Source organism: Coregonus clupeaformis, chromosome 19 (assembly GCF_020615455.1).
Source record: "Coregonus clupeaformis isolate EN_2021a chromosome 19, ASM2061545v1, whole genome shotgun sequence".
NCBI classification, from domain to species: Eukaryota; Metazoa; Chordata; class Actinopteri; order Salmoniformes; family Salmonidae; genus Coregonus; species Coregonus clupeaformis.
Genome location: NC_059210.1, coordinates 17707726 through 17996083, shown reverse-complemented (window position 1 = coordinate 17996083; position 288358 = coordinate 17707726). Strand labels below are relative to the sequence as shown.

Sequence of the window (288358 nt, the reverse complement as noted above, 5' to 3'; positions counted from 1 at the left end):
TTGTGCTGCCACACAACCACACACACACAAATTACGCTCAATTGCTTCGAATCGCTGCCAATCTCTACTGCGGCCACCAAACAAATTATCTGGTTTGCATTGGCCAGCATGTGCGTGCGTGTGTATTAGCACATGCTAGCGTGTGTATTTGCTTCTCTCTATGTGTGTGTGTGTGTGAGGAAGAGGAAATGTGTATCTTGATATGATGACACCAAATAAGGCAGTCAGAAAAGGGAACATTTGCTGGCCGAACTAAAAACAACAGAGGTCACCCCTAAACAACCATAGCACGGACTTCAACTAAAGCTGGGCTTAAAATCATAGGATTGCCGGATGATTGAAAAAAACATGACCAAAGTTAGAAGTAGCTGGTGGGGTCCCAATAGTTGGCTTCAGTGACAAAGAGTTGTCTAATTCAGGGGTATTCAACCGGGGGTCCAGTACTGCAGGGGGTCCTCAAAATATATATATATTTTGAAAGTAAAAAAAAAAAAAAGTTTGTTTTTATTTCAATGTTTTTATGAATATCACTAGCAACAATAGAATAAACAAATGTTGAATTACATACACTACCGGTCAAAAGTTTTAGAACACCTACTCATTCAAGGGTTTTTCTTTATTTTTACAATTTTCTACATTGTAGAATAATAGTAAAGACATCAAAACTATGAAATAACACATAGAGAATCATGTAGTAACCAAAAACGTGTTAAACAATTCAAAATATATTTGAGATTCTTCAAATAGCCACCCTTTGTCTTGATGACAGCTTTGCACACTCTTGGCATTCCCTCAACAAGCTTCACCTGGAATGCTTTTCCGACATTATTGAAGGAGTTCCCACATATGCTGAGCACTTGTCGGCTGCTTTTCCTTCACTCTGCGGTCCAACTCATCCCAAACCATCTAAATTTGGTTGAGGTCAGGGGATTGTGGAGGCCAGGTCATCTGATGTAGCACTCCATCACTCTCCTTCTTGGTAAAATAGCCCTTACACAGCCTGGAGGTGTGTTGGGTCATTGTCCTGTTGAAAAACAAATGATAGTCCCACTAAGCCCAAACCAGATGAGATGGCGTATCGCTGCAGAATGCTGTGGTAGCCATGCTGGTTAAGTGTGCCTTGAATTCTAAATACATCACTGACAGTGTCACCAGCAAAGCACCCCCACACCATAACACCTCCTCCATGCTTTATGGTGGGAAATACACATGCGGAGATAATCTGTTCACCCACACCGCGTCTCACAAAGACACAGCGGTTGGAACCAAAACCAAAAGGACAAATTTCCACCGGTCTAATGTCCATTGCTCGGGTTTCTTGGCCCAACCAAGTCTCTTCTTCTTATTGGTGTCCTTTAGTAGTGGTTTCTTTGCAGCAATTCGACCATGAAGGCCTGATTAACACAGTCTCCTCTGAATAGTTCATGCTGAGGTGTGTCTGTTACTTGAACTCTGTGAAGCATTTATTTGGACTGCATTTTCTGAGGCTGGTAACTCTAATGAACTTATCCTCTGCAGCAGAGGTAACTCTGGGTCTTCCATTCCTATGGCAGTCCTCATGAGAGCCAGTTGCATCATAGCGCTTGATGGTTTTTGCGACTGCACTTGAAGAAACGTTCAAAGTTCTTGACATTTTCCGTATTGACTGACCTTCAGTATTGGACTGTCGTTTCTCTTTGCTTATTTGAGCTGTTCTTGCCATAATATTGACTTGGTCTTTTACCAAATAGGGCTATCTTCTGTAAACCCCCCTACATTGTCACAACACAACTGATTGGCTCAAACACATTAAGAAGGAAAAAAAATCCACAAATTAACAAGGCACACCTGTTAATTGAAATGCATTCCAGGTGTCTACTTCATGAAGCTGGTTGAGCGAATGCCAAGAGTTTACTAAGCTGTCATCAAGGCAAAGGGTGGCTATTTGATTTGTTTAACACTTTTTTGGTTGCTACAAGATTCCATGTGTTATTTCATAGTTTTGATGTCCTCACCATTATTCTACAATGTAGAAAATAGAAATAAAGAAAGAAAAACCCTTGAATGAGTAGATGTTCTAAAACTTTTTTTTACCGGTAGTGTACCTACAGTAGAAAACAGGATATCTTCTTTCAAAGGGAATGACCCAATTTGTTCAATATTAGGAGATGAGAAATAAAGTGTTTATTTCTCATCTCTTAATATTGAGCAAATTGGGTAATTCCACAAAAAACGTGGGCCTTTAGCAACACTTTGATATTTTAAGTAGAATTTGTGCACCAATAAATTTTTAAAACTTGTTATAGTCAATGAAGTGCCCACAAAGGGACCACATGGGACATTCTATTAATCAAATTTCTTATACAAATAAAGACTTGCTAATGTGCAAAAATTCTGCATTTTGACATTTTCCCTCTGGGCATCCTGTGACTTCCAAGAAGATGTTAACCCACTTAACCCCAACATTTCTACACGTTTTCACCATCATTGTAAAGCCTTAGTTATTGTTGCTTTGACAAAGTCATCTCTAAAGATTGTTTATTTCTTTCATGTGATTAGTGATTCATTTTAAGCAGAAAAAAAACATGTCCCTCATTTTAAGGTCAATCCTGTTATGTGAACAAAACTCATTTTAATATGGTGAAATATATATATATATTTTTTCTCAAATAAACATTGAACATCTAAGTCAAATCATACTGTAAAAGCAGGTGAGCTGGTTCTACTCTTTTTGGCCGTTTTGTTGTGAAAACTGAGTGGGTCGAGCATAACCCATCAACCATTTTAACCATAAATAGACAGGCTAGAAATGTTTTGAAGGCCCAGTGCAGTCAAAAATCATGATTTTCCTGTGTTTCATAAATATTTCCACACTGAGGTTAGAATAATACTGTGAAATTGTGAAAATGATGATAATGCCATTATTTTTTTTTTTTTTTTTTTTTTTTTTTTTTTGGGAAATGGATCAGCTTAATATTGCAGATAGATTGTATCTTCTATCAATGTAATTGTCTGCATCACTTCCAATCCCCCATTTTTTTTTTTTTTTTTTTTTTTTTTTATATATATACTCCCCTTTATTACTTTTCAACCCCACCATCCTTTCCCTACTTGGAGTAAATTAGTGAACAACAATGCCCAGGTCTCTACTTCCGGTCTATACTTACTATCTACACCTTATGGACACAGTTAATTTTACAATAATTCTATTATATATATACATATATATATACATATACATACATACATATATATCATTATTATTATTATTATTATTATTTATTATTTTTTTGCTCCTGAACTACTTCTACTCTCAACCTCTCCGATCGTTTTCATGATGTCCATCCGGTTTGCTTCTATATGCCATATCTTTCTAACTGTGCTCTTTCCCAAAAGCTCCCAACATACAGCCTATATACTTATTATGGACACAGTATGCTTTACATTATTAGCTATCTTTGTTATTATTTGTTATTAGTCCCATCCTTCAACTCTATTCAATACCTCCCATCTATCTCTTAACACCATCCATATCGGATTTCTATTTGCCATATATATTTCAACCGTGCTGTGATGTTTTACAATAATTCTGAACCTTTCTATTCTCATTGCTTCTACAGATTGAGAGTTAAAAATAAACAGCTTTGCTAAAAGTATTATTATATTATTGATTGATTGACTATGACTTTTCAGATCACCCAGTAATGCTATCTGCAAGGTTAGTTCCAGGTAAATATTGCAATCCTTTAGCCATTCCTGGACCAGTGTCCAAAAACAAGCTACAAATGGACAGAACCAAAACAAATGGTCCAATGATTCCGTCTCTTCACAGCAAAATCTGCAGAGCTGGGAAGATTGTATCCCCCATATAAATAACATTCTATTGGTAGCAAGGATTTTATATAGTAATTTAAATTGAAAGATTCTAATTTTTGAATCCGGTGTCGTTTTGCGTGTCAGTTCATAAACACTATGCCATGGGATCGGTACATCAAAGATCTCTTCCCAACTATTTTGCAATCTATATGGGACGGCTGTCAATCCTTTGGTCCTTAAGTGAAACTGATATATTTTTTTATTTATCACAGTTTTCCTTAACCAATTATGTTCTTTAATGCAAGGCCGACAGACAAGTTCCTTACTTTCTCCCCCTTCCACTTTCCTCTTCCATTTTTGCGGTAATGCTGCCATTATTTGGTTGTAATTTTGGGTAGAGCAGACATTTCCATATGTTTTTGTTAGCTGCATGTGCGTCATAACTCCACCAGTCCTACCGATGATATCATTTACAAAGATTATACCTTTTTTAAACATTCTGTCAAAAATAAAGGTTTTTTGTCAATTAGTATATTTGAATTTAACCACAATATTTGTTGCATTATTTGTTCTGTCGTTTCTGGAGGATTAAATTGAAATTGCAACCAACTTTCTATGGCTTGTTTTAGAAATAGTGACATTTGGGAGATTATTTCCTTTTCAAATAACTGAAAGTGTGAGGTTGTAATCTGAATAAAGGGAAAAAGGCCTTTCTTGAACATTGGGTGAGACAATCTTACTAATTTGCTTGAGAACCAGTTCGGATTTAAGTATAACTTTTGTAAGACTGAAGCTTTTAGTGATAGGTCTAATGCTTTAATATTTAATAATTTCTGTCCTCCGAATTCATATTCATTATATAAATATGCTCTTTTAATTTTGTCTGGCTTGCCGTTCCAAATAAAATTGAATATTTTTTTCTCATATAATTAAAAACTGTTCGCTAGGCGTAGGCAAGACCATAAGCAAATAGGTAATCTGTGATAATACTAATGAATTAATCAGGGTGATTTTTCCACAAATTGACAGGTATTTTCCTTTCCATGGTAGTAAGATCTTATCTATTTTTGCTAATTTTCTATTAAAATTTATTGAAGTGAGATCATTTATTTCCTTTGGGATATGTATTCCGAGTATATCCACATCACCATCAGACCATTTTATTGGTAAACTACATGGTAATGTAAAAATTGTATTTTTTAGTGATCCAATACGTAATATAGTACATTTGTCATAATTTGGTTGTAATCCAGAGAGGTTAGAAAATGTATCTAGATCCTCTATGAGGCTGTGGAGGGATTCTAGTTGTGGATTTAAAAAAAAACATGAATCATCAGCGTACAATGCCACCTTTGTTTTTAAGGTCTTTATTTCTAATCCTCTGATATTATTATTAGATCTGATTTTAATCGCTAACATCTCGATGGCCACAATAAATAGATATGCCGATAGTGGACAACCTTGTTTCACTCCTCTTGACAGTTTAAAACTTTCTGAGAAATAGCCATTATTTACTATTTTACACCTAGGGTTACTATACATGATTTTGACCCATTTTATAAGAGATTCTCCAAAATTGAAATGCTCCAGGCATTTATATATAAACCCCAGTCGAACTTTATCAAATGCCTTTTCGAAGTCTGCTATGAATAGCAGGCCTGGTTTCCCATATTTTCCATAGTGTTCTAATGTTTCCAATACTTGCCTTATATTATCTCCAATGTATCTTCCATGTAAAAAACCTGTCTGATTAGAATGAATAATATCCGGCAATACCTTTTTAATTCTATGCGCTATACATTTTGCTAGGATTTTTGCATCACAACACTGAAGTGTAAGGGGCCTCCAATTTTGTAAATGGACTGGATCTTTATATTTTCCACTTGTATCCTGTTTCAGTAATAATGAGATCAGTCCTTCTTCTTGAGTGTCAGATAATCTACCATTTACATAGGAGTGGTTAAAACATGCTAATAACGGTCCTCTTAGTATATCAAAAAAGGTTTGGTATACCTCGACTGGTATGCCATCCAACCCTGGAGTTTTCCCAGACTTAAAGTCTTTAATTGCATCCAGAAGTTCCTCCTCTGTAATTTCACCTTCACATGAGTCTTTCTGTGTGGCTGTTAATTTGACATTATCAATAGAAAAAAATCTCTACAATTAGCTTCAGTTAGAGGAGATGGAGGTGACTGAAAAGAAAACATATGCTTAAAGTACTTTGTTTCTTCCTTCAAAATGTCATTTGGTGAATCATGGGTGACTCCGTCAATTGTAACCAGTTTCATTAAGTTCTTTTTGGTAGCATTCCTATGTTGAAGATTAAAAAAGAATTTTGTGCATTTTTCCCCATATTCCATCCAGTTTGCTTTATTTTTATAATATGTTACACTTGATCTTTCTTGAATAAGTTTCTCCATTTCTTTTTGTTTTTCCTCTAATTTATTCTGAGCCTCTATGTTACAGTTTTTATTGCCATCTATCTGTTCTGTTAGACTTTCTATTTCCTTTCTTAGTATAAACTCTTTTGACCTAAATTGCTTTTGTTTTCGAGATGAGTACTGAATTGCATGGCCTCTAAAGGCACATTTAAAGGTGTCCCATACTATAAGGGGATTCGCTGTACCTCTGTTATGTTGGAAAAAATCAGTTATAAATTCCTTTGTTCTAATTATAAATAAATTATCATCCAATAGGCTTTGATTAAATTTCCAATATCCTCGCCCACGTGGAAATTCAGTAAGAGTAATATATATGCCTATTACATGATGGTCTGACCGCATTCTGTCCCCTATCAACACTTTTTTTACTTTTGGTGCCAACGAGAATGAGATAAGAAAGAAGTCAAGACGACTAGCTTGATTCAGTCTCCGCCATGTATATCTCACTAGATCAGTATATTTAAGCCTCCATATATCTACTAGTTCTAATGTATCCATGACATTCACAATTTCCTTAAGAGCATGTGGGTGATTGTTTGTGGTGTGATTTCCTTTACGGTCCATTGAGCTATTTAAAACAGTATTATAATCCCCCACCATAATAATATTGTCTTGAGTTGCTTGCAGGCTTGATAATTTATTATATATATTGTCAAAGAATTGTGGATCATCATTATTTGGTCCATAAAGGTTAATGAGCCATATCTGTTTATGGTCCAATAACATATTTAAAATAATCCATCTACCTTGTGTATCTATTTGTACAATTTGCACATTTGGATCGAAATTACTATTAATTAATATCATCACCCCTTTTGAATTTCTTTGCCCATGGGAGAAGTATATTTCCCCCCATTCTTTTTTCCACGCTACTTCATCTCGAATTGTTGAATGAGTTTCCTGTATACAATAGATATTATATTCCTTCTCTTTGAGCCATGTAAATATTGTTCTTCTTTTGTTATTATCAGCTAAGCCATTACAATTATAACTGGCTATACTTATTTCACCATACACCATAATGAGATACAAGTTTCAAGTCTATTTATCATTATATATGTTTGTAAATTTACCAATAAAAAATAGCGTAATGATTGAGTGTCCATATAGCTGTACCGTGATATTTGCATTGCTACGGAGTAGCCCTTCAATTGTTCTCCACTAATTCCCCCGCTAAAGCCCCTTCCCATCCCAAGTTGAGCCGTCATCGCCGTGATCAGCATCCCACCCACGTCCCTCCGTATCCCTAAGGCCCCGAGAGGCCAGGACCCATCCATCGAAAACAGCACATAGTGCCACCCACAAAACAAAAGCAGGTCAACCGCCAAAAGCATTTCCAATGCTTTCACCTCTATATATATATATCTATTTATTTATTTTTTAATTATGCATATCCTATTTTTCATCATTATCAATTAATATGCGTAATAATGTCGGCAGTTCACGCGTAGGATTCTAACATATAACCCGGATTGCCATTGTATTACATTTAATTCCTTGACAAGTAATCATTATCCCAGCAAATAATTCCTGCGGTCCATCCCATACCCTCCCCCCAACATCCCCACCCCCCACAACAGACGTCAGACAAGCACACACGCACATACTCACATACTCCAACACACTCAACCCCTCCCTCCACAGTCCACCATAAAAACAGATACTCAACAGCTGTTATATCCCAGAGCCCAACTCGAGAAATAACTTGATCTACGAGTGCAGATACAGTTAAAGCTGACTGAGAAAGCATGCAGATTGAGTAGAAATTGATAACAATGTGAGATTTGATTAATCTACTTAATCCATGTCAAGTCCTAGGTGATGGAGATCAGATCCACCCTCTTCACCTGAGACACAAACACTCTGATCCCCTGTTTTAACCATTTTCCCAAGCATCTCCATGCGATCAGACCTTTGATTATTTTGTGCCACCTGGGCTACAATGATAAACCCCCTCTCTGATTGTCCGAGTGTGACCCCCTCCCCATGGGTTACTGCAGCCAGTGTTGCCAGCACTGCCACTACCTGGGTGGGCGTACCCCACCGGAATCCCCACCGGCTAGGTAAAAGGTCGTCAAGGTTCTCATTAGCAGCTTTGAGAATTTCCTTGTTTATTATGCTCTCCCATCAGGGGGCTCTGGCTTTGTATGACCAACCCTGCCAGGCAGGCTCAGAATCTTGAGGGGGCGGTGCTGCTCAAGTAGGTCTCTGACCGTATTTTTTCTCTGTTTAGGCTGCATATTCACAGCAGGTCCAAAAAGAGATGGGAACTTCTCTTTGGTGTATAGGTCGCTCAGGTGGGTGTCAAGGTTATAGGGTTAGGGATCTTTCCATCATGATAGGACAATGGAAAATTAGATTAGTTGTATACTATATTTAAAAATGTATATCCCTCATCCACACAAAATTGACAGCTCTCTCTCTGTACCCCTGCTCCCAGACCCCGGTCGGCTCCGGGATATGCAACCATTTCCCCTCTCACTCATTTAACGCCGCACCTTTTCAAACACAAAAATGCATACCACATGGTTGACTGGGGAAGAAATGGGCCGAGCGTGCAAACGCACCCGCATCCACATCTGCCGCAAGGGGAAAGGACGCCAGAGAGAACACAGGACCAACCACAACAACCATCCGCCAAAACAACAACCTCCCGCCAAAAAAAAGCCATGTTCTAATTATTTGTATTTAAATATGTATTATTCTGCTTGTTATATCGTTTTATACAATACTATACTTACTATAAATGTCATTTAATATTACAATCCCTATCAGGTGCTCCAATATTTGACTCCTCTATTACCACTTAGAATAGCCATGGAGTAGTCTTTGTGTCTCTGAACATTTGGTTGTCAATATATAATTTATCCACCACTAATGCAACACGCTTCCCTTTTAATCTGTTTTCCTTGAAGATTGGATACAGAACTTTGCGCCTTTCTACAATCTCCCTCGGGAACTGATCATTCATGCCTATTTTTGTGCCAGCAAGTCTTTTCCCAGGCTCTTCACCATAGCTTTCTCCTTAAAAAACGCAAATTTGGCAACGATTGGGCGCTCATATTTCTGTCCTCTTTTTCCTAAACGATGTACACGTTCGAGTTGGATTTTATCGACAGCCTCGAGTGGGATTTGTAGCGCTGTATGCAGGAAGTCCTTCATAACATTCTCTGTTATTTCTCCCTCCTTTTCCTGAATACCGGTAAGTACTAGATTTTCCCTCATCGATCTAGTTTGAATGTCTAGTAAGGCTGCTTTCAGAAGATTGTTCTCATTTTTTAGTTCCCTAACGTTCGTTTCTATTTTAGAGACTGTCACTTTTAATTCTTTGGTTTCTTTCTCCATTACCAAAGCTTTTTCGTCACTCATTTGAAGACTCGCTTTCAACTCTTTTACGTCTTTACTGACCAGTTCTAGTATGCCCAATTTGTCATTTATAGACTTCAACAGATCGCTTTCCACACTTACCATACCTAGTGGTGAAAAGCATATGTCATCCGTATCAGTTGAAGAGTCGCGTTTTCTTTTGGGGATCGGCTCTCCTCGCTTATCTTCCGCCATGTTTGGGTGTTGCGTGTTGATGTAATATTTGTCGATATATTTCTCTAGCCTTATGATCTGTTTTATGTTATTATCCAGATTGAATTATATTAACTGCGAATATATGAAATGCTAATATTTAGTCTAACTTACTGATTTTGAATATTATGTTTTTATCTTGAGGTGGTTTGTACCGCTTTCTATTCAATACGCCATCTTGTCTATGCGCGCCCCCGTCTATGCGCGCCCCCGTCTATGATAATGCCATTTTAGTGTAAGAGCTGTTTGAAAAGACCGCCTGAAATTTCAGCCCACTTTGGTGTGTGTGGAGTTTTGGCCTTTTTAGTGACATCACCAGGCAGTAAATGAGTTAATAATAAGGATGCGATAAATGTACAATTTATATTAAAGTTTAAACAGCCATTTTTTTATTGGTTTTCCTAACATTCCAGGCCAATTCATAATGCAGAATAGTGGTCCTACTACGAATGTATGACCGCTAGGGCCAGGCAATAACGTTCCATCTACCGCAGGGAAATACCCTTGAAAGCGCCTCGGCTACAGCATACACTACGCCTTTTTAACACTAGAACCGCTAAAGCAGTCATTTGGACTGCTAATGAATATTTATTTATTTTTACTCTGCCATTTTTTAAGTCATGCCACCCTCTGTCCTTGACTTTTCCTAAATAAGCCTACAGTGGGGGAAAAAAGTATTTAGTCAGCCACCAATTGTGCAAGTTCTCCCACTTAAAAAGATGAGAGGCCTGTAATTTTCATCATAGGTACACATCAACTATGAAAGACAAAATGAGAAAAAAAAAATCCAGAAAATCACATTGTAGGATTTTTTATGAATTTATTTGCAAATTATGGTGGAAAATAAGTATTTGGTCAATAACAAAAGTTTCTCAATACTTTGTTGTATACCCTTTGTTGGCAATGACACAGGTCAAACGTTTTCTGTAAGTCTTCACAAGGTTTTCACTCCATGCAGATCTCCTCTAGAGCAGTGATGTTTTGGGGCTGTCGCTGGGCAACACGGACTTTCAACTCCCTCCAAAGATTTTCTATGGGGTTGAGATCTGGAGACTGGCTAGGCCACTCCAGGACCTTGAAATGCTTCTTACGAAGCCACTCCTTCGTTGCCCGGGCGGTGTGTTTGGGATCATTGTCATGCTGAAAGACCCAGCCACGTTTCATCTTCAATGCCCTTGCTGATGGAAGGAGGTTTTCACTCAAAATCATATGGCCCCATTCATTCTTTCCTTTACACGGATCAGTCATCCTGGTCCCTTTGCAGAAAAACAGCCCCAAAGCATGATGTTTCCACCCCCATGCTTCACAGTAGGTATGGTGTTCTTAGCATTCTTTGTCCTCCAAACACGACGAGTTGTTTTGGTTTCATCTGACCATATGACATTCTCCCAATCCTCTTCTGGATCATCCAAATGCACTCTAGCAAACTTCAGACGGGCCTGGACATGTACTGGCTTAAGCAGGGGCACACGTCTGGCACTGCAGAATTTGAGTCCCTGGTGGCGTAGTGTGTTACTGATGGTAGGCTGTGTTACTTTGGTCCCAGCTTTCTGCAGGTCATTCACTAGGTCCCCCCGTGTGGTTCTGGGATTTTTGCTCACCGTTCTTGTGATCATTTTGACCCCACGGGGTGAGATCTTGCGTGGAGCCCCAGATCGAGGGAGATTATCAGTGGTCTTGTATGTCTTCCATTTCCTAATATTTGCTCCCACAGGGGCAATGCAAATAGTCCTGGTAGCCTTGATTAGCTGTTCAGGAGTCTTATGGCTTGGGGGTGGAAGCTGTTAAGAAGCCTTTTGGACCTAGACTTGGCGCTCCGGTACTGCTTGCCGTGTGGTAGCAGAGAACAGGCTATGACTTGGGTGGCTGGAGTCAATTCTTAGGGCCTTTATCTGACACCGCCAGGTATAGAGGTCCTTGATGGCAGGGAGCGCAGCCCAAGTGATGTACTGGGCCGTACGCACTACCCTCTGTAGCGCCTTGCGGTCGGATGCCAAGCAGTTGCATTACATTGCCAGGTCTCAGACCTCCTCCCTATAGGCTGTCTCATCGTCGTCGGTGGTCAGGCCTACCACTGGCGTGTCGTCAGGCAAACTTAATGATAGTGTTGGAGTAGTACAGGGCCACAGTCGTGGGTGAACAGGGAGTACAGGAGGGGACTATGCATGCACCCCTGAGGGGCCCCAATGTTGAGGTTCAGCGTAGCAGATATGTTGTTGCCTACCCACACCACCTGGGGGAGTCCCATCAGGAAGTCCAGTTGCAGAGGGAGGTGTTCAGTCCCAGTGTCCTTAGCTTAGTGATGAGCTTTGAGGGCACTATGGTGTTGAACGCTGAGTTGTAGTCAATGAACAGCATTCTCCCGTAGGTGTTCCTTTTGTCCAAGTGGGAAAGGGCAGTGTGGAGTGCAATGGAGATTGCGTCATCTGTGGATCTTTTTGGGCGGTATGCAAATTGGAGTAGGTCCAGGGTGTCCGGGATGAAGGGGTAGATGTGAGCCATGACCAGCCTTTCAAAGCCTTTCATGGCTACAGATTTGAATGCTACGGGGCCGATAGTCATTTAGACAGGTTACCTTGGCGTTCTTGGGCCCAGGGACTATGGTGGTCTGCTTGAAACATGTAGGTATTACAGACTGGGTCAGGGTGAGGTTGAAAAGGTCAGTGAAGACAATTGCGCATGCTCCGAGTACACGTCCTGGTAGTCTGTCTGGCCCAGTGGCCTTGTGAATGTTAACCTGTTTAAAAGGTCTTACCTCACATTGGCTACAGAGAGTGTGATCACACTGTCGTCCGGAACAGCTGGTGCTCTCATGCATGTATCAGTGTTGCTTGCCTCGAAGCGTGCATAGAAGGCATTTAGCTCGTCTGGTAGGCTCACGTCACTGGGCAGCTCGCATCTGTGTTTGCAGCTATCTTAAGTTGAATGCACTAACTGTAAGACAGTCTGGATAAGAGCGTCTGCTAACTGATTAAAATGTAAAAATGTCTGCAAGCCCTGCCACATCCGACGAGCGTCAGAGCCGGTGTAGTAGGATTCGATCTTAGTCCTGTATTGACCCTTTGCCTATTTGATGGTTCGTCGGAGGGCGTAGCGGGATTTCTTGTCTGGGTTAGTGTCCCGCTCCTTGAAAGCGGCAGCTCTAGCCTTTAGCTCAGTGAGGATGTTGCCTGTAATCCACGGCTTCTGGTTGGGATATGTACATAAAGTCACTGTGGGGACGATGTCGTCGATGCACTTTTTAATGAAGCTGGTGACTGATGTGGTAAACTCCTCAATGCCAATTGGATTAGTTCCGGAACATATTCCCGTCTGTGCTACCGAAACAGTCCTTTAGCTTAGCATCTGCTTCATCGGACCACTTCCGTATTGAGGGTGTCACTGGTACTTCCTGTTTGAGTTTATTGGAGTGAGAGTTTTATTGGAGTACACAGTGAGAGCATGCATAATTTACAATAGCAAGAAGACCAAGACGATTGGATGCATATTTTACTTGTCTGTAAAGAAATGCCGCTTCTGAAAGCGGGACTAACGTCCATCACTAGGCAACCAGAACTGTCAATGAAATAATCTCGAGCTGCCTGCGCGCATCCTGCCTGCGTGCGTGCAGACCACTCTCTCCTAAAAAAGTATTTTAAAGTTAGTTAAATACCGCGACTTACCAAGACATTTATTATAAAGAAAGGAATCGCTAGGAATCGACTCCTAAGATAAAGTATTTTTGGAACGGAGGACACTGATTAGTTGCCGTACTTCCGAGAACATAAACACTTGCATCTTTCGTAGCCAGCTAGCAAGGGACGGAGAGAGAGGGGAGGGGCACAGTATATGCAGGTTGACCACCAGGCAGAACTGTGCACTAGGCCTATCTATCGTCAATCAAAAGCTGCATCTCACAATGGAATGCTGTATTTCGCAATTTCTTGGCTTGCAACTTAAGTAACGCAGGGCATATCATCAATGAATAGGCTAGGATATTCTACACGCAACAGACCAAAGACTGAACACACTCGCATCATTAGCGAAGAGAAAGCACAGGCGAGCCTTTTACGGTCAACCATCTTATTTTATTTGGCACTTAATACTATACAATTTTAAGATGGGAAAACATGTTTTTTTTTATGAAGTTGATCATGTGCTCTTTATGACAGAATGTTACAATTTGGTGAAATGAAACGCAGTTACACATCTCAAAAGGCACCGAATCGGTGGAATGACCCAATTACAGTCACTGGAGTATCTGACATAGCACCCGTAAAAAGGCTACCATTGCGACAAGTGCCGCTGCCTGTTGGTAAGCTTTCTTAACTTGCACATTAATATTTGCCAACACATGGCTAACCTTTGTTTAATCTGCTAAACAGATGATATTAGCAAAAATATGTTTAGAGTTACCTTTCTAGCTAATAGGCTATGTTAGAGTTTACACTTAATTAATATTTTTCCGAAAATCAACCAAGTTTCAATACCTGGAATAATTCATATTTATCCCGAGGGTCCTGGGAAAAACCGCAAAAATCGGAAGTGCCCATTTAAAGCGTTTAAACCAAGATTGTCACTATGCCAGGGTTCTCCAAAAAATAAGATTGTTGCTCCTCCACATTGCCAGCTTGGCTGCGCCACTATGTAAAGATTTGAGTACACTGATATTTAGTAATTCGAGTAACTTTTATCGCCAATGACATTGTTGTGAATTGCGAAACAGGCCGTTCATAAATTCAGACTTTTATCATGTTCCTCAATTCATTCAGGCCTAGGTTTTCTCAACACAGAGCGCACTCTGGAAGCACAGAGCACACCCCGAGTAAGCTATAGCATTGTCGAATCATACAGACTTTGTAACAGCAGTCAAACAAAAGTCAAATGACCAAAATTGTTAAGCTTGCTAGATAACCTCCAACGAATGACAGAATATCTCCTATTTGGCAAAATCAAGTTGATGATTATACAGATAGCAAATCAGCTCATGAGTAACTGGGAGATGAAGAGAGGAAATTGTTTAAATATCAAGGTATCTTAACAGGGTCCACTGTTTAAAACAATATATATATATATATATATATATATATACACACACACACACACAGTGGGGAGAACAAGTATTTGATACACTGCCAATTTTGCAATCTTACAAAGCATGTAGAGGTCTATAATTTTATCATAGGTACACTTCAACTGTAAGAGACGGAATCTAAAACAAAAATCAAGAAAATCACATTGTATGATTTTAAAGTAATTCATTTGCATTTTATTGCATGACATAAGTATTTGATACATCAGAAAAGCAGAACTTAATATTTGGTACAGTAACCTTTGTTTGCAATTACAGAGATCATACGTTTCCTGTAGGTCTTGACCAGGTTTGCACACACTGCAGCAGGGATTTTGGCCCACTCCTCCATACAGACCTTCTCCAGATACTTCAGGTTTCGGGGCTATCGCTAGGCAATACGGACTTTCAGCTCCCTCCAAAGATTTTCTATTGGGTTCAGGTCTGGAGACTGGCTAGGCCACTCCAGGACCTTGAGATGCTTCTTACGGAGCCACTCCTTAGTTGCCCTGGCTGTGTGTTTCGGTTCGTTGTCATGCTGGAAGACCCAGCCACGACCCATCTTCAATACTCTTACTGAGGGAAGGAGGTTGTTGGCCAAGATCTTGCGATACATCGCCTCATCCATCCTCCCCTCAATACGGTGCAGTCGTCCTGTCCCCTTTGCAGAAAAGCATCCCCAAAGAATGATGTTTCCACCTCCATGCTTCACGGTTGGTATGGTGTTCTTGGGGTTGTACTCATCCTTCTTCTTCCTCCAAACACGGTGAGTGGAGTTTAGACCAAAAAGCTCTATTTTTGTCTCATCAGACCACATGACCTTCTCCCATTCCTCCTCTGGATCATCCAGATGGTCATTGGCAAACTTCAGACGGGCCTGGAAATGCGCTGGCTTGAGCAGGGGGACCTTGCGTGCGCTGCAGGATTTTAATCCATGACGGCGTAGTGTGTTACTAATGGTTTTCTTTGAGACTGTGGTCCCAGCTCTCTTCAGGTCATTGACCAGGTCCTGCCGTGTAGTTCTGGGCTGATACCTCACCTTCCTCATGATCATTGATGCCCCACGAGGTGAGATCTTGCATGGAGCCCCAGACCGAGGATGATTGACCGTCATCTTGAACTTCTTCCATTTTCTATTAATTGCGCCAACAGTTGTTGCCTTCTCACCAAGCTGCTTGCCTATTGTCCTGTAGCCCATCCCAGCCTTGTGCAGGTCTACAATTGTATCCCTGATGTCTTTACATAGCTCTCTGGTCTTGGCCATTGTGGAGAGGTTGGAGTCTGTTTGATTGAGTGTGTGGACAGGTGTCTTTTATACAGGTAACGAGTTCAAACAGGTGCAGTTAATACAGGTAATGAGTAGAGAACAGGAGGGCTTCTAAAAGAAAAACTAACAGGTCTCTGAGAGCCGGAATTCTAACTGGTTGGTAGGTGATCAAATACTTATGTCATGCAATAAAATGCAAATTAATTACTTAAAAATCATACAATGTGATTTTCTGGATTTTTGTTTTAGATTCCGTCTCTCACAGTTGAAGTGTACCTATGATAAAAATTACAGACTTCTACATGCTCTGTAAGTAGGAAAACCTGCAAAATCGGCAGTGTATCAAATACTTGTTCTCCCCACTGTATATATCTACTCTCATACTGTTTGTTGATCCCACGTTCTCTACTGAATCGCTCACATGGGCAGCAATACGACACAGCGCAGAGAAGCGGGGGAAATGTTACAGACGTGCTTTGATAATGCAGCCTATGGATTACAGAATAACATTTTGATTTTTCATGCGAGACAGGAGTCAGGATTTTGGATTTCAGTTGGATTGGGACGATAGGAAAATAGCCTAGGCTCTATATAAGGCTACTACGTGAGTCAATAGATAAAAAATACATTTGATTTAGGCTACATTATTGCACGCTAAGCATTTCTGATCAGTGATAGATGAGCAAACAAATAAATGAGCTACCACTTCCACTTGTCCAGCCAGAGATCAATTAAACAAATATATAGACAGATTCAGTTAAACAAAATCACATTGATTGATTATCAGACAAGTCACAGGCTTTTGGTCAAGAGTAGGACTGGCTACTACGCGAGTGAAGAGCAAGCAGACTTGTATAACATGCTAGCAAAATGTTATGATCAGCTAATATATGAGGAAACTAGAATAAATATGACAATTAGCACTCACCTCAGCTAACATTTCCCCAGCCTAATTGTTACCAAATATCCAAACGGAGATTCAGTGAAAACAAAAATCTGACATTGATTGATTTATCTAGATAAGTCCCCAATGCTTGTCTCAAAACAGAGCGATGGAACGTTCCCAAGCAAAATGGTGCTGAAATTATAATCTAGGTGACCAGGCAAGACTATTGCTTTAAATTAGTATAACGGTTGTATATAACTTTGGGAGTTTCAGTATACGCAAGAATTTGATACATGCCTTCAATTGCATTAGCCTACATCATTCCAATATTTTCATCATTCTGTTTAATTTTTTTTATTTTATTTCACCTTTATTTAACCAGGTAAGCCAGTTGAGAACAAGTTCTCATTTACAACTGCGACCTGACCAAGATAAAGCAAAGCAGTGCGATAAAAACAACACAGAGTTACACATGGGATAAAACAAAACGTACAGTCAATAACACAATAGAACATCTATATACAGTGTGTGCAAATGTAGTAAGTTATGGAGGTAAGGCAATAAATAGGCCATAGTGCAAAATAATTACAATTGAGTATGAACACTGGAGTGATAGATGTGCAGAAGATGTCCAAATAGAAATACTGGGGTGCAAATTAGCAAAATAAATGACAATATGGGGATGAGGTAGTTGGGTGGGCTAATTACAGATGGGCTGTGTACAGGTGCAGTGATCAGTAAGCTGCTCTGACAACTGATGCTTAAAGTTAGTGAGGGAGATAAGTGTCTCCAGCTTCAGAGATTTTTTGCAGTTTGTTCCAGTCATTAGCAGCAGAGAACTGGAAGGAATGGCGGCCAAAGGAGGTGTTGGCTTTGGGGATGACCAGTGAGATATACCTGCTGGAGCGCATACTATGGGTGGGTGTTGCTATGGTGACCAATGAGCTAAGATAAGGCGGAGATTTGCCTAGCAGTGATTTATAGATGACCTGGAGCCAGTGGGTTTGGCGACAAATATGTAGTGAGGGCCAGCCAACGAGAGCGTACAGGTCACAATGGTGGGTAGTATATGGGGCTTTGGTGACAAAACGGATGGCACTGTGATAGACTACATCCAATTTGCTGAGTAGAGTGTTGGAGGTTATTTTGTAAGTGACATCGCCAAAGTCAAGGATCGGTAGGATAGTCAGTTTTACGAGGGCATGTTTGGCAGCATGAGTGAAGGAGGCTTTGTTGCGAAATAGGAAGCCGATTCTAGATTTAACTTTGGTTTGGAGATGCTTAATGTGAGTCTGCAAGGAGAGTTTATGGTCTAACCAGACACCTAGGTATTTGTAGTTGTCCACATATTCTAAGTCAGACCCGCCGAGAGTAGTGATTCTAGTCGGGCAGGCGGGTGCAAGCAGCGTTCGATTGAAGAGTATGCATTTAGTTTTACTAGCGTTTAAGAGCAGTTGGAGGCTACGGAAGGAGTGTTGTATGGCATTGAAGCTCGTTTGGAGGTTTGTTAACACAGTGTCCAATGAAGGGTCAGATATATACAAAATGGTGCTTTGAATTTATGACAACTTTGTGTGAAGTAAATATGCTAAGCTAAAGGCTTCCATATAACAACCTGTTTGGATAATGTGCTATTTAATTATTTGCCGATCTGCTGCTAGCATTTGTATTTGGTGGAATTGCATTAGTGCGACATTGGGGGAAAAAGTTGTAATTTCCCGGGTCTTGTCATTACATTTTTTCGGGAAATGTGAAGTGGTCCCAGGACAGTGTTAGTGGTACCGGTTACTGGTGTTAATCCCTAGTGAGGAGGTCAAAATAATGAACAACTATCTACCAATTCATTTTAAAATGTTGATTACTTCACTTTGTCATTATCATTCACCTGATGATAAGAGAAGGCATGTTAATTCATTATATTTTGCATTCCTGGGTCCCCGGTTTGCCTGGGAGGGGTCACCCTGGCAAGAAAAGTTTGAAGACCCCTGGTCTAATTCGCACAGAGTAGCTGTTGTGAAGTTTCATTTTTCAGCACTGCTCGGCCTCACCAAATCCTGACCTTAACCATGAAGGGGGAAAATAACTACTAACCTTAGATCAGTGTCTTGGGGCGACTGACTGTCTGAGACAAAGCTAAGATCAGGAGCAGTTCAGGACAGGAGGAGATCTGCTGGCTCAGACAATGACATCATTCTATAGTCACACACACACACACACACAAATAACCCCCCTCCCACACAAACCTCATGTATCCCCCTCCCACGCACACACACGTCTCACATGTACAAGCACCTCCTGGTCTTTCTGCCCAGTGACAGACACGCAGACAGACGGACAGGCAGAGCTGTGGGCATGTCTGAGCATGTCTAAGCCTGAGCTGTATATTACTACTCCCGGAGACCGCTACTGGAAACCGTTAACAGAGAACACAGAGAGGCTCATCACAGTATAAAAGACACACACACACAATCTCTGCCTATCCTGTCCTACCATATGACTGGACCACACTAGAAGACAAAAACAACAAAAATGCCGCGGCCACCCGCATGCCGCCACCCTGCCCCTATACAACCAGGAAATCTATTTGAAACGGTGCCAGAGGAAGGCACACAGCATCATCAAGGACCCCACACAACCCAGACAGGAGCTGTTCTCTCCCTTATCGTTGGGCAGACGGTATTGGAGCATGAGGTCTGATACCAACAGGTTCTATCTACAAGACATCAGACTGCTGAACACTTGAACTGGATTGACCTCCTGCTCTGATTCTCCGCAGCTTAGCACACATGCACTCACTCACACAGAAATACACACACACACACATATACATTCATGCTACACACACACACATCACAAGTGCTACTACCACACTCTTATTATACTGCTCAGTATATACACTGCCCCCCCCCATCCCCCCCTTCCCCAATACACGTGTAAATATTGGACTATAAAACTGTGCCTTCCTGTATTATACTTATGCTAAAATATTTATTATATTCTACTGAGCCAATTACTTTGTTCTTATTTTTATATTGTATTATTTCTTATTGTTGTTGCATTGTCGAGAAGGAACCTGCAAGTAAGCATTTCGTTGGACGATGTATATACGACTAATAAAACTTTGAACTAACCTTCACCCCATCTAGCACCGCTCCGGGGTGAAATTTCTCCAAGGTGGAGATCTAGGTTCAGCTTCCCTTCCCACAATCCTAACCTTAACGATTAGTAGGGAAAATGCTAAACTGACCTAAGATCAGCGTCTAAGGGAAACTTAACCCTACTCTTCTAGCCCCCATTCCCCCTCCTTTTACTCCTCCGACCCCCCACTGCCCTCCTTTTCACCTCATCACAGAGGAATGCAGGGACCAGCTGGTTGAAAAAAAAGGAAGCTCCACCAAAACAGGAAATGCATCAGCGGGGTCCTATCAGCCTATCAGAGAGCTTTATCATGGACACTGGTGGGAGGATCAATCAGGCTGTACGGTACATGAGTGTGTGTCGTTGCGGTTGAGTGTGTGTGTGTTTAACCGTATGCATGTGTGGAGTGTGTGTGTATGGACATATGCTGATGTTTGTATGAGGGTTTCTGTGCATGCATGTGTTACTGTGTAGTACGTGAGATTCAAACCAGAGACCCTGTTCTGTTGTCCATAATTCATGTTCTGCTCTCCTGAGCCCTGTATCCACAGCCCTGGCAGGGAGACCGATTTAGATTGAATGGACACACACACACACACACACAAACGAAAGCTTCTCCCTTTACAGATCGAAACATACACATGCGTGTACGTGCCTGTATCTAGCACGCCAACACAGACATATCCAGTAACATGCCCATGCATACCAACACACATACCCAAACATGTAGGCCTCCATGTACACACCCATTCCCACACACATTAGAGCATCAGCCAATTCCTTCCTTCCTAACATACAGTTACGCCTAAAAGATTAACAGAGCATGGAGTTTATAGAGAGAGGCGACTCAGAGGAATAAGAAACGAGAAAATAAGAGGGGGAAAAAACTAAGATTCTTCAAAATCTGAAGAGAGAGAGAGAGAGAGAGAGAGAGAGAGAGAGAGAGAGAGAGAGAGAGAGAGAGAGAGAGAGAGAGAGAGAGAGAGAGAGAGAGAGAGAGAGAGAGAGAGAGAGAGAGAGAGAGAGAGAGAGAGAGAGAGAGAGAGAGAGAGAGAGAGAGAGAGAGAGAGAGAGAGAGAGAGAGAGAGAGAGAGAGAGAGAGAGAGAGAGAGAGAGAGAGAGAGAGAGAGAGAGAGAGAGAGAGAGAGAGAGAGAGAGAGAGAGAGCATTTGCGTGACAAGGTCAAATGGATGAAGAGAGGGCGGCCTGGTGAGGAGTAGAGGGAGCCTGCATGATCCAAATAGTCTAACATAATAAAATTCCACAAAGATAAGCAGGATTTCCCCTTTGCCCAGAACCCCTGAATCAGCACCTCGACTTCCAGAGAGCCAGTGCCTGGTCCCACAGTGGAGAGCAGGAATGGAGGGAGGAGGTGAGGGGGATGCAGAGGGGGGAGATTCTTTCTGCTTTGGCCTGGACAGAGGGAGAATCTCAATTGCATAATCCTCGCGTCCTCTCTCTTCACCTCCTTCTCAAAACCCATTGGAAGAAAAGTTCAGAGGGGAGGGACCTCTGGCTTTCTCATCCAATGGGTTTTGAGAAGGAGGTAAGGAGAGAGGACGCAAGGAGTATGCAATTGAGATTCTCCCAGGGACATATGGGGAAAATGCTGCCCCCTCCCGCACCCCTCACTCTCTCACACAAACACGTGCACGCGTACAGACACACACACATACACACCTAGAGAGGCTGGGGCTCATGTTGAGCAACAAGCAGTCAATAATAGGAGTGGAGGGGATAAGCCAGAGAGTTATAGCAACTTGGACTAGAGTTAGAGAGAGGGAGGAAGGGCTAGCAGCACAGTAAAACGTTGCCATCTAGTGTCGATCAGATCAGTCTCTGTCTCTCGGTCTCCCTCTCTGTGTGTGTGTGTGTGTGTGTTTGTCTCTCTGTGTGTGTGTGTGTGTATGTCTCTCTCTCTCTGTGTGTGTGTGTGTGCCTCTCTCTGTGTGTGTGTGTGTGTGTGTGTGTGTGTGTCTCTCTCTCTCTCTGTGTGTGTGTGTGTTTGTGTGCGCATAAATAAATATAAATAAATAATAGGAATAACAATAAAATGGTACCGTCAAAATAAATAGAATAGAAACATGGAAAATGAACATGCTACTATTATTACTACTAAAATGAATGCTACCACCACTATTAATAACAATAACACTAATACTATCCCTACTACTACCATTACCACTAGTAGCATTTCTACCTCTAATATTGCTACCTACTAAAACTATAACTACAGTGGGGGAAAAAAGTATTTAGTCAGCCACCAATTGTGCATGTTCTCCCACTTAAAAAGATGAGAGAGGCCTGTAATTTTCATCATAGGTACACGTCAACTATGACACAAATTGAGGGAAAAAAATCCAGAAAATCACATTGTAGGATTTTATATGAATTTATTTGCAAATTATGGTGGAAAATAAGTATTTGGTCACCTACAAACAAGAAAGATTTCTGGCTCTCACAGACCTGTAACTTCTTCTTTAAGAGGCTCCTTTGTCCTCCACTCGTTACCTGTATTAATGGCACCTGTTTGAACTTGTTATCAGTATAAAAGACACCTGTCCACAACCTCAAACAGTCACACTCCAAACTCCACTATGGCCAAAACCAAAGAGCTGTCAAAGGACACCAGAAACAAAATTGTAGACCTGCACCAGGCTGGGAAGACTGGATCTGCAATAGGTAAGCAGCTTGGTTTGAAGAAATCAACTGTGGGAGCAATTATTAGGAAATGGAAGACATACAAGACCACTGATAATCTCCCTCAATCTGGGGCTCCACGCCAGATCTCACCCTGTGGGGTCAAAATGATCACAAGAACAGTGAGCAAAAATCCCAGAACCACACGGGGGGACCTAGTGAATGACCTGCAGAGAGCTGGGACCAAAGTAACAAAGCCTACCATCAGTAACAGACTACGCCGCCAGGGACTCAAATCCTGCAGTGCCAGACGTGTCCCCCTGCTTAAGCCAGTACATGTCCAGGCCCGTCTGAAGTTTGCTAGAGTGCATTTGGATGATCCAGAAGAGGATTGGGAGAATGTCATATGGTCAGATGAAACCAAAATAGAACTTTTGGTAAAAACTCAACTCGTCGTGTTTGGAGGACAAAGAATGCTGAGTTGCATCCAAAGAACACCATACCTACTGTGAAGCATGGGGGTGGAAACATCATGCTTTGGGGCTGTTTTTCTGCAAAGGGACCAGGACGACTGATCCGTGTAAAGGAAAGAATGAAAGGGGCCATGTATCGTGAGATTTTGAGTGAAAACCTCCTTCCATCAGCAAGGGCATTGAAGATGAAACGTGGCTGGGTCTTTCAGCATGACAATGATCCCAAACACACCGCCCGGGCAACGAAGGCGTGGCTTCGTAAGAAGCATTTCAAGGTCCTGGAGTGGCCTAGCCAGTCTCCAGATCTCAACCCCATAGAAAATCTTTGGAGGGAGTTGAAAGTCCGTGTTGCCCAGCGACAGCCCCAAATCATCACTGCTCTAGAGGAGATCTGCATGGAGGAATGGGCCAAAATACCAGCAACAGTGTGTGAAAACCTTGTGAAGACTTACAAGAAAACGTTTGACCTGTGTCATTGCCAACAAAGGGTATATAACAAAGTATTGAGAAACTTTTGTTATTGACCAAATACTTATTTTCCACCATAATTTGCAAATAAATTCATTAAAAATCCTACAATGTGATTTTCTGGAAAAAAATTTCTCATTTTGTCTGTCATAGTTGACATGTACCTATGATGAAAATTACAGGCCTCTCTCATCTTTTTAAGTGGGAGAACTTGCACAATTGGTGGCTGACTAAATAAAATTTTTCCCCACTGTAACTAACTGTCATCATCACTACAACTTACTTTCATCCTTACTACTACTACCACCACTATCATTACCATCATTAAACTACTACCGTTACCATCACCCCTACTACCCGTACCACTACTACTTGGAATAATAATCATGACAATAATAATAACAACAATACTAATAATACGTTACTTCTTACTGTGCAGATGTCATTATTCAGTGTCCCTCAGGCTATCGCAGGCAAATACATATTTGGCTGCAAGAGGAGCGTTGCTCTTTCGCCCATGAGTATTTTTAGCTTTTCCTCTGTGTTTAATAAGATAACATTTGGAATAAATGTCATAATTTCTGCGAATAATGAATCTCTTGGTGAGGAATATTTCTCACAGTAGAGGAGAAAGTGCATCTCTGTCTCTACCTCCCCTGTCACGCCGTGACCACATACACGCTCCTCTTTGGGTAGCCATGTCTTTTTATGTCTGCCGCTTTTTATTGCCAGTTGGTGGTCAATCAGCCTGTACTTGGTAAGGATCTGTCTCTGCAAGGCCGCGGGCCCTGACGGTATTCCAGGGCGCATTCTCAGAGCATGCGCAGAACAGCTGGCAGGCATATTCACAGTAATTTTCAACCTCTCCTTGTCCCAGTCTGTAATCCCCACATGTTTTAAGATGACCACAATAATTCCTGTTCCTAATAACTCTAAGGCTTCATTCCACAACGTAGCACTCACTTCTGTAATCATGAAGTGCTTTGAGAGGCTGGTTATAGCACACATTAACTCCTCCACCCCAGCCATCCTAGACCCACTACAATTTGCATACTGCCCCAACAGATCCATAGACGACGCAATCTCAATTGCTCTCCACACTGCACTCACCCACCTAGATAAGAGGAATACCTATGTGAGAACGCTGTTCATTGACTACAGCTCAGCATTCAATACCATAATGCCCTCCAAGCTCATCACTAAGCTAAGGATCCTGAGACTGAACACCTCCCTCTGCAACTGGATCCTGGACTTCCTGAATGGCCGGCCCCAGGTGGTGAGGGTAGGCAACAACACATCCGTCATGCTGACCCTCAAGACGGGGGCCCCTCAGGGCGTGCTTAGTCCCCTCCTCTATGCCCTGTTCACCCACAACTGCGTGGCTGCGAACGACTCCAACCCCAGCATTAAGTTTGCCGACGACACGACAGTGGTAGGCCTGATCACCGACGACGACGAGGGAGGACGTCAGAGATCTGGCAGTTAGGTGCCAGAACAACAACCTCTCCCTCAATGTCAGCAAGACAAAGGAGCTGATCGTGGACTACAGGAAACGGAGGGCCGAGCACGCCCCCATTCACATAGACAGGGTTGTAGTGGAGCGGGTCGAAAGCTTCAAGTTCCTCGGTGTCCACATCACTAAGGATCTATCATGGTCCACACAGACCAACAGAGTCGTGAAGAGAGGCTGCATCACCGCTCAGATTCTTTACAGTCATGTTTTTTTTCTTCATATTTTAAATAACTTGTAGAGCGCGAGAGAGAGAGCGTGAGATAGAGAGTGAGGAAAGATCATTTTGTAAGTCTATGGAATAATACCATCAAAGGAACTTTCTTTAAACCAAAGAAAAACACAAGATTAAAAACAACCAGAACCCAATTGACTACCAAATTACACAGGCTGAACTTTCAAAGAAAATACAAAGCCTTAAACCTGGAAAGGCATGTGGCCCTGACAGCATCAGGAATGAAATGCTTAAAAGACAGTAGTCCTGAGCTGCAGGACGCCTTATTAAAACTATTCAACCTGGTTTTGAGAGAACGGCTGCTTCCCCTATATTTGGAACCATGGGCTCATTACCCTAATATATATATATTTTTAAAAAGAGACAAATTTGACCCTAATAACTAGAGGAATATGTGTCACCAGTAACATGGGAAAACTGTTCTGCTGTATTCAATCAATCAATGACCGAATACAGAACTTCCTCACACAACATAAGGCTCTCAGCAAAAAACTAATTGGCTTTCCACCTAAACACAGAACAGACCACATGCACACACTAATAAACCAACATGTTCATCAGAAAAGCAGAGGAAAAGTATTTGCATGTTTTGTTGATTTTAAGAACGCTTTTGATTCCATATGGCATGATGGATTAATTACAAAACCCTCCAAAGTGGCGTTGGGGGTAAAGTATACGTCATCGTAAAATCGATTTACTCAAACACATGTAGTATTAAACTGAACAATAAAAGAACAGAGTTTTTTGCACAAGGGCGAGGGAAGAGACTAGAGTGCAGTTTAAGTCCAAACCCGTTCAACATCTACAACAAACTAGCAGTGTTGTTGGACCAATCTGCAGCTCCTGGACTCACTCTCAAAGATGAGGTGGTCAGATTCCTGCTCTACACAGATGACTTTGTCCTACTGTCACCAACAGAGCTGAAGGAACAACTGAACAACATGTTTCAAGCAGACCACCATAGTCCCCGTGCCCAAGAACTCTAAGATAACCTGCCTAAATGACTACCGACCCGTGGCACTGACGTCTGTAGCCATGAAGTGCTTTGAAAGACTGGTCATGGCTCACATCAACAGCATAATCCCAGAAACCCTAGACCCACTCCAATTTGCATACCGCCCCAACAGATCCACAGATGATGCAATCTCTATCGCACTCCACACTGCCCTTTCCCACCTGGACAAGAGGAACACCTACGTGAGAATGCTATTCATTGACTACAGCTCAGCATTCAACACCATAGTGCCCTCTAAGCTCATCACTAAGCTAAGGATCCTGGGACTAAACACCTCCCTCTGCAACTGGATCCTGGACTTCCTGACGGGCCGCCCCCAGGTGGTAAGGGTAGGTAACAACACATCTGCCACACTGATCCTCAACACGGGGGGCCCCTCAGGGGTGCGTGCTCAGTCCCCTCCTGTACTCTCTGTTCACCCATGACTGCATGGCCAGGCACGACTCCAACACCATCATTAAGTTTGCCGACGACACAACAGTGGTAGGCCTGATCACCGACAACGATGAGACAGCCTATAGGGAGGAGGTCAGAGATCTGGCCGTGTGGTGCCAGGACAACAACCTCTCCCTCAACGTGACCAAGACAAAGGAGATGATTGTGGACTACAGGAAAAAAAAGAGGACTGAGCACGCCCCCATTCTCATCGACGGGGCTGTAGTGGAACAGGTTGAGAGCTTCAAGTTCCTTGGTGTCCACATCACCAACGAACTATCATGGTCCAAGCACACCAAGACAGTCGTGAAGAGGGCACGACAAAGCCTATTCCCCCTCAGGAGACTAAAAAGATTTGGCATGGGTCCTCAGATCCTCAAAAAATTCTACAGCTGCACCATCGAGAGCATCCTGACTGGTTGCATCACCGCCTGGTATGGCAACTGCTTGGCCTCTGACCGCAAGGCACTACAGAGGGTAGTGCGTACGGCCCAGTACATCACTGGGGCAAAGCTCCCTGCCATCCAAGACCTCTATACCAGGCGGTGTCAGAGGAAGGCCCTCAAAATTGTCAAAGACTCCAGCCACCCTAGTCATAGACTGTTCTCTCTGCTACCGCACGGCAAGCGGTACCGGAGTGCCAAGTCTAGGTCCAAAAGACTTCTCAACAGCTTCTACCCACAAGCCATAAGACTCCTGAACAGCTAATCATGGCTACCCGGACTATTTGCACTGCCCCCCACCCCATCCTTTTTACGCTGCTGCTACTCTGTTAAGTATTTATGCATAGTCACTTTAACTCTACCCACATGTACATATTACCTCAACTACCTCAACTAGCCGGTGCCCCCGCACATTGACTCTGCACCGTTACCCCCCTGTATATATAGCCTCCCTACTGTCACTTTATTTTACTTCTGCTCTTTGTTTTTCTCAACACTTTTTTTTATTTATTTTTTATTTTTTTTTTATTATTTTTTTTGTTGTTGTTTTATTCTTACTTTTTTTGTTTAAAATAAACGCACTGTTGGTTAAGGGCTGTAAGTAAGCATTTCACTGTAATGTCTGCACTTGTTGTATTCGGCGCATGTGACCAATAAAATTTGATTTGATTTGATTTGATTTGATTTGATTTGAACATTCTTTGGGAAAAAAGCATCAACTGGGCAATCAAGATCAACTTTCAGAAAACCAAAGTTGTGATTTTCCAGACAATGGCCAAGAATCAGAGCAGCAGACACCCAATGGTACAACTAACTACCTGTGACAAAAAATCAGTGCCACTGGTGGATTTTGTCTGGCAGTGAATGCACTAAAAGAAAAAGAATAAAGCATTTTACTCCATAAAAATAAAAAATTCTCAAAAATAAATACTCCTATCCAAATCTGGTGCAAAATATTCAATAGCACTATATGGAAGGGAGTTTGTGGTCCAACCTGTAATTACGAATATAAGCATTGGGAGAAAAACACAATTGAAAATATACATACAGAATTCTGCAGAATTATCCTAAATATTCAAAATAAAGTACCAAATAATGCATGCAGAGCGGAACTCGGAAAATTCCCTTTAATTGTAAATATTAAGAAAAGGACATTACAATTTTGGCACCATTTGAAATGATGCCCCAAAACATCCTTACAATTCAAAGCACTGGAAACCCAAGAGCTGAACCCTGAAAAGAGTCCCCCGTCAGCTGTTAACACTAAACAACCCTATTATCCTATTATCCAAACACACAGGGAAATCAATCAATTGTTAGAAATGAAAACCTATTTGACAAATTGGGAAAATGAAACAAAAACACAGAATAAACTAAATTGCTATTTGGCCCTCAAAAGAGAATTGGCAGAATATCTCTAATCAGAGACAGATCCTGACCAAATACAGGCTCAGTGACCATCAATTGGCTAAAGAAAAAGGGAGACCCAAAAAGACATGGCTACCCAAAGAGGAGCGTCTATGTGGTCACTGCAAGGCAGGGTCAGTAGAGACTCTCTACTGTGAGAAAAACTCCCAAATTACATCATATTTTTTCAAGAAAATATCTCAAACAATTCCCAACTTCTGTGAATTTACTAATGACAAGAGCTGGGAATTATTCTGGGTGTGGGAAAAAACACAAATATTACTGCAAGATATGTATATGATTGCCATAGCCTGAGGGACATCCCATGAGCACTAATTCCCTGAAGTATTTACATTGTATGTAACTTATAAGTGATACATAGTGTAACCATCATCCATGTACATTGTTGTTTATTTATTAGCCACTTTTTCTTTTTATAATCTTATTTTTATTTAATTGTTGTTCCTGTATACTGTATGTACTATTATTACTACTGAAATTAACTGTATTTCCTTATCCTCATTGCTTTGTACTGTATTTACTGAAATGCTGTACCACTATACTGCTTTTGCAATATCTACAAATTGTATTTCATGCCAACAAAGCTATCTGAATATATACTACCGTTCAAAGTTTGGGGTCACTTAGAAATGTCCTTTTTTTCCCCATGAAAACATACATGAAATAAGTTTGAATAGGAAATATAGCAAAATGCATAGGAAATGTAGTCATTGACAAGGTTAGAAATAATGATTTTTAATATAAATAATAATTGTGTCCTTAAAACGTTGCTTTCGTCAAAGATCCCTGCATTTGCAGCAATTACAGCCTTGCAGACCTTTGGCATTCTAGTTGTCAATTTGTTAAGGTAATCTGAAGAGATTTCACCCCATGCTTCCTGAAGCACCTCCCACAAATTGGATTGGCTTGATGGGCACTTCTTACGTACCATACGGTCAAGCTGCTCCCACAACAGCTCAATAGGGTTGAGATCCGGTGACTGTGCTGGCCACTCCATTATAGACAGAATACCAGCTGACTGCTTCTTCCCTAAATAGTTCTTGCATCGTTTGGAGCTGTGCATTGGGTCATTGTCCTGTTGTAGGAGGAAATTGACTCCAATCAAGCGGCGTCCACAGGGTATGGCATGGCGTTGCAAAATGGAGTGATAGCCTTCCTTCTTCAAGATCCCTTTTACCCTGTACAAATCTCCCGCTTTACCACCACCAAAGCACCCCCAGACCATCACATTGCCTCCACCATGCTTGACAGATGGCATCAAGCACTCCTCCAGCATCTTTTCATTTGGTCTGAGTCTCACAAATGTTCTTCTTTGTGATCCGAACACCTCAAACTTCGATTCGTCTGTCCATAAATTTTTTTTACAATCTTCCTCTGTCCAGTGTCTGTGTTCTTTTGCCCATCTTAATCTTTTATTTTTATTTGCCAGTCTGAGATATGGCTTTTTCTTTGCAACTCTGCCTAGAAGTTCAGCATCCCGGAGTTGCCTCTTCACTGTTGACTTTGAGACTGGTGTTTTGCGGGTACTATTTAATGAAGCTGCCAGTTGAGGACCTGTGAGGTGTCTGTTTCTCAAACTAGACACTAATGTATTTGTCCTCTTGCTCAGTTGTGCACCAGGGCCTCCCACTCTTTCTATTCTGGTTAGAGCCAGTTTGCGCTGTTTTGTGAAGGGAGTAGTATACAGCGTTGTACAAGATCTTCAGTTTCTTCGCAATTTCTCGCATGGAATAGCCTTCATTTCTCAGAACAAGAATAGACTGACGAGTTTCAGAAGAAAGTTCTTTGTTTCTGGCCATTTTGAGCCTGTAATCGAACCCACAATTGCTGATGCTCCAGATACTCAACTAGTCTCAAGAAGGCCTTCTTTAATCAGCACAACAGTTTTCAGCTGTGCTAACATAATTGCAAAAGGGTTTTCTAATGATCAATTAGCCTTTTAAAATGATAAACTTGGATTAGCAAACACAACGTGCCATTGGAACACAGGACTGATGGTTGCTGATAATGGGCCTCTGTACACCTATGTAGATATTCCATAAAAAATCAGCCGTTTCCAGCTACAATAGCCATTTACAACATGAACAATCTCTACACTGTATTTCTGATCAATTTGATGTTATTTTAATGGACAAATTGTTTTGCTTTTCTTTCGAAAACAAGGACATTTCTAAGTGACCCCAAACTTTTGAACGGTATTTGTGTGTGTATATATATATATATATATATATATATGAGTGAGAGAGAGCGAGAGAAATGGGAAAGAAAGAAGCAAGAAGGAAAGCAAGAGCCCTTCCATAATACTGATGGAGGGAGGAGGGGGAAGAAGAGGAGGGGAGAAGGAGGGGGGATATCGGGCCTCTGAACACTCCCCCACATGTGGTGTCAATTAGGAACAATCTTGTTTTCTACCCACCGCTGCAGAGAAAGGAGGGTTTTTCTGAGTAGTGTGTGTACGTGTGTTTGCACAAGCACGCGTGTTGGTTTTTTTCTACAGACCTGCCAGGCTAGATATTCATTTTTATATCAATGTGTTTAAAATTTAAGCACACGTAGACCCAGCAATTCGGCTCCCATGCTGTTCACACTAAGACAAGCATGCCTTCAAACGAGCACAATCATACTAAAATATAACATAACTAAAGCATGAATGACACTCATGACAAACATCGGCTCGAGGGCTCAACATGCTGCTGACTGTACATAGAAAGGTGAATGTGTGCGTGGGTTTGTGTGTGTAGGTCAGGGTCAGGGCATAATTTAGGTATTGGTGGGTAGGAATGTATATTTCACCAACCATGTAGGTCAAAAGTCAAGTGTGAGCACATGTACTAGTTGTGATTTATAGCAGAAAAATGCTGCAGCAGCTGTTTTCTAAGTATTTCCGCTGTTTTGTTTCATAGCTGCTAATCTCACAAACAAATATGAATACTGTACCTCACCTCACACAGCAACAATGCCTTGCTGGGGAGCTGCGCACACTGTGAGTTAAGTGCTGATAGATTCATTTTTGAGGCGCATAAAAGTTGGTCTAATTTACACTAAAGTCCACAAAGTGAGACTTTGTCCACGTTTCTTGGCTATTACATTGTTTTGTTCACAAGCTCGGTTGCTAGTGAAGAGACGCTGTCTACTACTAGTCAGATCCAAAATCACAGACACAAGTGACAAGACTTGAGTGGCCCCGTTACCACGGTAACCTCCTGTCCTTAAAGGGGCAGCTGAACATTTTCTCATCTGATACAATTTTGGTCAGAAGACTCAGGTCACAATTTTTTTTTGCAATATACTACATTCCTTTTTACTAATACATGTCTCGTTTTAGAAACATTACAAAGCATGGTCATAATTTTTTTTAAATTACATTATTATTATAGGCAAAACAAATGGCCGGCCCAAAAATCTGAGTGGCTGGTAGATTTTTTAATCTACCTGCATCTGTGGCTGGTGGACCAAAATGTTAATGTTAGGCCCTGATCAGGGTTTCCCTTAGCCGGTAATTGCCGGCTTTTGGCCAGTTAAGCCGATAAATAAAATAGCCGGGGCTTCGGCTTCAGAACCATTCTCTCACTCCTTGCACGCTGCCTTACGTGCATGCGCCTGCTGCTGAGTAGAGAGAGAGCGCAAATGAGGAGCCTTGGCATGGCCAAAATGCAGGCTACTGTGCAACTCGCTAATCAGGTAGGATGCAATTTTCTAATTTGTGTTTATTTATTTTCTTCGTAATTATAATAATTGATTTAATCATTAGTGTTCATGTATATCATTGTTATTATTGTAGGGCTATTTATTTATTAATCTAAACCAGTTCTTTAAATATGCTAAACATGTTTTCTTTCATCCCGTTGAGACATTTTCGTTGGCTAAATTAAGTTAAATCTCGGTCTTTTTAATTGTGTAGGCCTGTTGTAAAATAAATATAATTAGCCTATTGCTGTCTTTTGTTGGGTACGGTAGGCACTAGCCTTTCTTGGTAATTGCTGAAATATAGCCTGTTCAAAACTTTAGTGAAGGTTTAAACCAGTTCGCAAGTTTCTTCTTTTTTTCTGTTGAGCCAATTTAAGTTCCAACTGTAATGTTGTGTTTGCCGCAATATAATAGCCTGCTCGTATTTTCCCTATAAACAATGGCTTGACTTACTTTGATATTACCCTAATAACGTTTAGAAACTTTGGTGAAGGTTTGGTGTGGTGTGACTACTAGCCTATTATACTGCAGGGCCTATGATATAAATGCAGTGTACACCTGCGTTCCAACTGACTCTGATAGTTGAACTTGAGGTGAGGAATAATGTTTTAGGCCTACCAGAGTTACTCCTATAATTTAACAATATATGATTATTTTTATTAAAAATATATATATATTCTGATCGAAAATGTACAGATTAGGTCTCCCGAGTGGCGAGAGCGGTCTAAGGTACTGCATCGTAGTGCTTGAGGTGTCACTACAGCCCCAGGTTCGATCCCCAGGCTGTATCACAGCCGGCCATGACCGGGAGCCCCATGAGGCGGTGCACAATTTGGCCCAGCGTCGTCTGGGTTAGGGGAGGGTTTGGCCGGCCGGGATTTCCTTGTCCCATCGCACTCTAGCGACTCATTGTGGCGGGCCAGGTGCCTGCAAGCTGACTTTGGTCGCCAGCTGGACACTTTGGTGCGACTGGCTTCCAGGTTAAGCGAGCAGTGTGTCAAGAAGCAGTGCGGCTTGGCAGGGTCGTGTTTCGGAGGACGCATGGCTCTCGACCTTCGCCTCTCCCGAGTCCGTAGGGTAGTTGCAGCGATGGGACAAGACTGTAACTACCAATTGGATATCACAAAATTGGAGAGAAAAAGGGGGGTAAAAGTACAAAAAAATACATAATAATAATAAATAAATAAAAAATGTACAAATTAGCCTCCTCCTGTACACCTAAATGTATATTTGTATAACAGATGCAGTAGCCCATCTGACAAGGATAAAGAAACGCATGTCGTTGTCGTAGCGTACCCCCGGCATATCTCTATCTCTCTGGGGCTAGGCCTAAGCTTCTCTTCCTTTTATATATTTGTAAAAAATATTAATAGGCCTATCAAAGAGTGGATGCCTATGCCTATAGACCTGAGTGCAATGCCCTGATGCATTTAGTGCTCAAATCTCTGACAGCTGAACCGAGAGATGGACAATTATTGTTTTAGGAAAGTAAAAACCAATAAAACAATAGGCTATACCGTTTTGCATATGCTACACACCGAAACACAAGGAATATAGTATTAGTAATTTGTTATATTTGTAAGGACACGTAAATGTGGCTCATATGGCCAATAACCCTTGTTTAGTGATGGTGCTGGCTGCGTGGGTGGACGCTGTAACGGGTTATGCACCCAAAGCATATGGATGACGGGTAGATTTCTCAAATCGACACCATGGGACTATAAGGTTATATCTGACATTTTTGTCAAAAATGAGTTATTCACATATATTGATCTTTAGATGGTTCTTCATATGTTTGTGCAGTTAGAAGTGCATTTTAAGTGACAAAAATGAAAAAATATGACGTTCTATCTGCATAAACCCATATGAGCTTGGCGCTATAAGGTTCTATCTGCAATCTAATCACAAGCCTGAACAAATACAGACAGACCAATCAGAACACATCTTTGCCATCTCCCTCTAAGTACGGTCAAGACTAGTCTGGCCAGAAATAATGGCACGCAAGCAAAAAAACAACACTGTCAGAAATCTTAAAGTAAATAATGTGATCACCTTGTTGTTCAGTGATGACAGGTTTTTGTCTGATGATCATTTCTTAATGTATTTGATGATGGGTTCTGACTATCTTGGTAAAACTGTGTTATTCTATCATTTATGTATTCAAATAGCTAGTTTTCTTAAAAACAGAACATGTATAATTCAGAAGTGACAGATAGAATGGTTAACCCTAGACTGACATTTCAGTGCAATAAGGTTCTATCTGCGATTCCACCCGCCTAAAAAAACCATTTACAAATGTCTCAGGATTTTGATACTCTGCACTTTGGGTACCTTTAAGGTGAGGACCTTAATGGGTTATGAAATAAGAATTCACTACAAACTGTTGAGATCTGGGATGTGAATAGTTTGATGATCAATATCTCAGAACTACAGTATGCTTTGCGCTGATAGACCCTTATAGTCCTAAGGTCACGAAATGTCTGATGAATAAAAATCTTCAAATTAAAAGCACTTGTCCGGTGCCAAATTTTCCTAACAGAAACCCTGGTGTGCCTGTATGTGTGTGTGTGTGTGTTCGCAGGGAATAAAGGATGTCTAATTGCCCTGTCATGCATACACACACGTCTGATTATGCTGTGGGACTGGTTGCGAGACAGACGCATCACTGGACACACACACATCGTCTCTCTCCCTCTCACACACACGCAGTCACACATCCATGGGCACACATGCGCATGCACACACACACACACATAAACACACACAGAGAGACACAGGACAGGCTCTCAGGAAGTTCTGCTTGTTTCAGACAGACAAGAGGAAGTCTCCCATCTAAAAGATTAATGGGCGTGCTTCAATTATGTATCCACTTTAAAATTGTCCTGTTTAGACAATGTCAATTATTCATCCCTTCGTTGGTTCCCAGTTTTATGGTTCCCTGTGCTGCCTGTGATTGAGGGAGTGATAAACAAGCGTCTACACCCCTGTTGACTTACAATATACTATCCCCCATAGTATCAATCAATGCCAATCTACTATCCCCCATAGTATCAATCAATGTCAATCTACTATCCCCCATCGGTCAGCTTGTCGTTCTATGCAATAAATAAATAGCCTATTCCAAACAGACTCTGGGACAGTTGTGGGATGACAGATCCCAAATTCATACAACCCGTAGGGACAGGCTACATAAAATAAAAAATAAGCAATGAGGCTGATGCACCAGATGATAACATTAAAGCATAACATTTTGATAAACTATTATTTCTTCACATTATAAGCGCAGCAATGCACACAAGGCAGTAGACTATGCACGATAGTTCGTTCCATAATACAACTAGGCACTGCACATGCGACAGAAATTAAAACATCCGTTAGAAATTTAGAAAGTGGGGAGATCTAAAGATGAAACAACTAGCATGGGTTGCTAATATGACTAGGATTGTGCCTTTGGCTACTGGACTGTGAAATAAAGTTGATTTGAAAACCAATAGCACAATGGCATATGGAAGTATTTATAAAATAATTGCCTCCACGTTTCTATGGTGGGATTTTGGCTAGGCATACTACTTCTAGCTCATTGCAAAGTGGTGTGTGAAGCGCTCCAGTCCGCCTAACGTTTCCTATGCACTTGAATGGCGAATGGGAAGCAGTCATCAATAACAGTTGAGAAAAAAAAGTTGCTCTTTTTAAATCGTGGCCATCAAAACGGTTTTAACACGTGATTGCATATAGAATTGTTGCGCAATGACAGGGCTTATAAAAGCATGTTTCACTCCAGCAGCACACAGGAGCAGAAAGCGCTGGGCCAGTTAGTCCAGACACTCACTCACTCACTCACTCGACAGGACAGACAGAGAAGCAGGGCTAGTCTGTGTGTGGGAGGAGGAGGAGGGCATCGAGTCTATGTAGAAGCACCAAGTGTGTGTGTGGGGACGGGGGGAATAGACACACTGAAAACAGGGCAGGGACATAAGGTACTGAGCCACAATAAGGTGAGGGGGTTTGAGTGCTCTCCCCTTCAAATACTACCTGCCTTGGGGCCCTCCGGGGAAATAAAAGCCCTCACCCTCCTCACAGTCCCTCGACCTCCAGAAGACTAGCCTCTACAAAAGAGGGCTTAGAGGGGAAAAATCAACCCCCCCAGTCCGCCTTAACTCACCAGCTGAACGTAGGCCACTTTATAATCCGGTCTCTTCACTTTCTGGTTGAGGTGGTTTCTCTTCTTATTCGTACCTGTGAGAGAGAGAGAGAGAGAGAGAGATAAAGAGAGAGAGAGAGACAGTATATTTGACCTCTCAGCTTCCCTATCAAATCTAAAAATCTCTAACAGAAAACCAAAGAAAAGTAATAACAGTGATAAATGGTTTGATGAAGAATGCAAAAACCTAAGAAAGAAATTGAGAAACCTATCCAACCAAAAACATAGAGGCCCAGAAAACCTGAGCCTACGCCTTCACTATGGTGAATACCTAAAACAATACAGAAATACACTATGGAAAAAGAAGGAACAGCATGTCAGAAATCAGCTCAATGTAATTGAAGAATCCATAGACTCTAACCACTTCTGGGAAAATTGGAAAACACTAAACAAACAACAACACGAAGAGCTATTTATCCAAAACGGAGATGTATGGGTAAACCACTTCTCCAATCTTTTTGGCCCTATAACAGAGAACAAACAGCAAAAAAATATACATGATCAAATGCAAATCTTAGAATCAACTATTAAAGACTACCAGAACCCACTGGATTATCCAATTACATTGAATGAACTACAGGACAAAATACAAACCCTCCAACCCAAAAAGTCCTGTGGTGTTGATGGTATCCTCAATGAAATGATAAAATATACAGACCACACATTTCAATTAGCTATACTTAAACTCTAACATCATCCTTAGCTCTGGCATCTTCCCCAATATTTGGAACCAAGGACTGATCACCCCAATCCACAAAAGTGGAGACAAATTTGACCCCAATAACTACCGTGGGATATGCGTCAACAGCAACCTTGGGAAAATCCTTTGCATTATCATTAACAGTGAAAACAATGTACTGAGCAAATGTCAAATTGACTTTTTACCAAATTACCGTACGACAGACCACGTATTCACCCTGCACACCCTAATTGACAAACAAACAAACCAAAACAAAGGCAAAGTCTTCTCATGCTTTGTTGATTTCAAAAAAGCTTTTGACTCAATTTGGCATGAGGGTCTGCTATACAAATTGATGGAAAGTGGGGTTGGGGGAAAAAACATACGACATTATAAAATCCATGTACACAAACAACAAGTGTGCGGTTAAAATTGGCAAAAAACACACACATTTCTTTTCACAGGGCCGTGGGGTGAGACAGGGATGCAGTTTAAGCCCCACCCTCTTCAACATATATATCAACGAATTGGCGAAGGCACTAGAACAGTCTGCAGCACCCGGCCTCACCCTACTAGAATCTGAAGTCAAATGTCTTCTGATGATCTGGTGCTTCTGTCACCAACCAAGGAGGGCCTACAGCAGCACCTAGATCTTCTGCACAGATTCTGTCAGACCTGGGCCCTGACAGTAAATCTCAGTAAGACAAAAATAATGGTGTTCCAAAAAAGGTCCAGTTGCCAGGACCACAAATACAAATTCCATCTAGACACCGTTGCCCTAGAGCACACAAAAAACTATACATACCTCGGCCTAAACATCAGCGCCACAGGTAACTTCCACAAAGCTGTGAACGATCTGAGAGACAAGGCAAGAAGGGCCTTCTATGCCATCAAAAGGAACATAAAATTTGACATACCAATTAGGATCTGGCTAAAAAATACTTGAATCAGTTATAGAACCCATTGCCCTTTATGGTTCTGAGGTCTGGGGTCCGCTCACCAACCAAGAATTCACAAAATGGGACAAACACCAAATTGAGACTCTGCATGCAGAATTCTGCAAAAACATCGTAAACGTAAAACACCAACTAATGCATGCAGAGCAGAATTAGGCCAATACCCGCTAATTATCAAAATCCAGAAAAGAGCCGTTAAATTCTATAACCACTTAAAAGGAAGCGATTCCCAAACCTTCCATAACAAAGCCATCACCTACAGAGAGATGAACTTGGAGAAGAGTCCCCTAAGTAAGCTTGTCCTGGGGCTCTGTTCACAAACACAAACAGACCCCACACAGCCCCAGGACAACAACAACAACAACACAATTAGACCCAACCAAATCATGAGAAAACAAAGAGAATTACTTGACACATTGGAAAGAACAAACAAAAAAAAAGAGCAAACTAGAATGCTATTTGGCCCTAAACAGAGAGTCCACAGTGGCAGAATACATTTACATTTACATTTTAGTCATTTAGCAGACGCTCTTATCCAGAGCGACTTACAGTTAGTGAATACATTTTTTTTTTTTTATACTGGCCCCCCGTGGGAATCGAACCCACAACCCTGGCGTTGCAAACACCATGCTCTATCAACTGAGCTACATCCCTGCCGGCCATTCCCTCCCCTACCCTGGACAACGCTGGGCCAATTGTGCGCCGCCCATGAGTCTCCCGGTCGCGGCCGGCTGCGACAGAGCCTGGATTCGAACCAGGATCTCTAGTGGCACAGTTAGCACTGCGATACAGTGCCTTAGACCACTGCGCCACTCAGGAGTTGAATACCTGACCACTGTGACTGACCCAAACTTCAGGAAAGCTTTGACTATGTACAGACTCAGTGAGCATAGCCTTGCTATTGAGAAAGGCCACCGTAGGCAGACCTGGCTCTCAAGAGAAGACAGGCTATGTGCACACTGCCCACAAAATGAGGTGGAAACTGAGCTGCACTTCCTAACCTCCTGCCAAATGTATGACCATATTAGAGACACATATTTCCCTCAGATTACAGCGATCCACAAAGAATTCGAAAACAAACCCAATTTTGATAAACTCCCTTATCTACTGGGTGAAAAACCACAGTGTGCCATCACAGCTGCAAGATTTGTGACCTGTTGCCACAAGAAAACGGCAACCAGTGAAGAACAAACACCATTGTAAATACAACCCATATTTATGTTTATTTATTTTCCCATTTGTACTTTAACTATTTGCACATTGTTACAACACTGTATATATACATAATATGACATTTGAAATGTCTTTATTCTTTTGAAACTTCTGAGTGTAATGTTTACTGTTAATATTTGTTTATTTCACTTTTGTTTACTATCTACTTCACTTGCTTTGGCAATGTTAACACACGTTTCCCATGCCAATAAAGCCCTTAAATTGAAATTGAATTGAATTGAGGGAGAGAGAGAGAGACACAGAGAGAGAGAGAGAGAGAGAGAGACAGAAAGACAGAGCAAGAGAATGCTGTGGTTGGTAAAAAGTATCGACAAAATCGAGGATATAGCTCACTACTTAAGCCAAATGTTGTCTTTTGTAACGGCAAAACATGCCAACGATTAGAGGTTTGACTAAAGTAGAAAGGTGGGAGGTAGAAGGTAGGTGTTGTTGTAAAATAGAGCAGATCCTGGTCCTGTTGACTTAGGAATGCAGGTTAACCTCTTATTTCCCCAGCTGGTGGTAATGACATCATACCTCTCAGAGAGAGAAAAACAACCACAACCAAAAGAGAGGGACTGTAGCTGTAGATTAGAGTAAGCTTAATGTATTATGGAAGGATGTTGCATCTTGCTGTTGATGACGCAATGTGTCAATGTTTAAACTGTAGGCCTTTCTGTCCTTATCAAATAAACTATTAGCAGAACTATTGAATAGTACTTAGTATTTCATTAGGATCTCTATTAAGTGGCTACTTTTCCTGGGGTCCAAACAGGAAACAAAACACATCAAATAAATACATAATATAACACTATATATAAAAATATCTGTCTCTTTGCAGTCCACATCTTGCCGTAAGGTGTTCTTTTATATATACAGTTGAAGTCGGAAGTTTACATACACCTTAGTCAAATACATTTAAACTCAGTTTCTCACAATTCCTGACATTTAATCCTAGTAAGAATTCCCTGTCTTAGGTCAGTTAGGATCACCACTTAATTTTAAGAATGTGAAATGTCAGAATAATTGTAGAGAGAATTATTTATTTCAGCTTTTATTTCTTTCATCAAATTCCCAGTGGGTCAGAAGTTTACATACACTCAATTAGTATTTGGTAGCATTGCCTTTAAATTGTTTAACTTGGGTCAAACGTTTTGGGTAGCCTTCCACAAGCTTCCCACAATAAGTTGGGTGAATATTGGCCCATTCCTAAAGACAGAGCTGGTGTAACTGAGTCAGGTTTGTAGGCCTCCTTGCTCGCACACGCTTTTTCAGTTCTGCCCGAACATTTTCTATAGGATTGAGGTCAAGGCTTTGTGATGGCCACTCCAATTCCTTGACTTTGTTGTCCTTAAGCCATTTTGCCACAACTTTGGAAGTATGCTTGGGGTCATTGTCCATTTGGAAGACCCATTTGCGACCAAGCTTCAACTTCCTGACTGATGTCTTGAGATGTTGCTTCAATATATCCACATAATTTTCCTTCCTCGTGATGCCATCTATTTTGTGAAGTGCACCAGTCCCTCCTGCAGCAAAGCACCCCCACAGCATGATGCTGCCACCCCCATGCTTCACGGTTGGGATGATGTTCTTCGGCTTGCCAGCATCCCCCTTTTTCCTCCTAACATAACGATGGTCATTATCGCCAAATAGTTATATTTTTGTTTCATCAGACCAGAGGACATTTCTCCAAAAAGCACAATCTTTGTCCCCATGTGCAGTTGCAAACCGTAGTCTGGCTTTTTTATGGCGGTTTTGGAGCAGTGGCTTCTTCCTTGCTGAGCGGCCTTTCAGGTTATGTCGATATAGGACTCGTTTTACTGTGAATATAGATACTTTTGTACCTGTTTCCACCAGCATCTTCACAAGGACCTTTGCTGTTGTTCTGGGATTGATTTGCACTTTTCACACCAAAGTACGTTTATCTCTAGGAGACAGAACGTGTCTCCTTCTGAGCGGTATGACGGCTGCGTGGTCCCATGGTGTTTATACTTGTACTACTATTGTTTATACAGATGAACGTGGTACCTTCAAGCGTTTGGAAATTGCTCCCAAGGCTGAACCAGACTTGTGGAGGTCTACAAAAAAAGATTATTGGCTGATTTCTTTTCATTTTCCCATGATGTCAAGCAAAGAGGCATTGAGTTTGAAGGTAGGCTTTGAAATACATCCACAAGTACACCTCCAATTGACTCAAATGATGTCATGTGTATGTAAACTTCTGACCCACTGGAATTGTGATACAGTGAATTATAAGTGAAATAATCTGTCTGTAAACAATTGTTGGAAAAATTACTTGTGTCATGCACAAAGTAGATGTCCTAACCGACTTGCCAAAACTATAGTTTGTTAACAAGAAATGAAAAACAAGTTTTAATGACTCCAACCTAAGTGTATGTAAACTTCCGACTTCACTGTATATATATTTGTATCTGTTTTAATTGCTAGCTTGAGTTACCTGAGGTGACAGAGTTTATGGCTCTATTTAATACTGTGCGTTTCCCAGCCTCTGTTCTGGACCTGGGGACTTTGAAGAGACCTCTGGCTGCATGTCCGGTGTGGTACCGATGAGGGTCCGAACTGTGTGCCAACTGCTTGAACAGACAGTTCGGTACCTTTAAACCATCAACACCTTGCACAAAGACCAATAGTGATGCAGTCAATCTCTCCTCAACTTTGACCCAGGGGAGATTGACATGCATACCACTGACATTTGCCCTCCATGTACATCTAAGCACAATACGTGCTGCTCTGTTCTGTGCCAACTGCAAATGTCCTTTGACGCACATGACCACACATCTGGGTAGTAGTCCAGGAGCGACAAAACTAGGGCCTGTAGGACCTGCCTGGTTGATTTAGATGTCAAGAAATCAGAGCAATGCCTTATCATGGACAGACCTCTTCCCATTTTAGCAACCATTGAATCTATGTTTTGACCATGACAGCTTGCTATCTAGGGTTACATCTAGCAGTTAAGTCTACACTTGCTCAATCGCTACATTATTCAGTAATAGATCTAGATGAGGTTTAGGGTTGAGTTAGTGATTTGTCTCAAAAACAATGCTTTTAGTTTGAGATATTTAGCACCAGCCTATTGCTATTTACCATTATAAAACTGACTGGAGTGCTAAGTTACGGGTGTTAGAGTAAGTGTACCGGTTTAGCCCAGTTGAGTTGAGACACTTTTAACATATACTGCCCTAATTTCTGTAAGCAACATGGAGATAAATGTAAGATTAATCTCTCATGTGAAATTTTATGACATACTTAAAAATATATATATATAAGATATACAAATATTTGATCAAATGTGTAAAGTCGGGACTGGGCTTCATGGATACCGAATGTACCATTTAAGCCCATGGGTGTTCTAAATAAGCCCACCTCTTAAATCATCTATTTTAATTCATTTCCAAACGTTCAAAACGAACAAACAGACATTTCTGAAGTAAAATTACAGTCCCTATATTAAAGTTATTAATATAAACTCATTACTATTCATCATGAAAGTAGCACTCATAACAAGGGGGGTCCAATCATATCCACAGAGATCAATGTGGACTTAGGCTTTTGTTCTTGCCAACCAGTACACACCTGATTCAACTATAGACTTCAATCAAGACATGATTAGATGAATCAGGTGTGTTATTGCTTGGTTATAAAAAATAAAATAACTGTCACCAACACTGGCCCTACGTGGATAAGAAGCCATGCACAAAGACCATAAAACACAAAACTTTCAATGAATTATCTGAAGCTGATTCACATTTGCTGTACTGCTATTTTTGTTAATTAGTTCAACAATGCCCCCACCCAAAAAGTGCATGAGTAGTTACCCAATAGTAATCTTCTTGTCCTTCATTTGTTTGCATTTTTGTCCCCTACTTTACATTTGACATTTTAGTCATTTAGCAGACGCTCTTATCCAGAGCGATTTACAGGAGCAAGTAGGGTTAAGTGCCTTGCTCAAGGGCACATTGACAGATTTTCCACCTAGTCGGCTTGGGGATTAGAACCAGCGACCTTTCGGTTACTGGCACAACGCTCTTAACCACTAAGCTACCTGCCGCTTGTAGGTCTTCTATCCCAGATATCCCTCAACCCTGATCTTATTCTTCTTTCTCTGCATCAACGACTACCTGTCCACTCCAAACGTCTTGGAGAGAGTATGGAGGTTTCTAATGGTTGCTACATTTTTCTAATCTGGGTAAAGGCACCATGGCTAGATGCATAATATGCACAACTGTCTTTTTTGTGTGTTTTGATCAAATTAAATATGAACAAAAAACCTATTTATGCTCATGTTCATTGAATATTAGGAATATCAAAACACTATCCCCATGTGTTTCAATGCAAACCAGGCTTAATAGGAGCATACTGGGCTTAATTGGAACAACCGTGATTTAGGGTGAAAAAGACAGAATAGCAAAGTCTAATCATAAAATATTTGGAGACCAATGGTTTGGGGTATAAATATACACTACATACAATATTATGCAAAGTTAGTAATGATCAAATTGAACTATATTTATTTATAGCCATTTACATTCTATATAGAGGGGGTGCTTTTTGTGCTACTGTACCCTTTAAGCCCACCGGAGATAAATGTAAAAAAAAAAAGGGGAAAAAAAAGATATGTATATCAATGCAAGGTTCATTTAACAGTAAAATAAGACAAAACGCATTAAAAAATGTAAGCTGTGAATGCCTGAAATCTATTATCTTGTTGTAGTTCAAGTTAGGTTGCTACTGTGTGACTGACATGCAGGCACGACTGCTAGCATGAACATCCCATATTTCAATTGGCAAGAAATAGTCATTAATGTAAATGAAATATGCTATCATGTGCACATTTCAGTACATGAATCTCTTAATTCTACATAAAGTAAGATCACATATCTGAGAAGGTACACAAAATATGTTTATCTGAGCGTTGCCTCAACTCCAACGTTTTTTTGCAGCTTTGAAATTGGCCACTAGTGGGAACTCACACTTAACAGTCACTAACTTAATAATAAAACATCTGATTGGTTTAAAAAAAATTAAAAAAATTTATCAAAAGATTGAAGTGGGCTTAATGGGTACGTGGGTTTAATAGGTACACTTAACCAATTTATTTTACTGTCGTAAGTGAGTAATTGAGTCGTCAAATTACATAGACACACAGGCTTTATTCAAGTAGAAGGTCATTAGTAAAAACAGAAAACAATAACGGCCCAAGCAGGCTCCCCTGCGGTACACCACACATTTACATTAGAGAGGCTTCCATTAGATAGGTAACTCTCAATCCATGATAAGGCAGAGGATGTAAATCCATAACACCTACATTTTTTCATCAATATGTTATGATCAATGATATCAAAAGCGGCACTGAAATCTAACAAAACAGCTCCCCCAAAATTCTTATCAATCAAAGCTGACCAAAGCAAATCACCATGTTCTCTCAAACACAAAATAACAACTAAACAAACCAACAACCCATGTGTGTTTTCGCACCATTAGAACTCCTGTTTGAACATTAGCCGGGTCGTCGAGTCAACAGGCAAGAGATAACTCCGTTAACATGGGAACAATTTCTGACATGAAAAACGAGGGAAACATTCCGCTGTAATGAGTCATTTGTGTGTGTTTAATGATCACCAGCCAGGCAGCCCACAGCTCAGGGAAAGCCCTTACCAGGGTCGTAAAATGCCCCAATCACACCCCCTACCTATGTGGAGGCCCCCTGTGTGGGTGTGAGAGACGGGTGAGAGTGTCTAAGTGTAGGGGGGAACCCTCGCCCCCAACTCAGAGTCAGGTGAATAGGTAGGCTAAGCCACCATGATGGTGTTTGTCATATTCCCCACCCCAAGTTGCACTCCCACATTCACCCCATCCTACCACACACAAACGCACGCACGCGCACATGCACACACAAACAATTTTTTTCAAGGGGGATTGCGGTTTGGCAGCCGGCTACCACGTTACAAATCCCAGAGCCGGAGGGGTAGCCATGGCAACACCTTCCAAAATACCCAAGCCCGCCTGCCGCCCAGGGAGAGAGAGAAGAAAGGGGTCGTTTGCGTCCGTCTCTCTCTCGTTCCCCTCTTTAGGCTGCCAATGGCATGGAACCCCTGACGCAGGCAGGGATACCTTCTCTGACGCACCTCGGGATCGCCTGGGCCCCACTTGCCAGCTCAGTTATTTTTTCTCTCCTTCTCTCGCTCTCCTCTTTCTTTTTCCCCCCTTGCCTTTAACGCAGCTCTCGTAAAGAGAGTTCTAATGGGTTCTTTTCCATATTACGTAGGCTTGGCGTCTCGCTGTCTCCCTCTGCCGCTCTCTCTCTCTGGGGTTCTCTCTCTCTCCGTCTTTCTTTGCCCCAAAGAGAGAGGGGGCTCCTCTGGGCCCTCCAAGCCCAGCAGCACGCCTTCCTTCTCTGGCCCTCCCTGCATCACCACAATCCCTCCGGTCTCCAGGCCTCTCTCTCCTCCTCTCACTTTTTCTCTCTCCCTCCCTCCTTTCTTCCAGGAACTAGCAAATTCGTAGCCTCATAAAAGAGCCTCTAAACAGCCCATGCTAACCCAAAATGTTTCCTCCCCCATGAAATGCCAAGAGGATCCTTTAGTCAATCATATAACCCCTCTTTGTGGCTTTCTGATCATCTAAATTTTAAAAGGAGAGAATGGGAGAGAGGGATGGATGGAGGGAGGGGTAAGGTTGTGTAACCCTGCTTGGCCCACTTTTAGGCCCTTGAGCAGTGTGTGTGGAGGAAGAGTGCAGAGGCACCTTGGGACAGCTGTAGGCCGGAGTGATGCAGCAGCAGATTCTGTGATAAGCAGCTGTGGTGGAGAGTCCAGCCAGGCACGCTAACCGCAATCGCTGCTAACTGCTAAACAACTTGCCCCTACCTGCTTATCAATGGATACTCGATAGCTAAACATGCTCGATAGCTAAACATGCTAACCATTGCTAACGACCTCAAAAACACCTTTCTCACTGATTATCAATGGATAAAAAGATTACCTAGGCGGGCTAAATGCCTTTTATGCTTGCCTCGAGGCGAGCATAAAAGGCAGTTAGCCCGTCTGGTAGGCTCGCGTCACTGGGCAGCTCGAGGCTGTGTTTCCCTTTGTTCCCCTAAGCCGTGAGGGAAATGTTTTTTAGTGGTTAGCTGTCTAGGTAATCTTTTTATCTGTTGATAATCAGTGAGAAAAGTGTTTTTGAGGTCGTTAGCAATGGTTAGCATGTTTAGCTATCGAGCATGTTTAGCTATCGAGTATCCATTGATAAGCAGGTAGGGGCGAGTTGTTTAGCAGTTAGCGGCGATTGCGGTTAGCGTGCTTGGCTGGACTCTCCAACACAGCTGCTTATCACAGAATCTGCGCTACAGAGGGTAGTGCATACAGCCCAGTACATCACTGGGGCCAAGCTACCTGCCATCCAGGACCTCTATACTAGGCGGTGTCAGAGGAAGGCCCAGAAAATTGTCAAAGACTCCAGTCACCCAAGTCATAGACTGTACCGGAACACCAAGTCTAGTTCCAAAAGGCTCCTTAATAGCTTCCACCCCCAAGCCATAAGACTGCTGAACAATTAATAAAATGGCCACCCGGACTATTTGCATTGACCCCCCCCACACACAAATTACCTCGACTAACCTGTACCCCCGCACATTGTCTCGGTACCCCCTGTATATGGCCTCATTATTGTTCTTTTATTGTGTTCCTTTTTTGTCTTTTTACTTTTTTTCATGTATTTAGTACATATTTTCTTAACTCTATTTTCTTAAAACTGCATTGTTGGTTAAAGGCTTGTAAGTAAGCATTTCATGTTGTATTCGGCGCATGTTACAAATAAATACAATTTGATTTGATTATCAATGGACACTGGTGTTACCTCAATAGGTAAACATGCTAACAACCTAAAACCCGCTCTTCTTAACAGATAAAAATAATACCTTGATAGCTAACCGCTAAGAACACTCCTCTCACTGTTTATCAATGAATCAATTGGGTTAGCTAAACTTGCTAACCACTGCTAATCACTGCAAAACATACCATTTTACAATTTGATAAATGTTATTATCCCCAAGGTGAGAATGGTCTTGGATTGTGCCGAAAAAAGTATTGTTTGTCACTTTCTTTAAAAAATAAAAATCTTAGGTGAGAGAGCTTCTTTTTGTGTTATCCAATGATGTGACGTGTGGTTTAAACTAGGGGTTTTAATGGTAATAGAAAATGTACCAAAGAAAATCAACCAACCAATCATTGAAATACGTATTTTCCCTTGATCAACATATGGTATGTTTAATGGTACTCACAGTATTGTATCCTGGTGCGGACAGCTCCCACTGGAACGTTGTAAAGCTTATCCAGGTAGTTCCTCACATCACATTTGGTCATTCTGTCCACAGGTCATGAAGAGCAAGAGAGAGGAGACAGAGAGCGAGAGGGAGAGAGAAGAAGAGGGGGAGAGAAAAAGACAACAGTGTTAGCCTATGGAAGATAATGTCCAGGTGAAGTGGCCTATTTCTACATCAGTTTTACAACAAGGAGAGCGATATTGACACCAGAGACATGGTCCACAGATGTAGGACAGACTTATTTTCTGACATATGGCTTAGACCTACACAAAGCAAACTCAATGTAGACCTGGGTATTGTTCATTAGGGCACATTAAGGAAAACAAACTCTCTCCATTTGGGAGCGTTTTCTTCCATTTTGTTCCTACTGAACACGACCCTGCACTCATAAGGTACTTCTGGCCCCACTCATTTACATTACAATGCTAACAGCCTAACGCTAATATGATAGAAACCCAGGTGTTCTATGACCTTACGTGGCAAAGGCTATTTGAATACACTACACTAACCCACCATTTCCCCAGTACAGGTCCAAACAACGTGGCAACACAATGGTCCTTTGGGGAGTGCAGTGCAGTCAGTGTTCTCAAAGAGCCCAGCTTTATCCCCAAATCAACATGGATCTCTTTCAGTGAGGGGAAGACATAGGGACTGAAACCTCCTCAGGCTAGAATAGCAGAGCAGTCCGAGCCAAGGGACAAAGGACATTCAGAAAAAAAAAGTGTGAACAAACACATTTAGGATCATTTATTTATGGGGACCCAGACCAGTCTCCTTAGAGACGCAACACCTCCAGGCCCTGTTTCCATTCCTCCTTCCCCTAATCCCTCCATCCTATAATGTGTGTGCCAGAGGTTAGTGAAGCAGAGCAGAGTGGCATTAGGAGAGGAGAGAGAAAGAGTGGAGAGGTAGAGAAAGAGGGGTTAGAGAGTGGGAGAGAGAGGGCACTTGAGAAGAAGAGGGAGAGAAAGAGTGCGATTGTGTGAGTCGGAGGATTTCCTAGAAAGCGGAGGGAGAGAGAAAGTGTGTGAGTGGGGGGGGAATAGAGTCCTCTCAGGGTCATTAGAGCGCGAACACTGATCCTGATTAAAGAGAGGAACATTCTCTTAATCCCTGCTGTCACACACTCCAATTATCCTCCTGCCACACACGCACACACTCACCCACTCAGACCGGCAAGGAATTTCACTCAAGCAACGGCGCCCCCTCTGATAGCCTAGATAAAACAACAAACTCATAAAAGTGCAACGATAAAGGTAAGACGATAGGAAGAGTCGTTAACACTCCACAAACCAAATTACCAAAAGGGTGCAGTGACCCAGAGCTCAAGCCTACTGCTCAAGTAATGCAGTCCTCACGACAACATCACCAGAGTAAAAATACACCGTTTACTCTAGAAGCAGAAAGAGCCGTAACCTTTTCACACCATTATTCACCACTCCCATGAAAAAATGAATACCTGTCTTAAGGCAGCTGTTAAGGCTGAATGCATCATCACCTCAGATACTGATATATTTATACACAAACACACGGCTCTGCGCATTCCCCCGCAGTAACACTAGCCCACGGATGACGGAAACTTTCCACCCATGCAAAATATAGAAGGGCATCAGATAACGTCGGAAAATGGTTTCCAATTTGGGCCGGCGTTTGTCGAGCAGGTTTAAGACGTCAGAGACATGCCAAGGTTTTTTCTGGATCAAAAACGGGCCGTGGTAAAAGGGGCATGGCAATGGCCACGGTCCCTCATCTTGGTGGTGTAGAGACATTTTAGCATTTTTAAGCCCATTTACTGCAATTCTACACATTTCTCCATGCAGCTGAGAAATCTTTGCAGTTTTTTAAACTAATTTCCTGCAATTCTAGGCATTTATGCCCTGGCTCATACTGTGTTCTTTTACTCAAACCTAATAACGAAATCAATACTTTTACGCTGTTTGGACTTAGGCAGCCCAATAAAACGCTTAGGCCACCTGCCCAAGGATTTAAATGGCCAAAAGAATCCCTGCGTTAGGCCTTGGGGGGATTAATAAAGTTGTATTGTTTCGTATTGTTTTGGCCATAAATATGATATTAAAGTAGAGTCAAAGGGAAACAGAGGCGAGTGTAATCAATGCAGCTTCCTGTGAGAGAACAGAAGGGAACATTGTGAACTTTGGGTCTTTGTCTCATGGTCTTTGTTTCCTACTAGGGTTACATATTTTGGTGGATAGGTAACAGTCCGGCTATATCAATTAGGGCAGTGGTTGCAAACCTTTCTCGGTTACTGCTGTACCAACTGAATTTTCCTCTGCCCGGCGTACCAATAAAGTACCCCCTGATGTGCATTTTACCAGTAGGCCTATGGTCTCATGAGTCTTCAAGTACCCCCTGTGGATAAGCCTAGTACCCCAGGTTGGGAACCATTGAGTTAGGGGATTCGTTTTAGATGGGGGGTAGGGTTGCAAAACTCCTGGTAATTTCCCAAAGTTACCAAACTTTTCAGAAATGTTCAGAGATTTTAGTTTGGAGATTTGCGAATGTGAGATGGAGATTGTCTACCGTAACTGCGTCGAGAGGTCGCGTGTAGCCTACACATGAAATTCAGCAATTACATTTATAGAAGCCATGCAAGTAAGTTATGTTTTCTATTGGGGACTTTATGTTGAGTAAATATGGTAAGCTGCCAGCATTGATGACTTGTCTAATTTATGAATAAAGACAGAGAGTTGATATGTCCATTTCATACAGCTATTAGCACATGCATATTTTGTATTTTTGCATTAGTGCGGCATACTCACTGGACTCTACATTCTACACTGACACTCCCAACACACACACACAAAACATAAGCTCTCACACACACACTTGCATATTGACGCCACACACACACATTCAAATTCTTTACATACGCTGCTGCTACTCTGTTTAATATCTACCCTGATTGCCTAGTCACTTTTACCCCTACCTACATGTACATATTAACTCAAATACCTCGTACCCCTGCACATTGACTCGTTACCGGTACTTCTTGTACATAGCCTCGTTATTTTTATTTTATTGTGTTACCATTTTCTTTTTTTCTTTAGCAAATATTTCATACTTTTTAACTGCATTGTTGGGTAGCTATTTTCAAAGTATTGCTGCTGTTTTGTTTCATACTCTGGTAAATGCACAAAATAAATATGAATCCCATATCCCCGCTCGCGGAGCAACAGTGCCTGGAGGCTGTGCGCACCACTGTAAGGAAGTGCTGAAAGGTTCATTTTTAGAAGCCCACAGCACAGGCATAGAAGTACCTGAAAGGCTACTGAAGGCCATTTAGGCCTACATCTTTTTGTTCACCCGCTAGGTTGTTTTTCAATGTTAGTTTGAGATTATTTTTAGTTTGAGATTATTTTTCAGTTTAAGTATTAGCGAAGAGGCGTTGAAGATAAACATTAATTTTCACTGCTACCACAGCAACCTCCCGCCCTTAAAGGGCGACTGCACTTCCTGATTTGGGCTCGTTTTAGATTTGGTTCATTAATAAGTGCTAGTGGCCATGACTGAATTCAAACGTGAGTTGCTTCAGGGGTGTGGTTTGATGTGGGTGTCTCTTGTGTGTGTTCGCAGGTGGAAAAAGACTTAGCCAAATTATTTAGCCAATTAGCTTCAGCCAGCTGGTGTGCGACCGTGGCAAAATTGGTTTGACTTTGGATAGCCCATCTCTGGGGATAGTTAGGGACCGCCAGGTTGGTCGAAAAATGAGTGTTGTTTTTGCTACATTAAATACATGCTTAATCATGTGGACAAGTTTCCTGCCTCTATTGTATTGTGTTTTTGAGAAAATGGGGGTCATATTAGCAGTAACTGCAAAAAGTTACTGTGAAACCAAGGTAAATGGCAGTAACTGAACGTACTGCCTTTTAGCTTGGTATTAACCTGTCCTTGGCTGCAGTTACTGCCTTTTACCTTGGTATCATATCATTTTATTCTGATAGCGATACAATCGAACCTGTATGACACCGACTGAAAGCTACACACACATACATTGCTTATCTAGGGACACAACATCATGGCACAGCATTCCCGGGGGGAAATGATGGTTGAACTTGCTCTGAAATGCCAACACCTAGACACTGGTAAGAACTAGCTAGCTAAGTGGATCTGAGAACATAATTAATTAACTAGCTAGCTAGCTAACTAGCGAGCATAGACTAACAAAGCTACCGGCTCCCATAAGACGAGATCTGCAGTTGATACTATCATGAGTTGCCCTCATGGGTTGAGGATCAAAGATGCCGGCTAGGCAAAAGTTTGAACACCCCATTTCCTGGGTGCCAGTTTTATGACTGGTCGTAAATTCCTTGCAGAAACTTTCTTTTCAGTGCCATGCAGTATTGGGAGAGGGAATTTCCTTGTGAGACAAAGGAAGTTCGTTACTATGTTGTGATGTCATTAAAGACGGTGGAACAACATAACTGTATCTCTGGGGGTGTACAGTTCCAAGTTATGAGGTTTGCATTTAATTGTTGTATAAAACAAATGATTAAGTATAATAATACTTTTGTGAAGATAACAATGTGATTTTAGCATTCTAGATGAGATTATTGTTTCTATATTGATTTGTTCTCAGTATGTGGCCACGCCCAGATGAGCACAAACATGATGAAAAACCCTATTTTCTACGCAAGTATAAAACCCCTCGTGACGAAATTCACCTAAGATCAGGAAGCCCCACGGCTTAAAATGGTTGAAATTCTACAGACCAGCAGACGTGAAGCGTGAGCTAAACGTTACAAAATGGTTTAAAACTACAACTCCATTACCAAAGGAAGACCAAGCAGATTACGGTATAAGGCGGATGTTGCAAATGGTTGAATTTCTACCAGACCAGGAAGCGTGAAGCTGAAACTACACATTACAAAATGGTTAGACCAGAAAGACCAGAAATCGTGAAACGTTAGATCACACGTTTGAAATTGAGAAATGTTGAAACTCTCAACCTCTACACGAGGTGAAGAAGACAATGCACTATACCTTATCATCTCAGTCTGCAGCTGGCATGTATAGTTGTCTAGAGAACTTTCACTAAAGACACGAGTTGGGAAGGACAATCCCTCTCCGACAACCGCTGGTACATCTGAAGTATCTATTCTAACAGATCAACTCTATGAACTACAGGGTACGCTGAAGTAGCCATTCCTAACCACCACTACGACCAGAAACCCTACCAAGGACATTGGGATCTCTGGTGGGCAAATCAGAGTCCTACATCATCAACTCAACTATCGAGTACAGCTACACGTAAATACATGTCCCGTGTAGCTCAGTTGGTAGAGCACGGCGCTTGCAACACCAGGGGTTGTGGGTTCGATTCCCATGGGGGGGGCCAGTATGAAAATGTATGCACTCACTAACTGTAAGTCGCTCTGGATAAGAGCGTCTGCTAACTGACTAAAATATAATGTTGCATTTCTAATCCGAATGAGCGGCTCCATGCATTTGTATTTCCGTGAGCGTAGTTTACAAATGTCCGATAGGTGAATTCCTTTGTCTCTTCCTTTACCCCCCTCTCTCTGAATCAGCCAACCCTCCTACCCAAGCATTCATGCTATTGTTAGTCCAGTCCACTAGGGACCTGTTTTCATTGTATTACGTTAGTAATCAATAACCTGTGTGTGTGTGTACAAGACAGGTAATAATTTAATGTAATTAAAACAATTGTAGTGCTACCTTTCACATTTATTCTTATAACAAGACATGGGCTTACTTGTAAAACACAGTATGAAATATAACTGACGCAGAACCTACATCTCCATGTAAATGCAACTGGTATCTTAATGGAAGACACACAAAGGATGCAGTTTCAACTCTGTTACACTGGCACTAATTACAGTGCTCTTTTATTAATAGCATAAATGAGAAGTATAGTAAACTAACAAATGAAAATGGCAGATACTGCTCTTTACTTTGTTATTACCCTGCAATTTGTAACATATCATGCCAAGGAAGAAGGCAATAACTGTCGTTTAAGGGTCAAAGGTCATGTCAGAGGTCAGGGTCAACATGAATAAAAAATGAACTCATAGTAAGACAACAGATCACTACATCTCCAATGATCTCCTTGGAATTAATTTGGCTGGACAATTAAACTTTGAAGCCATCTTTCTCAGTTCCACGCTATAAGCAGTTACTGCCTTTTTGCTTGGTAGGGCAGTTATATAGACAGATGTGTGCCTTTCCAAATCATGTCCAATCAATTGAATTTACCACAGGTGGACTCCAATCAAGAGGTAGAAACATCTCAAGAATGATCAATGGAAACAGGATGCACCTGAGCTCAATTTCGAGTCTCATAGCAAAGGGTCTGAATACTTATGTAAATAAGGTATGTTTTTTTATTTGTAATTCAATTGCAAGAAAATCTAAAAACCTGTTTTCACTTTGTCATTATGGGGCCCAACCAGAGCCCAGACTTGAACCCGATCGAACATCTCTGGAGAGACCTGGAAATAGCTGTGCAGCAACGCTCCACATCCAACCTGAGAGAGCTTGAGAGGATCTGCAGAGAAAAATGGGAGAAACTCCCCAAATACAGGTGTGCCAAGCGTCATACCCAAGAAGACTCGAGGCTGTAATCGCTGCCAAAGGTGCTTCAACAAAGTACTGATTAAAGGGTCTGAATACTTATGTAAATGTGATACTTCCGTTTTTTTAAATATAAATTAGCAAAAATGTATAAAAACCTGTTTTTGCTTTGTCATTATGGGGTATTGTGTGTAGATTGATGAGGGGAAAAACCCAATTTAATCAATTTTAGAATAAGGCTGTAACCTAACAAAATGTGGAAAAAGTCAAGGTGTCTGAATACTTAACTAGCCCCATAGGGATATCGAATATCAAACCAAATTGACCATGGGCATTACAATTGGGTCAAGTGCAGCTGCGCTCAGAATTGATGTTTACTTGGATGCTGCCAGATGTGGGCATGTGGGTCGGATTAAAATAAACCCAACCCAAGGAAAACGGTTACGGTACCCTTCATTCCGTGACATACCATTGTTCTATAATCTCGCAAATCTTCGTTTTGGACGAGACTGACGTTGTGACCAAAATTATCCTATTTACACTTTGTAGTCAATTTTGACACTAGAATAAATGTTTATGACTCATATAAATGCAACAGAGGCCGTTTTCATAACGAGCAGTTGCTTTTTAGGGGAAGTTTCTCTTTAAAGGGGCAGCTGAACATTTGTCTCACTAAGTGAATCAAATATTTGAGGGTACATTGAGCATGGAATATCATTAAAACACTATTCCTCAAAATACTTTATTTGTGCTAAAAAAAAAGTATTGTTGTGTTCCTACATTTTACAACTTGTGCTCCTTGTAAATGTGCTCCTTGTGCCATTCACACACGCAAAGTCTTAACCGTGACAAAGAACCACCCAATACACAGGGCACAACTCAGAAACATGAAATACCAAGAGACTAACAAAAGGTTTGTACGGAGGGAAGATATGATGAATACTGAGATGAGGAGAGAAAGAATAACAGTTGATAGATGACATTAGTGATGTCCTGCTTGAGGAGATAAGCAGCAGTTCAAACTTCATGTTATTATATAAAAGAAAGGTCAAAGGGTAACAAGGTCCCAAACTCCTACACACACACACACACACACACACACAGAGGGACAGATGTGGAAAACTCAACAGTTTCAAATATTATGCTGAGACATTGTTCAGTAGGATACATGAAACAGTGCAGGCCAGGCACAAAATGATTTGCTGTGACATTTCCTACAGAGAGAAATGTAAATAAGCTATGAGAAAAGTAATGAAGTTTGCAGACAAGATGAAAGGCAGCGGCACTACAAATCATTTTGGGGAGCGCAAAGCAGCCAGCCGAGGTGGATTTAATGAAGAGGCCCACCTGCATTACCTCTAGTATAATTTACATAAACTACTACGCTCAGTCGTTTAACTTTCAGTTCATGTGTTTGTCACTAAATTACTTCCTTTCTGTGACATAAACCTAATTCTTTAGAGTCTAAGACATTGGGGGAGGGGGGGTGCTAACCTGACATATGAAATTGTTTTAAGATTGTCGTACTACTCATCTAGCTATTTTATTTAGAATTTTAGGACCCTTTCAGGTATCAAAATCAAATATTGATTTTGGCCATTACTACTAAAACCCATAGAAACGCATTGAAAAACACATAAATGGCAAAAAGCACAGTCAAAAAATTAAATCATAAGAAACAAGGTGTCTGTCCTAAATCTAGGAGATTACACATGTTTAACCCCTTTTTTGGATAGGAACAAAACTACCTTCATACTTCCATTTGTTTTTTAAACCGGTACTGGTTACCTTCAGACGAGTCCGTGACACTTGTGGGGGTTGTACAGAAAAATGATAATCTCCCGAACGCTACCAAACAGAAGTTGGCACATCGACGGTACCGAGTTCAGACGAGTCTCCTGACACTTGTGGGGGTCGTAGAGCAAAACACCATGGTGTTTGTAAGAGTCTCCCCTTTCCATAGACTGGTCATAATAGTTTCTAAGCCAAACCGTTCGGACGCTACAGACTTTTTCGTGAGAATACCGTTTTTCGGGATGTCTTATGGACAAACACCGCTCTAGCTCTGCCACCTTTCACCGCAGATGCGGAAGTCGTGGATTGAGAATGTGGTGCATTGAGACGCATCCAAAAACGGACACCTCCATCTTAAACTGACAGATTTTGATGGGGATTATTTTGTTATGTAATTTAGTTTGACGCACCAGTGCGTCAATCGACTCTAGGGGGTTAATAAGGTAAAATCTGCTATTTTTCCAATTCAGAGACTCTCGATGGCGGAACCAAAGAGATGAAGCAGAGCGTGTTACCATGGCAACCTCCTGGCAAAACAACACTTTTTTTTGTGCAGCAGGTAGAATACATGATCCCATGTTCGCAGAATGAATGAATACATTGGAGAGATCCTATTAAATTAATAGAGGGGCTATGTCATAAACCCTCAAAGTTCCAGAATTGAGTGAAAATGGCAGCCATATTGGTCAGGGAGAAACCAGTCTAATGCCATATTGGTCAGGGAGAAACCAGTCTAATTGCAATGAATGGAATGAATGGCAGTGGAGGCATAATCCTGATTTTACTAAGGCATGTGATATATCAGAAATGGTGTAATACAATTATTGTCAACTTAAAATATTTTCATATAATCATTGTATAAAGTTTATTCAGGTTTTATACCGATGAACTGTATAAATCGCCTCTAAAATACTGTATATGTAAACAGACACAAATGAAGGTTCATGTCCATTCTAGTATTCTAATTCCTAATTCTATGGAATACATACTGTATTGTCTATTTTGTGAGCAACAGACATTGATCTTCAGCCTATCTCAACTACCCCACCCCCAAGAAACACACACACATTGAACTGCACAAGACAAGAGTCCACTAAGTGTGTGTGTCCTGCAATCTAAAGCTTACCACTGTTCTCTTACACAAGAACGTGTATGCAAACCTAGAAACCCAACGATGGCGCAGGAGCGAAGAAGAAATACTTCAAGACCACAAAACGACTCAATGAACACTCAAAATGACAAGAGAAACCAAACACCCTCAGCACTAAGGAAGCGAGAGAGAAACACTCCCGGGGTGGTTTGAGCCAGTGAAAGTGCCAAGGAAGGATTAGGAGGCGGTTGTGTGGTTTTCGAAACATTTGCTGATCGTTTGGGAAGTGTATAATAGTAAAGTGTTGAGCAGAGAGAGAATGAGTCGAGTTCCGTCCGGTGCGTCCACAGAATTAAATAGGACTTCTATGGGTGTGTCAGGCCCCAGGTGCTAAGCAGACAAAGCGAACCTTGTGTTTGTCCTGAGAAAAACAAAATTAAAGCACTCAATAAAGGCTCCGATAACTGCTCATTACCAAAACACTACTACCTACCGCCACAATCACAATCAACACTTTATTGTAGTGACGGCACAGTAGTCACAGGGTTTTCCGTTGGCCGCAAAAAAAAATATGAAAAGCCGATAAATAATATTGCCGCCGGCCAATTGTCCATGAGTGGGGAAAAAAGCCCATTGCGAAATAATGCATTTTAGCCTATTAATTGATTGAAATACCAGTCAATGTAGAGAGAGAGCTGCCAGAAACTGCTCAAACAGGTGTTTGTTACTGCTGGAGTGAAATAAGCCCAATCATTGCGCAACATTTTTAAAAGCAATCACCTGTAAAACAAACTATGGCGACGATTAAAAAGAAAACATATACTTAATTGTTTGAAACCTGAACGTTTTACTACATATTAATGAGGCATGTCTTACCTTGCTTCAAAGTAGCCTAGCCAAAATCGAACCAAACGTGCAGGTTATTATTTGAGAAAAACTTCAATATGCCATTGAAACCAGTAGCTGTTTTCTCTCATGTTCTATTGGTTTTCAAAAGATCTTTCTTTAATTGTCCAGTAGCAAAAGAAACAATCCTAGTCATATTAGCAACTCATGCTAGTTGTTGCATATTTCCAACTACTGCCTTGTGTGCATTGCTGCGCTTATAATGTGAATAAATAATAGTTTATCACCATTTTATGCTAAACGTTCTGATCTGTTGCATGAGCCTCATTGCTTTTTTTAAATGTTGGATGTAGGCTGGTTGTATGAATTCTGGATCCATCATCCCACAACTGTCCCTGAGGCTATTAGGAATAGGCTATTTATTTATTGCACAGAACGACAAGCTGACCAATAGAATAGGGCAACCTTTCTACTATGGGGATAGTAGATTGACATAGACAAGTGATTTTTCAATGCAGCGCGTACTGGCTTAGAGTAGGCATAGGCTATAGGCTAACATACATTTCTTCTCCTTTCTTTGCAAAGGAAAATGTTGGCCTTTTATAAACACATTTCATGCAATTCTACTACACTTTATATGACTGGGAGACATTAGCAGAAAATGTTTTTATACGACACAAATGACAGGGTAGCCTACTCTGCTGACATTGACAAACAGATCAATAAAAACGACGTTCTGTGATCCATATATTAGGCCTACGAAAAGGAGAGACACAAATACAATGACGTTAATCTAACCTGGAAGAGAAAATGAATGATAAAGACGGTGAATATGCACACTCACCGGAGATATGACGCTAATTAGGCTATATAATTTCGCCATTTTAATTCAATTTACTTTAGGGAAAGCTTCCCCTAGCCTTATGGACACGCCGCCTATGTATTCGCCAATGTATCTTTAAATTGCTCATCGGAATTCGGTAAGAATGACACACGCCGTTGCATCCGAGTTGCATGTTCTGTTAAGAGGACTTACCATGAACTAAATGTGATTTCTGTCATTCTGAGAACCGTGGGTGGATGCCCTAATCAGGTTATGCAACCAATGCATATTGGTCCGGTACATTTCTTAAATGTCCTGTAAATAATATCATGTACATTACGTGATCCGGGGAGGGTATAGATGTGTGTAAGCGAGCGAGAGAGACAATGTGTGTGCCTTTGTGTTTATATTTGTGTGAGCATGTGTGCCTGTCTGTGTGAAGAGGAACAACAAGCTGTAGTAAACACACTCGCTTTTCTTCGGTGGAGGTACAGCAATCATGTGCCTCTCCCTGGCCCAGGCAAAGGCACCAGGAAAAACACCCACACACACACACACCGGCCTTTCAAAACAAACAACCTCACACATGGCCCTGGAGTCTGGCGCGAGAACCCAGTACCTGAATGAATAGATTAGGATTAAGCCCCTGCAAAGACTGGTTTGATGCTCCACTCGAAGCTTCCATTTAAATCCAGTGGAGTCATTGGACTCTCTGATCATTGAAGCAGCAGATGACCTGTGACCTACTTCTTGGACCAAGACAATAGCATTGTGGAAAGACTTTTAATGCCAACAAGACCCCATTAAAATGACAGTACATCTCTCAACTCTTTGTATCTATGGCTCTGGGTGGTTATAATCGTTCCCTGTACATGCTTGATGTCACGTTGAAGTCGTGCGAATGAATGGAGCTAGCATAGCAATAAAGCAAAACGCTCACAGCAAGAACAAGTCGCCCTTGAAAATATACCTGACCCTGAATCAATAGTCTGGGGAAGCCAGTACCTATTCGGTTTTGTTCTTCTGATCTCATGCTCAGTCAGTCAGCTCAGTACTGGGGTCAGAGGAACAACCTACAGCAGCCTGAAGCCGATTGCTGCCGTTCGTTTCTTTAGGTTAGCACTCCATCTAGTGGCCAGGATGCAAGCCAGCATTTGTTCACTCCCCCTCATAGAAATGGACTGGTGTAAGAAATATGCTTAACATTCTTACACACCCATCTAATGCTTTTAAATCTATGAGGGAAAGGGAAACAAGGTAGTACAGTACACTTTCAGTAAAAGGAGGGCAAATGGAATTGGGTTCTGAGCTGGGGTCCGATTCTCTACAATTCTCCCTCTCAGGGTGCCCTCATTCTCCCCCCACCCCCCTCCCGTTTGGACACACATTTCATTTACAATTCACAGTGCTGTTACGGACCATTCAAAAACAGACTTACTCCATGGGGATTCTGAACTGCACTGTGTCCGGAGGCTGCTCCTTCCCTGGTCGGACCAGAGTCAGGGAGAATGGCGGCCGGAAGATCCTCAGCTGGGGGTTCCCGATCTGGTACAGAGGGTATCTGTATGGAGAACAGGAGACTGGGTTGAAGGAGAGCCCTAGCACACTTTCCAGGGTCAGTTTCTCAGACCCCTACTCCTGGACTAAAAGGTATGCTCAATATAGATTATCAATGGAAAGTGTTTTTAGTCCAATAACAGTCTTAATAATCTGGATCCAGGAAACTGGTCCATAGAATCAATGCACATTATTGTGGCTATAGCTATGATTTTGGCCAACATGGTCTTCTTCTGAACAGTGAGAGTAGAAAGTGAGCAAGTGCAGTCAGTAGAATACAGGGAAGGGGACTAATGTCAATGGGACCCATGTCAATGGGGAGCATTTCAATAGTCCTGGTCCTCCCCTCTTCTCCATTCCTAGGTGCATGACAAGTGAAAATGTGTCAAGTAGAGTCTAGCTTTCGAGTTACAAGCCAAAGAATGTCTGTTCAATCAATTTGCCAATATCAAAAGTCATTTTAACTAGCCGACTGTCCCTTAGCCCGACTACTCATCCACATCGCTCCGGCCAAACTAGCGTTTCTTCTCCACGATGAATCTGGGTTTGCTCGTGCTCGGAGCACGTCTCTGGAGCCGCTGAGCCGGAGGAGTGTGTATCAATCCTGCTGTAGCCTAAAGATCCTTACAGTGCCTTGCAAAAGTATTCATCCCCTTGGCGTTTTTCCTATTATGTTGCATTACAACCTGTAATTTAAATGGATTTTTATTTGGGATTTCATGTCATGGACAAAATAGTCAAAATTGGTAAAATGGAATGAAAACAATAACTTGTTTCAAAGAATTCTAAAAAATAAATAACGGAAAAGTGGTGCGTGCATATGTATTCACCACCTTTTCTGTGAAGACCCTAAATAAGATCTGGTGCAACCAATTACCTTCAGAAGTCACATAATTAGTTAAATAAAGTCCACATGTGTGCAATCTAACTGTCACATGATCTGTCACATGATCTCAGTATATATACACCTGTTCTGAAAGGCCCCAGAGTCTGCAACACCACTAAGCAAGGGGCACCACCAAGCAAGCGGCACCATGAAGACCAAGGAGCTCTCCAAACAGGTCAGGGACAAAGTTGTGGAGAAGTACAGATCAGGGTTGGGTTATAAAAAAATATCAGAAACTTTGAACATCCCACGGAGCACCATTAAATCCATTAGAAATTTTTTTGAAAGAATATGGCACCAAAACAAAGCTGCCAAGAGAGGGCCACCCACCAAACCTCACGGACCAGGCAAGGAGGGCATTAATCAGAGAAGCAACAAAGAGACCAAAGATAACCCTGAAGGAGCTGCAAAGCTCCACAGCGGAGATTGGAGTATCTGTCCATAGGACCACTTTAAGCCGTACACTCCACAGAGCTGGGCTTTACTGAAGAGTGACCAGAAAAAAGCCATTGCTTAAAGAAAAAAATAAGCAAACACGTTTGGTGTTCGCCAAAAGGCATGTGAGAGACTCCCCAAACATATGGAAGGTACTCTGGTCAGATGAGAATAAAATTGAGCTTTTTGGCCATTAAGGAAAACGCCATGTCTGGCGCAAACCCAACACCTCTCATCAACCCGGGAACACCATCCCCACAGTGAAGCATGGTGGTGGCAGCATCATGCTGTGGGGATTTATTTCATCGGCAGGGACTGGGAAAATGGTCAGAATTGAAGGAATGATGGATGGTGCTAAATACAGGGAAATTCTGGAAGGAAACCTGTTTCAGTCTTCCAGAGATTTGAGACTGGGACGGAGGTTCACCTTCCAGCAGGACAATGACCCTAAGCATACTGCTAAAGCAACACTTGAGTGGTTTAAGGGGAAATATTTAAATGTCTTGGAATGGCCTAGTCAAAGCCCAGACCTCAATCCAATTGAGAATCTGTGGTATGACTTAAAGATTGCTGTACAGTAGCGGAACCCATCCAACTTGAAGGAGCTGGAGCAGTTTTGCCTTGAAGAATGGGTAAAAATCCCAGTAGCTAGATGGGCCAAGCTTATAGAGACATACCCCAAGAGACTTGCAGCTGTAATTGCTGCAAAAGGTGGCTCTACAAAGTATTGACTTTGGGGGGGGGTGGGGTGAATAGTTATGCACACTTAAGTTCAATTTTTTTGTCTTATCTCATGTTTGTTTTACAAAAAAATATATTTTGCATCTTCAAAGTGTTGGCATGTTGTGTAATTCAAATGATACAAACCCCCAAAAAATCAATTTTAATTCCAGGTTGTAAGGCAATAAAATAGGAAAAATGCCAAGGGGGGTGAATACTTAAGCAAGCTACTGTACAGTCGCCGTAAACACACTGTGACATCTGCTGATGTAAAAAGGGCTTTATAAATAAATGTGATTGATTGATTTTCCGTTTCTACAGGTTCAATGAAGTTGAATTTAAGACTTTAAACCTTTTATTGTGTTCGCAACACACCTGCTAATATTTCTTGTCGGGAATGAGCCCAGTATTTTTAGGGTATGCTCTTTCACCAAAAGCTATAGCCTACATGGCTCATATTGTCAGGCATGTGTGCTATTTTAGCAATGTAAACTAACGGATGTAGTAGCATAGTGGCTAGGCGATAGATTAGTGATGGGCGAGTTGACTCATAACCCGCAGTCCCCGCAGTTACAGTGCCTTCGAAAAGTATTGACTTTTTCCACATTTTGTTACGTTACAGCCTTATTCTAAAATTGATTAAATCGTTTTTTTCCCCCCTCATCAATCTACACTCAATACCCCATAATGACAAAGCAAAAACAGTTGTTTTTCTGTGCCAATGAAAAAAATGAAAAAATGAAATATACATTTACATAAGTATTCAGACCCTTTACTCAGTACTTTGTTGAAGCACCTTTGGCAGCGATTACAGCATAGAGTCTTCTTGGGTATGACGCTACAAGCTTGGCACACCTGTATTTGGGGAGTTTCTCCCATTCTTCTCTGCAGATCCTCGTAAGCTCTGTCAGGTTGGATGGGGAGCTTCGCTGCACAGCTATTTTCAGGTCTCTCCAGAGATGTTTGATCGGGTTCAATTCCCGGCTCTGGCTGGGCCACTCAAGGACATTCAGAGACTTGTCCCGAAGCCACTCATGCGTTGTCTTGGCTGTGTGCTTAGGGTCGGTTGTCCTGTTGGAAGGTGAAACTTCGCCCCAGTCTGAGGTCCGGAACGCTCTGGAGCAGGTTTTCATCAAGGATCTCTCTGTACTTTGCTCTGTCCATCTTTGCCTCGAGTCTGACTAGTTTCTTAGTCCCTGCCGCTGAAAAACATCCCCACAGCATGATGCTGCCACCACCATGCTTCACCGTAGGGATGGTGCCAGGTTTCCTCCAGACATGACACTTGGTATTCAGGCTAAAGAGTTCAACCTTGGTTTCATCAGACCAGATAATCTAGTTTCTCATGATCAGAGAGTCCTTTAGGTGCCTTCTGGCAAACTCCAAGCGGGCTGTCATGTTCCTTCTACTGAGGAGTGGCTTCCGTCTGGCCACTCTACCATAACAGCCTGATTGGTGGAGTACTGTAGAGATGGTTGTCCTTCTGGAAGGTTCTCCCATCTCCACAGAAGAGCTCTGTCAGAGAGACCATCGGGTTCTTGGTCACCTCCCTGACCAAAGCACTTCTCCCCCGATTGCTCAGTTTGGCCGGGCGGCCAGCTCTAGGAAGAGTCTTGGTGGTTCCAAACTTCTTCCATTTAAGAATGATGGAAGCCACTGTGTTCTTGGGGACCTTCAATGCTGCAGACATTTTTGGTACCCTTCCCCAGGTCTGTGCCTCGACACAATCCTGTCTCGGAGCTCTATGGACAATTCCTTCAACCTCATGGCTTGGTTTTGCTCTGACATGCACTGTCAACTGTGGGACCTTATTTAGACAGGTGTGTGCCTTTCCAAATCATGTCCAATCAATTGAATTTACCACAGGTGGACTCCAATCAAGTGGTAGAAACATCAAGGATGATCAATGGAAACAGGATGCACCTGAGCTCAATTTTGAGTCTCATAGCAAAGGGTTTGAATACGTAAATAAGCAATTTCTGTTTTTTATTTTTAATACATTTGCAATCATTTCTAAAAACCTGTTTTCGCTTTGTCATTATGGGGTATTGTGTGTAGATTGCTGAGGATTAAAAATATATATATTTGGAATAAGGCTGTAACGTAACAAAAATGTGGAAAAAGTCAAGGGGTCTGAATACTTTCCGCGGGGCGTGCGGGTTTAGAGTCATGAAATATTGTGTGAATGAAGGGCAGATGGTTGAATAAAGAGAAAGCAATGCATTAAAAATCAATAAATGTATCATTCTTGTGCAATTCATATCTACAGTATATGCTACATTGAGTATTTTCTTTCATTATTTTTATCTGACGTTAGCGCGTAGCTTAAACCTAAGCTTCAGGGCCTAACTGTAGTGCACCAAATACTTGCCAATTGCTAAATGCTTTTGGGAACTTGGGCAGAAAAAGTTAACATTGATCCACTGAGGCAAAAAGGACAATGTCGGAGTTTAATTAAATAAGAGAAGAGCTGCGAAATGGAGAGTTGAAAATAAGGGAGGGCCAGAAGAGTAGTGAAATGTTTGGGACATTTTTTTGTAAAGTGGTTAAAGAGGATGATAGCAGTGTTGAATATGTTATGTCTGATGATTGAGAGGCGCTATACAAATTCGACAGTCACAAGACGGGGACTTCAAAATGGCACGTCAAGGTAACTGTACTGTTCAGATCATATAGTCGGGCGGTTGCGGATGGATTATTAGCAATTGCTGGCGGGTGGGGGTCAACAAACAGCTCACCCACGCATCACTACTATTGATGGCTGAAGCATGGGGTTGCACATCTGCATTTGTTTAGACAACCCAATGGGCTAATCATTAGCTAGTTCACAGATTCTAGGCTCAAGTGTTCCGAATTTTCGCTCCGATACCAATACCAGCTTAGTATAATAATACTCAATACTATAACAATACCACTGTGAACAAAATGCAGTGAAGTCAAATATACAGCACTGTATAAAACACGTCGTCAACTCTCCATCTGGAGAGCTAGGCCACAGGGTGTACATGATTTTGATCCAGCACTGCTCTAACACACCTGAGTCAGCTTAACAAGGTCCTGTTCAGTAGTCGATATGTAGAATATGGTGTATTACAGTAGGGCTGGAACAAAAGTCTACACACCCAGTAGCTCTCTTGGAGGTATTATGATAGAACATTAGCAAATTAGCTAAGTGGGAGGGCTCTAAACTGACTTTTTCCAGTGCCAAGTAAGACATAAAAGTGAGCTATTTCATCGAAAATGTTCAGGGAATGCTTTATGGATATTTTGATGTGCAACATGTCAAAATAGGATTCAGAATAATCACATATCTTTTTGGCTCTTTAGAGATTAATTTGCCTGCATGTGTTTTGTGCATATTTGCCTAGGCTATGCTACATAATTTACCACGAGGAAGTGAGAACTCAAAACACATTAGCTAGATCGCTAACTCTTAATATGATATTGTTGCTAGTAGGGATGTAACGATTCACCAACCGGTCCCCGGTTCAAATGTTTAAGGTATGAGTGCATTGGTCTGCGGGACCCCAAACCAATCCAAATGTAGCATGCATCGGTCAGAAAATCTATTTAAAAGTTATGAATCAGCAGTTCACTAAATGCTCTGCTAAAATGACCATTTCTACCTTCCAAAAAGACCTCTCATCTTTTGTAAGGACAGTGTCAAACTAAAACTGTAATTATGTTGACAGTCGTTGATCTAAAAGTAATTTTGCATGCCGAACAACCCCAGGCAAAATCAGTAGCCTAGTCAAACTGCATGCGCTGATCAACGAGAGGTAGGCCTATTCCTGATCTAGCACATCTGTGAGTCACCTTCAGTAATCAAATGTTTGTAAAATGGCTTGCGGAATATTAGGCTTTATTAGTTGAGAGACAATCAATGTAATTAGCTAGATTATTTTTGATCAAATGCGCTGTTGAAAACTGTGTTTTACAGGAATAAAAGCATCTTACGTTACCACCATAGACAACTCTCATCTGGCTATAGGCTTGATGCATAGGCTACATACAATTGTATTTATATTGCTCAGGTTCACCATCCGCAATAGTTTTGGTAGTTTTGCTTGAAACGACAGCATACACTATATATACAAAAGTATGTGGACATCCCTTCAAATTCGTGGATTCGGCTATTTCAGCCACACCCGTTGCTGACAGGTGTATAAAATGGAGCACACAGCCATGCAATCTCCAATCATTGGCAGTAGAAATGGCCTTACTGAAGAGCTCAGAGACTTTAAACATGGCACCTTTAAAGGATGTCACCTTTCCAACAAGTCAGTTCGTAAAATTTCTGCCCTGCTAGAGCTTCACCGGTCAGCTGTAAGTGCTGTTATTGTGAAGTGGAAACATCTTGGAGCAACAACGGCTCAGCCGCTAAGTGGTAGGCCACACAAGCACACAGAATGCAACACTGTGTCCTCGGTTGCAACACTCACTACCGAGTTCCAAACTGCCAATTTAAGCAATGTCAGTACAAGAACTGTTCGTCGGGAGCTTCGTGAAATGGGTTTCCTTGGACGAGCAGCCGCAAACAAGCCTAAGATGACCATGCGCAATGTCAAACGTCGGCTGGAGTGACGTAAAGCTCGCCGCCATTGGACTCTGGAGCAGTGGAAATGCGTTCACTGGAGTGATGAATCATGCTTTACCATCTGGCAGTTCGACGGACGAATCTGGGTTTGGCAGATGCCAGGAGAACGTTATGTTCAGGTGTTGTTTTTCCATGGTTCGGGCTAGGTACCTTAGTTCCAGTGAAGGGAAATCTTAACCTACAGCATACAATGACATTCTAGACAATTCTGTGCTTCCAACTTTGTGGCAACAGTTTGGGGAAGGCCCTTTCCTGTTTCAGCAACGCCCCCGTGCACAAAGCGAGGTCAATACAGAAATGGTTTGTCGAGATCTGTGTAGGAGAAATTGACTGGCCTTCACAGAGCCCTGACCTCAACCCCATCGAACACCTTTGGGATGAATTGGAATGCCGACTGCGAACCAGGCCTAATCGCCCAACATCAGTGGCCGACGTCACTAATGCTCTTGTGGCTGAATGGAACAAGTCCCCACAGCCTTCCCAGAAGAGTGGAGGCTGTTATTGAAGCAAAGGGAGGACCAACTCCATATTAATGCCCATGATTTTGGAATGACATGTTCGACAAGCAGGTGTCCACATACTTTTGGTCATGTAGTGTATATATGGTCATTTTAATAATAATTTAATAACGAGGACAGCAATTACTTTTGCTTCCTGCACTGCATTGGTCAATGTGGGAGATGAAACGGTCTACACCAGGGTTCTTCAATTCTGGTCCTGGAGGGCCGAAACACCTCTGTTTTTCATCCTCTCCTTCTAATCAGGGGCTAATTCAGACCTGGGACACCAGGTGAGTGCAATTAACTACCAGGTAGAAATAAAAAACAGAAGTGTTTCGGCCCTCCAGGACCGGAATTGAAGAACCCTGGTCTACACCATTCGATTATGAGATAGGGTTGGATATACAGCTCTGGAAAAAATTAAGAGACCACTGCACATTTTTCTTTAATCAGCATCTCTACATGTATGATAGCCATTCCATTCCAGTGTCTGTTGAATTCCAACACAGGCACACCTCATTCTACTGAATTAGGTACTGATTAGGTTATCACCTTAACCAAATGTTATTTAACAAGGAAAAGTATAAAAAACACTGCTGTGGTCATCACTATCCTCTTGCAATAAGACCAGCTGGATGGCAAAAACAGTGGTAATAGTACCTCAAAAGTAATATTAATCAAAAAATAACTAATGACCATGCCAAAAGAGTTGAAAAGGAAAGTTTTGAGTGAGGAAAAGAAGGGTTCAATTCTGGCTTTACTGGCAGAGGGATACAGTGAGCGTCAGGTTGCTTCCATCCTTAAAATTTCAAAGACGGCGGTTCATAAGAACAAGGTCAAGCAGCAGACATTGGGGACAACAAAGCTACAGACCGGCAGAGGGCGAAAACGACTCTCTACTGACCGGGATGACCGCCAACTCATTCGAATGTCACTCAACAACCGTAGGATGACATCATGTGACCTACAAAAAGAATGGCAAACGGCAGCTGGGGTGAAGTGCACGGCGAGGACGGTTCGAAACAGGCTCCTAGGGGCAGGGCTGAAGTCGTGCAAAGCTAGAAAAAACCCTTCATCAATGAGAAGCAAAGAAGAGCCAGGCTGAGGTTTGCAAAAGACCATAAGGATTGGACCGTCGAGGACTGGACTAAGGTCATCTTCTCTGATGAGTCCAATTTTCAGCTTCGCTCAAAACCTGGTTGTCTAATGGTTAGACGGAGACCTGGAGAGGCCTACAAGCCACAGTGTCTCGCACCCACTGTGAAATTTGGTGGCGGATCGGTGATGATCTGGGGGTGCTTCAGCAAGGCTGGAATCGGGCAGATTTGTCTTTGTGAAGGACGCATGAATCAAGCCACGTACAAGGTTGTCCTGGAAGAAAACTTGCTTCCTTTTGCTCTGACATTGTTCCCCAACTCTGAGGATCGTTTTTTCCAGCAGGACAATGTGCCATGCCACACAGCCAGGTCAATAAAGGTGTGGATGGAGGACCACCAGATCAAGACCCTGTCATGGCCAGCCCAATCTCCAGACCTGAACCCCATTAAAAACGTCTGGAATGTGATCAAGAGGAAGATGGATGGTCACAAGCCATCAAACAAAGCCGAGCTGCTTGATGTTTTGCGCCAGGAGTGGCATAAAGTCACCCAACATCAATGTGAAAGACAGACATGGCGCCAGACATGGCGTTTTCCTTGATGGCCAAAAAGCTCAATTTTAGTCTCATCTGACCAGAGTACCTTCTGCTTATTTTTTTCTTTAAGCAATGGCTTTTTTCTGGCCACTCTTCCGTAAAGCCCAGCTCTGTGGAGTGTACGGCTTAAAGTGGTCCTATGGACAGATACTTCAATCTCCGCTGTGGAGCTTTGCAGATCCTTCAGGGTTATCTTTGGTCTCTTTGTTGCCTCTCTGATTAATGCCCTCCTTGCCTGGTCCGTGAGCTTTGGTGGGCGGCCCTCTCTTGGCAGGTTTGTTGTGGTGCCATATTCTTCCTATTTTTTAATAATGGATTTAATGGTGCTCCGTGGGATTTTCAAAGTTTCGGATATTGTTTTATAACCCAACCCTGATCTGTACTTCTCCACAACTTTGTCCCTGACCTGTTTGGAGAGCTTCTTGGTCTTCATGGTGTCGCTTGCTTGGTGGTGCCCCTTGCTTAGTGGTGTTGCAGACTTTCAGAACAGGTGTATATATACTGAGATCGTGTGACAGATCATGTGACACTTAAATAAAGTCCACCTGTGTGCAATCTAACTAATTATGTGACTTCTGACGGTAATTGGTTGCACCAGATCTTATTTAGGGGATTCAAAGCACGCACCACCTTTCCATTATTCATTTTTTTGAAAAGTTATTTTTTTCATTTCACTTCACCAATTTGGACTATTTTGTGTATGTCCATTACATGAAATCCAAATAAAAATCCATTTAAATTACAGGTTGTAATGCAACCAAATAGGAAAAACGCCAAGGGGGATGAATACTTTTGCAAGGCACTGAATACATCACTCACCCTCTCTCACACAGAGACAGAGGTAGAAGTCGGCTCAGACAAATCCAGCTCATGAGCTCCATCAGCAACAGATTTGATTTTAGAATGAAAAATGAATGTGTTTATGCAACTAATGTTCCTCTAATCAAACCGAAACGCACTGAATCATTTCAAACTAAAACGTATTGTTCCTGAATCGTGTCTTTCCCGCAATTACATTTTGAAATGTTGCTCAACTGTCAGTATGCTTTTGCTTATCAGAATGCATCTCTCCCTTCACTTCTTGTGCAAAGGGGGGAGAGGCAAAGTTCGGTGGAGTACTGAAAATCGGTACTTAATTTAAGTAAAAGTACTGTTACTTAGATTGTAATTTACTCAAGTAAAAGTAGCCCTCTTAAAAAACTACTCAAGTAAGAGTTACACATTTAGTTAGGTCATTTTTTACACCTTAGGGTAGTAAACTGACAGCAAACAAAAATAACAACATTTTAGTGCAAATTATTTGCCATCAATTTATTATTTAAGCCTGCGACACTATCTTGCAGATGTCCTTCAGCACAGGTAGTCTCCAATGAAGACTGACATCAAACAAAGTCTGTAGGCTGTACAGTTTCTATTAAGGTCTTAATCAAAGTGCTACATTTCATAAAAAGGTAAATGGTACGAGAGACATTGGAATAATTTCCCATTTTCAATTGCATCAACGAAAATGTATTTCATAATATAAATTCAAGTACATGTGATGATGAATGCGTTCTAAAAAGATTTACAGCATGTGTGATGTTAAATGTTTTATTCAGAATGAAATATCAAGGAGGATCACGTAAGTGTTACAACAGCCAAACAACAATCAATATCGAAAGGTCACTATCAATCATGTTACAAGTATACCTGGCCCAGGTATCCTGGATGGATATAGATCTCATTCCGTCAGTAGAGGATGCCTGGTTGTTCCTTAAAAGTAATTTCCTCTCAATCTTAAATAAACATGCCCCATTCAAAAAATACAGAACTAAGAACCGATATAGCCCCTGGTTCTCCTCAGACTTGACTGCCCTTGACCAGCACAAAAACATCCTGTGGCGTACAGCATTAGCATCAAATAGCCCCCGCGATATGCAACTTTTCAGGGAAGTTAGGAACCAATATACACAAGCAGTCAGGAAAGCAAAGGCTAACTTTTTCAAACAGAAATTTGCTTCCTGTAGCACTAACTCCAAAAAGTTTTGGGACACTGTAAAGTCCATGGAGAATAAGAGCACTTCCTCCCAGCTGCCCACTGCACTGAGGCTAGGAAACACTATCACCACCGATAAATCTACAATAATCGAGAATTTCAACAAGCATTTTGCTACAGCTGGCCATGCTTTCCATCTGGCTACCACTAACCCGGCCACCAACTCTGCACCCTCTGCTGCAACTTGCCCATGCCCCCCGCTTCTCCTTCACACAAATTCAGACAGCTGATGTTTTGAAAGCGCTGCAAAATCTGGACCCCTACAAATCAGCTGGGCTAGACAATCTGGACCCTTTCTTTCTAAAACTAGCCGCGAAATTGTCGCAACCCCTATTACTAGTCTGTTCAACCTCTCTTTCATAACGTCTGAGATCCCCAGAGATTGGAAAGCTGCCGCGGTCATCCCCCTCTTCAAAGGGGGTGACACTCTAGATCCAAACTGCTACAGACCTATATCCATCCTGCCCTGCCTTTCGAAAGTATTCGAAAGCCAAGTTAACAAACAGATCATCGACCATTTCGAATACCACCGTACCTTCTCCGCTATGCAATCCGGTTTCCGAGCTGGTCACGGGGTGCACTTCAGCCACGCTCAAGGTCCTAAACGATATTATAACCGCGATTGATAATAGACAGTACTGTGCAGCCGTCTTCATCGACCTGGCCAAGGCTTTCGACTCTGTCAACCACCGCATTCTTATTGGCAGACTAAATAGCCTTGGTTTCTCAAATGACTGCCTCGCCTGGTTCACCAACTACTTCTCAGATAGAGTTCAGTGTGTCAAATCGGAGGGCCTGTTGTCTGGACCTATGGCAGTCTCTATGGGGTGCCACAGGGTTCAATTCTTGGGCCGACACTTTTCTCCGTGTATATCAATGATGTCGCTCTTGCTGCTGGTGACTCTCAGATCCACCTCTACGCAGACGACACCATTTTGTATACATCTGGCCCTTCATTGGACACTGTGTTAACAAACCTCCAAACGAGCTTCAATGCCATACAACAATCCTTCAGTAGCCTTCAACTGCTCTTAAACACTAGTAAAACTAAATACATGCTTTTCAATCGAACGCTGCTAGCACCCGCCCACCCGACTAGAATCACCACTCGACGGGTCGGACCTAGAGTATGTGGACAACTACAAATATCTAGGTGTCTGGTTAGACTGTAAACTCAACTTCCAGACTCACATAAAGAATCTCCAATCCAAAGTTAAATCTAGAATCGGCTTCCTATTTCGCAACAAAGCCTCCTTCACTCATGCTGCCAAACATGCCCTCGTAAAACTGACTATCCTACCGATCCTTGACTTCGGCGATGTCATTTACAAAATAGCCTCCAACACTCTACTCAGCAAATTGGATGTAGTCTATCACAGTGCCATCCGTTTTGTCTCCAAAGCCCCATACACTACCCACCACTGTGACCTGTACGCTCTTGTTGGCTGGTCCTCACTACATGTCCGTCGTCAAACCCACTGGCTCCAGGCCATCTATAAATCACTGCTAGGCAAATCCCCGCCTTATCTTAGCTCATTGGTCACCATAGCAGCACCCACCCGTAGTCTGCACTCCAGCAGGTATATCTCACTGGTCATTCCCAAAGCCAACACCTCCTTTGGCCGCCATTCCTTCCAGTTCTCTGCTGCCAATGACTGGAACGAATTGCAAAAATCTCTGAAGCTGGAGACTCTTATATCCCTCACTAACTTTTTAAGCATCAGTTGTCAGAGCACCTTACCGATCACTGCACCTGTACACAGCCCATCTGAAATTAGCCCACCCAACTACCTCATCCCTATATTGTTATTTATTTTGCTATTTTGCACCCCAGTATCTCTATTTGCACATAATCTCTTGCACATCTAGCATTCCAGTGTTAATACTATTGTAATTATTCTGCACTATAGCCTATTTATTGCCTTACCTCCATAATTTGCTACATTTGCACACACTGTATATATATTTTCTGTTGTATTTCTGACTTTATGTTTTTTTTACCCCATATGTAACTCTGTGTTGTTTTTATTGCACTACTTTGCTTTATCTTGGCCAGGTCGCAGTTGTAAATGAGAACCTGTTCTCAACTGGCTTACCTGGTTAAATAAAGGTGAAATAAAAAAAAAAAAAAATGCAAATCAGACATTTCAGCATAGAATTAAACATCAAGGTAGGTATTCAGGTAAGAATCCTCTAACTAAAAAATAATCAAATAATTGCCATAGTCAACTCAATCATCTTTTTCCTCCTCCTCCTCCGCCTTTCCACTTTGAAGGGTATTTTAATTTCTTGGCTGGCCCATTCTCCTCCCCCTCGGAAGTGCCACTAAAAACTACAAATAAAAAGGACACACCAAAAAAACTTGATTTCTAGTATATGGCACAAAAAGGTTACGGAAATGATGCACTGTATGACTGACGTGCTTATAAGGCCTTTTCTTAAAAACAGAATGACATTTAAACATACACAGAGCAGAGATAGCTAGTAAGCGATTACCACAAACATCTGATTAATCTGTTCACTCTTTATGCCAATGACAAGGTGGCTAGTTGGCCAACAAGCAGAGATCATATGGGGAGCTAAAAACAGGTCAAATTCTGGTTTGCCAAGCTAACTACACTGAACAAAAATATAAACGCAACATGTAACAATTTCAAAGATTTTACTGAGTTACAGTTCATATAAGGAAATCAGTCAATTGAAATGAATTCATTAGGTCCTAATCTATGGATTTCAAATAACTGGGAATACATCTGTTGGTCACAAATACTTGTTTTAAAAGTTAGGGGTAGGAATCAGAAAACCAGTCAGCATCTGGTGTGACCACCATTTGCCTAATGCAGCGCGACACATCTCGTTACCAAAGAGTTGATCAGGCTGTTGATTGTGGCCTGTGGAATGTTGTCCCACTCCTCTTCAATGGCTGTGCGAAGTTGCTGAATATTGGTGGGAACTGGAACACGCTGTCGTACACGTCGATCCACAGCATCCCAAACATGCTCAATGGGTGACATGTCTGGTGAGTATGTAGGCCATGGAAGAACTGAGACATTTTCAGCTTCCAGAAATTGTGTACATATCCTTGCGAAATGGGACAGTGCATTATCATGTTGAAACGTGATGGCGGCAGAATAATGGCACAACAATGGGCCTCAGGATCTCGTCACGGTATCTCTGTGCATTCAAATTGCTAATCGATAAAATGCAATTGTGTTCGTTGTTGATACAGTGAGGGAAAAAAGTATTTGATCCCCTGCTGATTTTGTACGTTTGCCCACTGACAAAGAAATGATCAGTCTATAATTTCAATAAAAGGTTTATTTGAACAGTGAGAGACAGATTACCAACAAATAAATCTAGAAAAAAGGATGTCAAAAATGTTATAAATTGAATTGCATTTTAATGAGGGAAATAAGTATTTGACCCCCTCTCAATCAGAAAGATTTCTGGCTCCCAGGTGTCTTTTATACAGGTAACAAGATGAGATTAGGAGCACACTCTTAAAGGGAGTGCTCCTAATCTCAGTTTGTTACCTGTTTAAAAGAAACCTGTCCACAGAAGCAATCAATCAATCAGATTCCAAACTCCCCACCATGGCCAAGACCAAAGAGCTCTCCAAGGATGTCAGGGACAAGATTGTAGACCTACACAAGGCTGGAATGGGTTACATGACCATCGCCAAGCAGCTTGGTGAGAAGGTGATAAAGTTGGTGCGATTATTCGCAAATGGAAGAAACACAAAAGCACTGTCAATCTCCCTCGGCCTGGGGCTCCATGCAAGATCTCACCTTTTGGAGTTGCAATGATCATGAGAACGGTGAGGAATCAGCCCAAAACTACACGGGAGGATCTTGTCAATGATCTCCAAAAAAAAAAAAAAAAAAAAAAAAAAAACATTGTAAAGTGGTTATCCCACTGGCTATAAGGTGAATGCACCAATTTGTAAGTCGCTCTGGATAAGAGCGTCTGCTAAATGACGTAAATGTAAATGTAAATGAAAGACAGCTGGGACCATAGTCTCCAAGAAAACAATTGGTAACACACTACGCCGTGAAGGACTGAAATCCTGCAGCGCCCGCAAGGTCCCCCTGCTCAATAAATCACATATACAGGGCCGTATGAAGTCTGCCAATGAACATCTGAATGATTCAGAGGAGAACTGGGTGAAAGTGTTGTGATCAGATGAGACCAAAATCGAGCTCTTTGGCATCAACTCAACTCGCCGTGTTTGGAGGAGGAGGAATGCTGCCTATGACTCCAAGAACACCATCCCCACCGTCAAACATGGAGGTGGAAACATTATACTTTGAGGGTGTTTTTCTGCTAAGGGGACAGGACAACTTCACCGCATCAAAGGGACGTTGGACGGGGCCATGTACCGTCAAATCTTGGGTGAGAACCTCCTCTCAGCCAGGGCATTGAAAATGGGTCGTGGATGGTATTCCAGCATGACAATGACCCAAAACACACGGCCTAGGCAACAAAGGAGTGGCTCAAGAAGGAGCACATTAATGTCCTGGAGTGGCCTAGCCAGTCTCCAGACCTTAATCCCATAGAAAATATGTGGAGGGAGCTGAAGGTTCGAGTTGCCAAACGTCAGCCTCAAAACCTTAATGACTTGGAGAAGATCTGCAAAGAGGAGTGGGACAAAATCCTTCCTGAGATGTGTGTAAACCTGGTGGCCAACTACAAGAAACGTCTGACCTCTGTGATTGCCAACAAGGGTTTTGCCACCAAGTACTAAGTCATGTTTTGCAGAGGGGTCAAATACTTATTTCCCTCATTAAAATGCAAATCAATTTATAACATTTGACATGCGTTTGTCTGGATTTTTTTGTTGTTATTCTGTCTCTCACTGTTCAAATAAACCTACCATTAAAATTATAGACTGATCATGTCTTTGTCAGTGGGCAAACGTACAAAATCAGCAGGGGATCAAATACTTTTTTCCCTCACTGTAGCTTATGCCTGCCCAGACCATAACCCAGCTGCAACCATGGGGGCACTCTGTTCACGTTAACATCATCAAACCGCTCGCCTACATGACGCCATACACGCGGTCAGCCAACTGCCACGTACAGTTGAAACCGGTATTCATCCGTGAACATCACACTTCTCCAGCGTGCCAGTGGCCATCGAAGGTGAGCATTTGCCCACTGAAAGCGAATACGACGCCGAACCGCAGTCAGGTCAAGACCCTGGTGAGGATGATGAGCACGCAGATGAGCTTCCCTGAGACGGTTTTTGACAGTTTGTGCAGAAATATTTCGTTCATGCAAACCCAGTTATCAGCTGTCCGGGTGACTGGCCTCAGACAATCCTGCAGGTGAAGAAGCTGGATGTGGAGGTTCTGGGCTGGCATGATTACACGTGTTCTGCGGTTGTGAGACCGGTTGGACGTAATGGCAAATTCTCTAAAACGACATTGGAGGCGGCTTATGGTAGCGAAATTAACATTCAATTCTCTGGCAAAAGCTCTGGTGGACATTCCTGCAGTCAGCATACCAATTTCACGCTCCCTCAAAACTTGAGACATCTGTGGTATTGTGTTGTGTGAAGAAAATGCACAATTTAGAGTGGCCTTTTATTGTCCCCAGCACAAGCTGCACCTGTGTAATTATCATGCTATTTAATCAGCTTCTTGATATGCCACACCTGTCAGGTGGATAGATTATCTTGACAAAAGAGAAATGCTCACTAACAGGGATGTAATCAAATTTTGTGCACAACATTTTAGAGAAATACGCTTTTTGTGCGTATGGAACATTTCTGGGATCTTTTATTTCAGCTCATGAAACATGGGACCAACACTTTACATGTTGCGTTTATATTTTTGTTCAGTGTAGCTAACTAGTAGCTATCTAGCCATTTAATTTGCGCTAGCACTCAAAACACAATTTCAACAGCAGAATTATACAGTGAGTGTACAAAACATTAGGAAAACCGTTCCACAGGGATGCTGGCCCATGTTGACTCCAATGCTTCCCACAGTTGTGTCAAGTTGGCTGGAAGTCCTTTGGGTGATGGACCATTTTTGATAGACACGGGAAACGGTTGAGCATGAAAAGCCCAGGAGCGTTGCAGTTCTTGACACACTCAAACCGGTGCCCCCTGGCACCTAATACCACAGCCAGTTCAAAGGCACTTAAATATTTGGTCTTGCACATTTACCCTCTGAAAGGCACACATATACAATCCATGTCCCAAGGCTTAAATATCCTTCTTTAACCTGTCTCCTCCCATTAATCTACAAGTATCAAGGAACAATAAGGGATCATAGCTTTCACCTGGTCAGTCTGTCATGGAAAGAGCAGGTGTTCCTAATGTTTTAAATACTCAGGGTATCTGAGAAATACTTAATAGTATTACTCCAGAAATATACAATATTACAAATGCAGGAGTTAAAGGAAAAATCCACCCAAAAATCACAAATTCCTATAATTTACCATGTTAAATATTACTAATATGTGAGAACAATATTGTTTGTGAGGAAATGTTCATTTTGTCATTATAATAAGGTTGGTAGCAACATGTGAAAATCATTGTGGAAATTTGTTGCAGCTCAAGTCGAATAGAAAACCTACAATGCAACGCTCTCTCTATGGGTTGGCAGCTAGCTAGCAAACACAGCTACACACAATAATAAAAAAGTCAATATCAGGATGTGAAGTAGCTAGTTAGCTGTAAAATTACCGAAACAAACTGCATTAACAATTTAGGAGTCTACAATCTCACCATGTTCAACATGCAGATCGATGTGCCTCGCAGAGTGGAGTCTGACATTCGCAACGGCCATGCAATGGCACCATGTAATGCACCCTGGACTGAAGAGGCAGACACAAAAGAGAAATGTGGTGGGCCCTCTTAAATTACACATTTCTTGAGGTAGGAATATCACAAAAATATGATCAATGGCTCATTTGAGAGAAGAAAACCTCCCACATTATGACATCGGCTAGTATTGAAATCTGACATGTATGATAGACGTTTTCGCAATCTAAAAGTCGTATTCCTATTAACTTTCAGTGTAGTGAGAGCGGGTTTATCTCAATACTACGTCATACCGGCCAAATTTCTGCCTGCTTGAACGGCAAAAGCTCAGATCCACATGAAAACATGAAATTACCCCGGGACTCAATAGAACATTGCTCAGCGATAAACAAAAACAATATAACATTCAAAAAGGGTGAGTCTTTCCTTCAATTAAAGTGCAACTTACCTCTGATCGCATCTGGCTAAGAACCCACAAACAAAAATCTCCTCAAGAGCGTAGTTTTACATTTACATTTACATTTTAGTCATTTAGCAGACGCTCTTATCCAGAGCGACTTACAGTTAGTGAATACATTTTTTTTTTATTTTTTTTTATACTGGTCCCCCGTGGGAATCAAACCCACAACCCTGGCGTTGCAAACGCCATGCTCTATCAACTGAGCTACATCCCTGCCGGCCATTCCCTCCCCTACCCTGGACAACGCTGGGCCAATTGTGCGCTGCCCATGAGTCTCCCGGTCGCGGCCGGCTGCGACAGAGCCTGGATTCGAACCAGGGTTTTGATGACAAGCTACTTTGAATACATTTCGTTGGTCAAGGGGTCGTGAAACGTTCATATAGACGTAAAGGGGAAACAATACTATTGATTCAGGTAGGAAAAAAGAAGAAAAAAGAACAAAAATTTGGAGTTGCAAGGTTTTCATCCAACAGCGACAATAATAATATAAATCTATGTAACTGAAGTGATTTGGTAAAATGCAACGGAGTAAAAAGTTACTTTCTTCAGAAATTACTTGAGTAAGAGTACAGCCCACATTAGCACATTACTACCCACCTCTGGGGAGTGAGAGCCTGACGCGAAACAGGGAAAGGGCAGACACTTTTATTGCAGGAAGCAGGTTAATGCACATTACTTTTAACCAAATAATGGTTTTTAGAAAAAGAAACATCTGCAGGAACATTGTGTAGCCTAATCACTAAAATTACCCACATTAGCAAAATTGCTTCGTATGAGGGCAATGTAGGACATTTTCGGTTTATCATTCCAGCTAAAGTTAGTGTTGTCTATCAAATTGTATAGGCTTATTAGGCTACTTTGCTCTCCTCTACTGCCATTTTCATCAGCATGCTAGCTAATGCTAAAGCAACCCATAAACAATGGGTGGAGGGGGGTGGGGGGATTATTTAAAAAAAATAATCACCTAATAGCAGGAACATCAGCATCTAGTGGTCAAAACCTGGTAATATCAGGATGGGCCATAAACTCATCAACTTCAATGACTAATTTATCTGAACAGGAGGAAAAAAAACATCAAACTTACAGAATACATTATAGGATAAAGAAACAACACTCAGAGCCACAGCTCCATACTACTAGTCAAACAGAAAACTGATACTATACTGTACAAATATATAAACACAACATGCACAGTGTCGGTTCCATGTTTCATGAGCTGAAATAAAAGATCTCCGAAATGTTCCATATGCACAAAAAACGAATCTCTCTCAAATGTTGCGCACAAATTTGTTTACATCCCTGTTAGTGAGCATTTCTCCTTTGCCAAGATAATCCATCCACCTGACAGGTGTGGCATATCAAGAAGCTGATTAAACAGCATGATCATTACACAGGTGCAGCTTGTGCTGGGGACAAAAGGTTTACTCTAAAATGTGCAGTTTTGTCACAACACAATGCCACATACAGTGAGGGAAAAAAGTATTTGATACCCTGCTGATTTTGTACGTTTGCCCACTGACAAAAACATGATCAGTCTATTATTTTAATGGTAGGTTTATTTGAACAGTGTGAGACAGAATAACAACAAAAAAATCCAGAAAAACGCATGTCAAAAATGTTATAAATTGATTTGCATTTTAATGAGGGAAATAAGTATTTGACCCCTCTGCAAAACATGACTTAGTACTTGGTGGCAAAACCCTTGTTGGCAATCACAGAGGTCAGACGTTTCTTGTAGTTGGCCACCAGGTTTGCGCACATCTCAGGAGAGATTTTGTCCCACTCCTCTTTGCAGATCTTCTCCAAGTCATTAAGGTTTCGAGGCTGACATTTGGCAACTCGAACCTTCAGCTCCCTCCACAGATTTTCTATGGGATTAAGGTCTGGAGACTGGCTAGGCCACTCCAGGACATTAATGTGCTTCTTCTTGAGCCACTCCTTTGTTGCCTTGGCCGTGTGTTTTGGGTCATTGTCATGCTGGAATACCCATCCACGACCCATTTTAAATGCCCTGGCTGAGGGAAGGAGGTTCTCACCCAAGATTTGACGGTACATGGCCCCGTCCATTGTCCCTTTGATGCGGTGAAGTTGTCCTGTCCCCTTAGCAGAAAAACACCCCCAAAGCATAATGTTTCCACTTCCATGTTTGACTGTGGGGATGGTGTTCTTGGGGTCATAGGCAGCATTCCCCCTCCTCCAAACAAGGTGAGTTGAGTTGATGCCAAAGAGCTCCATTTTGATATCATCTGACCACAACACTTTCACCCAGTTCTCCTCTGAATCATTCAGATGTTCATTGGCAAACTTCATATGTGCGGTCTTGAGCAGGGGGACCTTGCGGGCGCTGCAGGATTTCAGTCCTTCACGGCGTAGTGTGTTACCTATTGTTTTCTTGGTGACTATGGTCCCAGCTGCCTTAAGATCATTGACAAGATCCTCCCGTGTAGTTCTGTGCTGATTCCTCACCGTTCTCATGATCATTGCAACTCCACAAGGTGAGATCTTGCATGGAGCCCCAGGCCGAGGGAGATTGACAGGTATTTTGTGTTTCTTCCATTTGCGAATAATCGCACCAACTGTTGTCACCTTCTCACCAAGCTGCTTGGCGATGGTCTTGTAGCCCATTCCAGCCTTGTGTAGGTCTACAATCTTGTCCCTGACATCCTTGGAGAGCTCTTTGGTCTTGGCCATGGTGGAGAGTTTGGAATCTGATTGATTGATTGCGTCTGTGGACAGGTGTCTTTTATACAGGTAACAAACTGAGATTAGGAGCACTCCCTTTAAGAGTGTGCTCCTAATCTCAGCTCGGTACCTGTATAAAAGACACCTGGGAGCCAGAAATCTTTCTGATTGAGAGGGGGTCAAATACGTATTTCCCTCATTAAAATGCAAATCAATTTATAACATTTTTGACATGCATTTTTCTGGATTCTTTTGTTGTTATTCTGTCTCTCACTGTTCAAATAAACCTACCATTAAAGTTATAGACTGATCATTTCTTTGTCAGTGGGCAAACGTACAAAATCAGCAGGGGATCAAATACCTTTTTCCCTCACTGTATGTTTCAAGTTTTGAGGGAGTGTGCAACTGGCATGCTGACTGGAGAAATGTCCACCAGAGCTGTTGCCAGATATTCAATATTAATTTCTCTACATTGTTTTACAGAATTTGGCAGTACGTCCAACTGGTCTCACAACTGCAGACCACGTGTAACCACGCCAGCCCAGGACCTCCACATCCGGCTTCTTCACCTGCGGATCGTCTAAGCCCTGCCATCCAGACAGCTGATTAAACTGTGGGTTTGCAAAACTAGTGCTGTGGCGGCCATGAAATGTTGTTAGCCGGTTATTGTCATGCGAAAGACTGCCGGTCTCACGGTAATTGTCCGTTAATTAAAAAAAATGTTAAGCATCTCCAGGCCTCCACGCATACAAGCTGCATACAAGACACTGATGTGCGCATCTGGAACATCAACATTTAAAAAAAGTCGAATAAATAAGCCAGTTTGCGCTGTTCTGTGAAGGGAGTAGTACACAGCGTTGTACAAGATCTTCAGTTTCTTGGCAATTTCTCGCGTGGAATAGCCTTCACTTCTCAGAACAGACTGACAAGTTTCAGAATAAAGTTATTTGTTTCTGGCCATTTTGAGCCTGTAATCGAACCCACAATTGCTGATGCTCCAGATACTCAACTAGTCTCAAGAAGGCCAGTTTTATTGCTTCTTTAATCAGCACAGCAGTTTACAGCTGTGCTAACATAATTGCAAAACGGTTTTCTAATGATCAATTAGCCTTTTAAAATGATAAACTTGGATTAGCAAACACAATGTGCCATTGGAACACAGGACTGATGGTTGCTGATAATGGGCCTCTGTACGCCTAGGTAGATATTCCATTAAAAATCAGCCGTTTCCAGCTACAATAGCCTTTTACACCATTATAATTGTCTACACTGTATTTCTGATCAATTTGATGTTATTTTAATGGACAAAAAAATTGCTTTTCTTTCGAAAACAAGGAAAGTTCTAAGTGACCCCAAACTTTTGAACGGTAGTGTACATATACATACACACATATATATACACATACACACACACACACACACACACACACTATACATATACACATACATATAATTCTATTGGTTGCAAGAATTTTGTATAATCATTTAAATTGAAAAACTAAGTTTTGAATCCGGCGTCGTTTTGGGTATCTCTTCACAAACCATGTGCCATGGAATCGTTACATCGAAAATCCCAACTATTTTGCAGCCTGTATGGCGCAGCTGTAAATGTTTTGGTCCTTAAATTAAACTGGCATATTTGTTCATTTATCACAATTTTCTTTAGCCAATTTCCTTACCTTCTCCCCTTTCCACTTGCCTCCTCCAATTTTGCCATAATGCTGCAATCAGTTGGTAGTCATTTTGGATAGAGCAGACATTTCCAGATATTTCTATTACCTGCATGTGTGACATAACTCCACCAGTCCTATTTATGATATCATTTACAAAGACTACACTGTTTAAAAAAAAAGAAAATCTACCATATGGGAGAAATATACAGTACCAGTCAAAGGTTTGGACACACCTACTCATTCCAGGGTTTTCTTTATTTTTACTATTTTCTACATTATAGAATAGTGAAGGCATAACAACTATGAAATAACACATATGGAATCATGTAGTAACCAAAAATAGTGTTAAACAAATCAAAATATATTTTATATTTGAGATTCTTCAAAGTAGCCACCCTTTGCCTTGATGACAGCTTTGCACACTCTTGGCATTCTCTCAACCAGCTTCATGAGGTAGTCACCTGGAATGCATTTCAATTAACAGGTGTGCCTTCTTAAAAGTTAATTTGTGGAGTTTCTTTCATTCTTAATAGGTTTGAGCCAATCAGCTGTGTTGTGACAAGGTAGGGGGGGTACACAGAAGATAGCCCTATTTGGTAAAATACCAAGTTCATATTATGGAAAGAACAGCTCAAATAAGCAAAGAGAAACAACAGTCCATCATTACTGTTGTTACTTTAATCCGGAAAATGTCAAGACCTTTAAAAGTTTCTTCAAGTGCAGTCGCAAAAACCATCAAGCGCTATGATGAAACTGGCTCTCATGAGGACCGCCACAGGAATGGAAGACCCAGAGTTACCTCGGCTGCAGAGGATAAGTTCATTAGAGTTACCAGCCTCAGTACTTGCAGCCCAAATAAATGCTTCACAGAGTTCAAGTAACAGACACATCTCAACATCAACTGTTCAGAGGAGACTGCGTGAATCAGGCCTTCATGGTCGAATGCTGCAAAGAAACCACTACTAAAGGACACCAATAAGAAGAAGAGACTTGGCTTGGGCCAAGAAACACGAGCAATGGACATTAGACCGGTGGAAATCTGTCCTTTGGTCTGATGAGTCCAAAATTGAAGCACGGAGGAGGACGTGTGATGGTATGGGGGTGCTTTGCTGGTGACAACGTCAGTGATATATTTAGAATTCAAGGCACACTTAACCAGCATGGCTACCACAGCATTCTGCAGCGATACGCCATACCATCTCATTTGCGCTTAGTGGGACTATCATTTGTTTTTCAACAGGACAATGACCCAACACACCTCCAGGCTGTGTAAGGGCTATTTGACCAAGAAGGAGAGTGATGGAGTGCTGCATCAGATGACCTGGCTTCCACAGTCACCCGACCTCAACCCAATTGAGATGGTTTAGGATGAGTTGGACCGCAAAGTGAAGGAAAGCAGCCAACAACAACTTCAAGACTGTTGGAAAAGCATTTAGGTGAAGCTGGTTGAGAGAATGCCAAGAGTGTGCAAAGCTGTCATCAAGGCAAAGGGTGGCTAAATATATTTTGATTTGTTTAACACTTTTTTGGTTACTACACGATTCCATGTGTTATTTCATCGTTTTGATGTCTTTACTATTATTCTACAATGTAGAAAATAGCAAAAATTAAAAATAAACCTTGAATGAGTAGGTGTCCAAACTTTTGACTGGTACTGTATTTCCACCCCAACCCCATACCCCCATCCTTTTTCCATACAACTTCGTCTACATGTGTAGAATGAGTTTCCTGTAAACAACATATATTATATCCCTCCTATTTTAGCCAGGTAAAGATCGTATTTTCGTATTATCTGCTAAGCCATTACAATTAGGGCCTGTTGTCTGGACCTATGGCAGTCTCTATGGGGGTGCCACAGGGTTCAATTCTTGGGCCGACTCTTTTCTCTGTGTATATCAATGACGTCGCTCTTGCTGCTGGTGACTCTCAGCTCCACCTCTACGCAGATGACACCATTTTGTATACATCTGGCCCTTCATTGGACACTGTGTTAACAAACCTCCAAACGAGCTTCAATGCCATACAACACTCCTTCAGTAGCCTCCAACTGCTCTTAAACACTAGTAAAACTAAATGCATGCTCTTCAATCGAACGCTGCTGGCACCCGCCCAACCGACTAGAATCACTACTCTCGACGGGTCTGACCTAGAGTATGTGGACAACTACAAATACCTAGGTGTCTGGTTAGACTGTAAACTCTCCTTCCAGACTCACATTAAGAATCTCCAATCCAAAGTTAAATCTAGAATCGGCTTCCTATTTCGCAACAAAGCCTCCTTCACTCATGCTGCCAAACATGCCCTCGTTAAACTGACTATCCTACCGATCCTTGACTTCGGCGATGTCATTTACAAAATAGCCTCCAACACTCTACTCAGCAAATTGGATGTAGTCTATCACAGTGCCATCCGTTTTGTCTCCAAAGCCCCATATACTACCCACCACTGTGACCTGTACGCTCTTGTGTGCTGGTCCTCACTACATATTCGTCGCCAAACCCACTGGCTCCAGGCCATCTATAAATCACTGCTAGGCAAATCCCTGCCTTATCTTAGCTCATTGGTCACCATAGCAACACCCACCCGTAGTCTGCGCTCCAGCAGGTATATCTCACTGGTCATCCCCAAAGCCAACACCTCCTTTGGCCGCCATTCCTTCCAGTTCTCTGCTGCCAATGACTGGAACAAATTGCAAAAATCTCTGAAGCTGGAGACACTTATCTCCCTCACTAACTTTAAGCATCAGTTGTCAGAGCACCTTACCGATCACTGCACCTGTACACAGCCCATCTGAAATTAGCCCGCCCAACTACCTCATCCCTATATTGTTATTTATTTTGCTCATTTGTACCCCAGTATCTCTATTTGCACATCATCTCTTGCACATCTATCATTCCAGTGTTAATACTAATTGTAATTATTTTGCACTATAGCCTATTTATTGCCTTACCTCCATAACTTGCTACATTTGCACACACTGTATATATATTTATTTCTGTTGTATTTTTGACTTTGTTTTGTTTTACCCCATATGTAACTCTGTGTTGTTGTTTTTATCGCACTGCTTTGCTTTATCTTGGCCAGGTCGCAGTTGTAAATGAGAACTTGTTCTCAACTGGTTTACCTGGTTAAATAAAGGTGAAATAAAAATAAATAAATAAAATTATAACTAGCTATACTTATCTCACCACTCACCATAATGAGATACACGTTTTGATTATACTTACCATAATATATGTTTGTAAATTTAACATTAAGAAGTACAATGATAATTGAGTGTCCATATAGCTGTACCAAGATATTTGCACTGTTAAGCATACTTTAGCTGCGACTAGGGCTGTGGCAGTCATGACATTTATCAGCCAGTTATTGTCATGCAAAAGTCTGCCGGTCTCATTGTAATTGACCGTTAATTAACATACACGTTTAGCATCTCCAGGCTCCACGCATACAAGCAGCATATAAGCCTCTGATGCGCGCCTTTGGAACATCTACATTTTATAAAAAGTTGAATAAATCAATTGAATATACATCACAATACATTCATTATTTATTTTAGGCAGGTCTAAAGAAACATTATGATATGAAGAAAATGTATTCCAGAAGAACAGAATATGAGTTGGCCTACTGTATGTTATCTGGCTATGTGCCATGTCATAGGCTGTAGGCTTGTTCATTTAGTAGACAAGATATGCTTGTAAGTCCATTGCCATTATTTAATATTATATGATTTTATAGTAACAAGAATATAATTTAACTTAGCTGAATAAAGTAGAATGGATAATTTTCCCATTCCGGAGTGAGAATGTGTGCATATGAAGTGGCTATGTTGATCGTAAAAGTGATCATTTGAAACAGGTCCTATATGCTTGATGTAGAGTTATTTGGCAACTTTAGTTGTGAATGATACAACCCTTAGAATGACTTGGAAATCAAAAGATATATGGGCTGCATGATGTGACTATAGGCTATTGACGATTTGAGAAAGTCGCAAAACAAAGCTTGCGCTCTGTTCCTTGCCTCAGGCTGCACACGCTGTTCTCTCATCAAGTGATCATATTTTCATCCATCATATTCTCAATTAAATCTTGTCTTTAATAATATGTCAAATTGGTTTCAGACTCTGTATGCCATGGGCTCTCCAACCCTGTTCCTGCAACTACCCAGTGCTTCATTTGGGAAACCAAGTGAAATCTGTTCGGGAACGTCAATAGTAACATGTTTTCACAAAGAAACATATTTCATTAAACTGTTGACAGCCCCTCTGCGCACTGGAAAAAAGGAATGAAGGAGAGCGGGGAGAAGATGGCAATTCACGGTGGTGAGATATTCTGTAGCTAAAGTTAATGTGTCAGTCTAAAACAAATTCACTATAATTGTAGGCTAAATCTGAATTTGTTTAATTTAGGCTAGACCAATTATGTACCAAAGATATCTTAAATTAGTATTTATGTTTTTCTGCCATGTGTAATATGCAGTATTCTATGTATTGTATAACGGCACTATGATAAGTGTTTAATGGGAATTTCAATTGCATTTGCATTGATGTCAGTGGTTAGAGGGACAATAGAGCCCTGAGTACCAGGCCCTTCAACCTGATGATCATTAGCAAGTTGGGTAGCCTACTACTAATGCATATCCAGAGCGCATAAGAGGAGATTACCGAGTCACATTGGATTTTACTGCGGTAATGACTCAAGACTGCCGGTAATACGGTCACCGCAACAGCCCTAGATGTGACTAAGCAAACCTCTAATTGTCCTCCGATATTTCACCCGCTAAAACTCCGCCCCCCATCCCAAGTTGGGTTGTCACTCCAGTGACTGGCTGACCGTCCTTGTACACATGGATCCTAGGGCCTTTAAGAGATAGGGGCCCATCCTTTTAAAAAAGCACATGGTGCCACCTACAGTACAAGACAAAGCTTTGCTGTAAAGCTGCAAGTATGCCTGTCGCGAAGCGGTGCTCCATGAAAGTGAAATGGATATTATTGGACCTGCGTATACAAGAGACTACTGGCTGTTGCTTAAACTGTATTTATACTGGTATGGCTTACTGATAAGACAATGTACATTTTCTCTCCTTCCAATTAGGGCTGACCCCATTTAGTCGACTAGTCGATTGTTTGATCGATAGGCTGTTGGTCAACCGAGATTACTTTCATGGTGTACAAGACACCGGTCTGATTCGCGCTGAGTGGACTGATCCATTGTGGAGGCCGTGGGGATGTAACAGTCCATCAGTCTGCCACAGAAATTGTATGTTATATTACATAAGAACAATGGTGCAACACTAAAGCGCTTTCTCCCTCGTTGGATAACGGTCGCTGTCCACAGTCTGAAACACATCAGTGCGCTGTTGAATTGGCGCCTTTTTTACATTTTTGTCATTTAGCAGACGCTCTTATCCAGAGCGACTTACAGTTAGTGAATACATTTTTTTTTTTATACTGGCCCCCCGTGGGAATCGAACCCACAACCCTGGCGTTGCAAACGCCATGCTCTATCAACTGAGCTACATCCCTGCCGGCCATTCCCTCCCCTACCCTGGACGACGCTGGGCCAATTGTGCGCCGCCCATGAGTCTCCCGGTCGCGGCCGGCTGCGACAGAGCCTGGATTCGAACCAGGATCTCTAGTGGCACAGTTAGCACTGCGATGCAGTGCCTTAGACCACTGCGCCACTCAGGAGGCGCAGTGGTCGCTTTTCCTAGACCATGTTGCTATGTGCATAATAGCAAAGTTAACCAGCATATTGGTGTTGAGAGCAATGCGGCGGAGGCAGCAGCAGAATGAGGAGATGAGAAAACAGCCCTCGCCTTATTGTCTAAGAAAAGTGAGGAGAGAGGAAACCAACTTAATTAGGTCTATACATCAATAGCCTAACTGTTAAATGTGCCTGGTTTTATAAATCATCTATATATCTACAGAAATAAGACAGATCCTGCTTCTGTTGCCTGTTTGAGTGTTTGTTTAATAGCCTACTGATTCCGTGAGCACCAATCCTCACGCAACGACATGTCAAGTAAACAGTTTCACAAATTCGGCTGTTTTTAAATCATTGCTTTGCTGTAATAAAGGCTTTACACTTTGTTTTCGTTAGAACAGCCTCTCTGGAATTATTTATGATTTATTTAGTGTTTACACTGTTCCAAATTTTCAGGAAAATAACATTTCAAAAAACAACATTCCTTTTTTCTTGATCTCCTTATTGTTATTATAATAAGTAATGTCATTATCATTAGTAGGCTTAGTATCGATTCCATGGCAGTGTTTATGAACTGATACGCAAAACGACGCAGGATTCAAAACGTAGAATTGTTCAATTTAAATTATTATATCAAATTCTTGCTACCAATAGAATGATATTTATTTTGTGGATACAATCTTCCCAGCTCTGCAGATTTTGCTGCGAAGAGACAATCATTAGATCATTTGTTTTGGTACTGTCCATTTGTAGCTTGTTTTTGGACACAGGTCCAGGAATGGCTGAAGGATTGCAATATTTACCTGGAGCTAACCCTGCAGATAGCATTACTGGGTGATCTGAAAAGTCATAGTCAATCAATCAATAATATAATAATACTTTTAGCAAAAATATGTATTTTCAATTTACAATCTGTAGAAACAATGAGAATAGAAAGGTTCAGAACTTTTGTAAAACATCAAAGTACAGTTGAAAAAGATATGGCAAATAGAAATCCAATATGGATGGTGTTGAATGGAGTTGAAGGATGGGACTAATAACAACAAGATAACTAATAATGTAAGCATACTGTGTCCATAATAAGTATATAGGTTATAGGTTGAGAGCTTTTGTGAAAGAGCACAGTTAGAAAGATATGGCATATAGAAGCAAACCGGTTGGACATCATGAAAATTATCGGAGAGGTTGAGGGTAGAGGAAGTTCAGGAGTAACAACAAACAAAATATAATTATTGTAAAATTGAAAGTGTCCATAAAATGTATATAGTATGTATAAGCTGGAAGTAGAGGCCTAAGCATTGTTCACTAGTTTACTCCAATTAGGGAAGGGGTGGTGGGGTTGGAAAGTAATAAAGGGAAATATATTTTTTTTAAGGATATGTATATGTGTACGTACATGTATGTGTATATATGTATGTACAGTGAGGGAAAAAAGTATTTCATCCCCTGCTGATTTTGTACGTTTGCCCACTGACAAAGACATGATCAGTCTATCATTTTAATGGTAGGTTAATTTGAACAGTGAGAGACAGACTAACAACAAAATAATCCAGAAAAATGCATGTCAAAAATGTTATAAATTGATTTGCATTTTAATGAGGGAAATAAGTATTTGACCCCTCTGCAAAACATGACTTAGTACTTGGTGGCAAAACCCTTGTTGGCAATCACAGAGGTCAGACGTTTCTTGTAGTTGGCCACCAGGTTTGCACACACCTCAGGAGGGATTTTGTTCCACTCCTCTTTGCAGATCTCACATATTTTCTATGGGATTAAGGTCTGGAGACTGGCTAGGCCACTCCAGGACCTTAATGTGTTTCTTCTTGAGCAACTCCTTTGTTGCCTTGGCCGTGTATTTTGGGTCATTGTCATGCTGGAATACCCATCCACGACCCATTTTCAATGCCCTGGCTGAGGGAAGGAGGTTCTCACCCAAGATTTGGCGGTACATGGCCCCGTCCATCGTCCCTTTGATGCGGTGAAGTTGTCCCCGTAGCATAAAAACATCCCCAAAGCATAATGTTTCCACCTCCATGTTTGACAGTGGGGATGGTGTTCTTGGGGTCATAGGCAGCATTCCTCCTCCTCCAAACCCGGCGAGTTGAGTTGATGGCAAAGAGCTTGATTTTGGTCTCATCTGACCACAACACTTTCACCCAGTTCTCCTCTGAATCATTCAGATGTTCATTGGCAAACTTCAGACGGCCCTGTATATGTGCTTTCTTGAGCAGGGGGACCTTGCGGGCGCTGCAGGATTTCAGTCCTTCACGGCGTAGTGTGTTACCAATTGTTTTCTTGGTGACTATGGTCCCAGCTGCCTTGAGATCATTGAGAAGATCCTCCTGTGTAGTTCTGGGCTGATTCCTCACCGTTCTCAAGATCATTGCAACTCCACGAGGTGATTTCTTGCATGGAGCCCCAGGCCGAGGGAGATTGACAGTTCTTTTGTGTTTCTTCCATTTGCGAATAATCACACCAACTGTTGTCACCTTCTCACCAAGCTGCTTGGCGATGGTCTTGTAGCCCATTCCAGCCTTGTGTAGGTCTACAATCTTGTCCCTGATATCCTTGGAGAGCTCCATGGCCAAGACCAAAGTGGAGAGTTTGGAATCTGATTGATTGATTGCTTCTGTAAACAAGTGTATTTAATACAGGTAACAAGCTGAGATTAGGAGCACTCCTTTTAAGAGTGTGCTCCTAATCTCAGCTCGTTACCTGTATAAAAGACACCTGGGAGCCAGAAATCTTTCTGATTGAGAGGGTGTCAAATACTTATTTCCCTCATTAAAATGCAAATCAATTTATAACATTTTTGACATGCGTTTTTCTGGATTTTTTTGTTGTTATTCTGTCTCTCACTGTTCAAATAAACCTACCATTAAAATTATAGACTGATCATACTTTTTCCCCTCACTGTATGTACAGTTGAAGTAGGAAGTATACATACACTTAGGTTGGAGTCATTAAAACTTGTTTTTCAACCACTCCACACATTTCTTGTTAACAAACTATAGTTTTGGCAAGTCGGTTAGGACATCTACTTTGTGCATGACACATACTTTTTCCAACAATTGTTTACAGACAGTTTATTTAACTTATAATTCACTGTATCACAATTCCAGTGGGTCAGAAGTTTACATGCACTAAGTTGACTGTGCCTTTAAACCATGTCATGGCTTTAGAAGCTTCTGATAGGCTAATTGACATCATTTGAGTCAATTGGAGGTGTACCGTGGATGTATTTCAAGGCCTACCTTCAGACTCAGTGCCTCTTTGCTTGACATCATGGGAAAATCAAAAGAAATCAGCCAATACCTCAGAAGAAGAATTGTAGACCTCCACAAGTCCGGTTCATCCTTGGGAGCAATTTCCAAAACACCTGAAGGTACCACGTTCATCTGTACAAACAATAGTACGCAAGTATAAACACCATGGGACCACTCAGCCGTCATACCGCTCAGGAAGGAGACGTGTTCTGTCTCCTAGAGATTAACGTACTTTGGTGCGAAAAGTGCAAATCAATCCCAGAACAACAGCAAAGGACCTTGTGAACATGCTGGAGGAAACAGGTACAAAAGTATCTATATCCACAGTAAAACGAGTCCTATATCGACATAACCTGAAAGGCCGCTCAGCAAGGAAGAAGCCACTGCTCCAAAACCGCCATAAAAAAGCCAGACTACGGTTTGCAACTGCACATTGGGACAAAGATCGTACTTTTTGGAGAAATGTCCTCTGGTCTGATTAAACAAAAATAGAACTGTTTGGCCATAATGACCATCGTTATGTTTGGAGGAAAAAGGGGGTGGCTTGCAACTTACTTAGGTCTAAATTTCAATACTTCTATAGGCTGCTGTATCAATCAATCATTCATTCGTTCATGTCATCATACAGCATTCGAGGTCATTCATGATTTGAAATGCAATCAAACATTTTAGTTTTAAAATGAAATAAAGGGAGCCTTGAATAATTAGCATAAACAATAAATAAACCATTCCCTTTCGGAAATTGCGTTCACGAATGAATGCGACTGTTTTTAGTCTTTGCTGTAATAAAGGCTTAACAAACAAACATTACAACAGACTGGTACGCTTATACTTTATTTAGTGTTGTTCAGAGTTTGTTATAACCAATTTATTGATGTGATTTTGATATGCTATAGGCACGGCCTGCCCGCTCATTAGGCAGGATTAGGCACTCACTAACTAAGTCGCTCTGGATAAGAGTGTCTGCTAAATGACTAAAATGTAAATGTAAATGTAGGCGGCCGCCTATGGCGGCAGATTGACGAGGGCGGCATTTTCTGAGCTAAACTGAGCTGCTTGTCCATTCCTAGCGCACCTCTCCAGGGTTCTGTTGGAGAGACATATTTGCAGTGCTCCACCAACGTTCAGTCAAAAACATTATCTAACATAAATCATGTAGAAGATATAGGATATGGTAGAAAGAGTATGTGGCCTTTTCTGAAGCCTACAGGCTGGAGATAAAATGTATGACAATGTAATGAGAAGGACACTTTTTACGTCATGTAGGTTTATCCAGTCAAATAGCATAACCAAAATGGACATCATGGAATGTACAATCACAACTGTTGTCCAGGAGTTTCACCCCATTGTCATGATCAGTGGTTTCAAGCTGAAAACACTTATGCATTTCCCACTGTGTAAACACATTGCAAACAGGCTCGCGAGACCTCCTGATGAAGTAGGGTAGCTGATATTCAGTGCTTAAATAGCCAAATTGATTAGTCACAGGAATCAGGACTAATAAAGCCAACGCAATGGCCTGTTTTACAAATGGTAGGCTTTCCACATAGATGGGTGTTCAAAAAATTCAATTTCAGGCAACACTGTAGGCTACACCTCAGTAAGCACAGACCGACACCGATACCTTTTGGACATCTTTTTTTGGTGCAGTTCTGAACCGGCCTTGATTTCCACATCCACAGACATTGGTTCAGACCAAATCTGAACCAATCATAGATTTAGTCCGGACTGCACCAGCCTTGATTTGGTCCAAACATTGAATTACTTATTTTCAACTTTCATTCAGAACCAAAAATGAACCTGACTTCAACGTCTGGAAAATACGTATTTTAGACGTCTTTTCAACGTCATTTTGCTTACTGGGACTATTCTAGTTTTGCGAGGGGGGCGGCATTTTTGGGTCCGAATCATCCGCCGGAATAACTGACATTCTGGAGTAATAATTACATAACCAACGTTCTCTAGTAATACTATTCCCGTGCGAATAGGTCTTTGGTCACATGCATGCGATGCACACATCTGTCACATAATAAGTGCAAGGATTGAAGGAATAGGGAATGTTTTTCCTAAACTAATGAGGGATTTCGGAAACAAAACTTTTCAGTCAGAAATGGCTGTAATTATGTTTCCGCTTGAGCAACAAGAACAGTGTAATAAACACTGATGTTCTGTGGTGGTCGCTGCAGCAGGGAGGAGAGAGACAACTGGTGCTAGTCACAGTCACTCGCTGTCTTTTTTTTTAAACACAGTGCAGCAAGTCTGAGCCCGGCCCAGCACAATCAAATCAATTGCTGGTCGGATACCTTCTAGTCATTTGTGTGTCTTCATTATTTAATCAAACCATGTGCTTAAATAAAACCTAATAAAAACATATGTTTTGTCCAGGACCTACACAGTCTACACAGGCCGGTGCGCCATAGCCAATCAGAGCTGCAGTAGGCCTACATGCAAATAATTTGCCACAAGGGCCTGCCATCATTCACTTTGAACTGGACTGTGTGTTTACAGGCAGTAGCAACATCTCGACTTTAGATCATTAGAACGCATTCGCCAAAAGCCACAAAATACAGCTGAATTGATTTCTGCAAATATGTAAATACCACTGGAGTCCTCCTGCATTTGGGAACTTCATGGTCCTATTTATCAAACAACCATAAAAGGTAGGCTCTCTCTCCCTCAGTTGCCTATGCATATCAACAACTTATGCCAGCCAGAACGAGATGCGCAAAAATCTAACGAGGGAACATTATTAGATACATTTACATTTACATTTTAGTCATTTAGCAGACGCTCTTATCCAGAGCGACTCACAGTTAGTGAATACATATTTTTTTATACTGGCCCCCCGTGGGAAACGAACCCACAACCCTGGCGTTGCAAACGCCATGCGCTATCAACTGAGCTACATCCCTGCCGGCCATTCCCTCCCCTACCCTGGACAACGCTGGGCCAATTGTGCGCCGCCCATGAGTCTCCCGGTCGCGGCCGGTTGCGACAGAGCATGGATTCGAACCAGGATCTCTAGTGGCAGAGTTAGCACTGCGATGCAGTGCCTTAGACCACTGCACCACTCAGGAGATAAACACTCTCAAACTTGTTCAGCTAGTTGGCCGTCAAAATTGCACTGAAAAATGATGAGGAATAGTAGCCTGCTTGTCCCAACCCACGTTTTGACAACTGAATGGGAACTTGCCTGCCCGCCCATTTGATCGATGCCAAATACATTTGATTGACAACTAAGACATATGCTAACTGTGGACAACAGTCATTCAAGTTCAGAATAGCTAGCTAGCAAGCAAAGTGAGTCACATTTCTTGATAGCTAACCAAATGTCCCCTGCATCTCTAGCTGTGGGTACCAAAAAACAATATGACTCCTCCAATGACATGACATCCTCCCAGCAGCGAGCTACCTAACATCAGTCTCCTTGTTTCAGCTTGCTAAATACATAGCTATATCAATAGGATACCCTAGCTCAGGGGTGTCAAACTCAATCAGTACACAGGGGCCATATTGAAAAAATACGAAATCACAGGCCACACATAGCCCATTTGTTTTTACAAAAGAAGCATGCAACTGCGACCCAAACTGACATTGTATTATTTGAAAAAGATGGCCCATTATAATATCCACCTATGTACATAGGATGCTGTACATAACATGAACATATTAAAACAAAAGAGATACAGTGCTGTCTGAAAGTATTCAGACCCCTTGACTATTAAAAAATTAAAAACAGAAATAACTTATTTACGTAAGTATTCTGACCCTTTGCTATGACAATCCAAATTTAGCTCAGGTGCATCCTGTTTCCATTGATCATCCTTGAGATGTTTCTACGACTTGATTGGAGTCTACCTGTGGTAAATTCAATTGATTGGACATGATTTGGAAAGGCACACACCTGTCTATATAAGGTCCCACAGTTGGCAGTGCATGTCAGAGCAAAAACCAAGCCATGAGGTAGAAAGAATCGTCCGTTGAGCTCCGAGAAAGGATTGTGTCGAGGCACAGATCTGGGGAATGGTACCAAAAAATTTCTGCAGCACTGAAGGTCCCCAAGAACACAGTGGCCTCCATCATTTTTAAATGGAAGAAGTTTGGATCAACCAAGACTCTTCCTAGAGCTGGCCACCCAGCCAAACTGAGAAATCGGGGGAGAAGAGCCTTGGTCAGGGAGGTTACCAAGAACCCGATGGTCACTCTGACAGAGCTCCAGAGTTCCTCTGTGGAGATGGGAGAACCTTCCAGAAGGACAACCATCTCTTCAGCACTCCACCAATCAGGCCTTTATGGGAGAGTGGCCAGGGAAGCCACTCCTCAGTAAAAGGCACATGACAGCCCACTTGGAGTTTGCTTGAGACCAAGATTGAACTCTTTGGCCTGAATGCCAAGCGTCACATCTGGAGGAAACCTGGCACCATCCCTACGGTGAAGCATGCTGGTGGCAGCATCATGCTGTGGGGATGTTTTTCAGCGGCAGGGACTGGGAGAGTAGTCAGGATCAAGGGAAAGATAAACGTCCAGAGAGATCCTTGATGAAAACCTTCTCCAGAGCGCTCAGGACCTCAGACTGAGGCTAAGGTTCACCTTCCAACAGGAGAGCTTGGGAGGATCTGCAGAGAAGAATGGGAGAAACTCCTCAAATACAGGTGTGCCAAGCTTGTAGTGTCATACAAGCTGTAAAAGCTGCCAAAGGAGCTTCAACAAAGTACTGAGTAAAAGGTCTGAATACTTCTGTAAATGTAATATTTCAGTTTATTTTATTTCATAAATTTGCTCAAAAATTGAAAAGCCTGTTTTTGCTTTGTCATTATGTGGTATTGTGTGTAGATTGAGGGGAGGGGGGGGTCGCTGTATGCTCGCTTGTGACTTGTAGTGCAGCGCATAGTAGGCGATATGGTAGCTGGCCAAAATGAATTCACAACACAAATCATTGCACAGGCCAAATAGAAATGTACAGCATCACGCCTTGAGCACAGATAGAACAATGAGACAGATATTTCACCGGATGTATAAATGTGAAGCATTCGCATAGCGTTTCCACTCACTACCAAATATGGTAGTGAGAGGAAGCCCACTGGCCTGCAGTTGGATAAGATGTAAAGTCATGGATTTTGGCTGACATTCTGAACATTTTCTCATCAATGAAACATTTGATCTCAATATAGTTCTCTGTTCCCAAAACTAGAATATGTTATGAACAGAGTGGACTAAGTTTGTAGACTTTACCCTTTGCCAAAGTTTTTTTTTTTTTTTTTTATCACGTTTTTAGGAGTGCAAAGGTGAATCGAGTTACTGCACACGCGCACTTCAGAGGAGGCGTTCCCTAACGGAAATATGCAGACGTCTGCTAGAACGGGCCAATAGGATCTCGCTAGCTCGTGCTTGGTTCTGCCTACCTCCTTGCTTGTTCTGCCCTCTTTGACTCATTTGTTCACGAGAGGCTGTGGTCTATCTTGGTTTAGTTATACAAATCTTTGCCTTGAGTTTGACACGTGCGTTAGCCTATTAGCCACGTTATGACGGAGTTGTGATCATTGCCCTTGCTAGTTTGATTGTATTGACATTCCCAGCCTTAGTTACAGTCGTCCGTTTTTGTTCAGAATATTGAGTCATTGAAACTGAAACAGTGCATCCCGAATGGGTGGCAGCAAACAATGTACCAGGCCATCTGTGATGCAACCTGATTGCAATCTTTTTGGACTACCAAGAAATGTATTGATGAAATATATGAATCATGCAATGAACTGCATCCATCTATTCTGCCAACAACGCCTTACTGTACATCATGGAATACTTTGTCAAATATAACATTTTTTAAAACCTCTTATAAAGTTGGTTTTGTCGCATAAAATGGGAATTTCATATTTTTTACTGATATGATTGTCTGTTAATATCTGCAAAGCGGTTAACGCTGTCAGTTCCACTTTAACTCCATCATACATCGTGGAGTTGAGGTTAATCAGCTAAGCAACACACTGTTCGACAAGGAAGCAACTAACTAGCTAAATAATGTAGTTAGTTGGCAAGATATCGTTCTTGATCTGCAGAAAACGAAGCTAACGTTACTTGCCTCTGTCTATGGTATTTTTGTAACAATAATTGGCGATTTAGCTAGCTACGGCGTTAGATACCAGTTACGGCAGCTAACTAACTAGCATACATCACGTTTGCTACGTGAACAGACAGATTTTTCTGAAGGCGACTTGACCACAGTGCCATTATTTATAATAACTGCAACTTACATTAATCTTCTTGCCATGGTTGTAGCCCCTTGTTTTGACAAATAAACTGGTTGTGTGTGTTATCTTTTGAAGGACTTCTGAACTGCCTCTCCTCAGCGACACTAAAAAAGTACTTCCGGGTCACGGAATTTCGAAAATGTCCAAATAAAAGTCCCCCACGTAAAAGTAGAAAAGTGTCATTAACCTGTATTTATTCATATATATATATATATATATATATATATATATATATATAAAATGTCTAAACATTAACAATGATTAATATTTTCTCATATTTAAGTGACATTTGCATTACATTTGTCTTCAAAATGTTTTCCAAGTAAATGCCCCCAATGCAATACATCATATATGAAATACATATTGGCTTATAGAGAGAAAGGTATTCTAGGTGCCGAAGTAGATCTAGCGAAGACAGCTATTGAACATGGCTGATGGAAAAATAAATTAATGCAGTCTAAATTATTATGAGATGGAGTTCTGTCGGGATGCCACCAGGACGCTAGCAAAGCTGGGATAATCTCTGTGCCACACAATTCGGGTCAAGATCTGTTTCTTGCTTTGCTCTTAGGAACAGGGCACCATTGAAAGAAGTGATTTCTGGGGTAGCATTAAGTGTGCAGGTGGAGTAATTGAAGTCCAAGATTCCTGGTGTTTGTGACGCCCGCCGTTTGGTGCGACGCAGACCCAGTGGGGAGCGTGGTGAAACAGAGGTGACACAGTCGGTCCTTTTGAGTTTTGAAAGAGAGTCTTTACCGGACAAAGTCATTTTAGGATGTATCAGTTATCCTGTTCGATCTTTTGAGCCGAACCTACTGCGGTGTTTCAGGTGGCCTGTTTATGGTCATGTCGCAGCAGTGTGTAGGAGGGAGATTCCAAGATGTGGGAAGTGTGCAGGAGGGCATGGGACAGAGGATTGTGTCGTTTCGGTGCAAAAAGTTGTATGTGTCAACTGTAGGGGTGCCCATGTTGCTGGGGATCGGAAGTGTCCGTTGCGAGAGAGGTAGTTTGAGGTGGCCAGGATCTGTAGTGCAGAAGGTGTCGTATGCTGAGGCAGTGAAGAAAGTATAGAAGGACCATTCTTGATACACACAGGAACATTTTGAGCGTGAAAAACCCAGCAGCGTTTCAGTTCTTGACACAAACCTGCGCGCCTAACACCTACTACCATACCCACTCCTTAGTTTGTAAATCGGGAGGTGCTGGAACAAAAAGTGTGCGCTAGAGGGGGTTGACCTGGGGAGCTATGAGGTACCGGAAAATCACCTTTATAATAAAGCACTGCATGCATATCATCGCATTTGCGTAGTGGTCTAGACTAGAGCATTAGAGTAAAGGTGCTTGCAGACATTTTTTGTAACCTAGGGCCCGGAAAAATTGGGCCTTTACAAACGCATTTCATGCAATTATATTAAATATTACATGACTGGAGACTAGCATAATCGTTTTTAATACCTCACAAAAAGGCTATTTTGACACTGACAAACTGAAAATGTGAGATCATTAAAAACGACCTCGTCTTGAATCCATCAATAGCCTAGGCATAGGTGTGTGGAGGAGACACATATTGTACAATATGAGGAGGAAATTATAGTCCTAAAAAAGCTTTCCAGCTTCAATGACTCATGCAATGATGCGCAGCTCACTTACCGGCGATGGCTGATGCGCTCGTGCCAAAAGCCTATCTCTCTCGGTTTAGTTTGTAAATCAATGCTGTTCACTCAATAGGCCTAGTTGGAAGTTAATCAAACATTTTTTGTAGCCTACAGAGAGATAAGTGTTTTTGTTTCAGCAGGAGCCATTTGCTTTCCAACCTGTGCTATCCCATGATTGTATTTGACATATTGCGAAAGGCCTGTTTTGGCTGCATGCTGTTCACTGACAGATTTGCCACGCGTTCCCGACCGTAGGCAATGCCTTGTGATTGGGCTACACGCAATCCAAGCTATAAAAAAAAAAAGCTATTGATCCTCGGTGGCTAAATTATAGGCCTACTCCTGGTGTAGACGTAGATTAGCGTCATAGGTGCAAAGGTGCGTGAGGATGGCCAGAAAATCTCAGATTAAAACCCCATCAAAATCTGTTTATGTATGTCGATTTTGTGTATAGAACACACTTCTGGCAAAACTGATTTCAGTTTTTCCTCCAGGTTTCCATCCATTTTCTGCAAACTAGTACAAGGAACCACTCTCTGCAAAATGTGTCCTCCCCAGTCTGAAAACAGTGAAGAACATAACAACCAACAGGCATGTGGAGGGAGGGTTAAAAATGTAACATCCAATCAAAATCTTGCCGCTGGAAACCCATTTTTGCAATACAAAATTCTCCAAACCTTCAAGGGAGGCGTGACAACGATATGATTTTAGTGGTATGGCAACGCAAGACTACACATTGGCTTATAGAGAGAAAACTATTCTAGGTGCCGAAGTAAAGTGGGGTTGGGATGCTTCTCTAGGGTCTGTAGAATCTATATATGGTGTTATTACATGGGGAACTGAGGTCTATATACCCAGCAACACTTTCTTCTCCACCCACTTCTTTGGTCCAAATGCAATACATCAAGTGTACTCAAGTACACTGCTAAAAAAAAATAAAGGGAACACTTAAACAACACATCCTAGATCTGAATGAATGAAATAATCTTATTAAATACTTTTTTCTTTACATAGTTGAATGTGCTGACAACAAAATCACACAAAAATTATCAATGGAAATCAAATTTATCAACTCATGGAGGTCTGGATTTGGAGTCACCCTCAAAATTAAAGTGGAAAACCACACTACAGGCTGATCCAACTTTGATGGAATGTCCTTAAAACAAGTCAAAATGAGGCTCAGAAGTGTGTGTGGCCTCCACGTGCCTGTATGACCTCCCTACAACGCCTGGGCATGCTCCTGATGAGGTGGCGGATGGTCTCCTGAGGGATCTCCTCCCAGACCTGGACTAAAGCATCCGCCAACTCCTGGACAGTCTGTGGTGCAACGTGGCGTTGGTGGATTCAGGTCTGGGGAACGGGCGGGCCAGTCCATAGCATCAGTGCCTTCCTCTTGCAGGAACTGCTGACACACTCCAGCCACATGAGGTCTAGCATTGTCTTGCATTAGGAGGAACCCAGGGCCAACCGCACCAGCATATGGTCTCACAAGGGGTCTGAGGATCTCATCTCGGTACCTAATGGCAGTCAGGCTACCTCTGCCGAGCACTTGGAGGGCTGTGCGGCCCCCCAAAGAAATGCCACCCCACACCATGACTGACCCACCGCCAAACCGGTCATGCTGCAGGATGTTGCAGGCAGCAGAACGTTCTCCACGGCGTCTCCAGACTCTGTCACGTCTGTCACATGTGCTCAGTGTGAACCTGCTTTCATCTGTGAAGAGCACAGGGCGCCAGTAGCGAATTTGCCAATCTTGGTGTTCTCTGGCAAATGCCAAACGTCCTGCACGGTGTTAGGCTGTAAGCACAACCCCCACCTGTGGACGTCGGGCCCTCATACCACCCTCATGGAGTCTGTTTCTGACCGTTTGAGCAGACACATGCACATTTGTGGCCTGCTGGAGGTCATTTTGCAGGGCTCTGGCAGTGCTCCTCCTGCTCCTCCTTGCACAAAGTCGGAGGTAGCGGTCCTGCTGCTGGGTTGTTGCCCTCCTACGGCCTCCTCCACGTCTCCTGATGTACTGGCCTGTCTCCTGGTAGCGCCTCCATGCTCTGGACACTACGCTGACAGACACAGCAAACCTTCTTGCCACAGCTCGCATTGATGTGCCATTCTGGACGAGCTGCACTACCTGAGCCACTTGTGTGGGTTGTAGACTCCGTCTCATGCTACCACTAGAGTGAAAGCACCGCCAGCATTCAAAAGTGACCAAAACATCAGCCAGGAAGCATAGGAACTGAGAAGTGGTCTGTGGTCACCACCTGCAGAACCACTTCTTCATTGGGGGTGTCTTGCTAATTGCCTATAATTTCCACCTGTTGTCTATTCCATTTGCACAACAGCATGTGAAATGTATTGTCAATCAATGTTGCTTCCTAAGTGGACTGTTTGATTTCACAGAAGTGTGATTGACTTGGAGTTACATTGTGTTGTTTAAGTGTTCCCTTTATTTTTTTGAGCAGTGTACTATTTGAGAAGGTCTGGTCACACAAATTTCCTAGGTGGCAAAGGTCCGGATGGATAATGTAATTTATCGGCGTAGTAACAAACCCCCACATCGCAACCCATGCAACCTCAAACTGTTCACACCCCTCTTGTTGGCGGAGTGGAAATTTGCAGTTTTAAAGCTAATTTCCTGCAATTCTACACATTTTGCATGGGGCAGAGATTTGTTTTGCTGTTTTAAAGCTAATTTCCTGCAATTCTATGCATTATTCTATGTCTTATGTGTGTTTATATGATACCAGGGGTTGAACCCTGCCTGTGTAAAAAAATTAAATATATATATAAAAAATATAAATATTTTGTGGGGGGGCTGCGGTCCGTATTGACCCCATTCTGGGTCCGGATCCGGTCTGCGGTCCGCCAGTTGAGTATGTAGGCAATACACTATTGTCACGGTTTCGGCCGAGGCTGTTCCTCCTCCTGGTTCGGGCAGGCTTCGGCGGTCGTCGTCCCCGGAGTACTAGCTGCCACGATCTATGTTTAATGTTCGTTTGGTTTTGTCTTTCAACCTGTGTCTTGTTAGTCCTCGTTAGTGTCCTATTTAGTTCTTGTTGGTTGTGTTTGTCTTTGTGTGTGATTGCTCTTCTGTTTTCGTGTTGGAGCTACGTACTTCCCTCCAGTGTTTTGGAGAGGTTTTTCGCACATGTTAGTGCGCCGTTTGTTTGACGCCTATGTGCGCCGTGATTTCGCCTTCGGGCTTATTGTGCTTATTTTCTTTGTGAATATTGCACTAAAGTCTTTTGGACTGAGCTTCTGCGTCCTGCGCTTGATTCATGCACCACACCCACCTTCAGCACCCCTTGACAGAATCACACAACCAGAATGGAATCAGCAGGATCTGCAGTTACGCCTGAGTCGCTCGAGGAGCATGTCCGCGGCCAAGATGACCAGATACGACAACTGGGGACCGCTCTACAGGACGTCATCAACACCTTGCACCGATGGGAGGCCAGCGGGTACCCACGCCTCCACCTACCCTGCCAACCCCATCGGCCGGTCCACCAGTCCCAGGTCCGGAACCCAGGGGGATTCGGCTCTCGCTCCCGAGGGCGTATGACGGAACAGCTGCCGGGTGTCAGGGGTTCCTCCTGCAGGTGTAGCTCTACCTGGCCACAGTACACCCGGTGCCCTCGGGACACGAGAGCGTTTCCGCCCTCATCTCCTGTCTCACGGGCAAGGCGTTGGAGTGGGCTAACGCCGAGTGGAGGAAGATGGACGCCAACACCATCTCCTACGCCGAGTTCTCCCGTCGCTTCAAGGCCGTGTTCGACCATCCACCTGAGGGCAAAGCGGCGGGGGAGCGTCTAGTCCACTTGAGACAGGGGGAGGAGGAGCGCACAGGCGTTTGCTCTAGAGTTCCGGACTCTAGCGGCGGACGCAGGGTGGAATGAACGGGCCCTCATCGACCATTTTTGATGTAGCCTACGGGAGGACGTTCAACGTGAGTTGGCCTGCAGGGATACCCATCTTACCTTCGACCAGTTGGTCGATATGTCCATCCATCTGGACACCCTGCTGGCCACCCGTGGAAGTCCCGAGGGGGGTCCGTCCATTCCGCCCTCCGGCACCTCCGAGCCGAGCCCTATGGAGCTCGGGGGTGCCGGCGCTAGAGAAAGGAGGAGGAGGAGCCCGAGGGGGCCTGTCTCCTGCACCAAGTGCGGTCGTGGAGGGCACACTGCGGCCAGGTGCTGGGGAGGGTTCTCCGGGGGAGAAGACAACAGGCCACGCACTGGGGGGGCCTCCCAGGTGAGTAGACATCCCACTTACCCAGAGCTTTCTGTTGCGCACTTTTGTATACCTGTTTGTTTTCCACAGGTTGCACCTCATTCCCAGCATAAGGCGCTAGTAGATTCAAGCGCAGCTGGGAATTTTGTTGATCGGAAGTTTTGTTTAGATTTAGGGATCCCTCTCCTACCTGTTGACAAACCTTTTCCCGTTCATGCCTTAGATAGCCGCCCGTTGGGGTCGGGGTTGATTAGGAGATCACAGCGCCACTTAGGATGTGTGCGCAGGGGGGTCATGAAGAGACTATACAGCTGTATCTGATCGACTCTCCTGCATACCCAGTGGTGCTGGGAATTCCTGGTTAACACCCATAACCCTGCTATTTCGTGGCAACAGAGGGCTCTCGATGGGTGGTCTGCTCAGTGCGAGGGGCGATGTCTGGGTGTTTCCGTGGGGGCGACTTCAGTGGAAAGTCCAAACCAAGTGCCCGCACTGCACATTCCGCCTGAATATGGGGATTTAGCTCTCGTGTTTAGCAAAACTAGGGCGACGCAGTTGCCTCCTCATAGACAGGGGGATTGTGCGATGGATCTCCAGGCAGGAGCAGCGCTCCCACGGAGCCATGTGTATCCTTTGTCTCAAGAGGAGAGAAAAGCTATGGAGACTTACATAGCCGAATCTTTGAGACAGGGATACATTCGGCCCTCCACTTCTCCCGCCTCCTCGAGCTTCTTTTTTGTGAAGAAGAAAGATGGAGGGTTGCGCCCGTGCATTGATTACTGTGGTCTCAATCAGATTACTGTGAAATACAGTTATCCACTCCCTCTGATTGCGACCATGACGGAGTCATTGCTTGGGCAGCGGTTTTTCACAAAATTGGATCTCAGGAGCGCGTATAACTTGGTGCGCATTAGGAGGGCGACGAATGGAAGACAGCGTTTAGTACCACGTCAGGTCATTTCGAGTATCTGGTCATGCCATATGGGTTGATGAATGCTCCATCAGTCTTCCAATCCTTCGTAGATGACATTTTCCGGGATATGCAGGGACAAGGGGTGGTCGTGGTACATTGATGATATTCTGGTGTACTCGTCTACCCGAGCCGAGCATGTAACCCTGGTGCGTCGTGTATTGAGGAGGCTGTTGGAGCACGACCTATATGTCAAGGCAGAGAAATGTCTGTTTTTCCAGGAGTCGGTCTCCTTTTTGGGTTATCGATTGTCCGCGTCAGGGGTGAGAATGGAGGTGGATCGTGTGTTCGCTGTGCGTAATTGGCAAACCCCAACCACTGTAAAAGAGGTGCAGCAGTTCTTGGGCTTTGCGAATTACTACCGGAGGTTTATCCGGGGTTTTGGACAGGTGGCAGCTCCCATCACGTCCCTTCTGAAAGGGGGTCCGGTGCGCCTGCAGTGGTCAGCTGATGCGGACAGGGCCTTTGGGAGACTGAAGGACCTGTTTACGTCGGCTCCGGTGCTGGCGCATCCGGATCCCGCATTACCCTTTCAGGTTGAGGTGGACGCGTCTGAGGCAGGTATAGGGGGCCGTTCTCTCTCAACGGTCCGGCTCGCCACCTAAACTCCGCCCCTGTGCTTTTTACTCAAAAAGCTCAGCCCGGCGGAGCGTAACTATGACGTTGGGGACAGGGAGCTGTTAGCTGTAGTTCAAGCCCTTAAGGTGTGGAGGCATTGGCTTGAGGGGGCTCAACACCCTTTCCTCATTTTGACTGACCATCGGAACCTGGAGTACATCCGGGCAGCGAGGAGACTGAACCCTCGCCAGGCTCGATGGAGTATGTTTCTCACCAGGTTCGTATTTAAAATCACGTACATCCCTGGGTCCCAGAATGGTAAGGCAGATGCACTGTCCCGGCGGTATGACACGGAGGAGAGGTCCGTTGAGCCTACTCCCATACTACCGGAGTCTTGCCTTGTGGCACCGGGTGGTGTGGGAGGTCGATGCCAAAATCGAGCGAGCGTTGCGTACCGACCCCAGCCCTCCACAGTGTCCTGAGGGTCGGAAGTACGTTCCGCTCGAGATTCGGGATCGACTCATTTACTGGGCTCACACGTCACCCTCCTCTGGACATCCGGGTATTGGCCGGACAGTGCATTGCCTTAGCACTAAATACTGGTGGCCTACTTTGGCTAGGGATGTGAGGGTTTATGTCTCCTCCTGCTCAGTGTGTGCCCAGTGTAAAGCGCCCCGACATCTGCCCAGGGGTAAGTTACAACCCCTGCCCGTTCCACAACGACCATGGTCCCACCTCTCGGTGGATTTTGTGACAGACCTTCCCCTCTCTCAGGGGAATACCACCATCCTGGTCGTTGTGGACCGGTTCTCTAAGGCCTGTCGTCTTCTCCCCATGTCGGGTCTTCCTACTGCCCTACAGACCGCTGAGGCCCTATTTACCCACGTCTTCCGGCATTACGGGGTACCCGAGGATATAGTGTCTGATCGAGGCCCCCAGTTTACCTCCCGTGTTTGGAGAGCATTCATGGAGCGTTTGGGGGTCTCGGTTAGCCTTACCTCAGGGTACCACCCGGAGAGTAACGGGCAGGTAGAACGTGTCAACCAGGATGTGGGTAGGTTTCTGAGGTCGTATTGCCAGGACCGGCCTGAGGAGTGGGCACGGTACATTCCCTGGGCCGAGATGGCCCAGAACTCTCTCCGCCACTCCTCTACCAACCCAACCCCCCTTCCAATGTGTGTTAGGTTACCAGCCGGTTCTGGCACCGTGGCAGCAGAGCCAGATCGAGGCCCCCTGCGGTGGATGATTGGATGAGGCGCTCGGAAGAGACGTGGAACGCTGCCCACGTCCACCTGCAGCGGGCCGTCCTTCGTCACAAGGCGAGCGCCGATCTCCACCGCAGTGAGGGGCCGGTGTACGCACCCGGAGATCGAGTCTGGCTCTCTACCAGAAACCTACCCCTCCGCCTGCCCTGCCGGAAGCTGGGTCGGCGGTTTGTGGGGCCCTTTAAAGTCCTGAGAAGATTGAACGAGGTGTGTTATAGGTTACATCTACCTGTTGAGTATAAGAATATTAACCCCTCGTTCCATGTGTCTCTTCTCAGGCCGGTGGTAGCTGGTCCACTCCAGGACAATGAGATAGGGGAGACTCCTCCGCCCCCACTGGACATCGAGGGGGCGGAGGTCCATCTTGGGCATTCGGTCCATCTTGGACTCCAGACGCCGGATGGGGGGTCTCCAGTATCTCGTGGAGTGGGAGGGGTATGGCCCGGAGGAGCGGTGCGGGAGGGACATCCTAGACCCATCTCTCCTGTCGGAGTTCCACCGGGACCATCCCGCGCGCCCTGCTCCGCGTCCTCCTGGTCGTCCCCGAGGCCGGGGTCGGCGCATGGCTGGAGCCGCGCGTCAAGGGGGGGGGGGGTACTGTCACGGTTTCGGCCGAGGCTGCTCCTCCTCCTGGTTCGGGCAGGCTTCGGCGGTCGTCGTCCCCGGAGTACTAGCTGCCACCGATCTATGTTTCATGTTCGTTTGGTTCGTTGGTTTTGTCTTTATGTTGTACACCTGTGTCTTGTTAGTCCTCGTTAGTGTCCTATTTAGTTCTTGTTGGTTGTGTTTGTCTTTGTGTGTGATTGCTCTTCTGTTTTCGTGTTGGAGCTACGTACTTCCCTCCAGTGTTTTGGAGAGGTTTTTCGCACATGTTAGTGCGCCGATTGTTTGACGCCTGTGTGCGCCGTGATTTCGCCTTCGGGCTTATTGTGCTTATTTTCTTCGTGAATATTGCACTAAAGTCTTTTGGACTGAGCTTCTGCGTCCTGCGCTTGATTCATGCACCACACCCACCTTCAGCACCCCTTGACAACTATAGGCCCATAAATTACATATTGGCTTATAGAGAGAAAATGAAATGTTAAGACTCACTAAAAAATGGGGGGAAAATAAAACTAAAAAATGGGGGGAAAATAAAATTATAAATGTTTGAATTATCATGCTATTTCAATACATTCTGTTATGCAGCATAATTAAAAATGTGATTTCCAATTTTGGGAGGAAGTTGCCAAAACTTTGCAATGGCCAATTGGAAACCCCATTACCACTAAACGTAGTGTCGAAAATCTTAGGAATATGTGGGACAAGAATTCAAAGGAAACATTCAAAGTCTTAATTAGATTGAGGAACAGGTTGAGTTGACCAACCCTTTGATCCCATCAACCATATGTAATAAGATAGGAGATGAGGATGACAGCATAAACTTAAGTCAGTGCAACAAAGTCAAAAACAATAAACTAATTGATACACCAATCAAACACAGAGTGGGGAGGAGAAATGCAGTGAACGGTAAATATGGTGAGGAATGGGTCACACAGCACAAGAAACACAAAACACTGTTTTGTTTCTGTAAATCATCAAATAACAGTAAATGAGCAATGCTAGCATGTGATATCTGTGCAAATTGGTATAATTTTGACTGTGTTGGCCTATCTCCAGATAGTCAAAAGGATGTAGAATCTGCTACATTGTTATGCAACTCAGAATCATGTCAAGTTCAAGTACAGCCATTGCAGAATGGATTTAGTCTTAAAGGGGACTGTGATACATTCAATTTTATTTACAAATGCTTTGTTTGTAAATGATGAGTGTTGGAGTGTGCCCCTGGCTATCAATAAATAAATAAAAAACAAGAAAATGGTGCCGTCTGGTTTGCTTAATATAAGGAATTTAAAATGATTTATACTTTTACTTTTGATACTTAAGTATATTTTAGCAATTATATTTACTTTGATACTTAAGTACTGTATATTTAAAACCAAATAATTGTAGACTTCTACTCATGTAGTATTTTACAGGGTAACTTCCACTTTTACTTGAGTCATTTACTATTAAGGTATCTTTACTTTTACTCAAGTATGACAATTGGGTACTTTTTCCACCACTGGTAATCCCAACACTTTTACTTCGGCGCATAGAAAATAGTTCTCTATAAACCAATATGTAATTTATAGGCCAATATTGTATTGCAGTCAATAGAGTTGGTGGACTAGAAAGTGCTGCTGGGTATTTAGACCACAGTACACCATGAAATAACACTACATATAGACTCCAGTGGTAGATCAGTAGGGTCTGTAGAATATTGTATGTTCTTTACATTCATTTACTTAAGCTCCAACCATTTCTCAATGTGCTCCACCATATATTATTTATCTTATATAAAGTAGTTATTTTCTTTAGTTTGGTTATGTAATTTTTACATTATGCACTATGCTAAGCTGCAAAAATATTTTTTTCATATCATACACATAGCATTTTACCGCAGACTTTTATTTTGAACGCAAATTCTGAAAACCGGAAGTGGCGTGAGTGGAGAAACAGAAGAGTCATTGTCTGTTCTTTTGAGTTTTGATGTTGAGTCTTTTTTCCATGACAATGTGATGTTAGGATATATAAGTCATCCGGTACGAGTTTTTGTGCCGAATACATTATGTTGTTACAGGTGTCAAGCTTATGGGTATGTGGCATCAGTGTGTAGGAGGGAGGTTCCTAGGTGTGAGAAGTGTGCAGATGGGCATGAGACAAAGGAATGTGTAGCATTGGGGAAAGTGGTGGTATGTGTTAATTGTAGGGGTGCCCATGGGGCTGGGGATCCGAAATGTCCGGTGCGAGAGAGGCAGGTTGAGGTTTCCAGGGTTAGATTAGTGCAGAAGTTGTCATATGCTGAGGCAGTGAATAAAGTAGAGGAAGATGGGTCAAGGGGGAGGGATCCTGAGAGGAGTGGTGTGAGTAGTAGATCTGTACCGGTACAGAGGGATACACCAATAAGTGATATATGTTTCAGTAAGATTGGATTTTTGGCATTTATAGCAATGGTTATCAAATGTACTGCAGGGATGGAACGTAAGTCGCAGAAAATAGAGGATGTGGTGGCAGCTGCAGAGAGGTATTTTGGTGTGCGAGACTTGACATCAGAAGAGTTACAGGGTGTGTTAAGTGGTGGTGTCCCATCCCTTCAGGCTGTTGGCCTGAAGTAGGAATACATATATTTAAATAGTGGAGTATGGTAGTTATTATTATTATATTTTTATTTTTTTGTGAGTGTAGTATTAGATGGTAGGGTAGTTGTTGTATTTTGTATTTTTTAAAGCAAAGTATAATGGAGTTATACTCCAGTCTAGTAGGTGGCGGTAATGCAACATTTATTGGATCCCAACCGCCGTTAAACCTCATCGAAGAAGAAGAAGGAAAACCGGACGTTTTTATGCTGCTACCATGACACTAATTTTATGGACTTTATGGTCAGTGCTAGACCTTGGGACGTCCCTACCCTAAACCTAACCTTAACCCCTACCCTAACCTTAACCCTTACATAACCCATTTTAAATGTCAACATCAATGGAGTAGGGACGTCCCAAGGATTCCGAATAGCACAGACCCACCTTCTCATGGCACACGTTTGGAACACTTCCGGGGATACAGCTGAGCATGCGCGTGTGCTTAACCTTAAACCGAACCTTAAAGCTAACCTTATGCCTAATCTTGAATTAAGATCAAAAAGCTCATTTTTGTTTTCATGAATATTTACAATATAGACAATTTTGACTTTGTGGCTGTGCACTTGTGGAAACCTTGTAGAAGCAGAGAGACAAAAAGGCAAAGCGAGAGGTTTTACTCCGCCCGAAATCTGTCCACAAGAAGAATCCCACAAAGTGAAGAATCTTTATATGGATGTCAATTAAAGAGTGTCGAATTTGGTCAACAAAAAATGAAATTGCTAATTTGTTACTTGAGGCTTATTTGATCGAATAGAAGTTTCGTAATGGTTAGATTGTTACGAATGCACTGATATAAGTGGAGGCACGTGACATTTCAGCATTGTGCCTGTTGTCGTAGAGATAGATAGGACTCATCATGGATATAGAGATACTATTCCGAATAGCACAGACCCTCCTTCTCCTGGCACACGTTTGGAACACACCAAATTGAGACTCTGCATGCAGAATTCTGCAAAAATATCCTCTGTGTACAACGAAAAACACCAAATAATGCATGCAGAGCAGAATTAGGCCGATACCCGCTAATTATCAAAATCCAGAAAAGAGCCGTTAAATTCTATAACCACTTAAAAGGAAGCAATTCCCAAACCTTCCATAGCAAAGCCATCACCTACAGAGAGATGAACTTGGAGAAGAGTCCACTAAGTAAGCTGGTCCTGGGGCTCTGTTCACAAACACAAACAGACCCCACAGAGCCCCAGGACAACAACAACATCACAATTAGACCCAACCAAATCATGAGAAAACAAAAAGAGAATTAACAAAAAAACTGAGCAAACTAGAATGCTATTTGGCTCTAAACAGAGAGTACACAGTGGCAGAATACCTGACCACTGTGACTGACCCAAACTTAAGGAAAGCTTTGACTATGTACAGACTCAGTGAGCATAGCCTTGCTATTGAGAAAGGCCGCCATAGGCAGACCTGGCTCTCATGAGAAGACAGGCTATGTGCACACTGCCCACAAAATGAGGACGAAACTGAGCTGCACTTCCTAACCTCCTGCCAAATGTAGGCATTTTTGTAGGCACTAACTCCGCCATGGTTTGTTGCAGGACCGGCGTTATGGGCGGCCGTACCTCCTTGCCCGTCCAAATAAAAGATTGAAATATTGATAATTTATTTGACCAAGACGCGCGCCGACAGAAAGATGCACCAATCTCAGATAAAGCATCCGAGTGAGCGAAACAGCGCCCCTCTGTCTCAGTCTCTGTAGACCATGCATCTGATTCTGTCTGGACCAAAAGAGTATGGCACGTCATACTACTGTTTTCTGGCCATCCATCATCAGATACATGGGCTACATATAGCGCTGTTTTTCAAAGCATGTGGAGTAATGAGTAGGATTCACATGAAAAGGTGATTGTTTTGATAAAAACGCTTAAATCTGCCTTCCAAATGAAAAATAGTTAGACAATAGTTTGACATTATTTTCTTTCTTCTCTTTTTTTGTAGAAAACAATTAACAACAGCCTACAATACACATAATCAGGCAATATCACAATACAAAAAAACACCATACACAAAAATACACATAAAATGTCAATAAAATAAAGGAGATGACAGATCACATTTCATCATACATCAAAAATGGCATTATACTGTACAGTACATATACTTTTCTGTTACTATAACCTGAGGTAATTTAATATAGCAATAAAGGCTTGAAATCTTAAAAATGCACGTTTATGTACATCGCATTTACTCATTAGTATCATGACCATTAACACTGAACTATAGCTTCTTATCTGTGTATAAAAAAAAATGGGGGGGGTGGTATCACATGAATAAAAAAAAGGTAACACAGCGACTCAGATTCAGTAGCCTACCACAAAAAGTGCAATAACCGTCTGTGAACTTCGATATAAAGGCATTTGTTGGATATACAGTACCAGTCAAAAGTTTGGACACACCCACTCAAGGGGTTTTCTTTATTTTTACTATAGAATAATAGTGAAGGCATCAAAACTATGAAATAACATATATATGGAACAATGTATTAACCCAAAAAGTGTTAAACAAATCAAAATATATTTTATATTTGAGATTCTTCAAAAAGCCACCCTTTGCCTTGACAACAGCTTTGCACACTCTTGGCATTCTCTCAACCAGCTTCACCTGGAATGCTTTTCCAACAGTCTTGAAGGAGTTCCCACATATGAGCACTTGTTGGCTGCTTTTCCTTCACTCTGCTGTCCGACTCATTCCAAACCATCTCAATTGGGTTGAGGTCGGAGGATTGTGGAGGCCAGGTCATCTGACGCAGCACTCCAGTACTCTCCTTCTTGGTCAAATAGCCCTTACACAGCCTGGAGGTGAGTTGGGTCATTGTCCTGTTGAAAAACAAATGATAGTCCCACTAAGCCCAAACCAGATGGGATGGCGTATCGCTGCAGAATGCTGTGGTAGCAATGCTGGTTAAGTGTGCCTTGAATTCTAAATAAATCACAGACAGTGTCACCAGCAAAGCACACCCACACCATAACACCTCCTCCTCCATGCTTTACACTGGGAACTACACATGTAGAGATCATCCGTTCACCCACACTTATCCTCTGCAGCAGAGGTAACTCTGGGTCTTCCATTCCTGCGGCAGTCCTCATGAGAGCCAGTTAAATCAGAGCGCTTGATGGTTTTTGCGACTGCACTTGAAGAAACATTCAAAGTTCTTGATATTTTTCGTATTGACTGACCTTCATGTCTTAAAGTAATGATGGACTGTCGTTTCTCTTTGCTTATTTGAGCTTGCCATAATATGGACTTTTACCAAATAGGGCTATCTTCTGTATACCCCCCCTATCTTGTCACAACACAACTGATTGGTTCAAACACATTAAGAAGGAAAGAAATTCCACAAATTAACTTTTAAGAAGGCACACCTGTTAATTGAAATGCATTCCAGGTGACTACCTCATGAAGCTAGTTGAGAGAATGCCAAGACTGTGCAAAGCTGTCATCAAGGCAAAGGGTGGCTATTTGAAGAATCTCAAATATAAAATATATTTTGATTTGTTTAACACTTTTTAGGTTACTACATGATTCCATGTGTGTTATTTAATAGTGTTGATGTCGTCACTATTATTCTACAATGTAAAAAAATAGTAAAAATAAAGAAAACCCTTGAATGAGTAGGTGTGTCCAAACTTTTGACTGGTACTGTATATTATGTAGCCCCTTCAAATGGACCTCTCTAGCCTTGTTTGGTTTGCCTGGCTACCCAATCTCCATGCTCCGGCCAAACACTACGCCACACTCAGGGACGTTTGCTTTCTTCTCCGCAATCGACTACCACAGTATGAGTCATAATACCCATAAAACCTAGTGGTAAAACCTGGAAATGGTTCCAATCATTTTTAGACCATTAATTTTTCCCATAGGGGATTTTAGAACTACTTCATATAAGGTCTGTGTTTCATGTAGGCTTACCCTGGCGTGACATTTTGATAACCGCGCAAATCTATCTCGGACAAGGTCACTTTTATCAATATATTTGCCTGTAATTACCCCCCAGCCACTAATGTGGCTTTCATACAGAACTACACATCCTAACGCAAGCTTTGACGTTATCACTCAAGGCACAGGGTGGGAAAAACCTTCACATTTCAAGTATCAAGTAACCTAGCAAGTAGATATTATAGCCATGTTAGTTTCTCGTGTAAATAATTGATATTGTGTATTTCTCATGTGTATTCTTGTTTAGCATTTTTCAAATTACCTAGCTAGCTACCTTAGCATTTTTGAATTACCCTGGCCTTTGTAGCTAACAAGCTAAACGTAGGTCTCTCCGTCGATCAGAAGCAAGGATGGTTCTGTGCTATGTACCGGATTGTAACCACTACTCCGATAAGTACACGTGTATTTGATCATTTTCTGACATCTGTAAGTGAGAGGCATTGCTGGAGCTGTGTGATAAGGTAAGCCCTGTTTGCTAACAAGCTATTTTGGTAAGATCTGTGGTTAGCTAGATGCTTTTGAAAATTAGCTAGATAACCACCAACGTTAGTTAAGTGTACAATGCACTTTACCTTCCTTACAAGTAAAAAGAAAACCTGCACAGGCTAGCATAATGACAAGTCCTTTGTGAGCTAGCCAACTAGTTAACATTAGCTCACATTTTGTGTAGTCATACATTTTCACGTGGTGACATGATAGCTAACATTACCCCACCAGGGCAGGGATACAGCTAGCTAAATATCGCCTGGTGGGCTAGCTAGTCACGCACCTTGGTTGGCTACATTAGCTAACGTTAGCTAGCTAATTTTGCACCTTATCTCACCGTGGCAGACATTAGAGATTAGTTAGATTAACTAGCTAACGTTAAATATCCCTGCCCTGTTGGACTAGCTAGCATGTCACCACCCGTGGGGTCTGGGGAAAAAGTCTGACTACACGAATGATGAGCTAACATAACTAGCTAGCTAAATGTTAGATAAATATCCCTGACCTGGTGTGCTAACATTAGCTAGCATGTCACCACATGGAAAAGTGTGACTACATGAACGGTGAGCTAATGTTAACTAGCTGGCTAGCTAGCTCACAATCCTTGTGGGCTCAATGTTTTCCCATACAAAACATAAACGTTTTGTTCCACGATGACCTGTGAAGCCAATTGACCTGTGAAGTCAATTATACATGTCAGCAGGAATGGAAATTAAGCTAGCCTGAGGCTAGTACTTTTCAGACTGGGCTAGTAGACAATCTGCCAAACTAGCCTGACACATTAATGAAATGGCTAGTAGAGAATGTGCAAAACTTGCCTGACACAGCAGTGACAATTTGCCTTTACAAACATCGCATGCCACAGATTTAGGACCTGAATGTTACCTGGGCTAGAAGAAATTGTGGTCTGCTGGCCAGTGCCCAAAATCCTTATGTTCCATCCCTGTATGTCAGTCCCTTTCAGGTGATCCCCCGATCACTGTTGGTCCTCCTCAGTGACCTCACGGCTGAGGGCTTTAACTTTCCTCTTGATAATTAGAATCAGAAGTACAGCTCATCGCAATACTTCACCTCTTCGGGCAAATAGTACCCTGTCCTGATCATCTAGTTGAGCATTCCAGATAATTCCTCCATCACAGCAGAAATGTCCCATCCAAGATTTTATATTTTAGCAGACGCTCTTCCCCAGAGCGACTTACATGAGCAATTAGGGTTAAGTGCCTTGCTTAAGTGCACATCGACAGATTTTTCACCTAGTTGGCTCGGGGATTAGAACCAGCGACCTTTCGGTTACTGGCACAACGCTCTGACCCACTAAGCTACCTTCCGCCCAAAGACATGCAGATAGACCAAAGCCCAGTCTATTTTACTGTTACTTATAGTCAAATCTGTGGGTTATGGTATTTTGATATAGATGTTACCATTTCAGTAATCAATTTAGCGAACTTTTTTTTTTGTCTTTCAGATGGGCGGAACGGAAACCCAGTGACAGCCTTCGGGTCTGCAGCTGCCATTTTCCGTTGGGAAAGAGAAATGGCCCTGTATTTACCAGAAAAGGTAGCTCATCCACCATGGCAGAAGAGGAAGATCCAGACTGTTGATTAGGAAACAAGAACAAACAATGAGGCATGAGGATTGGGTGTTGAGGGACCACTTGTCACGTTGTCCAAGGTGGGAGTGTTATGATAAACAATGCATTTTCTGTCCAGATAAAGATGTTAATACAGCATTGAAAAATATCCACCACTGACCAAATGTCTCTTTTTCCAGTCCAACAGGAGTGCATCCCTCAGACCATCCAGTGCATGGACATCCTGTGCCAATGTGATCCAAGCGCAAGCGTCCAGTTGTAGAGACTACAGCTGTCCGTCAACCTCCCTCTCCTCATGGTGTGCCAGTTGGGGTTGGTGCGCTGTCCAACTGTTGCCTGATCCTGCTGCTCCACCGACAGCGCCATGCCAGCCATGATGCCTGCATGCCCCATGTGCCCTTGTTTTTAACAACGTCCAGTACAGACAGGGACGACAGGGAGGGTAGCGGTTGCTCTGGCTCAGGTTGCCATTCCACTAAACCTGCCGAGAGAGTTCCTTAGCCACTGAAGATCCTCCTCTGTGGGCTGTCGGGACAGAGGGTTGTAGTCTTCGGCCGGGTACAGGTCCTCCACTGACTGCACCTGGTTGGGCACGGCTGGCTTCCTCCACTCGCATTCCACATCCGTACTGCTGACATTGTGAACCGCCAAAATAGGCTGCATGGCTACACTTATGAGCTCCTCGGAGACATTCACATGTGGTAGAGAGAATCCCCTGGTCACCTATAGATGCCTGCCAAGAGGAAGGATGTTAAGTGCCACATGCATTTCAATGCATGACTTTGAACACCTTGAAATGCATTTGTTGTAAGAAATGTGCTATATAAAAAAAAGTTTGATTTGATTGATGACATTGTAGAATATTTAATAAACTATAATTTGCACATGAGAGCAAGTGCAGTTTTTCCATAAACTTTTATTTGATAAATTGGGATTTTATCACGTGATATATCAATCATATAGTGTGAAGGATCCTATAAATAATAATAATAATAATATGCCATTTAGCAGATGCTTTTATCCAAAGCGACTTACAGTCATGCGTGCATACATTTTATTTTTATTTTTTTTGTGTATGGGTGGTCCCGGGGATCGAACCCACTACCTTGGCGTTACAAGCGCCGTGCTCTACCAGCTGAGCTAGACTGTGTGAATGCATGTACCACTCCAAATAATTAAATAAATACTGTGCCTTTGAAGATTTGTCTCTGGTCATGCAACTACAATACAGGCTGGATGTCTAAACAAAGTCAATTCTGAATGTCAATCGATTTTTAGATTCATTCTCATCAATGACAACATTCTAGAACTGAGTTATCACTCATCTAAGTCTGGTATCCGGGGTGATCTGGTTAATGATTATATCACTGACAGCTGTTTAGAACACATTGTGTTGCTAAGATGCTCAAATTTAACTTAATAGCTACACTTACCGACACAGGAAAACGTTTTCGCTCATGCTGGCCCTGACTAAACTGGTAAATTGCCCCTCACTATAGATGCACTTCTCCACATGGTCAGACTTAGTGGTCTTCTCCCCTTTTAATGCTCTTAATGTCTTGAAAAATGCCATAAGGACTGAAATAGAAACCAAAGTCGACATACCGTACAAACAATTATCTAGGCTAAGTAGTACAAAATATTTTTTTTATCTACTGCTCAGCTAACTAACTAGCTAAAGAGTAGTCAGTGGCTAGTCAATATAGCACATGGATTCATCATGGATTGGGCACAGGTCTCTCTGATCGTACATGAACGGTAGCTGACAGTGTCGGCTAGAGATGATGTAGAGGGGCTTCCTGCAGGAATTTGTAGTCTTGCCGGGGTCTTCTCTGTTGCTAATTAGCATTTCAAATTTTTGAGAGTAAATTGAGGCGAATACATTGATGAAACTCACCTTGTCCGAGAAAGAATTACACGGTTATCAAAACATCACAACAAGGTAAGCCTACACCAAACACATACTTAATTTGAAGTGTTTGTGAAATTCACCATGTGAAAAATTAATGGTGGAAAGACAATTCAATTTATTTGTCACGAGGTGCAGAGCTTACCGTGAAATGCTTAATTACAAGTCCTTAACCAACAACACATTTCAAGAAATAGAGTTAAGAAAATATTTACTAAATAAAATAAAATAAAAAGTAACACAATAAAATAACAATATCGAGGCTATATACAGGGGCTCCCGGTACGGAGTTAGTCGAGGTAATCCATACATGTAGGTAGGGGTAAAGTGACTATGCGTCGCTGGGCAGCTCGCGGCAGAGCTATATAAAGGGGGTACCGGTACCGAGTCAATGTGCGGGGGTACTGGTTAGTCAAGGTAATTTAGGTAATATGTCTCATGTAGGTAGGGGTAAAGCGTATAGCAGCAGCATGAAAAAGGGGTAAATGCAAATAGTCTGGGTAGCCATTTGATTAACTGTTTAGCAGTCTTATGGTTTGGGGGGTAGAAGCTGTTAACGAGCCTTTTGGATCTAGACTTGGCGCTCCGGTACAGCTAGCTGTGCGGTAGCAGAGAGAACAGTTTATGACTAGGTTGGCTGGAGTCTTTTTAGGGCCTTCCTCTGATACGGCCTGTTATAGAGGTCTTGGATGGGCCGAACGCACTACCCTCTGTAGCCTTGTGGTCGGATGCCGAGCAGCTGCCATACCAAGCGGTGAAGCAATCAGTCAGGATGCTCTAGATGGTGCAGTTGTAGAAATGTTTGAGGATCTGAGGACCCATGCCAAATCTTTTCAGTCTACTCTTCATGACTGTCTTGGTGTGTTTGGACTATGATAGTTTGTTAGTGATATGGACGCCAATGAACTTGAAGCTCTCGACCCGCTGCACTACAGCCCCGTCGATGTGAATGGGGGCGTGATATGACCCCTTTTTTCCTGTAGTCCACAATCAGCTCTTTTGTCACCCCACTGATAGGTCTCTGATCTCCTCCCTATAGGCTGTCTCATCGTTGTCGGTGATCAGGCCTACCACTGTTGTGTCGTCGGCAAACTTAATGATGGTGTTGGAGTCGTGCCTGGCCATGCAGTCGTGGGTGAACAGGGAGTACAGGAGGTGACTAAGCACGCACCTCTGAGGGGCCTCCGTGTTGAGGTTCGGCGTGGCAGATGTGTTGTTGCCTACCCTTAATACCTGTGGGCGGCCCGTCAGGAAGTCCAGGATCCAGCTGCAGAGGGAGGTGTTTAGTCCCAGGGTCCTTAGCTTAGTGATGAGCTTTGAAAGCACTATGGTGTTGAACGCTGAGTTGTAGTCAACGAACAGCATTCTCACGTAGGTGTTCCTTTTGTCCAGGTGGGAAAGGGCAGTGTGGAGTGCAATAGACATTGCATCATCTGTGGATCTGTTGGGGTGGTACATGAATTGTAGTGGGTCTAGGGTTTCTGGGATGATGGTGTTGATGTGATCCATAACCAGCCGGTAGTCATTTAGGTAGGTTACCTTGGGACTATGGTGGTCTGCTTGAAACATGTAGGTATTACAGACTCGGTCAGACACCTACCAGTTGGTCAGCACCTGCTCTGAGTACATGTCCTGGTAATCTGTCTGATTGTTGACCTGTTTAATCTGAGAGTAAATAGAGCTGAATATATTTATAAAAGTCACCTTGTCCTAGAGAGATTTATACGGTTATCAAAACGTCACGCCCGGGTAAGCCGACACGAAACACAGCCCTTATTTTAAGTGTTTCCACAATCCCCTATGGGAAAAATGAATGGTGGAAAAACGATTGGAACCATTTCCCTGTTTGACCGCTAGGTTTTATTGGTATTATGACTCATACTGTGATACTCTATCTAGCAACGCACTGTGACATTGGTCAACCAATAGTGTGTTAGATACCACCCATAGACATTAGATTGACATCCCCTCATTACTATTTTGGAGGAAGAAATACAGAAATAAATACATTAATAAATATATAAATGAATACCATTAATTAAACTTTTAATAATTAGATAATAGATACACTACCAGTCAAAAGTGTGGACACACCTACTCATTCAAGGGTTTTTCTTTATTTTTACATTGTAGAATAATAGTGAAGACATCAAAACTATTAAATAACACATATGGAATCATGTAGTAACCCAAAAAGTGTTAAACAAATCAAAATATATTTTATATTTTATATTTGAGATTCTTCAAATAGCCACCCTTTGCCTTGATGACAGCTTTGCACACTCTTGGCATTCTCTCAACCAGCTTCATGAGGTAGTCACCTGGAATGCATTTCAATGAACAGGTGTGCCTTCTTAAATGTTAATTTGTGGAATTTCTTTCCTTCTTAATGCGTTTGAGCCAATCAGTTGTGTTGTGACAAGGTAGGGGGGGGGGTTAACAGAAGATAGCCCTATTTGGTAAAAGACCAAGTCCATATTATGGCAAGAACAGCTCAAATAAGCAAAGACAAACGACAGTCCATCATTACTTTAAGACATGAAGGTCAGTCAATACGAAAAATATCAAGAACTTTGAATGTTTCTTCAAGTGCAGTCGCAAAAACCATCAAGCGCTGTGATTTAACTGGCTCTCATGAGGACTGCCACAGGAATGGAAGACCCATAGTTACCTCTGCTGCAGAGGATAAGTTCATTAGAGTTACCAGCCTCAGAAATTGCAGCCCAAATAAATGCTTCACAGAGTTCAAGTCACAGACACATCTCAACATCAACTGTTCAGAGGGGACTGTGTGAATCAGGTCTTCATGGTCGAATTGCTGCAAAGAAACCACTACTAAAGGACACCAATAAGAAGAAGAGACCTACTTGGGCCAAGAAACATAAGCAATGGACATTATACCGGTGGAAATTAGTCCTTTGGTCTGGAGTACAAATTTGAGATTTTTGGTTCCAACCGCCATGTCTTTGTTAGACGCGGAGTGGGTGAATGGATGATCTCCACATGTGTAGTTCCCACCGTGAAGCATGGAGGAGGAGGTGTTATGGTGTGGGGGTGCTTTGCTGGTGACACTGTCTGTGATTGATTTAGAATTCATGGCACACTTAACCAGCATGGCTACCACAGCATTCTGCAGCGATACGCCATCCCATCTGGTTTGGGCTTAGTGGGACTATCATTTGTTTTTCAACAGGACAATGACCCAAAACACACCTCCAGGCTGTGTAAGGGCTATTTTACCAAGAAGGAGAGTGATGGAGTGCTGCATCAGATGACCTGGCCTCCACAATCCCCCGACCTCAACCCAATTGAGATGGTTTGGGATGAGTCGGAAAGCAGAGTGAAGGAAAAGCAGCCAACAAGTGCTCAGCATATGTGGCAACTCCTTCAAGACTGTTGGAAAAGCATTCCAGGTGAAGCTGGTTGAGAGAATGCCAAGAGTGTGCAAAGCTGTCATGAAGGCAAAGGGTGGCTATTTGAAGAATCTCAAAAAAAATGTATATGTTTATTTTATTTTATCTTTATTTAACTAGGCAAGTCAGTTAAGAACAAATTCTTATTTACAATGACGTCCTACACCGGCCAACATAACTAACATCAAGGCGGTGACCCGATCCTGTAGGTTCATGCTCTACAACATTCGGAGAGTACGAACCTGCCTTACACAGGAAGCGACACAGGTCCTAATCCAGGCACTTGTCATCTCCCGTCTGGATTACTGCAACTCGCTGTTGGCTGGGCTCCCTGCCTGTGCCATTAAACCCCTACAACTCATCCAGAATGCCGCAGCCCATCTGGTGTTCAACCTTCCCAAGTTCTCTCACGTCACCCCGCTCCTCCGCACACTCCACTGGCTTCCAGTTGAAGCTCGCATCTGCTACAAGACCATGGTGCTTGCCTACGGAGCTGTGAGGGGAACGGCACCTCCGTACCTCCAGGCTCTGATCAGTCCCTACACCCAAACGAGGGCACTGCGTTCATCCACCTCTGGCCTGCTGGCTCCCCTACCTCTGCGGAAGCATAGTTCCCGCTCAGCCCAGTCAAAACTGTTCGCTGCTCTGGCACCCCAATGGTGGAACAAGCTCCCTCACGACGCCAGGACAGCGGAGTCACTCACCACCTTCCGGAGACATTTGAAACCCCACCTCTTTAAGGAATACCTGGGATAGGATAAAGTAATCCTTCTACCCCCACCCCCCCTTTACTCCAACCCCCCCCAAAATAAATAAATAAATAAATAAATAAAACATTGTAAAGTGGTTATCCCACTGGCTATAAGGTGAATGCACCTATTTGTAAGTCGCTCTGGATAAGAGCGTCTGCTAAATGACGTAAATGTAAATGTAAATGTAAAACATATATTTGGATTTGTTTAACACTTTTTTGTTACTACATGATTCCATATGTGTTATTTCATAGTTTTGATGTCTACACTATTATTCTACAATGTAGAAAATAGTACAAATAAAGAAAAACCCTTGAATGAGTAGGTGTGTCCAAACTTTTGACTAGTACTGTAGATAAATAATTAAATACATACAGATATGTAGAGAAAATTAATCAATTTTAGTCAGTATTTTTGTATTTCCTTGCTCATTTATTTAATTATGTGTTGATGTATTTATTTATGAATCTATTTTGTGTGCATTTTTTTCTTTCTAATTATGGCAGGTTTGGTCCTCCATATGGGGGAGGTGTTGTTCATCGCAAACAGTCACGCAAGGTAGCAAAGGTTGAACTGAACAGGGCTGCGTTCAGGACGATAAAACAGTGTGCAACTTTGAATTCAACGGAAACGGTATTGTACTGAAAGACCAGTTGAAAAACGTTGTGATTGTGGTGGCTCAGAGGGCTGCGTTCAGTACGAAAAAAACGTACTGGTATGTTCAATTAAACGAAGAAGGTGCTGTACTGAGCGACCAATTGAAAAACGGGGTTTGGGTTGTGGGTTAGATACGTCACTCATTTCTTCAACCCACACGCGCAAACACCCACCAAACGGAGCAAACGTGCCTCAAAGTTCAAGAACATACAACAATAACGTTTTGGGGAAACGTGTATTTCGGCACAAATCGTTCCACAACGTAGCAAAAATACAATCGAACTGAACGCACCCCATTTGGTGTGCGTTCACACCCATATTGATGAACAGGCCACACCCACCAAACGGGAGCAAAGTAATGTCCCTCAAACACCGTTGAAGAACGGTGCGCACCGTTTTGGAGAAACGTGTCGTTCAGTACAAACCGTCACGCAACGAAGCAAACGTTGAAGCGAACTGAACTCACCCATGAACCACCTAGCGCGCTCTACCATTGAAGTCATAGCAACATACAGGAAAATACGATGAAGTCGTACCGGTAATCGACTGTGAATGCCAAGTGTGAGAAATCGAATTGCATGATCGGTGGCGTTACAGGTATGGCTTGTTTGTTTACGATGTTTGTAGCTGTTCTTTTCAGAAAATCAACATTTGCAACACATGCCGTTCTTCTCTCAGTAGATAGCTATTAAGCTAACGTTACGCCACATAAATGAATAGGGGAGTAGCTAGCTATCTTTGTTAAGGTTACGGTGTCCACGGCACGTCAACAATGGTGCTGAAATAGTTAACGTGTAACGTTAACAAGGTAGTTAACGTTAGACTAGCTAACATCTTAGCTACGCTAACGTAGCTAGCTAAGTAACGTTAGCTAGCAAACATGGTTTGCACCAGATTTACAGGTAACTGCCAAAATAAAGGAAACCCCAACATAGTGTCTTAATAGGGTGTTGGGCCACCACGAGCCATAACGGCTTCAAGGCACCTTGGCCGCTGTCTCAGACACTGCTCCAGAATCTCCCATAAGTGTTCAATTGGGTTGAGATCTGGTGACCGAGACGGCCATGGTATATGATTTACATCGTGTTCATGCTCATCAAACCAGTCAGTGGACGGGGGCATTGTCATCATACTATGGGAGAGAAGCATGGTAGCCCAAAAAATTAATGGTCTGCCCAGCATTTTTATACATGACCCTAAGCATGATGGCATGTTAATTGCTTAATTAACGCAGGAACCACAGTGTGGAAGCACCTGCTTTCAATATACTTATAGCCCTTATTTCTTAAGGCGTTTCAATTATGTTGGCAGTTAACTGTATATTGAAGATATTAGCTAGTTTGCAAAATTAGCTACATGGGGATTCACTTCAAAATACATGCTAGCTAGCTACAACCTCTTGTTGTGGTTGAGAGTACTAATGTTACTGTCCCCACTACAACAAAAAATAATTTAATTGAAGTACTGTCGAATTCCTATGGAAGACTGCTCCTACTAGGGAGTGCCAATATGGCCTACCGGTGTCTTCAAAGCCTCTCAATGGCCAATCCATAGCGTCAGCAATCCAGGGTTTATATATGTCATCGGTTCTGACTGATGTACTTTTCTCCGATGTAGTTTTTCTCCGGTAGCAAGTAAAAATGCAAGATGAACTTCAAACAAAACATTAGGAAATGTAGCTGGCTATATTCTATGATATACATGAGAAATCTGATGGCCATGCATCGTTTTTGCAAAAAATACCTTGCTTTTTTTATTGTAAGGTAATTAACTTGTGTAGCTGCTAGCCAAATAGTGTTGCACTTCCACATTCAGAGGCCTGCTCGCCGTCCCGCCATAGCTGGAGCCCCATCTGTGCAAAAGCTCACCATTCGATCCCATATTGAATCTGATTTTCGTCAATATAGCCACGCAGCACACAACATCCCCTATTCCGTTTCATGCTTGGGAATCGTGAGACAGAACAATATGTCCTCGTGAATAGCATCCCCGGACATGTATAGCGAACAAAAGTCAATGCATAGGCACCTCGGCCCTCACAGCTAATGTCCATTTGCGGAGTATAAACTGGGGAGATTTTGAGTTGTTCAGTCAGAGCATCAATTATTTGTTTAAGCCCTGTCTAAGCAGGGGTGGGGGTTCTACTAAGCTAAATGGAATTGTTTTAAAAAGGTCATACCAAGGATCATTTAGCTATTTGATTTGGAATTATAGGACACCTTGAAGTTTCAAAAAATATGACACAATGTTTTGATGAAAACATTTATTTTTGGCCCATACAAACGCATTGAATAACAGATTCACTACATGGATCAACAGTCCCAAAAGGAAGTTTGTTCTGAAGTGTCTGTCCTTTATCTGAGAGATATAAGAAAGATCAGGAAACATTTACGGTATATCGGCACTAAATAGTCTCCATATATACTTCCGTTCATTTTTTTCAACTGGACCCGGGGGACCTTCAGATGAGTCCTGGGAGCTTCCTAGAGCAAAACAACCAACATGTACAGTGTATTGGGAAATTATTCAGACTTTTTCCACATTTTGTTACGTTACAGCCTTATTCTAAATTTGATTTAAATCTACACACAATACCCCATAATGACAAAGCAAAAATAGTTTTTCTGAAGTTTTAGCAACAAACAAAAAAAAGTGTCAGGGAATGTTATGAAAGTGATTGTTATGAAAGAGTCGAGAGGTTTTAGGCCAATTCTGCGGGGCGGCAGGTAGCTTAGTGGTTAAGAGCGTTGTGCCAGTAACCGAAAGGTCTCTGGTTCTAATCCCCGAGCCGACTAGGTGAAAAACATGTCTGTGCCCTTGAGCAAGGCACTTAACCCTAATTGCTCCTGTAAGTCGCTCTGGATAAGAGCATCTGCTAAATGACTTAAATGTAAATGTCATGATTTGTCCACAGTTTTTCCACATTGAGCAATCTGAAGGTAGCCTATTATTTGTATTCATTTGGATTAAGCAACGTTTTGTTTTCCCTGAGTAGTAGAGAGTAGTGTCACTACCAGAATTTGGACATCGATACCAGGTTTAGTATCGCGATACTCAATACCAAAACAATACCAGGGCAGAAAAGAAAGCGGCGAGACGGACTGAGATTTTGTTTGATTTTTTATCGCTCTCAAAATCACACTTTTTACTAAATTGAAAAACAACAACATTCTTCAGTCCACAACAATGCTTAAACCACATCAGGGGACCACTTTGGCGGTCTGAGAAAAATCTAAGAAATGTCGATTTGAGTGTAGCCCTTTAATTCAAGTGCACATGCACTTAGCACTGTTTGGTTAGCAGTGTTTCTGTAGCGTAGATGTGATGGTGTTTTTAAAACAAATGGCCACTAGATTGAGGCAAACGATCATGATTCTGGCATAGGCTACTTTGTAGTTAACTTTTTAATTGAGACTGTTTTTGGGAAAGCCTTTCCGTTTTATCCGAAGACTGTTATAATTAGCATCGCTAACGGCTACACAAAGTGGTGGACATTCATCCGCGCACCACACATACAGACGGGGGCATTCCCATGCCATTGCCTCTTCAGAAAGTTGCAGGGAATCACTGATGCATTCTGTTAATGTCTATATATAAACTTGGGCAAATTAATTGTCTAAGTTCAATACATTTAGTTCATTTCCAGACATGAGACACATTTGATAGACAAACCAAAAGTAACAATTCTAGTACTGAACCATTTTTCATGTTGTAGTATCGGAAAAAGTACATAAGTTTTGGTCTACAGTGCAACACTAGTAGAGAGGGTGTGTGGGGATCAGAGGTGTAACACAGAACAGGAACAGGGGAAAGTGCCGGTCAGTGGTGGGTCAGATTACCTCAAGGGGAACTCGTGACACCTGCTTGCACTTTGGCCCGTATTAGAGAGACCTCCGGTTTCAGCACGTGACTGTTTCCACTGGGCAGGCCCCAATCAAATCAAATCAAATCAAATTACATTTTATTGGCCACATGTGCCGAATACAACAGGTGCAGACATTACAGTGAAATGCTTACTTACAGCCCTTAACCAACAGTGCATTTATTTTTAATAAAAAAGTAAAATAAAACAACCACAAAAAAGTGTTGAGAAAAAAAGAGCAGAAGTAAAATAAAATAACAGTAGGGAGGCTATATATACAGGGGGGTACCGTTGCAGAGTCAATGTGCGGGGGCACCGGCTAGTTGAGGTAGTTGAAGTAATATGTACATGTGTGTAGAGTTAAAGTGACTATGCATAAATAATTAACAGAGTAGCAGCAGCGTAAAAAGATGGGGTGGGGGGGCAGTGCAAATAGTCCGGGTAGCCATGATTAGCTGTTCAGGAGTCTTATGGCTTGGGGATAGAAGCTGTTGAGAAGACTTTTGGACGTGGACTTGGCGCTCCAGTACCGCTTACCGTGCGGTAGCAGAAAGAACAGTCTATGACTAGGGTGGCTGGAGTCTTTGACAATTTTGAGGGCCTTCCTCTGACACCGCCTGGTATAGAGGTCCTGGATGGCAGGAAGCTTGGCCCCAGTGATGTACTGGGCCGTACGCACTACCCTCTGTAGTGCCTTGCGATCGGAGGCCAAGCAGTTGCAATACCAGGCGGTGATGCAACCAGTCAGGATGCTATCGATGGTGTAGCTGTAGAATTTTTTGAGGATCTGAGGACCCATGCTAAATCTTTTCAGTCTCCTGAGGGGGAATAGGCATTGTCGTGCCCTCTTCACGACTGTCTTGGTGTGTTTGGACCATGATAGTTCGTTGGTGATGTGGACACCAAGGAACTTGAAGCTCTCAACCTGTTCCACTACAGCCCCGTCGATGAGAATGGAGACGTGCTCAGTCCTCTTTTTTTTTTTCCTGTAGTCCACAATCATCTCCTTTGTCTTGGTCACGTTGAGGGAGAGGTTGTTATCCTGGCACCACACGGCCAGGTCTCTGACCTCCTCCCTATAAGCTGTCTCATCGTTGTCGGTGATCAGGCCTACCACTGTTGTGTCGTCGGCAAACTAAATGATGGTGTTGGAGTCGTGCCTGGCCATGCAGTCATGGGTGAACAGGGAGTACAGGAGGGGACTGAGCACGCACCCCTGAGGGGCCCCCGTGTAGAGGATCAGTGTGGCAGATGTGTTGTTACCTACCCTTACCAACTGGGGGCTGCCCGTCAGGAAGTCCAGGATCCAGTTGCAGAGGGAGGTGTTTAGTCCCAGGATCACCTGACTACAGCCATTATAGACAGGTGGAGGATGTGAACATACTTACACGAGATCTCATCGATTTGATGTTTTCTATTATTGATTCAAATGCTCTGAAGTGCAGACACAGTACACCATGATGGACCAATTGAACCCATGAACACCGTATTACCACAAGGTGATCTCTCGTTAAACCATCAATACAGGCTCAAATCATCAATATGGGCACAGTTGATCTCAATTGATCCATTGTCATGTCCCACCAAAGAATTGTGTGCATTTGATTGACTTGCTGACTAACCAACTACAGCTTTCCAGAGGATGGCAACTGTTGCTAGCCAAGCTCAAGTGCGTCGCCAAGACAACGCATGGGAGCCTATGAGGGCTGTGGCAAAAAATAAATAGTTTAAATGGTTCAATCATTTAACAGTGCATTTGGAGTACTTGCAAAATGAATTCCTGAAATACAGATCCTGTTAATGGAGTAATTTTTGAATTTGAAATGATACAGGTAGCCTAGTGGTTAAGAGCGTTGGGCCAGTAACCAAGAGGTCACTGGTTCGAATCCCCGATCAGACTAGGTGAAAAATCTGTCTGTGCCCTTGAGCAAGGCACTTAACCCTAATTGCTCCTGTAAGTCGCTCTGGATAAGAGCATCTGCTAAATGACAAATGTAATGTATATGTACTTTTTGTTGCTTTCTTTGCTGGCTTGTTGGCTTGCTTCTATTACCCCTTGTTGAAAACATTGCTAACTTTGTTTAATATAACTTGGTTTTCTCCTAATTTAATTATAGCAAGGTTAGCTATTGTGAATATAAATTCCATCTGCTTTTGGCATTCAGGAAACAAGTTTAGAGCAGCGGTCTTCAACTTTTTCTTGCCCAGGGACCCCCTCTCAGGGAAACTGGCATCCCAGGGACCCCTATCATACCTTAGCAAAAGCAAACAAAAATGTCTTGTTTTTTCTTATAAGATAAATAATTTTTATTATTTTATTTAACTAGGCAAGTCAGTTCAGAAGAAATTCTTATTTACAATGACGGCCTACACCGGCCAAACCCGGACGACGCTGGGCCAATTGTGCACCGCCCTATGGGACACCCAATCACGGCCGGATTGTGATACAGCCTGGAATCGAACCAGGGTTTGTAGTGACGCCTCTAGCACTGAGATGCAGTGCCTTAGACCGCTGTGCCACTCGGGAGTAATGGCAAGGAGAAGTAATTAACATTTAAAAATAAATAGATTTGGTAGATAGTTTCATTACTTACACCTCCCACATTATAATCAATGATTGCATTCGGAAAGTATTCAGACCCCTTGACTTTTTTCACATTTTGTTACGTTACAGCCTTAATCTCAAATGGATTTTATAAATCCATAGATGTTCGATCGGGTTAAAGTCCAGGCTCTGGCTGGGACACTCAAGGACATTCAGAGACTTGTCCCAAAGCCACTACCGCGTTGTCTTGGCTGAGTGCTTAGGGTTGTTGTCCTGTTGGAAGGTGAACCTTCCCCCCAGTCTGAGGACCTGAGCGCTCTGGAGCAGGTTTTCATCAATGATCTCTCTGTACTTTGCTCCGTTTCCTATTCTTGGTGTGTATGTGTGTCTCTCCTAACTCCAGCTCAGCACTGGTAGATGCTTTGGCCTACTTTTTCCCTGGGCAGAATAGAGCTGCACTGCATTACAGCTGCACACTTGGGCTTCAGTTAAAGCAGTGTTAGGAGTTGCATTAAAACTTGAATTAGAGTTGTAGGCTCTTTATTTGAGTTAGTGCTCCTTGCTCCATCCTTTGCTCAACTCTGTGTTGTCCACACACAAGATGTGTGCTTTTTCCTGACGAATCAGGAATCCTTGATTTTACGACCTTAGGAAATCTGTAGCCTTTTACTTGTATGCCTATAACATAAGTAATCCGGCCTGATTGGAAAGCCTCCCTCCACGTTTAGAGGATTATGCAAACCCGGCTGTACATTATGCGGCAAACTGTGGTTTTGTGATTGGGTTTATGTTAAGGGCCGAAAAAGACAAATGTGAAGGAGGCCTTGCCAAAATGACTCAGGAACCGCATTGGAACTCTCAATAAAGTTAAGAGGGCTGAGGTATAGGAGAGGAGTGAGCCGCAACCATTAATGTATGGGCTAGAGGGTCTGGGAATTAGGGCATGTCACACGCTCTTTTCGTTCATCTCTTATAAAGAGAGGTAAGAGAAAGTCATAGACTGGTGGCTACAAAGCCAATGAGTGCATGTTCAGGACTTGCCCAAAGCGCTCACTGCCTCAGTCAGTGTGTGGTTACCTAGCAGCGCTCCCTTCATAACTACTGCATGTGAGGTGAGAAGAGGTCTATTAGGCTACCGATAAATCATTTGTATATGTCTTGCTTGAAGCCACAGGTGCTGCAGTCCCGGCACTGTGTGTGTTGACACCCGGGTCTCCAGGACACGTCTAAGGAACAGCTGTCGTCCAACCCAGAATAAAGCCCCCTGCCTGCCCTGCACACAACACAACACAATGGAAAAGAGAACAGGAAACATTTAGTCCGTAAGGTGTTTTTGTGCACTTACAGTAACTGTTTGTAAACCCCAGCAGAGTTTAAGCACAGTAATCATGGACTATTAGTAACAGAGTGCATTCACCTAGTTATTTCTTACTGCTCGATTGTTCACCCAGGGAGAATCATTTGTTCTAGTATTTAGCTCTACAACACACATATGAACGTGAATGCTTTGAAAAAGTAAGTTGTCCCCTAGCTTAAATAAAAGGCAGAGCCTGTGGATCCCCAGGTATCCGCCCCGGCCCGCCCCCGGATCCCTTTTCCTCAGAAGTGAAGATCTGAATCACGTTCTGTGCATGTGTTTCTTTATTTCTACTTCATGCACAAATGTTTGGTCACCCTCCCTTCACATGACTTACTGTAAATTGTGAAACGTCCATGCAGCATCTGCATGCCAACCAACTGCTCTTAAACACTAGTAAAACGAAATGCATGCTCTTCAACCGAACGCTGCTTGCACCCGCCCACCCGACTAGAATCACTACTCTCGGAGGGTCTGACCTAGAGTATGTGGACAACTACAAATACCTAGGTGTCTGGTTAGACCGTAAACTCTCCTTCCAGACTCACGTTAAGCATCTCCAATCAAAAGTTAGATCTAGAATCGGCTTCCTATTTCGCAACAAAGCCTCCTTCACTCATGCTGCCAAACATGCCCTCGTAAAACTGACTTTCCTACCGATCCTTGACTTCGGCGATGTCATTTACAAAATAGCCTCCAACACTCTACTCAGCAAATTGGATGTAGTCTGTCACAGTGCCATCCGTTTTGTCACCAAAGCCCCATATACTACCCACCATTGTGACCTGTATGCTCTTGGCTGGTCCTCACTACATATTCGTCGTCAAACCCACTGGCTCCAGGTCATCTATAAATCACTGCTAGGCAAATCCCCGCCTTATCTTAGCTTACTGGTCACCATAGCAACACCCACCCATAGTCTGCGCTCCAGCAGGTATATCTCACTGGTCATCCCCAAAGCCAACACCTCCTTTGGCCGCCATTCCTTCCAGTTCTCTGCTGCCAATGACTGGAACAAACTGCAAAAATCTCTGAAGCTGGAGTCTCTTATCTCCCTCACTAACTTTAAGAATCAGTTGTCAGAGCAGCTTACCGATCACTGCACCTGTACACAGCCCATCTGAAATTAGCCCACCCAACTACCTCATCCCCATATTGTTATTTATATTGCTCATTTGTACCCCAGTATCTCTATTTGCACATCATCTTTTGCACATCTATCATTCCAGTGTTAATACGAAATTGTAACTATTTTGCACTATGGCCTATTTATTGCCTTACCTCCATAACTTACTACATTCGCACACACTGTATATATATTTTCTGTTGTATTTTTGACTTTATCTTTTGTCTTGCCCATTTACCCTCTGAATGGCACACATATACAATCCATGTCCCAAGGCTTAAATATCCTTCTTTAACCTGTCTCCTCCCCTTCATCTACACTGATTTGAAGTGAATTAACAACTGACATCAATAATGGATCATAGCTTTCACCTGGATTCACCTGGTCAGTCTGTCATTGAAAGAGCAGCTGTTCTTAATGCTTTGTACACTGTGTACACTGGGTACCAATACTGAGTCGATGTGCAGGGGTACGAGGTAATTGAGGTAGATGGGTACATATAGGTAGGGGTAAAGTGACTAGGCAACAGGATAGATTGTAAACAGTTGCAGCAGCGTATGTGATGAGTCAAAAGTGTTAGTGCAAAAAGGGTCAATGCAGATAGTCCGTGTTAGGGCTGTGGTGGTCGTGAAATTTCGTCAGCCGGTGATTGTCAAGCAAATAACTGTTGTTCTCATGGTAATTGACCGTTAATTAACATAAACACATTTAGCATATCCTGGTGTCATGACTCTCCCTGGGTGAGGATCAAAGGCCTCACATCAGCTTGGCAAATGGCCGACAACAACCAGACCCTCTTAACCCACAGGGGGCTGTGCCGGTCTTGACACCTTAATATTGCCATAAATTAGAGAGGAGGATAATCTATCTCTGGAATTCTAGTATGGTGAAAGGAATGCCTTTGTTTCAGAGACTTTTTGCCGCCCAAAAACTTCAACATACAACAATGAACATTGGGACAATATATTAAAACATCCAAATGTTGGGAATGATGAGAAATGGAATATGGAAAATGAATGTCTATTTTGTGATGTCAATAAAAATGGTATAAAGGCGTTATAACGAAAACATTGTGACTTGAAGAGCTTTTACACTGTGTATATCAGGCTTACATCCTTTACCTTGTGTAGAAAATATCAAGGAGGAAGACAATGTTTTCGTGAAGATAATAATGTGATTTTAGCTTTCTAACAAAATCATAGTGATGATAATACTTTTGCCTCGTAACTAGCCACGCCCGAGCGAGCTCAGAGATCGTGTCAGTATGACGGAAACACCCCTCTTTACCGGAGTGCATAAAAGATTGAGATAAGAATGATCAGATCAGACTAGACGGACCTCAAGCTGCAGCTTTTGTCCATATTGGTCCCGACCCTGAAAATCAACACGAGGTGAAGACGACAAAGTTGTCTCCACTAACAATCAATGTTACGGCTGAGTATCTGTTCTAATTACTGTATCTAAGAAGGTGAATTTAAGTGGGACCATCCTGTTACTCTCTTCAAGCCATCGTCTACTACACTGCTCTCATCACCCCACAGGGATCATCGACACGGCTGATTAGCCGTCCTCAGAAGACCACTTCCAGAACGAGTGAAAGTAAACAGACAACTAAGAAGAAGGACGTTGTGACCTCTTGTGGACAATCTAAGTCTAAAATGCCATCCGAAAGAGAAGACAATTGACTCCTTCCCACGAAGGCCTGGGTCCAACAGAGATACACGACGAAGACCTCCAACACGAAGTACATGCATTGCTTTTCTTCCCAAAACGGGCGGCAGTTCGGGGCATAGTATTAGGAATACTGTGAGCGTAGGTCCATGTGTATCCATGTGTTTTCTCTCTCTCTGTCTCTCTCTCTCTAACTCGCCATCTTTTGTAACAAGTGTCATATTGTGTTAGTCCGCTAAGGACCCGTTTTCATTGTATTAAGTTTCTAATCCCTACCTATACCGTGTACGTGTTTGTATCTTGTTATAATTTTTAAATAGTTAGTAAATAAATAATTCAATCAATTTGTGTGGTACGGAATGATCAGTAAGACCCGGGTTAATGCAGACTTCAGAATGAGACTGATATGAGGTAAATTATTAATAAATGACTGTGAAATGATAAAAGATATCTTTAGAGTTAATTCGGCAAACGGTAACTCGTTAACTTTTCCCGTGGTGCCCCAAATTCCTAATGAGTTAATTGTTACATGATTCATTTAATCTAGTAACAATTAAACAAATTAGGTAATTATTCAATTAAATAATAGTCATCACAATAATGGAAGTCACGACACTGACTTCCACACAGCCTACAAGCCACTGATGCAGACCTTTGTAACATTTACATTTTAAAAAGTCTAATAAATCCATGTAATATAGCCTACACCTTCACAATAAATCCAGTATTTATTTTAGACAGGTCTAAAGAAACATGATATGAAGAAAAATGTTTTCCATTTCATGGCTGTGCCATATGGCTGTGAGCTACACTATTTCATTTAGCAGACAAGATTTGCTTAGAATTCCGTGGCCATTATTTTATAGTATGAAGAATAGAATTGAACATAGCTGAATAAAATAAAGGATAAATCCAAACGATTTGAGGTAGTGAGCACATTCGGCTATTCTGTGTTGAGAGGTTAACAAATAAATAGGTACTCCTATATGCTTAATTTAGAGTTATTAATGTAACTTTAGTTGTTCTACAAACGTTGGGCTATATGTGTTGAGTTTTAATACATTGTAAGGCTGCATGATGCGACTCTAATAATGATGATTTGAAAAAAGTTGCTTGAAAGGCATGAGCTCTGCTATTTTTTGGGGCGCAGGCTATCATTCACAATTTAAGAAGCACTTGATAATGCCTCGAATTTCCCGGCGGCATCCCGTTTGTGTGGCCATAATGCACCCTAAAAGTGCTGCGTGATCCGAAGCACCTCTCACTCACATGGCTCTCCATCACCTGATCGGGTCTTTCTCACAGGCTACAAGTGAAGACAGATACATCGGGGATGCAACTGCGTGCGTCCTTATCCAATTCCGAGTTGCATATTGAAGATATTGGAAGAGCTGTCCACATTTACTTTCGTCAGCCAACAAGATGAGTAGGTCTAACGAACAGCAAAAGCACTAGCCTATGTCAATCTACTATCACCCATAGTACAAAGGTCGACCTATTCTATGAGAAATAAATATTCCAAACTGTCTGGGACAGTTGTGAGATGCGATAGATCCCAAATTAATACAACCACTAGCATAAAAAATAAAATAAAAAAATAATATTTGTATGCAATGTGACGCAACAGATCAGAACGTTTTAGCTTAAAATGTTGATAAACTATTAGGCTATTTCTTCACATTAGCACAGCAATGCGCACATGGTAGTAGGCTATAAGTGCAAATGTTCCATTAGCGGAAAACACCATTATCAAAAGTGACCGCTAATGCAATTATGCATGTAATGGTTTTATTATAAAGGTGCATTTTTATGGTGATCTTCCCCAAACTTTAAAATGATCTTCCCCAAACTAGAAACTCACACACTGCTTATGTATGTATGCCAGTTAGGCTCTACACCCCTTGTAAAGTGGATTAATGTGCTTAATTTTAAGAAGTTATTTGGCCACTAGTTGTGATACAAACCTTATTAAAACATGTAGGTCTATGGGCTAGGCTACATGAGGTGTGTGACTGATTTGAAAAAGTCTGGAAATAAAAAGTATTGTTTCTTATGCTGGGCATCATTCAGAAGTGATAGGCTAATATTGTTACCCATACTATGCTTGATTTAATCTTTACATATACTAAATAATATACAGTGGGGAGAACAAGTATTTGATACACTGCTGATTTTGCAGGTTTTCCTACTTACAAAGCATGTAGAGGTCTGTAATGTTTATCATAGGTACACTTCAACTGTGAGAGACAGAATCTAAAACAAAAATCCAGAAAATCACATTGTATGATTTTAAAGTAATTCATTTGCATTTTATTGCACGACATAAGTATTTGATACATCAGAAAAGCAGAACTTAATATTTGGTACAGAAACCTTTGTTTGCAATTACAGAGATCATACGTTTCCTGTAGGTCTTGACCAGGTTTGCACACACTGCAGCAGGGATTTTGGCCCACTCCTCCATACAGACCTTCTCCAGATCCTTCAGGTTTCGGGGCTGTCGCTGGGCAATACGGACTTTCAGCTCCCTCCAAAGATTTTCAATTGGGTTCAGGTCTGGAGACTGGCTAGGCCACTCCAGGACCTTGAGATGCTTCTCTCTCCTTAGTTGCCCTGGCTGTGTGTTTCGGGTCGTTGTCATGCTGGAAGACCCAGCCACGACCCATCTTCAATGCTCTTACTGAGGGAAGGAGGTTGTTGGCCAAGATCTCGCGATACATGGCCCCATCCATCCTCCCCTCAATACGGTGCAGTCGTCCTGTCCCCTTTGCAGAAAAGCATCCCCAAAGAATGATGTTTCCACCTCCATGCTTCACGGTTGGGATGGTGTTCTTGGGGTTGTACTCATCCTTCTTCTTCCTCCAAACACGGTGAGTGGAGTTTAGACCAAAAAGCTCTATTTTTGTCTCATCAGACCACATGACCTTCTCCCATTCCCCCTCTGGATCATCCAGATGGTCATTGGCAAACTTCAGACAGGCCTGGACATGGGCTGGCTTGAGCAGGGGGACCTTGCGTGCGCTGCAGGATTTTAATCCATGACGGCGTAGTGTGTTACTAATGGTTTTCTTTGAGACTGTGGTCCCAGCTCTCTTCAGGTCATTGACCAGGTCCTGCCGTGTAGTTCTGGGCTGATCCCTCACCTTCCTCATGATCATTGATGCCCCACGAGGTGAGATCTTGCATGGAGCCCCAGACAGAGGGTGATTGACCGTCATCTTGAACTTCTTCCATTTTCTAATAATTGTGCCAACAGTTGTTGCCTTCTCACCAAGCTGCTTGCCTATTGTCCTGTAGCCCATCCCAGCCTTTTGCAGGTCTACAATTTTATCCCTGATGTCCTTACACAGCTCTCTGGTCTTGGCCATTGTGGAGAGGTTGGAGTCTGTTTGATTGAGTGTGTGGACAGGTGTCTTTTATACAGGTAACGAGTTCAAACAGGTGCAGTTAATACAGGTAATAAGTGGAGAACAGGAGGGCTTCTTAAAGAAAAACTAACAGGTCTGTGAGAGCCGGAATTCTTACTGGTTGGTAGGTGATCAAATACTTATGTCATGCAATAAAATGCAAATTAATTACTTAAAAATCATACAATGTGATTTTCTGGATTTTTGTTTTAAATTCCGTCTCTCACAGTTGAAGTGTACCTATGATAAAAATTACAGACCTCTACATGCTTTGTAAGTAGGAAAACCTGCAAAATCGGCAGTGTATCAAATACTTGTTCTCCCCACTGTATGTGTGAAATTTGTTTTGATTTAGAATGGACCATTAACATGCACCCGTCTTGAAACGGGCTGGTGGAAAAATTACATGTCATCTCTGCACTTAAATAGCTAATGGAGGACGCTTTTCCCATGGTTCATTTTCATGCTAGTCCATTAGGCTATACGCCTGTTGTAAATATAAGCAATGTGCTTAATATATGGAAAGTTGAGAAATAAATATATTAGGCCTAGCCTATTAAAAAGCTGATGGGATCCTCTTTTTAATAGTGGCCATCAGTCTGTTTTCTCACGCAATTGCATAGCCTATAGAAATGTTGCGCAACATGGCCTCATGGGCTCTCATTAAGTATTTGATTAGAGTTTCAAATATATTCGCATTTATGTCAGAATGATTAGAGGGACAATACAGTGCTGAATGCCAGGCAGTTAGCAAATTTGGTAGGCTACTAATGACCATCAGAGCTTGGAGAAGCCTAATTACGTGACTAAACGGTCACGTGGAATTTGACTGCCTTCATGACCAGTGACCGCTGGTGTGGCGGTAATATGGTCACCGCAACAGCCCTAGTCCAGGTAGCTATTTTGGTTAACTATTTAGTAGTCTTATGGCTTGGGGGTAGAAGCTGTTCAGGGTCCTGTTGGTTCAAGACTTGCTGCATCGGTACTGCTTGCTGTAAATTTCCTGTAGTCCACGATCAGCTTCTTTGTCTTGCTGACATTGAGGGAGAAGTTGTTCTGACACCACACTACCAGGTCACTGATGACCTCCCTATAGGCTGTCTCATCGTCGTCAGTGAACAGGCCTACCACCTTTGTGTCGTCAGCAAACTTAATGATGGTGTTGGAGTCATGCCCGCTCACTCAGTCGTGGGTGAACAGGAAGTACAGGAGGGGACTAAGCACGCCCCCCTGAGGGGCCCCCATGTTGCTGGTCAGCGTGGCGGATGTGTTGTTGCCTACCGTCTCCACCTGGAGGTGGCGCGTCAGGAAGTCCAGGAACCAGTTGCAGAGGGAGGTGTTAAGTCTGTGTCCTGAGCTTAGTGATGAGCTTGGAGGGTATTATTGTGTTGATTTCTGAGCGGTAGTCGATGAACAGCATTCTCACGTACAGTTGAAGTCGGAAGTTTACATACACCTTAGCCAAATACATTTAAACTCAGTTTTTCACAATTCCTGACATTTAATCCTAGTAAAAATATATGTCTTAGGTTAGTTAGGATCACCACTTTATTTTAAGAATGTGAAATGTCAGAATAATAGTAGAGTGATTTATTTCAGCTTTTATTTCTTTCATCACATTCCCAGTGGGTCAGAAGTTTACATACTCAATTAGTATTTGGTGGCATTGACTTTAAATTATTTAACTTGGGTCAAATGTTTCAGGTAGCCTTCCACAAGCTTCCCACAATAAGTTGGGTGAATTTTGGCCCATTCCTCCTGACAGAGCTGGTGTAACTGAGTCAGGTTTGTAGGCCTCCTTGCTCGCACACACTTTTTCAGTTCTGCCCACACATTTTCTATAGGATTGAGGTCAAGGCTTTGTGATGGCCACTCCAATACCTTGACTTTGTTGTCCTTAAGCCATTTTGCCACAACTTTGGAAGTTTGCTTGGGGTCATTGTCCATTTGGAAGACCCATTTGCGACCAAGCTTTAACTTCCTGACTGATGTCTTGAGATGTTGCTTCAATATATCCATATAATTTTCCTCATGATGCCATCTATTTTGTGAAGTGCACCAGTCCCCCCTGCAGCAAAGCACCCCCACAGCATGATGCTGCCACCCCCATGCTTCACGGTTGGGATGGTGTTCTTCGGCTTGCAAGCAACCCCCTTTTTCCTCCAAACATAACGATGATCATTATGGCCAAACAGTTCTATTTTTGTTTCATCAGACCAGAGGACATTTCTGCCTAGGGAGAGAGGAGAAGTTTAATTCTGAATCACATGCTCCTTCTGAATCACAGGCAGAGGCAGCATATTCATATTTGTCCCCATGTGTAGTTGCAAACTGTAGTCTGGCTTTTTTATGGTGGTTTTGGAGCAGTGGCTTCTTCCTTGCTGAGCGGCCTTTCAGGTTATGTCGATATAGGACTCATTTTACTGTGGATACATCCACAGGTACATGTCCAATTGACTCAAATGATGTCAATTAGCCTATCTGAAGCTTCTAAAGCCATTACATCATTTTCTGGAATTTTCCAAGCTGTTTAAAAGGCACAGTCAATTTAGTGCATGTAAACTTCTGACCCACTGGAATTGTGATACAGTGAATTATAAGTGAAATAATCTGTCTGTAAACAATTGTTGGAAAAATTACTTGTGTCATGCACAAAGTAGATGTCGTAACCGACTTGCTAAAACTATAGTTTGTTAACAAGAAATGTGAGGAGTGGTTGAAAAACGAGTTTTAATGACTCCAACCTAAGTGTATGTAAACTTCCGACTTCAACTGTAGGTGTTCCTTTTGTCCAGGTGGGAAAGGGAAGTGTGGAGTGCAATAGAGATTGCGTCATCTTTGGATCTGTTGGGTCGTTATGCGATTTCAAGTGGGTCCATGGTGTATGGGATGATGGTGTTGATGTGAGCCATGACCAGGCTTTCAAGGAATTTCATAGCTACAGATGTGAGTGCTACGGGGCGATAGTCCTTTAGACAGGTTACCTTGCTGTTCTGGGTCAGGGAGAGGTTGCAAATGTCATTGAAGACACTTGCTAGCTCGTAATTGCATGCTCAGAATAGGTGTCCTGGTAATCCGTCTGACTCTGCGGCCTTGTGAAAGTTAACCTATTTAGCGGTCTTACTCACATCGGCTACGTAGAGCGAGATCAGTCAGTCATCTGGAACAGCTCGTGCTCTCTGATGGTTCAGTGTTTGTAGGCTCGCGTCACTGGGCAGTTCGCGGCTTGGTTTCCCTTTTGTAGTCCGGGATAGTTTACAAGCCCTGCCACATCTGACGAGCATCCGAGCCGCCGTAGTAGGATTCAAACCTAGTCCTGTATTGATGCTTTGCCTGTTTGATTTCTCGTCGTAGGTCACAGTAGGATTTCTTATAGGTGTTTTAGTGTCCCGCTCCTTGAAAGCTGCAGCTCTAGCCTTTAGCTCAGTGTGGATGTTGCCTGTAATCCATGGCTTCTGGTTGGGATATGTACGTACGGTCACTGTGGGGATGATGTCGTTGATGCACTTAATCTGGTGACTGATGTGGTAAACTTCTCAATGTCATCGGATGTATCCCGGAACATATTCCAATCTGTGCTAGCAAAACAATCTTGTAGCTAAGTATCCGCTTTTTCGGACCAATTCCATATTGAGTGTGTCACTGGTACTCCCTGTTAAAATGTTTACTTGTAAGCAGAAATCAGGAGTATAGAGTAATGGTGAGATTTGCCAAAGGGAGGGTGAGGAAGAGCCTTGTATGTGTTTGTGTGTGGAGTAAAGGTGATCTAGAATTTTGTTGCCTCTAGTTGTGAGACAAAATGGTTTTCAGTTTTCCTGTATTAAAATGACCGGCCATGAGAAGCGCCACCTTTTGGGTGTGCATTTTCTTTTTTGCTTATGTCCCAATAAGTGTGGTCTTAGTGCAAGAATCGGTTTGTGGTGGTAAATGGATAAGAAAAATATAGATAAACTCTCTTGGTAAATAGTATGGTCTGCAGCCTATTATTAGATATTCTAACTCAGGCGAGCAAAAACTTGAGACTTCCTTAACATTAGAGATCGCGCACCAGCTCTTGTTAACAAAGAGACCCCCACCTCCCCCAACCCTCATCTTATGCCAGGCTGCCGGCCGATCTTGACGATGCATGGAAAAGCCAGCGAGATGTACAGTGCCTTCGGAAAGTATTCAGACCCCTTGACTTTTCCCACATTTTGTTACATAACAGCCTTATTCTGAAAGTGATTAAATATTTTTTTCCTCTCATCAATCTACACACAATACCCAATAATGACAAAGCAAAAACAAGTTTAGACATTTTTGCTAATTTATTACAAATGTAAAACTGAAATATCAGTTATGTAAGTATTCAGACCCTTTACTCTGTACTTTGTTGAAGCACCTTTGGCAGAGATTACAGCCTCAAGTCTTTTTGGGTATGACGCTACAAGCTTGGTACACCTGTATTTGGGGAGTTTCTCCTATTCTTCTCTGCAGATCCTCTCAAGCTCTGTCAGGTTGGATGGGGAGCGTCGCTGCACAGCTATTTTCAGGTCTCTCCAGAGATATTCGATCGGGTTCAAGTCCGGGCTCTGGCTGGGCCACTCAAGGATATTCAGAGACTTTTCCCGAAGCCACTCCTGCGTTGTCTTGGCTGTGTGCTTAGGGTCTTTGTCCTGTTGGAAGGTGAACCTTCGCACCACCATGCTTCACCTCCAGACGTGACGCTTGGCATTCAGGCCAAAAAGTTCAATCTTGGTTTCATCAGACCAAATAATCTTGTTTCTCATGATCTGAGAGTCCTTTAGGTGCCTTTGGGCAAACTCCAAGCTGGCTGTCATGTGCCTTTTACTGAGGAGTGGCTTCTGTCTGGCCACTCTACCATAAAGGCCTGATTGGTGGAGTGCTGCAGAGATGGTTGTCCTTCTGGAAGGTTCTCCTTTCTCCACAGAAGAAGTCTAGAGCTCTGCCAGAGTGATCATCGGGTTGTTGGTCTCCTCCCTGGTCAAGGCCCTTCTCCCCCGATTGCTCAGTTTGGCTAGGAAGAGTCTTGGTGGTTCCAAACTTCTTCCATTGAATATTGATGGAGGCCACTGTATTCTTGGGGACCTTCAATTGTGCCTCGACACAATTCTGTCTCGGTTCTACGGACAGGGTCTGAATACTTATGTAAATAAGGTATTTCTGTTTATTTGTAATAAATGTGCAAGCATTTCTAAACTTGTTTTCACTTTCTCATTATGGGGTATTGTGTGTAGATTGCTGAGGATAAAAAAAAAAAGCAATTTTAGAATAAGGCTGTAACTTAACAAAGTGGAAAAAGTAAAGGGGTCTGAATACTTTACGAAGGCATTGTATATTATCCAGCCACGACTCTGTAAATCATTGAATATTACAGTTCTTCAGGTCCCGTTGTTAGGATTTTCTCGAACGGAGCTCGTCTAGTTTGTTCTGGACTGATTATATGTTCACCAACAGAACGGAGGGTAGAGGCGGTTAATTTGCACGCCAAAGAAGTCTAGCCAAAGTAGTCTAGTTGGCGGAGACATTATGTACAAAACAGTTAAGATCAGCGGAAAAAACATACAAAATAGCAGCATTGGTCAGGAGCCTGTAAAACTGCTGCTATCCACTGCAGCGTCATCTTATCAAGGGAATCATGTTACAAAACAGGTCGCGGGGGAAACAAGATGCTTGTGAATGGGTTTTGTAAACATTGGCAAGTTGCAGTTGGGAAACAAGTGTTCTCTAATCGTCTCATTTTGCCCAAAAAAGTGGTAGACTCGAATGATTGACACTATCAAACACGTCAGCAAGTGGCCACTCCATAAAGGGCTTAGGGCCAAGGGTTATTTCAACATAACATTTGCGATGTATTGTCTTATGTAAACAAGTCTGACACACTGCGTAATGGGCAGGTCTGTCTCACTGTCTGGAGGTTTTGGCTGCTATGATTGGATGGAGCATGCAGGTGATGGAGCGCAATCAGCACAGCTGCTTCTCATGTGTTAGTGGGCACTGGGCAAGTGGGCATGATCGTAATCCATACCCAACCTTCCAGTAAGTCGTGACAAACTAATTTACAAAACTCAGTTTTGGAAGATACTGACTTCATGACAAAAATGATCTGATTTACACTTTGTAGTCGAAGTGACACTATAATTAATTTTTCGGACTCTTATTGATGCCACATAAGTCTTTTTTTTTTTTTTTTTTTTTTACCAGTGAAGTTGGTTCTAAAAGGCAATTGACCGTGACTCATTTTGAGAGGGCCTGTTCGCCCACCTCAGTCTCTTATAAGTGATTAGATCAAACAAAAAAGTGGGCTGAGCCATAATGATGGAGGGATGGAGTAGAGGGCAGAATGTTACCAGTTTGAAGGGAGGAAAGAGGAGGAGAGGCAAGGGTTGATGAAATGCCAGCCCTTTTAACACTACAACCGCCTGGCCTTTCAGCCTAGAAGTACCCACTAGAGAACGTTGGCGAGCATCCCCTTTAGCATCAGATGCATATCAACCCGCAAGGTGCCCAAACATACAGTGCATTCGGAAAGTATTCAGACCCCTTGACCTTTTCCACATTACAGCCTTATTCTAAAATTGATTGAGGATTTTTTTATTTATTCAATCTACACACAATACCCTATAATGACATAGTGAAAACAGGTTTTTAGAAGTAATAAAGAAAAATCCTTGAATGAGTAGGTGTGTCCAAACTTTTGACTGGTACTGTGTATATATATATATATTGTTTTGGGACCTGTTGTCTGAATTGACCCCATTCTGGGTCCGGATCCGGTCCGCGGTCCGCCAGTTGAGTATGTAGGCTCTAGGCTATAAGTAAAAACGAAAACCCACTAATTAAAGTACATTGCAAAGAAGTCCATTTATAATTTAGTTTTGGCAGGAGAAACATTGTGGAAATAAGAAAATGTATTTAAAAGAAAACAGAATAGCATATTTAAAGTTTGTGTCTAGTCTTTGCTTAGTAGCCAGAGCAATGCTGCCGCGTGAGTGGTCATGTGATGAACGCATGGACAGTGCAGATATTCTTGTAAAAAGTGACATTTGGAAATAGCTGCATCTCTTGAATTTTGTGTAATTTGACAAAGGTAAGTGTCATAGAAACTGCTCTTTCTGATACTATATCGAAATCAAAATGTTTTACCTGCATGTGACTCTGAAGGAGGAATTTGATAAAGTGATGCTCCTTTCCCTGCATCTGTAAATTACAAGATACACCCATCTCTTCATTTTCAATTTGACAACTGATACTATTTTCACATCAGACTATTGTCAATTTAAAGTTGTCTATAGGGTAACTCTTATGTATGAAATTAGTTTTGGTGTAGTTTCGATGCGTAAGATGACTGGCATCGTTTTGTTTCCTGCTCATCAACTTTGATAGAGTCAAGGATACATTTTGCATTATTCTTAAGGCCTACTGCAACAGGTAGCATGTTTTCGTTTCCCTTACAATAAATGTGATTAGTTAGAGTAAATCAAATATTTTTACAAAGTAAAACGTAAAAGAGGAATGGTATCAACCCACAAGGCGCGCAGTGAAATTAACATGAGCGCCAACACTGATAAATACAGTGGGGAAAAAAAGTATTTAGTCAGCCACCAATTGTGCAAGTTCTCCCACTTAAAAAGATGAGAGAGGCCTGTAAATTTCATTATAGGTACACGTCAACTATGACAGACAAAATGAGGAAAAAAAATCCAGAAAATCACATTGTAGGATTTTTTATGAATTTATTTGCAAATTATGGTGGAAAATAAGTATTTGGTCAATAACAAAAGTTTCTCAATACTTTGTTATATACCCTTTGTTGGCAATGACACAGGTCAAACGTTTTCTGTAAGTCTTCACAAGGTTTTCACACACTGTTGCTGGTATTTTGGCCCATTCCTCCATGCAGATCTCCTCTAGAGCAGTGATGTTTTGGGGCTGTCGCTGGGCAACACAGACTTTCAACTCCCCTCCAAAGATTTTCTATGGGGTTGAGATCTGGAGACTGGCTAGGCCACTCCAGGACCTTGAAATGCTTCTTACGAAGCCACTCCTTCGTTGCCCGGGCGGTGTGTTTGGGATCATTGTCATGCTGAAAGACCCAGCCACGTTTCATCTTCAATGCCCTTGCTGATGGAAGGAGGTTTACACTCAAAATCTCACGATACATGGCCCCATTCATTCTTTCCTTTACACGGATCAGTCGTCCTGGTCCCTTTGCAGAAAAACAGCCCCAAAGCATGATGTTTCCACCCCCATGCTTCACAGTAGGTATGGTGTTCTTTGGATGCAACTCAGCATTCTTTGTCCTCCAAACACGACGAGTTGAGTTTTTACCAAAAAGTTATATTTTGGTTTCATCTGACCATATGACATTCTCCCAAATCCTCTTCTGGATCATCCAAATGCACTCTAGCAAACTTCAGACGGGCCTGGACATGTACTGGCTTAAGCAGGGGGACACGTCTTGCACTGCAGGATTTGAGTCCTTGGCGGCGTAGTGTGTTACTGATGGTAGGCTTTGTTACTTTGGTCCCAGCTCTCTGCAGGTCATTCATTAGGTCCCCCCGTGTGGTTCTGGGATTTTTGCTCACCGTTCTTGTGATCATTTTGACCCCACGGGGTGAGATCTTGCGTGGAGCCCCAGATCGAGGGAGATTATCAGTGGTCTTGTATGTCTTCCATTTCCTAATAATTGCTCCCACAGTTGATTTCTTCAAACCAAGCTGCTTACCTATTGCAGATTCATTCTTCCCAGCCTGGTGCAGGTCTACTATTTTGTTTCTGGTGTCCTTTGACAGCTCTTTGGTCTTGGCCATAGTGGAGTTTGGAGTGTGACTGTTTGAGGTTGTGGACATGTGTCTTTTATACTGATAACAAGTTCAAACAGGTGCCATTAATACAGGTAACGAGTGGAGGACAGAGGAGCCTCTTAAAGAAGAAGTTACAGGTCTGTGAGAGCCAGAAATCTTGCTTGTTTGTAGGTGACCAAATACTTATTTTCCACCATAATTTGCAAATAAATTCATTAAAAATCCTACAATATGATTTTCTGGATTTTTTTCTCTCAATTTGTCAGTGATAGTTGACGTGTACCTATGATGAAAATTACAGGCCTCTCTCATATTTTTAAGTGGGAGAACATGCACAATTGGTGGCTGACTAAATACTTTTTTCCCCCACTGTAGGCATAACACAAACTCATCATTACACTATTGTCTTTCTAAATTCAATCTACCTCTTCACCCTAATTATCATTTAGTTTGGCTGAATTTAAATTCAATTGTGAAGTAAAGTGCAAGTCCATTTATCATTAATTCTAATGAAAGAGAGACGCAATAGCACCTGGCTGGGTGCCAAAGTCCTACAGCACATTGTCTTGGCGGGTTAAGGTGCTAAATACTTTTCTGTTTGTGATTTCACATTTCTGACAAATGATCAATGTAAATTACAAACATTTAGGAAAAGTCAGGGAAGGAGCTGGATTTTATATTTTTGCCAAATTAAAGTAATAATTTACTAAATCAAACATCAGTGGCTGTTGACCTATGGTGGTTGTTGTGTTACAAGCTGAAGGAAGTCTATGAACAGAAAGGCTGTGATCCGTGTTCATTCAAATGGCTCTTTAGACTAGTTTGACGACACAAACTAGGTCCAGGAGAGATACGTGTGTAGTGCAAAAAGACTGATCTTGTCACGCCCTGGCTCTAGGGACTCTTTTAAGTTGAGCCAGGGTGTGTAGAGTTTATGTTTTGTGCTCGTTGTGTCTAGTCTAGTTTTTGTATATCTATGTTGGCCAGAGTGGTTCTCAATCAGAGGCAACGAGTATCAGCTGTTGCTGGTTGTCTCTGATTGGGAACCATATTTAGTCAGGTGGTTTTCCCACAGTGTTTGTGGGATCTTGTTCCGTGTTGGTTTGTGTTTTGCACCTGTGGACGTCACGTATCGATTTGTTGTTTTGTTCGTGTATCATTTAATAAATAAGTATGTTCACCTTCCACGCTGCGCCTTGGTCCTCCATATCCGACGATCGTGACAGATCTATACTGAACAAAAATATAAACGCAACATGAAAGAATTTCAACGATTTTACTGAGTTACAGTTTTTTATAAGGAAATTGGTCAATTAAAATAATTTCATGACTGGGCAGAAAAACTCCTCAGTATGAAACATTTCTGGGATCTTGTAGCTCAGTTGGTAGAGCATGGCGCTTGCAACGCCAGGGTTGTGGGTTCGTTTCCCACGGGGGGGCCAGTATGAAAAAATGTATGCACTCACTAACTGTAAGTCGCTCTGGATAAGAGTGTCTGCTAAAATGACTAAAAATACATATTTTATTTCAGCTCATGAAACATGGGACCAAAAGAAATTCATGCCAAAACATGGACTAGCCTATTTCCGTGGACTATTTCAAGCTTTCTTCATTCAGAATAAAAGGCCTGCTAAGGCATTTGGACCAGTCAAATCAGACGTGCTGTATCTTTACAGTGGTTGTCATCACTAACAGGGTAAACAGGCAGCGTGATCTGGCTCTGCTCCTTCAGTACGACTGGGTGGGGCTCAGGAGCTGGTTTTGTGATCTGTGTGTGTGGAGGAGGGAAGGAGAGGGGGAGGGATGTGTGGCCTCTGCTGCCTCTGCCTGTGATTCAGAAGGAGCATGTGATTCAGAATTAAACTTCTCCTCTCTCCCTAGGTAAGGCAGACTGTTCTCACGTAGGCTCCTGGATGTGGTATCCTGTGCTGATCAGGTGAAAGGTAAGCTGAGCTCACTGCTACAATCAGTCTGTGTGTAGTAGCTACAGTAGTGAGAGAATTCGTTTTTGTGCCACACACATATATATATACACACCTGTTTACCGTGTATAAACTAGTGGGAGTGTGTTGTTGCATAACAGAGCTAGTTTCTGGGCCAAGCTGAAGGCAGCAAAACTCTGTTTCAGTATGGCAAGCATGTTTTATGAGGGTGGGTCATTTTTGAGCGCAGGCAGAAATTGGAAATGGGGCATGTCCCAAAAGGTACATAGTGCATTTTATTATCTTTATATGCCGCAACTTTTTTATTGGTCTTTTGACGCATAAAAAAAGTGTTTTACCTATAGTCATTTGTACCAAAATGTAAATCATTAAACCTAAATCAGTAAAACTTCACTAAACCTTCTATTGATTTGGCTTAGTTCTTCTGTCTTGATGAGGACTTGAGTGAACTGACTGCAGGTCAGGTGTGTCCTCGCTGAAGACTGAGCTAGGATACTCAGGCGAGGGTGTGTCTGAGACTTTTGGGTTGGTTAAAGGAAGTAGATGTTTGGGAGGTTGTTCTGGGACAGATGGTTATAATGATACCCCAGGCTGCTATAGAAAGAACAGCAACACAGTTTGCCTGCAGGAAACATTTACATTTTATACATGAGAAAAACCCTATAATGAAAATGTGACTTAGAAGTTTTTGTATTCTCTCATTAGCACAGTGGATGTTTTGGTTGTGGGCTTTCCTGGTCGTTTCCTAGTTGTATCATCGTGATCCACGTTGAGTATGTGAACAAACAGCTGTTAACTTGATTGGGATTTGTTCAATTGTATTTATCAAATTGCAAACTACAGCGAACACTCTGAAATACTTGATGTTAACAGATTATAAATCACACGTCCTCCTCCATGCTTCACGGTGGGAACCACACATGCGGAGATCATCCGTTCACCTACTCTGCGTCTCACAAAGACACGGCGGTTGGAACTAAAAATCTCCAATTTGCACTCATCAGACCAAAATACAGATTTCCACCGGTCTAATGTCAATTTCTTGTGTTTCTTGGCCCAAGCAAGTCTCTTCTTCTTATTGGTGTCCTTTTAGTAGTGGTTTCTTTGCAGCAATTTGACAATGAAGGCCTGATTCACACAGTCTCCTCTGAACAGTTGATGTTGAGATGTGTCTGTTACTTGAACTCTGAAGCATTTATTTGGGCTGCAATTTCTGAGGCTGGTAACTCTAATGAACTTATCCTCTGCAGCAGAGGTAACTCTGGGTCTTCCATTCCTGTGGTGGTCCTCATGAGAGCTAGTTTTATCATAACGCTTGATGGTTTTTGTGACTGCACTTCAAGAAAGTTTTAAAGTTCTTGAAATGTTTCATATTGACTGACCTTCATGTCTTAAAGTAATGATGGACTGTCGTTTCTCTTTGCTTATTTGAGCTGTTCTTGCCATAATATGGACTTGGTCTTTTACCAAATAGGGCAATATTCTGTACACCAACCTTACCTTGTCACAACACAACTGATTGTCTGAAACGCATTAAGAAGGAGAGAAATTCCACAAATTAACTTGAAACAAGACACACCTGTTAATTGAAATACATTCCAGGTGACTACATCATGAAGCTGGTTGAGAGAATGCCAAGAGTGTGCAAAGCTGTCATCAAGGCAAAGGGTGGCTACTTTGAAGAATTTGTTTAACACTTTTTTGGTTACTACACGATTCCATATGTGTTATTTCATAGTTTTCATGTCTTCATTATTATTCTACGTAGAAAATAGTAAAAATTAAGAAAAACCCTTGAATGAGTAGGTGTGTCCAAACATTTGACTGGTACTGTATACAAACAACATTTAATACAGTATACAAGAGCCAGTAATGGCAAGCTCAATGTCCTAACACACAAAGACAGAATGTCAGACGGGCTGAAACGCTAGGTAAGTGGTCATGTAGCGAGCAATTTGCCCTCTCTTATCAGGCAGGAAGCTTGTTTACATTCTGCCTCTCCCATGTTTCTCTTGGCGAGTGAAAGCCAACGGTTATGAGATTTAACCGTAAGTTACACCTCAACTAGACCTAGGCTACACTTAGAACACTTATGCACAGTTGAGATTATTCTGAGACAGCTGGGTCCTGTCCAAATAATACCGCTACACCATCGAGAGCGTCCTGACCGGTTGCATCACGGCCTGGTACGGGAATTGCCCCGTCCACCACCATAATGCTCTCCAGTGGGTGGTGAAGACGGCCCAGTACCATCACTGGGACCTTGCTATCACCCATACAGGACATCTACTCCAAACGGTGCCTGAGGATAAACCGCAGCATCAAGGACCCCAGCCACAAGCTGTTCTCTACCTTAGCGTCAGGCAGTCTGTAAAGGAGCATGAGGTCTGATACCAACAGGCTCAGAGACCATTTCTATCTACAAGCAATCAGACTGCTGAACATTTGAACTGGACTGATCACCAGCTCTGATTTTCCGCCCCTTACACACGCCACAACTGCTGCTATCAGACTCTTATTATGATTGCTAAATACTGCACAATCTTAACACTTTCCCCCCTTCCCCAAAACATGTATAAATATTGGACTATAAATTGTGCCTTCCTGTTTTATATTTATGCTAAAATGTTTATTCTATTCTACTGAGCCATTTTACTTTATGTTCGTATTATTTTATTATTTCTTTTTTGCATTGTTTTAAGGAACCTGCAAGTAAGCATTTCATTGGATGATGTATACCATGTGTATCCCGTACATATGTCTAATGAAACTTGGCTAACACTTTACAATAAGGTTCCATTTAAGGGTTTATAAAGGGGTTATAATTATGTTATTAATGATTATTTAATCATTTGTAAATGCATTATAAACCATTAATAAACGGTTATATAACTTTGGTCAAAATGTTGCAATAACTGGTCAGTGTTTGCCAAATAATGAGCCAATATTTACCTTCTGGTATTAACCATTTTATAAATGCACTTACAAATCCATTTTTAAGATGAACCCTTATGTATCATCATGCAACCTTATTTTCAGTCGTTGCATTGGTGCTCTGTCCCAGGAACAGGAGGGTTTTTTCATGATATGTCTTGACCCACCTTTGAAACCCTGATGCCCTGGCCAAATTGACATCTAGGACATTATTCAATCATCAGTCCTAACATATGACCCCTTACCAGATAGGCCAAGTATGGTGAACGCTCTGGTGTGAAATGGTAACTGTAATACCTTTTGGATGGTGAAACAGTGGAAGAGGTATTCTCTCAACGTTGAATGTTTTGGGCTTCATACCCACCATTCATTGACTGAACAAAAGTTTAACAAAGTGTTGAATCGTCTCTTGTGTATGTAGTGATGAGTACCCAATACTGCATGTTTAAGCTCTGAGTGAACTCTAAAATAAGGTATCATTTTAGCAGTTATACATTTGGGTAAATCATTTATAGATTTGAAAGTGTCAATCCACTGATCATTAACATGCGTTACCAATATTTATAACTCCTGAAAATATACTTTTGGTCATATAGTGTATTTGGACACCTGCTCGTCGAACATCTCATTCCAAAATCATAGGCATTAATATGGAGTTGATCCCACCTTTGCTGCTATAACAGCCTCCACTCTTATGGGAAGGCTTTCCACTAGATGTTGGAACATTGCTGTAGGGACTTGCTTCCATTCAACCACAAGCATTAGTGAGGTCGGACACTGATGTTGGGCGTTAAGATTTCCCTTCACTGGAACTAAGGGGGCCTAGCCCGAACCATGAAAAACAGCCCCAGACCATTATTCCTCCTCCACCAAACTTTACAGTTGGCATTATGCATTGGGGATGGTAGTGTTCTCCTGGCACCCGCCAACCCCAGATTCGTCCGTCGGACTAGTGTGATTTATCACTCCAGAGAACGCATTTCCACTTCTCCAGAGTCCAATGGCGGCGAGCTTTACACCACTCCAGCCAACACTTGAATTTGCGCGTGGTGATCTTAGGCTTGTGTGCGGCTGCTCGGCCATGGAAACCCATTTCATGAAGCAGTAATTGTGCTGACGTTGCTTCCAGAGACAGTTTGGAACTCGGTAGTGAGTGTTGCAACCGAGGACATACCATTTTTACGCGCTTCAGCACATGACAGTCCCGTTCTGTGAGCTTGTGTGGTCTACCACTTTGTGGCTGAGCCGTTGTTGCTCCTAGAGGTTTCCACTTCACAATAACAGCACTTACAGTTGACTGTGGCAGCTCTAGCAGGGCTTAAATTTTACGAACTTACTTGTTGGAAAGGTGGCATCCTATGATGGTACCATGTTGAAAGTCACTGAGCTCTTCAGTAAGGCCATTCTACTACCAATGTTTGTCAATGGAGATTGCATGGCTGTGTGCTAGATTTTATACACCGGTCAGCAAAGGTGTGGCTGAAATAGCCGAATCCACTCATTTGAAGGGGAGTCCACATACTTTTGTGTGTATATAATTTGTATCTACAGTGAGGGAAAAAAGTATTTGTTCCCCTGCTGATTTTGTACGTTTGCCCACTGACAAAGACATGATCAGTCTATAATTTTAATGGTAGGTTTATTTGAACAGTGAGAGACAGAATAACAACAAAAAAATCCAGACAAACGCATGTCAAAAATGTTATAAATTGATTTGCATTTTAATGAGGGAAATAAGTATTTGACCCCTCTGCAAAACATGACTTAGTACTTGGTGGAAAACCCTTTTTGGCAATCACAGAGGTCAGACGTTTCTTGTAGTTGGCCACCAGGTTTGCACACATCTCAGGAGGGATTTTGTCCCACTCCTCTTTGCAGATCTTCTCCAAGTCATTAAGGTTTTGTTTGGCTGACGTTTGGCAACTCGAACCTTCAGCTCCATCCACAGATTTCTCTATGGGATTACGGTCTGGAGACTGGCTAGGCCACTCCAGGACCTTTAATGTGCTTATTCTTGAGCCACTCCTTTGTTGCCTTGGCCTTGTGTTTTGGGTCATTGTCATGCTGGAATACCCATCCACGACCCATTTTCAATGCCCTGGCTGAGGGAAGGAGGTTCTCACCCAATATTTAATGGTACATGGCCCCGTCCATCGTCCATTTGATGTGGTGTAGTTGTCCTGTCCCCTTAGCAGAAAAACACCCCCAAAGGATAATGTTTCCACCTCCATGTTTGACGGTGGGGATGGTGTTCTTGGGGTCATAGGCAGCATTCCTCCTCCTCCTCCAAACACGGCGAGTTGAGTTGATGGCAAAGAGCTCAATTCTGGTCTCATCTGACCACAACACTTTCACCCAGTTCTCCTCTGAATCATTCAGATGTTCATTGGCAAACTTCAGACGGGCCTGTATATGTGCTTTCTTGAGCAGGGGGACCTTGCGGGCGCTGCAGGATTTCAGTCCTTCATGGCGTAGTGTGTTACCAATTTGTTTTCTTGGTGACTATGGTCCCAGCTGCCTTGAGATCATTGACAAGATCCTCCCGTGTAGTTCTGGGCTGATTCCTCACCGTTCTCATGATCATTGCAACTCCACGAGGTGAGATCTTGCATGGAGCCCCAGGCCGAGGGAGATGACAGTTATTTTGTGTTTCTTCCATTTGCAAATAATCGCACCAACTGTTGTCACCTTCTCACCAAGCTGCTTGGCGATGGTCTTGTAGCCCATTCCAGCCTTGTGTAGGTCTACAATCTTGTCCCTGACACCCTTGGAGAGCTCTTTGGTCTTGGCCATAGTGGAGAGTTTGGAATCTGATTGATTGATTGCTTCTGTGGACAGGTGTCTTTGATACAGGTAACAAACTGAGATTAGGAGCACTCCCTTTAAGAGTATGCTCCTAATCTTAGCTCATTACCCGTATAAAAGACACCTGGGAGCCAGAAATCTTTCTGATTGAGAGGGGGTCAAATACTTATTTCCCTCATTAAAATGCAAATCAATTTATAACATTTTTGACATATGTTTTTCTGGATTTTGTTGTTGTTATTCTGTCTCTCACTGTTCAAATAAACCTACCATTAAAATTATAGACTGATAATTTCTTTGTCAGTGGGCAAACGTACAAAATCAGCAGGGGATCAAACACTTTTTTCCCTCACTGTATATATTATGTGTTGTTTGCAAACTTGGCCATGTAATGAGCAGCAGGACTACAGAACCATCGCTAGACCGGCACATTAGACTGCACATTCCTCACTCGCTAGAAGGGGAATTCCACAAAAATATAAATGTGCTAGTTTTCTTCCAGACAAGAAATGGGTCTTCTGATTTGATTTAAGCATTGACATGGACTCAGAACATTAACTTTTCTGTTTCTCTATGAGAAATTGTAATATTGAGTGAAACTCAAATACAATCTTAAACCAGGAAAAATACAACTGAGAACATAATTTGGGGAAATATAAAACATAATTTGGGATAAAAATCACAGATTTTATATGGCTCCCCTTAGAGTTGTTTATTAACCATGATTCTACCAGGTATATTGACATAAAACAGTGCACTACTTTCTCTTGTACACTAAGGACCCGGGAGAGAGGAGAAGAGAAGAATGTGCCTATTTGAAAGCTATAAAAAAAATCATCGTGACACGTTACATTTTTCAAAAGTAGTTCTCATGCTAGAAAAGGTTGGAGACCTACATCATGCGTACATTGTTCATATTAATGACTATGACAATGTTGATCTAAAATATTATCTAGACCTAGTAGTTTATAACGTAGTATCCAGACCTTTATCCTTCAGCTCTAAGGTTTAGTCTAGTACCAGGGGCGGCCTGTTCAATAGGGCGATATGGGCGACGCACTGCCAAACGGGAAAAGGAAGGGATTTTTTTTCTAATCAATTATATCACGGCAACAGTAGTTATCAGTGTTGTAATCTATACGTCTGATCTGCCACAGTGCCACACTGCCACTAAATGTCGAATCAGGCTAAAGTCGTGCTTCAAATGGCTCCCCCCCCCTTTTGGGGCGATTTCAGTCAGGTTGAAAATCGCCCAGAAGTCTGTAATAGACTCCCATGTAAAATCTATTTTTTTCAAATTTCAGAGCCTTCAATACAATCTCAATGGGTGTCTGTGGGCTTGCACTTACGCGCTTTACGTCATACGTTACGTAACCATGAACGTAACTGAGAAAAGAGTGGATTGTTTGAAAGAAGTTCCTTTTTGTCGGCGATTCGGCGAACAAATGAAGATAAATTGGAACCTGAAACAATTAGGACCTCCCAGACCAAATTTAATAATTCAACAGGTTTCTACTAAAGGCGGAAAGTCCTACACCCGAGGATTTTCCAAAAATTGGTACGAACGAAAAAAGACATTGCCACTCACTCAACTGGATGACGAGGGATACAGGCTAGCTGTCCGCCGCCACAACGATGAGGTTAGTGTTGATAATCACAAGTTTACTGGATGTGGATATGGTGTAATAAAGGCAGTTTATTCAGAGGTAAATATATCTGGAATCGCGTTCACGGACCCGTTCGTCAAACTCTTAGGGAGCTATAAATTAAGCCCCATTACTTACCATATCAGATAAGAGAAATTGCTGCAGCTACATATATTTTACATCCTGGCCCTACATAGTTCACTATTTGCATCACTTACCAAAATATTACATGTGGTCATATATGCTTGGAAAGTGGAGATGCCATAGAACGTCAAAAAAGTAAACATTGCTGGAGACACATTGCCGTTTTGGAGAAGACATCGCGTTTGCTAGCGAAGAGATTTGTTGTGGCAAATGAACTTGGGCTGGGAATTGCCAGGAACCTCACGATAAGATATATGCATCAGCATTGCGAGTCTCATGATTCTATACGTATTGCGATTCGATACTGTGATTTTATTGCGCACCATATGTCTGTTGCAGAGGGATCAGAAAGCCATGAGAACGAGTTTTGATCAGTCATGGAAATAAAAGTGCTGAAAACAAATTTGCTCCCAATGTGAAAAGATTGAGAACAAGCTATGAAGGAACAATAATGGTGTTTTGGTGCAGGTACAGCCAACTAGCGCTAAAATATTGCGATATTGTCAATACAGTATATCGTAAAGTATCACTATGTAACTCGATTTCTTTCACCCCAATCCCTCAAATTAACGGTAAATAACTGAATTGTTTGCCCCACATTTAGCTAAGATGATTAGCTAGCCAGCTAAAATGTTTTATTTAGTTAGCAGTCGCATCTACAATAGTTTACTGTCAATAACATGTCTCCAAAAATGACGTGGTGTCTCCAATTGTGTTGACATTTTACAATTGCAATGCGCATCCATGAGTATCCACTTTCTGTAGCTCAGCTGGTAGAGCATGGTGCTTGTAACGCCAAGGTAGTGGGTTCGATCCCCGGGACCACCCATACACAAAAATGTATGCACGCATGACTGTAAGTCGCTTTGGATAAAAGCGTCTGCTAAATGGCATTATTATTATTATTATTATTATTATTATTATCTGAAGAGAGCCCCGAAACATTGTGTGCAGACATTTTATGCAATAAATGAAGTAGGTTCAATCTAGTAGTTCTGATCTTCTGATTGGTCCTGATGAGTTGGGCGAGGTCCCCTGCAGGCTACTGTCACTGTTGCATTGGCTCTGAGTCGGGTTCTCTGTCTTCAAATGTTCAGCCTAAGAGAGGGGATTTTTGTGTGTGTGTGTGTGTGTGTGTGTGTGTGTGTGTGTTTAACAGTGATGATGTGTGTGTGTGTGTGTGTGTTTAACAGTGATGATGTGTGTGTGTGTGTGTGTTTGTGTGTGTGTGTGTCCTCAGAGCAAGAACTCGTGAGTTGGAAGAACTGAGAGGCCTATGGCGTGGGTGTTGTCCTTGGCCACCTGCTGACAAGGCTGACAAGATAGGACCCTTTTGTCCATTGTTATTGGATAGGAACAGAACTTATAACCAGCTCCTGACCTAAATAGATCTTAGCACAACATTTTACTCAACATATCATATTCCATATTCACTATAACAAATATATTTACTACGACATTAGCAAGAACCGCCACATCCTCAGCCGGCTAATCCAGTGTGTGAAGTTTTGCGGAGTGTTTGAGTTAGCTTTGCGAGGCAAAGATGAAACTGAGGGCTCCACCAACCCTGGTAAGCCAACACTTTTGAGATCAGTCAATAAATGCTTCTGGTATTGACTTATATGCTGCCCCTGTCTTCATGTTGTTGCTGGACATATCTTTTTTTAAATGTGTGTAGGTCACCTAAATCATCAGAAAAATTGCCCCTCCTGAGAATTTTTTCAGGAGCCGCCACTGTCTAGTACTACTGTAGGCCTACTACTGTGCTTAGTCTGTCCGGCCCCCTTTTGAAGTGTGGAGTCCTGCTTGAGTAAGCGCAGAATTGGCATCTCTAGAAGATCCCTTATGTTTATATACTGCCAAGATAATTGTAGAATCCAGGAAACGGCAGAGCTAAATTCGATATTGCCTTTAAAATCAAACCTTTATGGGCTTACTGCTGGCCTTTTTTCATGATGACGTGTGTGTGTGTATAGTGGTGGGAAACCCCAGACAACTGATCCCAGGCCAGATTTGTCATTATGCACTGTGCAGACCAGTTCAGGTTAAATGTGGAAGTGGAGAGAACTGAATCATCTGAAACTAGCTTTTACAAGCAGACATGATGGTTCTGAAGCCATTTAATCATGGATAATGCCTTAAGAATACCCAGAAGTACGCAATGGAAGAACGCAATTAGCTATGCATAAATGGCCATCTTGCGTAGTTGTGTCAAGTTACAAATTTTGTTGCATACTTGCGTACTGTATTCATTTGGCTTTAGACACTAATTGTAGCTGATAGAAAACCCAACATCCTTTTTCTTAGACCTTACCATCCCGGTGCGTCCCATGACAGTCATTGAGGTGGCTGGGTTCATGTTGTGACAGACATCCCCTACAGCTTGTGGCTATCAGATGACCACCGACACAAAGGGCTGAACTTGCACTCTTCATCTTCCTGACCCAATTAGGCTACTCACTCACTTTCCCCTAGAAGCAGTTTAAAACATTCATGAGTGTGTCTTGTTTTGTTGAACAGTAGCATTTATCTGGACCTGTAAGTAGGTCCTCACTATCTGCCTTTCTAAGTGGGGTTTAGTGTGGGAGGTAGTGTTTCGTGGAGGTTCCAGTGCCCACAGGTCAGTGTGTTCTTCTCTATGTAGGCTAGCTATCCTCCCTCAGCTCAAACTGGAGTGGATTTTCTACTACTGTGTGTGTGTGAGAGCTCTCCATAGTCTCAAAATACTTCGTCTTCCTGTCTTCTCTTTCTGCAGTTGCCTGTAAACACAGAACAGGACTAGTGAAAGCAAAGCCCCTTTTGTGCTATGACACACTAGTGTTGCATTCCGTTTCAAGGAGTAGAACCAAAGTAGCCATTTCAAATGGTTAAGATGCGCCCACCCTTGCTGTATTTCTATGAAAGTAGCATTATTGCGACGCTCTTAGGGTCCGTCATGCCATTCCATTGCAGCTACAGTATGTTGACGCTGTAGAAATAGAATTACATCGATTTTTATTTCTATGGTTACCCTGGAATCGTTTTCCTCCCTCGTCCCGTGTAGGTAGGCCTATATGGCTGTGTCAGAGAAGGCATGTGTGTCAGAGAGAGGTCAGCTCTCTGAAGAGCCGGGCTATATAACCTGTCACGTTCTCCCCACAGCACACCCTTCACACAGAAGTCTAATCAGCCACAAGCTCATTTTAAACCTCCTGCAGCTTGCCAGTGGCTGCTCCTCCACCACTCATTATTCCCTTCGTTTTTAGCTTGGAGGTTATCAGATCAGAAAAAAAATGGGTTGTCATGATAGAACGGTAGCTGTATAGGAGTTGCTGCAGAGTGAGAGGGCGGGAGAGATTCTCATTTACTCAGCCCTAATGCGTATTTCAAACTGCCGTGAAACAGCTCAAAGTTGCTGATTCATTTGATTTTCTATAGTTTCTCCCAGGAGTGCAAGAGGTATAGCCTAATGGGGGGGAATGGCATTTACAGCGAGGCTACATTCAGAGTAGGGTAGATGGACAAAGCTACGGGCTATCTGTTATGTTTGGACTGACTGGGGTTCATTCTTCTACCATGTGAATACTAGTTGTTTTTAAATTAATCTGCTTCTTTTTCCCCATGGGTTCCCCATTTTCTGGTAGGATTGTTTTTGTGGGAGAATGCCATATGGTTGGGCACGTATCCCCAGCCACTTTGAAGAATAATACCCAACGCATGGCATGCGTGTGTTTGAATGCACAGAACGGTAGTCCAGGTCTTGATATGTAGCGCTCCGTTTATTGGGATGTTCTTGGTGAGTTGTTTTTGTGTCAGTCTTCGGGAGACCGCAGCAGCCACTGACATGATTAGCCTATAGGTTTGTTTCTTACCGTCTTGTATTTAGAGCGCGAAAGCAGCAGATGTCTTTCATAAGGAATTGTTCACAGGCCTAGTTGTGGCCCAGTTTCATTCAAGGGCAGGAAAAAACACTGATAGTGCTAGATAAGAAAAGGGAGTGGGTACTTCGCCTCTCAGTCATAAAAGGAAGTTAAGCAAAGTGGAAAAAACACATCATACAGTCTTGTTTGCTTATGCCTTTGCTGCATGTGCCTTTTTAATAAGGTCAGTCGAGAAACTAACTACGCGTGTGTCTACCCTGCAAAGTGACTGTGGCCTCCTGTGAATGACGTCCAGGAGACACGGCTCACTTACAGTGGGGGAAAAAAAGTATTTAGTCAAATCAAATCAAATGTTATTGGTCACATGCGCCGAATACAACAGGTGCAGACATTACAGTGAAATGCTTACTTACAGCCCTTAACCAACAGTGCATTTATTTTTAACAAAAAAAGTAAAAATAAAACAACAACAAAAAAAGTGTTGAGAGAAAAAAAAGAGCAGAAGTAAAATAAAGTGACAGTAGGGAGGCTATATATACAGGGGGGTACCGTTGCAGAGTCAATGTGCGGGGGCACCGGCTAGTTGAGGTAGGTGAGGTAATATGTACATGTGGGTAGAGTTAAAGTGACTATGCATAAATAATTAACAGAGTAGCAGCAGCGTAAAAAGGATGGGGTGGGGGAGCAGTGCAAATAGTCCGGGTAGCCATGATTAGCTGTTCAGGAGTCTTATGGCTTGGGGGTAGAAGCTGTTGAGAAGTCTTTTGGACCTAGACTTGGCACTCCGGTACCGCTTGCGTCGCGGTAGCAGAGAGAACAGTCTATGACTAGGGTGGCTGGAGTCTTTGACAATTTTGAGGGCCTTCCTCTGACACCGCCTGGTATAGAGGTCCTGGATGGCAGGAAGCTTGGCCCCAGTGATGTACTGGGCCGTACACACTACCCTCTGTAATGCCTTGCGGTCGGAGGCCAAGCAGTTGCCATACCAGGCGGTGATGCAACCAGTCAGGATGCTCTCGATGGTGCAGCTGTATAATTTTTTGAGGATCTGAGGACCCATGCCAAATCTTTTCAGTCTCCTGAGGGGGAATAGGCTTTGTCGTGCCCTCTTCACGACTGTCTTGGTGTGTTTGGACCATGATAGTTCGTTGGTGATGTGGACACCAAGGAACTTGAAGCTCTCAACCTGTTCCACTACAGCCCCGTCGATGAGAATGGAGACGTGCTCAGTCCTCTTTTTTTTCCTGTAGTCCACAATCATCTCCTTTGTCTTGGTCACGTTGAGGGAGAGGTTGTTGTCCTGGCACCACACGGCCAGGTCTCTGACCTCCTCCCTATAGGCTGTCTCATCGTTGTCGGTGATCAGGCCTACCACTGTTGTGTCGTCGGCAAACTTAATGATGGTGTTGGAGTCGGGTGCCTGGCCATGCAGTCATGGGTGAACAGAGAGTACAGGAGGGGACTGAGCACGCACCCCTGAGGGGGCCCCCGTGTTGAGGATCAGTGTGGCAGATGTGTTGTTACCTAGCCTTACCACCTGGGGCGGCCCGTCAGGAAGTCCAGGATCCAGTTGCAGAGGGAGGTGTTTAGTCCCAGGATCCTTAGCTTAGTGATGAGCTTAGAGGGCACTATGGTGTTGAATGCTGAGCTGTAGTCAATGAATAGCATTCTCACGTAGGTGTTCCTCTTGTCCAGGTGGGAAAGGGCAGTGTGGAGTGCAATAGAGATTGCATCATCTGTGGATCTGTTGGGGCGGTATGCAAATTGGAGTGGGTCTAGGGTTTCTGGGATAATGCTGTTGATGTGAGCCATGACCAGCCTTTCAAAGCACTTCATGGCTACAGACGTCAGTGCTACGGGTCGGTAGTCATTTAGGCAGGTTATCTTAGAGTCCTTGGGCACGGGGACTATGGTGGTCTGCTTGAAACATGTTGGTATTACAGACTCGGCCAGGGACATGTTGAAAATGTCAGTGTAGACACTTGCCAGTTGGTCAGCACATGCTCGGAGTACACGTCCTGGTAATCCGTCTGTCCCTGCGGCCTTGTGAATGTTGACCTGCTTAAAAGTCTTACTCACATCGGCTACGGAGAGCGTGATCACATAGTCATCCGGAACAGCTGGTGCTTTCATGCATGCTTCAGTGTTGCTTGCCTCGAAGCGAGCATAGAAGTGGTTTAGCTCGTCTGGTAGGCTTGTGTCACTGGGCAGCTCGCGGCTGTGCTTCCCTTTTGTAGTCTGTAATAGTTTTCAAGCCCTGCCACATCCGACGAGCGTCAGAGCCAGTGTAGTACGATTCAATCTTAGTCCTGTATTGACTCTTTGCCTGTTTGATGGTTCGTCGGAGGTCATAGCGGGATTTCTTATAAGCGTCCGGGTTAGAGTCCCGTTCCTTGAAAGCGGCAGCTCTACCCTTTAGCTCAGTGCGGATGTTTCCTGTAATCCATGGCTTCTTTTTGGGGTATGTACGTACTGTCACTGTGGGGACGACATCATCGATGCACTTATTGATGAAGCCAGTGACTGATGTGGTGTACTCCTCAATGCTGTCTGAAGAATCCCGGAACATGTTCCAGTCTGTGCTAGCAAAACAGTCCTGTAGCTTAGCATCTGCGTCATCTGACCACTTTTTTATTAACCGAGTCACTGATGCTTCCTGCTTTAGTTTTTGCTTATAAACAGGAATCAGGAGGATAAAGTTATGGTCAGATTTGCCAAATGGAGGGCGAGGGAGAGCTTTGTATGCGTCTCTGTGTGTGGAGTAAAGGTGGTCTAGAGTTTTTTTCCCTCTGGTTGCACATTTAACATTAGGTAGAACGGATTTAAGTTTCCCTGCATTAATAGAACGGACGGATTTAAGTTTCCCTGCATTAAAGTCCCCGGCCACTAGGAGCGCTGCATCTGGATGAGCGTTTTCCTGTTGATTTATATGGCCTTGTACAACTCATTCAGTGCAATCTTAATGCCAGCATTGGTTTGTGGTGGTAAATAGACAGCTATGAAAAATATAGATGAAAACTCTCTTGGTAAATAGTGTGGTCTACAGCTTATCATAAGATACTCTACCTCAGGCGAGCAAAACCTCGAGACTTCCTTAGTATTTGATTTTGTGCACCAGCTGTTGTTTACAAATATACACCGCCACCCCTTGTCTTACCGGAGTCAGCCGTTCTATCCTGCCGATGTAGCGTATAGCCCGCTAGCTGTATGAAATCCATGTCGTCGTTCAGCCACGACTCTGTGAAACATAAGATATTACAGTTTTTAATGTCCCGTTGGTAGGATAACCGTAATCTTAAGTCATCCAATTTATTTTCAAATGATTGAACGTTGGCTAATAGGATTGATGGAAGAGGCAGTTTACTCGCTCGCCGTCGGATCCTTACAAGGCACCCCGATCTACGTCCACGATATCTCCGTCTCTTCCTCACGCGAATGACGGGGATTTGGGCCTTGTCGGGTGTCTGTATGATATCCTTCGCGGCCGCCTCGTTGAAGAAAAAATCTTCGTCCAATACGAGGTGAGTAATCGCTGTCCTGATATCCAGAAGCTCTTTTTGGTTATAAGAGATGATGGCAGAAACATTATGTACAAAATAAATTACAATAACGCGGAAAAACACACATAATAGTACAATTGGTTAGAGGGCTGTAAAACGGCAGCCATCTTCTCCGGCGCTGTTCATCTGAGTCAGCCACCAATTGTGCAAGTTCTCCCACTCAAAAAGATGAGAGAGGCCTGTAATTTTCATCATAGGTACACGTCAACTATGACAGACAAATTGAGGGGAAAAAATCCAGAAAATCACATTGTAGGATTTTTAATGAATTTATTTGCAAATTATGGTGGAAAATAAGTATTTGGTCACCTACAAACAAGCAAGATTTCTGGCTCTCACAGACCTGTATCTTCTTCTTTAAGAGGCTCCTCTGTCCTCCACTCGTTACCTGTATTAATGGCACCTGTTTGAACTTGTTATCAGTATAAAAGACACCTGTCCACAACTGTCAAAGAGCTGTCAAAGGACACCAGAAACAAAATTGTAGACCTGCACCAGGCTGGGAAGACTGAATCTGCAATAGGTAAGCAGCTTGGTTTGAAGAAATCAACTGTGGGAGCAATTATTAGGAAATGGAAGACATACAAGACCACTGATAATCTCCCTCGATCTGGGGCTCCTCCACGCAAGATCTCACCCCGTGGGGTCAAAATGATCACAAGAACGGTGAGCAAAAATCCCAGAACCACACGGGGGGACCTAGTGAATGACCTGCAGAGAGCTGGGACCAAAGTAACAAAGCCTACCATCAGTAACACACTACGTAGCCAGGGACTCAAATCCTGCAGTGCCAGACGTGTCCCCCTGCTTAAGCCAGTACATGTCCAGGCCCGTCTGAAGTTTGCTAGAGTGCATTTGGATGATCCAGAAGAGGATTGGGAGAATATCATATGGTCAGATGAAACCAAAATATAACTTTTTGGTAAAAACTCAACTCGTTGTGTTTGGAGGACAAAGAATGCTGAGTTGCATCCAAAGAACACCATACCTACTGTGAAGCATGGGAGTGGAAACATCATGCTTTGGGGCTGTTTTTCTGCAAAGGGACCAGGACGACTGATCCGTGTAAAGGAAAGAATGAATGGGGCCATGTATCGTGAGATTTTGAGTGAAAACCTCCTTCCATCAGCAAGGGCATTGAAGATGAAACGTGGCTGGGTCTTTCAGCATGACAATGATCCCAAACACACCGCCCGGGCAACGAAGGAGTGGCTTCGTAAGAAGCATTTCAAGGTCCTGGAGTGGCCTAGCCAGTCTCCAGATCTCAACCCCATAGAAAATCTTTGGAGGGAGTTGAATGTCCGTGTTGCCCAGCGACAGCCCCAAAACATCACTGCTCTAGAGGAGATCTGCATGGAGGAGTGGGCCAAAATACCAGCAACAGTGTGTGAAAACCTTGTGAAGACGTTTGACCTGTGTCATTGCCAACAAAGCGTATATAACAAAGTATTGAGAAACTATTGTTATTGACCAAATACTTATTTTCCACCATAATTTACAAATAAATTCATTAAAAATCCTACAATGTGATTTTCTGGATTATTTTTTCTCATTGTGTCTGTCATAGTTGACGTGTACCTATGATGAAAATTACAGGCCTCTCATCTTTTTAAGTGGGAGAACTTGCACAATTGGTGGCTGACTAAATACTTTTTTTCCCCACTATAGGTGTGCAAAATGAAGGAACAGACTGCATTATAGGTTAGGCCTTTCTAACCCAGGGTCACTGATGTTCCTGTGTTTGGCAGACACTCTGAATGATGTCGCTGAGGAGGAGCCTATTTGTGTGTATGTAGGCTGCTGTGGTTGACCGAGGCATCAGGTTTGACGTGTCAACCACACTAGTGTAATTCTGAAGTCTGAGGATGAATCTAAAGTACTGTATGCTGTACTGTGACTGTCCTTGATGCTCAGAGGGGGATGGCCGGGTGCTAAAGAGCGATGGAAAGAAAGTGAGAGAGAAGTAAAGCCAGTAAAATGAGCAGCAGAAGTCATGGCTGCAGGCTCAAAGTGGAATATTAGCGTGACTCACATTTTAGCGAACGGGCACAGCTGTTCTGACGGCGACTGTAAAAGACTCCTGGACTGAAGTAGTTCTAAAAGAGACACTGCTGTTTTTTCTGACAACTTTGCCTGAGCGGCCTCTGAAAAAAGGCCTCAGTTTTACTTTAACAATGTTTTACAGTTTTACAATGTCCCACAACCTTTCAGCATCCCTGGTTCCCTTCTTGGCATTGTAGAACACCTGATCCTCTCTGTCACTAGCTCATATTCTACATTTTACCGTTATAAACCAGACATTATTTGTATTATATCCAAGTGTTTTTCAAAGTTAGCTGGCCAACTGATTGAGACTCGAGGGGGGTGGGGGGGGGCTCATATAATTATTTTGTAGAAGGACTGAGGAGCTCAGCTCTGGTGACCTTTTTAAAAGGACATTCTACTCTAAAATGAATTAAAATAAGTATGCTGACACTATCTAAAATTATTTTAACATATTGGGCCATATACAGTATATAGCCTATGCATGGTCCATATTATCAGGTATGTTATTAGCAAAAAATATTATCACCTTTAGCCCAACTAATGCAGCAAAGTGCAAATAAATAGGCTGATGCATGGGGTTGCCTATCTGCATGTACCCTATTGGGCTAATCATTAGCCAGATCACAAATGTGATCTTTGAACTAGTTTTTATCATATTGATGAATTTTATGTCCCAAAAAATGTGCATAAACACTGAATATAATGTAGGCCTACCTGTGAGGGTAACTTAGGGAAACTCGCCACCCGGGGTAAAAAGCCCCCTGCCTGTACTTCTCACAGAAACCACTTAATGTCACAATTTCCCCCCCCAACACTTTCCCTGTTTTCCACTACTCTTGCTCAACAAAAAATATTATCTGTCTCATCACAATTTAAGTCATTCCAAATTAAATTATTTTGAGGTAGAGAGGCGTTGTACCCTAAGTCACCCTACAATTGACCGGTGTTACATTTAGCCCCACTCTACCCTATGCACTCACTGCGAATTGCACAGCGGTAATGTGCTTAACCATTCTTCTGCTAAAAACCCCGGGTTTAAAATGGTGCATATTTAGGAGTTGAGAAATAAATAAAGTAGGAATGGAAAGCTTGGATTCCCCTCTTTTTAACAAAACCCATTAAAACTGCTGTTTTCGCGATTGCAAGAATTGTTGTGCATTGACTGCTTGTCAGAAAGCATGTTTCCCTCCCTATGACACTTATAACATGAATGCGCCACAAGAGGAATTTTGATCTAGCATAGAATAATAATAATAATATGCCATTTAGCATACGCTTTTATCCAAAGCGACTTACAGTCATGTGTGCATACATTTTTACGTATGGGTGGTCCCAGGGATCGAACCCACTACCCTGGCGTTACAAGCGCCATGCTCTACCAATTGAGCTACAGAGAACACAACAACAAGCCGACTACATAACAATGCTCGCATTTGATGGCATTTCACTGCTGGAGTCGGCTATGGCAGTTATGCTGGTCATGTCTTACTGTTCAGTTGACGATTGATAAGTACACTAAGGATAAGTGTAGTAGCCAATTCAAATGCATTCCTCTTTCTTGAGCTATACACTGAGTATACAGAACATTAACATTTGTTTACATATTCATGCGAGTCTCAAGCCATGTACAGGAGTGGACTGTATATCCTGGCTTTGGCCTACAGCACGATTGCAGCACTCTAAATTACAGTACTTATGATGGGATTTTCCTCAATCGAAGTTGGAGCATTTCAGTCACGCGTGTCATAATGAAAAGTCTACATGGCATTTTCTCCTGCATGCACAACTGTCTGTAGGTCCTTTCAGGTCTCATATTTCATGCCATGTTTATCAAAGGCAGTCAGTAGTCCATCAGTTTAACCAGAAAAAAAGTGTAAATACAGTGCATTCGGAAAGTATTCAAACCAGAAATAAAGTGCATTCGGGAAGTATTCAGACCTCTTCACTTTTTCCACATTTTGTTACGTTACAGCCTTATTCTAAAATGGATTAAATTGTCCCCCCCTCCTCATCAATCTACACACAATACCCCATAATGACAAAGCAAAAACAGGTTTTTAGAAATGTTTAGAAATGTATTCAAAATAAAAAACTGATATCACATTTACATAAGTATTCAGACCCTTTACTCTGTACTTTGTTGAAGCATCTTTGGCAGCGATTACAGCCTCGGGTCTTCTTGGGTATGACACTACAAGCTTGGCACACCTGTATTTGGGGAGTTTCTACCATTCTTCTCTGCAGATCCTCTCAAGCTCTGTCAGGTTGGATGGGGAGTGTCGCTGCACAGCTATTTTCAGGTCTCTCCAGAGATGTTTGATCGGGTTCAAGTCCGGCCTCTGGCTGGGCCACTCAAGGACATTCAGAGACTTGTCCCGAAGCCACACCTGCATTGTCTTGGCTTTGCTTAGGGTCGTTGTCCTGGTGGAAGGTGAACCTTTGCCCCAGTCTGAGGTCCTGAGCGCTCTGGAGCAGTTTTTCATCAAGGATCTCTCAGTACTTTGCTCCAGTTCATCTTTCCCTCAAGCCTGACTAGTCTCCCAGTCCCTGCTGCTGAAAAACATCTCCACTGCATGATGCTGCCATCACCATGCTTCACCGTAGGGATGGTGCCAGGTTTCCTCCAGACCTGACACATGACATTCAGGCCTAAGAGTTCAATCTTCGTTTCATCAGACCAGAGAATCTTGTTTCTCATGGTCAGAGTCCTTTAGGTGCCTTTAGGCAAACTCCAAGCGGGCTGTCGTGCCCTTTACTGAGGAGTGGCTTCCGTCTGGCCACTCTACCATAAAGGCCTGATTGGTGAAGTGCTGTAGAGATGGTTGTCCTTCTGGAAGGTTCTCCCATTTCCACAGAGGAACTCTGAAGCTCTGTCAGAGTGACCATCGGGTTCTTGGTCACCTCCATGATCAAGGCCCATCTCCCCCGATTGCTCCGTTTGGCCGGGAGGCCAGCTCTAGGAAGAGTCTTGGTGGTTCCAAACTTCTTCCATTTAAGAATGATGGAGGCCACTGTGTTCTTGGGGACCTTCAATGCTGATGTTTTGGTACCCTTCCCCAGATCTGTGCTTCGACACAATCCTGTCTCGGAGCTCTACGGACAATTCCTTCGACCTCATGGCTTGATTTTTGCTCTGACATGCACTGTGAACTGTGGGACCTTATATAGACACGTGTGTACCTTTCCAAATCATGTACTATCAATGAAATTATATGACTCCAATCAAGTTTTAGAAACATCTCAAGGATGATCAATGGAAACAGGATGCACCTGAGCTCAATTTCGAGTCTCATAGCAAAGGGTCTGAATGCATATGTAAATAAGGTATTTCAGTTTTTTATTCTTAATAAATGTGCTAAAATGTCTAAAATCCTGTTTTCTCTTCGTCATTATGGGGTATTGTGTGTAGATTGAGATGTATTTATTTAATACATTTTAGAATACGGCTGTAACCTAACAAAATGTGGAAAAAGTCAAGGGGTCTGAATAGCCTCCAGCTCATTGCAAAATGGTGTGTGACACGCTGATGGAGCCTGACTTGCGTCGCATTTACGTGCTAGTCAGAACTAGGAATCTCTGAAATGTTCGATATGCTAACTGGTTGTAGTTATACACGTGCCACGTTCAATCAGTTGGCAAGTCGAACATTTCAGAGTTCTGACCAGCACGTAAACATGGCATATGTATTTGCTATTTGAGATGCTGTTTGAGATGCTGTAGCATCAGCTCTCGTGCTGTCTTGACATATTTTCCGCTCAAAGGCTCTGTGTCTATATGCTGTAAATATGATTCATAACTAATATACTGTACACGCGCCAATATGTGACAATAAAACTTTTATTTTTATTTTTAAGAAAGATAGATTATTGGGACAGACATACCCATTGACTACGCCCATTCTGCCCAATTAGTCTTGAGTATTAGTCCAGCTGCTGGAGCTGTGTCCCTGTACAGCCTTGTCTTCATCAGGGCTGAGTGGAGCTTAGAATATACCAACCTCCAGTGATTGTGATTGTTGGCCTCAGCTACCCTACCCACGTGGCAGGCACTGAAAGAGGGCTCTGCTCTGTTCCCCGTGAGAGCTCCCCAAAATACCCCTGAATCCCTGATCAGTCACCCACACACCCCAACCAGCATCTAGAATAGCCCATGCACCCCACCGCCCCTTTCCCAACCAGCCAGGGTTTAAAAATAGAAATACACAGGTCATGCTCCAGCTCCAGCTCCAGCTAAGCACTCTCAGTATAACATAGAGCTGTCAATCTGTAGCCGGATGCACACAAACACATATGACGTTCTCTCTCCACAAAACTCAACCGAATTGCTTAAATAGACCTATCTAAACCACCCTATCCCCTATATAGTGCACTACTTTTTGACCAGGGCTCATAGGACTATGTAGGGAATAGGGTGCCATTTGGGATGCAGTCGGTAACTGATCCCATCTCCTTTTATAGCCCTCTGAAATGCTATACAGCTGCATGCATCTCTGGGAGAGGTTTATGTAGGCCAGGGGTGTCAAATATTTGCCTGCAGTTTTGAGTAAAAAAATGTGTAGAAATTATTGATGGGGAGAAAAATTGATAGTTACATGTCGCAATATTATTTTGGGCAATGTTGTAATTTTTTCTCCCTAGGTAGCTTTAGCTAGCGCTAGTCGGCTGTACCTGCTCTAAAACTCAGGTATTTTTTTATCCTATAGCTTGTTCTCCATTTTAAATAGTGAGCCAACATGTTTTCAGCACTTTCATTCATTTCCAAAACTAGTTGTATCATGCTCTCTTGTCGCTCTGCAGCAGACATATTGTGAGCAATATATTTTGGAACATCAAATTGCAATAAAATTGCAGTATCGAATCGCAATACATATAGAATGTTGAGAATCGCAATACACATCGTATCGGCACCTAAGTATCGTGATAATATCGTATCGTGAGGTCCCTGGCAATTCCCAGTCTTAGTAGAAATGATAATGGACCTACATTCATACAGTTTCTTGACTGTGTCCAGCTCGCTAAAAATCACTTAATTGAAAGCTGGACAGTCAGGGGAGCATCGAATATTCCCAAAACGATGGATAGAGGACTACTTTTTGCAAATTTTGACGGCGAGGGAAATATAAGCAATTTTCAGTGCGGCCCTCCGGACCTCGTTGAAGACCGAATGCGGCCCCTGGATCAAAATGAGTTTGACACCCCTGATGTAGGCCTATCTGTTCTCTGCTTCTACCTCCTGTTAAAAGGAATAGCCAGCATCTCCTAACCCCTCTCTTTTGAATGCTTCCATGTTCTGCAAATGTAATGTGCATTTGTTTCTCTTCGCTCTCCATATCGTGGTGTCTTTTTGAGATAGGCTATTTGTTGTGTGGGGATGCACATGCATGCATCTCATTTACATTTTAGTTGTTTAGCAGACACTCTTATCGAGCGATTTACAGAAAGTGCATTCATATTAAGATGGTTGGGTAAGGCAACTTGCCTGACGACTGAAGCTGAATTCTTCCGCTGCTCTATGTTCGCTAAATACTGTACTTCAGTCTGAGACTGCCATCGTTGAAGTAGTTTGTGGTGACTTCAAAATGGGACCAATCAGAACAGTTAGAATTTGTTTGCTTTCTAGAAATCGTCGGGGAGGTACTCAGATCCAGACTCATTGCGGAGAAAAAACTGAAAACTAACGTCAGTTGGCGTGGCGTTGCATTTGGCCGCAGCAAGGAGTTTGGGTAGCCAGGCTATGGAATTTAACCAAGATGCATGATGCAGAAAGCCACTAAAAGAAATCGGTCAAACCTGGGCTGAAATTTTATTTAGAATCTTTAAAATATTTTTGAACTTTTTCTTTAGACTGCCTGGGGTTTCAGATGGGCAGATTTTGCGACTATTCTATTGGTTCCATTGCACCAGGCAAGCTCAATCAAGCCCAGCTAAAGGATTTGAAATCATTTGAAATAGAATTTGAACCCAGGTCTGGTTTGTATGTGTGAGGATGTGACTGCAGCCCAGGCAATGCAGTATATAGGTCATCTGGCCAGCCAGTAATCCTGATGTCGGGAGGAATGAGGGGGAGGTGAGCGAGAGGGATGGATAGTGAGAGAGAGGGGGATGGATAGTGAGAGAGAGGGGGATGGATGGAGAGGGAGGGAGGGAGAGAGAGAACATCAAGAGGAGCTTAATCTGTGCCATCATGTAGAAACAGCTGGCTCACCAGTCAATCTTAACAACTCCCTCTCACAACTCCAACACACACACACATATTGCCGAGCCACAATTCTGAGCTTGAGCTGCTAGTCATCTGTCGTATGTCATCAGTGTGTGCCAGATGGTACTTTCCCTAACAGCGTTGTGCTGTTGTGACGGTCGCAGGACTGACACAGACAGCGGGGACAATAGGTCAGGGGATCAGCTGCTAAAAATACACCACTCTCAACTGTTTTTGTATTTTGGGTTGTATCCTACCAGACCACTCAAAATTGTGTGGACAATGGAGCCTATTTCGAGTCATTCATAATTCACATTTTGTTGCAAAATTGTCTGTGTCCCTTTTCCCTAAACAGTGCCCCATGGGTCAAAAGTATGCACTGTATAGGGAGTATGGTGCCGTTAGGGACGCAACCATTGCCATCGTAGTCTTACTAGTGGTGTGCCGTATGGGAGCCGTTGAATAGCCTAATTCTCACTCCTGTACCTAGACTATTAGTGTATAATTTTTAAAATATATTTTGTGGGGGGGGTTTATTGACAGGGATAGACATGAAATGAGGAGGGAGACAGAACACATAGTGTGTAGAAGTACTGTGGGAATAGGCTTCTACACTCAAGAGACTATTCATTTGGTGGAATGTTTGAGTAATTCAATTTTAGTTCTAAGTGGTCCATTTTTGAAATAAGCCATTTTATTCCATCTTAATGTTACTCAGAAATGTGCCCATCCCTGAAGATTGGATCTGACATGGATACACATTTTTAGACGAAATGCCTGGAATGTCAGCCTAACATTCAGCCATTTAGGCTATATTATCTATAGGCCTATAATTTGCGGACAGGGAAGGGGGAAATTACTGTTTGTCAGCAGCACAACAGATTCAAATCAAGTAAATACCACTTGACTTGTTTTGACAGCTAACTAGCTGATTAATCTAGCCTACATTCGTGATGATCAGCTGATAGCCCACACCAGTAGTGGTTCTAGCTTCCGTAGCCTATAATAATAATGAATAATATGTTTTATTGTCACACAATGGATAGGTGCAGTGAAATGTGTTTGTTTTACAGGGTCAGCCAGAGTAGTACAGTGCCCCTGGAGCAAATTAGGGTTAAGTGCCTTGCTCAAGGACACCTCGACGTACTACTATGTGTGATGAGTGATTGCGCCTTTTTAAATTTTCTACAAAAACAATCTGCAGTTGCTAAATCCATTTTTGGAGTTATAAATTAACGATATGTACCCATTAAGTCTTGAAGAATATCACTTATAAATGCCTCATGAGTTTAGCTCAACTGTCGTAACCCATCAGAACCCGAAATATACGCTTGTTTTACTCCAGAGTTTGTAAACAAAGTAAATTATAAACAAACACGGTATAGCCTCAAAACATGGTTAAAACTATCATTTTGATATCATGGATGGTCAGTACTTGCATCCATAGCTTTGTCTATGAATTTATCAATAAAACAAATATAATCATTTGTGGGGGAAGTGAGGGAGGGGGACAAAGTTAATGACTTGAGACTCGACTTGATAGGAAATAAATTTAACTTGAGACTTGACTTGAAGCCTCAAGACTCGGGACTCGACTTTGACTTGAGACTGATTACTTTAAATTATCTGGCCAGGTTTTGCAATGTTTTCTCACTCATTTTGTGGCACGGTCTCCGTGGATTAGGCTACTCTCCACGCAGCCAGAGACGGTATCACACTTGCAAACAAAACATATAGGCTAGTGAAACGCACACTCGGCCCTCTGACTGAATCAGCAAATTGTCAATCAACACAGGTTGGGTGAGCTAGCGCAGTGAGAACGTTTTGGGGGGTCGCGAGTGTGAAACTGAATGGGGAAAATCCAGTATAAAAAGATATGTATTCACTAACTGTAAGTCGCTCTGGATAAGAGCGTCTTAATATTTATACCTTTGCTTATTTGAGCTGGTCACCAACATAGGCCTATGGCATTGCACCAAGTTCTTGTTTTTAAAAAAACAGCTTCAGAACCAAAAAGTTGCACGTCTTGACTGTTGACCAGTCATCAGCATTGGCGCACATATCCAGATTAGTGACCAAAAAGCTCTTGTTTGTTTTTGCCAGGCAAAACCGGAGAAAATCTAAGTAGCCTACCTACGTTAAGATTATCCATATAAAATACAGTTTAGCAATCTGCTACAGACACATCTTTGCCAGGACAATGGGCAGCCTTGTGATTTCATTGATCATTTTCATATTTCAGATAAGCCTAGTTTGGGTGGGTTATAATTACACTGAACAAAAATATAAACGCAACATGCAATAATTTCAAAGATTTTACTGAGTTACAGTTCATATAAGGAAATCAGTCAATTGAAATAAACACATTGGGCCCTAATTTATGGATTTCACGACTGGGAATACAGATATGCATCTGTTGGTCACAGATACAGTGCCTAAGGAAAGTATTCAGACCCTTTCACTTTTTTTCACATTTTGTTACGTTTCAGCCTTATTCTAAAATTGATTAAATTGTTTTTCCCCCCTCATCAATCTACACACACTACCCCATAATGACAAAGCAAAATTTTTGCTAATTTATATAAAAGTAAAACAAACTGAAATATAAGATTTACATAAGTATTCAGACCGTTTACTCAGTACTTTGTTGAAACACCTTTGGCAGCGATTACACCCTCAAGTCTTCTTGGGTATGACGCTACAAGCTTGGCACACCTGAATTTGGGGAGTTTCTCCCATTCTTCTCTGCAGATCCTGTCAAGCTCTGTCAGGTTGGATGGGGAGCATTGCTACACAGCTATTTTCCTGTCTCTCCAGAGATGTTCAATCAGGTTTAAGTCTGGGCTCTTGCTGGGCCACTCAAGGACATTCAAAGACTTGTCCCGAAGCCACTCCTGCGTTGTCTTGGCTGTGTGCTTAGGGTTGTTGTCCTGTTGGAAGGTGAACTTTCGCCCCAGCCTGAGGTCCTGAGAGCTCTGCAGCAGGTTTTCATCAAGGATCTCTCTGTACTTTGCTCTGTTCATCTTTGCCTCGATCCTGACTAGTCTCCCTGTCCCTGCCGTTGAAAAACTCATGTTCTGAGAGTCTTTAGGTGCCTTTTAGCAAACTCCAAGCGGGCTGTCATATGCCTTTTACTGAGGAGTGGCTTCCGTCTGGCCACTCTTACCATAAAAGCCTGATAGGTGGAGTGCTGCGGAGATGGTTGTCCTTCTGGAAGGTTCTCTCATTTCCACAGAGGAACTCTAGAGCTCTGTCAGAGTGACCATCGGGTTCTTGGTCACCTCCCTGCCCTGACCAAGGCCCTTCTCCCTCGATTGCTCAGTTTGGCCGGGCGGCCAGCTCTAGGAAGAGTCTTATGTCTTGTTTGTTTCACAATAAAAAACATTTTGCATCTTCAAAGTTTTAGGCAAGTTGTGCAAATCAAATGATACAAACCCCTAAAAAATCCATTTAAATTCCAGGTTGTAAGGCAACAAAATAGGACACATGCAAGGGGGGGTGAATACTTTCGCAAGCCACAGAGAGGTGTGTGTTCCAAATCATGTCCAATCAATTTAATTTACCACAGGTGGACACCAATCAAGTTGTAGAAACATCTCAATGATGATCAATGGAAACAGGATGCACCTGAGCTCAATTTCGAGTCTCATATCAAAGGGTCTTAATACTTATGTAAATAAGGTATTTCTGTTTTGAATTTGTTATAAATTTGCAAAAATGTCTAAAAACCTGTTTTCGCTTTGTCATTATGGGATATTGTGTGTAGATTGCTGAGGATTTTAAAACATTTAATCCATTTTAGAATAAGGCTGTAACGTAACAAAATTAGGAAAAAGTCAAGGGGTCTGAATACTTTCCGATGGCGCTGTACATAAAACAAAAAGTAGGGCCGTGGATCAGAGAACTAGTCTGTATCTGGTGTGACCACAATTTGCCTCATTAAGCACGACACATCATATCAGGCTTCTCCTTCGCATAGAGTTGATCAGGCTGTTGATTGCGGCCTGTGGAATGTTGTCCCACTCCTCTTCAATGGATGTGTGAAGTTGCTGGATATTGGCGAGAACTGGAACACGCTGTCGTACACGTCGATCCAGATCATCCCGAACATGATTATTGGGTGTATGGCACGAAAAAGGGCCTCAGGATCTCCTCACAGTATCTCTGTGCATCAATTTTGCAAATTTATAACAAAATCAAAACAGAAATACCTTATTTACATAAGTATTAAGACCCTTTGATATGAGACTCGAAATTGAGGTCAGGTGCATCCTGTCCGTAGCTTATGCCTGCCCAAACCATAACCCCACCGCCACCATGGGGCACTCTGTTCACAACGTTGACATCAGAAAACCTCTCTCCCACACGACGCCATACACGCTGTCTGCCATCTGCCCGGTACAGTTGAAACCGAGATTCATCCGTGAAGATCACACTTCTCCAGCGTGCCAGTGGCAATCGAAGGTAAGCATTTGCCCACTGAAGTCGGTTACGACGCCGAACTGCAGTTAGGTCAAGACCCTTGTGAGGATGACGAGCATGCAGATGAGCTTCCCTGAAACTCTTTCTGAAAGTTTGTGGAGAAATTCTTCGCTTGTGCAAACCCACAGTATCATCAGCTTTCTGGATGGCAGGGCTTAGACGATCCCGCAGGTGAAGAAGCTGGATGTGGAGGTCCTGGGCTGGCGTGGTACACGTAGTCTGCGGTAGTTAGGCCGGTTGGATGTACTGCCAAATTCTCTAAAACGACTTTGGTAGTGAAATTAACATTCAATTCTCTGGCAACAGCTCTGGACATTCCTGCAGTCAGCATGGCAATTGTTTGCGCCCTCAACTTGAGACATCTGCGGCATTGTGTTGTGACAAAACTGCACATTTTAGAGTGGCTTTTTATTGTCCCCAGCACAAGGTGCACCTGTGCAATGATCATGCTGTTTAATCAGCTTCTTGATATGCCTCACTTGTCAGGTGGATTGATTATCTTGGCAAAGGAGAATTGGTCACTAACAGGTATGTCAACACGTTGGTGCACAACATTTTAGAGAAATAAGCTTTTTTTGCATATGTAACATTTCTGGGAATTTTTATTTCAGCTCATGAAACATGGGACCAACACTTTACATGTTGTGCTTATATTTCTGTTCAGTGTGTGTGTGTATATATATATATATATATATATATATATATATATCTCAGTGGTAGTACAGGCTATATGTCGAAACATACCTGTAACATCAATACTTATGGGATGAAGATATTAATTACGATATTTGTGAGGAAGAAAAAGGCTAAAGTCCGATCATGCTTTCCATACGATTCTGCAACCTGGTTGCGCTGGCCTCCAGAGAATTGACAATGTGACATTTCCCTAGTTGATATTGACTGCTAACATGAATGACTTTCAGCTCAACATGCAGGTGTAAAACGTAGTTTAGTCATGTATCTAGCGTTTTGAAAATGCATCACCGTTTATGGTTGTAGTGACAGGCTACATTTGTGCAGCGATTGTGAGCGGGGGGTCGGAAGCTTTGAACCACTCCACTGAGCTAGCGAATATATTGCTTATTTGCTGTACAGCTATAGGATCAGGTGCAGCGCAAACTTATAATTTTAGGGAGGATTCCCGTAAATAAATATGCAGCTCCCAAACTGTTTTACGATAAAGAATATTAATATTAACTGTTTACTTTGCAAGCTTACCAGCAATGGGGCATCGACAACAGTTACTAGCATAGGCCTACTGGTGTTTTTGTATGTGAAAATTCCTTGAAATGTATAATTTACTTATGAAGCTTGCATTTGGAAATTGTTAAAATGTGTTATTACATAATCAAAATGTGTTGTTGACGAAATAATGAAAACTGGGCCGTCTGGTAGCCTCAATAGATGATTTTGTGACCTTCGGACTATAAGGTTCTGTCTGCGCAAAGCATCGTTCTGAGAAGCAAAGTTTGCACATCCCAGATCTCAGAACTGTTCTGTAAAGGACAGAGTATCAAAATCCGGAGATTTTTTTTTTTAGGGGGATGCAATTGCAGATAGAACCTTATGGCTCGATCTGACACTTCTGAGTAAGACATGTTCAGTTTTTAAGAAGACTAGCTATTTGAATACATAAATGATAGAATAACACTATTTTACCAAGATAGAGACAATTTACTTTCATCACTGAACAACAATGGGACAACATAATTTACTTTAAGATTTCTGACAGTGTTGTTTTTTTGTTTCTGTGTCATCGTTGCTGGCTAGACTAGCTTAGACCATACTCAGAGGGAGATGGCAAAAACGTGTTCTGATTGGTCCATCTGTATTTGTTCAGGCTTGTGATTGGATTGCAGATAGATCCTTATAGCGCCAAGTTCAATTTTTCCCTTAATTAATTTTTTTCGAAAATCCATCCAAACAGACATATGAAGAACAGTCTAAAGATCTATTATATGTGACTAACATATTTTTCTGTCAAAAATGTCAGATAGAACCTTATGGTCCCAAGGTTTCGATTTGTAGTTGAAAAGGTCATTGCACATTGACTCTGCACCGGTACCCCCCTGTATATATACTCAGGTCTCCCGAGTGGCGCAGTGGTCTAAGGCCAGGCTCTGTCGTAGCCGGCCGCGACTGGGAGACCCATGGGGCGGCACACAATTGGCCCAGCGTCGTCCAGGGTAGGGGAGGGAATGGCTGGCAGGGATGTAGCTCAGTTGGTAGAGCATGGCGTTTGCAACGCCAGGGTTGTGGGTTCGATTCCCACGGGGGGCCAGTATGATTTTTTTTTTTATGTATGCACTCACTGGATAAGAGCGTCTGCTAAATGACTAAAATGTAAATGTCAAATGTATATAGCCTCCCTACTGCTATTTTATTTTACTGCTGCTCTTTAGTTATTTGCTTTAATTTTTTTTTACTTAACACTTAACCAACAATGCATTTTTTTATTTTTTATTTTAAAGGGCTTGTAAGTAAGCATTTCACTAATGTCTACACCTGTTGTATTCGGCGCATGTGGCAAATAAAATGTGATTTGATTTGATGTATAGATTTTTTTACTTGACTTGAAATAAGTTGTGACTTAGAATGCACAACTTGGACTTGACTCGAGACTCGACCCGTTCTACTTGGGACTTGACTTGGGACTCGAATAATAGTCAGTTGGTCCCACATCTGGCTTGATAGTGCAGTTTGTTTTTGCGATCTCACAACTAGCTGGCTACTTCACATGCTTTGATATTATTGTGTTTGTGTTTAGCTACGTTTACTAGCTAGCAAACAAATGTAGCTGCCTTCCCAGATTAAGGGATGGGAAAGGAGGTACCTAGTCAGTTGCACAACTGAATGCATTCAACCGAAATGAGAGTACATTGCATTGTGTTTTTGTGGTCGAATTGAGCTCCAGCAGATTTCCACAAAGTTTTTATCTTGTTACTTTCCACCTTATAACGGCAAAATGAAACATTTGTTCACAAACGATGTTGTTCTCACGTTAGCATTATTTAACATTGTAAATAATAGGAGTTAGCATAGTCGGAAAGAAAGAGAGTGTGCCAGTGCCCAATGGCCATCGCTGTTATTTTTGGCTCACAATTCACATTGTTAGGTTCTAATTTCTGGTATAATAATCCAGACGGGCTCCGAGAAATGCTCAAGCTAGATTTATTCACCACACTGGGTGTTGCAGCTGCAAAGACACACATACAGGTCATAAGCACATATATTTATAACTTTGACTAGGCCTCCCCTCTCCAACTAGAGCCCCCCTTCTATGTCTAGGATGAACAATCAGTCTCTGTTGCTGGGCAGGAACCAAGTCTGTTCTTCAGGTTGGTGTTATTGTGTCCCAGCTTGAGTCCGGAACTTTTGCACTCCTCCGTGCCTTTCACAGATGTTCTTATCAGTCAGGCCTTGTTATGGGGAGTACACGTTCCTAGTCTACTGCAGTCCACTAGATAATTACACTTCTCATACACATAAAAGCCTAAACCTAACAGTACTTTCAATCTCTAAGAATATATAACAAATGGATATTCATATTAAGAGTATATAAGGATATAAAACAGTAAACATATGACAGTGCTATAGAACAGTAATTACAATATCAGACCCACAGCTCCTATTCAACCCTTATGTAATCATTCTTGCCCTCAGAGACAGAGCCCCTTTTCCTCTGACCAAATACAATGCACATAGATCATTCCATCTAACCCATAACACGATAGTTACTACTGCTACAAATACAATGCACATATTTTAATTCCATCTAACCCATAAAACGATAGTTACTACTGCTACAAATACAATGCACATATTTCATTCCATTCCTTCCTGCTGCTCAGGCTCCGCTGCAGTGGAGCTGGGATCTTCAAAGCAGTGGTGTGTTCCAGAGCTTTATTTGGCTCTTCACTATGATATGCTGTGAATTTTCATTTCTATTAGAAAAAAACGGGTCCCTGCTTTTTCTATTTGAAGGCATGCAGTGTGCATACAACACACAAACAAACACATGATTACGCACACACAAAACACACACACACTAGTGCTGACTTTCTCACCCAATACTTTCCACTGCTCCCCAACGAGGCTAAACGAACAGTTTGACTCTGTGAGAGTTTGTTTGTGTCCAACTCTGGTTAGAGCGGTGTAGCGTAGTATAACCTTGTACAGGTTACTGTATGTCAACACATCCAAACTCCAAGAGCACAGTTCTAGGATCGGCCTACATTGCCAAAATCCTATAACAATAACCATTAGGGAGGGGATCGCAACACTGACCTTAGATCAGCGTGTAAGGTCAAGTCACCTTGACTCCCTCTGGACAGGCTCCATATAAAGTAATGATTAGCCTAATAAAAAGACTGTGGCTTCATCCCAAATGTCACCCTATTCCCAATGGTGAACTACTTTTGACCAGGGCCCATAGTCAAAGCTCATCACTAAGCTAAGGACCCTGGGACTAAACACCTCCCTCTGCAACTGGGTCCTGGACTTCCTGACGGGCAGCCCCCAGGTGGTAAGGGTAGGTAACAACACATATGCCACGCTGATCCTCAACATGGAGGCCACTCAGGGGTGCGTGCTCAGTCCCCTCCTGTACTCCCTGTTCACCCATGACTGCATGGCCAGGCACAACGCCAACACCATCATTAAGTTTGCCGACGACACAACGGTGGTAGGCCTAATCACCGACAATGATGAGACAGCCTATAGGGAGGAGGTCAGAGACCTGGCCGTGTGGTGCCAGGATAACAACCTCTCCCTCAACGTGATCAAGACAAAGAAGATGATTGTGAACTACAGGAAAAAATAAAGACTGAGCACGCCCCCATTCTCATCGACAGGGCTGTAATGGAACAGGTCCTCAGATCCTCAAAAAATTATACAGCTGCAACATCGAGAGCATCCTGACTGGTTTCATCACCGCCTTGTATGGCAACTGCTCGGCCTTCGACTGCAAGGTACTACAGAGGGTAGTGCGTACGGCCCAGTACATCACTGGGGCCAAGCTTCCTGCAATCCAGGACCTCTATACCAGGCGGTGTCAGAGGAAGGCCCTATAAATTGTCAAAGACTCCAGCCACCCTAGTCATAGACTGTTCTCTCTGCTACCGCACGGCAAGCGGTACCGGAGCGCCAAGTCTAGGTCCAAAAGGCTTCTTAACAGCTTCTATCCCCAAGCCATAAGACTCCTGAACAGCTAATCATGGCTACCCGGACTGCAGATCTCAAATATCAACATTTGTTGAGTTATTTACCCAGTTATAGCTAATTAGCAAACAGGGTTTCGTACGGTCATGAAAATCCTGGAAAGGAAATGGTGTGAATCCTCAGTGTACCAGTGCGAGTAGGCCCGAGGAGAGGAAGAGAGACATTGCAGCAGGTAGACCATAATAATTAGAGACTAACTATACTGAACAAAAATATAAACGCACCATGCAACAATTTCAAAGATTTTACAGTTTATAGAAGGAAATCAGTCTATTGAAATAATTTCATTAGGCCCTAATCTATGGATTTCACATGACTGATCAGGGGTGCAGTCATGGGTGGGCCTGGGAGGGCATAGACCCACCCACTTGTGAGCCAAGTCCACCCACTGGGGAGCCATGCCCAGCCAATCAGAATGAGTTTTTCCCACAAAAGGACTTCATGACATACAAAAATTCTCCTCAGTACTTAGGGTGCCATTTGGGACGCAGCCTGTGTGTGCAGCAGGCGAAGATAAGGTAAGGGTAATTGTAGGTTGATGGGTTGATTTATAATGTCTGCCCTACTTCCCCCACTGTTGAGTGTCGCCAGAGGACAGTGCAATTGTTTATGTGTTATTGACTGGCCTGGTCCTAGTTTTAGCTCAATGTTATATTTTCTGCTTTACCTCAATGTTATCTGCTGTTAGCCTTTCCTATTAGCTAGCACACCCCAATGTAAATATTAGCCTATCGCTGCATAGCACTGCCATGGTGAACTAGGTTAATATTAGCTTAACTTAATAAAGTCAACCGGCACTCACTGAATAAAATTGATTAATTAAGGTTTTGACCTGACTGCAGTTTGGCATCGTTACCAACTTCAGTGGGCAAATGCTCACCTTCGATGGCCACTGGCACGCTGGAGAAGATTGCTGGTCCCGGATGAATCACAGTTTCAACTCTACCGGGCAAATGGCAGACTGTGTGTATGGCGTTGTGTGGGCGAGTGGTTTGCTAATGTCAACGTTGTGAACAGCGTACCCCATGATGATGATGGGGTTATGGTATGGGCAGGCATAAGCTACGGACAACTAAAACGATTGCATTTTATCGATGGCAATTTGAATGCACAGAGATACTGTGACGAGATCCTGAGGCCCATCGTCGTGCCATTCATCCGCCGCCATCACCTCATGTTTCAGCATGATAATGCACGGTCCCATGTCGCAAGGATCTGTACACAATTCCTGGAAGCTGAAAATGTCCCAGTTCTTCCATGGCTTGCATACTCACCAGACATGTCACCCATTGAGATAATTTGGGATGCTCTGGATCGACGTGTACGACAGCGTGTTCCAGTTTACTCCAATATCCAGCAACTTAGCACATCCATTGAAGTGGAGTGGGACAACATTCCACAGGCCACACTTAACACCCTGATCAACTCTATGCGAAGGAGATGTTGCGCTGCATGAGGCAAATGGTGGTCACACCACATACTGACTGGTTTTCTGATCCACACCCCTACCTTTTTTAAGGTTTATTTCAATTGACTGATTTCCTTTCTGAACTGTAACTCGGTAAACTCTGTGAAATTGTTGCATGTTCCATTTATATTTTTGTTCAGTATACAATGTGTCTATTTGGCAAGCTAGCTACAGAATGTGTATCTGTCTTTGCAATAGATATACATTGTACATACCTATGCCTACAACATACACGGCATACTGGAAGAGCAATAAGGTGCAGTCCTGCAATATTACAAGTGTAATCCTGCTGTCCTCATTCAATACTACAAGAGCAATTTAGCAGAACATACTTCCGAGAAACACTTCCTATCTAATCAGACGATAAGTAATCAACCCAATCAACTACAGTGAGGGGAAAAAAGTATTTGATCCCCTGCTGATTTTGTACATTTGCCCACTGACAAAGACATGATCAGTCTATAATTTTAATGGTAGGTTTATTTGAACAGTGAGAGACAGTATAACAACAACATAATCCAGAAAAACGCATGTCAAAAATGTTATAAATTGATTTGCATTTTAATGAGGGAAATAAGTATTTTACCCCTCTGCAAAACATGACTTAGTACTTGGTGGCAAAACCCTTGTTGGCAATCAGAGGTCAGACATTTCTTGTAGTTGGCCACCAGGTTTGCACACATCTCAGGAGGGATTTTGTTCCACTCCTCTTTGCAGATCTTCTCCAAGTCATTAAGGTTTCGAGGCTGACGTTTGGCAACTCAAACCTTCAGCTCCATCCACAGATGTTCTAGGGGATTAAGGTCTGGAGACTGGCTACTCCACTCCAGGACCTTAATGTGCTTCTTCTTGAGCCACTCCTTTGTTGCCTTGGCCGTGTGTTTTGGGTCATTGTCATGCTGGAATACCCATCCACGACCCATTTTCAATGCTGTGGCTGAGGGAAGGAGGTTCTCACCCAAGATTTGACGGTACCTGGCCCCGTCCATCGTCCCTTTGATGCGGTGAAGTTGTCCTGTCCCCTTAGCAGAAAAACACCCCTAAAGCATAATGTTTCCACCTCCATGTTTGACGGTGGGGATGATGTTCTTGGGGTCATAGGCAGCATTCCTCCTCCTCCAAACACGGCGAGTTGAGTTGATGCCAAAGAGCTTGATTTTGGTCTCATCTGACCACAACACTTTCACCCAGTTCTCCTCTCAATCATTGATGTTCATTGGCAAACTTCAGACGGGCATGTATATGTGCTTTCTTGAGCAGGGGGACCTTGTGGGCGCTGCAGGATTTCAGTCCTTCATGGCGTAGTGTGTTACTAATTGTTTTCTTGGTGACTATGGTCCCAGCTGCCTTGAGATCATTGACATGATCCTCCCGTGTAGTTCTGGGCTGATTCCTCACCGTTCTCATGATCATTGCAACTCCACGAGGTGAGATCTTGCATGGAGCCCCAGGCCGAGGGAGATTGACAGTTCTTTTGTGTTTCTTCCATTTGCGAATAATCGCACCAACTGTTGTCATCTTCTCACCAAGCTGCTTGGCGATGGTCTTGTAGCCCATTCCAGCCTTGTGTAGGTCTACAATCTTGTCCCTGACATCCTTGGAGAGCTCTTTGGTCTTGGCCATGGTGGAGAGTTTGGAATCTGATTGATTGATTGCTTCTGTGGACAGGTGTCTTTTATACAGGTAACAAGCTGAGATTAGGAGCTCCCTTTAAGAGTGTGCTTTTTCAGGATTTTTTTGTTGTTATTCTGTCTCTCACTGTTCAAATAAACCTACCATTAAAATTATAGACTGATCATTTCTTTGTCAGTGGGCAAACGTACAAAATCAGCAGGGGATCAAATACTTTTTTCCCTCACTGTATATGATCAGTACATTACCAAAAGTATATGGACACCTGTTTGTCGAACATCTCATTCCAAAATCATTAATATGGAGTTGGTCCCCCCTTTACTACTATAACATCCTCCACTTTTCAGGGAAGGCTTTCCACTAGATGTTGGAACATTGCTGCAGGGGACTCAGCCTCCAGCATTAGTGAGGTCGGATACTGATGTTGGGTGATTAGGCCTGGCTCGCGGTCGGCGTTCCAATTTTTCCCAAAGGTGTTCGATGGGGATGAGATCAGTTCTTCCACACCGATCTCGACAAAACATTTCTGTAAGGACCTTGCTTTGTACACAGGGGCATTGTCATGCTGAAACAGGAAAGGGCCTTCCCCGAACTGTTGCCATAAAGTTGGAAGCATAGAATCGTCTAGAATGTAATTGTATGCTGTAGTGTTACGATTTCCCTTCACTGGAACTAAGGGGCCTAGCCCTAACCATGAAAAACAGCCCCAGACCATTATTCCTCCTCCACCAAACTTTACAATTGGCACTATGCATTGGGGCAGGTAGCAATCTCTTGGCATCTGCCAAATGCAGATTCGTCCGTCGTACTGCCAGATGGTGAAGCGTTATTCATCACTCCAGAGAATGCGTTTCCACTGCTCCAGAGTCTAATGGTGGTGAGCTTTACACCACTCCAGCCGATGCTTGGCATTGCGCATGGTGATCTTAGGCTTGTGCGGCTGCTCGGCCAGGGAAACATTTCATGAAGCTCCCGACAAACAGTTATTGTGCTGATGTTACTTCCAGAGGCAGCTTGGATCTCGAGGACAGACGATTTTTACGCGCTTCAGCACTCGGCGGTCTCATTCTATAAGCTTGTGGGGCCAGTTGACTGGGGCAGCTCTAGCAGGGCAGAAATTTGACGAAATGACTTGTTTGAAAGGTGGCATCCTATGACGGTGCCACGTTGAAAATCACTGAGCTCTTCAGTAAGGCCGTTCTATTGCCAATGTTTGTCTATGGATATTGTGTGGCTGTGTGCTCGATTTTATGAACCTGTAGGCAACGGGTGTGGCTGAAATAGCCGAATCCACTAATTTGAAGGGGTGACCACATATTTGTGTATATACAGTGTACCTTTCATCACCAAAGCCATGTTCACTGCACATGTTGCTGAGCAATTCAACCCTTTTGTTAGTAATTGATACTGTATATGGAAATTCACATACAAATAGTCAGTCCTTCATTGTGATATAAAAGGCAAAACTGATCCTAAATCAGTACTCCTACTCTGAGATGCTTTTTGAATACGGGCCCTGGTCTGTCTCATACCAGAACAACAGCTGCTGTAACGTCTACTGCCATCCCCATGCGTGCAAGTATAACCTCTCCTACTGCAACTGATGTGATGGAGGGGAGACTATGTATTGTTGCCACATCAGTTCCTTCTGAGAGAATCTTCTCCAAAACAGGGCAGATACTCACGGAGAGGCGAAATCGTATCAGGCCTATCAGCCCATCCAAGCTGAGGCATCTGATCTTCCTGAATGCCAACCTGCCCTGAGGACTAATGCTGTTTGCTGGAGTTTGGTTCTGGTTTTGATTCTGTTCTGTGGATTTGTTTGAAGTTTATTGTTAATTTGTGCAATAAAAAAGTTTAATTGAAATAAACAAATGTAAGAGTGGTTTTGTCACAGAATAAATGCACAGAATTAGGCATTATAAGGTCTCTCATAAAAACACTGAAAGCAAAAGGGTTTTCAACACATAAACCATGATTTTTTTTCAAAGTTAAGGTAAAATAGTTAGGCTAATGAAAGATAATGTAATTGTGCACAAGCCTATTCAGCCAAATGATACCAAAACACAGCCTATTTGTAGTGAAATCAAGAGGGACATTTTTCTTGCCAACTTTTTCAGTCACTAGTGCATCTATGAACAGGCAGGGGAATGAAGTAGTTTGACAAAGAGTTTTCACAATAGTCAGTATTATAGCTAGAAAATACAGTTGTGCTCAAAAGTTTTGAATGACACAAATACTAATTTTCACAGTCTGCTGCCTCAGTTTTGATGATGGCAATTTGCATATACTCCAGAATGTTATGAAGAGTGATCAGATGAATTGCAATTAATTGCAAAGTCCCTCTTTGCCATGAAAATGAACTTAATCCTCAAAAAACATTTCCACTGCATTTCAGCCCTGCCACAAAAGGACCAGCTGACATCATGTCAGTGATTCTCTCGTTAACACAGGTGAGAGTGTTGACGAGGACAAGGCTGGAGATCACTCTGTCATGCTGATTGAGTTAGAATAACAGACTGGAAGCTTTAAAAGGAGGGTGGTGCTTGAAATCATTGTTCTTCCTCTGTTAACCATGGTTACCTGCAAGGAAACACGTGCCGTCATCATTGCTTTGCACAAAAAGGGCTTCACAGGCAAGGATGTTGCTGCTAGTAAGATTGCACATAAATCAACAATTTATCGGATCATCAAGAACTTCAAGGAGAGAGGTTCAATTGTTGTGAAGAAGGCGTCAGGGCGCCCAAGGAAGTCCAGCATGTGCCAGGACCGTCTCCTAAAGTTGATTCAGCTGCGGGATCGGGGCACCACCAGTGCAGAGCTTGCTCAGGAATGGCAGCAGGCAGGTGCGAGTGCATCTGCACGCACAGTGAGGCGAAGACTTTTGGAGGATGGCCTGGTGTCAAGAAGGGCAGCAAAGAAGCCACTTCTCTCCAGGAAAAACATAAAGGACAGACTGATATTCTGCAAAAAGTACAGGGATTGGCCTGGGGTGATGTAATTTTATCTGATGAATCCCCTTTCCGATTGTTTGGGGCATCCGGAAAACACCTTGTCCGGAGAAGACAAGGTGAGCGCTACCATCAGTAAAGCATCCTGAGACCATTCATGTGTGGGGTTGCTTCTCAGCCAAGGAGTGGGCTCACTCACAATTTTGCCTAAGAACACAGCCATGAATAAAGAATGGTACCACCACATCCTCCGAGAGCAACTTCTCCCAACCATCCAAGAACAGTTTGGTGACGACAATGCCTTTTCCAGCATGATGGATCACCTTGCCATAAGGCAAAAGTGATAACTAAGTGGCTCGGGGAACAAAACATTGAAATGTTGGATCCATGGCCAGGAACCCCCCAGACCTTAATCCCATTGAGAACTTGTGCTCGATCCTCAAGAGGTGGGTGGACAAACAATTTAGCAATTCTGCAAGAATGGGCTGCCATCAGTCAGGATGTGGCTCAGAAGTTAATTGACAGCATGCCAGGGCGGATTGCAGAGGTCTTGAAAAAGAAGGGTCAACACTGCAAATATTGACTCTTTGCATAAACTTAATGTAATTGTCAATAAAAGCCTTTGACACTTATGGAATGCTTGTAATTATACTTCAGTATACCATAGTAACATCTGACAAAAATATCTAATAACACTGAAGCAGCAAACTTTCTGAAGAAAATACTTGTCATTCTCAACCTTTGACCACGACTGTATATAAAGTGCATTCAGAAATTATTCAGACCCCTTGACTATTTCCACATTTTGTTACATTACAGCTTTATTCTAAAATGGATTAATTGTTTTTTTCCCCTCATCAATCTACACACAATACCCCATAATGATGAAGCAAAAACTGGTTTTTATAACATTTTGCAAATGTATTACAAATAAAAAACAGATATAACATTTACAAACGTTTTCAGACCCTTTACTCAGTACTTTGTTGACGCACCATAGGCAGCTATAACAGCCTCGAGTCTTCTTGGGTATGACTCTACAAGCATGATACACCTGTATTTGGAGAGTTTCTCCCATTCTTCTCTGCAGATCCTGTCAAGCTCTATCAGGTTGGATGGGGAGCATCGCTGCACAGCTATTTTCAGGTCTCTCCAGAGATGTTCGATCGGGTTCAAGTCTGGGCTCTGGCTGGGCCACTCAAGGACATTCAGAGACTTGTCCAGAAGCCACTCCTGCGTTGTCTTGGCTGTGTTCTTAGGGTGGTTGAGCTGTTGGAAGGTGAACCTTCACCCCAGTCTGAGGTCCTGAGCGCTCTGCATCAAGGATCTCACTGTACTTTGCTCTGTTGATCTTTCCCTCGATACTGACTAGTCTCCCAGTCCCAGCCGCTGAAAAACATCCCCACAGCATGATGCTGCCACCACCATGCTTCACCGTAGGGATGGTGCCAGGTTTCCTGCAGACGCTTGGAATTCAGGCCAAATAGTTCAATCTTGGTTTCATCAGACCAGAGAATCTTGTTTCTCATGGTCTGAGAGTCTTTTGGTGCCTTTTGGCAAACTCCAAGCGGGCTGTCATGTGCCTTTTACTGAGGACTGGCTTCCGTCTGGCCGCTCTACCATAAAGGCCTGATTGGTGGAGAGCTGCAGAGATGGTTGTCCTTCTGGAAGGTTCCCGCATCTCCACAGAGGAACTCTGGAGCTCTGTCAGAGTGACCAGCGGGTTCTTGGTCACCTCCCTGTCCAAGGCCCTTCTCCCCCGATTGCACAGTTTGGCCGGGAGGCCAGCTCTAGGAAGAGTCTTGGTGGTTCCAAACTTCCATTTAAGAATGATGGAGGCCACTGTGTTCTTGGGGACCTTCAATGCTGCAGAGATTTTTTTGTACCCTTCCCCAGATCTGTGCCTCGACACAATCCTGGCTCGGAGCTCTACAGACAATTCCCTCGACCACGTGGTTTGGTTTTTGCTCTGACATGCACTGGCAACTGTGGGACCTTATATAGACAGGTGTGTGCCTTACCAAATCATGTCCAATCATTTGAATTGACCATAGGTGGGCTCCAATCAAGTTGTAGAAACATCTCAAGTATGATCAATGGAAACAGGATACACCTGAGCTCAATTTCAAGTCTCATTGCAAAGGGTCTGAATACTTAATGTAAATAAGGTATTTCTGTTTTTTTATTTGTAAAACATTTTTCAAGAATAAAAAAAACAAACATGTTATCACATTGTCATTATGGGGTATTGTGTGTAGATCGATGAGGAAACAAATTAATTTAATCCATTTTAGAATAAGGCTGTAACGTAACACAATGTGGAAAAAGTCAAGGGGTCTGAATGCTTTCCGAATGCACTGTAGTTGTTATTTTCTAGAAACCTACCTACAGTCCATTTAGCTAGCTATTCAAGAGACAATAACCTTCAAGCAGGTCTTTTTTTTACCCATCTACCAATAGGTTCCCTTCTTTGTGAGGCATTGGATAACCTCCCTGGTCTTTGTGGTTGAATCTGTTTGAAATTCATTGCTCGACTGCTGGACCTTACAGAGTTAATTGTCTTTGTGGGGTACAGAGATGAGGTAGCCATTCAAAAATCACGCTAAACACTATTATTGCACATAAAGTGAGTCCATGCATCTTATTATGTGACTTGTTAAGCAAAATTGTACTCCTGAACTTATTTAGGCTTGCCATAACTAAGGGGTTGAATACTTGTTGACTCAAGACATTTTAGCTTTTCATTTTTAATTTATTTGTAAACATTTCTCAAAATGTATGGGGTACAGTGTGTATGCCAGTGACAAAAATGTTAAATGTATTCCATTTTAAAGTCAGCCTGTGACACAACATAATGTGGAAAAAGTCCAGGGGTGTGAATACTTTCTGAAGGCACTGTATGTATAGCTTGCATTTGGATTACTGTTACAATGCTATTTGGGTCGTTAATTGGATTCGTTATGACATTTTCAAGATTTCTTGTTTTTTGTACTTTTATTATTAATGTACGTTTGACATTTTGCTGCATTTTTAGGAGCTAGTAACATAAGCATTTCGCTGCACCCACTATAACATCTGCTAAACTGTGTACGTGACCAATAAACTTTGGATTCGATGTGATTGGCTGATTTGTTACTGTGTAGGCGTCAGTAGAAACAATGGATCATATGACTCAAAACGTCAAACTGTAGCTATGCATTCTACGAATAGTTCAATGTCTCCTCCCCTCCTATTTGACACTATTGATAAGAAGTCTCTTTGACACTACTGATAGTTGATGATCCCCCCCCGCCCACGTGTCCTCCTTTTCTCCGTCCTTTCGATTGTGAGCAGTGTGTATTAATGGTTCGGTTGGAACACGATGCCTAACTGTGCCTGTCCCAAAGTACTTGGAAGTTTAATTGTCTGTTCCTTCCTGTGGCGGAGGTCCGGCTGTGTCTTGTCTTTCCTTTGCTGCTGTCGTCTCCATTACACACCCAGGCAGGCTAGAGTTACTGCAGCAAAAGGCCAGACGCTGTCCCCTCACACTCAAGACATATACAAGCTAAAACGCAACGTATATAACTGAGTGCAGGTATAACGCAGCATAGGCTAAGTGACTTGGCATGGCATAAAGTGCACTTTATGCAAGTGTGTAAAAGTGCAAGTGTGCATGTCATCAGTACTCACTGACTCCTCTCTCCTGTTCATCTAATGTTACTCTTGAGGGAAGAGGGTAGTTTTACTGTGGTCCCCTACAGACTGATGCAGTATAATATTATTTTAAATACTGTTGTCCCAGCCTGGAAATGATGCAGCATTTAGCCCTCTGAAGAAACTCCTGTGATATTTAAACACCTCCAGTCGCTTGTCACTCGGCCATGGCTGATGTGTGTGTCTGTGTGTGATAAAAGGTTTTGCAGGACCCAGGCCTTAACCGAACCGTTGATGCACTGTAATCGTGGGTCTGGGATTGGGAGATTTGTGCTCATTTATCGTTTTCTCCCCCCGGAGGTGTGTGTGTGTGTGTGTTAGAGAGAGTTTGGATTGGTCGGTATAGCATTTTTTCCCCCACTGAAGCATGAGCTTGAATAATCCCCCTTAGTGAGGAAAAGCCACGAAACACACACACACACACAACACAAACAATAATTCCCCTACCCTCCAACTGTTTCTGCCAGTCGGGATTGGGTCTGCCAAAAGGTCTCGGCGTCTGGGCTGGTATGGGAAGTGCGTCTGTCCTTCTCTCTGTCTGACGTTGGCCTGTCAGCATGTCTGTGGGCTGTTGTGTAACAATGGAACTAACAGGCGCTCTGCTGCTGCTCTGCAACCCACCCTACACACTCTGTCTCTCGCTCTCTCCTCTGTCACAGACACACACAGCAGCAGCACAGGGAGACTATTTATAGACCAACCCAGTTAGGGGAAATTTGGGAAAGGCTCAATTCTCCCACTCTTTTATTCGCTCTCCTCTTCCGCACGTCTTTCTCTCTCTCTCCTCTCTGCCTCACACACACTAAAATACATGAATAATTTACAGTGAGGGAAAAAAGTATTTGATCCCCTGCTGATTTTGTACGTTTGCCCACTGACAAAGAGATTATCAGTCTATAATTGTAATGGTATTTATTTGAACAGTGAGAGACAAAATAACACCAAAAAAATCCAGAAAAACGCATGTCAAAAATGTTATAAATTTATTTGATTTTTAATGAGGGAAATAAGTATTTGACCCCCTCTCAATCAGAAAGATTTCTGGCTCCCAGGTGTCTTTTACACAGTGTGACGTCACGAGAGGCTACACAGCTTTCAGCGGGATTGCTCAAGTAGTGCAAGGAGACCAGGTTCAACCAAAACAAGGATTTTATTAAAGGTCTTGGGAAACTAACGAAAGTATAACACAATTCTGTTCTCTGGTGGCTCTTAAGGGTTAACAGTTCAGGGATGTCTCTTCCACATCCAAAATCATAACTCTCCCTCGCTCAAATAACTTTTTCCCCAGCCTTACTGTATTCCACGTTGCAGCTAGTGGCCAACCCAGCAAAACGTCCTTCCAAATGTCCCACACGTATTTCCCACAGGTGCATATATCCAAAGGTGAGTATTTCCCAAAGGTAAGTATCTCCAAATCCTTATATTCCTCATGGAAGTGGACGTGCAGCACTCTTGTCCTCCAGAGAGCCCAGGTGGAGACCGGTGTCTCTTCCCTTCAACAAACCTTCAGCTCATCAGCTCCTGATTGGTTTCAGCTGCGCTGGGAAGATTGGCCATAGAGGGTTGGAGTTCCCGACCATACCAGCAGATGGAGCCATAGCTGTCTGGGTTTGCAGCCATCTCGGGGATGTACCGTCCCTCCAGGACACAGCCTCTCGTGACATCACACATCCCCCTCCTCGGGACCGACGTCCTCGGGGTAAAGGCAGCGAAGAAGGCATCACGCCGGGAGGGCGTCCCGCATTGCCGTGGTGCTTGCCAGCCTGCTCTCTCTTCAACTCCTCCACCTCTAGGACCAGGGACTCAGCCTCCTGTTGTCTCTCCTTGAGTTTCTTACTGAAGCATCAGCCTTGGTTTTAGCAGAGTTTAGCTTCTGTTGAGCAGCTTTCAGTTCCTTCTCTCTCTCTGCCTCCCGCATTCTTCATCTTGTTCTCCAACACCTTGTACTTCTCCTCTGCCTTCTTCTGGACCTCCTTACTACTGCGCAGGGTCTCCTCACACTCCTCGATGGTCCCGCGCAGCCTCTCCCAGATCCTCCTGTTGCTTATGGAAGGAGCTCTGTTGGAGTTTAGCCTGGAGGATATCTAACTCTTCTGTCTTCATGTCTAACTGTTGCTTTAACAAACGATACCTCTCAGCGGTCCCCTTCAGACCAGACAGTTCTTTGTCCAGATTCTGTAGCTCCGTCTCTGTGTCGGTCTGGGCACCTGCCATCCCTATCAGAGCCCGGGCGGGAGTGAGTAACTCGGAGGATTGCACCGGAGCCTTCCCAGGATGAGTCTTGCCTCTCCGTTTCCGAGGTACTCGGGTTATCCTCTCCTGAGACTCCTTCCAGAGTGGGTAAAAGGCTGGGCAGTCTCGTCCAATTAGGACAGGGACGGGGGGGGAATCAACCACCCCCGCCGTCGTGTGTATGGTTCCCGTGTGCTGGTCATTGTAAGTTCAGTAATGGGGTATTCTCTCTGTGTCCCCATGGACACAGGAAACTGGGAGGACTTTCCCCGGGGTCAGACACGTTGGGCCCACCAAATCCCTTACGCACCAGGGTGGCCCGGCTACCAGAATCCAGTAAGGCCTCCACATCATGGTGATTCACAGTTACCGGGCAGGTGGGGGGTCGATCTGGGCCGCCATCTACGACTCCCAAGAGCGAGGCAAAACGGTGTGTGGGTGCTGAGCTGGAGGACTCCGCAGTGGGCATAGGTTCATCGGCTGGTTTCCCACACTGCCAGGAGATATGTCCCATCTCCCCACACCGGTAACACTGCTCGAGTTTCCCCCTCCTGGTGTACTCTTCTTGGACCCGCCTGGTTTCTGGCTCCCCCTGGAGCCGGGATAAGTCCTGACGTGGCTGGGTTCGAGACCTTGGGGGTCCTTTGGACGGGTTCTTCCCATTTGTGGTGGGGCCGCCCGGTCTTTTTCGGGAAGGATTCAGCATCTCCGCTGTGGCCTGGTACTTTTCCACAGCTTCCACGGTCAGATCAGCCGTGGTCAAGGCCTGTTGACTGATGAACCGTTTGGCCTCATAAGGCAGGGCGCGTGAGGTAACGATCCACCACAACGGCCTCCACCACCGCCGCTGCTGTATTCTCTCGTCGGATCCAGCCATTTCCTTCGATTCGGACAAGTTCATGCATCTGCGCCCGAGGAGGTTGGTCTGGTTGGAAGGTCCAGCTGTGAAAGCGCTGGGCCATACCAAACTTTGTGAGTCCATATCTGCTGAGGATCTCAGACTTCAGGGCATCATAGTCAGTAACCTGGTCAGGGCCCAGGTCCCGGACAGCATTCAGCGATTCCCCGGTTAGAAAAGGGGGCTAACAGACCAACCCACTGTTGCTTGGGCCAGGCTTCCCTAGTGGCCGTGGCCTCAAATGCATGCAGGTATGCCTCAATGTCATCGGTAGCTCCCATCTTAGATATAAAGTCACTTGCCTTTATTGGGCGGGTATTTTGGACAACCCTCTGTCTCTGCAACTGCAATTCCTCTGCCTTCAGAAGGTTGGCTTTCTTTTGCTCCTCCAAGAGAGCCACGTTTGCTTGCATCTGGGCTTGCTGGCCAGCAACAAGGGCTTTCAATATGTCCTCCATTTCAGTCGGGGGGGAGCCATACGGCCAACTTGGAAAACTGGGTGATCAAACCTTCGGTATCCTCCTCTGACATGCACTATTAACAGCTGAGCGTGCCCGTATTCTCCACCATCTGTGACGTCACGAGAGGCTACACAGCTTCGCAGCGGATTGCTCCAAGTAGTGCAAGGAGACCAGGTTCAACCAAAACAAGGATTTTATTAAAGGTCTTGGGAAACTAACGAAAGTATAACACAATTCTGTTCTCTGGTGGCTCTTAAGGGTTAACAGTTCAGGGATGTCTCTTCCACATCCAAAATCATAACTCTCCCCTCTCGAATAACTTTTCCCCAGCCTTACTGTATTCCACGTTGCAGCTAGTGGCCAACCCAGCAAAACGTCCTTCCAAATGTCCCACACGTATTTCCACAGGTGCATATATCCAAAGGTGAGTATTTCCCAAAGGTAAGTATCTCCAAATCCTTATATTCCTCATGGAAGTGGACGTGCAGCACTCTTGTCCTCCAGAGAGCCCAGGTTGGAGACCGTGTCTCTTCCCTTCAACAAACCTTCAGCTCATCAGCTCCTGATTGGTTTCAGCTGCGTGGGAAGATTGGCCATAGAGGGTTGGAGTTCCCGACCATACCAGCAGATGGAGCCATAGCTGTCTGGGTTTGCAGCCATCTCAGGGGGATGTAACGTCCCTCCAGGACACAGCCTCTCGTGACATCACAACAGGTAACGAGCTAAGATTAGGAGTACACTCTTAAAGGGAGTGCTCCTAATCTCAGCTTGTTACCTGTATAAAAGACACCTGTCCACAGAAGCAATCAATCAATCAGATTCCAAACTCTCCACCATGGCCAAGACCAAAGAGCTCTCCAAGGATGTCAGGGACAAGATTGTAGACCTACACAAGGCTGGAATGGGCTACAAGACCATCGCCAAGCAGCTTGGTGAGAAGGTGACAACAGTTGGTGCGATTATTCGCAAATGGAAGAAACACAAAATAACTGTCAATCTCCCTTGGCCTGGGGCTCCATGCAAGATCTCACCTCGTGGAGTTGCAATGATCATGAGAATGGTGAGGAATCAGCCCAGAACTACACGGGAGGATATTGTCAATGATTTCAAGGCAGCTGGAACCATAGTCACCAAGAAAACAATTGGTAACACATTACGCCGTGAAGGACTGAAATCCTGCAGCGCCCGCAAGGTCCCCCTGCTCAAGAAAGCACATATACAGGCCCGTCTGAAGTTTGCCAATGAACATCTGAATGATTCAGAGGAGAACTGGGTGAAAGTGGTGTGGTCAGACCAAATGGAGCTCTTTGGCATCAACTCAACTCGCCGTGTTTGGAGGAGGAGGAATGCTGCCTATGACCCCAAGAACATCATCCCCACCGTCAAACATGGAGGTGGAAACATTATGCTTTGGGGGTGTTTTTCTGCTAAGGGGACAGGACAACTTCACCGCATCAAAGGGACGATGGACGGGGCCAAGTACCGTCAAATCTTGGGTGAGAACCTCCTTCCCTCAGCCAGGGCATTGAAAATGGGTTGTGGATGGGTATTCCAGCATGGCAATGACCCAAAACGGCCAAGGCAACAAAGGAGTGGCTCAAGAAGAAGCACATTAAGGTCCTGGAGTGGCCTAGCCAGTCTCCAGACCTTAATCCCATAGAGAATTTGTGGAGGGAGCTGAAGGTTAGAGTTGCCAAACATCAGCCTCGAAACCTTAATGACTTGGAGAAGATCTGCAAAGAGGAGATGTGTGCTAACCTGGTGGCCAACTACAAGAAACGTCTGACCTCTGTGATTGCCAACAAGGGTTTTGCCACCAAGTACTAAGTCATGTTTTGCAGAGTGGTCAAATACTTATTTCCCTCATTAAAATGCAAATCCATTTATAACATGCGTTTTTCTGGATGATTTTGTTGTTATTCTGTTTCTCACTGTTCAAATAAACCTACCATTAAAATTATAGACTGATAATTTCTTTGTCAGTGGGCAAACCTACAAAATAAGCAGGGAATCAAATACTTTTTTCCCTCACTGTATATGCTGAGGTTTCAACTGCAAAAAAAGCAGTTCTGTGATTGTCTAGCTCAAAATCTGTGTAGTCAGGCAGTTGCACCATATACAGTGGGGAAAAAAAGTATTTAGTCAGCCACCAATTGTGCAAGTTCTCCCACTTAAAAAGATGAGAGAGGCCTGTAATTTTCATCATAGGTACACGTCAACTATGACAGACAAAATGAGAAAAAAAAATCCAGAAAATCACATTGTAGGATTTTTTATGAATTTATTTGCAAATTATGGTGGAAAATAAGTATTTGGTCAACAACAAAAGTTTCTCAATACTTTGTTATATACCCTTTGTTGGCAATGACACAGGTCAAACGTTTTCTGTAAGTCTTCACAAGGTTTTCACACACTGTTGCTGGTATTTTGGCCCATTCCTCCATGCAGATCTCCTCTAGAGCAGTGATGTTTTGGGGCTGTCGCTGGGCAACACAGACTTTCAACTCCCTCCAAAGATTTTCTATGGGGTTGAGATCTGGAGACTGGCTAGGCCACTCCAGGACCTTGAAATGCTTCTTACGAAGCCACTCCTTCGTTGCCCGGGCGGTGTGTTTGGGATCATTGTCATGCTGAAAGACCCAGCCACGTTTCATCTTCAATGCCCTTGCTGATGGAAGGAGGTTTTCACTCAAAATCTCACGATACATGGCCCCAGTCATTCCTTCCTTTACACGGATCAGTCGTCCTGGTCCCTTTGCAGAAAAACAGCCCCAAAGCATGATGTTTCCACCCCCATGCTTCACAGTAGGTATGGTGTTCTTTGGATGCAACTCAGCATTCTTTGTCCTCCAAACACGACGAGTTGAGTTTTTACCAAAAAGTTCTATTTTGGTTTCATCTGACCATATGACATTCTCCCAATCCTCTTCTGGATCATCCAAATGCACTCTAGCAAACTTCAGACGGGCCTGGACATGTACTGGCTTAAGCAGGGGGACACGTCTGGCACTGCAGGATTTGAGTCCCTGGCGGCGTAGTGTGTTACTGATGGTAGGCTTTGTTACTTTGGTCCCAGCTCTCTGCAGGTCATTCACTAGGTCCCCCTGTGTGGTTCTGGGATTTTTGCTCACCGTTCTTGTGATCATTTTGACCCCACGGGGTGAGATCTTGCGTGGAGCCCCAGATCGAGGGAGATTATCAGTGGTCTTGTTTGTCTTCCATTTCCTAATAATTGCTCCCACAGTTGATTTCTTCAAACCAAGCTGCTTACCTATTGCAGATTCAGTCTTCCCAGCCTGGTGCAGGTCTACAGTTTTGTTTCTGGTGTCCTTTGACAGCTCTTTGGTCTTGGCCATAGTGGAGTTTGGAGTGTGACTGTTTGAGGTTGTGGACAGGTGTCTTTTATACTGATAACAAGTTCAAACAGGTGCCATTAATACAGGTAACGAGTGGAGGACAGAGGAGCCTCTTAAAGAAGAAGTTACAGGTCTGTGAGAGCCAGAAATCTTGCTTGTTTGTAGGTGACCAAATACTTATTTTCCACCATAATTTGCAAATAAATTCATAAAAAATCCTACAATGTGATATTCTGGATTTTTTTTCCTCAATTTGTCTGTCATAGTTGACGTGTACCTATGATGAAAATGACAGGCCTCTCTCATCTTTTTAAGTGGGAGAACTTGCACAATTGGTGGCTGACTAAATACTTTTTTCCCCCACTGTATCTACATTATACAGTGCCTTCGGAAAGTATTCAGACCCCTGGACTTTTTCCACAATTTGTTACGTTACAGCCTTATTCTAAAATGGATTAAATAACTAAAGAATCCTCAGCAATCTATACACAATATATGAGACACTAAATTGAGGTCAGGTGCATCCTGTTTCCATCGATCATCCTTGAGATGTTTCTACAACTTGATTGGAGTCCACCTGTGGTAAATTCAATTGATTGGACATGATTTGGAAAGGCACACACCCGTCTCTATAAGGTCCCACAGTTGACAGTGCATGTCAGAGCAAAAACCATTGTCCGTAGAGCTCTGAGGCAGGATTGTGTCGAGGCACAGATCTGGGGAAGGGTACCAAAACATTTCTGCAGCACTGAAGGTCCCCAAGAACACAGTGGCCTCCATCATTCTTAAATGGAAGAAGTTTGGAACCACCAAGACTCTTCCTAGAGCTGGCTGCCCGGCCAAACTTAGCAATCGGGGGAGATGGGCCTTGGTTAGTGAGGTGACCAAGAACCCGCTGGTCACTCTGACAGAGCTCCAGAGTTCCTCTGTGGAGATGCGGGAACCTTCCAGAAGGACAACCATCTCTGCAGCACTCCACCAATCAGGCCTTTATGGTGGAGTGGCCAGACGGAAGCCATTCCTCAGTAAAAGGCACTAAACATTCCGGTTGGAGTTTGCCAAAAGGCACCTAAAGACTCTCAGACCATGAGAAACAAGATTCTCTGGTCTGATGAAACCAAGATTGAGCTCTTTGGCCTGAATGCCAAGCGTCACTTCTGGAGGAAACCTGGCACCATCCCTACGCTGAAGCATGGTGGTGGCAGTATCATGCTGTGGGGATGTTTTTCAGCGGCAGGGACTGGGAGACTAGTCAGGATTGAGGGAAAGATGAACGGAGCAAAGTGAAGAGAGATCCTTGATGAAAACCTGCTCCAGAGCGCTCAGGTCCTCAGACTGGGGTGAAGTTTCACCTTCCAACAGGACAACGACCCTAAGCACACAGCCAAGACAACGCAGGTGTGGTTTCGGGACAAGTCTCTGAATATCCTTGAGTGGCCCAGCCAGAGCCCGGACTTGAACCCGATCGAACATCTCTGGAGAGACCTGAAAATAGCTGTGCAGCGACGCTCCCCATCCAACCTGACCGAGCTTGAGAGGATCTGCAGAGAAGAATAGGAGAAATTCCCCAAATACAGGTGTGCCAAGCTTTTAGCATCATACCCAAGAAGAGTCGAGGCTGTTATCGCTGCCCAAGGTGCTTCAACAAAGTACTGAGTAAAGGGTCTGAATACTTATGTAAATGTGATATTTAAGTTTTTTATTTGTAATACATTTGCAAACATTTCTGAGCTTGTTTTTGCTTTGTCATTATGGGGTATTGTGTGTAGATTGAGGATTAAAAATATATATATATTTTAGAATAAAGCTGTAACCTAACAAAATGTGGAAAGTCAAGGGGTCTGAATACTTTCCGAAGGCACTGTAGATCACATTTGTACTCTGAATACGTTGTAGCTGTGGCCTTTCGATGCATCATTTCTCGACAACACCTGTGCTCTCATCTTTCAGAGAGAGAGAGACAGGAGCGAGAGAGACGGAGAGAAAGGGAGAAGAGAGGAAGTGCAGATAGGGGATGGGTGTGTGAGTGGATTGTGAGATTAAGTTGTTGACTGTTATTTAGGCACTTTTTTTAGAGAAAGAGGAAAGGAGAGAGAGCGTTGTGCTTTGAAAGAGAAGTTAAGTGTGCGTGAGTGTGATGTTTTCTGAACCCAGTATGTGTATCAGAGCTAAACTGAGCTGCCATACAAGCTGGCATTAACACACACACACACAGAGATATTACAGAAATAATGCTGGGATTAACAGCTCACAGAGACATGATGTGCTTTCTTGAACTACCTGATTTCCTTTACTGGAAGTCGTCCCCCATTGCTTACCATGACCGACTTAAGTTTTAGGCCTACAGCGAGCCTATATATAATGAGCTTACTGAATCTCCGTAGACCAGTGCTCTTCGACTCGTCCTGGAAAGCCACATTGAGGAAGAAGAAGAACAGCAGGGAGGGGATGGAGGGAGTGAGCTCGTGTCTGTTCCTATACTTCGCCTTCTATGTTTACAGCAAATCTAGGCTAAGGTGGAAGCAATATGGTTGAAGCGCCACCACTACACTGGCTAGCCTACCTATCCAGACATTTCAGATCTGAGAACATTGAATGTTTAGGGCCAAGGGGAGGAGGTAGGGAGTGGAGTGATAACGGAGGGAGTGGTACGTTTTCATTCATTAATGATACACGTGCAGACCTCACTATCCTTAGTGATGCATCTGCTGCTCCTACATAACATCACATTTATCCAGAGCGACTTACAGAAGCAATTAGGGTTAAGTGCCATCGACAGATTCTTTACCTAGTCGGCTCGGGGATTTGAACAAGCTACCTTTCGCTCTTAACCACTAGGCTACATGCCGCCCCTACATCACAGTGAAAGCCAAACAATGGAGTGTGTAGTGTGTCATATTTATGGACCAACCCTCTGTGGGTGTTAAGGTTCAGACCCCGGGCTAGTTAACTCTCTGGGTGTTGTGTGGGCTGAGGTTTGCCTCTCCTCTCCGACCATGGTGAGCTTGGTGACTGTCGTGCACTGTGGCTCTGTGTGGAGTGGCTATGATGACATCGAATCAGTGACGGAGAGCCTGTCTGTCACAGCCTGGCAATTGTATAGACGGTCGGTCGCATAGACTGGCGTTGTGACACGGCCACATTGTGTGGACAGGCTGACGTAGCATAGCTGCGTCGAGCATAGCTCTCTAAAAGTCCAGAACAGTGAGGTGAGAGGAACCATCACGAGGGAGAGGGAGAAACTATAGAAAGAGATTTGAGGACATAAGAGCACTAAATGTGAAAGCTCACTTTTTTAAAATATGAAACAGGGCTGAAGATGATGTTTTGGGTGTCAGTTTGTCTGGATAGGCCTACAGCACACAAACGCACAACTGATAACGAAACTTAACACATTTTCACTGCACTTGAACACTCGTCTTCGAGTTACCCCTGCTCAGTAGTCCAGTCGCATTTTGAAAATGTTGAGTACTCGTGTAGTGTTTTAGAAAATGATAAACCATTTGTCGAGTATTTAATCAAATCTAATGGTCTGGATTACTCTTCATGTGGTACTTTACTATTTTTCACCATTTAGTATCTACAACTTTTGTCTTTAACCGTTGGTTCTCACTTAGTTTTGCTTCTGACTACATACTAGGCTGTTTTTGTCATCTGGATTGGGCAGAGTGAGTAACATGTCTCTCTTTCTCTCTTTCCAGAGGAAGAGTAGGCAGCAGACAGGATGAAGGAGGAGAACTTGTTTCATCGGAGGTTGTCTCTGTCTCCCAACACCACCTCTCCCTCCCCTCCTAAGCTCGACCACCGCTCTCTGACCCGGAACATGTCTTACGGAGGAGACGGCGACCTCTTCCTGCACAGCCCAGGTAAGGCTGGGGTATTTTCACTAGTAACCAAATGGAAGCAAACTCACCGCTCACCAAACTCATCGAAACGAGTCCCAAAAGTTTTCGTTGCAAAAAGGCTTGCTATGGTGTACACTAATGAATACACCCCTTGATATATACTCCGCTAGACGTTTCCGTAACCACTTTGTGACATCACCACACACCGCACAGAGATTTTAATGCATGCTGTAGGTTATAACTTTACACAAGCGCCAGGGACGTATTGTTAAGAAGAACGTTTGGGGAAGTATAAACTATAAATGCGCACACAAACACACACCTTCAACCTTTCAGTCCCAGCGGGTGACCACTAGAAATGACTGTAAACGAGTCTATCCAGGGATTGACGTTAAGCTCTTAGAGGCACGTCCAGCAAGTCGAGAGCATTTATTTGTTGCATAAAGGTTTTAGTCACTTGGCCAATTTATTTTGGAACAATAACAAAACAAAAACAACGAAATTTAGAGCATGCACAAATTGCAGTTTTCTGTTTGGCCCGAATGTCTTTCTGTTTACCAAACATTATCTGTCTGTCTGCTCTCTCTAACCTGCTCTGTCTGATTCTGTGTGTGTCCTGTTTGCAGGTATGGAGTCAGAGGGGAATGGTCTGTCCATGATGAGTGACGAGCTCAGCCCCGCCCAGTCGCCTAGCAGCAAGGTAAGAAGACCGCGGCTGATTGGACCTCTGTGTAACTATCCGGTGGGTTTCCCAATATTGATGGATCTTTAGGATGAACGATCAGTTTTGCCAGTTTTCCAAAACCACCTTGTTAATCACAAATCACATGCTTGCTGTTCTGGGATCAGCCTCCTCTACCCAATTTTTATTTATTTACTTTTAACCCTTTTTCTCCCCAATTTCGTGATATCCAATTGGTAGTTAGTCTTGTCCCACCCCTATGGACTCGGGAGAGGCGAAGGTCGAGAGCCATTGGTCCTCCGAAACATGACCCTGCCAAGCCGCACTGCTTGACACACTGCTCGCTTAACCCGGAAGCCAGCCACACCAATATGTCGGAGGAAACACCGTCCAGCTGACGACTGAAGTCAGCTTGCAGGCGCCCGGTTTGCCACAAGGAGTCGCTAGAGCGCGATGAGACAAGGAAATGCCGGCCGGCCAAACCCTCCTCTAACCCAGATGACGCTGGGCCAATTGTGTGCCGCCTCATGGGTCTCCCAGTCACTGCCGGCTGTGACACAGCCTGGGATTGAACCTCAAGCGCCACTCAGGAGGCCCCCAAACTCCAATCTTAATATGAATATACAATGCAGACACTGGACCAGTTCTTAGAAGCTTCTTTGTCATATGCCAATTTTGAGGAGCTCGCTTTTAATGTGTACTGAACAAAAATAACATGCAACAATTCCCAAGATTTTACTAAGTTACAGTTCATATAAGGAAATCAGTCAATTGAAATAAATTCATTAGGCCCTAATCTATGGATTTCACATGACTGGGAATACAGATATGCATTTGTTGGTCACAGATATCTTTAAAAAAAGGTATGGGTGTGGATCGGAAAACCAGTCAGTATCTGGTGTGACCATTCGCCTCATGCAGCGCGACACAGCTCCTTCGCATAGAGTTGATCAGGCTGTTGATTAGGCTTTTGATTGTGGCCTGTGGAATGTTGTCCCACTCCTCTTCAATGGCTGTACGAAGTTGCTGGATATTGGCGGGATCTGGAACACGCTGTCGTACACGTTGATCCAGAGCATCCCAAATTAGCTCAATGGGTGACATGTCTGGTGAGTATGCAGGCCATGGAAGAACTGGGACATTTTCAGCTTCCAGGAATTGTGTACAGATCCTTGCGACATGGGGCCGTGCATTATCATGCTAAAACATGAGGTGATGGAGGCGGATTAATGGCACGACAATGGGCCTCAAGATCTTGGCACGGTATCTCTGTGCATTCAAATTGCCATCAATAAAATGCAATTGTGTTTGTTGTCCGTAGCTTATGCCTGCCCATACCATAACCCCACGGGGCACTCGGTTCACAACATTGACATCAACAAACCGCTCGCCCACACAACGCCATACACATGGTACTGCCAAATTCTGTAAAACGACGTTGGATACGGCTTATGGTAGAGAAATTCACTTTCAATTCTCTGGCAACAGCTCTGGTGGATATTCCTGCAGGCTAATTGCACGCTCCCTCAGAACTTGAGACATCTGTGGCATTGTGAGACAAAACTGCACATTTTAGTTGCCTTTTATTGTCCCAGCACAAGGTGCACCTGTATAATGATCATGCTGTTTAATCAGCTTCTTGATATGCCACACCTGTCAGGTGGATGGATTATCTTGGCAAAGGAGAAATGCTCACTTACAGGGATGTAAACAAATTTGTGCTCAAAACTTGAGGGAATTAAGCTTTTTGTGCATACGGAACATTTCTGGGATCTTTTATTTCAGCTCATGAAACATGGGACCAACACTTTACATGTTGCGTTTATATTTTTGTTGAGTGTAGATGCAAAGCTTTTCAACACAAGTTTGTTTAGACAATTTAGAAATAGGCCTACATTCTACAATGTTTTAAAACAAATATTATGTTATTAGAATTCACGATTTATAATTGACATGCTATGCTTGTTTCAAAAAGTGAATCATTTTATTAAGGGCTATACATTGTTTAGTCTAACAAATGTAGGTGGCATTTGCTGATTGTAGGCTACATCCGTCATACAATGAATCAAACAAAACAACACAGCACTTATGCCTAGTGTTTATTTTCTGTGCCACTGTGTGATGACTCATCAATGATAGCAGTTCACATCGATCACTAAAAGTTTCCAGCAGCACTGGCCAGGTTAAGGTCATGTCCCCTCTCCCATTGCCCCCCACCCACCCCAACACACACACACACACGGCTCTGTTCATGGAGTGATTCCGAACTACGTTGACTATCTATGGGGCTTTGACCTGTCTCCCACCCAACACCCCTCGTAACTCCGGAGACAATAGCGGACTCATCACAACACAGTCACATACGGCTCTCTACCGAACACTCTAAAACACTCCTGAATGTGAGTGTGTGACGGCTCACTTCAGAAATGCAGTGTGTATGTGAATCATGCATAAACACACATCAGATGTAGTCAGGTCCAATAGGTGTCAAAATTATTGGCACTACTGTTTTCAATACCTTTCAAAACTTTGCGATAACACTGATCCTTTTTCTAGAATGTTTTATGAGATTGGAGAACACATTGGGAGGGATCTTAGGCCGTTCATCCATACAGAATATTTCCAGATCCTTGATATCCTTCGTCTGCGCATATGGACTGCCCTCTTCAATTCAAACCACAGGTTTTCAATGGGGTTCAAGTCCGGAAACTGAGATGGCCATTGCAAAATGTTGATTTTGTGGTCAATTAACAATTTCTTTGTGGATGTTGATGTGTGCTTGGGGTTATTGTGGTGCTAGAAAATACACTTGCGGCAAAGTTTCAGCAACGTGGCAGAGGCAACCAGATTTTTGGCTTTAAGTAACTGTCCAGTGTTTACAGATTTGATGAAATATGACCGATGATTAATTAAAATGAGTGAAATAGTTTTCCTTACAAAAAATGGTAATGGTAATTAATTATGTTTTAAGTAGCTTTACCATTTCCTCGTAGAATCAGCGGTCTACTCACATGAATATTTTTAATGACCGGTATACAGTGCATTCAGAAAGAATTCAGACCCCATGACTTTCCACATTTTGTTACATTACAGCCTTATTCTAAAATTGATTAAATTGTTTTTTCCCCCTCATCAATCTACACACAATACCCCATCATGACAAAGCAAAAACTGGTTTTTATACATTTTTGCAAATACAGATTTCATCAAACACTGGACAGTTGCTTTAAGCCAAAAATCTGGTTGCCTGGATCTTCCAGCAAGACAATAACTCCAATCACACATCAAAATCCACAAAGAAATAGTTAATTGACCACAAAATCTAAATTTTGCAATGGTCATTTCAATCTCTGGGCTTGAATCCCAGTCCATAAGCACAGACGAAGGATATCAAGGAAAATGTATTGCGGAATGGTCTAAGATCACGTGTTTTCCAGTCTCATAAAACAATTTAGAAAAAGGCTTCCCGCCATTATCATCGCAAAGTTAGGCATTGAAAGGTATTAAAACATGGGTGCCAATAATTATTTTGAAAATCTCTTTCTCTGAGTAATTGTATTAGTATAAAAAAATATATTTTCCCAATTTTTTGGAGCATACATTATAGCTCAGTATTTGTTATATACAGTCTTTTTTCCTCATCTTTATCAAGGATGCCAATCATCTTTGACTTGACTGTATGTGTTAGAAATCCTGCCTAGGAGATCGGAAACCTGTGCACTGAATTTCTGCTAAACTTATTCCAAAAGTAGCTGGCATATACAGTGCCTTCAGAAAGTTTTCACACCCCTTGACTTTTTCCACCTTTTGTTGTTACAGCCTGAATTTTAAATGAATTAAATTGAGATTTTTTGTCACTGGCCTACACACAATACCCCATAATGTCGAAGTGTAATTGTTTTTCGAAATGTTTACAAATTTAATTTAAAAAAGAAAAGTTGAAATGTCTTGAGTCTAAATATTCAACCTCTTTGTTATGGCAAGCTTAAATAAGTTCAGGAGCAAACATTTGCTTAACAAGTCACATAGTAAGTTGCGTGGACTCACTTTGTATGCAATAATAGTGTTTAACATGTCCCTCAGTCGAGCAGTGAATTTCAAACACAGATTCAACCACAAAGATCAGGGAGGTTTTCCAATGCCTCGCAAAGAAGGGCACCTATTGGTAGATAAAAAATAAAGAAAATAAAAACTACATTGAATATCCCTTTGAGCATGGTGAAGTTATTAATTACACTTTGGATGGTGTATCAATACACCCAGTCACTACAAAGATACAGGCATCCTTCCTAACTCAGTTACCGGAGAGGAAGGAAACCACTCAGGGAGTTTACCACGAGGCCAATGGTGACTTTAAAACAGAGTTTAATGAATGTGATAGGAGAAAACGGCAGATGGATCAACAACATTGTAGTTACTCCACAATACTACCAATTGACAGTTAAAAGAAGGCCTGTACAGAATAAAAAATATTCCAAAACATGCGTCCTGTTTGAAACAACTTACTAAAGTAATACTGCAAAAGATGTGGCAAAACAATTAACCTTTTTGTCCTAAATACGTTTGGGGCAAATCCAATACAACATATTACTGAGTACCACTATCAATTTTTTCAAGCATGGTGGTGGCTGCATCATGATATTGGCATGCTTGTAATCGTTAAGGACTGGGGAGTTTTTAAGGGTAAAAAAAATCAACGGAATAGAGCTAAGCACAGGCAAAATCCTAGAGGAAAACCTGGTTGTCTGCTTTCCACCAGACGCTGCGAGACAAATTCACCTTTCAGCAGGACAATAACCAAAAACGCAAGGCCAAATCTACACTGGAGTTGCTTACCAAGAAGACAGTGAATGTTTCTGAGTGGCCGAGTTACAGTTTTGACTTAAATCTGCTTGAAGATCTATGACGACCTGAAAATGATTGTCTAGCAATGATCAACAACCAATTTGACAGAGCTTGAATAATTTTTTTAAGAATAATGGGCAAATGTTGCACAATCCGGGTGTGGAAATCTTTTAGAGACTTACCCAGGAAGACTCACAGCTGTAATCGCTTCCAAAGGTCATTCTAACATGTTTTTTTCTTACAAGTGTTAGATTTCTTTTTTTTCACTGTGACATTACAGAGTATTTTGCGTAGATTGTTGACAAAAAATGACAATTTAAATCCATTTGAATCCCACTTTGTAACACAACATAATGTTGAAAAAGTCAAGGGCCGTTAATGGTACCCTATTACCAACATGATGCTCTACTGTTGACCAGAGCCCTATGGTTACATGGCTGTGTGGTATAACTCAACGTGCAGGCCAGTACAGTAGAGCATTTTCCCATTGATCAGTGTCAGGAGTTGATGGGTCTGTGTACTCACACTACACTAAGACTGCACTGCACTCCTGTTTCAGACAGAACCAAAGATAGCATGGCTGTACTCTTTTCTGGTCAGACCCTGAAGAAATGTGTGTGTTATTTAAATGTCGTCTATGAATGGGATAGACCAGAGGGTTATGGGGCTGTTATAGGTGAGCTCATAAGAAGAGGAGTGTGTCTGACTATCATTGACTCTCTCACATCTCTCCTTCCTTCAGTCTGAGTCCAGGATGTTCAACAACGGTCTGGAGGACTGCTCCTCCCCCACAGAGAAGCTGGCCCGGAAGGAGTCTCTCAAGGTAACTCATCACTTCCTGTCCCTGGCCGGGAAGGGGTCGCAGAGAGCGGATGTCTTGCGGGAAAAATATTGACAGGCATTTAAGATGGTTGGGGGGAGAAAATATTTAGAATTTGAATATATTTATATCAGGGTTTCCCAATTGGTTCCTCTGAGACCCCTAGGTCAGCATATTTTGGTTTCAGCCAAGCATTCACACACCTGATTCAACTAATGAGAGTTGAATAAGCCTAGTTTTTACAGGGCTGGAACGTAAATGTGCTGTCCTAAGTGTCCCCAAGGAATGGATAGGGAGACATTTAACATACATCTAACATACAACTACTAGTGAAAAGGAATCAAGTTTGCATCAAGAAAAGGTTTAGAAGCAAGAGCTCTGGTCCTTTGTGTGATTCACAGAATGGGGTATCAACCCCTTTTTCTATTATCATTAGTTTACATACACTGCCGCCCTAACTAGAGGCACATAATAAATACAAGTCTGCCTGTGTGGATGTATGCCATGTGTTTGACAGTACCTCCCCCTAGTGCCATACTTGTTTTGTCTTGTCATTTGCAAGTCACAAAACAATGACTCATCCTAAAAGACTCCGTCTGTGTGTGCTGCAGGTCCAGAAGAAGAATTACAGACAGGAGAAGAAGCGGGCAGCCAAAGAATTGTCCAGCGCTCTGAAGGACCCCAGTGTTGTCATCACGGCAAACTGGCTAAAGGTAATTTGGGAATATCTCCTCACCCACCATTGCTTTCCAGGGATGTTCTATATTACCTTGACACATTAAAACGTGTCATACACACTCATAATGTAATAGTATTGAGGCCTCCTCTGCTCCCTCTCTCCATCTCACCCCCCAACACCCGCATCTCACTCCCGGTAGATCCGTGGTTCGCTGAAGAGCTGGACCAAGCTGTGGTGTGCCCTGAAGCCGGGGGTCCTGCTGATCTATAAGACCCCTAAATCGGACCACTGGGTGGGCACCATCCTGCTCAACGCGTGCAAGTTGATTGAGAGGCCCTCCAAGAAGGACGGCTTCTGCTTCAAGCTCTACCACCCGCTGGACAAGTCCATCTGGGCAGTCAAGGTCAGACACAGAGCTCTCATCAATGCCAGAGTTCCTAGATCTGGATTACTTTATTTGTTTAGTTTTATTATCAGCTTCATAATATTCTGTATTTTCTTTTGTCTGTTAGTTTCTGTCCCATGACATGTGCATGGAGAGGGCCTGCTATATGATTTCTGCATTTGTGTTTGGATGCTTTGCTGTACTTTGCAAACGGCTTAGGTTAGCATTTGTAATGCCATATTCTGGCTTCAGAACTCTTGGGTTGTGTTGTCTCATGTTGTTACAAGTGTTAAAAATTATACTGAACAAAAATATGAACGCAACATACAACAATTTCAAAGATTTTGCTGAGTTACAGTTCATATAAAGAAATCAGTCAATTTAAATAAATAAATTAGGCCGTAATCTATGGATTTCACATGACTGGGCAGGGGTGCAGCCATGGGTGGGCCTGGGAGGGCATAGGTCAACCCAATGGGGAGCCGGGCCAAGACAATCAGAATTAGTTTTTCCCCACAAAAGGGCTTTATTACAAACAGAAATACTCCAAGGGCTGGCGTGGTTACACGTGGTCTGCGGTTGTGAAGCTTATTGGACGTACTGCTAAATTCTCTAAAACGACGTTGGAGGCGGCTTATGGTAGAGAAATGAACAGAAAATTATCTGGCAACAGCTCTGGTGGACATTCCTGCAGTCACCATGCCAATTGCACGCTCCCTCAAAACTTGAGACATCTGTGGCATTGTGTTGTGTGACAAAACTGCACATTTTAGAGTGGCCTTTCATTGTCCCCAACACAAGGTGCACATATGTCATGATCATGCTGTTTAATCAGCTTCTTGATATGCCACACCTGTCAGGTGGATGGATTATCTTGACAAAGTATAAAATGCTCACTAACAGGGATGTTAACAAATTTGTGCACAACATTTTAGAGAAATAAGCTTTTTATTCATATGGAACAGTTCTGGGATATTTTGTTTCAGCTCATGAAACATGGTACCAGCACTTTACATATTGCGTTTATATTTTTGTTCACTGTACATTATTCACAGCAGTATAAAGATTGTCAATATAGTGATACTATTAACCATGAGGAAGTGTAATGTTAACCCCTCTGTCTTCGGTGTCCTCAGGGTCCTAAAGGGGAAAATGTTGGCTCCATCACCCAGCCTCTACCCAGCAACTACCTGATCTTCAGAGCTGCGTCAGAGTCTGACGGTGAGACGTTTTTTTTGCTTGCTTGTGTGTGTGTGCCTTCGTGCTATAATCAGAACCCAACGACCCTAGTGGTATTAGAGCTGTGTGTCTGAGTGGCTGTATGTACAATCGGTGTATGCGTGCAAGCACCTGTTGGTGTCTGACAACCTTTGACCCCTGACCCCTCTCTCTCTCTCTCTCTCTCTCTCCACCCCAGGTCGGTGTTGGATGGATGCTCTGGAGTTGGCTCTGAGCTGCTCCAGCCTCTACAAGCTGACAGCTAAAGCAGGGAGAGATGGAGACGTCAGCACCTCCTCAGAGTCCTCCCATATACTACAACTACTGCAGTCTACTGCCCTCACTGATGCTGAGCTACTACAGTGAGCAGCACACACATACTACTACAGATACTGCAGTCAACTGCTCTTAGTAGCTATGTTTCCATTAACTTGCCCAGTGAATTTTTTTGTTTTTGTCGACATTGAGGAAGTTTGCATAGAAAATAGATGCAACAATTGCCTGCTAGACAGTGTCGAGGAAGAATGTAGTGGTTGAAGTGTTTCCATTACCCATTTAGGCAAATTGCGCATTAATAAATTGGTGACAGCCTGTATGCCCTCCCACATATGTTTCATGTCTCAGGTAGCCCGTGGAAGCCAGCATGGCTAGAATGCAATAATTGACTAATATTTGCCATATTCAAATAGTTCTCATGTGCCAACGTATCGCCAAGGTCCGTGCCATGGTGAAACTTGCACTCCTGTAAATCTGAAATAATTGGATAGAGAAACTTGCCAGCCATCCAGAAAAGCAAGGCGACGCAATTCAGCCGTTCTTGAAAGTCAGGACAATTCTTGTCCTGCAAAGAAACATAATTCTTATAGTTGAAAAAAAGTATTATGCAAGCAGTAGACACTTAGAATGAAATGTGGTGTGGAGCTTATAGTTACGTGATATCATGCCCCACGTACCTTCAAAAGTATTCGGCAAGCATCATTTATTCGAAAAACACAGTTTCCATCATCATTTGTCGCAATAAAGAAAGTTAGACAAAAGAAAAATCCACCCGTGTCGAACGGAAAGAAATGTTGTCGATCTGTAGAAAACGTATCCTATATGTGTTGTTTCTATTACACATATTGCAAATATTTTTTGGGGCGACATTGCGTTTGTCGAATAAACCTGTGTCAATGGAAACCTGCCTAGTGACACTGAGCTACTACAATGAGAAGCACATGCAAAGGCGTAGGCACTGGTGGCTAGTGTTGCACGGTATACTGAAACTTCGGTACTTTTTTGAAACTCAAAAACAAATGGTTCGGTACTACAATTTTTGTTATGTTCCGGTACTTCTGTCAAATGTGTCTCACGTGATTGATAAGATCAAGTCTGTATCTGCGCAGCCCCTTTATAGTGCGAAGAGCAGTGCCTGCTCCACTTACTCATTCGTTGCTAGAGCTGTCTGGGCTGCATTGTTAGCTCCCCACTCATGCTGCACAGAAAAGTTTACACTTGAATAATGCAACATGGCATGTAGACATTTCGAAACTTTTCATTACTGTTTACAAAACAATGTCCATTCAGGCTAGAACACTTACAATGCAAGACGATACCAGTAGCTTCCAGCTTTAATTGTAGGCTAACGTTCTTTGCTGGTTTACAGCTGAATTCACTACCGTAGGACTTTATTTGTGATAATATGCAAACCATAACGCAAAATATGCTGATTTTTCAAAAAAAAAATGTCATTCACTTCGTCTCCCTCGCCACCAAAAACTCATTCACTTCTTTGTCTCCCTAGCCTCCCATCTGGTTTCCACTAGATTCCACAGCCACATTCTGCCTTACTAATGACATCATTACTGTCTTAAAGAGAACACACTCTTTTATAAAATAGGAGATTGCTTCTTCTATGCAAATGTTGTTGATCAGTACAATAAAATACAAGCTCAACATGCAACAATTTCAAAGATTTAGTTACGGTTCATATAAGGAAATCAGTCAATTGAAATGATTTCATTAGGCCCTAATCTATGGATTTCACAAGTGAATACAGATATGCATCTGTTGGTTGCAGATACCTTAAAAAAAAGGTAGGGGTGTGGATCAGAAAACCAGTCAGTATCTGGTGTTACCACCATTTGCCTCATGCAGCGCGACACATCTCTGGCGCCGACGAAGATGGCGGCCTCGCGACTAGCTCTTAGGAAACTTTGCGGTATTTTGTTTTTTAAATGTATTTTTTACATTATTATCAGCCAGGAAAAACTATTGGATATCAGAGTGGCGGTAACTGACCAGCATTACGACCAGGAATACGACTTTCCCGAAGCAGATCCTTTGTTTGCTCTCCCCAGGGCAATTGAACTGATTCCAGAGGCTGACCCAGAACATCGCCGGCGGAGGAGAGGCACTCGGAGCGGCCTGCTGGTTCGACCTAGGAGGCGCGCACACCACCCACCGCTTCCAAGTATACTACTCGCTAATGTTCAGTCTTTGGATAACAAAGTCGACGAGCTCAGTGCAAGGATTTCTTTCCAGAGAGACATCAGGGCCTGTAACATACTTTGTTTCACAGAAACATGGCTCTCTGGGGATATTCTGTCGAAATCGGCCCAGCCAGATGGGTTCTCAGTTCATCGCGCAGACAGAAATAAATATCTCTCCGGGAAGCAGAAGGACAGAGGTGTGTGTTTCATGATTAATGACTCATGGTGTAATTGTAGTAACATACAGGAACTCAAGTCCTTTTTTTCACCCGACCTAGAATACCTCACAATCAAATGCCGAACGTATTATCTCCCAAGAGAATTTTCCTCGGTTATAGTCATGGCCGTGTATATCCCCCCCCTCAAGCTGATACCACGACGGCCTTCAAAGAACTTCACTGGACTTTATGCAAACTGGAAACCACATATCCTGAGGCTGCATTTATTGTAGCCGGGGAATTTAACAAAGCAAATTTGAGGACTAGGCTGCCGAAGTTCTATCAACATATCGACTGTTGTACTCGGGCAGCTAAAATCCTCGACCATTGCTATTCGAACTTCCGGGATGGTTATAAGGCCCTCCCCCGCCCTCCTTTAGGCAAATCTGACCACGACTCCATTTTGCTCCTCCCTTCATATAGGCAGAAACTCAAACAGGAAGTACCCGTGATAAGGCTTATTCAACGCTGGTCTGACCAATCGGAATCCACGCTTCAAGATTGTTTTGATCACGTGGACTGGGATATGTTCCGGGTAGCTCGCGAAAATAATTTAGAAGAATAAACTGAAACGTTGACTGAGTTTATCAGGAAGTGTATAGGTGATGTTGTGCCAACTGTGACTATTAAAACCTACCCTAACCAGAAACCGTGGATAGATGGCAGCATTCGCGCAGAACTGAAAGCGCAAACCACCGCATTTAACCATGGCAAGGTGACTGGGAATATGGCAGAATACAAACAGTGTAGCTACTCACTCCGCAAGGCAATTAAACTGGCAAAACATCAGTATAGAGACGAATGTGGAGATCCTGGGCTTGCGTGGTTACACGGGGTCTGCTGTTGTGAGGCTGGTTGGATGTACTGCCATATTCTCTGAAACTACGTTTGAGGCGGTTTATGGTAAAGAAATTAACATTCAATTTGCTGGCAACAGCTCTGGTGGACATTCCTGCAGTCAGAATGCCATTTGTACGCTCCCTCAAAAATCTGTGGCATTGTGTTGTGTGACAAAACTGCACAAGTGGCCTTTTATTGTCCCCAGCAAAAGGTGCACCTGTGTAATAATCATGCCGTTTAATCAGCTTCTTGATATTATTTTGGCAAAGGAGAAATGCGCACTAACAGGGATGTAAACAAATTTATGCACAACATTTGAGAGAGAAGCTTTTTGTGTGTATGGAACATTTCTTGGATATTTTATTTCAGGTCATGAAACATGGGAGCAACACTTTACATGTTGCGTTTATATTTTTGTTTAGTGTAATATGTTCTCCTAGCAGTTGCCAATACAATAAGTCCTAAATGGAAGGGATTGTTTCATCTGTATCCCCATGAAATCAGCTAAAACAAACTCAATAACTCAATGCATGCACACACTCCTATTGACTTATATGCATTCACCTGTATTGTGAATAGACCTATGCTGCATCTTGATTTACGCAGTTTATTAATAGAGATGTACCATTCAAATAAGTAATTACCATTATGTTTTGTAGTTAGATTGGTAAAAACAAAGTCAAATTGATTGTATAATTGATTCATTACTGCATACATGGCTGTCTCTAAAAAATGTGCATTTAAATGTAATTATATTGAACTCAAAAGATGCCCAACGATTGAACAGAGCACTGAGTTTATCTGTCTGGATCAAGTGCCATTGTGTGTCTTTGGCTAATACGTTTTTTTTTAAATCGTTTTGGTATCGAGTATCGTGATACTAAACCTGGTATCGGTATCAGTCAAAATGATGGTATCGTGAAAACACTACTGGTGGCGCAGTCAACATCTGCTTTATTTATTTCAACCCAGCTGTTTTATGTGATTTTGGCATGAACATAATTATATGATATAGGATCAACATAGTGTATCAGCCTATAGAGTTGCTTATTAATTGCTTTTAACATGTTAGCCCCATGTTTTGCACAGTATTTACTGAAATGTACACTTGATACGCATGCCACAACACTACTACATGTCAGTGGCTTTCTGATTCTTATGTGGGGAATCCTTAGAGAGAAAAGTAATTGTGACTGCAGGATCGGGTGGATGGTCCTTGCTCAATGACCAAAGTTTCTGGGATTTGCCCGTTCCAGGACCCCCCTCTGATCATTGGGTGATTATCAGTATAGTCTTCCAAGGTGTTGCAAGTTGGCATCATAAGGATGTTGAAAAAGAGCATCTCTGAGTTTCTGATCACCTCTGAGGATAGAAACTGCTGTTGTTCAATAGCATCCTAAGGATTCTTAGTGCCCCCATGCTGTCTTAGTAATTTATTTTAGATCATCACTGTGTAATTACACAAGTGTAATAAATCACTGTTTATTTAATGAAAACAACTCCAAAATATATTTTGTATAATGTATTTCTCTGAGCCTCCTTTTGGCCCTTAAAATGCTCAGTCTGATTGTGTGGGCGTTAGGAAACACGTTTGAAGATATTTACATACACAGCCCTGATTGGCTGATAGGATGGTCTAGAGCCCACCCCCTTACCCATATGAACAGTCATTGGTCTATTATAATCAGATCACATTGTGGCGTCATGATGTGGGCCAAAGGTTCCATCCCACCTGAAAAGGCTGACATTTTTTTCAAACAGCTCTTAAACAAAAAGGGCATTATCATTTTTAACTGCACTGCCTTTAACATAATCTGACACTTCATTATGATTCCCTTTGATTACATGCCAAAGCATCTATGAACATTTCTTTTTTTAAATAATTGGTTGCATTACGGCTTAAATTATCATAAAAAACCATAGCTTCTGTCAACATAAAGATCTTTAAGTTAGTTTCAAGCTTCTGATACAGTGGCACTGTATACTGTATATATTGTCAGGCAACAGCTCTGTAAGGAAATTGCCAACAATGAAATGAACTGGCTCTGTGCCCAAGCCTTTGTTTGGATCATTCCGTCTCCTAATGAGACCTGAGATGGTCTTAGCATAGTGGGGGAAGTTAGTGATTTTTATTGCTTTTATAGTTCGACCACTGATTTGCAAGTCTCTGCCATTGTGTCTCCAGGAATTTTGTCTATGTCCTCAATTTCAATGGTAAAGTCATTATATCCCTAATTGATTTTTATGCCCAAATCTTTATTGTTGTGAATATTTTCAATGACGGTCTTGTCACATTTGCATTCACAGTCAATGACACAATCTTTGGGAACTGGCTGTCCACTTTCATCTAGTGATTCCTGTGAACTTGTTGTGTACAGTCGTGGTCAAAGGTATTGGTCTTCACAAAGTTTGCTGCTTCAGTGTTTTTAGATATTTTTGTCAGATGTTACTATGGTATACTGAAGTATAATTACAAGCATTCCATAAGTGTGCAAAGAGTCAATATTTGCAGTGTTGACCCTTCTTTTTCAAGACCTCTGCAATCTGCCCTGGCATGCTGTCAATTAACTTCTGGGCCACATCCTGACTGATGGCAGCCCATTCTTGCATAATCAATGCATGGAGTTTGTCAGAATCTGTGGGTTTTTGTTTGTCCACCCGCCTCTTGAGGATCGACCACAAGTTCTCAATGGGATTAAGGTCTGGGGAGTATCCTGGCCATGGACCCAAAATGTTGATGTTTTGTTCCCCGAGCCACTTAGTTATCACTTTTGCCTAATGGCAAGGTGCTCCATCATGCTGGAAAAGGCATTGGTCGTCACCAAACTGTTCTTGGATGGTTGAGAGAAGTTGCTCTCAAAGGATGTGTTGGTACCATTCTGTATTCATGGCTGTGTTCTTAGGCATAATTGTGAGTGAGCAACACCACACATGAATGGTCTCAGGATGCTTTACTGTTGGCATGACACAGGATTGATGGTAGCGCTCACCTTGTCTTCTCTGTACAAGCTTTTTTCCGGATGCCCCGAACAATCGGAAAGGGGATTCATCAGAGAAAATGACTTTACCTCAGTCCTCAGCAGTCCAATCCCTGTACCTTTTGCAGAATATCAGTCTGTCCCTGATTATTTATTTTTTTCCTGGAGAGAAGTGGCTTCCTCGCTGCCCTTCTTGACACCAGGCCATCCTCCAAAAGTCTTCGCCTCACTGTGCGTGCAGATGCACTCACACCTGCCTGCTGCCATTCCTGAGCAAGCTCTGCACTGGTGGTGCCCTGATCCCGCAGCTGAATCAACTTTAGGAGACATCCTGGCACTTGCTGGACTTTCTTGGGCGCCCTGATGCCTTCTTCACAACAATTGAACCTCTCTCCTTGAAGTTCTTCATGATCCGATAAATGGTTGATTTAGGTGCAATCTTACTAGCAGCAATATCTTTGCCTGTGAAGCTCTTTTTGTGCAAAGCAATGATGACGGCACGTGTTTCCTTGCAGGTAACCATGGTTAACAGAGGAAGAACAATGATTTCAAGCACCACCCTCCTTTTAAAGCTTCCAGTCTGTTATTCTAACTCAATCAGCATGACAGAGTGATCTCCAGCCTTGTCCTCGTCAACACTCTCACCTGTGTTAACAAGAGAATCACTGACATGATGTCAGCTGGTCCTCTTGTGGCAGGGCTGAAATGCAGTGGCAATGTTTTTTTGGGATTAAGTTCATTTTCATGGCAAAGAGGGACTTTGCAATTCATCTGATCACTCTTCATAACATTCTGGATTATATGCAAATTGCCATCATTAAAACTGAGGCAGCAGACTTGGAAAATTAATATTTGTGTCATTCTCAAAACTTTTGACCACGACTGTACATCTCCTACCATTTTCCATTTGGCCTATATGGATAGGGCTAAATTGAAATGTTTCTTACAGAAGAAATATGAAAAGCATATGAATAACCAAGGATAGCAATTGAAAGGCAACAGCTTGGAGATTATGGGAAAAGTATTAGACCAAAGGTGAGGACACAAGTTGTTGAATCCAAACATTACACTGTTGATTTTATGTGCATTTTACATTTACTGTACATTTCGCTGCATTTGTATGTAACGAAATCTGAAAATACTCTGGATACATTCAGTAACATGATAAGATTATTTCTGGAAATGTGGTGTTGGTGCAACATAAAACAATCAAATTACAAGGGTGAGAGGAGTAACAAGAGGCCACACACCTCTCCAAAGTGTGCACAGTTCCTAAGTAATTTCAATGCACTATGATTTAAAGAAGACTTTGACTATAAGGTTCTTTTTTTTTTAGCTCTCCTAGCCGTGACTTTGGGGAACTAGAGCAAGCACACTTTTAGTTGTTTTGTTTAAAACACAACCCTGCATCCCCGCTAACACACAATTACTGTTGTTTTACACAATCCAAAAATGGTATTATACAGTGCCTTGCAAAAGTATTCATCCCCCTTGGCGTTTTTCCTATTTTGTTGCATTACACCCTGTCACGATCGTCATTAGATGAAACGGGCCAAGGCGCAGCGTGATAAGCGTACATGATTTATTAGATGTACAACACACGAACAAAAACAACAAACGATACGTGAAGTCCACAGGTTCACCAACACAAACCTACACGGAACAAGATACCACACCACACAAATGCCAAACGACTACCTAAGTATGGTTCCCAATCAGAGACAACAAGCAACAGCTGATTCACGTTGCCTCTGATTGAGAACCACCCCGGCCAACATAGAAACTAACACCCTGGCTCAACATTAAAGAGTCCCCAGAGCCAGGGCGTGACACACCCTGTAATTTAAATATATTTTTATTTGGATTTCATGTAATGGACATACACAAAATAGTCCAAATTGTTGAAGTGAAATGAAAAAAATAACTTGTTTCAAAAGATTTAAAAAAAATAAAAAAAGGAAAAGTGGTACGTGAATATGTATTCACCCCCTTTGCTATGAAGCCCCTAAATAAGATCTGGTGCAACCAATTACCTTCAGAAGTCACATAATTAGTTAAATAAAGTCCACCTGTGTGCAATCTAAGTGTCACATGATCTGTCACATGATCTCAGTCAAGGAGGTCATTAATCAGAGGCAACAAAGAGACCAAAGATAACCCTGAAGGAGCTGCAAAGCTCCACAGCGGAGATTGGAGTATCTGTCTATAGGACCACTTTAAGCCGAACACTCCACAGAGCTGGGCTTTACGGAAGAGTGGCCAGAAAAAAGCCATTGCTTAAAGAAAAAAATAAGCAAACACGTTTCGCCAAAAGGCATGTGGGAGACTCCCCAAACATATGGAAGAAGGTACTCTGGTCAGATGAGTCTAAAATTGAGCTTTTTGGCCATCAAGGAAAACGCTATGTCTGGCGCAAAACCAACACCTGTCATCACCCCGAGAACACCATCCCCACAGTGAAGCATGGTGGTGGCAGCATCATGCTTTGGGGATGTTTTTCAGACAGATCATAACATAAACAACATGTGTATGCATGTATTCATTTGAAATACAATTCAACATGAAATACAATTCAACATGATATTTAAGTAGGTCCAATGTATGACTCATAAGACATTGCACAAGAGAGGAATAGATTAAAGCAGGAATCTGCAGGTCGTGGGTGACCCTATGCCGCCCCACTTCTTGTGTAGTAATTTGAATTTGAGCCACCTTGGGCTGGCCTACTGGGCTAGGTGCGTCTTTGCGCTAAGCTGGAGAGGAAGTGAAAGTTACTTACAACCTAAGGTTACAGACTCCAGAAACAAAAACAGAGCAGACGATGCCAACAATCATAATTCTATGTTCTTGGATCTGAATCAATCTGACCCCAAAAGAGAAAAAGAAGAGAGAAAGACTGCTCATGACCAATCCAGAAACTATTTTTGAAAGGTGGAAGAGGGACACCGTAATAGCCACTGTTCTCATGGACTGGTAAGTCTTGGTTGCGTTTTTTGCCTGCTAGCTACATTAGTAGCTAACCTTAGTATGTTCAATGCTCAAGCTAGCTAACACGTTTACTTAACTAGCTAGCTAACATCTTCTGTATTCTGACTGTTTTATAGTCAGGAATCTAACGATAGCATCATGTAGCTACACTGCATAAACCCCACAAGATGCCCAATCCCTTTATTTAGACTAGCTAACATTAGCTAGCTAAAGCTACATATGTAGATTGTTGACATGATAGTGCGTTTCGTTTGTAGATGGTAATGCTAGCTAGCTATGTGGTCGACAGCATTTTTGGCACAGGACCACCCCAAAAACCTATAAGCTATAAGATTCTATACAGTAACATAAAACAAACATGTATTTCTCAGGGAGATACTGGTGGAGACAGTCTGATGTCAACGGAACCTGAGGCAGTACAAGTTGTGGTTGTGCAAACACTGAAAGAGAGGTAAGTAATGCTGTATGCATTTTCTGTTATGCTTCATGATTAAGTAATCACAAAGCATAACACGTGCTCCTTGTACAAAAGGTCAGCGTAGAGCCCTGTCTCTCTCAGGTGAGACCATGGCCAGCATGTTACCAACCATCAATTCATTGATGGTTAAATTCATAAATGTTGCGTACGTTCTCACTATAATTTACTCATTCCATCAATATTATGTTATCAAATCAAAGTTTATTTGGCATATGCACAGGATACAATGGAGTGTATACGGAAATATGACATTGCATTGTACCGTGTATTATTGAAGTAACAATTTGTTTTGTTTTCCCACACAGTGCCAACAACCCCCAAAGACTCAGACTCATCCGTCCTGTCCCACTACCAACCAAGCAAGAGTTTCTCCAGGAACATCAGTGCAAAGGGCTTGGTAGGAAACGTTTGTTCATACAGAATGGCAGACATTACACTAGTTAGAAGTATTTTCCCTTGTCCTGATGAAACTTGAAAAATGAATATGCAATTACATTGCGTTAGAATCAATACTATGAAAACTTGGTTTGGAAAGAGTAGCGTCATTTCCGTCTCACAATTGAAAGGAGCAGGGGGGCATGTCGAACGCGTAGGATAATGATGAGCACGCATGGAGAGTTCAGATTTTTTTTTTTATTGAGGGCGCAGAAGATCATGTTGAGGAGCTGAAAGATCAAATAAAATCGGGTTAGTCGAGGTAATTGAGGTCATATGTACATGTAGGTAGGGGTAAAGTGGCTGTGCATAGATAATAAACAGTGAGTTCAGCAGCGTAAAAAATCTGGTAACTTTTCCCAAATCCCCATGTTTTCCAGAAATCCTTGTTGGAGGATTTCATTTTTCCTGCTTATTCTCTCCTGATTCCATGAATCTTCCAACTGTGTTTTCTGGAAAACCAGGGAATTTGGGGAAAGATACCAGATTTTTGCAACTACCTGGGATATCTGTATTATAGAACGAGCTCCCGAAGTAACAATTAGATGACAATTCTGCATGAATTCTGTAATTTCAAAAATAAAAGAAACACCAACATAAAGTGTCTTAATAAGGCATTGGGCCACCACAATCCAGAACAGCTTCAATGCACCTTGGTGTTTTGTTGATGGTGGTGGAAAATGCTGTCTCAGGCGCCGCTCCAGAATCTCCCATAAGTTTTCAATTTGGTTGAGATCTGGTGACTGAGACTGCCACGGCATATGGTTTACATCGTTTTCATGCTCATCAAACCATTCAAGCACTCGTGCCCTATGGATGGGGGCATTGTCATCCTATGGGGGCGTAGCCATGGTAGCCAAAATAATGTCCTGCTCAGCATTTTTATACATAACCCTAAGCATGATGGGATGTTAATTTCTTAATTAACTCAGGATCCACACCTGTGTAGAAGCTACTGCTTTCAATATACTTTGTATCCCTCATTTACTCAAGTGATTCCATTGTTTTGGCAGTTACCTGTATTTTTATCTAACATGTTGCATCTTCCTGAATAAACTCCAGAATAAATCTCAAGAACATGGTGCTCGGGAGGTCCCGAAGGTTATACATCTGTCTTGGTGTTATATGCTTAAGTCTATAAAATATAACTAGCAAATATATAGTTTATTTCTAGAAACCTATCATTAACTACATTGACGAACTCAGCTGATGGTGGGAGTTAACTAGCTATCTAGCTACCTCTTCCCCAGCAGTTTCAACCTAGCTAGCTAGCTACCTAATTGCATTTTTATCATCTTTATAAATAATATAAATATATTATTTTTCCCCTCGTATCTAGAGCTGCCTAATATAGCAAGCCAGTTGATAGTATAGTAGCTAGGATGAATGCAATGTGTGACATTAGTAGTTATGGGAGACATTAGCTACAGTGCATTCGGAAAGTATTCAGACCCCTTCACTTTTTACAATAAAAAAAAAAAAGTTACAACCATGTTCTAAAATTGATTACATTTAATTGTTTCCCTCATCTACACACAATACCCCATAATGACAAATAAAAAACTGGTTTTTAGAAATGTGTGCAAATGTATTGAAAATAAGTTTTACATAAGTATTCAGACCCTTTGCTATGATACTTGAAATTGAGCTCAGGTGCATCCTGTTACCATTGATCATCCTTGATGTTTCTACAACTTGATTGGAGTCCACCTGTGGTAAATTGATTGGAAAGGCACATACCTGTCTATATGAGGTCCCACAGTTGACAGTGCATGTCAGAGCAAAAACCAAGCCATGAGGTCGAAGGAATTGTCCGTAGAGCTCCGAGACAGGATTGTGTCAAGGTACAGATCTGGGTAAGGGTACCAAAACATGTCTGCAGCATTGAAGGTCCCCAAGAACACAGTGGCCATCATTCTTAAATGGAAGAAGTTTGGAACCACCAAGACACTTCCTAGAGCTGGCCGCCCGGCCAAACTGAGCAATCTGGGGAGAAGGGCCTTGATCAGGGAGGTGACCAAGAACCCAATGGTCACTCTGACAGAGCTGCAGAGTTCCTCTGTGGAGATGGGAGAACCTTCCAGAAGGACAACCATCTCTGCAGCACTTCACCAATCAGGTCTTTATGTTAGAGTGGCCAGACTGAAGCCACTCCTCAGTAAAAGGCACATGACAGCCTGCTTTGAGTTTGCCAAAAGGCACCTAAAGACTCTCAGACCATGAGAAACAAGATTCTCTGGTCTGATTAAACTAAGATTGAACTCTTTGGCCTGAATGCAAAGCGTCACGTCTGGAGGAAACCTAGCACCATCCCTACGGTGAAGCATGCTGGTGGCAACATCATGCTGTGGGGATGTTTTTCAGCGGCAGGGACTGGGAGACTAGTCAGGATCGAGGGAAAGATGAATGGAGCAAAGTACAGAGAGATCCTTGATGAAAACCTGTTCCAGAGTGCTCAAGACCTCAGACTGGGGCGAAGGTTCACCTTCAAACAGGACAACGACCCTAAGCACACAGCCAAGACAACGCAGGAGTTGCTTCGGGTCATGTCTCTGAATGTCCTTGAGTGGCCCAGCCAGAGCCCGGACTTGAAGCCAATCGAACATCTCTGGAGACACCTGAAAATAGCTGTGCAGCGACGCTCCCCATCCAATCTGACAGAGCTTGAGAGGATATGAAGAGAAGAATGGGAGAAACTGTACCAAGCTTGTAGTGTCATACCCAAGAAGACTCAAGGCTGTAATCGCTGCCAAAGGTGCTTCAACAAAGTACTGAGTAAAGGGTCTGAATACTTATGTAAATGTGATATTTTTATTTTTTATAAATTTGCACACATTTCTAAAAACCTGTTTATTTGTCATTATGGTGTATTGTGTGTAGATTGAGGGAAAACAAATATTTTAGTCCATTTTAGAATAATGCTGTAAGGGGTCTGAATACTTTCCAAATGCACTCTATATAATTACATTTACATTTTAGTCATTTAGCAGACGCTCTTATCCATAACGACTTAGTTAGTGCATTCATCTTAAGATAGCTTGGTGGGACAACCCCATATCACAGGCATAGTAAGTACACTTTTCCTCAAAGTAGCTGTCAGTAAAGTCCGAACTAGAAGGGGTGGGGTGGGGGGGCTTTCGAGGTGAGGAGGGGGATTATTTAAGACCCTCTTTGAAGAGTTAGCGTTTGAGGTGCTTTCAGAAGATGGGCAAGGGACTCAGGGGGAAGCTGGTTCCACCATTTGGGTGCCAGGACAGAGAAGAGCTTGGACTGGGCTGAGCGGGAGCTGCCCTCCCGTAAAGGTGGGAGGGCCAAGAGACCAGAGGTGGCAGAACGGAGTGTTCGGGTTGGGGTGTAGAGTTTGAGCATAGCCTGAAGATAGGGAGGTGCAGTTCTTCTTGCTGCACCGTAGGCAAGCAATTGAGTGATGAAATCTGAAGGAATGACATCACATCAGAAAAAGGTTTATAGCTAAACTGGAATTCCTGAGTCTAACGTTACAGATATCCACTGGCAAATCTTTAAATAAATGAGATAATCAAAAACACGTTGAAATAGCATTAATCTGAATTAGCTTTCTTACTTGAGAAGAAGCGCCTTGCTGTGGGAGTCCGCCATGTTGCAATGTGGCTACTGGCTAGGTACCAACCTGGGGATGTAAACATGTTGTATGGGTCCCGCCTTCCATTTAGCTATCCAATCAAATGCATTGTAACAAAAAGCAAAGCTATGTTTGGTTAATACGGCTGCTAGTCACATTTGAGTAACGTCATTGTAGATTTGCGAGCACATGGAGATCATATTGCGCAAGCTCAGGTGAATTTCGAGAGAGCGCAGGCAAGTATACCATGGCAGGGAGATGCGTGCCTGACACTTAATTTCTTGCTCTCAATTCCACTTTCTGAGCATGCAACATTTTTCACTGAGCTCTCAACTATCTCAGCTCCTCAACATGATCTTGTGCACCCCACATTTATCTAAACTCAACATGATCCTGTACGCCTACATTTTCTCTCAACTCTCCGCTCCCTCAACATTATCCTCCGCGTTCTCGACATAACCCCCTGCTTCTTTGAATTGTGAGACGGAAATGACGCCATAGGAAAGGCCATTGACACTTGCGCTAATAAGTGATTTCAATACATTTCAGTGAAAAGTGATTTCAATACATTTCAGTGAATTTTTTATTTTTTTTTCTCCCATCAGCATCAACACTGCCGGAGTAACAGAACAATGGATGACTTTTGACTACTTTCTGCAAGATAAAAAACAGACCATATAATTCACGAAAAATCCACATACTTCACAATAAAAACTACAAGGTAAAAGTGACTGTTTGAGAAAAATTTTATGGACAATGACAACTGAACACTTGTAGAATACCACCAAATAAGTCAGTGTCACAACAGTGTTCTTTACATACATACAGTGCCTTCACAAAGTATTCATACCTCTTGCCTGAATTCAAAATGGATTAATGGATTTTTTGAAATGTTTGCTAATGTATTAAATTAAATGTAGAATGTAGAACTCTCTCATTTGCATACATATTCACACTCCTGAGTCAATACATGTTAGAATCACCATTGGCAGTGATTCCAGCTATGGGTCTTTCTGGGTACGTTTCTAAGAGTTTTGCACACCTGGATTGTACAATATTTGCCCATTTATTATTTTCCAAATTCAAGCTCTGTCAAATTGGTTGCTAGACAAACATTTTAAAGTCTTGCCATAGACTTTCAAGCAGATTTAAGTCAAAACTGTAACTCAGCCACTCAAGAACATCTTCCAATTCTCCAGTGTTTTCGTTCATTAGCCCACTGCAACCGTAGTTTCTTGTTTTCTGCTGAAAGTGGAACTCTGTAAGGTTATCGGCTGCCATACCCCATTCATGTCAAGGTACGATGAGTTGTGCATTCTTTTATGGGTCTTTAGGCATCAATGTTGTACTGGACTGTCAGTTGACTAACTGTAGCCTGTCTGTTCTTGTCAGCCTCCTTTGTCTTCTTTCATCAATGACCCGTTTTTGACCACTGGCTTGCCGTTGGCTGGATGATCTTTGGGTGGTGGACCATGGGGGTGGGGGGCTTATTCTAAAATGGATTAAATAAAATAAAAATCCTCACCAATCTACACACAATACCCCATAATGACAAAGCCAAAACAAGTTTTTAGAAATGTTTGCAAATGTATTAAAAGTAAAAAAACATATCACATTTACATAAGTATTCAGACCCTTTACGCAGTACCGTATTGGTCCGAATATAAGACGGCCTTTTTTCCCCTCGAAATAGGTCCAAAAAAGTCGGGTCGTCTTATATTCGGGGTCTAGTATTCAGAGCGCAGTTTCTCTTCTTCGGCGCTCCCTTTAAATGTCAATACACATTCGCGGGCACAGATGGCGCCAAAAATTCGTTCCGGACGGAGGGAAGAGGCGTCCTTAACAACCAGCCCGTTACCGGTGTTTAAAGATGGAAAGACAGGCTGACCATTTAGAGACAAGTGGCTCAAAAGTGGGCCAGGTCAATAAACAACAGCGGAGGAGCTATGATGCCAATTTCAAAATAATGGTTGTCAATAAGGCAGAGTCATCTAACAACTGCCAAGCTGCCAAGACATTCGGGGTCACTGAGTGTAATGTAAGAAGATGGCGAGCAGAAAAACAACGTCTAAAAAGATGCTAACAGTCAGCGAAAATCCTTCCGTGGTCCTCAAAGTGGTCGTTTCATTGAGGTTGACCGGAGGGTTTTTGAATATGTCAGGGAAAAAAGAAGTGAGGGAATGCCCATTACCAGAGCTGTCATCCAGGTTAAGGCCCTGGAAATCGCCAGAGAGCTCAACATCACTGGATTTGAAAGCCAGCCTCGGCTGGTGTCGTAGGATGATGCGGCGTAATGGACTGTCACTTAGACGGAGAACGAGTTTGGCCCAACGCCTGCCGTCAGACTTCGGAGAGAAGCTGCTTTCGTTTCAGCGCTTTGTTATCAACCTGAGGAAGAAGCACTCCTACCCGCTGGATCAGATCGGCAATGCTGATCAGACACCCGTTTATTTCGACATGCCAACATCGGGTGACTGTCAATAGAAAGGGAGAAAAGTCTGTGTTGGTGAAATCAACGGGCAACGAGAAGAGCCGCGTCACTGTCATGTTGACATGTCTCGCTGGTGGCAGCAAACTCCCCCGTATGTCATTCTTAAGCGTGAGACTGTGCCAAAGGACCCAATGCCAGCTGGCATTATTGTGCGCGCCCAGGAGAAGGGCTGGATGGAGTCGGGGCTTGTAGTGGACTGGCTAAAGGTTGTGTGGGGCGCACGCTACGGGGGACTGAGGAAGAGGAGGAACATGCTCGTTCTGGATGCGTTCCGCTGGACATCTGACTGAGCCCGTGAAAAGTCAGGTGCGAGCAATGAACGGGGATCTTGTGATCATACCAGGGGGAATGACAAGCCAGCTACAGGTGTTGGACGTAGTTGTGAACAAGCCTTTCAAGGATAACCTGCGAAAAAAATACACAGAGTGGCTCCTGTCTGGCAACCACGCACTCACACCGACCGGGAAAATACAGAAGCCGTCAGTCCGTCTACTGTGTGAATGGATCCTGCATGCATGGGATGCTATTCCCTCACAGAGCATCATCGATGGCTTTAAAAAATGTTGCATCTCAAATGCATTGGACGGCAGCGAGGACGACGTGCTTTGGGAGGAGCCGGTGGAAGCGGAGCAGCTGGGGAGCGATGACAGCGAGAGCGAACACAGCGGGGCAGAGGACGTGTGTGAGGGATAGAGAGACATCGGAGGAGAAGTTTGGCGAATTTTTTGTTAAGTTTAGTTAAATGTGTGGCCTGTATTTTCTCTGTTATTTAAAAATGTTGCTTTATTATTGCTTGATATTAATTTTGAATCATACTGTACATAGTTTGCCTTTGTGTTTAATTCACTGTGTTTTTAATATTGTTATTTTAAAATAAAATGAAGTTCTTTGTTCGGCAAATCTAGTCTGCAAATCTGTTTTTCTAAATGTTTGTGTTGAAAAACGGGGGGTCGTCTTATAATCAGGGTCGTCTTATATTCGGACCAATACGGTACTTTGTTGAAGCACCTTTGGCAGAGATTACAGCCTCAAGTCTTCTTGGGTATGACGCTACAAGCTTGGCACACCTGTATTTGGGGAGTTTCTACCATTCTTCTCTGCAGATCCTATCAAGCTCTGTCAAGTTGGATGGGGAGCGTCGCTGCACAGCTATTTTCAGGTCTTTCCAGAGATGTTCGATCGGGTTCAAGTCCGGGCTCTTGCTGGGCCACTCAAGGACATTCAGAGACTTGTCCCGAAGCCACTCCTGTGTTGTCTTGGCTGTGTGCTTAGGGTCGTTGTCCTGTTGGAAGGTGAAACTTCGCCCCAGTCAGGTCCTGAGTGCTCTAGAGTAGGTTTTCATCAAGGATCTCACTGTACTTTGCTCAGTTCATATTTCCCTCAATCCTGACTAGTCTCCCAGTCCTTGTCGCTGAAAAACATCCCCACAGTATGATGCTGCCACCACCATGCTTCACCATAGGGATGGTGCCAGGTTTCCTCCAGACGTGACTCTTGGCATTCAGGCCAAAGAGTTCAATCTTAGTTTCATCAGGTCAGATAATCTTGTTTCTGATGGTCTGGGAGTCTTTAGGTGCCTTTTGGCAAACTCCAAGTGGCCTTCCATGTGCCTTTTACTGAGGAGTGGCTTCCGTCTGGCCACTCTACCATAAAGGCCTGATTGGTGGAGAGCTGCAGAGATGGTTGTCCTTCTGGAAGGTTCTCCCATCTCAACAGAGGAATTCTGGAGCTTGGTCACCTCCATGATCAAGGCCCATCTCCCCCGATTGCACAGTTTGGCCGGGAGGCCAGCTCTAGGAAGAGTCTTGGTGGTTCCAAACTTCAATTTAAGAATGATGGAGGCCACTGTGTTCTTGGGGACCTTCAATGCTGCAGAATATTTTTTGTACCCTTCCCCAGATCTGTGCCTCGACACAATCCTGTCTCGGAGCTCTACAGACAATTCCTCCGACCTCATGGCTTGGTTTTTGCTCTGACATGCACCGTCAACTGTGGGAACTTATATAGACAGGTGTGTGCCTTTCCAATCAATTTACCACAGGTGGACTCCAAGTTGTAGAAACATCTCAAGGATGATAAATGGAAACAGGATGCACCTGAGGTCAATTTCGAGTCTCATAGCAAAGGGTCTGAATACTTATGTAAATAAGGTATCTGTTTTTAATTTTTTATAAATGTGCAAACATTTCTAAACTTTTTCGCTTCGTCATTATGGGGTATTGTGTGTAGATTGAGGAAAACAAATATTTTATCCATTTTAGAATAAGGCTGTAACGTAAGAAAATGTGGACAAAGTCAAGGGGTCTGAATACTTTCCGAATGCACTGTATTTGTTTGGGCTTCTTGCAGTCTACACATTTTTTGTAATTATGTTCCGGCCAACTGACCATCTGCTCAAGATTTTCATTAAAATATTCAAAAATCTGCATAAAAACAATATGCGCTTTTTCCCATCAGAGTTGTTTCCAACAAATTGGCTTGTTGCGGATAAAAGTCTGAGTAAATACGTGGTGCACATAAAAATGACTTTGCCGATTTTTTTTAAATTCCCATGTACCAAATGAAAAATACTAGTTAAATGGGTTCCATCGCATTTAAACTCTATGCCTACTGATGGTTTTGGCACAAAATAAATTGTGTAGGTATGGCGAATGTGCCACTCTGGTATTGGCACATGCACTTTAGCCGACAGCTCGCAGATGCAGTGTGGGTATAGCCTACATTATGAAATTATTATGGAGATTTTTATTTGTCAAACAGCAGCCAAACATCGATCATCATGTCACCAGAATGAGCATCAAGCTCATCACCATACACATTCATCATTATTTCATCTGTAGCCTAATAAACTGCATACTTTCCCATGATGTCGTGATATTTGTTATCCGACATGTACTTCACACGCATAAAAGGGTTGGATGGAAACCTGGTTGATGTCAAGCCATTTTGAAGATGCTGGAATTATATTTTGGACGAACGTGCACATGCCTACAGGAGACTTTTGAAGTAGCCTAATCAGATTCAAACATTGACAGGTTGTGTTTATGCCACATAGAACATGTAATAAATAGATTTTAAAGGTTAAATGACAAATACAGTATTTAGGCTATATTGAAGCGTTAGGTTCTAGGTGTGTGAGGAATAGCTGGTCGGATTGGAGAGGAGGCAGAGCGCCTGTTACATTTTCCTGAATAGCTGGGCCTACCAGAAGCATATGTGGCCACATTATATACTGAACAAAAATATAAACGCAATATGTAAAGTGTTGGTCCCATGTTTCATGAGCTGAAATAAAATATCCCAGAAATGTTCCATATGAATAAAAAGCTTATTTCTCTAAAATGTTGTGCACAAATTTGTTTACATCCCTGTTAGTGAGCATTTCTCCATTGCCAAGATAATCCAGCCACCTGACAGGTGTGGCTTATCAAGAAGCTGATTAAACAGCATGATCATTACACGGGTGCACCTTGTGCTGGGGAAAATAAAAGGCCACTCTAAAATGTGCAGTTTTGTCTCAACAGAATGCCACAGATGTCTCAAGTTTTGAGGGAGCATGCAATTGGCATGCTGACTGCAGGAATGTCCACCAGAGCTGTTGCCAGAGAATTGAATGTTAGGGCCTAATGAATTTATTTCAATTGACTGATTTCATCAGTAAAATCATTGTAATTGTAAATTCAAAGTCAACACAGATCTTCTGTGATTTTGTTGCGATATTGCCTAAGTTGGATTGAAGTATATAATTACATGTTATGTATAGGCTATTTTGGGAAGTTGTCACCTCAAAGAGTTTTCTTACCTCAAAGAGAAGTTAAGATTGGGGGAATACGATCCCTTAGTCAGCTCACAGTACAATACCATTGTCATAACTGAGAGAGAGAAAAAAGCTACTTTAATTACTTTGTCAGGGGTTATAACAAAGAGAGGGGACACCTGCTGATTCAAAGATAAGTAGGGGCATTAAATATGGCACCTGAGCAGTGACGTATTTGAGAAGGTGTGCCTTAATAGTGGTCACAATTTCATTGGGTTTCAATTGAGTTGTCATGCCAAAATATGTAAGTTGCCAAATTTTCATTGATTTCGCTAAGTAATTGAGTGTCATTGTGTATGTTTGTGTGCGTTTGCTTGATTCCTTCATTTAGACCATACTCTCTAGCCCCTCCCTATGAACGCCCTCCGGCCATTCCCGCTCATCTCCTCTCAGCCAATCACAATAGCCCAAGTGGGTCATGTGACAGGAGGCAGAGACACAGGAAGAAATATTTTAGCAACCAGCGTAGCAGACATACACGCTGATACACACCAGAGATATGTATATAATGACGAGATACTCATGTCTCCGCCCTGGCAATGGGAGTCGATGTCCCAAAGGTAGAAAAGGAAGGCGACAAGCTTAGGTTCAAAATAAGGCTGGGTTTATTTTGGACAGATTTTGGTGAGAGTGAAACCTCTTGCTTCGCCTCTTCCTTTTTGTAAACACACATATTCTGACACACATCCAGGAAGCAGGCGTGGCAGAGAAGACAGGAAAACAAATCCTTACGCTTCAGTTGCTGATTTGGGAAAAGAACAGACATATGTGGCTTTTTATTGAGAGAAGAAGAGGGGAAGGGCGTGTTGTGCCCATGGTCTGTGTGTTATAAATAGCTTGTTGTTGTGCTTAAGTGGAACCTGGTGGATAATTGCCTTTTGCTCACAAGGTAAGAAAGGCCATGTGTGGCAGAGCGCGTCCCAAGTGCATGGCCTTCGGTGTAATATTTCCAATTTGCGTGTGCTACGAGTGACCATTAATTGTACTGTTATACAAACGGAGGTGACGGGAGCTGAGGCTGTTGTTTCTGAAGCTGGTGCAAAATTAAGCTTTATTCGTCTTTCTTGACTTGGTTCTGAGGCAGAATTTCCTTTACGCCACCGAAACTGTGGTAATATAATACACCTGTGGAAGTTATTCCGTTTAAATCAAATTCTGCTACAGTTGTATTAATGAAATATGCAAACCCTGAAATAAAAATAGCTTACCAATGAGCAGATGGACATGAGAGATGCTTAACAAAATGATCACTATGTTAAAATCTGAAAAGAAGCAGCAAATTCTCATGATGCAATAAAGTTAATAAATACCAATGTTTTGACAGCTAATGCTGCCTTCATCAGGGTTTCATCTGAAACCATCAAATCTCTGTAACAGGCACAAACTGATGAGTCTTTATTAATATGTGTGCTCCTGCTAACTAAACCCAATCTGTATGTTTCTCCTCTTTTAAGGTTGGCCAACCAACAGATGGAGAATGACGGCTACTCTGAGAAATCAGAGCACGAGGCCCAGGAGGATTGGGACAACGGCGCCAATGAGAACGGCGGTCGGCTGACGGAGGAGAGCGACATGGATCAATCGGACGAGCTCTCTCCGGGGCTGCAGGCCACAGTCTACGTCGAGCAGAGCCAGGAGGAGATGGCCGAGGTGAAACACGACATCGCTCACAGACGGCTAACATACACTGACAGGTTATTAGGGGTTAGGCACGTTACAGAGCCTGTAGCTAGCCAGTGATGATTTACTCGAAATGTATCAAATGTATTGCTGAACATCAGGGGCCACATTAAATGTGTCGTGGGGCCGGCTTTGACCACCGGGCAGCTACATGATTATCAGGACTGTAGGGTAAAGACAAAAGAGAGATGATGACTATTTATCGTAGGAAGGGAAAATACTTTTTTCTCAACTGAAAGGAGTCTATTCGAATGAATCAAGACTTTAATTTTCAAACCGTAAATGATTTAGCCGTCATTAACCTAATCTACAAAATATATGTAAGGTGTTCATATTACAGTACATTATGATGCCCTAGCGGACCCTGTCCCTGCTTCTGTGTGTCCCCTTCTCCCAGGCTGGTGAGGCGTCCCAGGTGGAGACGGTGTCTGAGGAGAACAAGAGTCTGATCTGGACCCTGCTGAAGCAGCTGCGGCCTGGCATGGACCTGTCTAAAGTGGTCTTGCCCACCTTCATCCTGGAGCCACGCTCTTTCCTGGACAAACTGTCGGACTACTACTACCACGCTAATCTGCTGTCAGAGTGAGTACTGTAGTACTACTAAAAGTATTAATATTATTAGTAGTGCACTACTACTACCATATCAACCTTCTGTCAGAGTATTACAATACTAGACCAGTAGTACACTTGTAGCTCAACTATTACCGCCATTACTTTATCGCTACTATGTCACTACCACTACACCAACCTACTGTATGAGTTAGTAGATACACTCAAACTGAACAAAGCTCTCTGTCCATCTCTCCCTTTCCCTCTCTCTCTCTGTTTTTTCTTCTATGTCCTCTCTCTGTCGCTCACTCTCTGGTCCTAGGGCTGCGAGGGAGGAGAGTCCATATGGCAGAATAAAGCAGGTTGTGCGCTGGTACCTGTCTGGCTTCTACAAGAAGCCCAAGGTAAACTCACCTCTTCTTTAACGGTAATAATACTGTGACAATCCCCTAGTTCTGGGGTTGGCTGGAGGAGTCAATGTAGTTCTGACTGGTCTGACTACCATTCTACGATTGTACCACTGTATGAACATACAGCCAATATTCAAACCAACATTTGACAAACAATTAACTAAAATTCCATAGTGTTAACTGTGTGGGTTGTGGAATTGGAGATTGCTGAGTTAGGTTAGTTATTTCATTTCTGCTGGGTCTTGGTAAAGAATTTATACTATAGATGGTCAAGTGACGACGTAACAGAAAAAATCTACTTCACTCCCATATCGGCTAGATTTGAGTCATTGTTATTTCAGGCTTATATGTTCTAGCTTATATACGCTAGCCTGGGGACGAGGTTAGAGTGTCTCTGGTGTAACTGCCAAAGGGCCTCCCAGCAGTACAGGTTCAGCTGGTTTCCAAGCCATGTATACCTGATACACACAGCAAAACAGACACGTGATAGGGTGTGGCAAACAGAGGGGGTTGTGCACCGCTTTGTTAGTTTAATGTGTCACTCTTTTTATTCCTTCATTTCGTATTTGCCTATATATCTAATTTGTAGGGCCTACCCCAATTAGTCGACTGGTCGATTGTTTGGTCGTTAGGCTGTTAGTCGACCGAGATTGTTTTAGTCGAGCAGTAATATGTGTGTGTGTGTGTATTTTCTTTTTACAACCAGTTATTGAGTGGAAGGGGGCAATTACTTTTTCACACAGGGGAATTGGGTGTTGCATAACTTTGTTTATGAAATAAATATGTAATTGTTGTGTTATTTGTTCACTTATGTTCCCTTTATCTAATATTAGGTTTTGGTTGAAGATCTGATAACATTCAGTATCACAAATATGCAAAAGTAGAGAAAATTAGAAAGGGGGCAAATACTTTTTCATAGCACTGTGTATATGTATGTATGTATGTATGTGTGTGTGTATGTATGTATATACAGTATCTCACAAGTGAGTACACCCCTCACATTTTTGTAAATATTTGAGTATATCTTTTCATGTGACAACACTGAAGAAATGACACTTTGCTACAATGTAAAGTAGTGAGTGTACAGCTTGTATAACAGTGTACATTTGCTGTCCCCTCAATAACATAACACACAGCCATTAATGTCTAAACCGCTGGCAACAAAAGTGAGTACACCCCTTAGTGAAAATGTCCAAATTGGGCCCAAAGTGTCAATATTTTGTGTGGCCACCATCATTTTCCAGCACTGCCTTAACCCTCTTGGGCATGGAGTTCACCAGAGCTTCACAGGTTGCCACTGGAGTCCTCTTCCACTCCGCCATGACGACATCACGGAGCTGGTGGATGTTAGAGACCTTACACTCCTTCACCTTCCGTTTGAGGATGCCCCACAGATACTCAATAGGGTTTAGGTCTGGAGACATGCTTGGCCAGTCCATCACCTTTACCCTCAGCTTCTTTAGCAAGGCAGTGGTCGTCTTTGAGGTGTGTTTGGGGTCGTTATCATGTTGGAATACTGCCCTGCGGCTCAGTCTCCGAAGGGAGGGGATCATGCTCTGCTTCAGTATGTCACAGTACGTTGGCATTCATGGCTCCCTCAATGAACTGTAGCTCCCCAGTGCCGGCAGCACTCATGCAGCCCCAGAACATGACACTCCCACCACCATGCTTGACTGTAGGCAAGACACACTTGTCTTTGTACTCCTCACCTGGTTGCCGCCACACACGCTTGACACCATCTGAACCAAATAAGTTTATATTGGTCTCATCAGACCACAGGACATGGTTCCAGTAATCCTTGTCCTTAGTCTGCTTGTCTTCAGCAAACTGTTTGCAGGCTTTCTTTTGCATCATCTTTAGAAGAGGCTTCCTTCTGGGACGACAGCCATGCAGACCATACGCCGCACACTGCATCAAATTGGTCTGAGCACTAACAGGCTGACCCCCCCACACCTTCAACCTCTGCAGCAATGCTGGCAGCACTCATACATCTATTTCCCAAAGACAACCACTGGATATGACGCTGAGCCCGTGCACTCAACTTCTTTGGTCGACCATGGCGAGGCCTGTTCTGAGTGGATCTTGTCCTGTTAAACCGCTGTATGGTCTTGGCCACCGTGCTGCAGCTCAGTTTCAGGGTCTTGGCAATCTTCTTATAGCCCAGGCCATCTTTATGTAGAGCAATAATTCTTTTTTTCAGATCCTCAGTGACTTCTTTGCCATGAGGTGCCATGTTGAACTTCCAGTGACCAGTATGAGGGAGTGTGAGAGCGATGACACCAAATTTAATACACCTGCTCCCCATTCACACTTGTAACACTAACGAGTCACATGACACCGAGGAGGGAAAATGGCTAATTGGGCCCAATTTGGACATTTTCACTTAGGGGTGTACTCACTTTTGTTGCCAGCGGTTTAGACATTAATGGCTGTGTGTTGTGTTATTTTGAGGGGACAGCAAATTTACACTGTTATACAAGCTGTACACTCACTACTTTACATTGTAGCAAAGTGTCATTTCTTCAGTTTTGTCACATGAAAAGATATACTCAAATATTTACAAAAATGTGAGGGGTATACTCACTTTTGTGAAATACTGTATGTATGTACAGTGAGGGAAAAAAGTATTTGATCCCCCGCTGATTTTGTACGTTTGCCCACTGACAAAGACATGATCAGTCTATAATTTTAATGGTAGGTTTATTTGAACAGTGAGAGACAGAATAACAACAAAAAAATCCAGACAAACGCATGTTATAAACATTACTTAGTACTTGGTGGCAAAACCCTTGTTGGCAATCACAGAGGTCAGATGTTTCTTGTAGTTGGCCACCAGGTTTGCACACATCTCAGGAGGGATTTTGTCCCACTCTTCTTTGCAGATCTTCTCCAAGTCATTAAGGTTTTGAGGCTGACGTTTGGCAACTCGAACCTTCAGCTCCCTCCACAGATTTTCTATGGGATTAAGGTCTGGAGACTGGCTAGGCCACTCCAGGACATTAATGTGCTCCTTCTTGAGCCACTCCTTTGTTGCCTTGGCCGTGTGTTTTGGGTCATTGTCATGCTGGAATACCCATCCACGACCCATTTTCAATGCCCTGGCTGAGGGAAGGAGGTTCTCACCCAAGATTTGACGGTACATGGCTCCCGTCCGTCACCCTTTGATGCAGTGAAGTTGTCCTGTCCCCTTAGCAGAAAAAACACCCCCAAAGCACAATGTTTCCACCTCCATGTTTGACGGTGGGGATGGTGTTCTTGGGGTCATAGGCAGCATTCCTCCTCCTCCAAACACGGCGAGTTGAGTTGATGCCAAAGAGCTCCATTTTGGTCTCATCTGACCACAACACTTTCACCCAGTTCTCCTCTGAATCATTCAGATGTTCATTGGCAAACTTCAGACGGGCCTGTATATGTGCTTTGTTGAGCAGGGGGACCTTGCGGGCACTACAGGATTTCAGTCCTTCACGGCGTAGTGTGTACCAATTGTTTTCTTGGTGACTTTGGTCCCAGCTGCCTTGAGATCATTGACAAGATCCTCCCGTGTAGTTCTAAGCTGATTCCTCACCGTTCTCATGATCATTGCAACTCCACGGGGTGAGATCTTGCATGGAGCCCCAGGCCGAGGGAGATTGACATTTCATTTGTGTTTCTTCCATTTGCGAATAATCGCACCAACTGTTGTCACCTTCTCACCAAACTGCTTGGCGATGGTCTTGTAGCCCATTCCAGCCTTGTGTAGGTCTACAATCTTGTCCCTGACATCCTTGGAGAGCTCTTTGGTCTTGGCCATGGTGGAGAGTTTGGAATCTGATTGATTGATTGCTTCTGTGGACAGGTGTCTTTTATACAGGTAACAAGCTGAGATTAGGAGCACTCCCTTTAAGAGTGTGCTCCTAATCTCAGCTCGTTACCTGTATAAAAGACACCTGGGAGCCAGAAATCTTTCTGATTGAGAGGGGGTCAAATACTTATTTCCCTCATTAAAATGCTAATCAATTTATAACATTTGACATGCGTTTTTCAGGATTTTTTTGTTGTTATTCTGTCTCACTGTTCAAATAAACCTACCGTTAAAATTATAGACTGATCATTTCTTTGTCAGTGGACAAACGTACAAAATCAGCAGGGGATCAAATACTTTTTTCCCTCACTGTGTGTGTGTGTGTATGTGTGTATGTATATGTGTGTGTATATATATATATATATATATATATATATATATATATATATATATATATATATATATATATATATATATTAGTTGAAGTCGGAAGTTTACATACACTTAGGTTGGAGTAATTAAAACTCATTTTTCAACCACTCCACAAATTTCTTGTTAACAAACTATAGTTTTGGCAAGTCGGTTAGGACATCTACTTTGTGCATGACACAAGTAATATTTCCAACAATTGTTTGCAGACAGATTATTTCACTTATAATTCACTGTATCACAATTCCAGTGGGTCAGAAGTTTACATGCACTAAATTGACTGTGCCTTTTAAACAGCTTGGAAAATTCCAGAAAATGATTTCATGGCTTTAGAAGCTTCAGAATTGTGATAAACTGAGTTTAAATGTATTTCGCTAAGGTGAATGTAAACTTCCGACTTTAACTGTGTATATACATATATCCACACAGATAGATAGATAATATATATCTATCTATATCCACATATATACAGTGGGGAGAACAAGTATTTGATACACTGCCAATTTTGCAGGTTTTCCTACTTACAAAGCATGTAGAGGTCTGTAATTTTTATCATAGTTACATTTCAACTGTGAGAGATGGAATCTAAAACAAAAATCCAGAAAATCACATTGTATGATTTTTAAGTAATTAATTTGCATTTTATTGCATGACATAAGTATTTGATCACCTACCAACCACTAAGAATTCCGACTCTCACAGACCTGTTAGTTTTTCTTTAAGAAGCCCTCCTGTTCTCCACTCATTACCTGTATTAACTGCATCTGTTTGAACTCGTTACCTGTATAAAAGATACACTCAATCAAACAGACTCCAACCTCTCCACAATGGCAAAGACCAGAGAGCTGTGTAAGGACATCAGGGATAAAATTGTAGACCTGCACAAGGCTGGGATGGGCTACAGGACAATAGGCAAGCAGCTTGGTGAGAAGGCAACAACTGTTGGCGCAATTATTAGAAAATGGAAGAAGTTCAAGATGATGGTCAATCACCCTCGGTCTGGGGCGCCATGCAAGAGCCAGATCTCACCTCGTGGGGCATCAATGATCATGAGGAAGGTGAGGGATCAGCCCAGAACTACACGGTAGGACCTGGTCAATGACCTGAAGAGAGCTGGGACCACAGTCTCAAAGAAAACCATTAGTAACACACTACGCCGTCATGGATTAAAATCCTGTAGTGCACGCAAGGTCCCCCTGCTCAAGCCAGCACATGTCCAGGCCCGTCTGAAGTTTGCCAATGACCATCTGGATGATCCAGAGGAGGAATGGGAGAAGTTCATGTGGTCTGATGAGACACAAAAATAGCTTTTTGGTCTAAACTCCACTCGCCGTGTTTGGAGGAAGAAGAAGGATGAGTACAACCCCAAGAACACCATCCCAACCGTGAAGCATGGAGGTGGAAACATCATTCCTTGGGGATGCTTTTCTGCAAAGGGGACAGGACGACTGCACCGTATTGAGGGGAGGATGGATGGGGCCATGTATCGCGAGATCTTGGCCAACAACCTCCTTCCCTTAGTAAGAGCATTGAAGATGGGTCGTGGCTGGGTCTTCCAACATGACAACGACCCAAAACACACAGCCAGGGCAACTAAGGAGTGGCTCCGTAAGAAGCATCTCAAGGAGTGGCCTAGCCAGTCTCCAGACCTGAACCCAATAGAAAATCTTTGGAGGGAGCTGAAAGTCCGTATTGCCCAGCGACAGCCCCGAAACCTGAAGGATCTGGAGAAGGTCTGTATGGAGGAGTAGGCCAAAATCCCTGCTGCAGTGTGTGCAAACCTGGTCAAGACCTACAGGAAACGTATGATCTCTGTAATTGCAAACAAAGGTTTCTGTACCAAATAAGTTCTGCTTTTCTGATGTATCAAACACTTATGTCATGCAATAAAATGCAAATTAATTACTTAAAAATCATACAATGTGATTTTCTGGATTTTTGTTTTAGATTCCGTCTCTCACAGTTGAAGTGTACCTATGATAGAAATTACAGACCTCTACATGCTTTGTAAGTAGGAAAACCTGCAAAATCGGCAGTGTATCAAATACTTGTACTCCCCACTGTACATACATGCATGCATACACTACCAGTCAAAAGTTTGGACACACCTACTCATTCAATGGTTTTTCTTTATTTTTACTATTTACATTGTAGAATAATGGTGATGACATCAAAACTATGAAATAACACATATGGATCATGTAGTAACCCAAAAAGTGTTAAACAAATAAAAATATATTTGAGATTCTTCAAATTAGCCACCCTTTGCACACTCTTGGCATTCTCTCAACCAGCTTCATGAGGTAGTCACCTGGAATGCATTTCAATTAACAGGTGTGCCTTGTTAAAAGTTAATTTGTGGAATTTCTTTCCTTAATGCGTTTGAGCAAATCAGTTGTGTTGTGACAAGGTAGGGGGGTATACAGAAGATAGCCCTATTTGGTAAAAGATCAAGTCCATATTATTATGGCAAGAACAGCTCAAATAAGCAACGAGAAACGACAGTCCATCATTACTTTAAGACATGAAGGTCAGTCAATACTTTGAACGTTTCTTCAAGTGCAGTCACAAAAACCATCAAGCGCTATGATGAAACTGGCTCTCATGAGGACCGCCACAAGAATGGAAGACCCAGAGTTACCTCTGCTGCAGAGGATAAGTTCATTAGAGTTACCAGCCTCAGAAATTGCAGCCCAAATAAATGCTTCACAGAGTTCAAGTAAGACACATCTCAACAGTTCAGAGGAGACTGTGTGAATCTGACCTTCATGTTCGAATTGCTGCAAAGAAACCACTACTAAAGGACACCAATAAGAAGAATAGACTTGTTTGGGCCAAGAAACACAAGCAATGGACATTAGACTGTTGGAAATTTGTCCTTTGGTCTGGAGTCCAAATTTGAGATTTTTGGTTCCAACCGCCGTGTCTTTGTGAGATGCGGTGTGGGTGAACGGATTATCTCCACATGTGTATTTCCCACCATAAAGTATGGAGGAGGAGGTGTTATTGTGTGGGTGTGCTCTGCTTTTAACACTGTCTGTGATTTATTTAGAATTCAATGCACACTTCACCAGCATGGCTACCACAGCATTCTGCAGCGATACGCCATCTCATCTGGTTTGGGCTTAGTGGGACTATCATTTGTTTTTTAACAGGACAATGACCCAACACACCTCCAGGCTGTGTAAGGGGCTATTTGACCAAGAAGGAGAATGATGGAGTGCTGCATCAGATGACCTGGCCTCCACAATCCCCCTACCTCAACCCATTTGAGATGGTTTGGGATGAGTCGGACCGCAGAGTGAAGGAAAAGCAGCCAACAAGTGCTCAGCATATGTGGGAACTCCTTCAAGACTGTTGGAAAATCATTCCAAGTGAAGCTGGTTGAGAGAATGCCAAGAGTGTGCAAAGCTGTCATCGAGGCAAAGGGTGGCTATTTGAAGAATCTCAAATATAAAATATATTTTGATTTGTTTAACAATTTTTTTGGTTACTACATGATTCCATATGTGTTATTTCATAGTTTGTGTCTTCACTATTATTCTTCAATGTAGAAAAAAATTTAAAAAAATAAAAACCCTTGAATAAGTAGGTGTTCTAAAACTTTTGAGTGTGTATATATATATATATATATATACAGTGAGCACCATAATTAATTGGACAGTGACCATTTATTTGTTATTTTGGTTCTGTACTCTAGCACTTTGAGTTTGAAAGGATACAATACCAATGAGGGTGAAGTGCAGACTGTCAGCTTTAATTTGAGGGTATTTTCAGACATATCGGATGAACCGTTTAGAAATTATAGAAGCTTTTGTACATGGTCCCCCCCATTTTCGGGCATCAAAAAACATTGGACAGTTTAACATAATGTAGAATAAAGTAAAAAAAAAAAAATCCACACTTTCCTCTTTCCATCACTCTGTTACGTGTTAATCTTTGTCTCATCTGTCCACAATACTTTTTTCCAGAACTCTTGGGGCTCTTTTAGGTGCTTTTTAGCAAACTAATCTCGCCTTTCAGTTCTTCAGGCTTATCATTGGTTTGCATCTTGTAGTGTACCCTCTGTAGTCCTGCTGGTATAGTCTTCTACGTATGGTAGACTTTGACACATCTACACCTGCATCCAGGAGAGTGTTTTTGATCTGTTGGGCTGTTGTCAGGGGGGTTTTCTTCATCATAGAGAGTATTCTCCGGTCATCCACTACAGTGGTCTTCCTCTGTCTACCGGGTCTTTTGACATTGAGTTCACTGGTTGTTTTTTTTCTTGTTAATGATGAACCAAACTGTTGACTTGGGCATGGGCAGGGTTTTTGCAATGTTCCTGATTGATTGATTTTCATTTCTGAGCCTTATGACGGCCAGCTTCATTTGCATCGACACTGCTGTCTTCCTCGTGTTGTCACACCCCAACAACAACCTCCAAAGGCAATAGCAAAGTCTAGAATCAATACTATTCATCAACAGCTCTCCTGCATTCACTAACGACACAAATGAATACACCTGCCTAACGACACAGAAATGTGAAGCCAATTTAACAAATACTTGTAGTACCTTAAAATGGGGGGACCATGTACAAAAGGTGCTGTCATTTCTAAACAGTTCATCCGATATGTATGAAAATACCCTCAAATTAAAGCTGACAGTCTGCACTTCACCCTCATTGGCATTGTGAGCTAGAGTACAGAACCAAAAAAACAAAAATAATGGTCACTGTCCAATGAATTATGGTGCTCACTGTATATTTCTATAGCTAGCTTAACTCACCACCACCAATGACCTGTGGAGCTTCTCAAAGTAATATTTTCTTCACTTCAAACAGCAATCAACAAAGTCTATTTTTGCATCCATTGAGAATTACAACAGTTCCTCAGTGTTTTTTAAAAATATTTCCAGTTCACTCCCTTTTGATAATTACTCAGTGTGAAAGGGGAAAATGTCTTACTCTGATCCAGTGGAAACATCATAAAATAGGCCTACCTGATTACTTCTTATCAGTGCTTGTCTTGGACTGAAATAGGTTCCGGTACTCATTTTGGGTGCTGGTACAGTTTATATTTAGGTGCAGGAGCTCCACAATACTTTTGAGTTATTATTCTATAAGAGGAACAGGAGTTCAAGCAGTGGAACATTTGAGGTGCAAGTACTCCGCTCCGGTGAGCTCTTGCCCAATTCAAGCACTGCTTCTTATCCCTTGCGCAAATAGTCTACAGCTGTGTCTGTCCCGAGCTCAGTGGCGCGGGAAACTCTGAGGACCCAGAATATTGTATACAGTGTTGCAAGTTAGCTAGCTTCGGGCCGGACCCAAGTTAATAGTTGATACTATGTTTCAAGTTCGTTGCAGACAGGCTATGTGTAGCCAATGTGATTTATATAATATTTATTTTTATCAGGATATTTTCTACTTGCAGGCTGCAATGATTTTATTTGTTGGCTTTTATGTAGGCTATTTTTACATAGTTGGCAATGGCAATAGAAGTTACTTTTTAGGTTTGTATAATTTTCATTTAGATTTGGATAGAATTTTGATTAACCACATGACAATGATTTTGAGATATGAAGATGATAAGTTAAATGAAACTGTTTCACAAAAATGTGCATATGAAAACCATAACTGGCACGCAGATCAGTAGAAATGTTAAGAGAAATTGGCATTCAACATGAGACAGGTTGCCGACTCCTCTTGTAGCCTATTACCGGGAACTTCAGGAGAGTAATGGCAGAATCTGCGAAAGCCAGCAGGAGTGGGAGGAGAGTAGTTTGGTCAGGTTAAGGTTGTTTTCTTCTGGTTATCTAGATCTCTGGCGCCCTCGAGGCATTTGTCTTATTTCATCAAACCATAAGCTTAAAGCATCAAACAAGCTCGATGCATGTAGTTGATTTTATTAAAACACATAGGGTGTGTCTATATATGGAAAAATACACGTTGAAATGTATTTTAGTCCAGGACAGCCTTACTTTTTAGTATTATACACAGTTGGGAATGAGTGCATTCATATGATAGATATTAACAGTGGTCCTCTGTAGCTCAGCTGGTAGAGCACGGCGCTTGTAACGCTAAGGTAGTGGGGTTCGATCCCCGGGACCACCCATACACAAAAATAAAATAATTTATGCACGCATGACTGTAAGTCGCTTTGGATAAAAGCGTCTGCTAAATGGCATATTATATTATTATAACAGTATATATGTTTGTCTGTATCCATCATTGTGTCCATGCATCTATGATTTTTTGTGTTTGAATCCTTTTGCACATGTAAATTGTTTTGTTTATTCAAATTAAGTATGGCTGCGTGCATGCATGTGATAGATTTTAATAGTAGTGGATGGGTGTGTGTGTGTGTGTTACAGGGTCTGAAGAAGCCCTATAACCCCATCCTAGGAGAGATGTTTCGCTGTTGCTGGCTCCATCCTCAGACAGACAGCTGCACCTTTTACATCGCAGAGCAGGTGAGATTACCCATATACTTCTTACACACACACACACACACACACACACACACACACACACACAGCAAGTGTGTACCGCTGTCTCTAATGTCATACCTCTGCAGGTCTTTTGTTCAGAAGTTAGCGAAATCCTAGCTATTCTGCAAACGACTGCCTCAGACCTGAGGCCATGTCAGTGGCAGATCTACATGCTTCATCCCCAGACTTAAGCTCCCTCCGAGCCGATTTACAGCCCTCTTCCCTGCTTTGCGAGACTGATATTACTGTTGTGTATCAGCAATGCCAGTATTGGACAAGTCCAGGTATTAGCCTACGTCCCCGTGTCACACTGTTTTCTTCTGTTTTGTGCCTAATGAACACGACTGTACCATTAATTACCTCACATCTGACCCAACACACTGAATCATTCAGTTTCCCCTAAATAAGTGGTTTTCAACTGATTTTGCCTGGGGACCCAAATTTGACAATGACAATTGAGTCGTGACCCAATATTATGGACTGATGATTACATTTTGTAGTGTTGTATTGCAGCTGCCTTGGGCAGGCTTCACTTGCAAAATAGACCCTGTCTCAATGGGCTACTATTATGGCATTTAAAAAAGTAAATACACAGCCATATTAACTGAGAACATTTATAATCAATTTAAGAGAATTAGCCATTTAATTAGGCGACCAGTTCAGGAGTGGGGTGTAATAAATTACCAGTCCAATAATGTTAACGAACATTAACACATACCAGTGTTTTAAAATAGAAAAAACAACAATCATTAGGAATTCTTAGTCATCAATTACTATGTGAATAGTTTCACAACCGTATATATTTTTTAAGGTGTATGTTTTTAACCAGTTCAATCAAATGTAATATTAATGTCAGAAATAATTAACATGGTGAACAATAACTAATGAACCTGTTTATTTATTGTGTGTGGTCTATCAGTGGGGAAGCTGGGTGTGTTTCTTCAGTTTGATATGTTTATTGAAGTATGGGGTGATGGTTGATAGGGCAACTCGGAGGTCACGCTGGCTGTCCAGTTTGTTTCTGCTTTTAGTTTTCAGCACGGCCATAACAGAGAAGCCGCTTTCACACAGATAGGTAGTGCTGAACGGTAGCATGATTCTGATTGCATGAAAGGTGAGAGCAGGATACTCTCCTACTACGCTGCACCAGAACTGTGGCAGTGTCATTTCCGGGAAGCGCATGCTCAGTCCGTGATCAAATGACAGCTCCACCAGCTGATCCTCTTTGTTGCTTGGCAACGTGACGCTTCCCATCTCCACTCAAAAGGTGTCCTGTATCCAGTCGTCTTGTCTCCGGTTCTCCTCCGGGAAGTAGTCGCAAAACTTTTCCTGCAGCTTGACAAGATGCTTTTTAACGTTTTCTTTTAGTGTGTTGCCGTGCACTTTGTTGATCAGATTATGAATCTCGAAATCAGCATTGGGAAACATGTAAATCCTCCCGTTAGAAACATGATTTGCCCAAACTGTAAGCTTCATCTTGAAGGCATCCACTTTGTCCCTCTGTTGAAATTGATTGTGCCCCCTCCCTTTATAACCGCCAGGTAGGTAACCTGCGCGAGCCATTCCTCACAATCGAAATGTTCGGCCAGAGGTGACTTGTTTTTCCCGAAAGAAATGCAGCAATCTCCGCTCAAAGATCATAAAAGCGACCTAACACTTTACCCTTGGAAAGTCAGCGGACCTCTGCATGATAAAGCACCTGCTGGTGCTCGCTCCCCATATCCCTGCAGAAGTTCTGGAAACACCTGCTTTTTGTGTAACTCTTTTTGAAATAGTTGACACACTTGACAGTGAACAGTGAAGAGGCGACTCCGGGATGCTGACCTTCTAGGCAGAGTTGCAAAGAAAAATCCATATCTCAGACTGCCCATCTTAATCTTTTCTTTTTATTGGCCAGTCTGATATGGCTTTTTCTTTGCAACTCTGCCTAGAAGGTCAGCATCCCGGAGTCGCCTCTTCACTGTTGACGTTGAGACTGGTATTTTGCGGAAACTATTTAATGAAGCTGCCAGTTTGGGACCTGTGAGGCGCCTGTTTCTCAAACGAGACACACTAATGTATTTGTCCTCTTGCTCAGTTGTGCACCGGGGCCTTCCACTCCTCTTTCTATTCTGGTTAGAGCCAGTTTGCGCTGTTCTGTGAAGGGAGTAGTACACAGCATTGTACGAGATCTTCAGTTTCTTGGCAATTTCTCGCATGGAATAGCCTTCATTTCTCAGAACAAGAATAGACTGACGAGTGTCAGAAGAAAGTTATTTGTTTCTGGCCATTTTGAGCCTGTAATCGAACCCACAATTGCTGATGCTCCAGATACTCAACTAGTCTCAAGAAGGCCAGTTTTATTGCTTCTTTAATCAGCACAACAGTTTTCAGCTGTGCTAACATAATTGCAAAAGGGTTTTCTAATGATCAATTAGCCTTTTTAAATGAAACTTGGATTAGCAAACACAACGTGCCATTGGAACACAGGACAGATGGTTGCTGATAATGGGCCTCTGTACGCCTATGTAGATATTCCATTATAAATCAGCCGTTTCCAGCTACAATAGCCATTTACAACATTAACAATGTCTACACTGTATTTCTGATCAATTTGATGTTATTTTAATGGACATTTTTTTTTGCTTTTCTTTCGAAAACAAGGACATTTCTAAGTGACCCCAAACTTTTGAACGGTAGTGTACGTTCTTCAATTAATCTTGTGTGGCCTCCAGATATTGACATTTTCTTAAAACATTTAATAAAATCAGCCATCTTTGTGGCATGGATGCTTGGTGTCCAGATGCCTTTTCATTTTGGAGGGTTTCATGCTCTCATTAGCTAACAGCTCGTTGCATAGGACGTACTCAAGTCTACACTCACCCTGCCTTTCTATATACAGTACCAGTCAAAAGTTTGGACACAACTACTCATTCAAGGGTTTTTCTATATTTTTACTATTTTCTACATTGTAGAAAAATAGTGAAGACACAAACTATGAAATAACACATGGAATCATGTAGTAACCAAAAAAGTGTTCAACAAATCAAAATATATTTTATATTTGAGATTCTTCAAATATCAATCAATCAATCAATTTTATTTTATATAGCCCTTCGTACATCAGCTAATATCTCGAAGTGCTGTACAGAAACCCAGCCTAAAACCCCAAACAGCTAGTAATGCATGTGTAGAAGCAGGTGTAGCCACCCTTTGCCTTGATGACAGCTTTGCACACTCTTGGCATTCTCTCAACCAGCTTCATGAGGTAGTCACCTGGCATTTCCAACAGTCTTGAAGGAGTTCCCACATATGCTGAGTACTTGTCTGCTTTTCCTTCACTCTGCGGTCCAACGCATCCCAAACCATCTCAATTGGGTTGAGATCGGGTGATTGTGGAGGCCAGGTCATCTGATGCAGCACTCCATCAATCAATCAATCAATCAAATTGTATTTATAAAGCCCTTTTTACATCCGCAGATGTCACAAAGTGCTATACAGAAACCCAGCGTAAAACCCCAAACAACAAGCAATGCAGATGTAGAAGCACGGTGGCTAGGAAAAACTCCCTAGAAAGGCAGAAACTTAGGAAGAAACCTAGAGAGGAACCATGTTCTGAGGGGTGGCCAGTCCCCTTCTGGCTGTGCCGGGTGGAGATTATAACAGTACATGGCCATTAAGGCTAGATTTTTCTCCAATATGTTCAAACGTTCATAGATGACCAGCAGGGTCAAATAATAATCACAGTGGTTGTAGAGGTTGCAACAGGTCAGTACATCAGGAGTAAATTTCACTTGGCTTTTCATAGCCGGGCATTTAGAGGTTGAAATAGCAAGAGCGGTAGAAAGAGAGAGTTGAAAACAGCAGGTCTGGGACAAGTTAGCACGTCCGGTGAACAGGTCAGGGTTCCATAGCCGCAGGCAGAAGAGTGGGAACTGGAGCAGCAACATGACCAGGTGGACTGGGGACAGCCAGGAGTCATCAGACCAGGTAGTCCAGAGGCATGGTCCTAGGGCTCAGGTCCTCCGGAAGGGGAGGGAGAGAGAGCAAGAGAATTAGAGGGAGCATTCTTAAATTCACACAGGACACCGGATAAGACAGGAGAATAACACCAGATATAACAGACTGACCCTAGCCCCCCGGCACATAGACTATTGCAGCATACATACTTGAGGCTGAGACGGGGGGGGGTAGGGAGACACTGTGGCCCCGTCTGACGAAACACCCGGACAGGGCCAACCAGGCAGGATATAACCCCACCCACTTTGCCAAAGCACAGCCCCTACACCACCACAGGGATATCAACAGACCACCAACCTACTACCCTGAGACAAGGCTGAGTATAGCCCACGAAGATCTCGTCCACTGCACGAGCCCGAGGGGGCGACAAACCGGACAGGAAGATCACGTCAGTGACTCAACCCACTCAAGTGATGCACCCCTCCTAGGGAAGGCATGGAAAGCACCAGTAAGCCAGTGGCTCAGCCCCCGTACTAGGGTCAGAGGCAGAGAATCCCAATGGAAAGACATGAACCGGCCAGGCAGAGACCGCAAGGGCGGTTTGTAGCTCCAGGACGTTTCCGTTCACCTTCGCACCCCTATGCCAGACTACACTCAATCATAGGACCTACTGAAGACATACGTCTTCAGTAAAGACTTAAAGGTCCAGACCGAGTCTGCATCTCTCACATGGATAGGCAGACCATTCCATAAAAATAGAGCTCTATAGGAGAAAGCTCTGCCTCCATCTGCTTGCTTAGAAATTCTAGGGACAATAAGCAGGTCTGCGTCTTTTGACCGTAGCGTAGGTGTAGGTATGTACGGCAGGACCAAATCGGAGAGATCGGTAGGTTAGCAGTAAAACCTTGAAATCAGCCCTAGCCTTAACAGGAAGCCAGTGTAGAGAGGCTAGCACTGGAGTAATATGTTCAAATTTTTTGGTTCAAGTTTATTTAGCGCTTTATCCGGGTAGCCGGAGAGTAGAGCATTGGTGTAGTCTAATCTGTAAGTGACAAAAGCATGGATTAGCTTTTCTGCATCATTTTTGGATAAAAGTTAATGATTTTTCAATGTTACAAAGATGGAAAAAAGCTGTCCTTGAAATATTCTTGATATGTTTGTCAAAAGAGAGATCAGGGTCCAGAGTAACGCCGAGGTCCATCAGTTTTTTTTTACCACTGTACAACCATCAAGATTCATTGTCAATTTTGGGTCACGGTTTGGCTTTTTCAAGAGAGGCTTTATTACTGCCACTTTTAGTGAGTTTGGTACACATCCAGTGGAAAGGGAGCCATTTATTATGTTCAACATAGGAGGGCCAAGCACAGGTACCTTCTTTCCAAGCTAGTAGGAAGACTTCCAGTTTGGTGGAGCGCCATTTCCGTTCCAATTTTCTGGAGGCTTGCTTCAGGGCTCGGGTATTTTCTGTATACCAGGGAGCTAGTTTCTTTTGACAAATGTTTTTTGTTTTTAGGAGTGTGACTGCATCTAGGGTATTACGCAACGTTAAATTGACATCCTCAGTTAGGTCATTAACTGATTTTTGTACTCCGACGTCCTTGAGTAGGTGGAGGGAGTCTGGAAGGGCCTCTAGGAAACTTTGGGTTGTCCGAGAGGGTATAGCACGGCTTTTGATGGTCCTTGGTTGGGGTCTAAGCAGACTATTTATTTTGATTGCAAACGTAATAAGATGGTGGTCCGATAGTCCAGGGTTATGAGGAAAAACATTTAGATCCACAATATTTATTCCACGGGACAAAACTAGATCCAGGGTACGACTGTGGCAATGAGTAGATCCGGAGACATGTTGGACAAAATCCACTGAGTCGATGATGTCTCCGAAAGCCTTTTGGAGTGTGTCTGTGGACTTTTCCATGTGAATATTAAAGTCACCAAAAATTTGAATATTATCTGCCATGACTACAAGGTCCGATTTAGGAATTCAAGGACCTCAGTGAGGAACTCTGTATACGGACCAGGAGCCCTGTAAACAGTAGCTGTAAAAAGTGATTGAGTAGGCTGCATATATTTCGTGACTAGAAGCTCAAAAGACGAAAACGCAGTCTTTTTTGGGGGGGGGGTAAATGGAAATTTGCTATCGTAAATGTTAGCAACACCTTCGCCTTTGCGGGATGCGCTGGGGATATGGTCACTAGTGTAACCAGGAAGAGAGGCCTCATTTAACACAGTAAATTCATCAGGCTTAAGCCATGTTTCAGTTAGGCCAATCACATCAAGATTATGATCAGTGATTAGTTCATTGACCATAACTGCCTTGGAAGTAGCCCTATTTTGAGATGTGCGATATCACAATCTCTTTCAATAATGACAGGAATGGAGGGGGTCTTTATTCCAGTGAGATTGCTAAGGTGAACACCGCCATGTTTAGTTTTGCTCAACCTAGATCGAGGCACAGACACGGTCTCAATGGGGATAGCTGAGCTGACTACACTGACTGTGCTAATGGTAGACTCCACTAAGCTGTCAGGCTGGCTAACAGCCTGCTGCCTGGCCTGCACCCTATCTCATTGTGGAGCTAGAGGAGTTAGAGCCCTGTCTATGTTGGTAGATAAGATGAGAACACCCCTCCAGCTAGGATGGAGTTCGTCACTCCTCAGCAGGCCAGGCTTGGTTCTGTTTGTGGGTGAGTCCCAGAAAGAGGGCCAATTATCTACAAATTCTATCTTTTGGAAGGGGCGGAAAACAGTTTAACCAGTGATTGAGTTGTGAGACTCTGCTGTAGAAATCGTCACTCGCCCTAACTGGGAGGGGACCAGAGACGATTACTCGATGCCGACACATCTTTATAGCTAATTTACACGCTGAAGCTATGTTGCTCTTAGCGACCTCTGACTGTTTCATCCTAACATTGTTGGTGCCGACGTGGATAACAATATCCCTATACTCTTTACACTCGCCAGTTTTTCCTTAGCCAGCACCATCTTCAGATTAGCCTTCATATCAGTAGCCCTGCCCCCTGGTAAACAGTGTATGATCGCTGGATGATTCTTTTGAAGTCAAATATTGCGGGTAATGGAGTCGCCAATGACTAGGGTTTTCAATTTGTCAGAGCTAATGGTGGGAGGCTTCGGTGGCTCAGACCCCGTAACATGTGGAGGAGAGACCTGAGAAGGCTTGTCCTCTGACTCCGACTCGTTGCTTAATGGGGAGAACCGGTTGAAAGTTTCTGTCGGCTGAATGAGCGACACCGGTTGAGCATGCCAACAGCATTTCTTTCCAAATGTGTCCGGCTGCGGGGACTGTGCGAGGGGATTTATACTACTATATGTACTTGCTGGTGGCACAGACGCTGTTTCATCCTTTCCTACACTTACATTTCCCTTGCCTAACGATTGAGTCTGAAGCTGTGCTTGCAGCACGGCTATCCTCACCATAAGGCGATAGTTCTCCTGTATATTATGAGTACAGCAACTGCAATTAGATGACATAGTGTTAATGTTACTACTGAGCTTCGGCTGGTGGAGATCCTGTGGTCCTCTGTAGCTCAGCTGGTAGAGCACGGCGCTTGTAACGCCAAGGTAGTTGGTTCGATCCCCGGGACCACCCATACACAAAAAAAAAAGTATGCATGCACGACTGTAAGTCGCTTTGGATAAAAGCGTCTGCTAAATGGCATATTATATTTTTTATTATATCCTGTAGAACCATGTCCAGAGAAAGCATCCAGGGTGGAAAAGGTTGAATGAAAAAAGTTTATAGAGTAAGAAATATGAAAATAACTAAGACTTTGGTAAAATGTGTTAAATGAAGATAGATGAAACGGTCAGTCAAGTTTGGCAGGTAGCCAAGCAGCAACAAACAGCGTAGCACGGAGACAAGTGATGCGCTCAAAATGGAAGTGAAAAAAACAAATCGTCACGCTCCTTCTTGGTGAAATAGCCCTTACACGGCCTGGATGTGTTGGGTCATTGTCCTGTTGAAAAACAAATCATCGTCCCACTAAGCGCAAACCAGATTGGATGGCGTATCGCTGCAGAATTCTAAATAAATCACTGACAGTGTCACCAGCAAAGCACCATCACACCACCTCCTCCATACTTCACGGTGGGAACCACACATGCAGAGGTCATCCGTTCACCTACTCTGCATCTCACAAAGACATGGCGGTTGGAACCAAAAATCTCAAATTTGGACTCCAGACCAAAGGACAGATTTCCACCGGTCTAATGTCCATTGCTCGTGTCTCTTGGCCCAAGCAAGTCTCTTCTTCTTATTGGTGTCCTTTAGTAGTGGTTTCTTTGCAGCAATTCGACCATGAAGGCCTGATTCACACAGTCTCCTATGAACAGTTGATGTTGATGTCTGTTACTTGAACTCTGTGAAGCATTTATTTGGGCTGCAATCTGAGGTGCAGTTATTCTAATGAACTTATCCTCTGCAGCAGAGTTAAGTCTGGGTCTTCCTTTCCTGTGGCGGTCCTCATGAGACTGTTTCATCATAGCGCTTGATGGTTTTTTCGACTGCACTTGAAGAAACTTCTTGAAAAGTTCTTAATGTTCCGTATTGACTGACCTTCATGTCTTAAAGTAATGATGGACTGTCATTTCTCTTTGCTTATTTGAGCTGTTCTTGTCATAATATGGACTTGGTCTTTTACCAAATAGGGCTATCTTCTGTATACCACCCCTACCTTGTCACAACACAACTGATTGGCTCAAACGCATTAAGGAAAGAAATTCCACAAATTAACTTTTAACAAGGCACACCTGTTAATTGAAATGCATTCCAGGTGACTACCTCATGAAGCTGGTTGAGAGAATGCCAAGAGTGTGCAAAGCTGTCATCTAGGCAAAGGGTGGCTACTTTGAAGAATCTCAAATATAGAATATATTTGGATTTGTTTAACACTTTTTTTGGTTACTACATGATCCCATATGTGTTATTTCATAGTTTTGATGTCTTCACTATTATTCTACAATGTAGTAAATAGTAAAAACCCTGGGATAAGTAGGTGTGTCCAAACTTTTGACTTTTACTGTATGTAAAACCATATTTGATGAAGTCGGGGTGGTATTTGTTGACATTGGAAGCAGCAGTAGATGAAGAGGGAGCTGCACGTTTTAAAAACTTGTCCATGATTTTACTCTGACAGCATGACTTAAGTGACCGCTAACTATCCACACGTTCAATGCCTGCAGAACACATCTGCATAGTTAGTTGTCAATCATGCTAGCTGTCAGAAGAAGATCTGTGTTATCTGATTGGACGTGTCACATTTAAATACAAAACAATATTGCAGAATGACATTTTTATTGGATCTGTGGAGGTGTGTGTGTGGGGTGAAAAACGTTATTGTATAGGTCAGTGAGTGTGTACAGCGCAAAAACCCTCAGTCCGAACGTAAGCTAGCCATTTCTCCACTACGGACTCGCTGCACGTGTAATGTCAACAACAAGAAGTGGTGCAGCACACACACACGCCTGTGTAGCGGTAAAGTTGTGTAAAGTCAGCAACAATAAACAGTGCAGCGGTATCCTTTCAAAAGTTATTATTTAATGTAAGTCCCGCGACTCCTTAAAATCCTCCAGCGGCCCCCATGTGGGTCGCGACCCACCCCAGTTGAGAATCACTGCCCTAAATAACACATTCCCTATCTTTCTATCTCAGATCTCCCACCACCCACCTATCTCTGCCTTCTACATCTGCAACAAGAAGGACGGCTTCTATATCAGCGGCAGCATTTTGGCCAAGTCCAAGTTTTACGGTACGCTGGCTTATTTGCATACCACAATGTTTGTCTTCTTGTGCAGTCAATCTGTTATGTCGGGAAGTAAATCGAGCTTCATGGTGTTTTTATCTACTCTAAAGATGTCTATGAAACCATTGGTTGTTGGCTTTACAGCATGAACAGATCTGGGACCAGGCTAATGTTCTCTCTCTTATGGGTCTAAATTCTAATGTCCTGTTCCAGGTAACTCTCTGTCTGCCATACTGGATGGCAGGGCCAGACTGATGCTGCTGGGCAGGGATGAGGAGTATGTCATCACCATGCCTTACGCCCACTGTAAAGGTACTGCTTTTTAAAACTCTGATATTTTACTACAGGGATTAGAGTTGAAAAAATCCAAAGACATTCCCTAAATTCCCAGTTTCTGACTCTGGGGAAAACTCTCTTTGGCATTGCGGTCTGCAGATCGATCTAATAGAATATTGAGGCCAACTGTCTGCACTGCGCCTTTCTGTTATCTAAATATCTCTGGTTTTCTGAGCAACTCTAATGATGAATCCTTAATTGCTACATCCATTTATGGACTTATAATGTATATTCTTATCATTTAATTTATGAATGCAGCATGAGCTTTAGTTCAACAGTCGTACCCCATCAGAACCCAAAATATAAGCTTGTTTTACTCCAATGTTTGAATACAAAGTAAATGTAAACAAACACTGTATAGCAAGGGTGTCAAACTCATTTTGCCCCGGGGTGCTCATTCAGTCTTCAACGAGGTCCGGAGGGCCGCACTGAAAATTGGTTACATTTCCTCGCTGTAAAAATGTGCAAAGGATAGTCCTCTATCCATTGTTTTTGAATTGTCAATACTCCCTGACTGTCTAGCTTTCATTTCTGTGATTATTAGCGAGCTGGTCACATTCAAGAAACTGTATGAATGTAGGTCCATTATCATTTGGTAAGTACAGTGCATTCGGAAAGTATTCAGACCCATTGACTTTTTCCACATTTTGTTACATTACAGCCTTATTCTAAAATGGATTAAATAAAAAAAAGTTATTCATCAATCTACACACAATACCCCAAAATGACAAAGCCAAAACAGGTTTTTAGGAATTCCAGCAAATGTATTAAAAATAAAAAACAGATCAGAACAGAACCTTATTTACAAAAGTATTCAGACCATTTGCTATGAGACTCGAAATTAAGCTCAGGTGCATCCTGTTTCCATTGATCATACTTGAGATGTTTCTAAAACTTGATTGGAGTCCACCTGGGGTAAATTCAATTGATTGGACATGATTTGGAAAGGTGCACACCACATGTAATATCGTCCTCTGATAGAGGTTTTCCCATAGCACCAAATAGCTCACCCGCTGAAGAAGGTTTTGGGAACATCATTATTCTGGACCCATTTGGTGCTGCCCTCCTACCCAGGCCCCGCAGCATATTTACCCAGGAATTGGTTTACTTCAATTGGTTGTTCTGTATTTCCACCCCCGAGACTGAGGAAGCAAGCAGAGCACAGATTATTACACATAACACAGCACATTCATGGCCCAGTGGATGTGGCTCACGGCCTCCCCTCCTTCTCTCTCCATGGAGTCCATGCAGAACTGTTGAGTCTTCATCAGATGGCAGGTTCTGGTCATTCTTCATTCTTTTGGTGGGTGCTTCTCCATCTTCTGGCAGTGTGACAGGTGGTGCCATCCCTGTCTCTCGGTCACTCGGGGTGGCCTGGATCACTTGGTATGGTCCCATCCATCTTGGCTGGTTCCATTTTCGTTTGTGAACCTTCAGTTTCACCCAGTCTCCGATTTGGACAGGGATTTTGTCTTTATCCTCTCCGTCTGGCACCTCCTGGGCTTTCCTAGAGTTAGAATACAGAGACCTAACAGTAGAAGTTAGTTCCTTCATATATCCTAACAGGTCATCTTCCAGTCTAGTCAGGTCAGTCTGTTTGTCAGTCATGGGCCTATGAGATGGGACATTCATGGGACGGCCTGTTAACATCTCATGAGGGCTATACCCAGTGCCTCTGTTGGGGCTGCTTCACATTTTCATCAGCACCAGAGGTATACACTCTACCCAGGTTTTACCTGTCAAGTGATAGATTCCCAGCATAAGGGCAATTTGGGCTATGACATCTCCAGTGAAATGGGTGTCATTGTCTGCAGACAAGGTTTCTGGGATTCTGAATTTAGGGAATATTTCCCTTACCAGAATTTGAGCAGTAGAATTTTAGCTACTGTTTTAGCATCACAGTGGGTAGTAGGAAATGCCTCTACCCATCTGGTGAATCGGTCAATTATTACTAAACAATAGCGCTTTCTCTCCTTTCTTTCAGTCATATCAATAAAATCCATTGCAATGTGTGTAAATGGACCACTAGGTGAGGGGAAATGACCAGGTTTAAGTGGTGACCCCTTGGTAGTGTTGTATTGTATGCACGTGACGCATTTAAAAATGTGTTGTTTCACATGTTCTGTTAAATTTGGGCAAAACCAATCTTGTGAAATCTTGGTTACCATATCCCCTCTTAACTATTAACATCACCAACTAGCTTTGTTAGCTTGGACTCGCCAAGCATAATAGTTGTTGGCTATGTAGGCCTTTTGGATATTTATTAAATCATTATGTATTGAAGTTCTTGTCTCTCATCAACATTAAATCTGCTAGCTAGCTAGATGCCAATGATTTGTTTAGCATAGCAACGTCGAATTAATAGAAATAACGGCTGGGTCAAAACATGAGAAAATAACAAATGACCATCCCGCTTGGCTATCAACTTCAGAATGCAAAACCAAATGTAATTAAAATTTTTATAAATATGTTGGCAACCATTTACTAAAAGTAATAATGCTTGAGAACCCGGGGGTATCGTGTGATAACTCCCTAAGGGCTGTTCCTGGGCCTCGGCTTTGCCTTGGGCCTAAGAACAGCCCTTATCAAATTATATTTGTCATATGTGCCGAATACAACCGTTAAAAGCCCTTAACCAACAATGCAGTTCAAGAGATAGTTAAGAAAATATATACTAAATAAAAAATAAATAACAAGGCTATATACAGGGGGTACCGGTACCGAGTCAGTGTTCGTGGGTACAGGTTAGTCGAGGTAATTTGTGTATGTAGGTAAGGGTAAAGTGACTATGCATAGGCTTGGGGGTAGAAGCTGTTAAGGAGCCTTTTGGACCTAGACTTGGCGCTCCGGTACCCCTTGCCATGTGGTAGCAGAGAGAACAGTCTATGATTTGGGTGACTGGAGTCTTTGACAATTTGTTGGGCCTTCCTCTGACACCGCCTAGTATATAGGTCCTGGATGGCAGGAAGCTCTGCCCCAGTGATGTACTGGGCCATACGCACTACCCTCTGTAGAGCCTTACGGTCAGATGCCGAGCAGTTGCCATAACAGGCGGTGATACAACCAGTCGGGATGCTCTCGATGGTGCAGCTGTAGAACTTTGAGGATTTGGTGACCCATGCCAAATCTTTTCAGTCTCCTGAGGGGGAAAAGGTGTTGTGCCATCTTCACGACTGTCTTGATGTGTTTGGACCATGATAGTTTGTTGGTGTTGTGGAAACTCTCGACCCTCTCCACTACAGCCCCGTCTATGTTAATGAGGGCCTGTTCAGCCCTCCTTTTCCTGTAGTCCACGATCAGCTCCTTTGTCTTGCTCAGGTTGAGGGAGAGGTTGTTGTCCTGGCACCACCTGGCATCTCATCGTTGTGTCATCAGCAAACTTAATGATGGTGTTGGAGTCGTGCTTGGCCACGCAGTCGTGGGTAAACAGGGAGTACAGGAGGGGACAAAGCACACACCCCTGAAGGGCCCCCGTGTTGAGGATCAGCGTGGCAGATGTGTTGTTGCCTATCCTTACCACCTGGGGGCGGCCCGTCAGGAAGTGCAGGATCCAGTTGCCTAGGAAGGTGTTTAGTCCCAGGGTCCTTAGCTTAGTGATGAACTTTGTGGGCACTATGGTGTTGAATGCTGAGCTGTAGTCAATTAACAGCATTCTCACATAGGTGTTCCTTTTGTCCAGGTGGGAAAGGGCAGTGTGGAGTGCAATGGAGATTGTGTCATCTGTGGATCTGTTGGGGCGGTATGCGAATTGGAGTGGGTCTAGGGTTTCCGGGATGATGGTGTTGATGTGAGTCATGACCAGCCTTTCAAAGCACTTCATGGCTACCGACGTGAGTGCTACTGGGCGGTAGTGATTTAGGCAGGTTACCTTAGTGTTCTTGGGCACAGGGACTATGGTGGTCTGCTTGAAACATGTAGGTATTACACTTGCCAGTTGGTCAGCACATGATCTGAGTACACGTCCTGGTAATCCATCTGGCCCCGCTGCCTTGTGAATGTTGACCTGTTTAAAGGTCTTGCTCACATCGGCTACGGAGAGCGTGATCACACAGCTGGTGCTCTCATGCATGCTTCAGTGTTGCTTGCCTCAAAGCGAGCATAAAAGGCATTTAGCTCGTCTGGTAGGCTTGCGTCACTGGGCAGCTCGCGGCTGGGTTTCCCTTTGTAGTCCGTAATAGTTTGCAAGCCCGGACACATCCGACGAGCATCAGAGCCGGTGTAGTAGGATTCAATCTTAGTCCTGTATTGAAGCTTTGCCTGTTTGATGGTTCGACTGAGGGCATAGCGGGATTTCTTATGCGCGTCCGGATTAGTGTCCCGCTCCTTGAAAGCGGCAGCTCTAGCCTTTAGCCATGGCTTCTGGTTGGGATATGTACGCACGGTCACTGTGGGCACGACGTCGTCGATGCACTTATTGATGAAGCCGGTGACTGAGGTGGTATACTCCTCAATGCCATTGGATGAATCCCGTAACATTTTCCAGTCTGTGATAGCAAAACAGTCGTGTAGTGTAGCATCCACTTCATCTGACCACTTCCATATTGAGCAAGTCACTGGTATTTCCTGCTTTAGTTTTTGCTTGGAAGCAGGAATCAGGAGGATAGAATTATGGTCAGATTTGTGAAATGGAGGGCGAGAGAGGGCTTTGTATGCGTCTCTGTGTGTGGAGTAAAAGTGGTCTCGAGTTTTCTTTTTCTCCCTCTGGTTGCACATGTGACATGCTGGTAAAAATTAGTCAGGAGTTATCGCACGATAATCCCCGGGTTCTCAAGCCTTATTGCTTAAACACCCCGTCCCCTTATCTGATTATCAGCTGGGTTTGAAAAATACGATTATCTTCGTCAATGTGCAGCGAATTCATAATAGATGAATAGCCCAAATTAGCGTACTGACTTTTTTTGATATACTATAAAACGTTGTTATTTTAGCATAACCAAAATGCCTACCATTTTAGATGGGTAATCGGACACGGACCGTATACTACTCACTTTCTAACTGCTGTCTGTCTGAAGTGGTTGCCTTGTAGTAGTATTTACACTGTTGTTCCGGCTCTGTTGCATTCACTGACCTTTTATATCGTTCATGATAGGAGTGTTTCGACGCGTGTAATTGTAAATGAAATGTGTTGTTCCTTGTTTCTATATTAGGTATTCTGTATGGCACCATGACACTGGAGCTGGGAGGGAAGATCACTATTGAGTGTGAGAGAACCAAATATGTGGCAGAACTGGAGTTCAAGTTGAAGGTATGTGTGTGTACTTCCTAAGTTCCAATCTTTTCAATGTTGTACAGAAACAAGAAAATGCAAAATAAATAACATTCTTAAAAATTTGGTGAAACATAACTGCGCAGTGAGAGGAGAAAAAAAACTAGAGCCAAACCGATATATCGTTTCACCGACTTTATCGACTGATATTGTCCTTTTACCGATAATTCCACAAAAAAAATGGTTATCTGAACACTTGTGGCCATTCTCATGATGTCACTATTGTCACAATGTAAGAAATCAACATTTGAAACATATGTCTTGGACGGCAATTTATATGGGAAAAAGTAACTTTTTCATTTCCCCGCTGTAAAACAATATATCAGCAGATATATTTTTGTATAATGGCGCCGGAGGAGATGGCTGCCGTTTTTACAGGCTCCAATCGCGTTATTTGTAACTTAATTTGTACATAATGTTTCTGCCACCGTCTCTTATGACTGAAAAGAGCTTCTGGATATCAGGACAGCTATTACTCACCTCGTACTGGACGAAGATTTTTTTCTTTAACCTGTCGGACGCGAAGGACTTACTTCAGACACCTTACAAGGCCCAAATCCCTGTCATTCGCAGGAGAAGGAGACTGCGATATCGGGGACGTAGGTCGGGGTGCCTTGTAAGGATCCAATGGCAAGTGGGTAATCTGCCTCTAATATCAGTCCTATTAGCCAACGTACAATCATTGGATAACAAAATAGACGAGCTACAATTACGAATATCCTACCAACGGGACATTAAAAACGGTAATATCTTATGTTTCACGGAGTCGTGGCTGAATGACAACATGGATAATATACAGCTGGCGGGGTTTACACTGCATCGGCAAGATAGACAAGCCGCCTCCGGTAAGACAAGGGGTGGCGGTCTGTGTATATTTGTAAACAATAGCTGGTGCACGAAATCTAATATTAAGGAAGTCTCAAGGTTTTGTTCGCCTGAGGTAGAGTATCTCATGATAAGCTGTAGACCACACTATTTACCAAGAGAGTTTTCATCTATATTTTTCATAGCTGTCTATTTACCACCACAAACCGATGCTGGCACTAAGACCGCACTCAACGAGCTGTATAAGACCATAAGCAAACAGGAAAACGCTCATCCAGAGGCGGCGCGCCTAGTGGCCGGGGACTTTAATACAGGGAAACTTAAATCCGTTCTACCTAATTTCTACCAGCATGTTAAATGTGCAACCAGAGGGAAAAAAAACTCTAGACCACCTTTACTCCACACACAGAGACGCGTACAAAGCTCTCTCTCGCCCTCCATTTGGCAAATCTGACCATAATTCTATCCTCCTGATTCCTGCTTACAAGCAAAAACTAAAGCAGGAAGCACCAGTGACTCTGTCAAAGAAGTGTCAGATGACGCAGATGCTAAGCTACAGGACTGTTTTGCTAGCACAGACTGGAATATGTTACGGGATTCATCCAATGGCATTGAGGAGTATACCACCTCAGTCACCGGCTTCATCAATAAGTGCATCGACGACGTCGTGCCCACAGTGACCGTGCGTACATATCCCAACCAGAAGCCATGGCTAAAGGCTAGAGCAGCCGCTTTCAAGGAGCGGGACACTAATCCGGACGCGTATAAGAAATCCCGCTATGCCCTCAGACGAACCATCAAACAGGCAAAGTGTCAATATAGGACTAAGATTGAATCCTACTACACCGGCTCTGATGCTCGTCGGATGTGTCCAAACTATTACGGACTACAAAGGGAAACCCAGCCGCAAGCTGCCCAGTGACGCAAGCCTACCAGACGAGCTAAATGCCTTTTATGCTTGCTTTGAGGCAAGCAACACTGAAGCATGCATGAGAGCACCAGCTGTGTGATCATGCTCTCCGTAGCCGATGTGAGCAAGACCTTTAAACAGGTCAACATTCTCAAGGCAGCGGGGCAAGATGGATTACCAGGATATGTACTCAGAGCATGCGCTGACCAACTGGCAAGTGTCTTCACTGACATTTTCAACCTCTCCCTGACCGAGTCTGTAATACCTACATGTTTCAAGCAGACCACCATAGTCCCTGTGCCCAAGAACACTAAGGTAACCTGCCTAAATGACTACAGACCCGTAGCACTCACGTCTGTAGCCATGAAGTGCTTTGAAAGGCTGGTCATGACTCACATCAACACCATCATCCCAGAAACCCTAGACCCACTCCAATTTGCATACCGCCCCAACAGATTGCACTCCACACTGCCCTTTCCCACCTGGACAAGAGGAACACCTACGTGAGAATGCTATTCATTGACTACAGCTCAGCATTCAACACCATAGTGCCCACAAAGCTCATCACTAAGCTAAGAACCCTGGGACTAAACACCTCCCTCTGCAACTGGATCCTGGACTTCCTGACGGGCCGCACCCAGGTGGTAAGGGTAGGTAACAACACATCTGCCACACTGATCCTCAACACAGGGGCCCCTCAGGGGTGCGTGCTCAGTCCCCTCCTGTACTTCCTGTTTACCCATGACTGCATGGCCAGGCACGACTCCAACACCATCATTAAGTTTGCCGATGACACAACAGTGGTAGGCCTTGATCACCGACAACGATGAGACAGCCTATAGGGAGGAGGTCAGAGACCTGGCCGTGTGGTGCCAGGATAACAACCTCTCCCTCAACGTGACCAAGACAAAGGAGATGATTGTGGACTACAGGGAAAAAAAGAGGACTGAGCACGCCCCCATTCTCATCGACGGGGCTGTAGTGGAACAGGTTGAGAGCTTCAAGTTCCTTGGTGTCCACATCACCAACGAACTATCATGGTCAAAACACACCAAGACAGTCGTGAAGAGGGCACGACAAAGCCTATTCCCCCTCAGGAGACTGAAAAGATTTGGCATGGGTCCTCAGATCCTCAATAAGTTCTACAGCTGCACCATCGAGAGCATCCTGACTGGTTGCATCACTGCCTGGTATGGCAACTCGGCCTCCGACCGCAAGGCACTACAGAGGGTAGTGTGTACGGCCCAGTACATAACTGGGGCCAAGCTGCTTGCCAACCAGGACCTCTATACCAGGCGGTGTCAGAGGAAGGCCCTAAAAGTTGTCGAAGACTCCAGCCACTCTTGTCATAGGCTGTTCTTTCTGCTACCGCACAGCAAGTGTGACCGGAGTGCCAAGTCTAGGTCCAAAAGGCTTCTTAACAGCTTCTACCCCCAAGCCATAAGACTCCTGAACAGCTAATCAAATGGCTACCTGGACTATTTGCGTTGTCCCACCTACCCCCTCTTTTACGCTACTGCCACGCTCTGTTTATTATCTATGCATAGTCACTTTAACTCTACCTACATGTACATATTACCTCGACTAACCTGTGCCCCCGCACATTGACTGTACCGGTACCCCCTGTATATAGCTCGCTACTGTTATTTTACTGCTGCTCTTTAATTTTTATTTTTTTTACTTAACACTTATTTTTCTTAAAACTGCGTTTTTGGTTAAGTAAGTAAGCATTTCACTATAAGGTCTACACCTGTTGCATTAGGCGCATTTGACAAATACAATTTGATTAGGTTTTGTCCCACAAAAATCGATATCAGACCCAAGAAAACCCATATCGGCCGGGCTCCAAAAAACAGAATGGATTGTAGGCAGCTTCTCTACCAAACAAAATGTATTATTTTATTAATTCAATTAACTAGCCATTGCATGAAAGCAAATAGAAATATAAAACAGTAAAGGGGCAAGGGAGAGGGTGGGAGAAATAAAAATAGAGGTGGGGGAAAAAACTGGGGTGAGTGCTGTGACGGTTGGTTATGATAACTGAGATTGATGGGGTTTGTCCAAAAGGTACTGTTTTATATTTTTTGTTTTTTTACTGTTAAGGGTTGTGTAATGTATCAAATGACCTGGTAGGATTCAATCCGATCAGTGGGAACATTGCGCATGGAGACAATCCTGCTTGTAAATGCAATCAGATTAAATCCCAGTCTAAATGTGACACATGGCACTTTATCATTACATGCAGTAGATTCAGATCAAGTTGGCTCATAAGGTCTAGGATCAGGGTTGTTCTGTTCTTGCTCTAGTCACCTGTAGGGGACGGTCTTCTCTCTCTGTATTGTAGCCCTTCCTGGGAGGCTCCAGCAGTGTGAATGTGATCTCTGGAAAGATCCAGCAGGGAGATGAGCTGCTGGCCACTGTGGACGGACACTGGGTAAGAGTGCATGCATCTCACTCTCCCTCTCTGTCTCTCGCTCTCTCTCACACACACTATCTCCCTATTTTTCCCCCGTTTGTTATTGGAAGTGTCTGTTGTTGTCGTCAGGAATGAGAGGTGTTTCTCCAGGAGAAGAGGTCAGCAAGAGGTGTTGTGATGTGGGTGGATGGATGGATGGACTACATACAATAGCATTGGCAATGTACAAAAATAAGGCACATGTGTAAATGGCACAAAACATATTAAGTGTGTGTGTGTGTGATCAGGATGGTGAGGTGTTCCTACAGGAGAAGAAGTCAGGGCAGCAGGAGGTCCTCTGGAACCCCACTCCAGAGGTCCGCAGCACCAGACTGAAGAGGCAAGTTGTACAGCTGGACCAGCAAGGGCAGTTTGAGTCGGAGAGGTAAGGACACACACACCAGTGTTCTGTCTGCAGACTTTTTTACATACAGTAGATGGAAGCTTTGCTAAGACCTTTGACGGTCTATGTGTGCCTTGCAGGCTGTGGCAGCATGTGACTAGTGCTATAGTGGACCGTGACCAGAACCGGGCAACCCAGGAGAAGTTTGTACTGGAGGAGGCTCAGAGAAATGAGGTCAAAGACCGAGGAGACAAACCTTGGAGCCCCAGACTCTTTCACCTGGACTCCGTCACCAACGAATGGACGTACACACACATAGAGTATGTACACAGCACACCACCAAGTGGTCATGTACACACACACACACACCATAAGGCAATACAAATATAACGGAACTAATACAGACATTGCATCCACACTGGCACACAGACCAGAGAATACATCCTCCCCCCGGAGAAGATCTGGTACAGTGCCTTGCAAAAGTATTCATCCCGCTTGGCGTTTTTCCTATTTTGTTGCATTACAACCTGTAATTTAAATGGATTTTTATTTGGATTTCATGTCATGGACATACACAAAATAGTCCAAATTGGTGAAGTGAAATGAAAAAGAATAACTTTTTTCAAAAAATTCAAAAAAATTAATAATGGAAAAGTGGTGCGTGCATATGTATTCACCCCCTTTGCTATGAAGCCCCTAAATAAGATCTGGTGCAACCAATTACCTTCAGTCACATAATTAGTTAAATAAAGTCCACCTGTGTGCAATCTAAGTGTCACATGATCTCAGTGTATATATACACCTGTTCTGAAAGGCCCCAGAGTCTGCACCACCACTAAGCAAGGGGCACCACCAAGCAAGCGGCACCATGAAGACCAAGGAGCTCTCCAAACAGGTCAGGGACAAAGTTGTACAGATCAGGGGTTGGGTTATAAAAAAATATCTGAAACTTTGAACATCCCACGGAGCACCATTAAATCCATTATTAAAAAATGGAAATAATATGGCACCACAACAAACCTGCCAAGAGAGGGCCGCCCACCAAAACTCACGGACCAGGCAAGGAGGGCATTAATCAGAGAGGCAACAAAGAGACCAAAGATAAACCTGAAGGAGCTGCAAAGCGCCACAGCGGAGATTGGAGTATCTGTCCATAGGACCATTTTAAGCTGTACACTCCACAGAGCTGGGCTTTACGGAAGAGTGGCCAGAAAAAAAGCAGCAAACACGTTTGGTGTTCGCCAAAAGGCATGTGGGAGACTCCCCAAACATATGGAAGAAGGTACTCTGGTCAGATGAGACTAAAATGTAGCTTTTTGGCCATCAAGGAAAACACTGTCTGGCGCAAACCCAACACCTCTCATTACCCCGAGAACAACATCCCCACAGTGAAACATGGTGGTGGCAGCATCATGCTATGGGGATGTTTTTCATCAGAAGGGACTGGGAAACTGGTCAGAATTGAAGGAATGATGGATGGTGCGAAATATAGGGAAATTCTTGAGGGGAAACCTGTTTCAGTCTTCCAGAGATTTGAGACTGGGACGTAGGTTCACCTTCCAGCAGGACAATGACCCTAAGCATACTGCTAAAGCAACACTTGAGTGGTTTCAGGGGAAACATTTAAATGTCTTGGAATGGCCTAGTCAAAGCCCAGACCTCAATCTGTGGTATGACTTAAAGATTGCTGTACACCAGCGGAACCCATCCAACTTGAAGGAGCTGGAGCAGTTTTGCCTTGAAGAATGGGCAAAAATCCCAGTGGCTAGATGTGCCAAGCTTATAGAGACATACCCCAAGAGACTTGCAGCTGTAATTTCTGCAAAAGGTGGCTCTACAAAGTATTAACTTTGGGGGGGTGAGTAGTTATGCACGCTCAAGTTCAGTTTTTTTGTCTTATTTCTTGTTTGTTTCACAAGATAAAATATTTTGCATCTTCAAAGTGGTAGTCATGTGTAAATCAAATGATACAAACCCCCCCAAAAAATCAAATTTAATTCCAGGTTGTAAGGCAACAAAATAGGAAAAATGCCAAGGTGGGTGAATACTTTCGCAAGCCTCTGTATGTATGTGAACTTGTCCTTCCTCCCCCCTCTCCAGCACGCGGCCTTGGGACCCTGAGCACTGTCTGGTGCAGTTTGAGGAGCACGGAGTGATCCAGACCAAGGAGAAATCACAGACACGACATAAAGGACTGGCGTACAGCCGCGCCTCAGCCTGGGCTAGCCAGCAGAAGGTAAGAGACACACACACATTGAAACAAACACACACCGATGTTCCATCTTTGTTTTTTTGCCAAACTGACTAGTTGTAACCATAGAATTTCAAATAGACTGGACACTCCAACTCACCGCAGTCTTCTTGTGTTTTTGGTCCAGTTGCCATATTGGGTATACCATTTAGAATAGTCTGGCTTCAATGTGTAGTTTTGTGAAAAAATTGGACATTACATCAATGGACATTACAGGTGTGTGTGTGTTTGGCGTGGTCATGCGTGCCTGTGTCTCTCAGGCCCAGGTGAATGGGAAACACAGGAAGGGCAGCAGCCAGCCGTCTAGCTGTAGCCAGAACACTGAGAGTAGCAGCACTACACCTGAACCTACACACGAGTCCTCTGATAATGAAGGTAAGACTCACATCAGAACATACACACGAGTCCTCTGGTAACAAGGGTAAGTCAAACACACTCACACTTACTCCCAGGCATGCATGCACACACAACCAACCTATGATGCCCATACATCTCGCCTTGTCTTATCCTCAGACTATCAGTAAACCAAACAGGGATTTTCTCTCCCTTGTCACATTACTAGGGTACCTGAGCCAGTGTGCACGGTGCAACAAGGAAGTGAAGGACATCGCCGTCATAGAGGCCTCCATTGCATCCATACAGAAGACGCAGCAAGACATCCAGAGGTAAGAGAGCACACACTTCTTTTTTTTTACATACAAAATAAATACAATCTATTTTAGCAGACGCTCTTATCCAGAGCGATTTACAGGAGCAATTAGGGGAAAGTGCCTTGCTCAAGGGCACATCAACACACAATAAACAGGACACTGCATGATGGAGATGATAAAGCAACTTCCCCTCCTGGTCAACTTGGGCATCTTCAGTTTTAGTAGGTTTTCAAGTTGTTGTAGTTCATACCAATGCTGAGAAAGGAAAGATTTCAGAACGTTGATAGATGACTGAAACTCTCCCCCCTGTCCTTCCGTAGGAACCTGATAGCGTTGGGTCGTCAACTGGGCCGTCGCCGGGAGACTGAGGACAATGTGACACTAACTGGACGCCACTGTTTCATCCTGTGTGTCCTCCTGCTCTCCCAACTCTTCCTTAACTACGTCTTCACCTGAACTAACCTGCAGGAGAAGTTACCCCCCCCAGGCACGGATCTAGGATCAGCTCAACACTCCCTATTAACCCTGACCTTAACTATCAGATGGAGAAGAAGCAACACTGACCTTAGATCAGCGTCTAGGGGCAGCTTCGTCCTGTTCTCCTGATACGGGAGAGCCACAGGTGCCATAGCAATAAACACAGCCACAACCACCCACAGCCACCACTCACCTGCCAACCAGAGCGGAGCCAGACAGCACGGCACCCACGCACTTTGGACTGAGAGAAGACGACGACGGAAAGAGAAGATCAAAAAAAGAAAGAGAATGGACTGACTGAGGGTGTTTTTAAAAAGACGAATGAGAGAAAAGGGACCGAATTAGCTTCTTTTTCTTTGAGGAATGAGAAAGAATTATGGTTTTGGTTAAGAGGATGTTCCACCTGTCTTTTATTAATGGATGTGTACTTTTTATACTCCCCCCTGCAATACTATTGTGTGTGTGTTGTGTGTACGTACAGTAGGCCCTATGGGCACTGATGGACTACGGCTTGGAGTCCTTAATAGTCCCCCTTCACTACAGACTTTGGGCCTTAACGCTAAAGCCAAAAAGAGAAAAAACTATGTGACATCGACAAAACAAAGAGAACTCGAGATAAGAAGAAACTTCCAATAATGCAATTGGCTTTTTGTGTAGATCTCTATTCATATAAACATTCAGTCTCGTCTTTTAAAGCCGCAATATGTAACTTTTTGGCCGATCTGACCAAATTCACAGTCTCAGAAGCGGTAGATCTGTTCTATGTGCGCTATTTCTATACTTCCCATTAAATTTCGTTTTTTCCCAGTGGTTTAGATGGTAGAATTATTCTCTACACTATACTTGCTTGTTTTGTCACAAACTGAAATTTGACGAATTACAATTTTTGCAACCAGGAAAGGATTTCTGCATAGTGCATCTTTTAAGAATGATGATTTTACCAAAACAGTATTTATAACCCGAAAGGTAAAGAGTACTTGTTTACAGGTGGGTGTGTGTTTATAATGACACATATAAACAAAGGGTAGGCAGAGAGAGGCAGGGTAGGAAGCCAGACGGGTTTTGTCTGTGTACGCCTGTAGCGCCATCAGGGAATGGGTTATATAGCACTGCTCTGGTGTAGACGATCAGTCATAGAGGACAGATGGTTGGAAGTGTAGAGAGAATGAACAGGGGAAGAGAAAAAAGGAAAGGATGAGCGACTGATAAAGGTATAGGGTAATGGTGTTGTTGATGTGTTGGGTGTGTAATGTACTTCAGACCGCACTGTTTGGAAGAACTGTTTTTGGGGGGGGGGATCAATATACCCATATGTATATATTTGGCTGGAACACACACAAGCACTGTGTTCCCAATGAGATTCAGAATGTATTTATTGGGTGATTTACCTTGATTTCCGGATCATATGCCGCTTGGAAGATGGATGCAAGTGGTGACAATCGTGAGTAAGTTCGTTCTCCCGGGTGTGTATGCTTGCCTCCTGTGTTCTTTAGGCACCAAACAGAGGAAAACGGACTGAAACAGGATGGGACACTGGACTTGACACTAATTTCCGTTCTGTTTTAAAATAGGTTGTACCCTATTGAACATGACCCTGGGGAAGCAGGTCTGTGATCTGGCCATGGGATGTTACTCGTACGTACGGTACGGACAGTCAGGCAAGTAGGAGTCAGACATTAGGGTCAAAATTGAAAAACCAACCTCTTTCTGATTGGTTGGTGTAAACTTGCCCTTGTCCATGGGGAGAGGAGAAGGAATTAGGAAGTCTACTTTGAATGCTTTGATTCACGGTTGTTCGTTCTTTTGTTTTGTACACTACTGTCATATACACAGATCTTTTTGTCATATGAGTATGAAACGGAACATGATTTTGCCCCCCCCCAAAAAAAATCATACCTGTTGAATACTGTAGCGCTACAGTAAACATTTACATTTTGACTCGACACCCATTCTTGCTCTTGATTGAGTGTCTCCACAAAATGGTCAGTGCTGAAAGTCACATGTCTGGTTATAAAGTGTTACAAGGAAAGTCATACGGCATAGCTAGTAGACTAGGCAGGTTTCCATTGACCCAGGTTTATCAGACAAATGATGGAAACTGTTTTTTGAATAAACGATTGACGAATAATTTAAGGTACGCGGGTCCCTTGATGTCATCACGTAACTATTAAGCTCCACTTCACATTTAATTGTTTTGTACGCTACTGTCCTGTACACAGATCTTTGTCATATGAGAATGAAACTGAGAAGGTGATTTTGCTATAAATAAATAAATGTTCATACCTGTTGAATACTGTAGCGCTACAGTAAACATTTACATTTTGACTCAACACCCATTCTTGCTCTTGATGATTGAGTTTGTCCACAAAAGGGTCAGTGCTGAAAGTCACGTCTGGTTATAAATATTGCGACAAATAATGGAAACTGTTTTTTGAATAAATGATTGACTAATAATTTAAGGTACGCGGATCCCTTGATGTTATCACGTAACTATAAAGCTCCACTTCACATTTAATTCTAAATTCCTACAGCTTGCTAAATAAAACAATTAAACTATAAAAAGGATGTGTCTGCAGAACAAGGATTGTCCTGACTTTCAAGAATGGCTGAAATTGTGTCGACTTCTTTGGTTTGCTGGATGCAAGTTTCACCACCCAATTATTTCAGAAATACTTTAACCACTTCATTTTTATTTGACATTCTAGGTTTTATCAAGAAGACCGTGGAATGGAAACTCATTGTATTTTCTATGCAAACCTTCTAAATATAAAAAAAAAAAAAAAAAGCCCTTCTCCTGAAGTGTGCACTCCCCCTTATGGATTTAGAAGGAATGGACTGGTATGAGAAATATAGTGGAAACATTCTGTAGCCATGCTTGCACCAATCCAATGGTTTTAAATCAGGGGAGAACGATTGCCTCCTCTCATTGAAGCCATAAAGTTCAAGGCCGACCATTGTACTGCAGGCATTGTTTGCAGAAAACAGGATCCCCATTATAGTGAATGGGAAAATTGCAATCTTTGTGTATATAGTTAGGTTTCCATCCAATTGGTGACATGTTCATGCGAATATTCTAGAATCCGCATAAAGAAAATATGCACATTTTCCCACCAGTGGTGTTTCCACCAAATCGACTTCTTCCAGGTAAAAATCAGTGCGTGATGACATTCTCCACACAAAATGTACTTTTTTGTTTAAGCGTTTATGTACCGAATAAAATCTAAAGTTCAATGTGTTTCCATCTCATAAAAAGCTCTACTGATAGTTTTGTCGCAAAAGTGCCTACTCTGGTCTTGGCACGTGCGCTCTAGCCAACAGCTCGCAGATACAGTGCAGGTAGACTAGTCTACATGATTATAATGGATAAGAGCAAAAATATTATTTGTCAAATGGCAATCAAGCTAGAATCATGTCATGAGAACAAGACCCTCGATATTTATTGGAAAGGAGCATCAAGATCACCGTGCACTTTCACCATGTGAAGTTCATAACTTATTTGATCTGTAGCCTAATAAACTGCATGGTTTCCCAAGTCGTAGTGGGAGGACCACACACCATATCATCTCGTGACTCCAAGTTTACTTTGTTTTGATGTTTATTATATCAATATTTGCGCATACAGGCATTTCCACCATCATTTCACGCACAATTAATTTTACCTACACAGAATGATCCCACCATGTCCAACAAGCAAGTTATCTGTTGACATTTATAAAATTGTACCCCATCACTTCTGTTGTGATTTATTTTATACAGACTTTATGTGCAAAAAAATTGTGGATGGAAACATGGTTAGTGATACCAATAATTGCTTCTATTACAGCAGATGTATGTCCTTAAAATCGCACACAGAAGTTATAAGGATAATTTTAGTTGCTAATGGCAGCTGGCAGTACCACGGTCAGCCTTCCACTTTAAAAACTCAATGAGAGGGGGCAGCGCTGAGCTAGCCTACAACGTCTCTTCCTGGAGTAGCTCAAACTGCACATGTTATGTCTCCATTAGACGCCATCTTAACCAACTTCATTGGCTTCAAATGCACTATTGAGTCTTCACATAGGAATTCAAATGAAGTCAAAATCAAATCAGATTTTATTTAGAAAGCCCTTTTTACATCAGCAGATGTCACAAAGTGCAATACAGAAACCCAGCCTAAAACCCCAAACAGCAAACAATGCAGATGTAGAAGCACGGTGGCTAGAAAGAACTCCCTAGAAAAGCAGAAACCTAGAGAGGACCAGGCTCTGAGGGGTGGAGATTATAACAGTACATGGCCATTAAGGCCAGATTTTTCTCCAAGATGTTCAAACGTTCATAGATGACCAGCAGGGTCAAATAATAATCACAGTGGTTGTAGAGGTTGCAACAGGTCAGTACACCTGGAGTAAATTTCACTTGGCTTTTCATAGCCGGGCATTTAGAGGTTGGAAATAGCAGGTGTGGTAGAGAGACAGAGATTAAAACAGCAGGTCTGGGACAAGGTAGCACGTCCGGTGAACAGGTCAGGGTTCCATAGCCGCAGGCAGAAGAGTGGAAACTGGAGTAACAGCACGACCAGGTGGACTGGGTACAACAAGGAGTCATCAGGCCAGGTAGTCCTGAGGCATGGTCCTAGGGCTCAGATCCTCCGGGATGGGAGGGAGAGAGAGAGAGAATTAGAGGGAGCATACTTAAATTCACACAGGACACCAGATAAGACAGGAGAATAACACCAGATATAACAGACTGACCCTAGCCCCCCGGCACATAGACTATTGCAGCATACATACTGGAGGCTGAGACGGGGGGGGATCGGGAGATACAGTGGCCCAGTCCGACGATACCCCCGGACAGGGCAACCAGGCAGCATATCACCCCACCCACTGCCAAAGCACAGCCCCCACACCACCAGAGGGATATCCACAGACCACCAACCTACTACCCTGAGACAAGGCTGAGTATAGCCCACGAAGATCCACTGCACGAGCCCGAGGGGGCGACAAACCCGACAGGAAGATCACGTCAGTGACTCAACCCACTCAAGTGATGCACCCCCTCCTAGGGAAGGCATGGAAAGCACCAGTAAGCCAGTGGCTCAGCCCCCGTAATAGGGTCAGAGGCAGAGAATCCCAATGGAGAGACAGGAACCGGCCAGGCAGAGACATTAAGGGCGGTTTGTCGCTCCAGTGCCTTTCCGTTCACCTTTCGCACCCCTGGGCCAGACTACACTCAATCATAGGACCTACTGAAGAGATAAGTCTTCAATAAAGACTTAAAGGTCGAGACCGAGTCTGCGTCTCTCACATGGATAGGCAGACCACTCCATAAGAATGGAGCTCTATAGGAGAAAGCCCTGCCTCCAGCTGTTTGCTTAGAAATTCTAGAGACAATAAGGAGGCCTGCGTCTTGTGACCGTAGCATATGTGTAGGTATGTGCGGCAGGACCAAATCGGAGAGATCGGTAGGAGCAAGCCCATGTAATGCTTTGTAGGTTAGCAGTAAAACCTTGAAATCAGCCCTAGCCTTTTGGTTTTAGTCAAGATTCTAGCAGCCGTGTTTAGCACTAACTGAAGTTTATTTAGTGCTTTATCCGGGTAGCCGGATAGTAGTGCATTGCAGTAGTCTAATCTAGAAGTGACAAAAGCATGGATTAACCTTTCTACATCATTTTTGGACAAAAAGTTTCTGATTTTTGCAATGTTACGAAGATGGAAAAAAGCTGTCCTTTAAATATTCTTGATATGTTCGTCAAAAGAGAGATCAGGGTCCAGAGTAACGCCGAGGTCCTTCACAGTTTTTTTTGACAACTGTACAACCATCAAGATTAATTGTCAGATCCAACAGAAGATCTCTTTGTTTCTTGGGACCTAGAACTAGCATCTCTGTTTTGTCCGAGTTTAAAAGTAAAAAATGTGCCTTATGTCTGAAAAACATTCTTCCAGGATAGGCAATTTTGGGGCTTCACCATGTTTCATCGAAATGTAGAGCTATGTGTCGTCCGCATAGTAATGAAAGTTAACATGGTGTTTCCGAATGACATCACCAAGAGGTAAAATATATACTGAAAACAATAGTGGTCCTAAAACGGAACCTTGAGGAACACTGAAACGTACAATTGATTTGTCAGAGGACAAACCATCCACAGAGACAAACTGATATCTTTCCGACAGATAAGATCTAAACCAGGCAAGAACTTGTCCGTGTAGACCAATTAAGGTTTCCAATCTCTCCAAAAGAGTGTGGTGATCGATGGTGTCAAAAGCAGCACTAAGGTCTAGGAGCACGAGGACAGATGCAGAGCCTTGGTCTGACGCCATTAAAATGTAATTTACCACCTTCACGAGTGCGGTCTCAGTGCTATGATGGGGTCTAAAACCAGACTGAAGCGTTTCGTATAATTTTTTTCTTCTTCAGGAAGGCAGTGAGTTGCTGCACAACAGCTTTTTCTAAATTGGGAGATTCGATATAGGCCGATAGTTTTTTACATTTTCTGGGTCAAGGTTTGGCTTTTATTTATTATGTTCAACATAGGAGGGCCAAGCACATGAAGTAGCTCTTTCAGTAGTTTAGTTGGAATAAGGTCCAGTATGCAGCTTGAAAGTTTAGAGGCCATGACTATTTTCATGAATGTGTCAAGAGATATAGGATTAAAAAACTTGAGTGTCTCCATTGATCCTAGGTCCTGGCAGTTTTGTGCAGACTCAGGACAGCTGAGCTTTGGATAAATACGCAGATTCAAAGAAGAGTCCGTAATTTGCTTTCTAATGATCATGATCTTTTCATCGAAGAAGTTCATGAATTCATCACTGCTGAAGTGAAAGGCATCCTCTCTTGGGGAACGTTGCTTTTTAGTTAGCTTTGCGACAGTATCAAATATACATTTTGGATTGTTCTTATTCTCCTCAATTAGGTTGGAAAAATAGGATGATCGAGCAGCAGTGAGGGGCTCTTCGATATTGCTCTGTACTTTCTTTCCAAGCTAGTAGGAAGAGTTCCAGTTTGGTGGAGCGCCATTTCCGTTCCAATTTTCTGTAGGCTTGCTTCAGGGCTCTAGTATTTTCTGTATACCAGGGAGCTAGTTTCTTGTGACAAATGTTTTTTTTTTTAGGGGTGCGACTGCATCTAGGGTATTACGCAAGGTTAAATTTAGATCCTCAGTTAGGTCGTTAACTGATTTTTGTACTCTGACGTCTTTGAGTAAGTGGAGGGAGTCTGGAAGGGCCTCTAGGAATCTTTGGGTTGTCCGAGAATTTATAGCACGGCTTTTGATGTTCCTTGGTTGGGGTCTGAGCAGATAATTTTTTGCGATTGCAAATGTAATAGGATGGTGGTCCGATAGTTCAGGGTTATGAGGAAAAACATTTAGATCCACAATATTTATTCCACGGGACAAAACTAGATCCAGGGTATGACTGTGGCAATGAGTAGGTCCGGAGACATGTTGGACAAAACCCACTGAGTCGATGATGGCGCCGAAAGACTTTTGGAGTGGGTCTGTGGACTTTTCCATGTGAATATTAAAGTACCAATACTTTTCCTAGAGCTGAGCAATCGGGGGAGAAGGGCCTTGGTCAGGGACGTGACCAAGAACCCGATGGTCACTCTGACAGGGCTCCAGAGTTTGTCTGTGGAGATGGGAGAACCTTCCAGAAGGACAACCATCTCTGCTGCACTCCATCAATCAGGCCTTTATAGTACAGTGGCCAGACGGAAGCCACTCCTCAGTGAAAGGCACATGACAGCCCGCTTGGAGTTTGCCAAAAGGCACTGAAAGGACTCTCAGACAATGAGAAACAAGATTCTCTGGTTTGATGAAACCAAGACTGAACTGGAGGAAACCTGGCACCATCCCTACGGTGAAGCATGTTGGTGGCAGCATCATGCTGTGGGGTTGGTTTTCAGCGGCAGAGACTGGTAGACTAGTCAGGATCGAGGGAAAGATGAACGGAGCAAAGTATAGAGAGATCCTTGATGAAAACATGCTGCAGAGCGCTCAGGACTCAGACTGGGGCGAAGGTTCACCTTCCAACAGGAAAACGACCCTAAGCGCTCAGCCAAGACAACGCAGGAGTGGCTTCGAGACAAGTCTCTGACTGTCCTTGTGTGGCCCAGCCAGAGCCTGGTCGAACATCTCTAGAGAGACCTGAAAATAGCTGTGCAGCAACGCTCCCCATCCAACCTGACAAAGCTTGAGAGGATCTGCAGAGTAGAGTGTTTTATATTTTAATACATTTGCAAAAAATTCTAAAAAAATTCTTTTTCATTATAGGGTATTGTGTGTAGATTGATGAGGGGGGAAAAACAATTTAATCAATTTTAGAATAAGGCTGTAACGTAACAAAATGTGGAAAAGGTCAAGGGGTCTGAATACTTTCCGAATGCACTGTAGGTAGGGTTGTATGGTTGTATAGGGCCTTACTCTGACACCGCCTGGTATAGAGGTCCTGGATGGCAGGGAGCTCGGCCCCAGTGATGTACTGGGCCGTACGCACTACCCTCTGTGGCGCCTTGCAGTCGGATGCCAAGCAGTTGCCATACAAGCGGTGATGCAGCCAGTCAAGATGCTCTCAATGGTGCAGCTGTAGAACCTTTTGAGGATCTGAGGGCCGATGCCAAATATCTTCAGCCTCCTGAGGGGAAGAGGCATTGTCATGCCTTCTTCACGACTGTGTTGGTGTGTTTGGACCATGATAGGTCCTTCGTGAAGTGGACATTGAGGAACTTGAAGCTCTCGGCTCGCTCCAATACAGCCCTGTCGATGTGAATGGGGGCGCGCTCGGCCCTCTGTTTCCTGTAGTCCACGATCCACTCCTTTGTCTTGCTGACATTGAGGGAGAGGTTGTTGTCCTGGCACTACACTGCCAGGTTTCTGACCTCCTCCCTGTAGGCTGTCTCATCATCGCTCGTCAGTGATCAGGCCTACCACTTTCATGTCGTCGGCAAACCTAATGATGGTGTTGGAGTTGTGCGTGGCCACGCAGTCGTGGGTAAACAGGGAGTAAAGGAGGGGACTAAGCACGCACCCCTGAGGGGCCCCCGTGATGAGGGTCAGCGTGGCGGATATGTTGTTGCCTACCCTCACCACCTAAGGGTGGCCCGTCAGGAAGTCCAAGATCCAGTTGCAGAGGGAGGTGTTTAATCCCAGGGTTTTTAGTTTAGTGATGAGCTTGGAGGGCACTATGGTGTTGAGCACTGAGCTGTAGTCAATAAACAGCATTCTCACGAAGGTGTTACTTTTGTCCAGGTGGGAAAGACCAGTGTGAAGTGCAATTGAGATTGCATCATCTGTGGATCTGTTGTGGCGGTATGCAAATTGGAGTTGGTCCAGGGAGTCTGGCATGATGGTGTTGATGTGAGCCATGACCAGCCTTTCAAAGCATTTCATGGCTACAGTTATGAGTGCTACAGGGAGATAGTCATTTAGACAGGTTACCTTGGCGTTCTTGGGCACAGGGACTATGGTGGTCTGCTTGAAACATGTAGGTATTACAGCCTGGGTCAGGGAGAGGTTGAAAATATCAGTGAAGACACTTGCCAGCTGGTCAGCGCATGCTCTGAGTATGCGTCTTGGTAATCCGTCTGGCCCTGCGGCCTTGTGAATGTTAACCTGTTTACATGTCTTACTCACATTGACTATGGAGAGCGTGATCACACAGTCGTCCGGAACAGCTGGTGCTCTCATGCATGGTTCAGTGTTGCTTGCCTCGAAGCAAGCATAGAAGGTATTTAGCTTGTCTGGTAGGCTTGCGTCACTGGACAGCTCTCGGCTGGGTTTCCCTTTGTAGTTAACCATGTTATCTCAATATTTCGTGAGTCATATTGTTATTTTGCACATTACATACACTGCCTTCAGAAAGTATTCACATTCCTTGACTTTTTCCACATTTTGTTGTTACAGCCTGAATTTAAAATGGATTAAATTGAGATTTTTTGTCACTGGCCTAAACACAATACCCCATAATGTCAAAGTGGAATTATGTTATTCAACATTTGTATAAATTAATTAAAAATGAAACGCTGCAATGTCTTGAGTCAATAATTATTCAACCCCTTTATTATGGCAAGCCTAAATAAATTCAGGAGGAAAGATTTGCTTAAAAGGTCACATAATACCTTTGCATAGACTCACTCTGTGTGCAATAGTAGTGTTTTAACATGATTTTTAAATGACTACCTCATCTCTGTACCCCACACATACAATTATCTGTAAGGTCCCTCAGTCGAGCAGTGAATTTCAAACATAGATTCAACCACAAAGACCAGGGAGGTTTTCCAATGCCTAGCAAACAAGGGCACCTATTGGTACATTGGTACAAAAAGAGCAGACGTTGAATATCCCTTTGAGCATGGTGAAGTTATTAATTACACTTTGGATGGTGTATCAATACACCCAGTCACTACAAAGATACAGGTGTCCTTCCTAACTAGTTGCCGGAGAGGAAGGAAATCGCACAGGGATTTCACCATGAGGCCAATGGTGACTTTAAAACAGTTACAGAGTTTAATGGCTGTGATAGGAGAAAACTGAAGATGGATCAACAACATTGTAGTTACTCCACAATACTAACCTAATAGACAGAGTGAAAAGAAGGAAGCCTGTACAGAATAAAACATATTCTAAAACATGCATCCTGTGTGCAAGAAGACACTAAAGCAGGGCTCTTCAACCCTGTTCCTGGAGAGCTACCATCCTGTAGGTTTTTGCTCGAACCCTAATCTAGCACACCTGATTCTAATAATTAGCTAGTTGATAAGCTGAATCAGGTTAGTTATAGCTGGGGTTGGAGTGAAAACCTACAGGAGTGTTGCTCTCCAGGTTGGAGAGACCTGCACTAAAGGAAAACCTGGTTCAGTCTGCTTTTCACCAGACACTGGGAGATGAATTCACCTTCCAGCAGGACAATAACCAAAAACACAAGGCACATTTTTTAAAAGAATAAAGGGCAAATGTTGCACAATTCAGGTGTGGAAAGCTCTTACCCAGAAAGACTCACAGCTGTATTCACTGCCAAAGGTGTGTCGTGACGTGCCTTTCATTATTGTGATGACTATTATTTATCTAATAATTACCTACTATGTTTAATTGTTACTAGACTAAATGAATCATGTAACAATTAACTCATTAGGAATTTGGGGCACCACAGGAAAAGTTGTTTAACGAGTTACCGTTTCCCGAATTAACTCTAAAGATATCTAGATATTTCTTATCATTTAACAGTTATTTATTAATCATTTACCTCATATCAGTCTCATTCTGAAAGTTGTAGGCTCTTTAAGTCTGCACGAACCCGGGTCTTACTGATCATTGGCGGCAAAAGTCTCTAAAACAAAGGACATTCCTTTCACCATACTAGAGGCCAGAGATAGATTATCCTATCTCTAATTTATGGCAGTATTAAGGTGTGTGTCCCCCCGTGGTTAAGAGGGTCTAGTTGTTGTAGGCCATTTGCCAAGCTGATATGAGGCCTTTGATCCTCACCCAGGGAGAGTCATGACAGGTGCTTCTACAAAGTATTGACTCAGGGGTGTGAATACTTATGTAAATTAGATATTTCTGTATATAATTTTCAATAAATTAGCAACATTTTCAAAAAACATGTTTTCACTTTGTCATTATGGGGTATTGTGTGTAGATGGGTGAGGAAAAAAATATATTTAATCAATTTTGAATTCAGGCTGTAACACAACACAATGTGGAATAAGTCAATTGGAATGAATGCTTTCTGAGGGCACTGTACCTGTTCAGTATCAGGCATTCTCCCAGATTGAAGAAGAAACATCCAAGACCTCACGATCCCACTATCGCTCCCCATTGACGTCACAGCTTCCCCTAGCAGTGGTAACCATATACATTACTTTCAATGCAAATACCTGGGAGATCTAGAAAATTATAGGATGGCGATTTAGATGGTACAATGATTCCCTACGCTATTCATTGCTTGTTTTCTCACATAAACTGAAATTGAGCAAACAGGAAAACTTTAGCAATGAGGAAAAGACAGAGCCATTTCCGCTACATAACACAGCCACAAAGTCAGAACAGCTTTCCCATTTTGACAACAGATGCTGCTCCAACGGGATAAATCAATAGGCGAATATCACAGCCAATCACAACACTGGCGGGTAAGTAATACTGTGAAAAACTATGGGTGGGTTGCACCATCATCTAGGATTAGAGCTAATCTAGGTAAAGTATATCTAGGTTTCCAATTTCGTCAGAGATGTATTGCACCACTTCATTTTAAATCTGGATCAGTAAATCTATGATTAACGTTTTTAAACTATGATTAGTGACATATTACACCAAGATATTAGGTATTTCGTGAGTTGAAACAAAGTAGCTAACCTACTTGACAAATGAGGCAACAAAGTTGCTGTTCCTTGATAAAATAATAACTTCTTCCGACAGCTCAGGGTCAAAGTCAACAGGAAGATATTAGGTATTTCGTGAGTTGAAACAAAGTAGCTAACCTACTTGACAAATAAGGCAACAAAGTTGCTGTTCCTTGATAAAATAATAACTTCTTCCGACAGCTCTGGGTCAAAGTAAACAGGTATTGACGGTGGGAGCTTTTGAAGAAGGATGAGTTTCTGGTTACCAGACGTCCAGAGCGTGTCACCGTTATCATTGATCCTTTGATTCTCACAACTTTGTAAGGTTTAGGATCATAGGGAGTCATGAGTTTTCCTTTGACATGCTGATGGAAGAGTGTTGTGTCTTCTGGTTTGAGTGTGGAGGGTCGTGCTCGGTTCTTCTATTCAGCAGTCTTTTTCATGCATTGCTTTGCACGTTGGTTAGTGTCACGTAACTTGGCATTTGGTACAAAGTGAGGCATTGTGGGAAGTGTAGTGCAGAGTTTTCTTCTAAACATCAGCTCTGCTGGGGTTTGTTGAGTAGTTCCATGAGTGGTTGCGCAGTAGTTTCTAAGAAAACTGTAGAGATTTAGTTTCCAAGGTTTTCCTTCAGAGTTTGTGGCTGTGACAGTTTTCTTGAGTGTTCTCATGAAGCGTTCTGCTTCGCCATTAACTCTCGGCCAGTAAAGTGTTATCTTTCTATGCTTAAATCCAAGGTAGTGTCTGAAATTTGTGAAGGACTGTCCATTGAAGGGAGGTCCATTGTCCGTTTTTACAATCTCAGGTACTCCAAAGGAGGAGAAAACTTTGTCAAGCTTGGGAATGACAGAAGTGGAAGATGTGGTCTTTACGATTTCAACTTCCGGATACCTTGAGAATTCGTCGACAACTACGAGTAGGTAGTCACCCGATGGGAAAGGACCGCAGAAATCGACTGATACTTCTAGCCATGGACCATTGGGTAGTTTCGACATAGACAGTGGTTCCATAAGATTTTCTGCAGTGGCAGCTTGACATGGAATGCTGTGCTGAATTGCTTTTTCCACCATGTCATCGATGCCTGGAAACCAAACCTTCTCTCTTAGTAGCTGTTTTGTTTTCACAATACCTAGATGTCATGTGTGAGCTAGGTTGATTGCTTTTTTTATGCAGAGAGGCTGGAAGAATGAGCCGTGTTCCTCTCAGAATGACATTTGCTTGTGCATTGATTGTTAGTTCATGTCTCATGCGAAAGAGTGCTTTTAATGTTTGGAAATCAGCATCTTGTGTGTCACGTGGTGAATCTTGCCAAGTTCCTGTGGACAATAGCCGCATCACCTTCTGTAGAGCTGAGTCTTTCTTTGTTTCTTCTTGCACCTCTGCTAGAGTCATCGCTTTGGGAACTGTGTTGTCAATGATAAAGTTCACATATTTCTCTGCCATGCGAGATATTCTTTGTGGTGTTTCCCCTACGATGGGATGTCTTGACATGTAGTCGGCAGGGTTGTCTTTACCAGCTTCGTACTTCACAGTGTAGCTATAGGGTTGTAGTCTCAGTCTCCATCGCTCAAGTCGTGCTGACCGTGAAGTGAGTTCCGTAGAGATACAAGTGAAAGTGTTCACATGCCCAGATGATCGCCAGAGCTTCTCTCTCAGTTTGTGAGTAGCGCTGTTCAACCTCTGAAAGCGCCCGGCTGGCATATGCGATGATATGGGCATCTTTGTCACTTGTAGGGTTGTGCTGACTCAGTATGGCACCTAAACTAACTGGGCTGGCGTCAACTAACAGTGTTGACTTCTTGGCTGGGTCAAAGTAGGCTGTCGTCATGTCATGCATCAGACATGTTCTTAATTATTTGATCGCAGACTGGTGCTGTGGTCCCCATGACCAGGTGTGATCTTTTCTTGTGAGCTCACGAAGAGGCTGTGCGGTTGTTGCGAAGTCTGGTATGAACCGTGAGCAGTACTGTATCATACCCAGTAGACTGAGAACTTCCGAGACATTTTGAGGTGCTGGCAGATTCTGTATGGCTTTGATTTTCTTTGGATCCGCCAAAATGCTTTTCTCTGAGAAAACATAGCCATAAAACTCAAGTGTTGTTTTGCTGTATTCAAATTTTTCTTTGTTCAACGTGAGATTTTTCTCTGAAACACAGCTTTGTGTCACGGATTCTGCCGAGGCTGCTCCTCCTCCTGGCTCGGGCAGGCTTCGGCATTCGTCGTCCCCGGAGTACTAGCTGCTGCCGATCGATGTTATCGGTGTCTGTCTAGTTTTGTCTGTATTGTTTACACCTGTTCCACATTATGTTTGATTGTTGCCCTATAATTACCCCTGTCTCTCATCGGGATCTTGTGTGTGATTGTTTCCCTTCACGTATGTCGTTTGTGAGCGGGTTATTTCCTCCCTGTGTGGAGTTATTCTGTGTTCATCTTTTCAGTATCGGATTAAAGTACGTTTCCGAGAGTTCCGTGTCCTGCGCCTGACTTCTTCAACCGCATCTCACTGACAGTCGTGACACTTTGAGACCTGCGTTGTGTTTATCTTGAGATCTACCGTAGACTAGGATGTCCTCGCTCATGTTTCTCACATTGGGAATGCCTTGGAGCACTTGCTGTATTGCATTCTGAAACACCTCGGCAGCTGAACTTATGCCAAAGTTCAGTCTGGTGTATCTCCAGAGGCCAGTATGAGTGGTGAAGGTTGTGATATACAGTTGAAGTCGGAAGTTTACATACACTTCTCTTAAGATAGCCACAGTAACTCTGTGTTGTTAAACTGTTTAAATACTTCTCTGTCAGAAATTGATCCTGTGTAGAGAGTGGATGCAAATATAACTGAGCCACGTGGATCACATATTATCAGAGACTTCAGTGTGTTGGTATACTTGTAGTTGGAATAAGTTTGGCTTTGCAGTAGCAGTGAGCTTGGTTTCTCCATCTTTAACACTGTTCAATTTAGTATTGCAAAGGTCATTGGAAAATCTCTCCTGTAGTTATCTGGCATATGTTCTGTGATGTTGTCCCTGTGAGGCCATACAGACAACTGACCTAGCATGTCATACATAAGGTCCACAGAGGAATTGAACACAGTGCTAACACTTTGTAAGTCCATATGACATCTGAAAGCCAGGTCTTTCAGGTCAACATTTTGTCTGAGTTTGATCAGCTCAAGCAGAAACTGCTGATGCAGGGGCATCTGTTGAATTTGCCTAACTACTTTCTTGTATGTCAAGGGGATAGTTGTCTGTGGGGATGTTTTATGATTTGGTACAAGTTATTAAACTGATCATACGTAAACCCAGTGCAATATTGGAAGTACACTGAACAAAAGTAGAAATGCAACATGCAACAATTTCAAAGATTTTACTGAGTTGCAGTTCATATAAGGAAATCAGTCAATTGAAATAAATTCATTAGGCCCTAATCTATGGATTTCACATGACTGGGAATACAGATATGCATCTGTTGGTCACAGATACTGTACCTTAACAAAAAGGTAGGGGCGTGGATCAGAAAACCAGTCAGTATCTGGTGTGACCACCATTTGCCTCATGCAGCAAGACACATCTTCGCATAGAGTTGATCAGGCTGTTGATTGTGGCCTGTGGAATGTTGTCCCACTTTTCTTCAATGGCTGTGCAAAGTTGCTGGATATTGGTAGGAACTGGAACACACTGTCGTACATGTCAATCCAGAGCATCCCAAACATGTTCAGTGGGTGACTGGATGTCTGGTGAGTATGCAGGCCATGGAAGAAAAGTATGCAGCTTCCAGGAATTGTGTACAGATCCTTGTGACATGAGGCCGTGCATTATCATGCTGAAACACGAGGTAATGGCGGCGGATGAATGGCACGTCAATGGGCCTCAGGATTTTGTAACGGTATATCTGTGCATTCAAATTGCCATCGATAAAATGTAATTGTGTTCGTTATCCGTAGCTTATGCCTGCCCATACCATAACCCCACCACCACCATGGGGCACTCTGTTTACAACGTTGACATCAGCAAATCGCTCGCCCACACAACGCCATCTGCCCGGTACAGTTGAAACCGGGATTAATCCGTGAAGAGCACACTTCTCCAGCGTGCCAGTGGCCATCGATGGTGAGAATTTTCCCACTGAAGACAGTTACGACACCGAACTGCAGTCAGGTCAAGACCCATTGTGAGGACGACGAGCACGCAGATGAGCTTCCCTGAGACGGTTTGTGCAGAAATTCTTTGGTTGTGCAAACCCACAGTTTCATCAGCTGTCCGGGTGGCTGGTCTCATACGATCCCACCGGTGAAGAAGCTGGATGTGGAGGTCCTGGGCTGGCATGGTTACACGTGCTCTGCGGATGTGAGGCTGGTTGGACGTACTGCCAAATTCTCTAAAACGACTTTATGGTAGAGAAATTAACATTACATTCTCTGGCTACAGCTCTGGTGGACATTCCTGCAGTCAGCATGCCAATTGAACACTCCCTCAAAACGTTTACTGTCCCCAGCACAAGGTGCATCTGTGTAATGATCGTGCTGTTTAATAAGGTTCTTGATATGTCACACCTGTCAGGTGTATGTGTTACACGCCTCGGACTGAGACGTGGTCAGCAGATAATAAACCTGAATTAAATGATGAGACGGAGAAACGTCAGTTGTGTTCAGTAGTAGGCATTCTCCAATATTTATTAAAAGATTAAACTTTTTTTGTTGTCAAAATCAATTATGCATTACAACTCTATTGTAGTATTAAATCTCCCATTACATATTCCAGTATCCCAAACAATTAAAGGTCTCAGGTTCAAAAAACCTATCACCATACTTCTACACATTCACATCATATGCTGTACCAGTCAAAAGTTTGGACACACTTACTCATTCAAGGGTTTTTCTTTATTTTTATTATTTTCTACATTGTATAATAATAGTGAATACATCAAAACTATGAAATAACACATATGGAATCATGTAGTAACCACAAAAGTGTTAAACAAATCAAAATATATTTTATATTTGAGATTCTTCAAATAGCCACCCTTTGCCTTTATGACAGCTTTGTACACTCTAGGCATTCTCTCAACCAGCTAACAGTTATTTGGGCATTGATACAAAATAGTCCAGTATTGCAATGCTTCACTGGATCAATCTGAAACTTTGCACACACACTGCTGCCATCTACTGGCCAAAGTCTAAATTGCGTCTAAACTGCAATATTAATTTGTGGTCTTTCTCTTGCATTTCAAAGATGACAAAAACATAAATAAATAAAAGTCTAATGGGCAGGTGGAACGGGTGAATCAGGATGTGGGTAGGTTCCTGCGGTACTACTGCCAGGACCGGCCAGGGGAGTGGTCGGTGTTCTTGCCATGGGCGGAATATGCCCAGAACTCTCTCCGCCACTACTCCACTAACCTAACGCCATTTCAAAGTGTTTTAGGTTATCAGCCGGTTCTGGCACCATGGCATCAGAGCCAGACCGAGGCTCCTGTGGTGGATGACTGGATTCGGCGCGCGGAGGAGACGTGGAACGCTGCTCACGTCCACCTCCAACGCGCCGTGTGTCACCAGAAGGCCACACTGACCGCCACCGCAGTGAGGCCCCGGTCTTTGTACTGGGTGATCGGGTCTGGCTCTCGACCCGGAATCTGCCCCTCCGCCTGCCCTACCGGAAGCTGAGCCCGCGGTATGTGGGGCCGTTCAAAGTCCTGAGGAGAATAAACAAGGTTACTTATAGGTTACTACTCCCTCCAGATTACCGCATTAACCCCTCGTTCCATGTGTCTCTCCTCAGGCCGGTGGTGGTTGGTCCGCTCCAGGAGTCTGGACATAGAGGGCGCCCCTGTGTACTCCGTCCATTCCATCCTGGATTCGAGGCTTCGGGTGGGGGGCCTTCAGTACCTCGTGGAGTGGGAGGGGTACGGTCCGGAGGAGTGGTGCTGGGTCCCGGTGAGGGATATCCTCAATCCCTCCCTGTTGCAGGATTTCCACCGTCGCCATCCTGGCCGTCCCCTAGGCCGGTGTCGGCGAGCTGCTGGGGGGGTACTGTCACGACTTCCTCCGAAGCTGCCACCTCTCCTTGTTCGGGCAGGTTTCGGCGTTCGTCGTCACCGGCCTTCTAGCCACTGCCGCTCCTCATCTCATTATTCCATTTGTTTTGTCTTGTTTATTACACACACCTGGTTCATATCCCCTCATCAGTACCTGTATAAGTGTTCCCTCTGCCCCCTTGTCTTTGTGTGTGATTGTTTATTGTGGAGAGTAGTGAAGCTTGGTGGAGCTCCTTGTATTTTGTATCGCTGGGATATTTCCCCGTGTGCTGTGTATTTTCCAGTGCACCTGTTTTGCGCACTGGAGTGTTTTGACGCGTTACTGCGTAACTGTGGTTGCGGAATAAAGCCTGTTATTCTGTGATTGACCCTCCTGCGCCTGACTTTTTCAACATCACCTCATCACAGTGGCAGTCCGTTGCGCCTCTCTCTACACAACTTGAACAGACGTATGGTCTCTCTCGTCTTTGGAACGCTGGCTTACTGGAAGTACATTGACACGAGTGTTCTGGTGTTTTGGGCTGCTTCAAAGATTCAATAACATTTGTTAGGGCCTCGACTCATTTGCTGGATAGTTTTATTTTTGCTCTTTAGCTCAGTATTTTGCTCAACTTTGACTTCATTAGCTTTGAGCTGGGCGCTGTGGGCGTGTCGTCTTGTGACGGGAAATTTGGCCCAATCTACGCTGTCTCTCACTTTCATCGCTTGTTATTTGATTACATGCCTCAGCAATGCTTCATCAGATACAGTGTTATCAGAGAGGAGGGGTCTCAACTGTGGTCCTCTGTAGCTCAATTGGTAGAGCATGGTGCTTGTAACGCCAGGGTAGTGGGTTCGATCCCCGGGACCACCCATACGTAAAAATGTATGCGCACATGACTGTAAGTTGCTTTGGATAAAAGCGTCTGCTAAATGGCATATTATTATTATTATTATTAACTGATGTTGCTGTGTTTTGTACCTAAGCCCTAATACACTGTGTGTAGGTATACGTTTTGGACCGTATGATTGTCATACTTGACGTCTGAGTTAGCCTGTTTAGACATAAACAGAATATTTTGCTTCAGTCCTACCATTCTGTATAGGAACTGCTGAGGTGTCTCGTGTTCGTGTTGCTTTGTGCACATCAGTTCCTGGAAGAGTTCAGTGATGCTCTTTTCTCCTAAGTGAGACTGGAGGAAACTTTTCAGCTCTGCAACACCAATTTCATCCTTACTTATTAGCATGTCTTTAAAGTGTCCTGGTTTGATGATGCGGAAGACGGCTCTGATGATTTCAGATTCATTGTGTTTTTCGTTTAACCCCTCTTCTATTTGTCTACATACGCTGTTATAACTAATGTCAGATGTGTTGTCCCCTATTTGACCCCCATGTATTTTAAACTCCCTGCGCTGCAGATATGGTAGGCCTCTGATGGCGACCACGCTATCAGCTGTGAGGTGTTTCATGTGGTCAGTGCTCAAGTTTTTAGACAAGTTGCTACATTCCTTTACAGGAGGTGATTTGTCTGGTGTGGCAGGTGTTACTTTACACTGAAGCAGTTTTCTGCTCCTCATTACTGGTCAACATTTTGTGTTTCAGTATCAGCAGTAGCTACCGTAGCAGATAAATCTGGTAGCACCTCACCCTCCGTACTAACTTGAGTAGTCACTGGACTCGCTTCACGCCCTTGGATAACCTCGTCAATAGCATCCTTTATAAACAGTAGCTGAGCCATACCGCTATCCTCTAGCTCGGCTATTCCCAAACTGGGGTACGCGCAATGCCATCGGGGGTACGCCAAATAAAAATGTGATTCACATTTTCAAACAGTCCATTTAGAACGGGGCTATACATTTGGGTGATGTTTTTTTCTCGCCTGAGTAGCCTCGTTTCACTGACAAAAAATCAAATTAAACCATCTAGTGTTCAGCGCAATAACAACACAATGTCAAATACAGGTAGCCTAATCAAATAATTAACATCCAATCACATTAACCATTACTCTCTCACGGGAATTCCACTAAAGGTCCGTATGTAGCCAAACGTAGCTGCTGCTCATTCCGTTTGCTCGAAAATTGATAAATGGTTTAGCAGTACTACACCTGCACCTGTCGATTACATAAGTTGTTCTGCTTCCACGAGCACATCCAATGATAGCATCAGTAATTCTACATTTGTTGCTAGCCCAGCTAGCATGGACACTGATGAGTTGTGAATCTGATGCAGCCGAAGAGCTACTGCCCCCTTACCCGGGAAAGCACCGAACAACAGACAGGGACGTTGGACCTTTCGAAGAGGTGCAAATATGATGAGAACTACATTGATTTGGGGTTCACTTATATTGGGAGTGGTGCCTTTCCTCACCCACAGTGTGTTATACACTGCTCAAAAAAATAAAGGGAACACTTAATCAACACAATGTACCTCCAAGTGAATCACACTTCTGTGAAATCAAACTGTCCACTTAGGAAGCAACACTGATTGACAATACATGTCACATGCTGTTGTGCAAATGGAATAGACAACAGGTGGAAATTATAGGCAATTAGCAAGACACCCCCAATAAAGGACTGGTTTTGCAGGTGGTGACCACAGACCACTTCTCAGTTCCTATGCTTCCTGGCTGATGTTTTGGTCACTTTTGAATGCTGGCGGTGCTTTCACTCTAGTGGTAGCATGAGACGGAGTCTACAACCCACACAAGTGGCTCAGGTAGTGCAGCTCATTCAGGATAGCACATCAATGCGAGCTGTGGCAAGAAGGTTTGCTGTGTCTGTCAGCGTAGTGTCCAGAGCATGGAGGCGCTACCAGGAGACAGGCCAGTACATCAGGAGACGTGGAGGAGACGTAGGAGGGCAACAACCCAGCAGCAGGACTGCTACCTCCGCCTTTGTGCAAGGAGGAGCAGGAGGAGCACTGCCAGAGCCCTGCAAAATGACCTCCAGCAGGCCACAAATGTGCATGTGTCTGCTCAAACGGTCAGAAACAGACTCCATGAGGGTGGTATGAGGGCCCGATGTCCACAGGTGGGGGTTGTGCTTACAGCCCAACACCGTGCAGGACGTTTGGCATTTGCCAGAGAACACCAAGATTGGCAAATTCGCCACTGGCGCCCTGTGCTCTTCACAGATGAAAGCAGGTTCACACTGAGCACATGTGACAGACGTGACAGAGTCTGGAGACGCCGTGGAGAACGTTCTGCTGCCTGCAACATCCTCCAGCATGACCGGTTTGGCGGTGGGTCAGTCATGGTGTGGGGTGGCATTTCTTTGGGGGGCCGCACAGCCCTCCATGTGCTCGCCAGAGGTAGCCTGACTGCCATTAGGTACCGAGATGAGATCCTCAGACCCCTTGTGAGACCATATGCTGGTGCGGTTGGCCCTGGGTTCCTCCTAATGCAAGACAATGCTAGACCTCATGTGGCTGGAGTGTGTCAGCAGTTCCTGCAAGAGGAAGGCATTGATGCTATGAACTGGCCCGCCCGTTCCCCAGACCTGAATCCAATTGAGCACATCTGGGACATCATGTCTCGCTCCATCCACCAA

The 288358-nt window shown here is 43.0% G+C and overlaps 2 protein-coding genes and 1 long non-coding RNA gene across 4 annotated transcripts in view; 2 read left to right on the top strand and 1 right to left on the bottom strand.

Moving 5' to 3' along the window:
• The window catches only part of mrpl23 (mitochondrial ribosomal protein L23), a 139972-nt gene extending 41648 nt beyond the window's left edge, over positions 1 to 98324 (bottom strand). Inside the window, exons 1-4 of the mRNA XM_041837626.2 lie at positions 98213 to 98324; positions 60423 to 60545; positions 47838 to 47920; positions 36653 to 36726 (exon numbers count right to left, since the gene is read on the bottom strand). Of these exons, the coding sequence (XP_041693560.1) occupies positions 36653 to 36726; positions 47838 to 47920; positions 60423 to 60545; positions 98213 to 98229 (297 nt within the window). The 5' untranslated portion in view covers positions 98230 to 98324. The remainder of the gene's footprint in view (positions 1 to 36652; positions 36727 to 47837; positions 47921 to 60422; positions 60546 to 98212) is intronic.
• Positions 98325 to 114023: 15699 nt separating this feature from the next.
• On the top strand, positions 114024 to 117020 carry LOC121531366. 2 transcript variants are annotated; one of them, XR_005994137.1, is made up of 4 exons: positions 114024 to 114188; positions 114402 to 114520; positions 116011 to 116216; positions 116316 to 117020. It is a non-coding gene; the product is annotated as an uncharacterized LOC121531366 (long non-coding RNA). The 2 variants fall into 2 exon arrangements; XR_005994136.1 differs by having other exon boundaries at positions 114024 to 114520.
• Positions 117021 to 123254: 6234 nt separating this feature from the next.
• On the top strand, positions 123255 to 268943 carry osbpl5 (oxysterol binding protein-like 5). The gene is made up of 23 exons (XM_041837625.2): positions 123255 to 123464; positions 147524 to 147585; positions 200873 to 201037; positions 201643 to 201716; positions 207286 to 207366; positions 207975 to 208076; positions 208242 to 208445; positions 209564 to 209648; positions 209845 to 210007; positions 231417 to 231612; positions 232040 to 232224; positions 232514 to 232595; positions 243163 to 243261; positions 252886 to 252982; positions 253190 to 253288; positions 258460 to 258557; positions 262658 to 262747; positions 263017 to 263153; positions 263252 to 263431; positions 265212 to 265347; positions 265623 to 265737; positions 265925 to 266027; positions 266333 to 268943. Exons 3-23 carry the CDS (start codon positions 200896 to 200898, stop codon positions 266466 to 266468), a joined length of 2604 nt encoding a protein of 867 aa, XP_041693559.1. The 5' UTR covers positions 123255 to 123464; positions 147524 to 147585; positions 200873 to 200895; the 3' UTR covers positions 266469 to 268943.
• Positions 268944 to 288358: the final 19415 nt, after the last annotated feature.

Excerpts from the sequence above, each read along its gene's own strand:
- osbpl5 (XM_041837625.2), top strand. The coding sequence starts at position 200,896 with ATGAAGGAGGAGAACTTGTTTCATCGGAGGTTGTCTCTGTCTCCCAAC. Across the intron at positions 232,596-243,162 it reads GCTTCTACAAGAAGCCCAAG|GGTCTGAAGAAGCCCTATAA; the intron begins GTAAACTCACCT and ends TGTGTGTTACAG. Across the intron at positions 253,289-258,459 it reads GCCTTACGCCCACTGTAAAG|GTATTCTGTATGGCACCATG; the intron begins GTACTGCTTTTT and ends TTTCTATATTAG.